This window comes from Coturnix japonica, chromosome 3, assembly GCF_001577835.2.
Source record: "Coturnix japonica isolate 7356 chromosome 3, Coturnix japonica 2.1, whole genome shotgun sequence".
NCBI lineage: Eukaryota > Metazoa > Chordata > Aves > Galliformes > Phasianidae > Coturnix > Coturnix japonica.
The window spans coordinates 47,573,999-47,862,356 of record NC_029518.1 but is presented as its reverse complement, the minus strand read 5'-3'; the positions used below and the strand labels follow the sequence as shown (position 1 = coordinate 47,862,356).

The window sequence follows — 288,358 nt, the reverse complement described above, 5'->3', positions numbered from 1 at the left end:
TGCTGTCATACCACTCTGAGGATGACAAACATTGACTTGGACTTTCCCAAGACTATGGTTGCATATTGTCATGTAGCAAATAATAGTGTCAATACCTGGATGACTCAATTTGTGGAGAAGTCTCTGGAGAGCAAGTACAGAGTATGCACCTGGGGAGAAATAGCTGCATGCATTGGTACAGGTTAGAGGATGACCTGGTGGAGATTAGCTCTGCAGAGAAGGACCTGGGAATCCTAGTGGACAACAGGTTGGCCATGAGCCATCAGTGTGCCCTTGTGGCCAAGAAGGCCAATGGTATCCTGGGGTGCATTAAAAAGAGTTTGGCTAGCAGGTCGAGGGAGGTGGTCCTCCCCCTCTGTGCTGCCCTGGTGAGGCCATGTTTAGACTACTGTGTCCAGTTCTGAGTTCCCCAGTTCAAAAAAGATAGGGAATCCACAGGAGGCATACAGAGATGATAAAGAGCCTGGAGCATTGCCTTTATGAGGAAAAGCTGAGTAACCTGGGTCTGTTCATCCTGAGGAAAAGAAGAATGAGGAAGGATCTGAGAAAAGTTTATAAATATCTAAAGGTAGATGGAAGGGAGAAGGATGAGGCCAGGCTCTTCTCAGTAGCGCACAGCAATAGGACAATGAGTAATGGCCTAAAACTTGAATATAGGAAGTTCCATACTGACACACAGAATAACTTCTTTATTGTAAGGATGATGGAGCACTGGAACAGGTTGCCCAGGGAGACTGTGGAGTCTCCTTGTATGGAGATATTCAGCACTCATCTGGAAGCCTACCTGTGCAACCTTTTTTGACAGAGGGGTTGGAATCAATTATCTGTTGAGGTACCTTAGAATGCCTGTGACTCTGTAATTCCCTACAATGTATCAGCAGTCTGAACAAACAAGAACCTAAAGCCAGTGTTAGGTTTCAGTTCACTGTATGTACCCCTTACAGAAAGAGCTAAGAATCGCTCTGCTGCCTTTTAGAAACTTAATTACAAAAGCAAGTATTAAATGTTCTCCAAATGTAGGACCATGCAATACAGCTTTGTCACGGCTTATGTGGGTTTTTTGGTTTTTGGTTGGGTTTTTGTTTTTTGGTTGTTTTTTGTGAGGGTTTTTGTTTGCTTTTTTTTTAAAGGCCAGCTTGCTACTTGTGTTTTCTGGTAAATGCTGCGTGACTCAGTAACTTGCTCTTGTTACTTCTGCTTTTCTAAACTTAACCTCAGATTTAAAAGTAAGCTGAGCTTCTCATTTTTGTTGCATTATTAGGGTTACTGATGTCAAGTGTATCCTGAAAGATAACTATGGTTATTGTGTTGGAAATTGGCTGTATTACTACCATCTTCTTCTTGATTTACATGTAGTGTTTGAATCATTAAATCTAGCAAGACCTGTATCATTGGCTCTTACTCAAGATATATGAAATAGGATCTAGTGCTTTACCTCTCATGATTACATTCCTTTTCCTACACATGTGCTGGCCCAGGAGTGTTCTCTGCCTCTCAGGCTAATTCACTCAGTGTCCCAAATTCACACTGTTATAAAAACTGCAGTAGCCATAATTGGCTGTAGGTTTGGAATGGTCCCTGGCCTCTGCTGGCTACTGAGCCATGCCCAGGAATGGTTTGGAGATGAGCTGCCTGATGAGGAGTGCCAGGGCCTAGTCCAGGACGTTAGCAGCACTGGCATATAAGCCCCAGAGCCTAGGACTGTTCTGTGGCTCTTAGCCATTGAGGTGGAACTATTGATACATAGTCCAATCAGCTGTTTTATATTAGTTCCAGGTGTAAGCCATGAAATCTAAAATTCCTCTAGTTATATCTACTCTTATTAATTATTATATGTTTGCAGAGATTCTGAAGTATTCTAGGTACTTAGTGAAATGTCTGTTGGATTTCTGAATTTTATATTTCCTGCTTTAATGGTTTTGCTGGTCAGAGTCCTGCAGGCTAATGTAGCATATGAAAAGATATTGTCTTTTATCAGTTTTCCATTTACCGCGTGCAATTTCATTTAAAAAACCCTATTCTTGTCTAATAAGAGAGAAAAAAATACATATATACTAATTTAATTTAAGTAAAAATTTAATTTCTAAATAATCTAGTAAGCAGGGTTAGAGCAAGCAGAAGCAGGAATAATAATTGACTTCACAAACAGCAGTTGCACATCCATGTGTGTCTATAAATTAGCCTGCAAGGAGATTTTGTTAATTTTATTATTGTTAGATGCACCTACTGGTTCAACCCTCTAAAAGGCATACTGCATCAGCAAAAGATGGAGGCAAGCTGATATGACTTGCCAGGATATAGAACTCTCTTTCTCCTGGCTTCTGTGGCCAAAATCCAATTGTTGAATTATTTTGTAAGAGTACAATCTTGTCTTTCATTGAATTATAAAAGGCTCTGCCAGGGTTATATGCTATTTCCAGTCAGGAATATGGGGGCCTACGGTTCTTGCTGGGTACAGGGAGTACTGTACAGATGATGCAATGGGAATGGTGCAGAATGAGTGTCCGGACTGAGGTTTTAATAGTACTGAAAGTAGTTTTTCCTGCAAATCAGCAGAAGTCACACTTGCAAACTAAGAATGAAACAGAAAATACATATATATTTGTAATTGCATCTTTATTATATTCATGCTATGCAAAAAGCATTTGGTTATGTGTGGCAGCCAAAGTAGGATAATGCAAAGATGTACCAAATTCCTAGAATTTTTATTTTATTTCAACTTGGCTAATGCAGGTTGTTTCACACAAAAGCTGATAATGTTTATCCTGTTGAGGTTTCCATATATTCTACACCTATTAACATAAATATTTTAGAAATGTTTTAGAGTATTATTTAAATTTCACTGGGATTCATGTGTTGATAAGTTTCACTACACTGCCAAGTGTTTCGTAACCAGCATTTTCATTATTCAGTAGCAGGAGAAACCTAAAGCCCCCCAAAGGCAATCTGAAGTTAATTTCTTCACACAGATATTAACCAGTGTCAATCCTACTACTGATGCCTTTGCAGAGCTGGAAGATAATGTAATATTTAGCTAGTAAAGTGTGGTGGTATAAGGCCATACCATATCAAAAGAAATAATGAATTTATTTTCAAGAGAGAAAGACAGAGAATAAGGCACCTTGACTTAGTGGTGCTTTTAGAAAGTTTGTTGCTGCATTAGAATGAAAGTTTGTCTTTAGGAAGAAGGTAGTTTGGGGGAAAAAAATAAAGAAAGAAAGAAAACCACCCATGGATTGGAAGGAACTATTTTGTGGGGGAAAAAAAAATCAATCCCTTGTTCTCCCCAGATTAATTCAGTCAGCAAGTTGGAAATCTAGAATGTGCCCTTGGAAGGAAAGGAAGAAACAGTATGGATGTGGACATCAGGCCAGGTGTAAAATGGTTCATGTTGATCAATTCAACATCTGGTTACTAACTTTTCATATGCAATATATGCCTCAGAGTGGATCTCTGTGCTTGCATGGGTGTTAGCTCATGCTGGTCAAGTTATTATGTTTTTCCTTAGAAGGAAAAGAAAGTGGTTAGAACTAGTGATGATAACATGGTCTTCTTCATTGCTTGGGTCCACACAGTGCCTCACCTGTGGCTGCTACTGTGTAATGATTCCCCACTCAGATTTTTTTGAAGGCAGTGCTAAGGGTTGAAGACATGACTGTGAAGGTGACCTTGCCCTGTCACATTATATGTGCAGACACAAACTTTTATACATGTCGTGATCAGAATCTTATTTCCCTTCCATTTGTAGCAAAGGGAATCCTTACATATTATATTATTCCATTATTTAGCCTAAATAAAGAAATATTTTTGGGGGATGCTTAAGTAGTTAAGCTTAGTTTTGTGTGCTTAATTTAAGGATTCTGATGTGTGCTTGTATTATCTGTTGCGAAAGTGGTTTTTATTCATGCCAGCGTAATATGACAAAACAAGGATCTTTTTGGCAGATCAAACAGCCTCTGCAGTTTGGAAAGCAAACAAAGAAGCCGAAGTAAACCTCTCACCTCTCCTCATCTGTACGTCCTCAGAAAGAAGTCAAACAAATTATGTATTACACAGAGAGAAGGCAGGGTGGTTTGGTGTGAAGAGGCTTCAGAAGAGTGCAGTGCTCATTGTTCTGCATAAGAATTTCTGTAGAACTTATAGATAGTAGTAAGCATGCATATAGTTCTTTCATTTATATCAAGAGTGAATGATGTGAGACATACCTGCAAGAAATTTATCAGCATTTTGCAAATAGACATTTGTGTGCATCTACAGATTCCTTTCATGTCTGAAATAATATTTTAAATGGGAGAAACAGTCTTCCGTTAAGCCTTTGCTATGTGATAGCTGTTCTGGGTTTAGTGTTTGTATCTCATATTGAAATAACATGGGTTTGTTTGTTCTGTAGCCATTCCAGCCCACCCACATCTTGGTGGTTTGGCCCTTCCCCTCACTTGTTTGCAGGTGTGTCCACTACTGACCTCACTCACCCGTCTATTTATGTCATAAATATGTTTAACCTAATGTTTGGCTGTATCTCTGTAGGTCTGTTCTATTATGACATTTTTGAAATAGGGAAAGAAATTACTTTTTGTAGAAAAAAAGACTTTTTGTTGCCTAATGTTCATTAAAATAGGTACTTTTTTATATTATTACCCTGAACAATTTTAAGTTTTCACTTCTATTTTTGACTTTGCCACATAACTCTGTGTGACTACGTTGTGGCACCTCCATCTGCTCCTTTCTTACTTACTCCAAAGTGATGGGGCTTGCAATTGCTTCCTTTTCAAACGTATGCAAAGTGCTAGAAGAATCTGAAATGCATAGATAAAAGAAATTAATAATTATTTTTGGACTTTATATATCTCTAGTGCTAGGCTGCATGATTAAGATTGCCTGTGTTTTAGGATTTGTCTAATTCTGTCAGCAGGAGAGATTTTATTATTCACTTGGATAAGACAAAAGGTAATATAAACTGTTTTGTTTTGTTTTCTGAAAATTCAGTCCCATATTTACAGAGGTTTATTTCAGGATATTTTCATATGAAATGTGTCTCCTCTACTGGGAGAAATAGAGTTAAACTTTATACCAAAATATTACTTTTATGAGAGAATCTTTCAATGGATTTTAAAAAAAATACTGAAAAACAGTGTTAGTTCAACCCACACAGTCTATCATTGGTATCCTGTGTTACTGCCTACGCTGTGTAGTCATTTGCACTTCTGTCAGGTGGAAAATACTGCAAAGAAGGGCCAGTTCATTGCTACAGCCAATGGATGGAAAAAGAAAAATCCCATTGCAAGGTGTAACTCAGTGTGAAAATAAACTGTATAAGGAATGAATTATAAGAGCAGATATTTTTCCCTATAGGCACTGTTTACTTCTGATCCTAACTTTCACACTCTTTGATCTGTTAGAGCTGAATTAAGCAATGATTCAAGCTGAATTGCTTTTGTGTTTAATTGTTTTTTATTTAATTATTCGCCAAACAAAAATTGTTGTCCATCAAATATCCACAGTTGACTAAGAGTAGAAGTGAAAGCAGACAGACGTAAAACTGAAAACTCTTGACTAAGAGAAAACTGCAAAATATGGTAGGGCAAAAGATGAGTTTTAGGGGAAAATTATGACAGTGGAGAGAAATAGAGGAATACACAGAGCTAGAGAAAAATATATGCATTAGCATAGACTTTGGAGGTAAGTGCTGAAATACTTCGGACATAAAAAGTGGAAAAAAGGAAGTGTGAATGTATGGGAAGAGGTTATACAGAAAGTTTCCTTCTCTAAACCAGTGGTCAACATTATAACTCTGTGGTTTCAGCTGTTCACAAATGGTTTGTGAAAGCCACTTCCAGATGACAGCTCAGTGTTTGCAGGTGTCTTCTCTAATTCAAGTGCCAAGGCTCTAAAAACACAAAATGATTTGATGGGTCAGGGTGGGCAATCAGTTTTATTCTATAGGATATGCATTTTGTGTACACATAATCTATATTAGTCATGTAAGTCACAGTGGTCTCTTTAGTTAATGACATACTGGTTCCCTTAGCCCTTTAGTTTCAGACAATTCAGGACAGTATAAGAAGGAGCTCTACAAGAATGTTAACTCTTTGTAGAAATTAAAAAGTAGGTATGTTAAAATAGGCAGCACACTCACAAAAGAAAATGAATGGTCTCATGGCTAGGAAAAACTAGCAACCATGAAAACAGGATTCTCTTCCCCCCCCCCCGCCCCCCTCATCCCTTATAAGTTCCTATTAGAGACAAAGAAATTGTTATGACTACAGTTTCTATTGGACACTAAGTGCTCATTTTTTTATTTTCTAAAGTGGACCAGATGGGCAGACTGCTTTCCCAATTGCAGTTTAAAATCACTGGTAGTATGTTTTGGACATATAAAATCCTGTACAAATAGTAAGTAGTTAAGGAAAATCAGAACTCTTGTTTCTCAGATTGGGAACTCAAAATCCATGGAAACTTGCCATTTTTGCCCATTATCTCTGTGTCTAACTTTACCCTTACAAAATGGGCATGACAGGAGGGAAAATTCTGCTTCTCCATCAGCATTTGTGGTCAGTTAACATTAGAAAACTCTAAAATGCTCTAGAGGAATTTATTAGTTTTACTTTTTAGTATTGTGTTCCAGTGTCATACTAAACTCTTAACTACTCATTTATTAAGTGAAGCATAAGTCCTTTAGAAAAAAATAATATGATTATGAAATGAAAACTACTTATCCAGGATATTCTCATGAAGGAAACAAATGAGGTGCTGTGTGAAGCTTTCATGTAAGAAATGCGGAAAATAAGTGTTTGATTTCAGAGCATGGGGAGAGTGTTTACTTTATGTTTTTTAGCATATTCAAGAGGGGAGAAAAAGTGAAAGTTTTTTCACTTTACAGAGTATATATCCTGTGGTCTAGGATGATAACAAAATACTTGACAGGCAAGTTCTGTGCATTTAGAGTTCTTGGCCAAGAAAATATACCTATATTTATTCCCATTAAAATTAATAAACTATCTCATATTGCTTGCAGAAATGCTTGTGGCGTGTATTGAAATAAGTATTCAGTATCCACAGTTCAGAACTGCTCTGGGCCAATGGGATTGCAAAATATCTGTCAGCTTTGGCTGACAGCCTAGAGTTGCCACAGCAATTTTTCTCTTTAATGAGTAAAATAGGTGGTGTTTATAGAAAAATAACTGTCTCATGAGAAGCTGTGCAAAAAGTTCCATTCAAAACCATTCTGTTTATATATAGTTTTGTTGTTTGTTTTCTTTCCCTTTTACTTACTACTGTGGACATTTACATGAAAACAGGATATTTCTCCTTCAAATTGCAGTCATGGACAGAACAGCCACTATGCCAAAATGAAAGCTGTTTTCCTCACCAAATCTGTTTCTTCTACGTATGTAAAGTGTACAATGCTTATTTTCCTACCTCCACTTAGGAGCTTTTTTTACTTCATTAGGTCTATAAAACTAGCAAAACAATTTGGACATAATGACATGAGAGTATGTCAGTGAATGTGTAAAATGATTAAATGAGTTTAAAAAAACAAACAGTAAAATAAATAATATCTACATGTCTGTATTTACAGTGACAACAGAGATAAAAGTATTTTTGCTGTGTGTTCTGATATTAAATTAATATCTGATATTAAATAGTTTTGGGATATTTGTAAATGCTCAGGAGTAAGATAAATAAAAGAGATGAGTCCTGTTTTGGCTGATGATGATCAATAAAAGTAGTGAAGTCAGGTTTCTCCTAAGAATGTCCATTCTTTCTGGTGGACAAATCTGCCCTTTCCAGTCTTAGGTTGAATGTAATAACCTACTGGTTTGAGAGGTGCATCAAACAACTTTTACTGACAAGTGTCACATTTTTTCCAGTCTCTTTGAGTTCAGGAATTGTTTATAGTGCCACTAACTTTATACTTTAGGGATCCAGTGATGAATGCGAGTGCTCTAGCAACCATAGGTGGTTTCATAATGTAACAGCTAAGCCTTTGGCTCCAGATTGATCTGGTTGTAGTTGATAGACAGAGAAAGCTCTCAGTTGTCCACATAGTTCTGTGCCACTTACTTCTTTAGCAGGAATGAGTAGGAAAGTGGGTACAGCATACTACCAGTTCCTCAGCCACTGTAGCCCTCAGCTTAGAAATACTGAAGGCAGGACTATAAATAATGGAGTCTTCCATGAAGGAAGACTCTGAAGTGCTGCCTCATCCAGAGCCAACCATCCCCTTGTGGAGGCTTACTTGCCCTGGACTAGGAGACCTCTGGCTTATGGCTCAGCTGCTTTTCTTGTTCCTCCTCTCTTCAGTTTAGGGTTGTTTTCTGAAAACTGATATGTATCTCTGCAAAGTCTTCTGCACAAAGCTGTCATCTGATTGTAAACTGCTGAATTTATGCTCATTGCACTAATAATTAAATATTCTTTCTCTAGTTAGTAAATGGAACAGCAGGATTTCAGGGCAGATGAGTGCAGTCCTCTTACTATACAGATTTGCTGAGAAGTTAGATTACACAGACTCCAGGTTGTTCTGCTCAGATAATGTTTCCAACATCAGGAGTGAAATGTTCCCAGGGATAATTGAAAAGCTTTAAGATAATTTTTTTTAATTTTTTTATTTTTTTACCTCAAATAGGACTCCAACATTTCTTACATAGTCAGCCTGTATTAGACTTTGGAAATCCAATTAATTACTAACCTCCTTACCTCCTTAGGACAATATGATACACGATAACCCTTTTGCACAATGTAACTAGGAATTCTCCTTTCTGATGTAAACTTTTCTCTGTTTGTTTGTTTGTTTGTTTTTGGTTGTGTTGGGTTTTTTTTTGTTGTTTTTGCCATGTTAGTTCTCAGAGTCAGGGTCTTGCAAAAGCTGAACAACATATGAATGTGACTCATCAGGAACCAAGCAGTGGAAAGAAAAGCTGAGGGTACTTTGGAGAAGTTTGTTGTGTTTATTCCTGTTTTAGGGCTGAACAACTTGTTTAGCTGTTTTTAGCTTAGTCTGTTGCATGATGTACAATTGTGGCCTAATGAAATATTTGGGAAATAATTCGGCACAAACATGCTGCATAGTTTCTTCAGTTATCTATTGGTCGTGTTCTGTTCCTATCTAGTTTGCTCTCTGCTGCTTTAGCAGACTCACAGATTTCAACAGCAGGCAACTCACCGTAATACTGTCATAAAATACACTACAGGGTGACTATAAAAAGGGCAAGAAATGCAACCCTGAGGACTAACAGGGCCTGAAATTCTTGTGGAGGAGCACAGCAGGTGAACAAAGGTGCATGAGGAAGAGGATGAGAATATTTTAGAGCCTGACTGCCACAAACTTCTCAGTGGAGCTGAGTCAGCATGGGAAGAGCTCAGTAATGTGGTGCTGATTCAGAGGCCGGTGGCTCACTGCTCCCCTTTTGGGTGATGTGGAAAGTACTTGCGGAAGTGCTGATGACTAACCTTGGACACTGCAGAATGCTGCTACTGTGGCCCCTCGGCCCATCTCTTGTGCTGCTGCATTCCAGAGACATTCCAATGGGAACAGTGACAGGACATGGAGCTGCAGAATAGCAGAAGTCAGCATCTGTCCAGCAGCCAAAAGATAGAAAGGATACCAGTCATCTTCTTTGAAGTTTTAGTTCATTTGCATTTGAGAATTCAAAAGTGTTTTTGCTACTCCAGTGTTTGCACAGTGAGTCAGTATGTATGGCAGATATATACTGCTTGTATAAATGAACATTCAGCAGTATAACTTCTGTTCCTTTTGTATGGGAATTCTTACATTTAAAAAGTATTTTGCTGTACTATTCCTCCAGCATTTGGCACATCAGAAATGAGGATTTATTTTGCCCTTCTTTCTGTCATATCTCTTCATGTTTTTATGTATAGAAATATACTTAGTCATAGTGTTGACAATTAATTACCTGTTAAATAATATTTCCTTCTGTTTTCATTACCAGCTCAAGGATGCTACAACTGTAGGACTGTGCTTACTGACCCCTCTGGAGTTTTCACTTCTCCATGCTACCCAAGTGATTATCCCAACAGCCAATCTTGTAAATGGGTCATCCGAGCACCTCATGGATTCATTATACAGCTAACATTCAGTGATTTTGACATTGAAGAAGCTCCGGGCTGCATTTATGACTCACTGACACTGGACAATGGAGAGAGCCCAATGAACCTTTGTGGCATCACTGCCAAGGGATTATCATATAATTCTACTGGAAATGAAATGATTGTGTCTTTCAAAAGTGACTTCAGTATCCAAAAGAAAGGTTTTAATGCCAGCTATATGCGAAGTAAGTAAACACAAACCAGTTTATCCCTTTTACAGAAAAAAATGTCCTGCTGTAATGTCCTGACGTAAATTTCTTACAAGTTATTAGAATTACACTTTATAAAGAAATTATGTGCTCCTTAAGAGGGATGGGTAATAGGGAAGCTGCAAGATAATGCTACTGACTTCTGTGTGGGTTGGTTTTTATTTATTTATTTATTTATTTTTGACTAATGTATTTTTCTGTGGTTGAAGGTAAATTATTTTTTTCTGGGACATGGCATCCTCTAGTACATTAGAAAAAAGTTTTATTGCACAAAGATGGTAGGCCCAGCAGTGCCTCTTTCAGCCAATTCATGTTGGGCACTTTAAAAGTGGGACATACATACAGAAATATGAAGACCAGCATGAGCAAGTTCTTAGCCAAAAAAAACAAGGAGAGGCAAAACCACTGTACCAGTGAATCACGCTACAATGGGGAGAAGTTCATGCAAAATGCAGAACTTCCACAAGTCTTTTTCCAGTCTGCAACATAAACTCTTAGGGTTGAACTGTCATTGCAAAACTGCTAACTACATTCCTTGACCTTTTTTTCTTTTCATAAATACATAGTAATGCTTAGATTTAAAAAATTCTAGCAACTGCAAAAAAGACACTTTTCTATCTACGATTTTCTCCCTCAGATAAGGGGACAAATAATATGTGACTTATGTGTATTTTGCCATTTTAAGATTTTGCAAGAAGTTGTTAACATGATGGTAAAGGACAGCAACATAAATGAGGACATTCGGATGGTCATTTACTTCTTTTAATTTAAAACCATTGCCCTTGCCCTGTTAGTACAAGCCCTGATAAAAAGTCTCTGAATCTTTATTATAAGCCCTATTTAGATACTGAAAGACTGCAATGAGTTCTCCCTGAAACTTTCTCTTCTTCAGAAGTCCAGCTTCCTCATCCTTCCTTTGTAGGATAGATACTCCAGCCCTGTGATAATCTTTGTGGCCCTACTTTGGCCCCATTCCAGCTGCTCCTCATCTATCTTGTGCTGAAGATTCCAGGTTTGGATGCAGTACTCCAGATGGTGCCTCGCTGCTTCCTAGTAAAGAATTTTTTCCTAGTATCTAACCTGAATTTCCCCTTTCTGTTCAAAGCCATTCCCCCTTTTTCTATCAGTGTTAGACCAGTTGTGTCCAGGTTTTTGTCCACCATGTTCCCCATGTCTTTCTCCACAGGGCTGCTCTCAATCAATCCATTAGTCTGTACCACTTGTACTGGAGGCTGCCCAACTGTAGCACTGATGATGTTCTACCAGCTGGTTGTGTAGAAACACAGAGTGAGGAAATTTTCAGCTATCTCTTAAGTTTCAAGCAAATCTTTTTCATTAAAAGAAATATCAAAATATTCATTACACATATAATATTTTAAAATAATATCCAGAATTATAAAACAAAATTAGGTTTCTCTGCTTCAAGGAGTTGTAAAATCAAGTACATCATATAAAATGATATGTAATCAGATTATACGTGATTTATTGTTGTTCATCTTTACTATTATAGTATTCAATCTTAACAAATAAGATGACTTTTATTGGGAATGCAATATTACCCTCAGATGAGGAGAAGAAGAGAGGACCATGGAGAGAATCATTTTTATATCCATATTTATTGGTATTTTTTCAAAAGCAAAAATATTACCTCCACCCCAAAATGAAGAGTGCAATACATTCATCGATAGCACCCTTGCAGTTAAATAGCCTTGGAAGATATCCTTTTATTTTGAATAAGGAGGCTGCTCTCCAGTGTGACTGGAGGTGTCGGAGACCTTCACCAGCAACTTACATTTAAATGTTTCACATATATGTATGTTATACTGCTGTTAAGGCCTGCTGTTAAGCTACCTTGATGAGGTTTCCTGAATTCCTTTCATTAATCCCAACTGGTAACTCTCAATTTGAATTTGACTGCAGATGTTATGAAGGAGATTTGGCTGCATGCAAATAGGGCAAATTATAACCTATAGGCCACATTCTACATGGCAACACTTAGCCAGGCAGAGAATACAGAAAAAGAGTTTTGGTAAATGGATGATAGTGTACTGCTTTCCTTTCATAGAAAATAAGTTATAAAAGCTTGTAGACATTAGATCATCAACACACATGCACTGAAATTACAAAACATCTGCACAGCAGATGTCCATGAAGTACTCTCCTGCTCTTGTAGAGAATTCCCAAAGGCACGGCAGCAATGCTACCTCCTCTCACATCATTTTCTTAGAAGTGAATATATAAAAATAATAAAATTAAGTCGTTTGTTCAGTTTTGAGTTTGATAAAGGAATGTAAATGTCAATTCAAAGATACACAACAGTTTACTATCTAGCAATTGCACTTAAAAAGATACAAATAGTACATCCTTATACAAAGTGTACACATGGCAAAATATAGGTGGGGAAAGACAAAAAGGGTAAATCTGGGGAGGGAATTAGCTGTGAATAAAACAACATTTGTGGAGCAGTGTTTTCAAAATGAGTTTCACAGAACTCATCCTGCTATCCGTAACAAGCTTGCTGCCTACACAAACGCTGGCTTTCTTGATTGTTGCCTCCTGCAACCCTCCAAAAGCACATAGATGAGCCATATTCTTAGCAGCAGTAAATGAGTGCAGCTATATGGTATGTGGTGTGTAGACTGTTGCAGAACTCCAAAAAGCTGGTATATTTCTTCCAGTATCAGTTGAAGGGCAGTTGAAAGCTGTGAACCTAGAAAATGGCAGAAAAGCAATTTTCCCCACAAATGATTGTAAAATAGTTATTTTTCCTTGTATGTAAAGGGAAGTACGTTATATGAGACCATGATCTGAAAGCAAGACAAGTAACGCAGAAACTCTAAAAAGAAGCAGAGGCAGACTTCTTGTCATGACAACACTTTCGTAAATGCAGATGAGGATTTCAGAACAGTGAGCTGTCTGTTGCTGGCCACTGTGATGCATTTCAGCCTCCAAGACTTACTTACAGTTTACATGAGTAAAAAGCAATGTGTCCAAAATAAAAGCTGTTATCTTCCTAACAGAAACAGTTTAGCATCATCCTGAATGTAGTATAAACACTTATATGAACAGGCTGAGAATATATATATATTCTCCCTCAGAGAATAATAATCTTCTTCAATGCTAACATCTGAAATTCATCAGTGTGGTGACTGGCTGTTAAAAAGTGATTGTGGGCTCCTAATGTTGATGTCAGGATTCTTTTTTTTCTCCACATATACAAAATACTTGTCAGTTTTGTGCTTTTGCTGTGTAGAAAAGTCCCAGCAGCTGACTCTGAGGAGAACAGTTTTGAGTAGACTTGTTCAGTACCAGGGCAGCAGCTTTTGGTCTCCCAGTTTATTTCTCTTACACTGTTTAAATGTGACCAGCTGGTTTGTAACTTTCCTGACCACTCCAACACCAGCTGAGTGGTGCTCATATGAATGAGCTTTTTTCTTTCTCAAGTCTTGAATCCTTATACTTCTGGAACACTTTCCATGTTACGTAAAGAACTGTACAGTATAATTAACCCATGAAAAAAAAGCCCTTGTTTTCAGTGGAAAGTTGAACACATTTTCTATCTATAAAATTGTTACAACATACTTTTGCCCTTGGGAAAGGAGAAAAATCTATGAAGTAAATTCAGTAATTGTAAAAGTCCAGGATTTCTCTCTTCAGTCCTATTCTCAAGTTGCTAGGTTGGCAGATAAAAGTGCAATGCTTTATGTTATTTTACTGTATCATTTATACTGGTCAAATTTTGTCTTTGTGAATACCCAGATATGGTAGTCTGGGGCTCAGATTCTTTGCATGCTGTTGGCAAAGAGAAAGTGTAATACAGTGAACATGTAGGATCTTTATAGCTCATCTCTCTGTTCCAGAGTGGGGCATAATAATCACTCTTCTCTTACATATTTTACCCTCCCAAATGGAAAATCTTTCTTTCATTCTGAGAAGGAAGCAGGTTAAATAGTTATTGTATGTTACATGGCACTGCTTACAAATCCTAAGACATTTCATGTGGCAGTTATTCTTCAGGTCTGGAAAAATCCAATTTCAGTATCAGAATATCTGGAGTGCTAGGGAGGTGTCAGACATTTCTTGGAGATGTGATCTGCCACAGTACAGAAATAAAGAGCCAGAAATAAGGAAGGGCTACTGCTGTGTATTTGGTCTTGTTGACCTCAATTCCTTTGCATGACTGATAACCTGAAATTTCTTTCTGTGGAGAAATTCAGTAAAAGAATTTTTGTACCATAAGGATCCAATAAAACTGAGTATATTGGCACTTTATTTTGAAAAAATAATTTTCTCCAAAGTAGACTCAGCAGAATTGTCATTAATACACTCATGGAGAAAAATCATGTGTCACTTAATACTGTTTTTCACATTTGGAGACTGCTATTTTGCCAGTGCAAATGAGAATGCTTAAAAAAATTAGAGACAAAGTGCTTCTACCCATTCCCTTACTGCAGTGCATTGCTTTAGGAGAGGACTAGCCATTTCTAGGTACTTGTGCAAAATCTGGAACACAAGTATTTACAAATGGTGAACAGCTTGGATACAAATTGGATACGTGATTACAGGATTGAACCTGAAAGCTGCTGAGAACAAAACGAGAAGATCGTTAATATTTTGCAGAAACTCATTACAAGCACTCAGGAATGAAGGGCTTCAGTTTGCCATGAAGTGCAATGGAATTTTTCTTCTATTACAGTATTGATATTTAAAAGAAGTAAGGCCTGAACTTCATTGGTATAATGCAGTCATGCAGACAAGTAATCAAAATAATAGAACTTCAAAAATCATACTCTGTTTTCCAAACAAATGTTTTTCTCTATTGCCTACTACACCTTTCCTTGATGAATAAATGTTAATTTTTATCAAATGAGTGTAAACTAGCAGGTAATATTTCCTAGTACTGCTCTTGATACAACTTGGGGAGTTAATTGCAGATAGTGCAGCATTCTCCACCCTGCTGCAAAGGAACTGCAAGTGTTTTAGGTTGAATGTTCTGCAAGCCAAATTCCCTACAGTGTGTACTTTTGAAGTATCACAGTGATAAAAAACACCACTGAACTGCTGCCAGTCTACATTTATTTTATATGAGAATACTTTCAATTTAATTAATGTATCTACTCTCTGTTCTAGTTGCTGTGTCTCTGAGGAATCAGAAGGTCATCATTCCCCAGGATCCTGATGCCGATGTTGTATCCGTGGCAGAAACAGTCTTGGTTCCAGAGCTCAGCCAGTTCACACTATGCTTTGAAGCAACCAAGAGCAACAGTGATGACAATGATGACTGGAAGATTTTCTCCTACACTGATGCATCATCAAAAGAGTTTTTCGGGTTTGGGAAGACCACAAAAGGCCATTTTCTATCCATTTCAGACACACAGTGCATACTTGACCATGCATTGCCTCGAAATGTGGAGTTTTTCACAGGAACATTTGAGCAGCTTTGTGTCATAGGGGATACTTTCTCAGGCACTATAGGTGTATACGCCAAAAGCATCTATCATAATACCTACTGTCCAGATATGTTTGGCAAAGTTATCCCTGGAAATGGGAGGCTTGTGCTGGGCTCTAACAGCAATGAAGTGAGCTCTCTAAATGGGGACATTTACAACTTCCGCCTTTGGAATTTCACCATGAATGCTCAAACACTGGCCAACCTCAGCTGCGATGTGAAAGGAAACATTGTAGACTGGGAAAATGAATTCTGGAGTATTCCAACTTCAGCACTGAAAGCAGAAAACAATTTGAGTTGTGGTAAGTGTGCCTTGCCAATCTTTTTTGCTTATTCTCCCCCCACAAACACTCCTGCATTGTGCTGAAAATATCTTATCCTAGCAAGAAAAATGAAAGTTCCTCTGAAAGAAAAACAGGTAGGACTTGTCTTTCTTCAACTTTAGTTTCACTCTTATTGTACACAGAGTGTACAATATTATGCTTTGAAAGGGCACAAAGTTGATTCTCTATGGGAAAGGAAAAATCCCCTACATGTTTTGAGGTGCTAATTGAAATAATCTACAGATCAAAATTCTTCCCCAGTAATTTGTTTACTGGCATTCTATTTATATGAAATGAGGATCACAGGAAAGTACCTGCAACCGTCAGGTTAGACATCCACAGTCTCCAGAGACGAAAAAGAGCTTGTTAACTAACCATTAAGTAAATGTTTTTGTACCTAACCTTTGGTACTTTCATTAGCTAGAAGAAGAACCTGTTAGGATTGTGTGCTCAGTGCATAGAGCCAGTAAAAGCAGTGGCAAAAGTCTAATGCATACAAGACAGATAAGTACAAAAAAGATTTAATTAGTGGGGGACAGATGGGAAGGAAGCATTTTAGATCAAAATCATTCATTCTTATCATCCTGACAATATATTGTCTGCCCTTCCTTAAACTGTCACTTACTACACTCTTCCAGTAGATTACATCAGAAGACAAATTTTCATACTTAGTCCAACCTATTCTCATTCTGTGGCTCTGACACTATTATTATTTGTGTCTAGGTGTAATTTTTATGTATGTATGTGTTATTACAGCTGTTTGATGATTTTCTCCAGAAATATTTTAACCAGAAAAAGAAGGAATAATTGAAACTGAAAAATCCATGTCAGTTTGGAGCAAAATTTGATGTAAAAAATAAAAAAATAAAAAGAAGGAAACAAATGCTTTGATTGCTGAAAGCATCAGAGATATTTGGATATTTTTAAAATGCATAGGGTAGAATGCATGGGAGATTCAGGCTGGACATTAGGAAATATTACTTCTCAGAAAGGGTAATCAGGCACTGAAATGCACTGCCCAGGGAGGTGGTGGAGTTGAACACCCCATGGGAGTGTTCAAGAAACGTTTGGATGTTGTGTTGAGGGATGTGATTTAACTGGGAAGTATTGGTGATGGTTGGACTGGATGATCTTCTAGGTCTTTTCCGACCTTTATAATTCTTTGTGATTCTGTGGGTAAAATTGGTGTCATGGCCAGTAGTATCTTAGGGATGCTATTGAAGATCTACTACTATGGAACTCCTTGTTCATGTTGTCTAAGACCCTCTACTGTAGCAAATATATATTTGTGAAAAGGAAAAGGAAGAGGAAAAGAAAGGAAAGGATTACAAATACTGGTTCTGAAGTATGTGAGGTCTCTTTATATCTGATGTTGTCCTCTCCACTTTAGTACTTATGAGTTTAAAAATAGTTTAAATAGTATTACTGTCTCCTCACAGAGCACCTGTCAGCATTCTATGAATCGGTAGCTTAAAACAGTACCTGTCATAATTAAGACTTGCTGGTTTCTGTATCTATTAGCTCATGAGGGATTAAGGTGGCCAGTATATTCTATCTTACCTGCTTTAGTTTACTGAAATGGAAATACAAAGTAGTTTGATTCATTGAGGCAGCTCTCAGCAATGAAAAGGCAATCTAAACATTGGTCATGGCTGATGAAATTGTTCTGAACATAGAAGTTGCTTTTCTGCCCATAGTAAAAGTAAAAATCTGAGAGAAAGTAATTTTCCCCAAAATCTTATTCTTCCTTAAACTATTGTCCATGAAGGCCACAACACTTTTACTAAACTACGTACCAATGTAACTGTAGATACTGCAATCTTATATGATTTTGACTGATGTATTGATCTTGTCCCTTTTTGTCTTAACACAGTCCAGTGACATTAAGTGCCACATTATAGCTGTGTTCATAGAAACAGCATTTTCATTCCACATCACAGCTTTATTTTGGGGGATGTATCTGTTCAGTGGTTTCCTTACAGAATAAGGTTATTTTAGAAAATGTGTATGAGCTTTCTCACATTTACAAAAGTGTAGGCCTGTTTTTCATGTTTGCTTCAAGTGTTTCTCTATATAAAAATTGTTACCTCCTGTAACTAAGCAGGATGAAAATACTAACCCATCTCTTTCAAGGATATTGAATTTCCCACTATGATACAGGCTTCCCTAGAACAAAGTACATCCTAAAAGAAAACACTGGGTGCAGTGCAGTTTCAGAAACTGTTACTAATCTCAGAGATGGAATTGTTAGAATTTTCTTCCCTTCATCATCTTGAATAAAAGGCTTCATTGTAAAACCAGCCCTTACCAGGAGGGTTGATGCGTCAGTCTGTCAGCCATGAATAAACCACTGACATTGGTGAGATTAACTGATTAGACTTCATTTAGCTGCAATGGAAGAATTTATGCAGAAAAGAGTTTCCTCCGAGCACCAGTAATGCTTTCCCAGGAGCTGCTTGTAACAGAAAAAAATAAAACCACATCAGCCCCAGCATTAATGATGATCTCAACATATTTGTGCCTGAACAGTGTTTAGATTTTTCAAGGGATATTATTTTCATCATTCTTCAGAGAAAGCTTTTACAAGTTGGCTTACAGAAGATAAAAACACCAACAAACTGTTCCTGATAATCTTTTCTTTAATTTACCTTCTCCTAGCTTATTCCTTAGACTAATGTTTTCACAGCTGTGCAATCATGGTGGGATGTTTCTGGAAGACTTGACGGAGTTCTGTTTTCATTGCTCTACCTTTGCAAGGCTTGCATTTAAAGGTATATGTACACAGCCTGGGTAGCCAAACTAATTTTAAAATAAATAGTTTAGGTAGCGAGAGTGCTGTAGCAGCATCAGTGCAGAGCTCAGTGTAGACAAACCCTGGAGCATTTAATCAACTTCTTGTAATTATTTTGGAGCATGTAATGGCTACACTTAGAGCAGCATGTGACCTGTTCAGTTTAAGGCTAACTTGGCTGTATGTCCACTTGTGCCTGTAATTTCTGCATCGTGTACTTTATATAAGTCCTTACTTCCCAAATCTAAGTTCTTGATTTCACTGTTAAATTTAACTAGAGTTGGGATCTGTCTTCCTTAGGCAGTTGAAGGATAGGTGTTTAAGGCTGAGCTAAACACACTTGGTGCTGTTTTTCAATTGAAGATAGAAAAAGGCTGACTTGATGTCAATTCAACTCACATTAGAGTAGATGTCTCAGTTAAGTAAGAAGTTTTATGCTGTAGGAGTTCCTGTTTCTTTCCACTGACTGTAAGGAAAATCTAGCGTGACAAGCAGGTACAGATGTCTGAGTTTTACACGTTTAAAGCCAGTCAGATTTATCACACAAATTGTTCATAGTACAGGGCTATGTCTGCTGTTCACATTACTGATAATGCTACTGCATTTATTAAGGGAGCTAATGCCAAGTATCTGTTTGTAGCCAGACCATTATATTTCTTTGGTGATCACTGAAGGAAAGTCTAGTCTGGCCAGAGTTCGGCCTGATAAAAATTTAAAAGGCTCATTTAATATATTGACTGAACATATTCCTCTTTAAAGGAATACAGTATTCTGGCTCAAGAGTTCTTTAAAGTCTGCAGATTTTCTGCCATCTTTCAAGTCATATTTCCCTGGTACAGAACCAAGAGGAGGTTACTCACAGCAGGTTTTGGTGTTGACTGCTTAATATTAGAAAATATATGTTGGGAAAAAAATCTCATGCAGGATATATTATGTTCACTTAGAATATGCTTCTTGACATTGAAAGGATATGTGCCAAGGAATTCAATTTGTCTTAATATAATCTCAGTTTATTAAGAAAGAAACCAGCAACCCCCACCTACACACCAAAAAAAAATAACATGAGCACACACACCTCTTGCCCTCCCCCCCCCAAAAAAAACCCCACCCAACTGACAACCAAAAAACCCCATACAAAACTGCAGAGCTTTAATCGTTGTAGAGGATCACTTTTTAAATTCTTCCCTGTTTTCTGCTGGCAATATGTGTAATGGTATCTGTGGCATGTCATGACTTCTGCACTGAGGCCCCACACTTCGTCTGTTCTTCCATCACAGGAAATATTTTCTCAGCTATCTTTACGAGCTAGTGGGTGGTGGCTCTTTAATTTAATGGAAGGATACGGCGTTTCATGAGAGAACCTCACTGAGTCAATACAATTCTGAAGTGGTAAAACGAAAGCCAAAAGGGCAACATTCCCAACAGGTTCAGATTATGCCATGCTGTATGGCTCCATTATTTTCAACATAATGTGCAGAAGCAGCTGTATCTGCAGCTGACCCACTGCAATGCACAAAGTGTAATTAATGCAGTTGCACTAGCTTTTTTCCTGTTGCCATTCTTATATTCCCCATTTTTGTATCTAGATCTTCAGATTATGTTCATGTAGTGATGAATAATTCAGCACAGATACAGACTTACAACATTATCTGCTTAAAAATCATGCATACCAGAATATTAATCATGCCCACACCCTGGGCATGGTAACAAGTTTAATTACCTTTTATCTGGCTGGTATCTGCCACAGGCAGATTACTCAGAACTGTGTGGTGGGTAACCTGTGCTGCAAAACAGAGGATGGATGTGTCTCCAAGGCACATATTTTGTTGCTTGTGAAGGTGCCGTAAATTCTACAGCCATGATGACCCCTCGGTGTAGAGCCATTTCAAAGTACGCACAAGCTGCATTCATTTAATGGGCTGGTATTTAACTACAGCCAGGGAGAGTATGAGAAAGCTAGGGGAGGAAATATAAGTGACTGTGACTTGCAAGACAGTGAGGCTTCTGTGGATCCCTCAGCAGCAACAAAAAATGAAAATGCCTTAGTTTTATAGGCAAATGGCATTACCAGTTTTGTTAGTAAGAGAAACAAGGACGAGGACTGTGTTACTGCAAGATATATGTTGATTTTATGCCCAGTCGACAAATTTGTCTAACTGTTTGACTTTCTTTTTTTAAAGGCTCATACCTAATTCCTTCTTCTACAATTGAACCAACAAGTTGTGCAAACCTAGGAAGCCTTTGTCAAGGTAAGAAGATCAGGTTATTTTCACAGTTTCATTTTTTCTAAATTTTAAATTTCCTTGATTTATTTTATTTTATTTTATTCTATTTCTTCTTTTTTAGTTTATTTATTTCTAAAAGACCTAACCGCAATGAGAAATAGCAAAGAAAGGAATTATTTAGTCACATCAGATGTGTGGATGTCCTGTATACAGTGGGTGGATCACACCCTTGATGCTAAGTTTTTCAAATGGTCGCTATTATATAAAATCTGAATTAATTGACTGCTTTCATTCTCTTGCCACCTCTTTTCCTCCTGCATATTTTCATGGTAAAATGCAAAACAGGATAAGGAATAAGTACATCTGTAAATAATAAAAAAAAAATGTTCTATATGAATAAAGCATCTGATTATTATTCAGATTTTTCCAGTGGGCTATTTTGATGCTAAACACTTGGAGATTAGCAGGAAAAAGCAAAACAAAACAAAACAAAAAAACAAAACAAAACAAAAAAACCCCTAACATTAGACTTCTAAATGCAGCAGCAAGTGCTAATAAAACACTAGTTACAACATTTAGTAATGATTTAATAGTGTCAGAATCACCACATACAAAAATTCATTAGGTCTCCTGGCAGATCAGCCCAACTGAATGCAAGCAAGAGATGAACCCTAAAAACTTTCATGCTATTTGAATTATTGTGTTTACAGGTACAGTCAATTTTCTCCACTTAGTTTATTTTTTTTTAATGATTAGAGGCTGAAGTTCAATGAAAATGACCTACATGAACAAGGTCAGCCCATTTCCACAATACATTCCTGAACAGAGGCCTGCAAGTGAAGTGATATGTGAGATTTTAATTACAACAGAGTCTGCATCAAAAATAATGTCAAGCTCTGTAATTTTTTTCATGCTGAGTGTTGAAAGATAGGGACAGCAGAGAACATATGAAAGGGGGAGGAAGGCTTGGAGCTCTTTCTATGCAAGATAAAAAGGTAAAAGATAAAGGGAGAAAGGAAAATGCACTCCTTTTGGGAAGACAGTGAGAGATCTGTGATAGTCTCCAGTATACTTCTCCCAGATATTTCCAAGGTAGATTCTGCTCGGGGTCTTGGATCATATGGAGGTCTCCATATTGAAAGTAAAATGCCATGCCAGTTGTGTCCATAATCAGTTTTCAAAGAGCAGTTTTCATGCATCTGTCTCTTAAAGCACAATATGTTACAAAAACTGGTACCCAAATATCTTATGCAAATGTGACAGCATCATTTATTCAGTGGTATTCTTTTTCTATCAAAAAGATAGTACAGCTACTATATAAATATGTTTACCTCTTGAAAGAACTCTGAAAGACTTCTACCAAAAGGGCATGACATAAAAGGAGAGAGTATGTCTTTCATTAGGTTGGCTAATTGGGCTGCAGAAATAGACACACTTTCAGACAAAATCATTAAGTTTTCCTAAAAGCTTAATAAAACTTCAGCTTTATTAACATGTTAGGCAGAAGACACTACTTCCCAGCTTGCCTCACTTGCAATCTTAGACTTAGAAAAATTTATGAGTACATTTCACAAGGGTAATACTTTCCTACTCTGAAAAGTGTTTGGTCAAGTGTCACTGACATTCTACATTTGCTACTTCGAAAGTGGCGAATCGGTTTCATGCTGTTCATCATCATCATCATCATCATTACCACTGTCCTAATAATGAAAAATCATAAAGACATGTCTGTTTGTGTATTTCTTATATCTGGAAACTTATTTTAAGCTGAAAGGCTACTTTGGATTCCTTTTTGGTTTGTTGGTTTGTTTATTCTGTGTTGTGCAGTATGACCAGACTGTGTCATATACGGTCTTATGACAGAGCTGTTTTCTTCGTTATGCTTTTCATTCATTAAGAAATATCACCTTTAACAGTGTTGGCTGAAAACACTGATAAAATCAGTAAGGAGAAAAAATGGTTTTTCAAGGCAACAAAGCCCTGCAGTTGCGTGGAAGAAGAGTTTTTTTTGTCTTACAGACTGTGTCTTTATATGCTCACTTTCCCAGCTAGAACCCCTATTTACTGCAGCTTTAATTTTCTTTCCTCAAGTTTCATGTTTCACTGAAACCTGAACATAAACCACTCCCTCAGCTGAGACCTGAGTTTATGAAGTTCAGACTCAAAATGTTGACTAAAACAAACTAACAAAAATCAGAAATTCAATTTCTTTTTTAAATATGATGCCTAAACTTTCCAAGTTGGTTATTTCTTAAGCTATGTGATACTGTGAGTCTATACTGCATGAATCTTCACATTGTGGAAAGAGTTTTAAGGGAAAGAAGAAATCTGTCAGTGAGAGGATTTATGTTCCTGGGAGCTATTAGAAAAATTATTTTCCAAACTATCTGAAAATTTAGTAGTCTGATCTTTGAAGTGCTTTTTTTCCTCTAGAGTGTATACCCTCCCAGTCTTCAGTGAGGGAAAATTTCAGTTTTGGCTCCTTGCTCTGAATGTGAAAAGTGTTCTAGCTAGTTCTCCTGGGAGACATTTTCCAGTATTGTGTGGGATGACTCCTGTTAGTGTCAGTGAGAACAGTACAACTAAGATCCTACATGAAGCTTTCAAAATATATATTCCACTCAAATTATTCCAAGTCTGATCTAAATTCTCTTCATATATAGAGTTGAGTTAATTAGAAGCTTACATGGGTGTTTTAATTTCACATTTGTTCATCATCTTCAGTCCCTGAGTAGAAACAACTATTCTTTTCACAGTTATTCCAAGTACACTCATCGCTGAGCTTGTAAGATCTGTTTTCTGGTCTTTGCACAGCTGTTTGGATCTGATGCTCATAAGAGGATTTACAGTCTGTGAAAGCAGTACAGGACTGGTCTTGCAACCCTCTCACTGGTAAAACTCCCACTGAAGTCAGTGAAAGTGAAGATTGCAGGACTAGGATCTCGGCTCATGTCCATTCATCACTTTGTACAGAAGAGAAAGTGCTTAACATATATGACATTGTGTGTCAATAGTTTCAATATACATTGTCATACATTGTTCCCGTTTTGTCTTACCTCATTAACATTCATAATTCATTCAAGTTCACCTCTTTCTCATCTTTATTACCAGCTACTGTAAATGCTACTACTCCTACACCACCCACTGTCACCACTAACATGCCTGATACTAATAGAACCGATAAGCCAAACAATGGTAAGAAATCCTGTGTTACATTTTTCCTTGTACTGTCTCTGGAGAAAATTTATTGTATTTTAAGATGTGTTTTTCATAGTATAATGTCAAGGGTCATGTCTCAGTTCTGATTTCACCTACTTTGAATTTAACTGGAGTAACTTCATTTCATTAGACCTGCCCTTGTAAGAATGGTGTGAGTGAGAATAGAACCAAACTCAGCTATTATTTGTAGTATGTTTACCTTGTTCCTTTGTACCACCCAGTGAATTTACCCAGGCAAAGAATAAGAGAGTATTTTTTAAAAGGAACTGTAAAGAATTCTATTTTTGAAATGCTTTAATGCAGTGGATAGACATTGAGTGGCTAATGCTGCCAGGATGGTAGTATGCTGGGACTCTCTATTCCTCACTGGTAACACAGGGGAGCCAAGTGGAATCATTCCTATGGAGCAAAGCCACTTCCACTGAGTCAACAGGAATCTTTCCACTGACTTCAATAAGAGCTGGATCAGTCTCTACTAGGGAAAATGTTGACAGTATCAGATATCATTTACTTTTCATTTAGAAAGATTAAGGGAAAAAATAAGATAGTAAATGATTCTATTATTAGCACAGGAAAAAAGCAAGGATTTCTTTTGAGGTTTTCTCAAATCGATGGATGATATCACTGTCTCCTAGAGACTGAACATCATTTTCTGAGGAGTTTCTGAAGTTATTCTGCTAAGGGAAGTTGTTAAACATTAATAAGAATACAGAAATAGTCTTCTGCAATTTTCATATGAGGCTCTTTTTACTGAAGATTTTGTGTGCTTGCCAGAAGTAAATCAGTATCTGGTTTTGGCTGGAGGGGGAGGAAGTGTTTTTTTGTTTGTTTGTTGTGTTTTTTTCTTCTCTTTTTTTCCCAAATGTATCAGTTGTTACTGTAGGATTTAGCATTCTTGGAGTGCTTTTTCTCTTGGCAAATCACTCCTTGTATATTGGCAATCAGGCAATAAAATAGACACTGTGAAAGAATTTATCTGAACTCATTCTCTTTGGATTTAGTAAGGGGTAGAAGTAAGAAGATCTTGAAACTTACTTACAAACTGTGCTTTATTTTCTTTTTTGAAGCCACTCACTCCACGCTCAACATGAACATTCAACTTTGATTTTCTTAGCTACAGAAGGAGCTGATCACCCTGATAGTGTTAGAATGAATAAAACTAGACAAGTTACCTTTTATTTGACTTTGAAATGACCAAGAGAAAGCAGAAAAACTGAGAAAAGTAGGACAAATTCATTTACAGTAGCACAGTAGCAGCAAGTTAAACTTTCTCTCAGCTAACTGGTATAATTCCTGATAGTAAGTTGGTTTATGGCTGTAGAACAGACAGCTAAGAACAGAAAGTTAAATTGCACATATTTTCTTTAATCCACTAACTATGCGGCTTACTACACAGACCTGCAGGAAATCAGACTTCCTGCTACAGTTATCTTCAGAATGAAGAGAAATTCACCTGAATCCTCCCATTCACGACCAGAAAGACAGCAAGAGTCTAGGATAGAAGGGGTCAAAACCATAGGAATTATCTCAACCCCAATTATTTGGCCAGTGAAACAAAGGCCTCCCCGTTTCAGTGAAAGTTCAGCAGATGAGAATCTGGAGAGAAAAAATACATACAGCTTATTTCATCCAACCGTGTCCACATCATCTGCCTCTGAGGAGACTAGCAATGGTACCTTGGCTGCTTTTACAGAAAATATTGACCTAGATAATACTGTGATGAATCAATTACCAAATGAAAATATTCTGAATGATTCTAGAGTTTCATCTGACGGCATTTATGATGCAGCAGATGATGTTGCAGATCATTCTGTGGGTGCAGCAGTTCCTCTTCATCAAAACAGAAGTCTTACTGCAGAGGAAGCGTGGACTGTGGCAGATGGGCTGCATTATGCTGACTCTGAGTCAACATTCCTTCTTCCCATTAGCAGAAGCACTGCTTATGAACTCAGAGAAGAAGCCCTGTGGCTTTCATCCTCCAACAACGACACACTCAATTTCATGCATATAAATGATGTCTTGAAGCCTGACAGTGGGAATGAGACTGTATTTCATCCTAATATCACCTCTGACATAAAAGAAGAAAAATACAATTCTCTTTCTAGCTTATCTATGTCACCAGTGAAGGAGAAGCTGATGTTGAAAAAAAGTAGGCTAGATTTTCTTGATTTTGCACCTCAGAATGTTTACTCAGAAATGATAGAAGGCAACAATAGCAGGAAATACTTTTCCATGTTAGCAGCAAACAGTAAATTTCAGTTTACATCTATGTACATTAAGGAGCGTTACTCAGGAGGCCTTACAAAATTAACCTCTGTGGACATGCCACATATAAACCCAACAACTTCTTCTAACAACATGAAAAAAACATATACGGAAATTATGCCTGACAGCCAGCTGACAAGTTCTGTGACAGGATACAGTAGAGAACAACTTATGTCAGCACTTCTGGTAGGAACAAGCTGGGCTAACTCAGCATTTAAGCATGTTGAAGCAACATTGCCTGCTTATCAGCAGTCATTGTCGGACATGTCTTTGGAAAGTGACAGCATATTTATGTCTAATACTGATTACTGGTCTAATTATTTAAAATATTCTACATATATTCAAAAGAAACCAAGTGAGACCCTCAGAAAGATGGTACTGGAGAACAACTTAGATACATTCCGTAGTAAAAGTGAAGAGTCAGATTTTTCTGTATTAGAGTCTGAGAATATTAACAGAGTTGGTATTTCCTGGAAGCCAGGTTACTTAGATTTTCCAACAAAGTATTTAGATATTTCCCCTTCTTTGACATCAAGTTTTTGGACTGTTTCCTATCATTTGAAAGTGTTTTCTGGGGACTCATCAAAACATCAGTTAGTCTCATTTAATAAATTGCTTTCTAACCCAACAGAAAGGTTGCCATCCATTAGCTCACCTATTAAGTCAGACAGTGTTTCTGAACAAACTTCTTTAGAGAGGTTGTTAGATCACAGAGCTGAAGAAATGAACTTCTCTAGGCATGCCACAGCTTCAGAAAGACAAATCTTTGGTTTATTTAATCCAGGCCTTCCAAGGAGAATTTCAGAAAGTAATGACAAGACAATATCACAGTTGCAGTCAACAATGAACTTTGAAAATGTAACTGTATCTTCCAGTGATGAGTTCTATTTTGATTTACTTTTCCCTTCTCTTGAAGCACCTTTGCGTCACCACTCTGTACAGATAAGTCCCCTTGAAAAGGTGCTTGCAAACTCTATGGAAAAATTAATGTTTTATCATAGTTTACATATGCAAGGTGGAACTGATGTAATAAGCAATAGAACCAATGTGACCATCCTAAACAACAGGCAGCAGTTTGCTTCTGTCCTTAAAACACAGTTAGGAATCCACCCTTCATGTTTAAAGGACAGTCAAACTGTTTGCTTGGTCAATACACTTGTTAATAGTTTGGTAAACAGTAGAAGAACACGAGGATTATTGCAGTTTGAAAGCGTTTTGGAGAATGATGCTATAACAAATACTGGTGATAATGCAAGAAGTGAAGCTCAGATAGATGCAGGGTTTTTTATAAAAAATAACAGTTCAGTGAGTTCTGACTTATTCATAACAACATTGTCTTTGGAACTGAAACAGCCTCTTCATTCGGACTCAAAACTCAGAGTCACTATACCTCCCAACAGCTACTCTACACCTCCACTCCCACAGAGTCTTCAGAACAACCTTGATACAATTTCTCCGAGCCTGAACCCTGAGTGGGATGCAGCAGAATTAAGCTTGCCTACAACAAAAATAACAGAAATAAGAAGTCTTCTAACAGTCATAGATGGAAAAGACTCCATCGAAAATCAAGATGACAGTATTAGGTACTCTCCAAGGATAGGAGAACAAGATATCATTGGTGATAATAATGAAAAAAAGAATCCTGCTGTTCTAACATCAACTAACAAATTGAGGCTTTCAGATCAGAATTTGGAAGATGTATATGGATCCTTCAGCAAGCACAGAGAAGGAATGTCTTCTCTGGACATTTTTAGCACTCCCGTCTTGGATTTTGAAGATACTGATTATGGACACTTCTCTTCCCTTCTGGTATCATCAAGAACTGCAATAATTAATAATGTGATACCTTTGCCATCTTCATACGATGGAATTACTATTCAGCTCAAAGAGACCATACTGAACCTCTCTCTGATGACACCTGGAGCAGCAATCCATGACTCTCACATGCATTCCCAAATGCAAGTTTCACCTGCAGTGTACCATCAGTCATCAGTTTTGTCACATGTTCATTCCTTAACTAATTTATCATCTGAGACAAGCCGGAATACCACCCTTTACCCACCACTGAATCAACTTAATAGCACTCCCACAGTCCTTTTATCTTGTACATTCCCTGAGTTGGGCTGCCTGTGCCGACCAGAGATCAACTGCAGTATGTCAAGCTATTAAGTTAGATGTAGAAAAAAACCCAGATAATCTTATCTATTATTCCGATCGTAGACTGAACATAGAAGTAGCTGAATTTCATTCTTTAGAAATAGATTCATTTAACATATAAAAAGATTTTAGAATAGTATTTTAATTACAGTAGAAGGGAATTTGTAATGTCTTGGTGGTAGTGAATGTCATTAACATGTAATTTCTAAAATTTGTGTCCTTCTCTAAATCAACTCTCATGAGACTGTGAGAATAGTTTGAAAATAGAAATTGAGTTGCTGTGAATTTGATGCATTTTTATGCCACCTCATTATTTGAATTATTGTGAACATTTTTCACTTGCAGTATTCATATATTTTTGGCTATTTAATTTCCTAAAGAAAATATTTTACATAACGAACTAACAGAAATGAAACCTGTGGTATTTCATTGATCATTCCATTGTTTGTAGTTGGAGCTGGGTGTGGATGAACTGTTTTTCCAGCTTCTTTTTTTCTCTTTTTTTTTCCAGATTATCTTTGGCTACTTTTCATCAATTTTCTGCCCATAAAAATATTTTTTTTCATTTAGTGTTTTGAGATGGGATTTCCGCTGTTTAATTTGGAGTGAGAAATTATTTTAATTTTCACTATCTGTGACTGCAGTCTCCTGAGAGTGTTTTAAAATGTAGATTAGTTCTTTGTTCTTGTTCTTCTTTTGCTTCATTAAAACATGCTTTTGTTCACCATCTGGTGGAGATCTTGAAGCTGTTGGTTATTGTTTGTAGATAGTAAGTTTGATTTTAAAAGTACTTTGCATATTCCTATATTAAGGTGATTTTGTCCACATATATAATTATTCAAGTGAGACTATAATTATATATAGGGGTATATGTGAATTTACAAGAATATACATAATGCACATTTTCTATGCATGTGTATCTGTACAAAAAATATAGGAGGCACATTATACATGTAAAGTTAAATATATGTATATACAAAGGTATATACATATAAATAGGACTCTGTCTCAATTTGAATTGTTTTCAGTTTGCCAAAGGTCCAAAATCAAGGCTTATTTTTTTCTTTTTTTTTAATTGAAACTATCACAGTAGTAATAACAATGGACACAGCATTTTCCTGTTGAAGTACACGCTAAATTTGAACATTTGCTGATTTAAGGGAGGAAAAAATAGGCAATCAATTGAAAAACAGGCAAATTCATATCACTCACCAAAGAAGGTAACTGTCAAACCATCTTCCTTTAGGAAAAGTGATTGTTTGCCACTTTATCACAGGGAATTTTTGTATTTGTCTTACTGAAAATATGATCAGTTCCATTATGAAGAGAAAGAACAATAGCTCATGAACGGAATGGCAACCAGCATGTACAATTAAATTGGAAAATAGTTAGATACTTCATATAATCATATTTTAAGCTCTTGTAAAATGATTACCTATGAAGCTGTAAAATTATGTAATTTCCTCCGCATGTATAAAACTTGAACAAATGGTCATTTGTATAATATCCTGACACAGAAAAAACATTTTCTTTCCAGCCAAGAGATAGTAAGGGATTTCACTGTAATTGTCTTCAGGTCCTGGTATGTCCTGTGTACTGCCTCTGTAATAGCTGCATTAGATTTCTTTAAAAATATGTGTCTGTAATCAAGAGCCATGGCCTCATTTGGTAATAGCCCTAAATAGTAATACTAAATAATGCTACATGGGCACACGCATGTGACTGAATTGATGTAGAAGTTCTCAAACCCCCAAATGCATCTTGGGATATTTTCTGCATCCACAGTGGATAGAAGTTTTAGTAGCTTAATGATAATTTTGTTACCATATGTAAAGTAAAAGTGATTAACACAGAGCAAAACCATAAGACAATGTAGTATTTATTAGATTAGATTTTTGTGACAGAATGTTGCCTTCCAATTCATGAGCTTAAAGAGAATTCATATTTACCTGGTGTCAGCTCAAGACAACTCTAGTGATTATGAGACTTCTCTAAGCCAAATGTACATTTTCAGGTTGAAAGATGGTTTGTTCAGCTGCCAGTTTTAATAAAGCTGACATGAGTTCTTCTACTCATTCTCCCAGACCTGAGAGCAAAGGATGTGCTGAGAAAATAAGAATTGGAGTGCTTCTCTCTCCTAATTCTGTTCCCAATCATCTTGTGACTTTTAACTGATGAGCTTTGTCTGCTCTCATAATGTTTTTGGTCAAATTTGTAATGATTGTTTCTGGGTTATAACTTTATGACTGAGCACAGGAATGTTCCATGTCACAGATTTCAGTTTATTTTAAAATTCCTGATACTTCCATGATCTTGCTGTAATAGAGGCATATGCAGAATACTGTTTATAGATGTGTTAGTTCTGAGTTTCCATGTCATATTTCACATGTCTCTATAAATATGGAGAGGGAGGGAATTACTGTTTAAATTGATAGGGCTAGTGAGAATGGTAACGAGCAATCCTATAGGGCTTGCTCACTCCAGGCTCCTACAGTATTGAGCTGTATCCTAAACCAGAGCTTGAGGTGTTCTTGCACATTGGATTCAACCCAGTCTTCTTATTCATCATGACACTAGAGTCTCATATTATTGAAAAGGCAAATTTGCTCACTTTCTAAAATGTTATTGCTGTTTTTAATGGACAGGTGGGCTATTCTACAGGATATCTATAACTGTCTTTAGTTACAACTCCAACTCAGAATCAAAAGTACATGATGTGGTTGCAGAATGGGTAAGTGCGAATTTTTTTCTAACTTTATTCAGTAATTAATTTGGGTCTAGTTTGGGAGTTCAGTCACTATGGATAGAATTTTGTAATGTTTCCACTATGCCAGCCAGCATCTTAAGGACAGAAGATACTAGCTGAGATTTTGGGAAGCGTGTGAAAGTCTAAGTTGTCCACTGAGCAATGTATATTTATAAGTTCCTATGTCAGTACACAAATTCTATCTTCAAATACTAATGTGGTTTTGAAGTTATACTGTGATGGAATAATAGAATCAAAGAATCATAGAATTATTTGAGTTGGAAGGGACCTTTAAGATCATCTAGTTTAACCCCCTGCTACAGGCAGGGACATCTCCCACTAGATCAGATTGCTCAAAGCCCCACCCAGCCTGGCCTTGAATGCCACCAGGTTGGGAGCATCTACAGCCTCTCCAGGCAACCTGTTCTAGCACCTTCCACCATTACAGTAAAGAATTTTTTCCTTATATCTAGTGTAAATCTACCCTTTTCCAGTTTAAAGCTGTTTCCCTTTATCCTGTTAGGACAAGCCCTTATAAAATTCCCTCCACAGCTTTTCTGTAGGCCACCTTCATGTACTGGAAGGCCACTATAAGGTCCCTCCAGAGCCTTCTCTTCTCTAGGCGGAACACACAACCTGTCCACAGAGGGGAGGTGCTTGAGTCCTCTAATCATGTTCATGACCCTTCTCTGGACCTGTTCCAACAACTGCATGTCTTTCCTGTGTTGGGAGCCCCAGAGCTGGATGCTCTGTACTCTACATAGGTTCTCATGAGAGCAGAGTCAAGAGGCAGAATTACCTACATTGACCACCTGGCCACTCTTCTCCTGATGCAACCCAAGATACGGTTAACCTTCTGGGTTGCAAGCATACATTGCTGTCTAATGTTGAGTCATTCATCAACCAACCTGACCAAATCCTTCTCCCTGGGGCTATTCTCAAGCCATTCTCCACTCAGCCTATATAGGTACTTAGGCTCCTGCACCAACCCAGGTGCAGGACCCCGATAGCAATAACAGTAAACGTGTTGTGTTCATTTGTGTGATGCAGTACACTTTTCCAATTCACTACAGTATTGTCTGCTTTAGATGTTTTCTCCCATGGGTCAGCTGTTGGGATTTCTAGTAATTTTAGATTTTCATCCCGTTTTAGCAGAAATTAGTTCCTTATCATGTCTTCCTAATGAAGGATTGTTGAAGTTCCTACATATTCTGATATTCTCTGTTCTTTTTTGACAATTCACATAATGGCACACATTCTGCAAACAGTCTTTCCACCAGCTATTCACATGAAAATGTGATGTCATAAATATATGGCATTTATTCTTCATTTTCCTTTAATAAACCTGGAGGATTTCAGCTTTCAGAAGCTAGAGAAGAGAAACGATCTATAGTCCTCTATAAACCACAGATGCAGTCATCCACATCAGCTAAGGTTGTTCTCCCAGCAGAAGTAACCAAGTGAAGTCCATCAATGCCTTAGCCAAAGGATCTATAAAGGTGTCACTTGGCTCTGGCAGAACACACAAACTGTTCTCCAAAGGGGAAAACTGGGCAGCCATTGCCAACTGTGGATAAGGTGTAGAAAGCTGGAATAAAGTTACAGTAAGGTTGTAGACTTTTAATTAAGCAAGTGAATACTGACCCTGCATTTTTGTCAGAAAATCTTTTCTAATTGAAGTGTATCTGAGAATTTAAGATGATGGAGAGAAAGTAATGTTTCACATCCTGTGCACTCACATAGACTCACTGTGATGACCTCGTAGAGATTTCCATCTCTAGTAAATTCTCCACTATCAATTGTACATGCAATTTAACAATCACCTCACCGTGATGGGAGTGTGTTCTCTTTGCTTTGAAAAACTGAAGGGAATTTTTGGGGGGAAAGAGAGGTAGAGTTCTGTTTTAAACAACAAAACACTCAATTAATATACCATTTCTGTGATCAATGCTTTCTTGTTTTTCAGCTAAACCATACTTTCCAGAACTGGAATTACACTGTATATGTGGTCAATATCAGGTAAATGAAGGGAGACAATGTTTATACCGCATTCTTTTTAGAGGATTAACCCAATCTAATTAATGTTTATTTTCTTCATAGCATCCAACCTGGTACCATAAAGGAGGCAGTAAGAGAAAAAAGAAGCATCGACAGTAAACGGTAATGTCTTTATAGAATTTTTATTGATAGAGTCAACAGCTGGTATTACAAGTGGTATGATTTTATTGCCTATTATTAGCTGTTATTGCTGTTAGTCTGTAAATACTTGACTGCTGGGGACCTGAGTGCTCTGGGTGTGCTAACAAACCTCATACCGGTTATTGTGTTTGTTTAGATTTAAACCTGCTGATCTTCTTTGAACTCAAATAGATCATTTTTTCAGAGTTCGGGTTTCATCTACCACAAAACTGAATACCGTTGTAGATGTATTTGTGGTAAGGCAAGATACACTTTCTTCAGCAGCAAGCTTCGGTACACTGGTATTTGTCCACTGGCAACACATTTGTTCTTTGAACCAGAGCCTTTTGAGTTAATACACATCTTACTAGATGCAAAACACTGAAAAGTCATACTGGAGCTGAAAGCCAAACTAGTATGTGTTAAACTATTTACCATATGCTCTCATTTCCTGACTTCTGCTGGTCTCTCCAGGCACTAGCATTGGGATGGCCTCAAAGGCCAGCCAGTTAGATGGATCACACCTCTGAAAACTGGGCCTCAAGGGGGTTTCTTGAACACTGATTTCTAAGGGACAGATGGACAGGGAGTGACTCTTAGCACCAAATTAAAGGGAGGAAACCAAACCATAATTAGTCTTGGGAGGGAGGGGGAAGATGTGGGTATGGGACATATCATTTTGCAGCATAGGCAAAAGTCCTGCTTAATCTTCAGCTGCCAACTGTTGGGAACTGTATGGGTAAATTTGAGCTTTTTAAGCTCAGAGATAGTCCAGAGATAGATTTCCAGTTTACCAATGCTTCCATTTTTTTTTTTTAGGGTTTACCTAGACTTCAAAGGATTTATAAATGGTACTATCTCCTTCCCACATACCCACAGCAGAAAGACAGCACTTAATGGCAAAAAAATATTTAGCTGGTATAGTATAAACCTAGACTCTGAAAGGGCTATTTTGCTCCTTGAACTACATTTTTGTAAGGAATGGTCGTGTGGCTGTGGGTTTTTTTTCACACTTTCAAATTATACAGTTGTGCCAGCAAAACCTTTGAAGTTCATTTCATGTGTCAGGTCTCAGGAACAATCCCAGGCTGCAGGGGAATGTAAAGCTTTTCCCAACCTTATTGCTGAGTGTTTTATGAGATTTGCAGTCCAGATTGTCAGCATCTGTTCTACTGCAGACTGAACATCTGGTTTCCTCTCATGGCACCATACCATCACTCAGTCCTTGAGATTTTGTTTCTTTTTCCTGATCTATTAAAAAAGCTGGTTAAGGGGGAGAAATTACTCCAGCATATCCAAACATGCAAAGTCAATTCCATGACTGAAAGTGTATGTCTGTCTTTCAATGTTTAAGACAATGTATGGTTCTATGGCCACAAACCAAAGCCATGGAGTTTACTGTATTTTCATTAACAAGGTGTTTCCATGATTGTCTTACAGCACTGTGGTGACAGCACCAGACTACTGCTATATTTTTTTATATATCATTGTTGTGTGGGGTAACCCTATTCTTGACTACTTTGCTCACTATATTTGAGCCATAAAGTGTCATAAATACATGTTATAAATTCAGAGACAGATGTATTACATGTTATTAATATGTCATAAAGTTTTTCAAGGGTGGCCTGAGTTAATGAGAAACCCATTTGCATTTATGAATATTTGAAGAGCAAATTCCTTTCCTTTTCTTTTTTTTTTTTTTTTACTTTCTCCAGAACATTGGTTTCATCATGCCTTGTTAAGTTTTCAACCTTCTGGAGTCTGTCCTGATTAAGATTCTTAGCAAAACCTACATCACATTAGAGTAACAATTTGGAGTATAATAAGTTAGCAGATTGCAGGTTGGAAGTATTTAATCCACAATGGAAGTAATATTTTTTTCTTATGGGTATCCTAACTAGTCTGACTAGACCTACTGAAATGCTGTAGCTGAGTTCTTGTGTGTAACTTACTCTGAGTGTAATTTCAAATTGTTTCTATGAAACATTCCTATAAATTATTCCTATAAATACTTGCCCAACATTTTTCTTATGTTTGTTAGAGGAAGTATAAATTCCTCACACACACTCCAGTGTTTCCCTTAGTTTTGAAGTACCACTTCCACCCGCTACTTACACCACTACTTCATCTGAATACAGTTTTACTCCACAGTTAAAACTTTAGACACAATCCAGAACTATCATGACCTTTATGTTTTACAGAAGTAATCATGCTAGGCCAAATCACTAAACTTCCTTATCTTCTCTGAATTTTGCACAAGACCATAGTCTTCATCCTTGTAGGGCACTAGCACAATTATTTAAACTGCTGTTGAAGTTTGCCCTCTCTTTACATTCCAGTTCCCATAATTCATATCTTTTCCCCTTACCTTTTTGACTAGTATTTAATACAACAGTTAAAAAACAACATCTCAACAGTAAACTTGCTCAGACTTTTCTATCAATTTTTCATTGTTTCAACCCTTACTTGATAGACTTGCTGTCTTACCAACTAACTGTTTTTATCAGTCACCTCACCTAGTCTTCTTGCAAATGAAAGAGGAAGAATCATTAGAGAGAAAGATTCAGACGAGAAATAGAAGCTGCTAGTGGGAGGTAGGAAGCTGGGGTTTTTTTTTGGCAAGTTAAAAATAGGTGTTTTCCAAATAAATATTTTAAACTGTACTGTATTCTGGAGAAGAGCAAAACAAAACAAAAATATGGAAATAGACTGTTACTCTTTCACTGCTGCGTTCTATGAGCTGCAGAAATTCAGAAGACAGTATGCTTAGTATGTGTTATCATGGACGTTGGTGAGAGACAAATGGTCCAAAAATGCAGATTGTTATCAGCACCTTTAAAACTGCAAGATGACAGCAGTGTATCACACTTAGCACTTTGGTAGATTATTAATTAATTACTTTTGTTTGTGTCTTTGTTTTCTTCTTCTCATCATACTGCTGCCATCACTTAATGAGAGGGTAGCTCTTCAAAATAGAATAGAAAGAGGTAAATGGGGTATGTGCATAACTGTTTATCCCTTGTGACTTTGCACAAGTCTTTGAAAGTGGTGCCAATTTGTGTTTGTTACATAGGTAAATTATGAATATGTTTGTTTCTTCTACTAATCCTTTGCCTTTTCTGACACTGTATTGATGTCATACTCTTCTGTGGCTGCTGCTGCTTTTCTCAGATGGGCCCTGCAAATCCTAGGTGTAGTCAGATGGCTAGTAATTGGGCTACCTCAGCAGAAGAAGTGATGTTCACTAACCACCTCAGCTCCCCTGCTTCTCCTTTCTGCTTTCATTTTGCAAGCAATTATGTTTTCTGCAGCTTCCACTACTCAATTGTCATAACTTTGGCCTGTTTGCCATTTTTATTTTCTGTGTGAAACAGTGCTAATGTTACTACTGTTAAACATCTCATCCAAATTAAAATCCTCGGTGCTTGCAATCTGTTGAAAGACCGCTAAACTTAAAAAGAAATTTATTATCTTAGAAATTAAAATAAAGAAGAAAGCAGGAAATGTGAGATGCTGAGCCCAGTCTTGCTTTTTTGAAGTTTGTGGGAGTTTTGCTACCAGTGTTAGTAAAGCAGATTCAGGAGCCTGCATGCTGTGTTCCTGGCTGCCATGTTACTTAATGGGAAGTTGAACACACTTAGATAAAGGTTAAGCTAATTAGATTGTATAATAGTTTTAGACAAGTGTTAGCAACATTGGAGCAACATGATTTTGCTTTTATAGTCCTAAGGATCTTTACTGAGTAAGGTTAAATAAAGTAGAAGGCTTTTGCATTCATTATAATTATTCCAGATTATTCATTATGAAATAATAATGCTATTCTAAATGAACACATCTGTGATGCCATTTCTTATTTTTAAGTTTTCCTGGTTTCTACAGATGAAGTTTTAGGAACAACTTGGAACTGGTCCACTCCTGCTTCCTTTGACTTTACCTTTGTGGTTATCATCTGAACTCACATGTTTCTGCACTGTACCCTACCCACTTTTGTCAGTGACCTGTAAAGAGAGACTTAACAGATATAGGAATTCAGGAATTCTCCCAGAGTGACTGGGGAATGATTTCTCTTTTGTCTCCTGCTGAGAATACCACATTTTGATCCAGCTTATACTGACTTCCATCATCTTTCCACTGACGAACTGGGTTTCATACAGGCCTGACACTGTCAGATGTCATTTTTCAGGAAAGTACTGGGTTGCAATTTTCCGGGTGAATAGGGATTTCCTTTGTTGTTCTGGAAGATATTTGAAGCTTAATCAAATACTCATTTCAGCCAAAATCAACTGTAGAACCAAGAGGTATTCCATCCATCTCTCTTTGCCTCTTTCCTTGTAAAGAGAGGTCTTCATACCAAATCTTCTCATATTTTAAATTCTCAACTTCTTGGTGCTATCACCTCAAGTCAAGATTTGTTGACAATTAAGATGATTTGGCAGAATACTTCTAACTTCTCTATACTGTGCTGTAGGTTTTTGGTTGCAGAACTGAGCTCAGTACTCCTGAGATGAAAGCTCTTGCAAATTCCATTATGGATTTCATTAGCAGACTTCTCAAATTCCTTTCTCACTCATTCTGCATGTTTTCTAGCATCTTGTTTACTGTTTATATTACTAAGTCTACACTGACTAGCTTATGCCAGTCAGCTTTCTTTTCTGTTCATCTATTAATTAGCTGTCTAGTTAATACTTGGGAGTTGGCAGTGTTTAGAAGTGGGGCCTACACCTGTGCTCCCAGTCTTGAATTATATCCACTCATCACTACTTATCTTCAAAGCCAAAATAACAGCAAGATTTGTAAAGAATTTAGTGTTGCTATCTTATTTTTCTCAAATATAACTGGGTATTTGAGAAAAATTCCATTTTCAGTGGTAGTTCTCATTTACTGAGTACTGAAATGCTTTTAAAAATTATTCTTTTTTACACTTTCAATCAGAGAGCATTAACAACAAAACAAGTAAGTAATGATTTGTTTGAACAGTTTGAGAGCCGCAATTATTTCATACTGTCTGGTAGACCTAAATGAGAGAATAGACACGCGCTTCTAATTACCAGCAGGTACACCACTGCCACATGGTTGGTTAGTCACTAATCCTCACTCTGGGCTTCTTGCGCCATGCAGGAGCAAGAGCTCAGCCCATGTGTAGGCACACTGTCCTGGAATAGCTCTGAGTCACACTGCCTCAGAAGAATGCTGCCTTTGTATCCAGTGCCATGGCAGCATTAGTCCCATCCTAACTGTCCCCATGCCCCCAGTGCAGCTTGCAGTGCCTGCAGCCTCCTCTCTGCTGAGCTGAGCAGGCCAGGGCAAAGAGGGACAGACAGTAATCTTCCTGGCTCCCCTGCTTGCTCCAGCTGACACTCAAAGACAAGAGACAGAAAAACGAGCCTCATTTTGTTTACCCATGCCACAGCCCACTTTTTTTTTTTTTTTTTTTTTTTTTTGTATTGACTATATAGCTACAGATTATTGTGGGTGATATAATTTCTAATAGATTGCTGCTGCAAGAACCCATCTGCATTTATATGGCACTCAATAAAGAACATAAGGTTGGCTGTGTAAAATCCCACAGTACCAGCACAGCATGGCACTTTTGCACGTATTGCCATTTATGTGAGTTTGTATCTGTTGTTTCACAGATCAAGGAATTTTTTTCTTCACTATTAAAATGTTTTCTTTCTGGGCTCCAAGTGTGATAAAAGTGGAAGGAAGCACATGGCTTCATATTGCATCAGCTGTCAAGTTAGTAGGTATTTACTTACTTTTGGAAGCTAGCATGAGTCATTCTGAAAAGTTTATAGAATTTATTTTCATCATAATATGGAACAGTCCCTTACTACACAGTATGCTTGACTGCTCTGCAAGCTTCTCAGAAAACAAATAATAAATGGTCTAACAGATTATTTTCATCAGTGCTTCATAATCAATGCTTTTCCCTGTAATCATTTAAGACAAATGTAGCCAGTCCAACCTCATCTATCATTATTCCCATAATTGTTCAAGATGACTCTAACCAGCTCTACCTGATGTATAATTATCCCTTCTGTTTAGTGTATCTTGTGCAGTTACAGGTACTAAATATCATTTTGTTTTGCTGAGAGTACCACAATAAGAAGCATAGTAGTAGCGGTGACTCTTCCCTTACTACTTCTGCTTTGCAGCCAAGTGCTGAGGTAGGGAGTGGCATCAGTAATATTTTTTCCTCTTCTTAAGTAAAAGGAATACATGAGTGAGGCCAGAATCTTTTAGGAAAGATGGATGAGTTCCAGGAGACTCTGGGGCTGAAGCATTGGAGGGCTCTAAGTATTGGCAATTCAGTAGGCAATTTCCATGCTCTGCTAAAAATAAATGCCATAATAAACAGGTGCCTCATAATATATCCTACATATACAGCAAAACTGCGCACATTCACCCTGCTGAGTCTATTGCCATGTGTTAACCACTCTGTCAAGGCCAAAGGAATGTTAGGAGAAACTTGGTGTATCTGGGAGCAGGGCAAGTTTGGTCTGGCTAGAAATAGCTGGAATTGCTCTGCTAAAACATATCCCTAGGGAAAAAAACAAAGGGAAAAAAAAAAAAAAAAAAAAAAGTCAAGCCAGCAGGTAACTTGTAGCCACATTTTTATCTTGTTCTTCTGCAATGTGTTAAAGGTAAACCTGCAGATATAAGAAAGAAAATAAATAAATAAATAAAAATAGAGTACAGATGCTCAAAAGAAAACAAAACACACAACCAGTAACATATGCAATTCTTTACTTGTAGTTCACATCCGCAATAGTGAAATGTGTGGAGTATTTAGCTCACATTCATGACTTTTGAAGGCTTTATATAAGGCTTGGGCTTTGCTTTTCTTACTTTTTTTCCCCTAAAAGGAGAAGTTTTTTTTATTTCTAATGCCCGCTTTTTTAATACCATTTCAATAATAAGAATTTTTCAGAAGCGTTTGTTGGAGGTAAGCAGTTTTCAACATGAGTTGTGACAGAAAGATCATTGAGTCTGTCATCATACAGCAACATCTGTAGAGTAAGCTGTAGTTTTGTACTGTACCACCTCCAGAAAACACAGCTCTGGGATATCATTTGGAACTGGCTTTCTGGCAGTAATCTAAATAAGAGGGGTCCCAGAAATCCCTACCAGCCCACTCCTGTACAACTCCCCTGCAGATTTTGTCTCCTGCTCTTCAAGAAGCATTCCAGACCCAGCAGCTCACTGCTACTTCCTGGCTTTGGGGCCCCCCAGTGAAAGACGCTTTGTTTGGTGCATGCACTGCTCACTGTATGTGTGCTGGCAGTGCTGCCACTTCCCAGGCTGCCAGGAACTGCTCACACACCAGGAAGGTCTGTCTTTATTCAAGATTCTGGGTATGCAAGGACAAGGCTAAGATGAAGGCAGCACAAAGTAGGCAAGCTTTTTCCTTTTTTCCACATTTCTGCTCTCATGGAGTTCCAATGTTCCATGCTTCAGTGGCGTCATCTCTCAGTAACCATAGCCAAGCAATGCTCTTGGGTACCAACATATTATCTTCTCCAACATGGGTTTTCTGTGTCCCAGGAGGAATTTTTTCAGCCTTCCATTCTCAACTTCTTTCCTGTGTCCCACTAGAACTTCTTTCTTGTTCATTATTTCCCTTCCAGAAAAGCTGTGTTTTTGGATAAGGGTGGAGCCTGTTTTATTTCTCTCACAGGAAAGAGACTTGGGCACTTTGAACTACTTCTTAAGCCCAAGAAGGTAGCAGTGGGCTGGAGTACAAAACAGCTATTACTGCTCAAACTTGAATTACTCATCCGAGCAACTAGATTTTCCTAATTAGAGCTAAAATTCTCAGAAGTGTATGAGGATGTTTTTAACTCCATCAGGATCTGAGCATCTTAAAGTTAGGCATCTATTCTTTGTTAGTCTTCTAGTCTTATTCAGTAGTCAGTGGACAGAAAGGACCTCCAAAGGATGACTTGTCCCAGCCTGACAAGTTCTGTAAAGCTCTTAAGCTTTACAGCTTTAAAGTTCCTAAGCCATTGGTAACCACACTTTTTGGATTTAATTAGGACCCATTTAGAACTGGGCACTGGGCACTCACAGTGGAGAATGTTTTTGCTTTCATCTTTGAATATATCTTGCAGTAATCTAAATCTTCTGAAAATATTTACTGGCTCTTTTAATGAGCTGCTTCTTTAACAATAACTGCAGGATGAAATTTCCCAACCATACATTCTTTTCCTGTTTGTGTATGATTTACAAGTAACAAACAGTACTGTCTTGGTGACTTACTGAGAAAACTAGAGTTTGTCAGATATTTTTATTTCCACATCTTTGGAATCTTCTGCACTGACTCAAACATTTGGGTAATTTTCCTTGCAGTTTTGAGGTTTTAGCCCTTCTGGTTTATAATGCTACCAACAACATCAATTTAGAAGAGCAAGACATCCGACAAAAGCTCATAAATAATAATGAGTCCATAGCAGAGGGATATAGGCTTCATACAGTGGAAGTTGATCCAGTGGGTAAGTAGATTCAGCCTTATTACACAACTGATTTTATTTCATTGTCCAAAAATAAGCATCTTCTATATTAAAATAATCATACATTTCCAAAAGGGATAGCTATTTCAGATTTTGAATTGTCACTTTTAGCCTCACTGATCTCAGAGAGGCATCCTCAAGATATCTCTTTTAAAACAAATATAGCTGTCAAGATTGCTTCAGTCAGTGTTTTGTCTGGTTCAAAGAAGCTAGAACATTTCCTTTTGACTGCTTTGGTTGTTTGAGGATAAAGAAGTATGATATACAGCCGGAGATGCTATGAAACATTTTTTACCACTGAGGACCCTCACGATCCTCAAAGATCCTCAGCCCGCTCTGTGTTTCTACCAACCTCTATCCAGTCTTCTTCCAGCTCTTGTGTATCCCAGTGACTTTTGCAGTCATCTTCTAGTAAGAGATTGCCCTTTCTTTGAAAGGGAAGAGGGAGGGGCTAGTGAAACACAAGTGGATGCAGTTAACACATTCAGCGCTTTTCCTTCAGCATCAGCAGCAGTATATTTTGTCCCCTGCTGTACACCCCTCCCTTACAACTAGTCTATAGAAAGCATTCAAACATTTCATTTGAAGAGAGCTACATGATGCAGAATGGATAATGAACTTAAGACAAAAAATTGAACATAGATGAGGAAATTAACAATTAACACTGATTGAGATATTTTTATTTTTACAGAAAAATGTTTAGCTGAAGAAAACCCTCCAAACTATTTTTGGCCAGATACCAGACCAACAGTTACCAACTTTACATTTTGCCATGGGAGTTCAGTTCAGATTGCATCAAGAACCTGGTAGGTGGTCAAAGACCAGAGAAAATGAGAGCTTCAGCTTTCTGGTTATATAGTTAGACTTCATCCTCCACAACAGATGCTGTTGAATGGCACCATATCTCAGAAGGATGATTTCTATGCTGTGAGAGATCATGTGTGTGCAGTAAGAGTGTGTACTTCATTAATAAGAGAAAAAAGCTTATCTACTACTTCCTTAGGACATATTGAGACCCACAATTAATACATTACCAAAATGAAAATAGCACCTTCTTACAGAATAAAAGTGCTTTCTTCAGTTTGTAATGTTCATGTTGCCAAAATCAAATATCAACTACTACTTGGTTACTAGTATCTCAACTTGTACAAGAAACTTTTCATCAAAATTTTTGCAAAGATGGGTTGCATATTTATTTAATTTAATCCAGAATTTTTTATCCAGTTAAATGAAAGTAAAACAAATCCTTTGAAACAAGAATGTTATTAGTAATTAGTCATATATGAAGGTGAGGATAGTCTAATTCTTAAAGATTCGGACTTATGCCTTTAAATTTGAGGATAATTTTTCCCTATTGTAGCCTTTCTTTGTGAACATCAACAAATGATTTAAGCACTGTAACTCTATTTCCACTTTGTAAAAAGGGAATATTATGACTTCCTTTGATATATTACTCAAATAATATGGCTTTGATCTCCTTTGAGTGCCTTGAGTGCAGTATTAATTAATCTGTTCAGTATTTAGGATGATCACCAATCATTCTACTTCAATACAGTAGTCTCATCCACCCACACTGCATCTGGAACATGTTCTGAGAAGACTAGATCTTTCACTTTTCACAGACAATATGTCAACATGTGTAGGAATTAGCTTTGAGGTTCTGTGCCAAACAGGAAAACAACCAGCATTATTTTTAACCAACTCACTTCCTCAGACTCATAATCTTATACAAGAGCAGCTAGATTCTGATTGACCAACTTTTGTTTTAAATTAAATAGTGCATGGGTCAGATTGTTTTTATGTGAGTCTCTGAATCATTAAAAATTAAGGCTCTGGCCTTTGCTGCCCCAGTATTGCTTATCTTTATTATTCATTTCTGGTATAAACAATACCGTTGGTTGTCTGTCCACTACATTTCTTCTAAAAAAAGCTACTGTGTTCTGTGTTGCACTGTGTTTTCTCTGCCCTCATTAGTTTTTACCTATAGAGAGCACAGGCATGGAGTGTTTTATTCTTACAGACAAAAGAATCTGGCCCAGTGGTGTCTTCTAGATTTGTGCTTCCAAGAGTGCTATTATAATAAGGATGATCAACTGAGAAATACATTATTCAAGCATACACTGAGTGAAAGGTTAAATTTTTCCCTTTCTCCATCCTGTCTTTGTTATACTATTGTGTCATAGCTCTCCTGATAGGAAACCTAGGAAAAAGTGTGTTTAATTTCAGTTCTATATCTGGGAAATTTGCTATAGTAAGCTTTTATAGAAAAATATTTTGAAAAAATTTACTGTCCTTTTATGTCTGCTGCTCATCTTGGACCTTTATATGAAGGTGACCTTCTGGTTTTCATAGGTGGCACATTCTACCTGTCTCTGCACAGCTCCTGTCCTTGTTCTTCTGGGAATATTAGCACTTGCTATAGACCTGATCAAAGCCATTTATATCAAATGAAAAATACAGAAACAGCATCTAATTAGGCTGTATTAAATATGGACATAATAGCTTGTGTCAATATTTGGGTCTTTTCTGAAATACACAATTTCTGCTGATGCAATTGGTCAAGTCAGTAAAACAATCAGCAGTAAATTTGACTCCATCACACTACAGACCACATATTTCCACTGTCTAGCGTACATTTAATTTTAGTGGAGCTAGTATTGCAAGAAAATTTGTGAATCAACGATATTGTACCACTATAACATGTGCAAAACAATTAAGAAACATCTATATAATTACACTATTGTATTTTATGTGCATTTTGTCATTTTCCCTCTTTAGCTATTTGGGTCTGCAGAATTATACATCATACTGGGGACAGCCAGATCTTAGAAATTGTACAGGTAAGTGTATAGATACTGATATTCAGTTAAAGTGTATTTTGGTTTCTAACTACTATGAGGAGGAAAGTTACACTAAGGCAGAATATCTTCCTCATTTGTACTATTTATTTTTTTATTTTTTACTTTTTAAGAAAAAGTTAAGGATAAAACTCAAGGGAAGTGCACCAAATTGAATCCAACCCATCCATTCTGGATATCAGTGAAATAAATCAAATTCTTCAGGTAATTTCACGGAGACAGGAGGCTTGCACCAATTTGATACTCAAGTTCATACAAATTTTTAAATATTTCCAATGCCCATAGATACCAGGGGGAAGAATTCTACTCTTTTCACTGAGCTTATGATCACACATGTTCAGATTTATTATCAGTTTGAAAAATACCCCTTGATGTCATTCTGGTGTTAAAGGAGTTAAAAAACAAACAAACAACTTGTTTTTTGCCCTCAGTTAGTGAAGATCAGGATATTCTCAAATGTAACTCAGAGCTACAGCAAGCTTATGCATTGCTTTCCTTTAGAAGACTTCTTATCTTACACCACTGATAGGGATTTCATATGGAGCCTGGCTACCTAATGTACTGGATTGTGATGAGTACTATACTATACGTCACGCTATATGAAAACATTTTTTGGTGTGGAATGAACATTCTACAGTAAACATAGCAAAAGCTGCAATATAAAACACAGCTTAAAAAAAACCCACAGTCAGATGCAGACTGAAGAAGGCTGATTGTCTCTTGAAATCTTATTTGTGATTATTCAGTAAATATAAAATATTTTGACATTGTAAAATGTAAGTATTTACACAGTTTTCTATCCAGATGGCACCAAGCATTGTTTAACGTGCAGTTTATACTTATGCTTTGCCACTGGATACAATATCAACCTTTTCTTAGTAGGAGGATTCTTCTCCTCAAATTTGCCTCTGCGTTGTGCTTGTCTAGCCCTCTGACTAAGAGTGCAGTAACACAAACAAATTGATAACATTCACAGTCGGATCAGACTTTCACCCTAGAGATGAAAAGTGAATATTTTGTCACTTTGGGACACGCTAACTTCACTTCAAGGGGGATACAGAAGCAGGTGGGGTTTTTTTGTTTGTATGTTTGGTTTTTGTTTTTCTCATTGAAAAAGAGATGATATCATAAGGACAAGAAAAAAGAAAATATGCTTTTATTTCTTACTCCCACTTTCAGCCCTTTCCAATAGTTGTTCTGATTTACAAACTCAGATTAAATTAATGTATAGTAAGACACAACCAATGTGTCTTAACAACAGTATATAGAATTAACAGGTTATATATGCTTTAAATAAAAACATGAATGTGATAAAGTAATAGAATTTCATGCTTATTACATGTACCACAGTACATTCTCTATCTTTCAGTAATGAGAATAAAAATTTGTATTTCTAAATTATGTCAGGACTGGTACAGATTATTTACTATTTTTTCTTCAACAGAAAATGCAGCTGATATTGCCAATCAACTTCTGAATCTCACTGGAGAAGGGCAGCAGCTTACCTCAGACAAAGTAAATGATGTCGTCCAGAAACTCAAAAAAATTGTGAATGATGAAGAAATTGATGAATCTCTGGGTTCTACCGTGGTGACAATTTTTTCCAATATTCTAAACAGTTCAGACAGTGTTCTGGCAGCATCATCTTCAGAGTAAGTATTTCTGCATTTGCCTTTAAGAAAATTTAGGAAATTGGTTCATTCTTCCATATAAATACTGTAAAATAAATCAATTTTTTTCTGATTTCCACGAAAAAAAATTCCAAACGAGACAAGCAGATGTTTCTTCATGTAAGAAAATTAGTATAAATGACAAAATATTTTAATGGAAAAGACTTCTGATGAATGACACAGCATACATTTAAGTGTTGTCAGAGGATGATTTCAGGACCAGTGATATGTAAATCAGACAAATTGTATCTATCAAAACCTTCTCTGTTCAAAAGATACACATGTATTTACTGCCTGACAGTCTCCTTGTGAATACAGAGATGGGTGACAGAAACTTAATAAGAGGATTGCCTTAACATGAAGAGAATACATGGAGAGCACATAGAATAGAATAAAATAATTTTATTTCTGTTTTCAGAGCTCTTAAAACTATTGATGCCTTGGCTTTAAAGATCCAATTCACGGGACCATCCATGAGTATTTCAACACGCAATCTTGCACTTGGAGTGTCTTCTGTAAACTCAACTTCATTCAAAGGCTCTTCTTTCAGTGTCAGTCCACAAAATAATGCATCTGATTTCCAGGTATGTCATGAGCATCTGTGTTTGAATATGAGAAGTGACTGTTATTCCAAGTGTGTTTAATGTGTTTATAAAAGTGTTTACAACTCCCTATTTCCCGCCCCCTGCTTTCTATTTCCTTTTTTTCTGTAATCATCCAAACAGTTTAACGCAGTATTTCCTTGAGTGGTGGGAATGCCAGATGGACCCCCATATGTTCCATGTGGATAAAAAATTATTTCCTTACAAATCCAGAGTAGATTTTTCTTTATTATTTTTAAACTAATGAAAAGGGAAAATCATCTTTAGCAGCCTGTTGTGTTACCCATTGTATACTAACAACTATATCAATGCATTTCAGGTTTGGCATGTTACAAATAAATGTAGGTATATACGTGTAGATTCCAGTAGATATTCAGCCTGCCTGTATAGTCTGAATACTGACTTCTAACAGAGGCCTAAGGCTGATCCAGTTGTCCACATGAAGGTTGATAGGCTAGTGCTGCCTTGGATGTCGAAGAGTGTTCAATACATTCACAAAGGGCTTGACTGATCAGCACAGATGTATGAAGAATAAAAGGACAAGTCCCTCAAAATGCAGAATGGTCTCCAGTACTACAGTACAGGCTGCTCTAGTTATTTGCCATCACCTCAAAAATATTTTTTCATCTTTCTTTCACAAATGAAGATGCACAGGTATCTAAAAGCTATAAAATAGCATTTGAGATGCACAATACCTACTGGGATTAAACACAAAAAAATAAAATAAAAAACAAAAAATTTTTTTTAAAAAGACAACAAAAAAAAAACCCCACAAGAAAAAAAGAAACACATTGGCAATCTACTATAATTTGGGCCAAAGAACACAAATCTGAACTCAGACTAAACATGGCACTATGGTTAAATATAATTAATATAATGGTTAAAGAATAATCACTGGAGTGGAAGCATGTAATTGAACAAAATTCGAACAACAAACTAGCCAGATATCGGTCTCATCTTTATATGAACTACTATGTACTTTAAAAACAAAAAACAGTAATGAAGACAGTGCTTAGTAGTATAGGCCTTGGAGCAAAATTAAAATGATTGTTTTAATGTATGCAAATGGATCAAATGTAACTGAGCTTTCACACATTCATAATCATCAAAGTTTCAGCTAAACTTTATTTGAATCCATTTTATTAGAAATGTCTGATGATTTTAAATCTGCTTTTGTTTAGCTCTCATCATAGAATGGCTTGGGTTGGGAGGGACCCTAAAGATCATCCACTTCCAATATCCCTGCCATGTGCTGGGTTGCCACCTACTAGGTCAGGCTGCCCATGGCTCCATCCATCCAACCTGGCCTTGAGCACCTCCAGAGATGGAGCATCCCTGAAGTTCAATAGCTGATTGTTCTTTGTTTGTTATCAAAGGAATATTTCTTCTCCAGATTTCATTCTGTACTTATGGAAAGAGGAAAGAAAAAATTCTGAAATTGGGTTTGAGTTGTTTGCATGTATAATAAGAATTACCATCTGTTTCTTGAGAACATCCAGGAATTTTCTTGCCCTGGAATAATTTATTGGAGCACTGTCTAAATAGTCATAAAATCAAAACTCCGTCAAGTTATTTAAAATGTTCCTTTTGGAACACAAGATTGTTCACAGACTTTTACATTTCCAGAATTCTTAGCACCCTTCCTACCAGAAAAGTCAGGAACAATTGTGGTCACAGTTGCTATTTTCCATGCCCATGAAGAAAGATATTTGCTGTCCCTGCTGGAAGAAGATTCTCCTGTGAAAGCACAGGATTTTTACCAGCAATGTGATGATCTAGGATCATCAGGGAGCCTTAAAGTCTTTAAACTGTATGTCAGAGTGTTTCCAGACTTTCTTTCATATTTTTTCTTGAAGTAGATATCAAGCAAATGTAACCATGGTAATTTGGAAAGATTCTATTTTAGTCCCTTTTGTCTTTATGTTTCTTGCCAAACCTTTGACTAAGTTAGGTTATGGTGATTCATATTATTAAATTGGTCCTGTAATACATCCCTGCTTCTTCGTAGAAACCTTTTCCACTCCATTTGCAGACAGTACCTAATGGGACATCTTCATTGCTTGTGTGTCTTACTTAATGTGGTAGAATTACATTTTGACAACCTTTTATTCAAGTGCATTTAGCCCTGTTAGGAGATACCTGTGAACTACTTGATATTAATTTCCAAGGTTGCCATGTAATCACAGCAATTCACTGAAAATTTAGAATTTGAAAAAATCTGTCAGTAGCCCATGACCTGTAACTTTCTAATAGCTAATGATGCTTTTAAAATCATATGATTGATCACCAGAAACATAAATACAACATGCCTTTGAAGAAGTCAGGAGAGTGAATTTCCTTATCTTACAGTAAAACACTTTTACAATAGAGACAGTATTAGATGAATTACTTCCCTCTCTCAGATGGATAGCCTGATACACATTGAATCCACACGCTGTGGAGGACATTCAGGTGTCTGGCATGTTGCCCATATTGATCATCCTCATGATAGAAAATGTGTTTTTTTGTGCTTCATTGCATGATAATTGTAGAGCAGTGACACTAATTATTACTTTAAATTCTTCTTTCTGTAACACAGAAACTATAAAAGATAGTAAGAGAATTAATTCAGATATTAGATCAAGCCAAAAATACAACTAAAGAAAGAAGGATCAGAGCATATTTTTGTGTTTACAGCATTGTTTGGTATGAGGAAATATCTTAATGGTTACTGAAAAGTATTAAGACTGCTATTATTGCCATCTCAGTATTTTCAAATCATCGTTATATCGGGAAACATAGCGTGTTTTTTCTTTTAAATCTACTATCTTCCTGTAGCAAAAACTTCATTTCATGCTGAGTGTGAAAAAACCTCCACAACTAATTAAAAAAAAATAAACAATTGGATCTTCCATAGGAACAGTTAAAATTAATGTTAAAAGTTCTAGTCCAGTGTTTTAGACATCTTCATGAAGGGTTTGAACACAGTTGTGAACAAAGGATGCTTGCTTTTTGTTTGAACATGTTCTTTTCTTCCATTGATTTGATTTAACAGATAGACTTTGACAAGGATCAGACAAATGCCATTGCTTCTGTGATTCTGCCACCAAGTTTACTGAAGAATTTAAGTCAAGATGACTTCGAAGTTATATCAAGGGCTCAATTTACTTTCTTCAATAAAAATGGTCTTTTTCAGGTAAACTTGGGAGTGTTTGAAGTAATTTCAGCTTGCATAAGTCAAAGGCAGATGCTAAAAATTTCCTGTAGGAATCAGATGGTGATAGCAAATGTAGACATTAGTGACATTCAAATTCAGTGACGAAATAGCCATCCAGATTGAATTAGCAGGAGCAATTTAATTGTTGCGCATTCCTCTGACATTGACGTAAGCATTTTTTTCAGAGTAATCAACAGCAAGCTGGATCCCATCTGATTACAATCAGTGTAAAGTTGCAAGGGCCTTGAAAGGGAATGATGTCTTCTACAGAGGTGCTTTCATAGAAGTGATGTTCAGTGGATCTGGGATGAGTTGGGAATTTGGCCCATAATGCTGCTTACTGTTCTTTCTTTCTCTTTTCCTTGAAAGAGTTGATTGAAGCAGCATTTTTTTTCTATACATACTATTATTTTTGTGTTCTCAGAAGCAGATGTTAGTTTAAATATGTCTGTATCTATTTACAGACAACCTAGTCATGGAATAAGGATAACTATGTTCGTACCTGAACATAGAAGGGACCCAGATGTTTTTTTCTTCTCCTTTGTGACCCTGAAAATAGCAATACTAAGTAGTTCCTGCATGTTTAATGCAAGAAAACAAAAAAAAACAAAACAAAAAACAAAACAAAAAAGAAAAGTAAGATTAGGAAGAGTTTTGCAGCTTAGGAAAAAAAATGCCCAATAGCAGACCTACCCTTGAAGAAAAAAAAAGGCGGGGGGGGAAGGGAGAATTAATAAAGAAATGTTTCATAGTGAACTGTAGGCTACAACTCAGAAGGTTTTAGTTTGTTTTCCATTAGTATCCCATTAGTATTTTAAGTGACCTTTGACACTTTGACACATTCGCAGAACTGTGTAGTATTGTATTGTTCCTATATTATCATTTTTCCTGGCAGCATATCCAGATTCTTCAGATAATCAAGGCAAGAAATTACCCATGACCCTCAGTTACCTTCTAAAATACACCCTGAATAATGTTTAACTATTTAAAATAGTATTCATTTTGAGGCCACTTTTAAGAGAAACAGATGAATGTCTTTAATAAAGAAACCAGGAAAATACAGATATGAGGTTGTCGTAATTACGTAAGATTATACTGAGTCTAAATGTGTTCTTTAATGGTGATTTTAAGTGATTCTTAATCATTCAATGAAAACCCATCAATGGTTTTTGGGCTCAGTTTCATGCCTAAATGTAATGGAGAGGCTCACAGACCCACATGCTGGGAGAGTGAGAAGGGGGAAAAAATAGAGAGAAGGCAGGGGGATGGGCCAAAACAGAAAACTGTGGCAACAGTCTAAGAGAGAAAACTAATTTACTAAATATGATAGCAGAATGGGAGATAGCATAATATAATACTGTGGAATTCTGATAATAAAAAAATCATAGAGCCAAAAGAAAAGAAATACAATGAAATATGTAACAAAAATTCTGTAAGCTAGTTCACCGTGGAAAGGAATACACACATCCTAGTGCAGGAACAGGCATCAGTACCCCAAGTAAAGGAGCACAGTGCCAGTTGCAGCCCCTTAATTCACAGAGGCACTACTGTCTAACAGATGTGACAGTGAACTGGTAAGAGGCTATCTGGAGACCAAGGAAGATAACTTAAAACTTCTGAAGTGAGCACTTAATTTTAGGCAATTGCAGTAAGCAGTGTCCTGGAAGTTTAAAGTTCCTGGTTTCCCAAAAAGACGTATAGCCATTCACGCTTTGATGAAACTTCTTCACAGGAATATTGAATTTTCAAATCAGTACCATTTCAATAAATTCTCAGATTCCAAGGAAAACTTCTCTTTTGGAAAATTCGCAGCCTGATATTTTTCACTTAAAGATATAGATGTGTGCAGTGACAATAATGAAAAGATGGTAGTTGTAAATACCCAAAAGGTTGTTTACAGAAAAAAAGCTAACCTGTATGGAAACCCTTGGTCTGCTGGGAACCACTGAGGCAATCTCCATCAAAGAACAATCTCTAAGAGATGATGCCTTAGTAGTGGTCAGCCCTTAAATGAGGTCTAGAGGAGGTGGAGTCAAGCTCCACCCCTTCCAGGAGCACAGCTAAATTACTCTCACCTGTGCTCCCACAGCTGACCTAACACTTGCCTCAGCTGATTAATCAGAGGTTCAGGCTGAGATTACCAATTTCCCATACAAGATGGTATTATTATCTTCAGTCTTATATTTACGTTCCCACTGCGTAAGACCTTACAGTATTCCTTTGAATTTCTTTACTATATGATTATAAGATGGGGGATGGCTTAACAACTAACTATACACAGGACATAGGATGTTCTTGAAAGGTTTTGACAAGAAAGCTGGTTCATTCTCCTGTAGGGAAATAAGCTTATCATATCATGGTTTGTTATCTGCTACATTGTTTGAGTTACAACTTTGGTGACATTAGACAAAATGATTAAAAGGGGAAAGGATGCCTTCTAACCTCTCATTGTAATAATGCCAATACATATTTATGACTGTGAGGAAAATATGGAAACTTCCATGAAGAAAATCCATTATTTTATTTTATAAACAGAATGTTGTTTCATTATGTGATCAAAAGTGCAAAACCGCTGACAGTTTATTTGTTCTGGCATGCTACAAAAGTGGAAGTGTATTCTGGCTTTTCTTTTATGTGCTGTGTAAGCAATTATGTTTTTTTTTTCTGAATCTTTTAAAGGATGCAGAAACTCCTGGCAACTTGACCAGTTTTGTGGTGGCATGCAGTATTGGAAACATAACTATTCGAGATCTTCAGGAATATGTGAAGATTACAATTAAACATACCAAAATTCAAGTAAGGAGAGACTTCAGAAGAACAGAAACACATATTACATATAAAAGGGCTGCTTCAAAATTAATGCCTCCTATCTTATCAGCATAGCCCACAACCTCTGTGGCAGATGGTGGTATGACAGTAGAGATTGAACATTTTTTTGCTGTGTGTCAGATGGCATTTGAAGCAAAGTTGTGTCACTGAATTCCCCCATGGGGAAAAAATGTCACCCACTGATGTTCATCAACAATTGCTGAACATTGGTGGAGACCAAACAGTGCATGTGAGCAAAGTGAGGCAGTGAGTGGTGTGTTTGAGCAATGGTAACAGCAGCATTGGGTCACCTCCACTGGGGCACATTTTTAAAATAAGAATGACGTGCAGGCTCTTGTTCTTTGCTTGCAAAAATTCATAGCTAATGGTGGTGACTATGTTGAAAAATAACATTTTGTAACTGAGAATTTGCTCCATCAAGTGGTGGCATTGTGTTCTTTGTATCTGTTGTAGTTTCCATGGAAATAATTAGGAGGCATTACTTATGGAGTGACCTAGTAGTAAAGGCTGAGCATATAGCTTCATTGATTTTAGTAGATTTTGTATATAAACTCAAATGTAATTAAAATCTCTAACAAAGCAAGTAAACAAAAAGTAAAAAATAAATAACCTCTCTCATTCTCTCACACTCCTAATCCATTCATAATTTATTTGAAAGACTATTGATTCTGACACTCAGAGGCAATTTGTGCCAATAACTGTAGGTAAAACCCCTCTTCAATTTATGAGTGTTTGTGACCAGGGACATTATTTATTTCACAAGAATTTTAAAAAGACTGAAATTCTTTGATTCAACAGAAATTTTTTCATTAATAATTCCCAAAGGTATTTTTTTGTTACGTGGCTTCCTGTGCAATAAGAATGGGCAGAACCACATTTTTAAAACATACAGTTAATTAATGGAAATAAAGCCCCAGTGCTACCCTTTGGTACCTACAGTTTCAGTTAAAAAAATAAAACCACAGCCAGTAGTTACAGCAAAAGATAAAATGGTATTAGAGAAATGAAATTCAGTACGTAAGTAGATCTTTTACACAGTGAGAAGCTGGTTCATAATTTTCACATTCCAATTAACTTCACCTTACATTTTGGTTTTATAACTATTTCAAGGTTAGGTACAGCAACCTCCAATGAAATTCAGCAGACCTCTGCACAGTTGTGAGGCCAGTTAAATAGAGGATTCACTGAGAAGTCCTGAGGATGTAAACAGTAAAAAAATATATATATATATATTTAGACTTGGTAGAGATGTCATGCTCATGGATTACTTTAGTGAGACAGTAAAATGTTCTCATTCTAAGGATGCAAAAAACAACAGTGAAGACAAATAATACTCCTTTTTGTAATCTGTGCAAATCTGTCTTTCTAGCAGAATAAGGTCTAGCAGAATTGTACACAGAAGTGTACGATCTTTCTAGCAGAAATGTACATAGAAAAACATTTTCTGAAAATGTATGTATTTATGAGGTATGTATCTGAAGAGGTATAAAATGTCTACTTTTCTATGTGTTCTTAGGAAGACCCTAAGCCTACTTGTGTCTTCTGGGATATGGCCAAAAATGGTAAGTTTAAAAATACTATCATTTTTTTTAGGTGAATAAAAAAATCCATCACTGTCTTTGTTCTTTTTTGCTCCTTTATCAGTTTGAAAAATTAGGTGACATCTGTAGACTACACCATTTCTTCCTCTTAGTAAAGTCACTTGTAAAAGCAGATGTTAAATATTCTTATTAAAAAGTTTGCTTGTTAGCTTGCTTAACATTTAGAATTTGTAACGTTTCTTTATTTTTCTCTATCTGACAACTGTTCTTCACACACCGTGTGTGTGTGAAAATTAAACAGTAATGCTAATTAAATACATACATGTTTTTTAGATTTCCTGCTAAAATTCGTTTCCAGCATAGCAGATGAAAGTAGAAAAGTTGGTCAGAAGTACTGAGGAGAATGTACAAGAATAAAAACAGAGAAAGGAAAGAACTAATCAGTAATGTAAATATATAAAGCACATCCAAGGAGAAACAGTTTTGAGTGATTTTGGAACATCACAGTCTTTTGAAAGATTTTGTCTTGAATTGAGGGAAAAGTTATGGGGTATGACAGATAACTTGCAGAATTTTTCCTAGAGTTAACAAAATGTTCTTAAGAGTTTAGAGAACATGAACAGTTTCTCAAAATTAGCTCATATTTGAGTGGGAAAAAAAATGAAATAAGTTATCAGAAATACAAACATTACTTTCTTACTCTTTTTTTTTAGTAAAATCTTTCTACTTTTATTTTTCAAGAAAAGGAAGAGGACAGTTTATTTCATGTTTTCTTTAAGAATATCTGAGATTATCCTCTCTGACCTTCTGTATCACACACTGCAGAGAGGAAGGGTGGGACCCTCTGCTTGTGGGCCATAAATGCTTTCATGTGCCTGGGGATATGTGAGTAGGAGGAAGGCAGGTGCAAACATCACATCAGGGTGGTAAAAGGGAGTTCTAAAACCATTGTACTGTTGGGTAAAACTAAAGTGTATCTAAATGCGAGATCCTTGTCCATTAACCAGAAAGTTCCCAAACTTTACTATAGCCCTTCTTTCTTCTCAGTAGGCCATTATTGGTACACTTGTCTGATAGAAACTAAGAAATCTAACGCTTTCATTTTTAATGACTGATTGCTTCTAATATTGACTTCTATTATATATTTATTATTTGTGCATTTCTGTGTTTGTTCAAGATGAGATGAGGAATCCAGGGAAAAGATTATAGATGTTTGTTGGGAAGTAAGGTTACTCCTGTTTCATTTCTATAGGTGGTAATGGTGGCTGGAACCCTACGGGATGCAAAGTGCAAGCAGACTCCAATGAAAATGAAACAGTTTGCTTGTGCAACCACCTCACGCACTTTGGGGTACTCATGGTAGGCAAACTCTTATTGTTCTTTAGGTTATCTTTTCTAGGAACTGTAGTGTTGTTTTTATCATCAGCCAAGACAGCTATCTTCATTCATGTTTGCTGTGTGAGTTATTCTTTTTGAACATGATTTCTAATTTCCATATGTCATTTTCCTCCTTACTGCTATAAAATCTTTTCATAGCAAAATATCTAATGGTAATGATACAAGAATTAAGTAACAAATAAAGTGAAGCAGCTAAATTTAAATAAAAATAAAAATAAAAAATTTAAAAAATTAACAAAATGTCCCAGTAAACGTATTATGTATTTTGAAAAGTACACAAGCCACAGAAGACTTTGGGCAAAGACTTCTGAGCAAAAAGCGTATTATATTACCCAGTTTCAAAGCCAGGACATGGCTGGGCAAGAAAGAAGGCCAGAATAAGACACTGTAAAATGAAGTCACAGTTCTGTCTCTCACTAGCAAAATGGAATAAGTAGGAAAATGTTCACATAAAGAAGAAGTAGAGAAATGATTTTTTTTAGAGGAAGAGGTGAGGTGCTGGTTTCAGAACAAAAAGTAGAGCACTGTATTTTTAGGAAAAATGATCAGGGCAAAAAGTGTCCTGAAGTCAGAGTAATAGCTAATGAAAATGAAAAATCAAGACAATGAAAACAGTAATCCCACCTCATTCAAGGGGATAAATTACAATACCTTATTTTACAAAACAGGTAAACTCATATGTGCTCTTTTCTTAAATATATATATATATATATATATATATATATTTTTTTTTTTTTTTATCAGCTTTGTTGTTGCTTTGCAGTAGAGACTGCAAAGCCCGCCAAGTGTGGGAACAAAACATATATATTTCTTATTTTATCAGAAGATTAGGCAAAGCCTCCGGACTGTGTGGCTGAGATAGGTAAAGCTTAGCATATCAGGAAGATGGATGAGGGTACCTTCTGCCTCAGGAGCATGATTTCTCTAATATTCGGGTGTCTCCAGCAATTTGTCTGTTTGATGTGTTTATGAAAGAAAAAAAAATCTCAACATGAAAAGGATGGATTATTTCTATCTTGGCTTAAAATGTTGTGATTTCGTTTAACCTCAGTAATAGGTCAAACCTCTTTTTTTTTTTCTTTTTTACATTTTTATTTTTAGTCCAAAAATTAGTATTCTTTGGCGTGTAATTAAAAATTGCTGAAAATTTGTTGACTTATCACAGCTCCTAATGAAAATAGATCTGGTTGTTTGGTTATTTTTTTTTAATTACTGCAATGACAAATTGGACTCCTCTGTGACAGGGAGTTACAGGCACCGACTTTTTCAGCTTTGGCTTTCCGTAGCCTTCCTAACAGAGCTGCTCTCTTCACATCATGTTCAGATGTTAATGGGAAATAGTCATAAGCGTTTTATCTTTTTGCAAGCTAAATTGTGGTTTTGTTTCACTTTTCATCCTTGAAGGGGGGGGGGAGCAGAGGGGAAGGGTTTTCTTTAGAATATACTCAATGAGTTCCTTCTCTTCCCTAAATGCTTTAGTGACATTAGGAAATAAGGGAGAAGTTCTTTGAATTTGGGCTGTATTCCAATAGATTTTTACACAGTTTTGACCCTTCCAATTGCTTTTCCATTTCAATAATCTTATCTGACTTTAATTTAGATATTAAATTGTTTTCAAATAACAATCTCTTTATATATATATAAACTGTTACAAGGTTAGGACAGAGTCTGAAAAGCTGAATAGAGCTCCTTCATTTCTTTTCTGAAGAACAGCACGTTCTGTAGCCTTCTGTTGGTTCTTTCTGCTAGATGTTGCTGTCTTTTTTGCTGGGGAAGACAGCTCCACTAACCATAGAACAAATGATATTAAATGCTAGTATTTGCTCACATTCAGTCCATGGTTATATAGATCCAAGAACTTTCATTTTTCCTTTCCCTTAAAAAAAGGAAATAACCCTGGTATTTATTCTCAGGACTATGTGGCAATTACAGTTGGACAGAGAACTGGAAAAAAAAAAAATCCCCAGAATGTTCCTACTTCATTTCCAATCTTTTTTTGAAATGTTGTCACTATTTTTTTCTGAGCAATTCTATATATAACTGTAGTTCACATGTTAAAACAGACCATAAATGCAAAGAGCAATATCTTGCCCTTGGTTTCACCCATAGACAATTAGCTAAACTGATTCTTATGAGCTTCTAATGATGAGAAATTATGTCAGAATCTCCCCAGAACATTGTGCATTTCTTTATGAGCAATTTTTAAATTACTTTCTCAATAGACATTCAACATAAGTATCTTAAAGGGAGCTGTGCATAAGCAACTGAAGTAAAAAAAATATTTTGTACAGGAAGATTATTTCTGCAGGAGGACATTGGAATTCCTGATACTGAATTGTAAGGAGCAGCATCAGACTCTGTCTATCTGCTGATCTGAGCAGTTATAATTCTCACAGCACAATGTTTTCAAGAGCAATGGGAAGGAAGTGAGAGGTGTAACAATTATAAACTAAGTATACTCAGTAAACATGAACCCTGACAGCAGGGTTATGCTGTTATTGCCAAAGTGTTTCTAAGTTTCACTCAACTAATTACCAAGTAAGAGTGTTGTGCTGCAACTGACGCCTCTTCCTCCTGTCTCCCATAGGACCTTCAGGGAACCGCTACAGAAATAGACCCACAGAATACCAAGATCCTCACTTTCATCACTTACATAGGCTGTGGGATATCTGCTATATTTTCAGCTGCAACTCTTCTGACATACATTGCATTTGAGTGAGTACTAGTTCTGTAAAAACTAACACAAATGAGGTAATAACACAAAATGTACAAATGAGGTACAGCTATGTGATAAATAAAATAAATTAGCTATATGCTTTTCTTATTCTTTATTGCAGAGAAAGGGAAGCATTTAAAAAAAAAAACAACCTGGACACAAATATGGAAGCAGATTATTATTTTTTTTAAAGAAGCATAAGTTCAAATTCTCTCCTGTTTTCAATGTGTTGTGCTCCTCAGGCAAGGCAACAAGGTTCATGTGGCCCAGTATTTTGTCTTTCATAAGTACGATATTCTCTAGATTCAAAATAGATCAATATAAAATCCACAGCCAGGCTTACTGTGAGGAAAACAAACAAACAAACAAAAACCAACAACCAGGAAGCTAAGTTAGGAACTTTTCCAGCAGTTTTAACAAGGAACTAAAGGAAATGCAAGTTTTGAAAGAATACAGTTATATTATGAGTGAAAAGAGAAAGTGAAGTCACATTAATGCAAAACAATCATCCTGCCATTCTACTAAAGGACAGTTTTCTGGGGGGAAAAATAGGGGCCTTCTGTAATCTTCAAAAATAGTTCTTAATATCTCTAATAATTGCATTGGTATTGTATTACCTAAGGTATAGTGTTCTTGTCTGACATGGCAGAAGTTGCCCTACAGTTCATACATTTCAGTGTGTCTCAGTTACAAAAAGAGAGAAACAAACAAGCAAATAAAAGCAAACAAACAGAAATCCCTGACAACAACCACAGGAACAACAGAAACCAAAATATATTGCACTGGATGATACCTTCCAAAAAGGTGCAGATAATAACGCATGAAGTAATTAGAGTTGGTCTTCTTGCCAGCTATATTTTTATGTTTGCTGTTAAGTTTTTTCTCTCCTTATTTTAGGTACACAGCACATTGCATTACATTTAATTTGAAGGTTTGCTAATGCAAGTAAATGAGTTAATAAAATATTATGACAAGTAGCTCGTTAAGGGCCCAAAAGAGTGCTGGCTTTCCCTTGGGTAGTTGGAAGCAATTAATCTTATATTTCTGTATTTCTCGCACTAGGAAACTAAGAAGAGATTATCCTTCCAAAATCCTGATGAATTTGAGCACAGCTCTGCTCTTTCTGAACTTGATCTTCTTGCTTGATGGTTGGATTGCATCGTTTGACATAGATGGCCTCTGCATAGCTGTTGCTGCACTTTTGCACTATTTTCTACTGGCTACCTTTACATGGATGGGACTAGAAGCTGTTCATATGTACATCGCTCTAGTGAAAGTGTTTAACACCTACATAAGGAGATACATACTGAAGTTTTGCATCATTGGTTGGGGTAAGTTCAGTAGATGCAGTTTTTACATAGAGTGCTTTTTGAAACAATGTTTTATAACAGGTCAGTATCACAGATACAAAACAGAATCAAAATCAGGCTAAAGTTTTCTTCCCTCGCCCTGAGGTGCTGGCACACATCCAGTTAAGGACTCCGTGTCACGGACACCAGAGTTCCTATGGATAGTTTCATGAAAATATACTGGAACTGGCAATCTCTGCCTGAGGAGAAGCAGAGAGACCAGAACACTAGTCTTTCCAGAGTGGCCAGCATGTTACTGCTATATCAGAGGTGGAAAACGATGACACAAAATAAATTCAGAAACCATCTGAGTTTAGCAGTTGCTACGAAGTCAACAGGACTCTTCACACCGGCTTTCAAGAAGCTATCAATTGAGTCTGCAGTTTCTTGCCAAAAATTAAGGTCTAGGGTGGAATCAGAAATGACCAAACTTTCCTGGGCTTTAGCAGTGCTTAAACAACAGAGAGATCCTTCCTGCCTTAAGAAATATACACTGTAGGTCTGAATTGAAAAAATGTAATACTGAAAAATAACTGTAAAGCTCAAGCAGAAAGGCTTTCCTTCTTCTTCTTTTTTTTTTTTTTTTTTTTTTAATATCAGGAATCTGTGCTTTCTGCCTGAATGCACATATTGTGTTTGAAATAATACAGCACAATACAAAACCATTAACCTCATGACTAGAGCACTGACCTCAGTCCAGCTGGTAATTGATGTCTTTCCATCGGCAACTAGCATCCTTTTTGGCAACATTAGCAGAGAACGTGGACTCAGTGGTAGGAAAAGCAAATTAACCTCTTCCCCCTTTGAATCTGTTTTGTCATTGCAGGAATAAGGCATGTAAATAAGGCATGTCAGGAAATGTACATTAGCTCTACGTGAGCTGTACATAGTTCTCTGCACATAGTTCTCTTCAACACAGTTTTCATATTATTTTCCCAAAATATTCTTTTTACTGTATTCTTTTTTCCTTTTTACTTTTTTGGGTGGTGTTTTTTTTTTTTTTTTTTGTTTGTTTTTGGGTTTTTTACTTGTTTGTTTGTTTTTTGTTTTTTTGCTTTATTTTTTGGTTTTTGGTTTTTTGTTATTGTTGTTGACGTTAAGGGCATGTAGTGTTTTAGAAAAAGTGAAGATATTTTCAGCTGAGAAAAGCAGAGGAGAAATTACAGGTTTGAGTTCATGTTCCCTGGCTCTTCATCCTTCTGAAATGACATCAGCATCTCTGGAAAGAAATCCCTCCAAAAATATCCCAACCCCAATACTTCTTTGATCTTATTGTTTCAGTAATTTTTTAGTCTCCTCACTTCATTGTGAGAGCCTGTGTGCAAGTGCTTTGAGAGAAGTACCTTGTCACATCCTAATATAGCTTCTTTCTGACTTAAAGAAAGGACATTTTGATTCATTAATACTTACTAGATATACTTAGCAGATTTTATGTTTTTACTGTTTACAAAAAAAAAAAAAAAAACAACAACAAAAAAAACCAAAAAAAAGAACCTTTTCTCTATGTAGTTTTCTGACACAGAACTGCCTTGGGATACTCTAAACTAAAGCACTAGCGTCAGAAACATTGATAACTCAGCTTTGCACAGTAAACTTGTTTAAGGGATTTGAGAGCAAACTACAATGTTCTTGTGTTACAGGTTTGCCAGCTCTAGTGATAGCAGTTGTTTTAGCGAGCACAAATAAAAATGCAAGTCGTGTTTATGGCAAGGAATTGTATGGCAGAGATGCTAACGGGCAAGGAGGAGACGACTTGTAAGTATTTACAATCTGTTACAATTTAGCATTTAGCATGGAAAAAAAAGAAAAAGCATTATGCAGATAGCACTGGAAAAGTCATTTGTGAATAAATCAAGCAAAATGGACAAAATTGTCTCCTAATTTTTTTGAATCTGAAGTGCAAAGAAGGCTGTGAGGAACACTGGAGGAAAATCAGCATTACCTAGTTCCAAATATCCCTCTGACAAAAGAATATATTCTGTGTCAAAAAAATAAAAATACCTCTTTTGGTTTATCTAAAATAAAAATTCCATGTTCTAGGTGTGAACACAAAAAAAGTAAAAAATAATTATATTTTAAATAAAGTAGACTATAATATGTCATTAACTTTCCATGTTTTTTTCTTGATTTTCAGATAAGGATCTCCAAATACAAATATATATATGTATATTTTTGGCTCTTTGTTACCTCATTTTCTGTTTTTTGACTGCTTAGTCACAGTAGACAAAAATGTAACTTTGTGTTTTTCACCCTAGTACCATAGTAAGCATTTCAGCCATGTGATACTGGAGGAATAAGCTAGATCTCTTAAACAGCTGACTGTCAAATTGATGCCTCAAAGGACTACCTGTACTGCTTCTCTAGAGGCCTGTGAGTTGTCCTGTAGTTGAAGTGGCAAAAACCTGAGATTTTGGCAGTGAAGATCCAAGCTTTCCTATTCTGTTAATAAAGCACCCTATGCTTCACACTGATGAAGGTGGAGAAGCTACTTGGATTGAGCTGCATTATGAGATTGCAATTCCCAATGCTTATATCTGAGATCAGGTTTTCTTTCTAATTACTTTTAATTACAGTGAGGTACAAACCTCTGATTTCTGATAAGAAGCTAATATGGACTATAGTGATTTGAGATGTCACTGAGCTTCATCCTACTTAAAAATTTCAAAATTCATTTGAAATTATAGCTCTCTGCAGCGCAGGAACCAGATATACACAGATTTTCCTTGTAATTAAATAAATTATGTTTTGCACTACCTAAAAATGGTGGTAATTTTTTTTTTACAGCTGCTGGATCAAGAATAAAGTTGTCTTTTATGTGACTTGTGCTGGATACTTTGGAATCATGTTTCTCTTGAATGTTGCCATGTTTGTGGTGGTGATGGTGCAGATCTGCGGGAGGAATGGGAAAAGAACTAATCGAACACTAAAGGAAGAGATCCTGAGGAACCTCCGTAGTGTGGTCAGCCTGACCTTCCTCTTGGGCATGACATGGGGCTTTGCCTTTTTTGCCTGGGGTCCCTTAACTCTGCCCTTCTTATACCTCTTTTCCATTTTCAATTCATTGCAAGGTAAGCTGAATTTCTTTTTCTTGTGAACAAACAATATTTGAGTTATTTTTGTTCTGGGAGCTCCTACATCCAGTGAGCCATCTAGAGAACTCAGATCCAAGTTGTCTGGATCTAGCTCCGATAACAGAACATCATTAGTTTACCATTTTGTGGAACACTTGTACCTACAACATATGGGTTGAAGGTCTTTGTTAGATTAATTAACATTTCAAGGCCTTTTAATTAAAATGCACAGTATTATAAACAGTGCTGTTCCTAGCTAACATTCTGCAGTGATTTCTGCTGATAGACTCTGTATGACCTTCAACATTTCCTTTCACTGATTACAACAAGTATAGGAAGCCTCTTTCCTTTATTTATTCCTGTAGGGAATTTGTAAGGCTCATAACTACTTTATTAAACCATAAAAGGCTCGTAAAGAGCATTCAATATGGAGAGACTGCACAGAGATAAATTATATTATTTGGTTCCTGAAGGAAAATCCATTGACTGTTGTAAGTGGTTTGTTTCTATTTATTTTTGCTGGAGTTTTGAATATTTTACTTTTCCACTGTGGTTAATCCTTCTGAAAAATGCTATAAATTGCAATCAGTTGTAGTTTATAGAATCATATTTTTGGCACTTACAAGAATTTCAGCTCAGAGCTGATTTACTCTGTACCAAATGATGTAAGAATCTCCACCTCTGCTTACCCTACTTATTAATATAGAAGAACAAAAGCATATGGAAAACCCACAAAGGTCATTGGAGGGATTTGTGTTAAACCACACATGTATTAAAATGAAAAGTGTAAATTTACTAGGGGAAAAAGGAAAAAAAGCATAAGAAAAAGCAAACCCAAGGATGTAATTGGAGGACCATGTGTTATGCCAATCAAACACTGAGATAAAAAAAATACATAATTTCCCAGGGTCAGCAAACTACCTTCCCTTAATGGAAGAAATGCTTAATCTAACACTACGTGGATTTTATCTGTTAGGGTTGAGACATATTTACTGCACTAAAAAGATTTATAGAGCTTTCATAGAAAGAGAATGATGTTGTCAGTTTTGGTTTGGTTCAGTTTCAACCTGAAATGCTTGACAAAATGGCAAAAATTGTTTGAATGTGGTGTTCTTACTAAAGGCTTTTTTTCCAATGGACAGAGTGTGATACTCCCCCAGGCGCATAATGAAGTATTTGCTGTAATGTGTCTGTGTTAGAAATTCAGAAAGGCCTAGTGAGATTAAAAGCATGGGAAGAACATGAAAAAGATTAAAACTCTGAAGAGCGTGCCAAGGATCAAATTCAACACATATTCTTTAACCGGATTTTCCAGTGCAATCAATAAAGCATGTGCATGCAGAGTGCACACAAGGTTGACCACCGCTGCTTAAGTCTCTGTGGGGTAATAGCACTGTTCAATGGAAAAACAGTAGGTCAGAAGATGAAACCAAAAACCCTGAGGAGTAAACACAAGAATATGAGCAATGTGCTTTTCATGGATTGCAGTAGCAAAGATGGCATAGTATACGTTTGTACACGTTATAACAAGCACAGGAAGATAATAATCCTGTATCTGAAAATGCTTATTGCTGTGTCTTTAGCTTTAGGCAAAGCTAAAGGAACCAAGAAAAGACATCTCAAATCACCCATAACTGGTGCAGCACACATATACCTAGAAGTAAGGGGATGAAATTGTGCAAAAGGAAAAATAAGCATTTTCTATTGGGAAGGATTTTCTACCATCCAAAAATAATTCAGTATGGCAGGTCTTTCATCAGTATTAGCATGAGCTTAACTGCTGAGCCTTCCATAAATATGTCTATTCTTTCTCATGTTTGTGAAAACTGTGCTAGTGTTTTAAGCTGTACCAGAAGCCTTCGTTGACCTAGTTTTCTATGCACTGGCAGTGAAAACAGTATATTGCTACAACTACTGGTGTTACTGTATTTTGCTATTACACTGACATAGGAAATGACTTTTCTCTCTTTGACACTTAGAGTAAAAAATCTGGGAACATCTCTTTTTTGGCTGCTCATTTTATATATGCCTGGGCAAGCCAAATACTTTCAAGTCAGAGCCAAGCTAGAGCCAAGCCTAGGGTCTGATTTGTCTCTGGGAAACAAAACCAAAGCTGTGTTACTAAAGCACATTGTAAACTTAATGAATAATGAAATACAGAGAAAAACATTTCAGAGACCAAGCCCAGACAGGGCAAAGGCAAAGTGCTTAATGCTGTGTATTCGTTTTATAATACTCTAGACATAGGCATTTTCTTTTTTAACCATTCAAAATGTTCCAAATGTTCACCACAATTTAATTAAACATCAGTTTAATAAGTTGGTAGTAATGCAGAAGTCCTAAGAGGTACTTGGGGTACAAACAACTATACATCTCTGAGCAAGTAAAGGATGCTAGAGACTGCATTGGAATTACTCTGTGCTTAAAGTGAAGCACACACAGAAATATCTTACTAAATGAAAACACAATAACCAGATTTGAACAGATCTTGCATATGTCACACGTTAAGGTACCTTCCTTACAACGTGATTCTCATTTTTCTCTTGTCATTTTTCATTAATGCAAATGTTAACAAAGTTCACTGTTTTGGTTCTCTAACCTTGGTTAGACTCTCTAACCAGCCTGGCCTGAGTGCCATAAGCAAATACGCTCAAAATTCAATGACCAATATTCAATGACCAACCAAAATTACCTCAGCATTTTGAAGGAAATAGGATAATTTTATGCACTAGATCTGCTTTTCCAACCTATATCCTGCCATTGCACTCTACCAGCTGAAACTTAGTGGGCCATTAGCATATGGAGATATACATGAACATCCTAAAGGAACAGACTTTGAGGATGACACTTAACTAAGTTGCCTGCTTTATGTTGCATTTAATCAATTTTAAGATATAACAATGAGGGATTTGGCAGTAACATTTGCCATCAGGTGTTCAGCCTTATGTTGGCTGGCTCCCAGGGAATAAGAGTAGAATGAGAACAGACCAGGACAGGGAAGGATGGAAGTTTCCACAGCTAGTGCCTGTCTGAGAGTGCCAAGGGCACAAGAGATGTCCAAGTGCTATATTTAGCTCCAAAGTATCTCTGTAGGATGATTAACTTGTACCATATGCTCTACTGGAAACCTATTTACCCCATGGTAGATGTCTATCTTCTGTCTTGAATTTAAGTAGCTTTATTGCTTAAAACAGTGAAAACTACAAAAATATTCTTAAACTCTTCTATTGCAATTGCATGTACAAAACAGGTAATTTTCTTCAGAAGTATCTGTAATTAGTATTTGCAAACATATTCTTACCATTCTAATAATTTCAAGTACATTCATGTGATACATATAAATCCAAGAGCATGCTTAAGTGCCAACTTCAGGATTTCAGGTTGTGAATGTATACAGCCTATATCTTCTTACTTACAAAACAGAGTCTGTATTTAGTTTGCAGTCTGGCTCTTGCAGTGCCATTGAGTGCAAAGTTTTCATTTGGTTCAAAGACAAAATCTTTTAATGATTTCCATCTAAGCCAAAACATAATTAAAAGATCCACACTGAGCTGGGTATGAATCAGCTGGATATGAATGTCAATTAAAGGGCTCTTCTCTCTCTTCTGATATACCAGACACTTGTATGGCAGTAAGAGGATGGGAAAGCTTTAATTAATTCCCAAACATATTAAATGAGGCATGCAGACAGATGACAAGATTTGTCTTTGCTTGTACTTCATAGTCTTTTTTTATCAGATTTTAGACAATCAACTTATCCATTTAAAATACATGTTTTATTTGCTTTTGTTAAAGGTTTATTTATATTTGTATTCCACTGTGCAATGAAAGAAAATGTGCAGAAACAATGGAGGAGACATCTATGTTGTGGCAGATTCCGACTGGCAGACAATTCAGGTAAAAACAAGTCATGGTTTGTTATTTTCTGCAGTAGTCTGGAAAAGTCCAAGAAGCCAGATTGCTATGTTATTTTTAATATGATACCATATAAGCCAGAGATGTTGAAAAAAAGATTAATCATAGGATATCACTTCACTTCATAAACAACAATCGCCAAGGGATTTTTCAATAAGACTTCATAAACAGTCTCAAAACCTTTCTTTCAGTTTTCCACTGAAGGCAACTGGTGAATTTTTTAGTGCTACAAACCTGGATTTAGAAGGCCTTCTGGAGCCTTAAAAAAAAAGAGTAAAGATCCAAATATTCAGATTCTGTCATTCAAAATCTAATCTTAATCCTTTTTCCCTGCTAACTAAATTATGCTGACTAAATTGTTGGCTATTGGGTTGATGGAAGGTTGATTCTAAAAAGTCCTTTGAAACTGTCCTGCTCTTGACCATGTTAATGAAAGAGGGCAGCAGACACTTGGAAATACAGGAAATTCCTGTTGTGAAAATCAGGTTAGGTTCCAGAAGAGATGTTCATCTTTATCTGTGTGGAAGGAGAGCATTGCTAGAGCCATCCTTTGCAGCAGTTGGTTTGGATGCCTCAGAGTGTCTCCTGAATTTTTGGCCATCTTGCATGATGTTAGACTCCTGTGTCCTCCTGTGCTATATATGATTTCATTGTTTTTGCTGCAAGATTCTTGCTCAATGGCTGGGATCCAATTCTACAGTTAACATAAAGAGGCATGAGCTCCCTGCCTACTGAGATAAACCTGCCCAACCTGAGTTATTGCAGTGCTCCAACTACTGTGGTGTCCTTCCTTTTTTGATATCCGTATGCTATTTCGAGGCTATAAGCAAATGCTTTGCCATCACTAATTTGGCTTTGCCTTGTTCAGTTTTGTTTAGGAGATGCATTCTCAGTGTCAACTTGTAAACTATGAAACTTTTATGATTTCACTACAGTAAAAAAGTCTGAGTCATGATTTCAAAGAGTTAATGCAAACTAGAAAAAATGAATTCATTCTAAACAGGCATCCAAATCATTCCTTATGTTCAGTTTCCATGTGGTTTGTGTTGTAAATCCTGAACTGGAAAACACAGATAGATCAAATTATTTCCAGATTTTTATGCTGCTGTTGGGCAGCCTGTGGAGATAATAGAAATAAAAACCTGAAGGATTCAAGTATGTCTGTGATGTACTTAATGTGCTGCCATTACAGCCAGTCCATCACCTCTGGTTGGTTTTATTCTCTGTGAATCTGACAGGGTTTGCAGACAGAGCAGTGAGCCAAATGTGATCCTGCATTCTTATCTGATTGAAGTGAACTTTAGGGTATGTTCTCATAATGCAAAGAAACAAACACTGCAACAGTGTCATTGCTAAATCAGAGCAATATTTTGGGGTAAAAGCCTTCTCTTGATTTAAACCAGAGCTAAAACAAACCATGTTAATTAGATGCCTTCTGTGATTTTCACCATCGTACAAACAGTGAATTAGAATGATTACCAAGATAGCTGTGTGAAACTACTTGTATCTAACTCAAGTATATGATGCAAACACAGTGGTTCATTTATTCTGAAGGATGCTGGTATTGGGAAACATATGATGAGATTTTCATTGTAATTTTTCACATACATATGTATATTTCACATAATAATTAATATTAGCTAATTAGTTTAATTTTTGAAGTTGTTCCAATGTAAGAGCCTATAGTGTTAATGGTTCTGCCAAAATTTGTCATATAGTGAGTAACCATTGTTGTTCATTGTTATTAAAGGTGCAACAGTATGCAAATCCATGTAACAGCAAGAACAAATTGCTTGTGTATTATCTACTTCAGCAGGTTAATCCCACAAACAATAAGACCACTGTAAATGCTCCTAATGCATCCAATGCCAGAAATGTATGTAATTGAATACATTAGACATTTAGTACAATTACTGATAGTAGTTCTTCATTTTAAACTTTTCAATCATTTTCAGATTGGAGCAAGACAGCCACAAATATCATAAAGAAGAGTTCTGATAATCTTGGGAAATCCCTATCGTCTAGTTCCATTGGCTCCAATTCAACATACTTAACATCCAAATCCAAATCTACAACAAATACATATTGCAAACGAAGTAGCCATACAGGTGAGTTCTTGGAATGTAGCACAGTAGATCTGTGGATACTTATTTTTGTGTTAAAGGTACACTAGTGACTTCAACCCAAAGATTAACATGAGAAAAAATCACTAATTTTTATAATTACAGTGTTTTTCATATATATGTTAATGTTTAATAAGCACCTTAACCAAACATAAAATACAACTAATGTATAGTTCTGATCTGAGTATGTTTGCATGCTGAACAAGTAGGGATGATGACAGTTTTTTTCTATAGCACTTTCCCATTTCTGGATAAAAGATAAATTCTATTATCCTTTTGTAAACAAATTGTAACCAAAGCACAGAGGGATGACGCTTGTTATCCAAGGTAACATGCAAGCTAGCAGCACAGTTGGAAATAGGAATCAAGTATTCCAAATCCAAGTCCTCAGTTGATTCACTCAGTAAAACTGCTTCCATTTGACTGTAACACATTCATGGGTAAAGAAATAAGTGGAAGCTACTTGGAAATTAATACTGCTTTCCCGGAGTATGCACAGTTTTTCCGTTCTACAAATAGCATGCTGTATTTACTGCTTATCTATTCAGACGTCAGTGGTGTATGTAATAAAAGACATCAGTATTCCACTCATGCTGTAAAAATGTGCTTATTTTGAGAACACTCTAAAGGAACACAAAAAGAGAGGAGCTGGAATGATTTGCAAGTTTGTTTACTTATATCAAACTATTTCAAAAAATCACCTAAATAGCTTATGAAATACTATTTATAGTTTTTTGTTACCGAGTTTTTGCTAACTCGTGTTGTCTTATTGCATAGTCACATAACATTACCACAGAATCCTTTCCTAAAATGTAGCAGAAATAAAATCTGCATATATATTTAACCCAAGGGGATTTATTTTCTTGTTTTAAAATGTGTGTTATTAGCACTTTTCTAGAAATGAATTGTATGATTTACTGGAAGTCCCCAGGGTCTCATTTCTGATGTTCCAATCTTCCTTCTAGTTACCTAGCATACTCTCCAGAAAATAGCTTCCTATTTTTATTTATGGTCATTTCCTGGTTCCGTTAGGCACACAATAATTTTTGTCTAGAAATCCATACTATTAACTTAATGGCAGCAGATTGTATTCCCTACCTCAGCTGCTCCTTTGGACTTGTTGGGCATGACTGAGGGGGTGAGCATCGTGCCCTTGCTGCTGCAAAATATCCTAAGGTCTGCCAACAGAGAGTTCCCATTGGTATTCATGTTGAATCAATAAATAGGCCATCAACACTGCAGATAAATCTTTTCTCTTGGCCTCAGGGCTTTTAATTGGTCTGACTACCAAAGTGACTTAATCCTGGAGTTTTTGCCGTGCAGTTCTGAAGCCAAACATTAAAGCAGTTCCAGATAAGAATTAAGTTTGAAGAAACTTACGGTTAGGAGCATGATCATGCACTTTCTTAGAAGTGGTGAGCTTAATCCCATGCATAAATTATATCCTGAAGGAGAATATTGTTAGTAATGTAATTGTAGCATGTTTTCTTAGCTTGTGAATGTCTAGTGGATGGGAATACCAGTTTTCTCAATATTGTTTAATTTCCTTACATTTTGCTTTGAACTCTGAAAATACACATTTTATTGTATTTTATTTTATACATTTCAGATCTTTTTTCTGAAGTTTTAAAATACCAACACAATTCACTCATAATTCTAAAATAATAGAAAATAAGGTCCATGGTTCTTGTTTTCAGACAGCTAAACTTCTTGGTTTGATGTCTTAGCTGCACTGCAGGTAAATAGTATAATAACTACATGTCTTGGTAGCTCTTGTTAATATGGTTGTAATGTGCATCCTGGAACTGACACAGGCATTCGTGTGTTTGTGGTGTAGATAATGTCTTCTAAGGCCCTTTCCTCACCAGTGGTGGAGTGTTACAGGTAAAGTGAGAACTGCTTTTGTCAAATGCATGGTTTGGACAGGGTGGAGGGCTGCCATTTGCATGATGTCCTAATTGGCACAAAGGACTTTGCTTATCAGAATCACTGCTTGTTTCTCACTGTTACATCTTGCGTCACTGATGCTGAATCAAAAGATAAGCATGCTTCAGACTCTGAGTTTCTGCACTCTGCATGGTACATGAAGCATTTGGAAGATGCTCTTTTAGAAGACATACCATGTCCTGATATTAATGTCTGTGTACTGTACGCTGGGGAAAGGAGATCAAGCACCAAAGAAACTTACACAGAGCATATATTAAAAAGCAAAAACAACCTGATACATACCTAGAATAAAAATCTAAAGATTTAAAAGCCTATTATAGGAATTATAGCATACAGTATATCTGGTCAGAGGCCATTGCAGGTTTTAGAATGACTAGAAGCCACTGTTGTTTCATATCCAGCTACCCAAAATGAATTAGAGTGACAAACTAGAGAACTCTGAAAGTTGTACTGCAGATCACCAGTTGAATCCAGAAAGCACATTTTAGAACACTTGTGGTGGACAAAAGAAATCACTTTAGCATCTTGCGACATTGCTGTCTATGAGACTGATGCAAACTTGCAGATAGTACTTAAATACCATATAGTGTTTCCATGGCTTAGAAGTTAAAATTACTTCTGCATAGGATTTGGTGGTGCAACTGCTGTTTACTTCTTTGTTTACTTCTTTTTACTTCTTTTTAACTTTGTACTTTGTTTTGAAGTTCATCCAGCTTAAAAATAAACAAACAAATAAAGAAAGAAATGAAAGAGAGGAAAAAAAAAGAAAAGGGGGTCCCACTGATTTCAAAAGATTTACATAATTCCCATGCAAGCAAATTTCATGAGGAAATAGCTGTTTAACAATGTAATGGTGTCCTGGGGCACGGGGGGAGGCAGGTGGAAGGTGAAAGAAAGAGTTTCAAAAACTTTCTCTAAGAACTAAGATCTAAATTTCTAATCTTTGTAATAAGTTATTCAATATGTAGAAAAACTCCAAAATGTAATACCAGTGGCTAGTAAATACCTACACTTGAGAGGCACAGAGTACCCAGCAATTCACTATTGGACATGGAGTTACTTGCTGCCGTTCATGGACATTCTTGCGTGCTTTGAGAAAATCATTCTGATATGCCTGAACATGCCTGTTTCTTTTTTGTAATGAGCAAAGCTGTTTTGATTTCTTGCTCTGCAATCCATTTCTATTTCATGCAATGCATTATACTGTAACATTCCTTATGGTTTGATATCATTACTTCTGTATTGGGTGTTTTCTGTTGGTTTTTCAATAATAATTTATTCATACAAAAGACAAATGTCATGTGAAATCTAATCTTAAACTGTGTGCTGCACTTTTAAATGATCTTTTACTGAGGAGTTTTTGAGGGTGATTTCACCTAGGTCTTCAAATCAGCCATCAAAAATGCTGCTTGTAAAACACACTGCTGCCCAGGATCTTCCATCTTACTATTGGCTTATAATGGCCCAAGCTTTGCCTGGGTTAAGAGTTACCTCCAGCCATACTCACTACAGTGGAAGAGATAAGAAAACTCAATAAGGCAGTGTTCTTGAGAACATGAGTTACAGTCTCTGTTTCTCATTGCTTAATACATGAGCTCTACCTACTGCCCATCCTCTGAATAGCAGTTAGCTTCTGAAGAACTCCCCTACTATGCTGGAAAATGCCTTACTGGAAAGTATCTTATTCCTTTTTTCTTTCTTCCACTCCATTGGCACATAGCACTTAAACTTTAAAGGATGTGGATTTTCTGCATCTTTTCATCCCCACGGTTGTTCAATCTGTACTGTCCTTTCTTATGGAAAATGCAACTTTATTCTGTGCAAATGAAAAAGCGCGGTCCTGATTTGGTTCTGGTTATCTGATTTAAGAGTAAGTTGTATGTTACGTTCTGCAGTTATTCCTATGCATAGTTTATAATTTCCGCAAGTGAAATAATTAAATCCACTTAAGGTTATTTTCCAGTACTTTATCACACAGAGATGCCATATTGTATGGACATCCCTCTTCCTCTAGTACTTTTTAAGATTAAAAACGAAATTAACATATTAATGGACAGTGACAGAACTTCAGGCAAAGGAATAGTGGGATAATTTTGAGGGAGTCCTGAGGAGTGTGATCACCAAACCACACACTGGAAAAGAATTTAGAAGGAGCAGTGCGAAGCCAAAAAAAGTTACTTGCTGGCTTCTAGGGCAGTAATTTCATTCAGCAGTAGTGGCAATTGAAGGCAAATCAATGTGGGAGTAACACACTTCTTAAAATATGAGTTTGCGTAAGAAAACCTAACTCCTTGTTTCTTTTTCCTCTTCCTAGAGAATATTTTTGTTGACAAGCCATCTTCAAAATTTGCCCAAGAGGATGGGGAGCAGACGTCAATCATCCCTGTCCACCAGGTTATTGACAAGGTCAAGGGATACTGCAATCCTCACTCTGACAACTTTTATAAAAATATCATCATGTCTGACACATTCAGTCACAGCACAAAGTTTTAACTGGACTTCTGAATTCTTTGAACTAAATGAAGCCAAAATATCTGCCCGGAATGGAGAATACTGGATATCATACAGTGTGATCTGCTCAGTTATTTTTCCCAGTTTATAATGTTATCTTATAAACAGATTCCGCTTGCAGACCAGTTTCTTTACCTTTTTCTTATTGTAGGAAAAAGGACCATTTTCTGCCATGACATTGAGCTGCTTTGTAGTGTGCTCCCTCCAACATGGTACCAGGACAGCTAATCAGAATCCTGTGTAAATATTTTAAGACAGAAGAGCCATAAGCCTAACTCCAAATTATACAGTGTGAACAGAAGCATATCCCAACTCCTGGAGAAAATAGCAAGCATGTCATGCAGTAGAGACAAGCTCTTATCTAACAGTTTTTCCCTACAGCATTTGTTAGGTTCTCCTTTTTGTCTGTTCAGTGCTGCCTGCTCTATTTTTTTTATTGTTATTATTTTTATTTTATTTTGTAAGTGGATAAAATGCTAAGACCAGTAAAAGAAATTTTTTAAGACATTTTTTTGACAAAATAGACCTAATCATGCAAATCTTGCTTACCAAACTCTACATTCTGTAAATTCAGGCTAACAAATACATACAAGCACTCTTACTATACAGATCTGCTAGCTGAGGAATACCTTCAGGCTGCTAGTAAATCTTTTGCAAATTTTAAGCCTATATATATGTATGGCAACATACATTTGCATTGGTGCAGAACAAGGTGAATCCACAGTTTATGCAAACTCTTGTTTCTATTTTTATTGATCAGCATGGAGGAAAAGCAGCATCTCCCATTGCAACTTCTATTCTGCAATGTCTGTACCAGTGTGTACAGTCTTATATTTTGCTGAACAAAACAGAAACCATCTATATATAAATGCATAAATACATATTTAGATTTCTCTCCACACATACTTTCATAATATGCACACAGTCAATATTACTGAGGAAACAATGTGTGCTACAGACAATCTAAGAAAGGCAAACAGTGGTAAACTTGAATACAAGTTGAATACTTTGTGATCCCACAGGTTCATTTGTCAGTCTACTTCAGACATGCTGTATGTATAGGCATCTCCATCAGATGGCATTGCAATGTTAGCATAACCTGAGTTACGTTTACCAGTAATAAACAAATGACATCATTCTGGGCACATGACACTATCAGCATCAGTATCCCTCTCCTGCCCTCCTATTGGCTGACTGGCTTGAGGTTGTTGGAGGCACAAAATTTAAAGAGTGTTGAGGCAACGGGAAGGAATTTTGGCATTGCTGTACTGTGTAAATCATTACACTGATCTCTCTGTGTGTGCAGACAGCAGACAAGAGCATAAAATGCTCACTTGTTTTAAAGTCTATAAATTTGTGACATGTTAGCTTGTGACCATGTCTGCCAAAAGTACATGAAGCATGTTCACCCTTTGCCAGGTGTTGTAAAAGCTGTTATTGCACATGTCACAGAAAGAATGGGCCAGAACATCAAAGGTGTTCTCAATTACTGTTTCAGAGGAGAATGTTTCCTAATGGAATTTTTTGTTGTTGTTGTTGTTTTTAAATAAAAAGACTTCTTTTTACCAAAGTATTTTTAGGCAAATACCTTATTAGCTGCATTGGGAAGATAACCAGAAAGTCATTCCGTGAGATGTTCAGTTGCTAAGCAGGTGAATACTCAGTGATTAGGGATGTGGATTTGTGCCTCTCTGCTCTTCGCACACATCTTTGTGTGCAAAGATCCTTTAATGCTGTGACCGCACAAATGGAGTATTTTCCCTGGCTGCAAACACCTTGCAAGAGGAGTATGTCCTAACTGTATTCTGTCCAGAAACACTGCTGTTGCTACACACACCTTAACAAAACCTCAGTCTGTCTCCTAACTGCAAACACCTATGTGGTGATATGAATGAAAGTCAACCATATACATTTAACATGTAATTATTAGTACGGATGAATGCTGTCAGGTATATTTGAAAGAGGAAATAATGTAGGGAGAGGTTATGTACAAGCATTTACTGAATTTATATATCGTCCCACTTGCTTAACTACTGTAGGTAATAGAGTTCAAATAGCAGCTTACTGTGAGATTTCTACCTGATTAAGGCATTCAGAAGTGAAAAGAAGGAAAATAAAACATTCCTGGAAAGAAAAAAAAAAAATTAAAAAATAATGTGGAACAATAAAACATAATAGATTAGTAAAATATAATAAAAAACCAATATTCTGACTGAACTGTAATCTAACTATCAGTTTAATGTACAGCTACATATATTTTTTTTCTGAAATAAGATTTTCTCTTTTCTTTTACTACCATGTAGTAATCTTAAACTATCTGTGTGCGTTAGATGCTCTGGAATGCTCTCAGTTCAATGTAAAGCTTCTACTTTGTAGTTGACATGCTGTAACCTCCTTTGTACATATTTATTTATTTGTGAGGTTAAAAATGTCAAATATACTTAGCTCTGTCATGTCTGTTATTGTTTAGCTTCTGCTTCACCATAGAAAAAGAGGGAAATAATAATAATTTCTCATTTTTTTTTCCAAACACTTTTTGTGAAAAAATTTACTGTAGTTGTGGATGAGGAAACATGTCAACATAATTTGCAATGCTAGTCAGTGGAATGTAGTTTAACAGTCTCAAAGATGGACTAAAGTGGAAAGAAACATTTTCCGGTAAACATCCTTGATGTTAGTGTACCAAATAATTAAAGTTTTTTTAGTAGCAAATGGTTGAAATTTTTTCTTTTCTCTCTGTCTCTCTCTCTCTCTTTTTTTTTTTTTTAAGTTTAATGGCAAAAATTACTCAGTGGAATTCTGAAAAATAATCTTGTATTTATTAAATATGTGAGACAGGTACATGTGTAGCCAAAAAGGTGGAAACAAATGTGCAAGACTACCTCCATAGAACATAGAAACTCGATGAGACGCGTCAGACCTGCTCCCCAGTACTTAGACCTCACTCCAGAAAATGAACAGCCCTTGAAGTTCAGTGACAGTATTTATAGAATGCAATGAAAACAAAACACTTAGTAATAATAAGGATGCAGGGTGTGCCCCTGGGCAGCCTGTCCATGTGTGTTTGTGGACAGTGAACACTGCTCTTGGGCTTTGTGCCTTGAATGGTGTGGGAGGATCCTCTGAGAGAAGAAGTCCAGGTTTTTTCAAGTGGCATTTTGGCAGATACCAAACTTGTAAGAAGTGATTTGCAGCATTTGAGGGTGGATTTATTTTTCTCCTCATTTCATCACTTTTTAAATATCAAGAACAATTTTATTTTAGTCCTCTACTGTTAACAGCTTCCTACTGTAACCCATTGAGTTACATAAAATGCCACTTCATTTTGTTCCTCTTGCAAGGCTGATCTATAATCAGACTTATCTATGTAACCATAAGGACAGCTACCGACTTACAGGACATCAGTGCAATTCATGGAGGTGTTATAAAGATTTGTTTTACATTTTCTGTATATAAAGATGTATAACCATATACAGGTCAGAAAATCAGTCAAATGTCTTAGAAGTTAAGGTCAGGCAAATCAGTTATGCAAACCAGTCTGTGGAGCGGACATAGGCACTGCTGTGCTAAGGAAGCTTTTCCCTCTGCTTAGCCAATCTTTATTTAACTCGTTCCATATAATTTGGAGTGCTCCTGGCCCTGCCTTGGCACTCTCGTCCTCAAAACATTTGCTGCAGTGCAGGAAGAGGAAAACAGAAAACAGTTAAGGAAAAGGAAAAAAAGGAAAAGGAAAATTGGGGATGTGAAAGGGAGAGAAAAAGTGAGAAGGTAAAGGAAGTGGTATGGGAGAGAAAGGGAGAAAGAAGAGGAAGAGAAATAAGCATAAAGTAAGGGAAGGGGGAAAAGGGAAGAGGACAGGGGAAAGGCAAGGGACAAGGGCAGAGGCAAGGAAAAGGGAAGGGGAAAGAGGAAGGGAAAGGGGAAGGAAAAGGGAAAGGGATAGTAGGGCTGTCAAGGCATGCTTCGCATTTTCTTATGCTTTTTATATCATTTCTTCTCCTCTCCCCAGGATGTGTTACTTTGACCAGTGATGGATGTAGGCTAATGGAGAAGATGGAACACATCACCATAGTTATATGTGCACCTGTAAATCAAAGTGAATATTTTTCACTCTTCAGGTTTAAGCTGAAGATCTGCCACAGTTCTTCAAGGCAACAGCTCCATGCCTGGAGATTGATCTAACAACAGTATCTATCTCAGTAATTCAGGAACACCCTGTTGCCCCCCATGATGAGAAATCAGCCTGACAAGCTCCAAGCATCGCATATGAAATAGCTAAATGAATTTCTTGGAAGCCTTTTATTGAAAGTCAGCCATTCCTCAGATACATCTGCTTGCTGAAATCCACTGCTTCCATTATTCTTTCATTAATCCCACATTTGGTACTCAAGAAGAGTACATTTTGTGGTTGTGTCCATACAAACTGTATAACCAGTGCTGTCTGAAAGCAGTATTAATTGTACAGTATTCACTAGGAGTGTTGATTGACTTACTTACCCCACAAAATCAATGCCAGTCCCCCACAAAATCAATGCCAGTTTCAATGTCCAGCATGGACCAGTCAGCCACAGATTCTAGGCTATGCCACTAAACTGGGCACTTAATGTAGATACTATTTTAGTAAGAGTTCTGAAAAATACAGCTGAAAATCCATACGCAAAGTGTGTGCAGGGGCGTGGGGGGAAGAACAAATGCTTCTAACTCTGCTCAGATGTGTCCCTCCACTGCCATTTCTTTTTCCATTTTGACATCTTGCAGAAGCAGAGGAAGAAGTGGACTGTGGCTGAGCAGTGCAGCTCACGGTCACTGAGTCTCTTGCTGTCCCTGTCATGCTGCATTTCAGATCCAAATGTAGTAAATACAATAACATTATGCATTTTTTAAGTTCCAGTCTGGTTTCCCATTCCACTCCCCTGGCATGATTGCGCAGCTTTTTCCAGCAGAGGGCAGTGGCATATTGCTGGTAGTAATGCTGTTAAAATCAAGCAAATAATGCAACAAGAGTCTTTTCATGTAAGCACCAGCGCAGAGATATGTGGGAGAGTTCATATCAGGTTTGTCTATTATTTAGTAATCTGTTGCATCAGCGGATAAAGCAAATGCTCTGCACTCATGGAAGTGAGGGGAAAGAGCTGTCTGCCTGCATTTGGGCATATTTAGTGGAAAGAGTAATACAGTATGTCTCTGTTTTCTTTTGCTGGTTGCTACATTTTCTCTTTCTTTTGCTCTGAGGGGTTGTAATGGAAATAGCAACTGCTGCACTGCTGTCAGCTGAGCAAACAGAGACAGCTCTCCATTTCAAGCTTGCACATTAGTTTGTTCCATCATCGGGCAAATGATTTGATCTGATGGTCTGCCATCCTGTGACTCAGAAATTCACTGTAGGATTATTGTCCAGGGAGGAAAATAACAGCAGAGCTGTATTGACAGTGGCATGCAGGCCCATACCTTCCTACCACATTTTTCCCTCAATAACATCAGGACAGATTTGCGCCCGGCAGGACCCTCTGCTCCACACACTTTTTCCTTGTGTCACATGTGAGTAGTGCAGGTACACTGCTGACCCCTTGACTGCCCTATCACGGGGCAGGATTGACCAGAAAGCTGCTCTATGGGCAAATGGCACCTTGTTGAAAGTAAAATGTCTCACTGGGGATTCTGGCAAGAACTACAAAGGAAAGAAAAAAAATCTGAAACAGTTTGAATCACCTCATCCATCCATCACCACACTTGTCCTGGGAATCCAGCTGGACTGGCACTTCTCTTTCCACCAACTTTTCTCTGGCACCAAGCTAAGAAAAGAAGATGGTTTGGGGCAGGTGGGACAGGTCCACTAGGGCAAGAGTATACCCTGGAACAACCTGAACTTGTACAGAAAGTGGCAGAAGACTGGAATGATGGATGCTGTGTCACCATCACTGCTCTGAAACACTTGTGGTGTTGTTGTACACATACAGAGTCAAGGCACAACTGCATTGCCAGCACAAACCTTGGTGACTTTACACAGGTATGGCTGTGTGCATAGAAGGAGTCAGAACGAGTCCCCTGTCACTTCTCTGATACATACAAAGAACGCCACTTCATGAGAAGGCATGCTGGTATGCTTCTTGCTCTTGCTTGGAATGACTCAATGCTAATATCTAGTCATTTCTAGAAATATTCAAGGGTGAGCTGGGAATTATGCAGGTGCTGACAACACTAATCAGAACACTACTCGGAGCTGCCATCAGGTTAAACCAGTCTAATGTTCTTCAAAAGTTGTTCAAGGAAGGACTGTAATTGTGGGAAACCTGGTACTCGAAAAGCTTTGCAGGAGCACCAGAGCATGGGGTCTGAAATACTGTGATTTCCCAAGCAGAGAGCAACTCAGGGACTACTCAGGAGAGTTTTGTGCATGTTTATAACAATGCAGTGTGGGACATATTCAGGCTGAGCTCTTCAAGTAATGCAGCTTGGGGGCAATGCAGCTCCAACTGCTGAGCTGGAACTGTATACGTGGATGTCTTCTTCTGTAACACAGAGATGGTGGTGACTGCGGAGCAAGAGCCAAAGCAAACACCTCTTGCAAGCTGGCAGGATGTATTTTGAGCCAGAGCTAAAATAGGATTTAAGCAGGCTAAGCCTTAAAATAGTGATGCAAACCAGCTTTCACCCCCTGCTCCTGTTAGGTGACAGCTCTTGCTTGAGATAAGGAACTTACATGAACTTTATCTGCACTGCACTGAAGAGGAGCTGAGGTCAAGTCTGCCAGTTCCTAGTAGGTGTCCCTAAAGATTACCTTGTGAAGGTACTTCACTCCAGGTCTTTTAACCAGCATCAGATAAAGGCATGGTGAGGTGGGTCTCTGTCATTGTGCTTCTGAGGTGGCTGAGCAGAAGGAGGAGAAAAGCTGAATACACATTTCATTGCAGAAAAGATCAACCCAAAAAAGATTAGCACAGGCAGAAGAAGCCTGTTCCTGTGAGTGTGGCTGTCATATACTGTTGCTGGGTAACAGATGGGTAACTCTAACTCATCCTGTTCTTTTGCATTTGTTTATTTTTAACTCTTCCCAAAGATGGGTCTTTCTCACTTAGCCTATTCTTTTACCCAGAAAACTCTGTGTAAACTCTGGGAAAACTCTGTACTTTGGTTCAGCAAGCAGTCCTCTGGCTATGTTTTATCCAACCATATGCTTTCTATATTCAAGGAAAGTAAACCTCTGATTGTGATCAGACTTGATACTGACAGGAGAGTGGCATAAGAATCATCTATAAATTGCCCCAGGAGAAGCCTTTGTCCTAGTGAAGCATCAGAAGACTTTCAGGACAGAGGGGTCTCTCCATCACTGCAAGTGTCTAAGAACAGGTTGAACCCAGTCTTTCTGAACCTACTCATGTAATTTCATCAGCAACAGTGACAACAATATCAAGTAACACACAGAGCCAGCACCCTGCCCTCTGATCCTCTTTAATTCCAAGTAACTCTTTTTACTAAAGCGCTACAGCCCTGCCCATGGCAAGGGGTTGCAAATAGGTGGGCCTTAAGGTACCTTCCAACCCAAGCCATTCTGTGATTCCACAGTACTGTGATTTAAAACACAGATGGTATTAAAAGTATACCCTGGATCTAGAGGAGTCAGTCACAGGTTCTGTTGCCACCACCAGCTCTCAGCCCTGGTCCCTCCTAAAGGTGGAATACAAACCTCTGGATTAGATATACATACTGCTGGGTTGATTTTGACATAGATCAAAACTGTGCTGAAGGTTCATAAATTTGTTTCCCTTCTCAGCCTTTGTGCTAAACTCATGCAGTTGTGTGAGCTGCTGCTATGAGCACACTGGCCTGCGTCTCCCCTGAATCTGCCAGTGGAAGGTGACAGGCCTTTACCTCCCACTGAGAAGAAACCGTACATTACTGAAGATGCTGCAAAAGACACTTTGGCACTTTCTTCAGTAAAGCTGAAAAAAAGAAGCTGAGGAAGAAGCTTTGAGGATAATGTTAAAGTGAAGAAGTTTGACTTGAAGTGTTGACATTTGCCAGGGATAGTTAGGATTTACTCTCCTAATGGATGGGAATACAGCCACAGAGGCCCCTGCAGTGCTCCCAGCTGAGGTGACCATGTCAGCAGGTAGGAGTCAATGGGACAGGAATGCTGTCTATGACAGTACACATCAGTACTGCACATGGACAAGGACTATCCCAGTGCACACACATCACCTCCAGATCTGAAAATCAAGCTGTTTTCCTTTTTTCTTCCAGACTGCATTCAGGATTTGGTGTAAAAGCCAAATACTAGAGACTGTTGTCCTAGCACAGATAGTCTTCAAGGATGTTTGCAAGCAAGTAGATAAACCCAGTTCCACATTTAGTCACTTCATTAAATGGCTCATTTATTATTTCATATTATGGGGAAAAATATAATCTCTTTTTGGCAGAGTCCTTCCTCCTTCAATCTCAATCTCTGCCTAACAGAGTTTTTGTGTGCAGAAACCCTGAACTGTCACGGTACATACAGATCTCAAAGCTGTAGATGCCTGATGATAGGAGCTGCTGTGGCTTATTCCTGTAAAGCAGAAATTTTGTTGTTTGTAGAACAGCCCAATGGTTGTGATTGGCATATGTCTACTCTCATCCAGATTGTTTCACCCCTGGCTGGTACAATGCCAACAGAAGTGCTTTAAGATTAAAGTGGTTGAGGAAAAGCAGTAGATGCAGTAGCTAAGGAACAACAACAAAAATGTATTGCTTTATGAAGTGTTTTGGCTCATTTAACCAATCTAAATAATTACTGATGACTAAGTGCCTGAGTTCAGAAAATAAAGGTTCAGTTTGTCTTGTACAACTTCATTTCTCCAGTCTGTGATGAATAAGGTCCATTGAGCCAACACCCAAATTCAAGGCTTGCAACTCTTTCAAAAAACAATTTTTTATATCAGCTTAAACAGGACCAGTTTGCTTTAACACTTGTGATTTATTTATTAAGCCACACTGTTTGGAAGGAGAAGCATCAGCCTTAGTCAGACTGAATGGCTAGTATAGATAGATAGATAGATAGATAGATAGATAGATAGATAGATAGATAGATAGATATTGCTGAATACACATACATATTTTTTCTCTTCCCTGATGGAATCAGAGCCTAGTGTTATACATAATCTCTCTGTATCATTTCTGGTTTTCTGACATGGATATCCCTTCATTGGAGCAGTGGTTCCCCGGGCCTTGCACAAATAACCCCTATGGGTTATTTGCTTTTCTGTCTTACCAGAATTAATTTAGCTGCAAAGAAATAACTTTTAAATTCAGATAGCTGTGTGATGTTTTCTCACTGATGAGGCAGTAGAGTCTTAAAGCTGATACTTGGCTATTTGTATACTTCTTGGCTGGTCTCTCACATCCGCAAATCTTGGCACCTTTTCTCAAGTGCTCAGCTTTCCCATTTTATAAATCATGGGACTCCAACACCCCATCAAGCTACTGCCATTCACTGGGACTGTGAAGGTGAACTTCCTTCTTCCGCTTCTTTCTCTCTCTAATGGTTTTTCTTTACTCTTGCCACAAGTTCACAGTTGAACTAGATGAGTCCCTGTTCAGCTGACATTGAACTGTCAAAACAGAATCATGCTCCTGAGACCAGAATGCACTGATTTATTGAGTGTGATGTCTTACTAATGGCTTCTTGTTTTGTCTATGATACAGGGTGTAACCAGCCACATAAAAATGATAAATTGCTGTTTGTCTTTATAATAATTTCAATCTTGAGAACAAATTATATCAGTGTGTTTGAATGAGGCAATTCTATTTATACCCTTTGTTATGGCATAAATTCTATATGCAAGTGAAATAACTTTCTTTACAAGAAAAGTAAGTAACATCAACTTACAAGACCACTGGTTAATGCATAAGGAGTGTCTTAAAGTAACATCACTTTTTAGTATAATTAATTGTGACCTTAAGAAAAAATTAAAATTAAACTAAATTGTCCATCACAGTGGATTTCCCATATTTTATCAGTAAAAGGAACACTGCTTACAAGCCCATCGAACTGGAGCTCCAGATGAAAACAGATTTGAAAGTCCTGAGCAAGTAGTAGGGAGTCCCAACTGGTCAGTCACTGCCTGAGACTGAATCAACAGAACATCTTGATCTTCTCAGTCTTAGAGGACAAAAAAAATATTTGCAAGAACACTTACTGAAATGTAAATTTACTGTCTCCACTTGTCCCAATAAATCTATCAATTGCAAGAAACTGTCAGATAGTTTAAACCAAAATCAAATTTATTGTTAAGACTCAGGAATGAGTCAAAGCTAAAAATCAAGCCAAAGGGTAGTCTTAAATCATGTCATCTGTATTCTGCATCCATGAAGCTGAGGGGTTGAAACCACTCTGAAGTTTGGACCATGAAACTGTCTTTGGATGGGTAAGAGATGACACTTGTAGCACCATGCACCAGTTGAATGAGCCCCAGGGCCACTCCTGGAAGAATATCAGATCATGAGGGGTACAGCCTTCAGTGTGGTTTTAGAGAGATATTCATTTCCAGCTCAGCACAGGGCTTTGCACCCAGTTTGACCCTCAAGGAAGCAACCTACTGGGATACATGTGTAAACTGCCACTCTCCATCTATCAGGGGACAAAGAAGCAGAAGGGGGTTGAGCACCTAGCTCAACATGTGGACACTATATCTGTGTTTGTACTGCCGACCCGGGAGAGCTCCTGCATTCTGCACTCCCCTTGGTGTAGGTGAGCCCACCATGAGAGACAGGAACTCTCAGCCTTAAGAAAAGAAGACTCAGAGGGAATCTGATCAATGTCTGTAAATATCTAAGGTGTGGGAGGCAGAGACAAGGACAGATTCTTTTCAGTGGTGTGTGGGAATAGCATAAGGGGAAATGGCCACAAACTGGAGCATAGGATGCTTTGCACAAACATATGTAAGAACTTCATGGTGAGGATGACAAAGCACTGGAACAGGCTGCCCAGGGGCGTTGTGGAGTCTCCTTCTCTGGAGATATTCAAGACCCATCTGGACATCTACCTGTGCAGCCTGGCCTAGGGGTTCTGCTTTGGCAAGGGGTTTGGACTAGATGATCTCTAGAAGTCCCTTCCAGTCCCTACAATTCTGTGATTCTGTGAACCAGAGCACTGTGAGGACAATAGAGCACTAAAAGATCCCCAGTCCTGTGAACTCAATTCACTCAGCTCAGTGGGAGTTTTTCTGCAGCACCACAGAATGAGAGGCATTTCCACCACCAGGAAGATCCATATCACCTTTCCCTTTCTTTCCCAGCCCTTTTCATCTTGTGGTCATTAAGCTGCTGAAATGAGACCTTCCTCTTGGCAGTAGCCTTGGGCAAAGCTCGGTTTCTGTGAGAACATTAATGTCATCTTGTCTTCAAACTCCCAGTGATTAATCTGGTGGATACTCTGGCACTTAGACAACACAAATGCTCAGAGGTAGGCACATGAGAAGAAAGATGATAGTGTTTTAAAAGCACCCAGCTGGCAGCATAAGAGCCTCATGCTCTTTATCCAAGACTTCTCCTGTAACCCTCAGCTGCACTTGGATTTTCACTCTCTATGTTCCTTCACTTGAAATTTAGAGATGAATCCCTCTAACAGGGCACTGTCCTTAGTAGGCGGCCTGCAGCAGGTGCAGCTGTGGGCGTATAGCTGTGTGGAAGGTCACAAAACAGTGCAATCTGCAGTGACACCATCTCGCCATGTTGCCCTGGGGTCTCAGACAAGCTGAAGGCATTCAGGGATTAAAACCAAGATGAACTGGGGCCCGAGTTCTGAGTAACTTGAGAAGATTCTATCTAGAAATCAAGAGGAATAAGTAGCAATAAGCAGTCATATAGTCACGATAACCCACATGGAAACCTTTGCCACCAAAGGCCATACTGCTGACTGTAACTCTAGATGGTGCTTGTTGCGCGCCTGTAGCCATACCAGCACCAGAAATACTAAACTGAGGGTTATACATCTTTTGAAGATGTCTCCTCCCTGTGAAAATTGTTGCTGTACATGCTTGGTTTCACAGAATCACAGACTGGTTGATGCTGGAAGAGACCACTAGGGATAATCTAGTCCAAATCCCCTGCTTCAAGGAGAGTAATCTTGAACACAGAATCTCTAGAGGAGTTTGTGCAACCACCCTGTTAAGCCTGTTACAATGTTCTGTTAACCTCACAGTAAAGAAGGTTTTTCTCATGAGCAGACAGAACTTCCTGTGTTTCAATTCGTCCCCATTGATCCTTGTCCAGTTGCTCGGCACCACAAAAAATAACCTGCCCCCAAGCTGCTGATATCCTCCCTTAAGATACTTGTACACATTAATAAGATCCCCTCCCAGTCTTCTCCAGGCTGAACAGTCTTGGCTTTCTCAGCCTCTCCTCATAGGAGAGATGCTCCAGCCTCCTAATTATATTTGTAGCCCTTCACTGGACATATTCTAGGAGCTCCATGCCTTTCTTGTACTGAGGAGCCCAGAGCTGCACAAAGAACTCAAGACATGTCCTCCACAGCTTTGAGCAGAGGGGAGGATCATCTCCCTCGACATGCTGGCAACACTCTTTCTAATGCAGCCCAGGGTACTATTGGGATTGGCCACATGGGGACATTGCACTCTCATGGTCAGCCCTTTGTCCACCAGGACTCCCAGGCCCTTCTTTGATGGTCTACTTTTAAACTGGTCAGCCCCAGTCTATATTGGTACACTGAGTACATGGTACACTGAGGCCTTCAGTCAAGATGGAAAATGTTAAGGCTTGCCACCAGAATTCCAGAAAGAAGCAATCTCCAGAAAGAGAGATGCTGCCCTAGTGGTGGTCAGCCCTTAAATGAAATCTAGGAGAGGTGGAGTCAAGCTCCACCCCTTCTGGGAGCATAGCTGAATTACCTTCACCTGTGCTCTCACAGCTGACCTGACACTTGCTTCAGATAGTTTGTTTAATCAGAGGTTCAGGCTGTGATTAACAGTTTCCCATACAGTACTGCTGATCACAACACTCTGAGTCCTGCTATTCAGCCAGTTCTTAATCCACTTCACTTCCTACTCATTTAACCCATATTTTCTGAGCTTATCCATGAGGATGTTACAGGAGATAGATGGTGTTGAAGTCCAGGTAAACAACATTCACTGTTCTGCCCTTATCTATCTAGCCAGTCATTCTGACATAGAAGTCTATCATGTTTCACTGAGCATGATTTCCCATGGTGAAAGCACGTTGATTGTCCCAGTGATGTTCTTGTCCTCCGCTTGTTCAGAGATGGTCTTCAGTATGAGTTCTTCCATCATCTTTCCTGGGATAGAGATGAGGCTAACAGGCCTAGTTCTCTGGGTCCTCCTTTCTGATCTTTTTGGAGAATGGAGTGACAGTGGCTTTATTCCAGTCCTCATACATCTCTTAAGTTCTCCATGACCTCTCAAAGATGACAGAGAGTGGCCTACCAGTCACGTACACCAATTCCCTCAACACTTGTGGGTGCATCCAATTGAATCCCATGGACATGCGGTAGTTAAGTTTACCTAAATGATTTCTAACCTAAGTCTTTTCCACCAAAGGAAAATCTTCTTTTTGCAGGGCCTCATCCTTGGTCTCCATGCACTGGGACCACAGAGAGATGGTCTCAAAAGTGAAGGCTGAAGCAAAGAAAGTATCAAGTATCCAACTCTACATAACTGGCTTCAAATTCAGGAGAAGGCAATGATAAATCAATGCATAAACTATAAGGCAACAGAGGCATTCAAGATATGTAAGAGAAACGCTGGAAAGGTTGTAAAGAACTTTATTATGAAATATTTACAGATGATGTATTTTTTCTTTCTTTGATATCTTTTTCCTTTTAAAAACTAGAGCCATAAATAGAAAAAAACCTGCATACAGATGTTTTCTTTCTATTGACTGATCTTTTTCAGTGAGAAAAGCAGTGCTGAAGATAGTGGTCAAAATGTTTGGTGATTTTTGTTGTTTGCTTTCGTTTGGTTTGTTTTTTTGTCAGATATGGTTGTTCAGCCCACATTGGTTTCAAGCCTATGCTTCAGTGCATTTACTGTGGCCCTTCTACACCTGAAGGGTGCTACCTGACTGCAAGCAAATCTGATGAACACATCATCATGAAAGACAAGCCACTTTCTGGACACAGTGTGATGCACAGCTGTCTCACCATGAAATGAAGTGTGTCTCAATCAGCTCATCTGTATGAAGTGGATAAAGGTGATAACTGTTGAAAAATAGCGTTTTGTACCTGAGAATTTGTCAGTGTTATTTTTCTCTTTGAGTCTGCTCTAGTTTCCATGGAAATAAATTGGAGGAATTGCTTTTGGAGCAAACTACCTAAGAGTTTTCCTGATTAAAACAGAGCAAATCTCCTGAAAGAACACCACCTAGCAAAAGATCTAATAACTCAAGGCATCGGTGTAACTTTTTTCTAAGTTCACTCAGTGCAGAGGTCCAGCAATTGAAGGCACCACAGGACACTGAGGACATACAGGGTTTTCCTGAATTAAAAATAGTTTCCCTGTCCTTTGAGGGAGCACGTTGCATCAGTGAAACTAAGAGCTGCCTCTACCTCCTATCACCCCCTCAGGCAGCCTTCTGAATGAGCTTAACTAGTTTGCAGGGCTTCGGACAGCTCTATGCATGCATTAATTTTTTCTCACCTAGTGTCTACTGAGTAACTCAGTTACATGTTCCACATACAGGGTTTCATTCCCAGCACTCCTGCAACACCTCTGCTTGCATCCAGCTGTAGGACTGGGTTCCTGGTGGGATCACTAGGCTGATGTGGTGGCAGCGCAGCCCACAAGGCACTCTTCCAATATTTTGCTCCACTAATATCTTTGGCTCACAGAGCATTCTTTGAGGCTCTTCTCTTTGGTGTTGATGGGCAAAGCCAGTCCCCTGGCTGCTACCTGCTGTTGAATAACTGTTAGGCTTATCAATATTGCAACCTTCTCAAGAAAAAGAAGTAAAAGAAGAAAGAAAGAAAGAAAGAAAGAAAAGGAAAAAAAAAAACATGAAAAAAACCATGAAAACATGAACAAAAACATATGGAGGGAGTGAATGAGAAACAGCTGCAACAGAAATCCTTGATCAGTTCTACGTGCAAAGCCTCCTAGCACAGAACAATTCATTGTGACTAAGAGGGTCCTACATCTCCCTCAATGTCAGTTTGTGCTTTTTTTTTTTTTTTTTTTTTTTGTATTTTTGTATTTTTTGTATTTTTTTTTGTATTCTTTAAGAATACTGGGCAGAGAAAAAGATTTAGATCTTCGTGATGCTTAATGCTCATGTGCTGCAATCTATGTCACTTCATCAAGAGTTTGATGGCTCTTGCCAAGTAGACTGGGAAGCGAAGAAGACAGGAATAATGCATTAGTATCAAAATAGGATTAATCTATTCCAAGAATATGCAGACCCATTGTGTGGTCACATAGACGTGCAGCAGAAAGCTGTCATGCTCTCCACCTCTTTTCTGAGCCCTTCATTCTCCTTAGCCGCTAACTCTCTCCCATGTTTGCACTCTTTGAAAAGTGTAAGAAAATAATTACCTCTTCTAGATCCCAGAAAAATGCCACTAGAAAAAGGCATTCGCTATCGACTGATTCAGCATCAAAACCAATAAATCACAGACATCAGCAGATCACCTCTAAATGTGAGCCATAAAAGTAATTAAAGACTTGATAGACTATACATTATACAAGACTGTTGCTCCTTGTTCTGTATCTGGCTGGTGGACAGAGAGTTCCATCTCTAAAATAATCAAGTTAGTATGCTGTAAAAATATTAGATTAATCAGAAAAGTCTTCCTGAAATGGATAAGAAGTTCGTAATTAACATGAATGCAGTCCTGGCTTTCACCCTTTTATTCCTGGTCAAAAGAGGTTTCAGCTACTCTGTTGAAAAATTCTGATGAGGGACATTTGCAAAAAAATTCTAGGCATCTTTGTACAGGATGCATCAGTTTTTCCAGACAAGCAGGAATTCCTTTAGTTACTGTACTCATTACACCTGCTACCATGAAACTTGCCTAATTTTTCTGTTAACGCTTTCTTACTTCAAATAATGTTTACTATCTCTTGGCACTTGCTTGACCAATATACAGAAATGTATAGAAAACTACCATTATATCAATTCTCTATCAAATTCTAAGACTAGATGGAAAAAGGTAGGAAATATTTTCTTTAAATAGCATGAGATTGAGTAATAACACCATTCATTTCTCTTATAATTGTGTGCTGCTTTTTTGAACAATTAGATGTAGTTAGGATTTCACGCACTTCTCTAGAAGCATGAGGATTAAAAAGGAATACTTTACTTTTGAAATTCAATTAAGACAGGCAACAAGCAACCCCAGCTTCAGCTGGCATAAATCAGCTCAGTCATACCAGTGGTATTACAACCTATGCTGAATTGTTCTGTTAGTAATAACAGGTTCTTGCCATATGGCTTCTTCTCACTTACTTTAATTTCTTCCTCTCTGCTAAGCCTGTCCTGGTTTTAGATGTTTTATTCCTCTTTCATCTTTGCTTCTCTGGCCACTCAGGGGACAGGTGACTGGTAACATAGTGCTGGGCACCATCCTTGGACAGATGCAGTCCCTTCAGTGTCCACTTACACGGACCTGATGGTCTGTAAAATCATTTTCTCATCTTATTTATTCTGTGACTTAAATTTGCCAACAGCATTTTATAGCCTCAAATAATGCAACCGTTCAACTGTATTTTGGTGCATAGTTTCCAAAGCAGCAGAGCAGTGTAAAGTGAAAGACCAATTTTACCTTAGCACTCATCTGTTCCAAACTGAGTGCTTCAATTTGTAATTTCCTATGCTATTCTACTGGTGTTTAATTTTGTTCAATGTTTGTTTTGAAAGTATCCAATTTCACATATTCCAGCACATAAATGATTTCTACATAGGTTTAAAAATTCCAATTGCAATATAATTTTAAAGAGTCCAGTAGTGTTTAAAGGGTTGGCTCACTTTCTCTTTTTCTTTTAGAAAAAGCAAATTCCAGTTGTGAATTGTGAGCTGTAAGAAAAAGGAAATAGATATCAAATCTTTGTTCTGGGCCCAATAAACTACAAATACAATCTACAGCTTATGAAGGGGAATTCTTTCCATGGATTTTTTTTTTTTCTACTTTACCAGACAGAAAAAAAAATTCTGATTTATTATTCTTCCCTTTCCAGGGGTTCTGTTTCAGCAATAGACCAGGCTTTGCTCATTGCCACACAAGGATCACAAAACACATACAATCCTTGAGCTTATGATTTATGCAAGATAATGCCTTTTAAACATGTGCAGCACTTTCCAGCACAGGACTGATGACAGCATCGAGAGGAAGAGCAAGCATGAACAATGAAAGTTAAGAAACAGGAGAAAATACAGCCCTCACTTCATGGCATCACCTGGCCAAGAGAGCAGAGCAGAGTGAACAGCATCTCTGCCACTACAGTTCTTCAGAAGCAAAGAGAGTTATAGAAAAAAACAGAATATTCTCTGTCTCAGATCCCACCTTTTCATCCTACACCTGCGCATAGGCTACATCAAAGGGAAAAAGACAGATACTATGTTCATAGAATCATAGAATCATAGAATGTCCTGGATTGAAAGGGACAACAATGATCAGGTAGTTTCAACCCCCCTGCTACAGGCAGAGTCACCAACCACCAGACCAGGCAGCTCAGAGCCACATCCTGCCTGGCCTTGAATGCCTCCAGGGATGATGCATGCACAACCCCCTTGGGCAACCTGTTTCAGTGCATCACCACCATCTGAGTGAGTAAATTCCTACTAATATCTAACCTAAACCTCCCCTGTCTCAGTTTAAGACCATTACCCCTTGTTCTACCACTATCCACACTTGTAAACAGCCATCCCCCCTCCTGTTTATACACTCCCTTCAAATATTGGAAGGGCACAATGAGGAGCCTTCTATTTTCCAAGCTAAAGAAGCCCTCAGTTCCCTCAACCTTTCTTCATGGGAGAGGTGCTCCAGCCTTCGGATCATTTTACTGGCCCTTCTCTGGACCCATTCCAAGAGCTCCTTGTCTTTCTTGTGCTGGGTGCCCCATGCCTGGATGCAGTACTCCAGATGGGGCCTCACAAGAGCTAAGTAGAGTGGGACAATCACCTCCCTCTTCCTGCTGGCCACACTTTTTTAATACAGCCCAGAACACAGTTAGCCTTTCAGGCCAAGCCTGTCCCCAAGTGACCAGTCACTCCCATAGCCTCGTTCCTTCAATCATCAGTGAACAAAGGCATCTGTGCAAGAGTGGGGTATGATAACCCGACAGTGTGATATAGGAAGTCTCCGAACAAAGCACTGATAACACAGCTTTTCACTTTTCTCCTCCAGAGAGCCTTGATCCCTCTGAAAATGGCACAAAAAGGGACCCCCTGAACCACCAAGAGAATATAAGAAATGCTAATGTCTGTACAGGAACACTTAAGAGTACTGGGAGAAATAACAAGATAAAATGTAGATCTTACAACATTTACCTAAACAGAGTATTATCACCGATGCTACATTTAGTCAGGCTATTATTAAAATTCATTTCTTATCCAAAATACTGTATTTTTACAATGTGTCATTTTATATCTTTCCTAAAACATTTGGTTATTTAGATACACTTAAATTCCTGAATCATATCACCTTTGCAACATAATGCCACTGTCCTCCGCTTTTTTGATTGCATGGTGAGAATAACACAGTTTGTATGTTTTCTCTTGCAAGTCTGTCTTCTGTCAATGTGAAAGTACTAATGTTTCAAACATATTTAGATAAAACTGGTCATTGCAGGAAGTATAAGACTGCAGAAAACATTTAAAGCATGCTCATGAAATCTGCTTCCCCTACCAAATTTTAAGTCAAAGTTTTTTACCACAACAAAATGCCTTATAGGTTCAGTCTGAAAGGCTGTTATTCAACTTTGTTTTTGGCTGCCCAATAGATGTTATCTGTAGTTGTTTGGGGTAAAAGTAAGAAAATAAGCTGTCTCTGATCTGATCACTGGAAGATAATTTTGAGCCAATTCACCAGGTTTGTTATTCCTCCTTACCCCTCCAGTTAGGTACCTTACATTACAGCTCATCTATCATCTTGTTCTCCCGTTACTCAATACTGCAATATCACATTTCAGCTTCTTACTGTCATCTTCACCACTGAGTATCCCAAATCACTTTCAGACTTCATCACCTATTCTTCTCACAAACCATGCGCAGATATATTTAACATTACAGCCTGCAGTAATGCATCTCTCAGGGACCTGTATGAGTAACCTCACTCCATTGTTAGAAGTTTATGTTCTTTATCTTCAGCAGGTATTTACCCCAAAGGGTCTTCTTTCTTTTTTTGAGACTTTTAAATATTTTTTTTAAGACCTCTGGTCAATGAATTTGCTGAAAGATTGTAGAAAGTCCATATATACTACGTGGATCTATAACATTACATACAAAGAGTTCTAATAGAATTCTGAGAAACGGCTCTCATATACATTTCTTGTTCCTTCCTGTAATGCATTATCCACAATCTGTTTATTCTACTCTTTATTAGTTTTATTTTATTGATTTCCAAGCATGAAAATTAGACCCACAGGTCTATTTTCCAAGACCGTTTTTTCAGTGACAAAATATTACCTATGTCAATTTTATTTCTTTGGTATTAATGATGGTTTAAACTATGTGTTATTACCACAGGTAATAGTTGAGCAATTTGCCTTCCTCCACTTGAAAACCTGAAATGTAAATACCTGTGAGAAATTCTCTTATGGTTTACACAGAAACTTGAAGAATGTTTTGGCCTTTAATTTTCAGTTTTTAAGAACTCTTTCTCAACGTTTGTGTGTGAGACAATATATTCTCTTGCCAGCAAAAGGAAAGTGCATCGTGCATTTTTCAGAGATCCTCCCTTTCTTGATGGCATCACCTGACCAGCTGCTAGCCACTGGTGGTGCACAGGAACAGATCAGTGCTGGACTCCTCACCATGTCTAGCCAGTCTTCTCCCATTGGCTAGCACTGTGGGATAGGAATAATTTAATGGCCTTCTCTATTCATTTGAATGTTTTCCTTCTGGGGATTTTGCCAGTCATTTAACACTGCATCAAAAAGTATGTATCCTGTCTAAATGTGCTGCTGCTCCATCCACAACATCACCTGAAACATCAATAAAGCCTATGTCTGTCAAGGACTGAAACTGTATCTGTCCTGCAGATATTCTGCTGTACCTTCATGCACTGAAGGGATCTTTTCCATAGTTTACTATGAGTGCTAACGCACAACTTTCCCCTACCTACATACCCCTTTTTAGCAAATACAGTGCTGGATATGTCAGGAAAAGAACAGATGTAAATTCAGATTCATATCTCCCACAAAGGAATCTAGACAGTCTATAGCTTTACTATAGATGCTAACTAGACATACTTCCAGAGAGCATAGGGGAGATCATTCTGGAATTTTCCCAGCATTTTTTTCAGTGTTTTCCTCAGGTTTCGTATGATTCCCAAACCAATATTATCCAGTTTTAGTTTTAATTTTCCTGCAAACCCTGTCACTCAGGGAGAAGAGATAATTCATAGCTGCTATGTTCCTTAGTGTCTTTGCCAATCAAAACATGCAGATTGCTGTTCTACAGGCAATGCGGTTATCATGATTCAAGACATTTGGCTCCTTTGTGAGGTTCTTCTGGCTTATAAAGGAAAATTCACACCAAGGAAGAAGAAAACCATCAGGGCATTAAATATTTATTTGAAAATTTAAATTTTTGGCTACAGAGAAGGGCCTAGGTAGAGTTCCACATTTAACAAGAGGGCTTACTGAAACAATGTCTACAGACATAACTCTCGCAATTTGCTGACAGATTTGCTGAACACCTCTTTTTAAAAGAGAGATATAACTCAGTGTTATGAAAGACCCTTAAATATAAACAAATACCTTCTAATTTTGGTTTGTAAGGTGATGCTGGTGAAATAGGAAAAATGGATTGCCAATCATATGACTTATAGTGATGTGATGAGGAAATTATTCACCTCTTATTCATTCAGACTCTGGGTAACAAGCTTGAAGTCAAAAGCAATCATCCATAACATGGCTAGAAGTGTGACCTGTCATGTCTCACACATAGAGAATTTTTACATTCAGATGACTCATTCTCTTTGGATTGTTTTGCTTTGGACCAAATCTTGCTCATTTCAAAAGAAGCTGTGTTTGGAGAATGAGCTCTATGATCTAGCCACAGTGTTGGCAGTTACAGCAGGTGCTAAGGACTCTACCTATCACAGGTAATATGGTCTCTCCTTGTCACTCCTCCTTTGTGTAATTTCTACTAGCTAAGGCAGAAAACTCTTATGCCACTGTCTCCTGCCATAAAGCAAAGAAAACTTTAGAGGATAAGAATTTTTTTTCCATCTTTCAAGTGAAAAATACATATTTTACCATGAGTATTATTACTACATTATCAAGAGAACTTAAGGAAAATTAAAATTCAGACAGGAAATACAATAGAAGAGTAGTTTTGATCCTTCTACAAGTTTTCCTTTCAAATAAGGCCTTAAACACACAAGGGCAGGCAAAATGTATTAATTTTATGATTGTGTTTATTTACTAAACTAAATGAACAAATCTCCCAAAAATAATATGTTCATAGGATGGAATCATGTAAATGAGTGAAGTGCTTGGAAGAGAAAATGATTTGTTCAGAATTAGGAAGGTCTTCTCAGAAAGACTTTACTGGTTTATCTAGATGAGAAACAAAAATATTGTGATGACATGAAACATTCTTTCTTTTACCCCCATTTCCATGTAAGTCCCAAGTGAATGTATTTCATATACGACTGAATACTACAAAATGTTCCATACAAATCTGAACTGACACGAGTGAGAAATAGAGGATAATTCCTGTGAGTTTTTCAAGTTTCAAATCTCTTTTCCGTACAAGTGTTTTTTTATTAATAATGAGGAAATGTCTGATAAGAGAGCCATTCCATTAAATAATCAACACCCATTGGTTACAATCCTCAGTTATTCTTAGAAAATCAAGATTAATTTTCCAAGAAAATAGACCAGATGTTGGTTGCTGGCACCATTGAGCTCTTGGTCTCACAGCTGACAATGCCCATAGAAATCTTCGGTTTTGTGCTAGACTGACTGATCAAATAATAAAAATGTACTGTATTCAAGGACTCATTACCACACTCTTAGTCATATTCATAATGCCATGCTGGCACAGCTGTCTACCAACACAAATATTGTCTTTCAAAAATTAAGTTAAAATAAAAATCCCTCACTCAACAGAATAAAAAGTTTTTTCAGTTTTATTTTATTCTTGGCAAAAGTCTTGCCTTTAGTATGCCAACAAATAACTAAGTTTAAGTACGTTAAATAAGATTTCAAGCTTCTTAGTTACTTCATCATTAAGGGAATAGCAAATTGAAACTGGAAATACTCCCTACTGCCTTAAAACTTCCCATCAATCACAGACTTATGTGTATGTGTGGACATATTTTTTCTTTTCCTTCCAAAGAAAAATGTTGGCTAAACAGATCACCCGCCTTGAGCCAATTATCTCCCCAAAGGAATCTGTTGCTTATTGGAGTGAAATTAAACTACCAGTTTCCAGCAAATATTTGTGAAAAGGGAATAGGAATATAAACTGTTTGTAACTGCTCGATCAATTTAAACACTTGCATAAGCTCTTCTCTTCCTCCAAAATGGCAATAATTAAACCTTCAAGTCTCTCAATAGTAGTTCTTTCTTCTTACCGCCTAACATTTCAAACTAGGGCTATTAATACTTTACATGTTCAACATATGTCATAAAATAGTCTCCATCCTTGAAAAGAACTTGCAAACGCTTAGGGACCTAATTTGTAGAAAATGAGCGAGATATACAGGAAGCAGTCATATTTGTTTTATTCCAGTGATCAATTGCACTTGAAAGAGCAATAAAATCAATGGGAAATGGGAAAAAAGGCTTAGTGCAGGATGTAGCATCTGGCTCACTTGAAGGACCAAATCCTTCTCTTGAACTTAGTGCGCTCACCACAGACATTCTCCCTGTTAAGAAGCACATCCAGTCAGCTCCCTGACCAGCCAAGCCAACCAGGCAAAAGTACAATTGAGTCAGTGTTCAAATAACCATTCCAACACATCATTTCATTATCTGATAATTAATGCTGCATGAATAAAGGTTTGATGAACTCTCTATTCAGGATATTTCCCTGTCTGGGACAGCTGAGTTGAGATTTCCCACTTACTGATGAGAAACAAGTGAGTAGTGGCCACCTTTCTCTGCTTATCCAAGTTTGCTCTTCTAGCTAGACATTCTGCTCACTTCATAGTTGGTCAGTAAGCATATTTGTCTGCACATTCCTTTCTTTAGTTAGTGTCTTTGCTAAGCTTCTAGGAAGTGCAGTGGTTTTGTTTGATACAGTTAAGCAAATTGAAAGTCCTTTTACAGCTGCACATAGCGTCATCAAGTAACCCTTTCTAGGCCAGGGTTGGAATACATGAATTCCACCTAACCAATTTTTAAAAAGTTTTTTACTCTAAGTTTGACAAAACACTGGAAGATTTTGCCCAGAAAGGCTGTGGAGACTCAGTCACTGCAGGTAGTCAAAATACAGCTGAGCATAGCCCTGAGCTCCCTGTTCCAGCTGAGTCTGCTCTGAGCTGGTGGGGAAAAAAAAAAAATAGATCATTGGCAAAACTTCCTTCCCACCTCAGCCATTCTGGAACTCTGTTTTACATGAATCATTTCCTTCACAGGACACAAGAAAATATGAGGACAGTCTTTCACATCCTAGGATGTTTCACTAAGAGACCCAGTCAGGGCTTTGCCTCTTGCATGGTGTTAGAGCTGGGGCCTTGGTTGCAATTTGGTAACAGAAACAGCTTGTCAAGGAGCTGGGAGGGAGGACTGTGTGGCAACACTGTAACAAAAACATTAAAAATAAAAATAAAAAAATCAGAGGTAATGATTTTGAAGCCTCCACTATTTCAGAATGTAAAACATACGTTGAAGAAGTTTTAAATTAAAAAAAATCTGCATATTCACCACTTTAAAAAAAATTAAAAAAAAAAAAAAGAAGTTGATTTTTATTTTCCAGACTAAAAAATGTTTTTCCTGCTGCCATCAATGAAAAACTCATTAGCAAAAACAAATTTCCCATGGATCTTTGATGCCATCTGAAAGTAAGAAGAGAAATTGATGTTTCTATTCAAATTTTGGTTTCCGTGATGCAAGTTGTCACTGCCAATGAAGTCATACCACCATTTTTACAGCATGTGTCTATCCAACAATCACATATCTTGACTGGGTTGTAAAATCTAGTGGGTTCCTTCTGCATCCTACATAAAGATGTCAGGGTCACTTGCATTATGAGATTATAATTACAATTCCTTGCACATAGTTTGCTTCTATATTTATAAAGGAAATGTAATTCCCCAACTCATCCCTTAAAATGTCCACAAAGATACTGGACAGTTATTTTGTATGCTTTTTTTTTTTAACCCAGATTTTACACCTGGGTCAAGGCAACCCATGGTGGGCAGGAAGCTGGATGTGAGACAGCAATGTACCCTTGCAGCCCAGATATCCAGTCTCCTGAGTGCTTTCCATGAGGTTCTTGATGAATATCTCTCACTTAGCACTGTAAAAACAAAAAAGGGAATGTAAATTGCCCCGAGAAAATATAATGCAGTCCCAAAGGTGCTGCTTAGAAAATAAGCCTGCATCATAAGTTCTGCTAAGTCACAGGTGACTGTTGAATGGGCAGTTGAAGAAGATCTTAAACAATCACTGCTGTGAATAATGAGTTTTGAGCTTGAACAAAACAAATTGTTCTCAAGCAGTTTCTCTTGTTCACCTGCCATGATTTCCCATTCCCTTTCCAGAACATCAGGCAAGACTGCCAACAGGCACCTTGCACAAAAATAGAATCCTGTTCATTAACTGAAATGAAAGTTATGACTTTAAACTTTAAAGTAATCAAGATTTTCCACTGAAGTAGATGTTCAGATTTCTTTCACAACTTGCAGTCTAAAGTTAATCTGAGGTGGTCAATACTTTTTTTTTTTTTTTTTTTTTTGTCAAAGGACAATACCTACATAACAAAATTCTTTAACTTTTACTGGAAGTGTATCCTGCGGGCTCTGACTTACAGCATGGAACTGAATGGATCAAGAAGGTGCCATGTATTTACATGGCAATTACTTGTGCATGATTGATTCCAGTTGACTGCAAAGAATATAATGCCATGTGTGGATACTGAGGAGCATCATATTTGAGAAGAATTAGATGGGAAATAATAATTCCTAATTTCCTTTTGGCCTCTTTTTTTCTAATGAAGCTTACTCTCAGCTGCACTGTGTAGTCTTGAATACTCAAGCATACTTCTGCCTCAGTGCTGGATACGTAAAGACATCAAACAGTCCCATGGAAATGTGTCCAGATTTAGTCATAATTACAGTCCTCGTGCACCAACTGCACTTAGTGGGAGGAACCTTGGAGGGAAGTGAGCGTGCAGTATTCCAAAGATGCATGGAAGAGCCAGGATACCTCAGATTTTGGAGTAGGAGTGTGCTCCTTGGAAGCTGCACAAGGAGATTATTGTCTCTGTCATGCAAAGGCCTTATAAAGCTGTAATGGTAACATGTTTTATAGGAATCTGAAAAATACACTTATGCAGTTGCATGTATGACTGGGTACACACATGGAGAGACAGGATGGATCAGTCTTTCTAAAGCACTCATTTTATTAGATGAGCCTAGCAAAAGATCTATTAGGAAACGTATAGTGCTGCACTCAGATTGTGTCTTCATGGGTTATATGTTACATTACAATGGAGGCTGAAACTGTCCATGGAAAACTAATATTTGAGTACATCACTACATTCTAATGTAATTGTAACATAGCAGATATAAAGGGAGTTGAACTAAAGCTAAATTATCCATCTCAGGTCAACCATTTATCTTGGGATTTGTCATCTTGCTGTTTCTTTAATGAAATTTTCTCATATAAAATAAATTCTTTGCTTAGATAATATTATGTAAATGATTCATAACAACTTATCTGTCATCTGTATTTGTACTCAACATGTTGCCACAAGTGCCAACTACAGGCAGCACTTACTGCTTTGTGTGCTACAATTCTATTTAAAAGTCAAGGCAAAAGGAAGAGCATTATAATGGTCTGTCTGACTGAAGTCAGATTTTATACTTTCCAGCTTCATTAGATGGCATTACATCACAGGATACAGACAAGCAAAGCCTGAATTGATCTTACTTGACTGCATTTTAAATGAATGGAAAATGACTGCATGGTTTGCTAAGGAACAGAAATAATGGCATGTCAAATCTGTGATTTCTATGAAGATTTATGTTTTAATAGAACTTCTTTTTAGTTTAAGTGCTTTAGTTGTGGTCATGGAATTTGAAAAATGAAGGCCCTTTGCAAGATGACTTTTCATGCAAGTTTAAAAAAATACTGGTTTCTCATTAGGATATTCTTGCAAAACATATCTTCAAAAAATTGGCTTATTCAAGGGATATGAAGAAGATACAGCACCTCAGTTGCCTACCATGACCACCATAACAATATATGGGTTTTTGAGGGTGTTCTGTGCAATAAGGAATACACTACATAGATTTATATATTTATATCAATAGAAACTCCTCCAAATCACAGAATCATAAAAGCACAGACTGCTTTGAGTTGGAAGAGACCTTAATGACCACCTAGTTCCAGCCCCCTGCCACAGACAGGTGCGTCTTTCACTAGATGAATCTGCTCAAAGCCCCATTCAGTGTGGACTTGAAAGCCACCAGCTTGTGGGGCATCCATAATTTCTCTGGGCAACTTGTTCTGGTGCATTACCAATACACGTACAAATACACATATGGCTAGGAAGTGGGAGGAAAAAAAAATTCTTAAATAAAATCCAACATTTTTCTTTCAAGGAAAATATATCTTATTTTGGAATTGAGGATGCAACTCTCCTCAATCACTGTGTATGGCAGAGGTTCGTTTGAGAAAAATCAGGTAATGAAGAACCACTCCACTGCCAAAAAACACACACATTTTGGGATTTGAGGCTTTATATTTGTTTGACTGTTCTCTCTTAGAATATGTCCTGACTAGGCTGGGTGAAAAGGTGAAACAAGATGTCCTCTTGTCATGCTCTATGAGTGACTTCTAAGTTGTATGGGATCTGTTAATAAAAAATTAACGTTACCTCTTCAACTTCTCCCCATTCCCATTTGACATTATTCCTTCTCCAAAACAGATTACTCAAGTAGCCAGACTAGTGCACACTGAGGAAAATGCTATATGATTAAAGCAGAATCTGAGTCCACAAATCTAGCTGTCAATCACAAAGTTTGTGTCTAAAAATAAATGAAGGGATACCATGATCAGATAAAACGATGCTTGCTCTGGAAATGGAGAAATAAGAGCATGCAGGGGGAGGTACTGCATCTCTCAGCCTTATCATTCTGGGCTTTTTCAGAAGAGAACATGGAGAAGAGAAAGAATGTATATAGGTCAGTGAAAAAAGAAGTGAGATTACACTGGATTAAGCAAGGAGGGTTTTGAAGTTATTAATAAACAAAACAAACAAAAGAGGAGAAAGAGCTCTTAAACTGAACTGCAAAGGAAAGGATCATCTTTCTAAAATACAGAACACTACAAATGTTATTCTAGTGGGGATTGACATCAGAATGAAGGAATAGTCTTTGCTTGTAATGGAGAGTGATTTTGATTACTAAATAGACTATAAAGTTCAGTCTGAATATAATAATTATATTTGCCCTCCTTTTCAGCACTCTCCTGGTAGCATCACCCAATACCATCAGTTACCAGAGCCTATTTTTGCAGCATTTGGCTGTGTGTTTGTCAATATGCATTTGCAGCAAAGATGCCTTGAAAGGTTTAGGGGTTGGATCTAGTTCAAACAATTACCCAGAAGTCTGAAAGCTTATTTTTCTTCATCTTTCATTTCTTGTAAAAGAGAAAAAGCCCCTGGAAACTTCACAAAAACAACCTTCCTCTGAGATTTTTTTTGCTATTTATGATCCTGCTTTCATTGTGGAAAACAGACAGGACAAAGAGGTCCATGTCAAATGCTTAAAGAACCTACCAGAACTTGTTTCTCAAATGGCATAAATCAATTGAACAAGTGTTAGCTTTCAAGTAGAGCTGTCCTTTCTGTGCAATAGAAGCACAGGCATACAGCCTCCTGTACTGGAACTGCTGGAGCACTGGGATGTTATATATTTGGGATCATCCTAGTGCTCTGAAGAAATGACCTGAAAACCTTATAAGAGAAAATAGGATGAAGGAGGAGGTCCCAAGACCTTTCATCTTTCCCATGGAGAATACTTTCTACCTTTCCTCAAATTAAAGAAGACAAAAAAGATACAAGAACTTTTTTGCTTCTCATTATATTTGCCCAAATACAACACTTTTTAACCTTGGCTTTCCAAAATGGAGTTTTCATCAAAAATCAATTGACTTGTGAGATATCAACACATATCACCAAAAAATTAGATGTTCATTGGCTAAGTCCCCATGAACAGTCATGAAAACTGTTTTTATTTGGACCAAAATTTAGTAGCTAATCTATTTCAGTTCAGTCTCATAACAGACGATGTGATTCTTCATGAGAAATTCCTATTGCTTTTTTCGCATCTCTTTCAGAGATGTGTACTACTCTAGTATAAAAATTATGTCCAAAAAGACAAATGAGATTATGAATTTGAAAAAATGGTGTTAAACTATACCTTTAAACATTTCAGAAATAAATTCTGCAGTAGCTGGCTGCAAGAATCTGTCAGAGGTAACGATGCACTGCTTCAGCCCACAGAGCAAAGATCTATCTGTGCTGAATTTTGTCATGCCCTGCTGATGAGATGCCACCACTAAAGTGAGATGAATAAGAATTACAAGGTCAACCCCATATTTATGACAACAGACATTCCTCAGTCTTGCTTTGTTGCTCAAGATACATCATGTATGGAGCACCAGTATGTTTTTCAGTAAGTCCCTCGGCACACTGGATAATTACCTCTGTGTCAAATCCTCTTTATCAGTGTCTTCAAGCGGAGACCAGTGACTAGTAGAGTCACTTGTGGTTTATCTCTACTTCAGCTCTGGGTGGGTACACAGAAAAGCTGGGGGCCAGTTTAGATAATTACTGTCTCCTTAAAGGAACATCTAGCATTGTAATAATATCTGAATCACCTACCTAAGGTTTCCCTGGAAAGAGCTGTCTGAGCTTTGGAGATATCAGAGCACAGAGTGGTAGTTGACCTGCTTCACTGTTGACAGAAGAATTAAAGTGTGGAGATCCTAGTTATAGGGATAGGCTTTTTGCTTTTATGTTCCTCTTGTAATGATGAACATGGGTCTTGAAGGTTGCTATGCTAAACCTTTTCCTGATAGTCAAGTTCCTGTCCACCAAATTTCCCCACCCATAAATGATTCTTCTGTGTTTCTTGCCCTTACTCAGAATCTCCTTCCTGCTCTCTGAGAATATCTCAAAATCTCAACTAGCAAGCATCTCTTTTCTGTCCTCTATCTGGGTACCAGATGGGCCTTTGGACGTCATCATGCTGACATCCAGGTATCCTGCCGTTCTCCCTTCTTCCTGTCCAGATACTCTATTACCTATCTATCTTCAGCCTTTTTTTTTTGTTGTTGTTGTTGTTATTCATTGTGTAATATCCTTTTTTTTAATGTTGAAGAAGAGGAGGAAGAATGCTCTGCTGCCTATCTATAAGGAATATTTCTCCTGAGTTGTCCTGGAGCACTCCATGGGGTATTAAATTTGTAGACTTCTAGAGAGTACCTGCAAAGTCACGAGAAATAAGGGATGTGGTGAAAAAAGAACTAGCACTTCCATTACTGTTGCCCTGTAGTCTATATATTCTTCCAAGATAAATGTTCTTTCCCTGGTGAGGATACACAGCTTTTATCCCTGAACAAAAAGCTGCAGTGTTTCTTTGCACAAGGAAGAAATACTTGTGGATTACTAAAATATCTAGCATTACTTATGTACAGCAACTTAGTTTTTTAACGATTTCACTTCTGGATCCATAGCGATGTCAAAACCAAGGAGAGGTCTTTTGGGAATTTTCAGCTAAACATCGCTATTTTGAAAGGCGGTGTTTCCCTTCACAGTGACCAGAATCATTGCCAGCATAAACACAGATTTTTTTCATTGGATTGTCCACTTGTGTGATTCAGTGAAATGAATGCTGTAGTCTGGAGGGAAGTCGAAAATATCAGCTACTGTGTTTCTTGAATTTACCTCATCTATCAAAAGCAAAGATCTTAGGATTTTTTAACTTGTTTTATGTTTTTAACTTCAGTTTGCAACACTCTGATTCCAAGTTCTGGGCAATGAATAGTACAGAAATGTCTTGGTGATTTTTGAAAGAATTCTTAATATTATGATTTCCTCAGTTCCACATAGGAAATATTAAGGTCAAACAAATGTCCTCTTCAAAAGCAGAGGGCTCAAGGTACTGACTGTTTTGTGTACCTCAAACTGTACTAGTGACTCTTGTACAGGAATAAGATTCACTGAATTCAGCACAGTGAAGGCTATTCACGTAATATGTAAGGACAGCAAAGTCCATATGGCAATGGTTAGTACCAGTTCATTCAGTGACTATTGGATCTTTCATGTCTTTGGGAAAAAAAAAAAAAAAAAAAAGAAAGAGAAAAGAGATGAAAAAAAAACAAAACACAGCAAGTTCAGAATCTCTGTGATGTAATAGAACAGATCACATCTTTCGGTCCTATTACAAACAGTAACTTTGTCACTGAGCAAACTGCAGTAAATACAGACCAAAAAAAAAATGTTAAGGATATGTGGTTGTAAGATAAAACAGACAACAGAAGTGCTAAAAAGTGCACTAGGGAGAGAGCTCACTATTAAAATCAACCGTAAAATCATTAAGCAGCCTAGGCTAGAAGGCAATTCATGGTCCACTTGGGCTGCAGGCCCCTTTCAGCAAGACTGCTCCCTGAACACACAGACCCTTCCTATTTCTGGGCTTTCTGGTTGTGTTGTCCCAGATGCAGGATCTGCCTTTGTTAAACTTTGCACAGTTCTTGCTTTTCCACTCTTGCAACCTGTCTAGTTCTCTCAGTAAGACGTCTTTCCCTTGTGACATGTACACTTCACCACCCATCAGTAAATTTGGCAAAAATACTTTTAATCCAACCATCCAGACCATATATGAAGACACTGAAGAGCATGGGGCCCAGAACCAATACTTGGAAGGACCCTATGTGCAACAAGCTGCCAGTCTGAGTAAAAAAAAACATTACGCACCACTTCCTGAGTGTGACCTGTTACACAGTCTCCTACTCATTTTGAAGACCACTCATCCAGTCTCTTTCTTGTTAGCTTGCCTAGGAGGAGGCTGCACAAAACAGTGTAAAATACCTTTTTGAAGTCCAGGCAAGTAACACACACTGTTCTCCCTGTGTGAACAGAAAGGGTTTTTTTCTTGTTGAAGGTGATTGGGTTAGTCAGGAAAGATTTATCTTTGGAAAATCCACTTTGGCTTCTCTCAAGCATGAGCTCCATTTGGTTTGTAATAGTTGCAATAGAGGAGGCTCACTGAACCACTCTTTTTAATCCATAACTTGTTTAACACACAGGGTAGAAACTGGTTTATCCATGGTTTGTAAAGTTTACTGATTCATAGCTTTAGGTAAAAATATACACAATTTGCTAAAATATTTGTTTTTAATTTGTATCGCGTTAAACAAAAATATGCATTCATTTTAACTGGCATGTTTATTTGATTAATGGATTTTTCTGGGTCGCATTAATTTATGGAGACTCCCATGATGCTTGAGCACTTACGTTAACTGGCTTAACCTTTGCATGGTCTTTGAGCTTGTAAAGTATTAAATTTTTTTAGCAAAGTCTTTCTTTAGAATTGTCAGAAATGATTTATGTATTCTGCCCTTTGCTTGTCTGCGTTTAAAATTTACCAGACAAATACCAGCTATGAAGATTTGTGTGTCTGGTACTTCAGTACTTCTTCATATAAGATGAACGCATAAAAAGAATCTAGTCTCAGTATGTTATAAACAAGTATGAATATAAATATATATATGTATATGTGCATATGTATATATGCAAAGTTCAATTTCTGTCAATCCATAAGTCCATAGCAAGACTTGTTAATATGAACTTAATGTGTTATGGACTTCAGAGATGATCAATAAGCTAGCTGATCTGCACCAGGCTGATTTTCTAAGGTTTTCTTCAAACTAGAAATAGCTTAATAGGATGCATCATGTGCATCATGGTGATCAACTGACCTCAGCATATCTAGGTTATAAAATGGATTCTAACCACTGGACAGGACTACCCCCCCATCAAATAAATAAATAAATAAATAAAATTAAAAATATATATATATATTTTAAAGGTTATTGTAGCAAGTAGTAAATTTGTCTCCTACCTTGTTAAAACATCCAAAGGTCTAACCATAACGGGACTTATGTTTTATTTCAGGACTAAATATGTCTGTCTTCAGACCCCCGCTGTGGAACTCATCTGCATTTATGCAATCTGTCATCAAACTGGCATGCATGTTCAACAAAACACTGAAGGCATTTTGACATTTTGAAGGCATCTATGTACTTCATCTAAGTAACTAGAACTTGTAAGACTGGAGGAGGGTACTAAAATGTGTCAGGATCCTGTAGCTGACCACTGTCCAGGCATCTTGGACAGAGCTGCCAGGGATGCAAAGTGACTGAGCACCCACTGGGAACAGGACAGATGGGCACCCACTAATGCTTACAACAAAAGATTGAGAATAGGTAAGTGGAAAGATATGAAGTTGTACATACTACCATCATCTTTTGTTTTACATATTTTTTTCAAACACTTTGTTTGAAAGATGCTGCTTGTATGACACTGACAGTTAATAGTAATACTAATTCCCAAAGAAAATTGCTCTAATCTCCCAAATTCAGATCAGCTTTCCATGTCAAAATTGTTCCAAAACCGCTCAGCATTTAATCATAATAATTCTCCTTTTCCATTTTCAATGCAAATAAATATGTTGTCATCCACAGCTTCATCTCACTGATGGGATGGACTCAAGAGCAGGGTAAACAGCTACAAAATTCACAGAACCGGAGTCTTGAACTTAGTCCCCTTTTTCTGCCTATAAATGAGAGAAAGACTTTTTCCCACCAGTCGTGGTCTGTAAAGGTAAGATTTGGTATGGAGCATCAGTTATTCAGAACCACTGTAACAACAGTCATTTAAATTAAGATGAAAGAGAAGAAAAGGAAGTAGAACAAATATTTTTACTACCAAGAGCACAGCACTCTGGCACAAAAATTTGTGTGATAACCATGCCAGCTGAGCCTCTTACGAGTTGATTTACCCTGAAGTAGGGTAAACTTGTATTATTCCACAGCTAAATCAGCTGTGATAAATTTTGCATCTGGGTACACAGGGTTAGATGCCATGAGATACATATGGCTCAGGTCTCATTTGAATACCAATAATTTAATTGTTGTTTAATAAATTTGCAGGAGAGAACAATTATTTTTTATTTACTGGAGCAGTTTTGTCAACTGAGAGAAATCATTTCATCCTGTTAAACCATTTTTGCAGAGAATATGTGCAAAAGCGAGTAGAGCCTATTTCAAGGCACTCAGCAGTCAGCCAAACTGACATCTGTCTGACAGGTGACACAATCCTCCTTGCAAGTTTCCGAAATGTAACACAGTGCGTGGATAGTTATGTAATGTTCACAGCTTCTAAGGGGAAGAGAAGGATATCACACAGAAGAAGATCTTGAACACATAAAACAAGCCAGTGTTTCAGATTCTGTCAATATAAATGAGTTTCCTAGTCTATTGTGGGAAAGAAAAATTATGCACTCAGCCTCTACCCTGTCATTTCTGGCCTCCTCCTTTTCAGTAAAAGAAGAGGCTGTACCATACACAGTGCCCTGGATTGATTATTTATTTATGGCAATTGTTCATGCATTAAACAACCAGTTTACTACTTAAACAATAAAGGTTACCCCTTTCCACAAAATGTTCACAGTCTGAATTAAATGGATCTGAATTAAATTGATTGTAAAAGGAAAGCTAAATATACAAATAAATAGTCAGCTTATGTAATTTCCCAGGAAAGCTGTTTCACAGAGGTATTTAAGTGTCTGTTCCTAGTGAAATAAGTGCCTTCCATTATTTACAGGTATAGACCAAAGCTTTAGCACACATATCAAAATCCACATATACACCTCTTAGGTCCATCAAAGTAGTTCTCTTTTTAATAGTTTCATCAATTGCAATAGAGTTGAGGAATTTTGAAGAGAAGTTTGAATGAATCAAAGAAGGATGTCAGTTTATATAAGCTCAGCCATCCCTGTTGGAGAACAGCAAGAATGAATAGATGGAAAAAATATAGCCCTGCAAACTTATTTCAGTAGGTGATAAAATGTTCTTTTTCAGCTCCAATTTGTTTCCCATTTGTGACTTTCTGACTCCAGCACAGGCACTGAGCAAGTCACTTCATTTCTACACTAATTTACCCTTCTGCTTTCTTGTTTATTTAGTGTGTACTCCACCTCTCTTCTCGGGTTAATTTCTTCACTGAATTGTCAAGCTGCTAATTGAAAATCAAGACAGTATTTAGAAACAAATAGTGAACAGTAACTAAGAAAAATATTCTGTATTTTAGAAGATTAAATACTCTGAAACATAGTGAAAGGAATGTTCCTGAAAAACTTTCCTTCCTTTCTTTCCCCTCTGAAGATAGAGGAAAACAGAAGGTGCTCAGCCTATTGTTTGGGCTACTGACGTCACATTTGTGGTGTAGTGTAAAATTGATCAATAATGCATAGCTCTTTAAGAAGAAAAGCAGTACTAGGTAAATCATAGTTCTCTAATATGTTAAGTACAAAGTTAGCAGTTCTTTGGTATGTTCTCAAAGGCTTTCCTCAGGCAAATCAACTATCCAAACTGAATTTGTCTGCTTGGAATTAAGTTTGATTTCACAAAGATAAAATGCCTTCATGATTTATAGGCAGAGGGGATTCAGATGATTGCATCTGATGACATCACAGTCATTATTATAAACCTTCTGAACAGCTTCTGCCTGGAGAAGACATAGATCTCATACTCCACAGAAAATGCTGTACTTAAGGTGCAGTGGCATGAGATGAAGGTTGTAAAGTCTATGCAGGAAAAGCTGTGTTCTTTTTGCTCAATAAATTATCAGGGTGGGGTTTTTTTGTTTGTTTGCTTGTTTTTGTTTGTTTTTTGTTTGTTTGTTTGTTTTTGTTTCCAGATGTAATACAAAGTTCCCAAATAGCTGATAAATATTCTTAAGGCATTCAAGATACATAGGAAAATCCCAAGCTTACAAAAGATAGGAGCACCTAGAGAAAGCTCTCTAATACTGAGTTGTGGCTGGCCGGTTAGAAATTGACCAAAGCTTCCAGGGAAGGTCTGTTGGCTTCCTGCTCACATCAATTCATCATGTTTTTACTGCATTCATCACCTCCCTTCTGGTATTCTGTTCAGACTACCCTCTGTTGATTGGGTGGACACAGTATGTCAAACAGTTTCTTCTTGCTGACAGCACCTAAATTGGTGCTAGAGCTAGAGCAGTCTGGGGCAATTGCAGATACAACATCATACCTCTAGACAACAAAATGTGGGGCACAACTGATCATTGATCAGGACAGTAGGCCAGCTGATGTGACTAAGATCTTCCCCATTTGCAATTATCCTGCGACAAAAGAAATGCATTGAATTCACAGAGACTAATTTTCCAGATCAAAATGAGTTCTAAGGCAGGAACAAAGACAAATTTCCAGTGATCAAATTAGGTGGATTAATAAGAGGACTATAGAGAATAGAGCTGATCTGATTCATTCACAATTGATCTAAATGGATGTGACACACACAAAGAAGGAAATTCCTGTCCAGGACATCCAGGATAATCACTAATACCAATCTCATAAAGAGTAGAAATTAAATTGATGCAGAGGGAGGCAGATCAGCAGAACCAGACTTGGAAGAGTTAAACCTCGGGAACAGCCAGGAACTCAGAAGATTTACTGTAGGTGGAATTTCATTACACAAAGAAATTCATGGCTAGAATAAGCTGCCAAAAGAAACAATGAAGTTACAACTTTACATTAAAGTCCTAGGAAAATATTTAAAAGAAATAAATATTTGGTAGTACTTCTGCCATCTCAAAGAATATCTATCATCCTTTCATCCCTGCAGTGTCATCCATTCCAGCTGCAGGACGTTCTTCCCCATTGCACTGCTTTTCTTTTTCCTTTCCTTTTTCTTTTCCTTTTTCTTTTCCTTTTTCTTTTCTTTTTCTCTTTCTTTTTCTTTTTCTTTTTCTTTTTCTTTTTCTTTTTCTTTTTCTTTTTCTTTTTCTTTTTCTTTTTCTTTTTCTTTTTCTTTTTCTTTTTCTTTNCTTTTTCTTTTTCTTTTTCTTTTTCTTTTTCTTTTTCTTTTTCTTTTTCTTTTTCTTTTTCTTTTTCTTTTTCTTTTTCTTTTTCTTTTCTTTTTCCTTTTCTTTTCCTTTTTCTTTTTCTCTTTTTCTTTTTCTCTTTTTCTTTTCTTTAAAGAAGCATCTTTTATAAACTGAGCCTAAGAGCAGCATCTGCTGTCTTTAAATCACTCCTCTTTGCTCACTTCAGCTACTGCTAGTTCAACTCACAGTAGAAAAGGCTTTACTCTGCCTTTTGCCACTTCTCAGCTCTGCCATCAAGAAAATGGTTATGTCAGCCCCCAGGTTATAGTCTACCATGCTCAAAGCTATTCTACGATATTGAGCTATGGAGTACAGGGCACCTCAACATCTGCTCCTGGCTGAAGAATATGCTCACTCTTAGCCTTCCCTATCTGCTTGGAGAACTGCAAGCTTACCTGCAATACCAGAATGTGGCTTAGTTGTATCGCTGACCAGTAGAACATAAGGAATATCATAAGGCTGTGGAAGAGGAGCCTCTAAATCTCTAATCTCAACTGCCCCAGCAAAAAGAAAAGATGTTAAAAAACAAAAACAAAAACAAAAACAAACAAACAAACAAACAAAAACAAAAAAAACACCTAAGTTTTGGAAGTTGTTATTAATTTCTGTACAGATAAGGAGACTACACATTTATTAATTTCACCATTTGAGGAATAGATTTTTGCCATTACTTAAGTAGTGAAGCTCCAATTATAATAAAAAGGAACTTGGAAGACCTATTTTCTTTTTATCTTAATCCAGTAGCAGCGGGGGTCGATGCCTTCTAAGTCAACTTGTTATAATGAAGAGTTACTAAGAGTTCTTTTCTTCTTGTCAGCTTTCTGACAACTCTTGAATGCGGTAAAGGTGGGCTAAGGGATGATTAGTCACCACCTGCCTCTAACAAACAAGTTCTCTTGAGTGACTGATGTGAAATGATTAGCTATGAATAATATAATTTGAAGTGCTAGCAGTGCTGAAGACTATCTGATGGCAGTCAGATACCATTTCTCTTCAGAGAAGTTGTCTTTAGCACTGTTTCACAATGCAGCTCCACAGCTACATGAAACAGTCCTTCATATCTCCAGATACAATATTGAGAAATCCAGGGCAAGATGCACACTGAATGGTCCATGCTCAATACATAAAAACATTGTGCATTTTGCTTCTTGTCTGATGAAGCCTATTTGGACCATTTAGGAACACTAGACCTGGCCACCATTCACTGACCCCAAGCAGCTTCCCCACACAAGGTTAAGGGCGCACATCCTACCTGCGGTGCAACAGTCACAGCTGGGACACTGCAGCTGCCATTCATAGCTACACCTTGCATCTTGAAGAATGTAAAGAGCTTCGTGCACTTCTTCTACAGTTTTGTGTGTGTGTGTGTGTGTGTGTGTGTGCACGGTGTGTTTCATGTCTAAATAGTATGAATAGTAGCAACAACAATAACATGCATCATTCTCCTACTGACTCCCTTTAATTCCTCTCCTTTCTAATATCTTGATTTATCAAGTTCCCAGCCTTGTTCTTTGAGTCCACTGCACTTCCTACCTTCTTTCTCTGATCATCTCTATTTAAGTTCCCCAGCCCCCCATTCCTCCCATGTATTAACATTAACATATATTTTGCCCCCAAAGCATTATAGTAAATTCATAGAACATCTGAGCATGTACACATACATACATACATACAGGGGAAAGTATTAGAAAAGCATAGCAAGAAGAAAACTTACTTGTGAAAAAGTCAAAAAAACATCCCTAAGCTTTTGAACTCTTCTGGCAGAAAATGTTTCCCTAATTTATTACAATGGTTGTTGATAGTAATATGCATTCCAAAAGCTAACCCACACAAAACACTGCAGGCTGGACTGCTGGTACCTAAACTAATTATTAAGCCCATTGTGCCTTGGGCTGTATTCAAAACTGAGTTTGGCAGCATCCCTTTATCTTTTAATTTGGAATGTCTCATTCCTTTCCTTTGCTGGACTTGTGTTCTATCCCACTTCATAAATACACCGGGCACCAAGGAAACATTGGCAACATTCATCCAAAAGACCTGCTAGAAGAGAGAGCTGAGGATGATAACCAATGTCCATGTAAGATGGTGAAGATAAGGCTCAAAGAGCAAACATTGTGATTAACAAAGAAATAAGAAGAATTATCTGTCAAGCTAAGAGTCTAGTTGCAGTAGTGGAGACATCAAATGCTCCATGCAGCACCCTGTGCAGTTGGGGCATGACAGCTTCCATTCACATTTATATAAAGATTGTGCTAAAACTTGATTTTCATCCTTTGCTGGTAGGTGGGATGTGCTCTCTTCTGAGTGGGGACTATGTTTTCTTCCACATCAACCTGATGCTTGTGGGCAGCTTGTTACATTTCCATTTGCTTGCAGACGTTGTAGAGCTAAATAAATAAATAAAGGAAGATTCAGATTAGATATCGAGAAATTTTTCACTATGATAGTGGTGAGGCACAGAAACAGGCTGCCAAGAGTAGCTATGGATGCTCCATCATGGGAAGTGTTCAAGGCCAATTTGGATGGGGCTTTGAGCAACCTCGTTTAGTGGAACATGTCCCTGACCATAGGAGGGTAACTATAACTAGATGGTCTTTAAGATCCCTTCCAACTTAAGCCACTTCAAGAATGAGCTAGCAGACTGCTGGATAAACACTCACATGTGCTATAGAGATCCTAACAGCAGAAGAGAAATCTTGTTACTAGATTGTGAAACAAAATATTGTAGCTGTGGAATTAGCTGATATATTTTCCTACCAAGAGAAACAACTGAAGAAGTATAGGTATAAAGGATTTGCAAGGTACAAGCAACTCAATTTCTGGCGAGCAGGCAGATCAGAGCCAACACTGTTGCTGTATCAGGGACTCATAACCAGGTGAGTCACAAAGAATTTTAGGCCTTCCAAGAAAAAGACATATTTTAGCAAGGCAGATGTACTCATTGTACACACATCTCCTCACCTGACACTGAGGTACATCCTTTGTTACTTTGACTTTTCTCCTCTACCATTTGGTTCTCCCATATAAGTAAGCATCTAACATGCTTGTTGCTTCAATGCCAATTCCTTTATAAGTACAAAATCTCACATCCGCTGTTCTAAGTTTCCACATCCACTCCATGCTGGAAGGGTGTTTTCAGATCATGAAGAAGATTGAATCAGAAAGAACAACTTACATCTTTTGGCAAAGACGTAGCTGTAGCTACGTTGTGGGTGGAAGAGGGTGGAAGGGGCAGAAAGCTTCATATAAATTCTTCCATAAATTTGGGGATAAGCTCATTCTTATGCCTACTCCAGTTCCTGGAACAGTTCCCCATGAAATACAGTGCAACACGAGCATGTGCTAACATTTGGAGATAGTTACCTCTTAATGTATACAGCTCTACTGTGGAGTGAGGTTCTTGGGCGCTTTGTTGTCCATGTTTAAATTGTGCAGGAGGAATACTTATGAACAGTCTATGTTGCATAATGACCTGCTGGGGCACTTACACATTTAAAATGCTTTGTTTCCAGTTTTGCCCCTAGATAAGCAGACACAGCTGCCACTGAAGTGCAGGAACATGGGAAAAATCACATGATCTTGACACCCACTTCCCTATAATTCATCCTCTGTCTAACAGTACAGGACAGACAGACTATTGTTAAATCCACTCTGAGACTAATCTGTTCCTGTTTTAACATGCAGAACAGCTTGAGTAGTTCTCTGAGATAAAATTTTGTATTCTGTAAAACAAAATATATATTTACATATATATATTCACTCTTTTCAAAGAAAACTGACCAAAGAAAGGATCTTGTAGGGCATCTTCCTTCCCCTGATTAGAACTTTTGATCTGCTGAAAGTTTCACAGACACACTTGATAACACCCAAGGTCACAGTAACAGTCTGCAGAAGCAGCTCTGGAAAGATGTGTCAAATCAAGCAGATGAGGTGCCTTTAGTACTGGTAAAGGAGAACATTCTGTGCTTCTGCAAGCAAGAATAGCTTACGAAGTGAATGGGGTCTCCAAAGAGGGGAAGGAAAGAGCAAATCAAGCAAATGTCAATTACAGTGAATCCACAGAAGCTGTGCATTTTATGTGCACATGATGATTGCTACAGAATTGACAACTATATTCATGTTACCAATGATGTTTTTAACTATCAAGCCTTCACCTCAGTGTCAGCGGTCTTGATGTTAGTGAACTAACTACAATAGAAAGTAATCAGTTAACATGTACAGTCACACTGTCCTTCTCCACCAGTATTTCCAAGAAAAAATACAAAAAACAATTACAGCAAGAACAAACCACTAATAGCTCAACAACAGTCTGTATACCAGCTTTACTCTCCTCTGTCACAGAAGGAGAAGGAAGATAGGACAAGTCTGTAGGAAAACTTGATAGCAAATAAAATTTAGCAGTTTTTTTTTAATTCTACATCTTAACGAAACTAGATGAAGTGGAATAACAGATGATAAGAGTTTTGTTGAAGATAAAGGAAGGAAAAATCCTCCCTCAAAATTAATCATATTTTCTGAAGTCTGAATTTATCTTCATTTTGATGTTTTTGACCTGAATTTTCACATCTCAACTCTTAATCTGAAACCAATGCTACCTCAAGCAGAGTTAAATCTATTATTATAATTGTTAATTAATTACTGTTGGCTTAAAATGCACTGAGAGCATTTTTATTGCTTTACAATCAGAGTATTCAGGAAGATTTCATTATTCCATTAGAAATATAATTTTCTTCAAATGCTTTGATGTCTTAAAAAGTATTGCAGGAATTTAAAAAGTGGCCAGCAGATGAGTCTAGGTGTCGGAGCTATTATCTGTGAGCCCTACCTAAATCCACAGATATCGGCATTTTTTTCATCTGACTTTGTGAAAGGACATTAGGATTCAACACTAACCTAGTCCAAAAGTTAAGTACAATGCATACAACTAGCCTTGCACAGCCTTATACATACACTTCTATCATCACAGTAAAAATAATATGCTAACAATAAATGCACTAGAATTCAAAGGTCTCGTTATTCTTTAGCATCACAATATGTAGTAGAAACTCTGGTTCTTGATGCCAATTTGACACCTACAACACACCAGTTAGAAATGGCATGCCTGTATTACAAGTAAGTGAGCTTTTCACTTAAGTGCTTATGAAAACTGAAAATAATAATAATAATAAAAAGGTGACAAATATGTAAATGAGTTTATTTTTATTCTTATCATAAAATGTCTCTATGAAGATAATGCAAAGTGGTGTTTTTCTCCACACGGATGATTTGCACAATGAAGTGGCCCAAATCATAAATACTTTAAGAATGGCACAATATATGTGCCATTCCAAAAGAAAGTTACCTTTCATCTTCTTCTGTTTGTTAGCAGGTATGATGGTGAGGATTTCCTGTACCTCTGTTAGGAGAAACCAGATCTAAGAGACCAGCTGATGTGTCTGTGCTATGAAATGCTATTTCTCTCATTAAGGAAAGATGAGGATAATAAAAATAACAATAATATTAAGAAAAAAAAAATGTTGAGGCCTTTTGGGTAGCATGGGCTCAGGTGCTGAGAAGACTTTAATTAAAGTATCAGAATGGCTTGGAGCCACCAAGTTGTTTTTTTTTCCTCTCTCTCATGCTGGCACAGTCAAAGGGGAATGTTCTGTTTTGTGTAATGCTGCCCTAAGCAAGTGACTCCAGACAGGGTAAGAATGCTCCTCTTGAGGATTTGTTGGTTATTGCATACTGGGATTGGGCTAGAGAGGGGTTAACCACTCCTATTCCATAGAGCCACTTGATTGTTACTGGGCCTGAAAGAACTAAATCATAAATCTAATCAAAAGAGAAAAAGAATGTAAGGCAGCTTAGAAGCAGAGCATGGTAATAGGGTTCTTTCTTCCCAAGCAGCCCTGGATGCTCAAATAGTTTTAAGCAGTGTGGTTCTTAAATTTGTATTTGACAAATCTTAATCTAATTTCTGCAGTGAAGTACTGCAGGACAGCCTTTCATGTCACTTGCATATTTGACTGCAGCTTAGAGATGGAGACCAAACTAGCATAGAATGATGAGGTTAAATTTTAGTCATAGTGTCCCAGGAACACCTCCATAGAGGGAGTGAATGATGAGACCATCAGTGAGCACCTTGGCCAAGAGAGCAGGAACAGGATTCAGGACACCTTTCCTTCTGCTCAAATCAGCTCTTTCCTCAGCACGAATCAAAACCAGGAGAGGCCCACAGTTTAGCCTCTGCAAGCAGAAGTTCCAGCAGCTGAAGAAAGAGTTCTATATCTCTGTCACTCTTCAGGAGTGCCTACAGAACTGCAGATGCCTGAGGAGCTGGGGCAATTCCAATACTAGAAACTGAAAAGCCAGCTTCAATAAGCCTTTGATAACTCCAAAGAAAGATGAGGAAGACAATCTGGCCAAATGAGAACAGGATGTTCCAATCAGAAGACTGCAGTTCTTCACGCACCTCTTGCAGGATCTGGAACGGGTAAGCCACTGCACTACTTGTGCAAGGTGTGCTGAGCTTCGTTAGCTGAGTTTCCTACATGCTCAGCTATTGCCACTGCATGCAGGCAATCTGTGTGGCAGAACTTGAAGTTGTACTGATAAAAGATAGTTAAAGCTAAATTTCTGTTTAAATTCAGAGCAAATTGGGTTATACCATGTACTGACTTGTTACGTGATCAGATAATGATAAGACAAGGGGAAATGATTTTAAACTGAAAGAGAGGAGATTTAGGTTAGATACTAGGAGCAAATTCTTTACTCAGAGAGTGGTGAGAAACTGACACAGGCTGCCCAAAGAAGCTGTGGATACCCCATCAAGGCCAGGATGTGTAGGGCTCTGGGCAGCCTGATCTAGTGGGTGGCAGTCCTGTCTATGACAGGAGGATGGAATTGGATGGGCTTTTAAGGTACATTGCAACCCAAAGAAAAAAAATTAATTCCAAAGTTAGTCCCATTCAAGTCTGGCAAGTAGTGGTAGAGGAAGTAGCAAGTTCTTGGTGGATTTTGAGAGAGTTTTAAAAGCAGGACAATTAATTATTATGAGCACAGCCTATGCAATTGTAGCAAGAGTAACATTGTCAGCTAAAAAGCCAATTTAGTGGCCCAGAGAAGACACAATTTGAGAGTGGCTAGATGGACAAGAATGGGGAATGGAATTAGTGAAATCTGCTATTTCTCATTTGTTTCTGTACCTGTTTTGTGGATCAATGGGAAATCTGTTTCCAGTGTTGCCAGCTTGTCATTTGTCAACCTAGGCAAACAGACCATTTAAAGAAACGTCATTGCATCGCAGGAAGCCAGTGCTCATTCTGTTCCACTAGCTGTCTCACAAGCCAAGATTAACACCTGTGGTAGGAAAAGTAACATAACCACTAACACCGTGCCTTGGCATTCTCACCAGCCCAGAACAGGCTCTTGCTTGGTATAGCCAAGTACTTTCTTTTCCCCCCACCCCTCACTGCCAGCTCCTTCTCCCCAGGAAGGAGAGATTTTGAAACATTCAGAGGCAGATGAAGACCAACAGTTAGTGCAAACTGTCACAGCTTCTCCGACTTCTTACACAAGCTAAGAAACTGGTGCCAAAAGGGTTGTTTTCTGTAAGGAAAGAGGTGAGTATAAATTTAATCCTCACACGCCATTCCATTGAAGCTGGCACGAGCCACCACTGATGAGTGACTTCTGTTTACATGTCCCACTTCCAGCAGGTTTTATGAGCATATGTTATATCTACAGGAGATCTGTGTAGGGAGCGGAAACAGACACTATGGAGCGATCTGTCTTCACCAAATGGAGAAATGCTTAAAAAAGCACTTTTTATACGTGAAATCAGAACTGCCCCAGTGCTGAGGAATGAGGTATACAGGCTAATTTGGGGACCATGGGGGCATCACTAGCAGTGAAACTAGAGCAGCTCTGCTGGGGTGGTGGAAGAGAGAATGGGGATGATCTAACTATGCCCCCTGTCAGGAGCCCAAGTCCCTCTCTTCTCCATCAGTTCACTAAGGACAAAAAGGTCCAGAAGGTGTGGAGGACATCTTGAAACTGCAGGATCTGCTAGCAAGGAGATCTGCTACAGGCTTGCTGTGGGAGCGTTCTGTCCACAAAGCCCACACAAGCATCAGAGCTTGGATGATGGCTTTAAGTGACCTCCCTGCAGAGCTGCAGATGGGCCTAGAGAGAAAAGCACTTTAAAAGTCTCTGCAGTAGTGAGCAGCCAGCAAAGGGCAAGGTATCTTGCCAAAGACACCAAGGTCAAAGCTTGAAAGCAGAAAGACCTTAGTCAGACTCTTAAATGTCACAGCTGTTTTGTTTGTTTTGTACACATTTGATTTATATTGTAACAGCTCCACAAAAAATGGATAACTCACTCAGGATTGTTCATTTCAGTATGCAAAAGGTACTACATACCTTGGTAATCCCAGTTGATCAGTTTCATATTTCTTTGATTTTTTTTTTCTTTTCTTTTAAATCAGCTTAAAGTGGGACACAGAGATGAATCTTAAAGCAGAACATGGTATTCATGTTGAGTTCGAACAGTTGAAGACCAATACTGCTAAACTTTTCTAGCAGAAAGTCCTGCTATCTAATATCCAGCTCATTTTAGGAAAGAGCTTAGTTGCACTTATTACCACAATGGCTGACTTCCATGTATTTTGAACAGGCCCACAAAGCACATTTTCAGCCCTTCTTCTCCCCCTTGTCCCCATCAGTGCAAACATTTTCAAACCTTTTTCACACAGAAGTAGTGCGGGGTTTTGAGGAGAGTTAGAAAAATGATTCCTTGGGCAAAAACTCAAACGTGAATGCTCTAATTCAGACTAGATTTAGAATGCAGCCAGGGAACAGTGTTCAAACTCCCAAAACAGCACAGAAAAAGAGAGCAAGGCAAGAAGAAGCAATTTCTGTTTTCTGACCTTGCATTCAGCTTGGGGGGAAAAAACACCAAAACAATTCTTCATCAAGACACAGAACTCCCACTCCCTACTCAGATAATTAATACAATATCATTTCTGATACATGTAGAGAAAACTGGACAGACTTCTGTACCCTTCTAGCAATTGCTTTCAGTTATTTAGTATGGCTGCAGTATCTCAAAAAGCAGCAATCACTTAAAACAAATCTCTTGTTAAAATGGTTTGTCACAGAATTCTCTTGCATGAAGATTCACATACCCTTTAAAATACACTCAGAGAAATTAAAATCTTGATCCAGGACTACCTCCAAAGTCTTTTGAAATGCTATAGTCAGGGCCTTACAGTCTGGAATACTTTTCCATACTCAGCATCTTTTCTTTCATCTTAGGAATAACTCCAACATTTCTGTCTACACCTCCAATTATCTGAAATAAAGTTCAACATGGAAAACTCATCTAGAGGGGAAGTATGTGCATAAAATACCTAATTCAGGTCACTCAAACATCAAATTCACATTCTTTAGTACAATCATATAGTTCACAGGGGAACAGATTTTTAAGCTACATTTCAACATTTGCAGATCAAATGATCTTTTAGAAAACCTCATTTGGCCTCTAAAAATAGATTCTGGTATCTAATTTTCAGTAAGCATGGAGATTACACTTTTGTCTAGTAGATGAAGCCTGTGACCATTGGATTGATTTTCTGAATGACTCTTCCGAACGATTGAGCCAAAATACTGCAGTGACAGACAGCAACCATCAACCTCTGATACATCAGGATATGATACATCTGGAGCTCAGAAGAGCTTAACACTGGAAGATAATACATCAGTTAAACATCCTGCCATTTTACAATGCTCTCTGAGACTGTATTCCATGATTCAGCTTCTAGATACCTAACCTTAGGCTCTTTTAACCCCCTTTAAATATGGCATATCTTCAGTGACATGCTCAGTTACTCTGGGATCTGATGGCAAGAAAAATAGCACATCCTGCATTTCTTATTACATAATTACTAATACAAAAGACAAAATACTTTGGAACTAAAAAAAGTTTATGTGCTTCTTCCCTTATCACCTAAACCTAGCACGTAAAAATACGAGCTGACATTCTATCATGCTTCAGGATATGAATCACCTGTTGACAGGTTCAGAAAGAAGAGTTCCACTAAGAACAGTTATATGCAGATACTGTCTGTCAGGTTTCTTGTACTAGGATTCTAGAGTATTACTGAAATTGGAGGAGATGGACACACTGCTCATCTTTTGTTGCCACCAGCTGATGGCCCTCTGACCCTGTGATGCTCTTGTCTGCACTACCTTGCATATTTTGTTGAAAAGTTTTGTATACTTACTCTCTGCATATCTACCTATATTGAAATCCTATCCCATTCCAAGTATTTTTATGGTGCTTAGTTAAAGCACACAACTGGAAATATCTTTCTTGATGAAAAATGTGGGGAACTCATTAGGTTATAACCATTCAAGCTATTTGATTTTCCACACATAAACCACAATATTGCTCATTTCCCCAGAACAGAACTTCAGTTGGAACTGTTACATTTACCACAAACAGCCTGCAGAGGACAGGTGAAATTCTGGTGCTGCAATATAAGCAAAAACTTACTCTGTGTCAGGGAGGCCAGAATGTCACTTAGAATTACAGCATCCACAGAGCCACAGCCAGCTAGTCTTTCTCCTCTCTAATGGGGATTCTCATCCCAGTTTTCACAACTGTACTTTTAAAATTCAGGGCAGAAAACAATACCTAAAAGCAAGAAACTGAACTAAGGTAAATTTATACTGAAGTAAAGTCTCTGTACTCCTTCCCAATCTGACCATTCTCAAATTCATTTTAGAATCACTTAAATACAACCTAATTACTGTGGAATAGGCCAAGAACCACGTAGGTACAGTCAAAGGGACTACACAAGCATCATAAAGGGGGCTGCCTACTGTTAGTCAATGGAAATCATAGAATCATCAGGGTTGGCAAAGACCTGCAAGATCATCCAATCCAGCTGTCTACCTACTACCAATATTTCCCCACTAAATCACATCTCCTAGTGCCACATCCAAACATTTATTGAACACCTCTAGGGACAGTGACTCAACCATCTCCCTGAGCAGTCCAGTCTAGCACCTGACCATTCTTTCAGAGGAGTTTTTCCTAATATCCAACCTGAAATACTAGACAGGCCTGCTGGTGGACTTTCAGATATCTGAATGTGGCCCTCAGTAGCGTTATGCTAGAAGTTGCCTATTTTACCTTCACTGGGAGTAAACAAGAAAGGCTCTAGATAATTCATGTCTGCTTGCTCATCTGAATTTTGTGACATAAGCAAGTTCACAGTCTAGCGAAACCTCCCTTATCCACAAAGTCATTCCCATCATCTAGCTGTGCTAGAGGACTTGAGAGCCATAACACATCATGCTGCTGCAATAATTCTATTTTGTTATCAAAATGAGGTGTATATAGCTTGCTTTTCTTTCCCCTTCATTACAGGGATTAGAGAAAAACCAAAATGAGCGAAATGTATGTCTACAGACAATATGTCTAAAAACTCAGGCCAGCAGTAATTCAGTTGCTTGCAGTTATCTACCAGATCTTGAATATGATGAGCACTTTTTTTAAGCCAGGGAAACTCACCATATTATGCTTGCCACCACAACAATTGTCCAGGATATACATTAGTGCAACAAAAGGCTTAATGACTGTTTCATTTACTTTGCTTAAAATGAAATTTAAAGAAATGAAACTTCACATCTGTTTTCTTCCTGTGCAGAAAAGCCATGATGTAGGTAGGTCTGTCGCCATCAGGGACTTCTTTACACCAGAATGGTGCTCACCTGAAAAGGAGGATACATAGCCAGCTCTGGCACTCCTCTGCTGCACAAGATGCATAATTCTGCAGCCTGTGGCTGATGGGTGGCCTTGGCAGGACCCTGGGTGCTGCTGTTATTTGGACAGCTTTTAAAACAGACACACTAGGAGCAATCATGCATTCACTGGAACAGTTCAGTGTCATGGTCTGCTGAGATGCAGACTTGTCTAGTTACAAAGATATTGTCCATACTGTAAATATCATTCTTACACTCAGTCCCCTGGGTTTCATGGCAGCAAATAATGCTAGTCACCTACCATAAATCTTGTTCACTGACATGCAAAATCAATGCATTTTTAATAATATGCAAAATCATGGTCTGATGTGTGAGCCCAGACATTGTGCTAATGTCAGAAAAATAAATTCATCTCTTGCTGTAGCAAGTCATGGGATCATTGTGCAATTGCCCATGGCTTCTTTCTCACAGTGAAGGAATACTGACTAGTCTGAGGAATCTCAGAGGAAATAAACCGAAATTATTTCTCATGTGTCTAATCAGGTTCTTTTTTTTTGCATGAAGAGCAACCTCTCTATTGCACCTGCATTTTGGAGACAACAAAAGCACAGATAGGTTGGTGTAGCATTAAAGGGATTTTTAAACACGGATGCACAAAATTAAAAATTACAGAAGTGAATCGAGTGAAGTAACTCAAAACTCTGTAGAAAGCCATTCCTTGAGTATTTTCTGTGTGAAAGGACAGTTTTCATTATTTTTTTTCTACAGAAGTCAATGTCCTAAGCATACCCAAAGCTGTTTGTGACTATCTGCTGTCTCTTGCCATGACCACACCTTCACTGCAGAGTCAGACCACTTACTTTGAAGTTAATGACTTTTGGGCTAGTCTTGCTTATGTGAGAGCACTCTGTGAAATAACACCTGTACTACACACAGAGATTGACTTTCTGCACAGAGAGATCAGATTAGCAGCTGGGGAGTGGAGCTAATAAAGTATAGCTAATATTCCCTTGTGAGCCCACTAAATTGAGCTAAAAATGTCATGCTGCTCAAACTAAGGGGCTTGCATATAGAAAAAATTTGTGATGATGGAAACACTCAACTTTTAACAACAAATAATCCTGTAGTGAAGACAACAGAGTCTCTGAGAGTCATGATCTCTGAAACTTTGAGAAAGAAATACAATTAATAAACAATCCAAGATTATTGAGTGATCTAATCTAGAGATGACACATTATGCTTCTGTTGCTTAGAACGTGGAAGAAAGAAATATCTTTGCACTTAGACCTCTCTAGATAAGCAAGCACCTCAAAAAAAGGACGGGCCTCAGCAGCTGCTGTCTGCAAGGCTGAGGCCCCTCTGACACAGCCTCTCCATCCTGAGCACCACAGAACTATGGTGAAAGCCACCACCTCCTTATGTGCTTCAGATGATCAGATGAAAGAAGCCTGTAGAGGAGAACCACAGGATTATTCTTCTGGCCCTTTCCTGCCATAGAAACCCTACACTTATACACAAGCACAATAGAGGTTTTTCCAAAAAAATTCTATTCAACATCTAAGTCTCCTCATAGGCAGCAAAGCCAATTTTTAAAATACCATTCTCTGTAAATGAAGCCAGAAATATCTCTGTCTTACAAGACCAGAAGTGAAATGCCTGAAGACAGTGTTGCACCTCTGAGAAGCACTGACGATCAAAGTTTCTCTTTAACATTAAAAAAGTAGACAAAGTCCCATGAGATGATTCATGTCTATGCAGTAGTACACAATGTACAGAGACCTGAAGTAATGACAACTGAGTCCACAAATGAATTGGAAAAGGGTACTGGTGCCAGCCAGCCTCAATCCCCACTGATAGCACAGTTCTGCACTTGCACAGCAGCTGACAGACCCATGCCAATACTAGACCCACTACTTTTGGATAAGGAGCAAGATGCATAGCATACAAAGGATGTAGGATCAAGCCCACTGTTTGGGCCACTTTTGGTCACTACAGTTGGCATGGTTTTTTTGAATTCCAGAATATATTTTTCTCCTATAGATGTGGTATCTTGCTGATCTGGTATTGATACTGCATCTGCTTGCAATTAAAGGATGCAAAACCACAGGTTTTGTAGAAGTAAGCCATGTAGGGAGTGCGTTTATGTCCATAGGTGAAGCCTAAGTTGATTCTTGCACAGAATGATTAAAGCATAAAATGAGAATAAGGCCAACTATCTCGCTATGCTTACCTTTCTTTCACTTATATTTCTATTATATTTCTTACTTTTCGCTTCATCTCTCACCTTATTGCTTTTCCAGAAATAAACCCAGGTGACTCTTAAGCTGATTTATGCTTCTTGCTGCAATTTCCTTTCCTGGCAACTTATTTCAAGCATCAACTGGAATTTTTGTATTATAATATTCTCAAATTTTTGAAGCAAATTTAGAAATTTTAGGTGTGGTCACAATAATGGAATTCTCACCTGAAAAGGAAAATCCGAAACTGAAAGAAATCTATTTTTAAAGTATGTTCTTCAATTTTACCTGTTCCTCTTTTATTATCCAACCAAAGAAATCTCTGCAATCACAAATTGGCTATAATGAGCCCACAGATTTTTTTGGTTTTGGAAATACAGAACTTTTCAGGTCAAAATATACTAATCTGGCAATTTAAGAAGATATGTAGACACTACCCTCATATTTGTCACTGCAAACATTACTCTCGAGATGGTCTTCATGTTTCTTAGAGTAAAACGTAGGTGCCACTAACACTTTCTCATGAAACTGCACATTTTCAAACCAGTGTAATTTGGAGACAGCTTCCTCTAAAGGGAATAAAGATTAGGATTTGCAGATGTCTTCATTTTCCATGCCTCCAGGTCTAATCTCCTAAGGTGAAGTTGGCTCTTGGGTTCTCAGTAAAACAAATGAAAATAGTTTCAGTGATATTTTTTATTTCCAGAATTGCCATTCTGCCAGACATAGAATGTTTTGTTAATCAGAAAGGTTTCCTATAGCCTGTCATGGAAGAATGCAGAATAACCAAAGGTGTAATTTATAAGGTTTTCAGCTTACCAGAAGCAGCTGGCTTTTTCCTCATAGACCCGGTTAATGCCAAGTTTATCTTTTATTTACATTACTGTTGACTGTTTATCCTCTCTTGATTCTTCTCTCTTTTTCTTTTTGCTAAAAGACGTAGAAATTCTCATTTTCTTTCTAGCACATTTGAACTGAAACCAAATTTTAAAACCTCAGTAATATTCATCAAAAGAAACTGCTGTTTTCGGGCTAGTGCTAGTCAACAATCCTAAATACATGGACCCTTAGAACAATAATCCAATACAAAGAAGAAAAAAAAATTAAAGTGAATGTAAACATTCTGCTGCTTGCAAACCAGTCCCAAATGTATTTTCAAATACATTCCTCTGTCACTGCTCGGGATACTTCCTAATAAGTTGACAATAAGCCAGTGACAGTCTAGCACAACAAAAGTCGAATGCTTCCTTTTTTGGACATTCAAATATTCTCTATTGTCTCATAACTGCTAGTAATACTGCCTCTGTGCCTTTGCCGTCCAGCAAATCTGCCTCTCTCAGTGATTCATTCAGGTTCTGGCACCGCATGGGATCACAGAGAAGCATTAGCAGCAAACAATTAGCGACATAGGAAGAGAAGAGGAAGGAAGACACACAGATTTGTTGTATTTTCTCAAACTTGGTGAGTTTTCCACTCATACGGAAAACTTAAGATACCTGGGGTGACCACACTGTATTCCCTAGATACACAGAATGCTGAGATACCAAATAGCCTAAGTTAACGAACACTATGTCATTTCATGCTGTTCCTGTTAAAAAGATCATTTGTTTCAAAGGTATACATTACTTTTGTTTTCCATTTTGGTTGGTTTTCTTTATGTTTTCCTTCCACTGAGTGAAACTTCATGGTTATGGAATGCTGCAGCTGCTGAGTAACATCACACTTCCAGGGATCCATCAGCTAGCTACTGATTTGTAATGACTTCACCTGTCTGGGATGTGCAAGAACACTCACTCTGAGATGGTTATGATCAATGCATGCCATAACATAAGTATTGTATAAAATCCTCTTGCTTAAAAGGCAAGAAGGAAATTCACAGAATGGCTTACAATCATAGAATGGCTTGGGTTGGAAGATCACCTAATTCTGAACTCCAAGTCATCTTTGTCTCTGTTATTTTGCTCTGCCAATTTTATTTTCAGAGCTCCACAGGATCATTATCTTCTTTGTCCTCCTCAATTTCAGAGCCTCTGGCAAATCAAGTAGGCCTTGTAACATACAATCCCTTCAATAGTTTAGCCTCTAAGTTAGCCCATCATCTTCCATTCTCACACTAGTTTCACACAGGTCCAACATTTCTGTATTAAAGAGACATTTCTACAACTTAAAAGAAGCTCCAAAATACTAGTGAGAGAATTCTTCAGATAGCATGGACCTGGTTCTCCCTCTAATAGAATGCCAACATTTTAATGAAGTCTTATGGTGAGTGGAGTAACACAACCCTGATACTAACAATCTAGAATTGACACAAGTGTTCTATGTATTTTATTAGCTCTTAAAACTAAAACAGTAAAAGTACTTTTGAAAAGAGACAGAGAGGTGAAGAGGTCTGAATAAAACTGAGAGGAGGCTGAGTTTGGTTTATACAAAACAATAATTTCCTCACACATTTCTTGACTATGTGTCACCCTGAACGCCTGTAAAAAGCATTCTCTCATTTCTGCTCTTGAGACATCCACCGAAAGTATGCCAAGGGGGTTGGAAGGGTGGAGGTTTAAATATTTTAAATCTATTAAATAAAATAACACTTTTGAAATACTAAAAAACATATGGAAACTTGTTTTCCCCCCATATGGGAATTCAGCTGTTCCCAGGAACAGCCTGGGTGTCAGGAGACCAGAACAACATATGAGGAATGTATTAAACAAATGATGGAAGGAGGATTGAATAGCTTGGGGAGCTGGAAAAATATTACATAACTTTTCATCTTAAGTCCACCCCGGACTGACAGTGCAAATGAAAATCATTAGTCTCCAAAGGCAGTTTGGTGGTCCATGTGGAATCACTTGGTGGTTTCTCTGGAGTTACTAATAGACAGCTTTTTACATCACAGAAACTTCCATACATTCATCACTCTTTTCAGCAGTCTTAGTCAAAGCCAAGAATAAGGGCTTAAGAGAGAAACACATTTAAGCATATGCTTAAGATTAAGCACCTGCTCAAATACTTCACTGGATGAGAGCCTTAAAAACTGCAGTGCTAATACATGTGGTAAAGACATGAAGAGTAGAAGGGAAAGCTGGAGAGTTCATGTGGTACTTGTTCTGGAAAAGGCTTTATTTTCATTAAATACCTTTTGGTAAAATTACATTGTATTTAAAAAAAATCAAATATACACACACAGCTGATATATAGTCGATAACAGACTACAAGGAAATAGCAAACATATCAATATCTTGTGCTCTCACTAGGTGTTGATCACGTTGAGCCCCCTCACACGCATGTATTTTCACATAGTTTCAATTAGCAGATCCCATCATACTTTCCAGTGTTAAAGCACCAAAGCAACTTCCAGGCAAGTCAGTAGATGTATGCAGCAAAGTACAGTACCAAAGATCTCACTTGTGTTCTACCAGTAGATACAGTTGTATTGCCAAAGTGCAGATACATCTACATTGCTTCCAGTTTTGGAGCCAGTTGAAGAGACACAGGTTTCTCTGCTAAGTGCTGCATTGCATGGGATAGATATCTCCCTCTTCCCACAGAGCAGGTAATGGAGCTGCTCTGGGTGCAACCATGCAAGGCATTGCCTTAAGTGACAGAAGCAGAGTATTCATCTGCCCAGTTTTCAGACACACCCATTTTTTCATTTATTTGCCTTGTAACTGCAAGGAAGGTTGAATTTATGATGAGAAGTGTTAATTGTATGGCAAAATAATGAACTGATAACAAATTTTCTGGTCATAAAATGTTACTCTTACTTTAAAATACAACATAACAGAAAAAAAAAAAAAAAAAAAAAAAAAAAAAAAAAAAAAAAAAAAAAAAAAAAAAAAAAAAAAACACCAGAACGAACAATACAACTAAAACAAACAAACAAGGACTTGGTTCTAGCATTTATGTATCACAGTTTACCTTCCTGCCTTCGCTTCTCACTTTACCTAAAAAAGTTACAGTATTCCAGTTCTGCCAAATTCTCAAGCATGAAGGAAGCTGAAAGCACAGTATCACAGCCTGTCTTGAAGAACAGATCTTAAGGATGCTCGCAGACAGGTCCCAGTGCACAGGAGGCGAGCATGCATCTGGGCAGATATAAGCTCTTCCATTGCTTTTCCTTATCTGCACAACCCTTCAGCTCAATGCCCTTCAACTTTCCCTCCTGCATTCTGTCTCCTGGTTCACCTCTGCCCAACCAATGTCATAGCCCACTTGCCAGGCTTCTAGCCTTGGTCCTTTTCCCGAAGCAAGGATGAAGTTGCCCCAGAACTAGACTTTCTGTCTAGTCCCTGTCTAATCTCAGCATCCCTACATCCTCCCTTCCTGGCTTCCCCTCCAGTTTCTTTGCCAAGCTTCTGTGTCCCCATCCCAATGTCATTCCTCTCTCTTCCAGCCAGCTTCCACTTCCCCTGACTCCAGCTATGCATTTCATTACTCCCCCTGTCCTTATCTGTCCCCTGGTTGGCACAGCTCCCTCTCCTTGCATTGCCCAGTCTGACTGCACCAGGGGAGCACGGGGGCAAAGGCCAAAGGCTTGGGCCTTCATGTTCCACCCTCTTGGCACAGCACAGCAGGAAGCAGCCTTCACCAAGGCAGCCTGGCTCCCTGGCAGGATGGCAGCAGAGGTCACTCCCAAATGCTCTGCCCTGTCACAATGCCACCAGCTGCTCACTGTGAGAGTTTGAAGACCTTGCTGAAATTCAGGAAGTCTTTCATGAATGGACATAGAACAGTTTTCTTTCTCTGCATCTTGTAACTTCACTGATTTTCATGGGAGTTTTACTTGTCACTGGACACATCCCAAACATGAGCAGCTAACCCTCTGTCAAATTTCAGCTGGCTGTTTCAAAGCAAAAAAGAACCAAAGCTAGCCAAAGAAGACAACTACCTTTTAATGTAGGCAAAAGGAGGTTTTATTTCTCATACTGAGGAATACCTCAACTGCTTTGAAAGAAGTTTTCTCTCACATTCATAGGCCAGCGCTTGGCATGGAAAACTCAACAACTGTTACTGTGGAAGGTTAAGAGCTACTGGCAAGAAAGTCTGTAGGTGACGCTCTTGATAACCCACAGCCATTCAAATTTGGCTGGTCATACCCTGGCTACCCCTCTATTTGACTGAAAAATGTTGCCCAAGTCCACGAGAGCTTCACCAATCCACCTACTGCTGCATGATTTCATGAGGCCAGCACCCAAGTGTCCAGTTCTTGTCAGCTTACAGTTTATCAAGAAGAAACCTAGAACAGAAAATGTAGGAAGACATTTATCACCTTCCACAAGCACTATGACAACACTCCATGACACTAATTACAAAGCCTGAAACAAATCAAATAGTGCTCAGGCACTGCAAGGCCATACTGGAGGTGCAGATATTAGTAGCTGAAGGTGGCAACTTTTAGGAGACCATGATGAAAAGTGAAAGAGCTTTAGAAGAAAAACAAACAAACAAACAAACACTATGAGTCTGAGCTGCTGAGCTTTCCCCTTAGTGTAGCAACTGGACAGACCAATAAGGTGTAAAAGCACCACCACAAAGGTGTGATGACAGAAGGACCAGCATGATAGAAAGGTACTGTAAATTAGAGGAAGAAGATTGCTCACCCATATCAGAAGATGTAAGATTTTCAGGGGAAAGGTTCACAAAGGAGGCAAGCCCCAATAGCAGTCAGCCCTTAAGTGAGGTCTAAGAAAGGTGCAGCCAGGCTCCACACCCTTAGGGTCGAACAGGTGAATTGCCTTCACCTGTGCTACCAGGGCTGACCAGGTCCTTTCCCCAGGTGCTCAATCAGTGCTTCAGGCCATGACTCAATAGGTCCCATACACTCCAACATTTGGATTCATAAAGCTTTTCCAGTGAATTCCTGGAAGTAATGTGGTTCTACATGCTCTTGTTTCCCTAAAGAAAAACATTGTACTTCATAGTTGTTACCATGAGTATCTCATGTGAAGACTTATTTGTAGATTTTAGAAAGATGTTTGGGGCATCTGAATCAATAGCAAATGTATGGCTGTCTCTGAGATAGTGGAGGCTGATAGAATGGAAGGCAGTCAGTTCAGGCTACAGATACCTGCTTTTGCTACAAATACATTCCTCATCCCTTTCAAAACACCTCCTTCACAGAAACTCCCTTTTGTCTGTACTCACATTGAAGGGGACATAAGGTTCTAAACTCCTTATTCTCACTGTCAGCTGTGGCTCCTGCACTGAAAGCAGTTGCCAGGTACCTTAGAGCCACACAGCTTTTCCCAGGCATGCTCCCTGAGCTGCAGCAGCTTTGCAAGCACAGGGCACACTCCTGTCAGTGAGGCCTTGCTGCAATTCACTCTGCAGCTTATTTCTTGCTCTAGGCTTTTCCAGCCAAGCATTTTGAATGCACTTTTCAAAATGAAAGCCTCCGTTAGCCAAGTACGGTACCACTAAAATGTAGCAGTGATACTAAATAAAGATCTGTTGCTGTGGCACCGGGTCTCATAGAGCATTTAGGGTCACGCTAGATAAAACACTGCCACTTTTTCCTCCAGTAAGAAACTACAGATTCTACATCACTGAATCTTTCCTAAAGGATTGTTTAGTTTTCCTACACCTTATTGGAAGAATAAAGCACACTGATTCAATGAAAAACTTCTAAATAGTTTGAACCAACTAGTTCAACCACTTTGATGCTTTATATTAAAAAATAATTCAACTTGAACAGAAATATTATTTGCTTTGAGTCCTTCTACACACTATTTGCTGAAAACACTGAAAAAAATGTTTTGGGTCAACTCATCCTTTGAACTCCAGCAGTTTCCTTTCCATATTTCCAGAGAACAAAAAACCAGATAGATACAGAAAACATTCTGTCTGAAATACACGCATAATTCACATGACCACCCCTTATGTACAAAATGAAGCTATAACACTATTTAATATTAAAGACTGATTCTGCAGTCTTGTAGAATGCAGGTCCTTGGAGATAACCTTAATTCTATTTGGTCACTGGAATTACTCCCAATATGACTGTTGTGTGGTAAGGTGGAAATAAGACATCATGGAGCATGCAGGTGTGCTTTGGGCCTAGTGGCAGAACCCAGAACCTGCAGCACTGCCACCTGTGCTGTGAGCACCAGATGCATATGACCTGTCAATCTTCCCTCTCTCAGGGTTAATAGAGACCATGACACCCTGCTGGTATAGTGCACACTTTCACTGGGATTGTTCAGTGTAAGGAAATATGCACACCAACTCCTGCCTTTTCTGTTAATCTTTTCTGACCTGAACCAGCAGAGTTTCTTCCAGTGGACTGGAAGAAGCTAAAGAAAAGATTTAAATCTACAGCCAGATGCTAGGAGCACTTAAGCTGACACAGTCAGATTCCTTCCCTCTGTTTCCCTGCTCCAGGTTATGCCTGAGGGGACAAAGTGAGAGTCCCAGGTGAGTCAATTATGAGATATCTTCCAGCAATCCAGCTTTGTTCTGAGGATAATAATCCTGCAGAAGTGAGGAAGAAGGAACAGGGGGTAGTGAGAAACCTTGGCTTCTGCAGCCCCAGAGGAAACTAAAGCTCTGGCATTCCCTGACAGATCCAGCAGTGAAAAGATGCATTCCCAAAGAGGGAGAAGTGTGGGTCCTTGGGCTGTTTCACCCCAGTCCTGCCTTCCTGTCCTTACACAAATACAGAAATTGCAGAATGTGCAGGAAAGAGTTAAACACTGAATACAAGAGTGCCCCCTAGTTTCATCCAGGACACTGCGGGTTTATTACACAAGTTACATGTCAACATTTTTCTTTGAAAGTCGACAGGCTGTAGGCCAAGCACTTTTCAAGAAGGAGAGAAAAAAAAAAAAAGAAAGAAAGAAAAAGAAAAAGGAAAAAACACAACTTTGTCACACACAAATTCTCCTCAAAACTTCTTACTTTAAGCTAAGTGCCAAAAAACATGTAAGTGCCAGCCAATGACTCATCTTTTAAAAGCCTGGCTTTCGGAAGGTGGTTTTTACTTCAGGAACTCAGGATTGCTTCTAACATACTAAACATTGTGAGATCAATAATTAGGCTAGAAAAAAAAAAATTAAAAAAATAAAAAATAAAAAACTGAGGTAGTTTAAATATTTAAACATCAGTCATCTTCAGGGGTTCTGTTAACTAGAAATGTGAGGGAGTTCCAAGAACAGGAAAATGCAGAAAGGCCAAGAGCATGTCTGATGATTCAAAATAGCCAACATTCACTTTATATTACTATAATACTAAAACATATTTAAAATCATTTTGATCTCTTTTTAATAATGGAACCAGACACATACATCACATTGCCTTGGAAAGAGTAGAAATACTATATTTATTTTTTTAAAATGTGGATGCAAATGGAAAACATATGATGACATTCCATTTCTTCTTCCCCTGTGCTATGTTTCACCCATTTCTCAACACACATTTCTCACATACGGCCTTCATTAGTGATGAAGTTACATGTCATCATTTTGCCATCACACAAGCCAAACTTCTAAAGTGCTCTCTTGCTTCTAGGGATTTCCTTATTTACACACCACATAAAATCTTATTTACACCACAATGAACACATATGGGAGCATGGAAGCCTGCACACAGGTGAAAGTAGGTAGGAGAAAGGGCAAGATCTGCTTTTAAACCTGATGCAAGGATGGATCAAGGTATTGTTGCTTATCAGTCCCAGCAGGACAGTGGCTGGACAACTCAGTCAGAAATCCACTGGTGGAAATACAATAAATAGCAGAGCAAAATTCAGGAAGCTGAAGGGAAGGAAAAAAAAGAGAACAAAGAAGCATTTAATATGGCAGACTCTAAACAATAATTACTTATTCCTAGGTTTGATGCAGGCTTTCCAGCATAGTATTCAGCCTCTTTTTCCCTTTTACTAAAGCTAATGATTATGACTTGTGTGGTGCTACCCTCAGAAGCTTCTTATAAACACAGTTCATATCTTATGCATGCAACAATCTGACAGCATGCAGGTGCCCTTGTCCATGGGTGTTCTGGGAGAAATATATATAGCTATGTGGTTATTCCAGAATTGGTGACATCCCAGCCTGACACTGCAATCTGTTAGGCAGTTTTGAAAGAGTCTATTGACATGATATAGATTTTTTTTTCCAACATAAGAATGGCTATCAGAATTATTTTGGATCTCATCTGCTCTTCTTTATCAAAGAAAAACGAGCATGAAAGGTTTCAAAGTAAGATCGGGAGTCCTTGGTTTAGCTGGTTAAAGAGAGAATTATTCCTAAATACTCATCTGAAGCATTGTTTACCAATTAAACTGGGCCATTTTTATCCATTGCTGTGCTTTAGAGCAACTTCTATTAGGACCATAACTTAATTTTTCCACACTAATCAACTACAAAATAAAAACTTCTCCTATTCTGTAAAGAAAAGAAATAAAGAAAAAACACTAAACCAAGAGCTATATCCTTTTACCCACACAGTTCAGTTTCAACTCCCAAAGGGGTTTACCTGCAGGGCAGTGGTGGCTTATCTCGTGGCAGCCTTCAGGTCTCCATTACTTCCCATTTAGTGACCCCAGCTTACAGAGCCCATCCTCGCGGGTCTGCTGCTCAGCTTCCTACACTAGGTGGCATGTGAGGACCAGGTTTCTCCACCCCCACCACAGGCGATGACAGGCGATCCTGCTGCACTTTTACTGGTGTTCTGCAGAAACGATTATTTTTTAAATTAATCACCTGACAATTTTATCGGACTAGATGCTGAAACTCGTCTTCGAGGGGCTGTTTCCCCTGTGAGTTTTCCATTCCCTCTGAATCCTGTGGTCGTCTTTTGCACCTTTCCCCCTTAACTTTCCAGTATCACTTGCCTTTCTGCAGCCAGAGATTATATTCTAACACTGACCCTTACCCAGTTAAGTCTCAGTTATCCCATTACTCTTCCCTATTACTCTACATCTATACATGCCAAGAAACAGCACTGACATCTTTGAACTTTTACAATTCACAGGGGAGGAACCTGGAAGCCTGCATCCAAAAATACTTTCATCTCCTCTGAATCACAGCACTTTAGATGTCTGAAATAGTCAGACTCCTTGAAGAGGTCAATTTGCTTCTTACCTTGCTCAACTTCTAAGCTGATTACTGCAAATTATTGACCCTATAAAGCAACCGCACTAGATCCATCAGTGCTGTCACTGGTAAGGGCAGTGTTGCTCAATACTGAGATTGCAAAAACAGAATAAAATGAACCCTGCTACAGCCCTGCCACAGCCCCGCCCCCACCCCTCTCCCCCTTCTTCTTACCCCTGCTCCATGCCTTAAAGAGATGCACAATGAAAACCTACTCAGTCAAATTAGGATGTCCATCTGGCCCTAAATTGCTTGGACACAGAATACTTAAGGCATGGTCATTACCTTACATTATTTTCTTTCCACTGTCATCAGAAAGCACCTCATTTCTACTTGGTGGTTTCCAATACCACGTGAACACCAAGCTGTTCTCATTACCTCACTGTTCTCCCAACATGCTACTTAACAGCTCTCCAGCAAACAAACCCTGCCCATGCAACCCCCACCCAACCCATATATGCAATCTGCCTTCCCCTGCCTGAGGGAACAGTGGGGGTTAGGTTACCCCTTGAAGTGCTTTCCACCCTTGTTTCTATGATTCCCTGAGGAGAGGCTTATCTCTGAGGCAACATCTTGCAGGACTTCAGGGTTACCTGGTGAGAGCGTTCATGCCAGAAACAAAGAGGGAGATGTTTAGCATTAACAGCAGAGGCTTGACTTTTCAAAGGGGGAGATCTCATGATATGAGTAAGATTGAGTCATTCTGGTTTTGTCAGATGGAGGTTCAATACAAGAGCTATCCCAAGATTGTTAGCTATGTTTTTTAAACTGATACCTCAGTTACATCTGCTTAACTCTGATTTTCCTTACTTCTTGCACTCTGCCATACTGTGCTGACACCTACTCCTTTCCTCTCTACCTTTTCCTTTGCCAGGGCACAAAAGAGGATCAGGCAGACCACCTGTACCTGGAGCAGAAAAAAAAAAAAAAACCTATTAAAAAATAAACCAAAAAACCCTAGGAGTATGTTATTCCCTTGTTTTGATTCAAGGAGATATCTAAATGAATCTACTCCACGGCCATTATGAATGCCTGTGTTTCATCACTTGTAAAATAATAAGCACCACTAGCACTTTTCAGTTTCCATGGTATCCACATAAGTATGTTTTCTGGAAGAAGAGTTCCTATGAGAAGATATAGATTATGGCACTGTCCCCACTTGGCATGGGCAAGCCCACCATGTTGCATGAAAGGCAGAAGGCAGTGTTACCTCACAGCTCCCTTCTGTCTGTGTACTACCCTGTAGTTCAAAAATGGAAGGAAAAAAGCCTAAGAGAAACTTCATGAAAAACGCTGTAACAAACAAAATAAAATTGAGGCACTGGGGTGACCACGTGGGAATAAGCACTGTCCTCAGTTCCATCAGTACAAGTGTAAATAGGAGCTAGAAATTGTGTAAATTAGGTCGCTAACACATGACAATGTGAAATACTATAAAGTTTTAATCTATGCTAGTGTGGTGAGACCATTCATAGCTGCTCAAGACTCACGAGCAGAGAATGTGGTCATTCCATTCTTGGGATCATAAAAATTTACTGCACGCCTTCACATGCTCTCCCTATATAGCTCCATTTTATTTCACTGGCAAAACATGGCCAGCTGGAGCTACAGCTCTGATTAACTGAATGCTCAAAATGCAGAATGCAGTCTCCAGAATACATCATATTCACAGCAATATTCTGACTGTAAAAAAGGCTTGACTTTTTAATCTGTTCCAGAGATGCAGATAAATGTAACGTGTTAGAAATAGGGACCACCTACACATCAGATCACACTTACGAGGATAATGTATGCAGGCATACAAAATTGCCAAGGAACACAAAGCCACCCAGAAAGGGGTACTTCCCCAGGCTGACAGGCTTATGCCACATTTCAACTGACTTCATAAGGCAGCCTGGTGACACTTGGTTTCAGCAGAACCACCTGGAGGGATGAAAAACACTGTTCTTAGACAGTCAGTACCGGGGACATTACGATTTTCAAATATCTTGCCAAAAGACAAAGCCAGGAGCAAACAGCATTGCAGATCAGAACCGACTTCAAAATCATAAACAAAAACCAACGAATAGAAGCTACCTAGTAGAGATGCTGAAACATCTCCATTAATTGCCAGTTATTAAGATTGCCAAACACTTTCAGAGGGAGAGAGCTGAAATGTTTTTCTGATGTTTCTAAAACAAGGAAAAGAGGGGGAAAAACAGAAGGAGGAAACGCAGTCCTATGACTCAGAGGTGCAACTGAGAAAGAAATGTAAACGTTGCCACAAATGGGCTCACTGAAGCCCAAGGCAAAACTCTACATCTTGGAAAATTGCAGAGGATCTTAGAAAGATCCAGTGTTTTAAGATAAGGAACACCAAAATGAACAGAATCTAAAATCAAAACAAAGAAATACCCCACAACTCAGGAATGAAACAAAATGGCGTATCCAGATCTAAGAGTTTACTATTCCTCTAGACCAGAGAGAAGTGAACATTGATGAATACCTAACTTGACATAGTAAATTTCTATTGAAGGCTTACCTCTCTTGTTCCTCATACCAGGAAGAGAAGAAAGAAGCAAGTGTCCTCCCATCATCAACATGCTGACATCAAGCAATTTCTTCATCTTTCTCAATAATCTAAAACACTGTTCTTGCCTGATTTCCCAGACCTTATCTGAAAATCACTCAAACAACTAGCCAGCTTTGCTCAATTCAAATAGAATCCTGCAGTAAGAAACTGTAGGAATTAGAAAGATACAGCAACACTCCCAACTACCACTATATTTTATCCAGATTCTCCACATTCAATTTATACACCAGTTACTTCAGTAACTGAAACCTTAAGCTAAAACAGTAATTCTAAAGCCCTGCACCTAGAACTGTGCACTCCCACTTCCCAGATGAGCACTACAACCCCTTGGGAATCCTTCCTACTCTTGCTCTCAGCATTGATTAGGAACAGCTGCAAGAGGAAGAGCTTGGAAGGATCCACCTGAGACACAGAGGCACTTAGGGGCTTTACTGAGAAGTACAGAATGTCCACTCAAAGCTGTGGTGCTTCTTTCAGAGGTAGGTTTTAACCTACCTCTTCATCTTGCAGATGAATATCCTACAAATGGCTGCCCGGTCACTCTAAACTCTGGCGGGTTACCTTAGACACTCCATTTGAAGCTAATCTTGGAATAAACTGCTTTTAATGTTTGCTAGAGCTGAAGTATGAAAATGATCCATGCAGCAGGGAAGTGGATGTTTGGTTCCTAGACTGTGTGAACATAAAATGCTGCACACAAAGAGGACGTCCCATTGGAAGAGATCAAGAAGCAACACTCCAAACCATGAGCAGACACAGCCACCTTACAGGGGATTACTGAGAATGTTGTCCTGCATGGCACGCACGCACACACATTTCTTAAGAGATGGAAACTGAACTAGTTCTCCAATCCCACATCAGCTTTTGTGAATCTAGCATTTATTTCCTTCATCTGCAAGTACCCAAATGAACATCTTTTGAACACATTCTTAGGATTTGCTTCCCCAAGAAACAAATTTTATTGTTTTTTATTTTATGGTTTTTGTGCACCTCCTAGAATGAGGGTGTGAGTTGGCAACTGAGCCAAAACAATCACTTAAATGCACAGCTCATCTGGTGGCAGATTGTTCCCTGTAGGAGATCACCGGTTGTTCTTTACATCTCATGGGTGTTCGAGAAGTAGATCTTCAGCAACTACTAAAAAAAGAAACCACCACCAACCAGAAAAGAAGGTTGTTTGTCATATTCAGAAAAGAGTGTTCATGTAATCAGAACAAAAAATGTATTGCATTAATTTAGTTTCTGTGAATGGCACACAGATACTACGGGCAGTTGGAGCCTTATATATTTATATAACACATAATTACTTAATTCAATTATTCAAAGAAAATTACTTCACACCCCCACAAGATACTCTGTATCTTGCTAAGGAGACAGATACGCCTGGTTTTATGTGTAAGTAATGTCATCTCCAGCAGAAGCTCATTTATTAAAATACCAGAATTCTGCTGTATAATGCCTATTGTAACACCCACCTCCCACACACACAGGGCAGTGTGCTGCTTATAACAAAGAAAGCATTCATAGCTGTTATCTTGAAAGGTAGTAGGGGCGATAAATGTATTAAAGGAACCAAAGAAATGTTCACCTTACCAAAGAAAAGATAAGATAGCTCAGGGGTGATTTTTCACTGGAATGAAAGTATGGTGCTTCCATACTTGGTATCTTAGGACCAACTTCCCTCACATTGTCAAAACCTTTTCTGTAGCTTTGGGCTTCACCTGACTTTACACCTACCAGGAACCCCAAATCTAAACTCTGAGTTCCCAGAATTAAATGTGAGTCTCAGCTCTTTGGCTAAGCCACCTGGCAGCTTCACCCAAGACTGTTTACCACCAAGATACTGCCACCAGTTCAGGCTGTCTCTCAAGCAGGAGCAGGGCTCCCAGGAGCCCTTTGGTTTGGGTTAGACAGATACTGGTGACCGGATTACTGCTTCCCTGCAGATCAGTTCCGGCTGCAACTTATGTTGTTATTATCACTACAGCAGCTCTCTGTCTATTAATATGCCTCTTGTGCAAAATTCAGTCTGGCGCTTTCAAGAAGGAAAAGGTGGTAATGAAAAAAATATATATCTCAAGCTCTTAAACTCAATTCCATATCAGAAAAAATTATTGAGGGAGAACTATAAATTCTTGGGACAGAATTAAAAATAATAATAATAATAAAAAACAAATAGCCTCATTTTTATCAGGTCACCCTGTCCTCCACTGCTTTTGCTGAATATTTAAGAGAAGATAACATTTCTAGTGCAGCAGTCTGACAAACGGCAATTTCAGTGAGAGGTCGGCCCTTCACATGGGCCACGTGAAGTACGCCACAGCCTGCTTGCCTAGTTGGTAGCTGAAGGTGCTCAGCAGGTCTAACTGCAAATGCAATAGCTTTGCTTTCTGAGCTCAGATATCGTGCTATTCACAGCAACCCGCAGACTCTTGTGTGTTGAAATTCACGAAGCCCACTGGGACTGAACCAGGGCACTGGCTACTTCCAAACAGGAACAGCCAGATTTGGGGGTTTTCACAGTAGCCACAGGACAGAGATCAGCAGTCATGAGGTCTATGCAGATCAGACTATCTCTTTTCCTTCAGTGAGTTTAACCCCTCAAGAACAGCAGACTCATGCTTTGTCTTCATACTGCATCCTGACAGTACACACAGGAAGCAGGAAAACCTAACGTATGCTGTATAAAGAGGCAGAAACATGCACATTGTGTAACAAATGTCTGTCGAAAGGAGAGACTGAGACAGTGCAATTTCTTTCCCTTTTTCACCCGTGTCCTCATTCCCCTCCACCCTCACACTCAGCAGTCTGGAGGAGGTTTCACATTGCATTAGTGTTACCGCCCGTGCATTGGCCTTTGCTGTGCCATCGCCGCTGGCTGCCTGGCATCTGGGACAGGGAGAGCCTGTGATAGGCAGGACGGGGACGCTCTGTGGTGACAGACCCTCTGCCTGAGGCAGATCTGTGGGCATGGAGCAGACATACGGTGTTACCACTCTGCCCATCACCAGTTGCCACTTCCAGCTGCCTTCAGTTGGGTATGTAGAGCAGCTTTGGCATCTCTCAAAGCCCATTGTTTTGATACTGATGGCCCCCAGTGAGACCTCTACCATCAGCAATGAAGACAAGAGAGCTTTCTCTTTTTTCTTTTTTTTTTTTTTTTTTTTTCCCCCAGGGAACACCACCATACTGCGCAATGCCTCTTGTATCTAACCTCATTAAGGGAACTCATCTAACTCATCTGCACTGAGGAAACTCTCACCTCCCCCAAAGGCAATGACTCAAGATACTAATCAGTGCAATGAGGATGTCTGAGGGTTTTCCATCCACCACTTTAGCCTGGGCTATACTTTTCTTTCCTCCACTACTGCAGCCACAAAGGCTGTTCTTGATTTGCAAAGGAAGACATCCAGCCATTATTTGTGCTGACTGCCTGATGTATATGCCTGAGGTATATATCAATTTAAACAAAGTGACAAATAATTAAATATGCCCTGGAGCACACCCAGAAGAGGCTATATTCTGCTTTACCACACCTTTCCCTCTTTAGTGCTTTTTGCTTTGTGTCCTTATTTTGCCCTTGCAGCTCTCTAGAGTTTGAACAGAAGGAGGCATCATGTCTAAAGAAAACTCTTAAAATGTGGCTGCTGTATTTGGCCCAGAAACATCCTCACAGCTGCTGACCATCTCTGTCTCTTAAATTAAGAGACGAGAAAGGATCACCCTCAGGAGTCAGAAGTATGCCTTACTAGGGCCAAGCAATATAACACCAGCTGAAGTCATTCTGCTCACATCTCTGAAAATGAAGTTGGTTAGTTCTGAACTTTCTGGTGTTGTGGACAACGAAGAAACTGACAGCAGCCACACACAGGACATGGGGATTTTCTAGAAAACAGAAGGCACCTCCACTTACTTTCCCTGATAGTGCATGCCTTGGTCCCTCAGGCCTTACTGCCAACTTACTGCCAACAACACCAAGCCACCTCTGAAAGATTGTTATTAAAAGTCATTCATTGCATTAATTCACAACCCTAATTTAACGTCAGCAGACCTTTATCTTTTAGCCTGAGGGTTATGCTAGCTCCTGCAAGCCAAAACCCAATCATAACAAGTGTCTTGGATTGTAATTACGGGGTGATTTCCAGTGATACCAACTACCTGTTTTGCCTCCGTGCATTTTTGAAGGCCAAAGGTTGCCTCCCTATTACAATGCCCTTGTGTCTATACCAAAAAAAAAAAAAAAAAAAAAAAAAAGAATAAAAAACAAAACAAAACATAGTTTAATAAACAGATGTACTACTGAAAATAAAACGTTACAAATAAGTGAAGTGGAGCACCTACAACTATGCTTGACATAGGAGAAGGGGAACAGGGGCTTGCCAGGCCTGGAGCAGAGCATGATGTTGGCTGGTGAGGTGAGCATTTGAGCAAATTGCTGCTCTCTTTCCTTAGGAAGGGAAGGGAGCGGTGCAATTTCAAGTCTCATTCCTCATTTTTTTTTCAGTCTGGGAAGCTGAAACCAGTTCAAGTTCCTCCCACAGCTCTTCTCCACCAGCACATTGAATTAAACCTTCTTTCCTCAAAAACAGTGCCTGATACTCCCTCCGCTCCTTCCCCCACCCTTCAGCTGATGAAGTATCTAGCTCAGTGAGACACTTGAACAGGAGCTTAGTGTTAAATACACAGTTATGTGCTTGACTGGAACAGGGCCATCCTGGTTTGGAAAAACATACATTTGAAAGTGTTTTTATCAGGGATTTAGGATGCTCTTCTGACTGAGTTCCTACATAATTCCCTAGTACAGAGCTAGAATCTCCAGACCCTTCAAAATACTGTCATTAGGTTCTTTTATTTTTCTTCCAAAAATAAATCACTGTGAAGTTGTATTTCAAGAAGCGAGCAAAGTAGCAGAGAAGTATTTACATTCCGATTTACACAGAAATTAATCATGAGTAATATAATAAAATCAAGACAGTGATGCTAAATTAATGCAGGGTTGGAGGAAAAAAAATATAAATATAATCACTGCTGAAACAATTTGATGTATGTTTTCTGGTCAGGATAAACAGCTATGTTCAACCTGAGCCAGATTTCAGGAAAGCAATCATTTCCATTGACAATAACATCTTGCTCCACATACTTTTACCACAATTAAGCAAATATTTGATAAATACCCTACAGAAGGATTACAACAAAGGCAATATTTTGCTTATAAAAAGCCATACTGAACCTACTACACAGTAAGTGATAATGAATGAGCATGTTGCAGAGTAATTTATCTTACTTGTACTCTAAGTATTTCCAACGTATTTGAAGAATTACTATATTTTCAAGAACTCACTACATACATGTCTACAGTTTATAAGTTTTTTTTTTAAATCCAAGCTATAAGAAAAAATAAACAAACAAAAAAAAATAATGAAAGTAATCGTGGAGAAAGTGGAAGATTGAAAGAAAATTATGTTAAGGAATTTGGTTGGATGTTAGACGCATATCCAACAAGATGCTCTCAGCCCATTTAAATGTTGTGGAATGCATCTCTCTTCAACAACGCAACTGTTGACAAGCTGCCAAAAGTCTGAATGGCAAATCCTCCAACCATGAATAAATCAAAGGAAATTCCAAGATATAACTAAGGCAGCTTAAATGACTTATTTTGCTATAGTAACTGCAAATTCTCTATGAAGATATATTGGATCTGCCACAACAAGTCAGATGTATTTAAGTCACCTTCAGTGGGTATTATGGCTCTGCTGGTAAAGACATGTTGTACATAATCCAAGTATGTCTGCGGGGCCCTTATCTGGTTCCTTCCAAAGTCAGTGAATTTTTCTGGACTCAGTGAATTTACTGGAGTGTAATGGCCAGTAGGCTGCAGTGTTGACCTGGGAACACTATGTGCTTTTATTTCAGAGTATTTATTTGGCTGGAGAAAATCTTTTCCACCTCGGGAAGGGACCTTGAGGAGTACACTCAAGGGAGGATATGAATTCTTATTGATCAGGCTTTACTGAGTCAACTTACCTCCCACCAGTGCAGGCCCTGTTTTGGCCTCAGCTGTTAGCAGTTTGGCCTGCATAGCTTGCTTCTAGTGGCTGAGCCAAGTCAAGTGTTTGTTGGGCGTTGACTACTTTAGTTACGAAGAGGGTGAAAAGCCCTGCTTAACTTATCAGGGAAGAAATAATCAAAAGATCCCTGTAACGCGTGTGAAGAAAGGGATATGTGCAGTTCCAGAGGTGTGGTACTTGACCCTGCTGATCTTTCCCCCATCCCATGGGATGCCAGGGGGCTGGAGTCAGCTGATCCCTTGTTTCTCTTAAACTCATTGAATAACTTAAGGTTCAAAACCATCTCCATATGTGACTTTACAGGATCTGGTCAAGAACTTTATTACTCTTCTTGGCTCCTCCCTGTACAAACTTCCAGTTATTTTGCAAGGTAGCGGGTTGATGACAGCAAATATTGATTGCTTACTTCTGCCTCAATCAAAGGCTTGCATACATCAAAAACTAATCAAAACAAAACGGAAGCATGATCCACTGATGATTCTATAAGATATGGCTGCACAAAGGCTGCTCTTGTCTTACAATGCTCCTTTCCTTTAGCAGGAGCATCATCTGTCCTGTCCCAATGCTCATTACACTGTCTGCATCATATGCCATCGTTTTTGTAACTGCAACAAATTTAGAGTCGCAACTTCTTTTTTAAACTAGGACAATGAGGGAGGCTGAAGAACAATGTGATATTAGGCCACTTTCTACTTTGAAGGAGACATTTTAGTATCTTTGAATTTTCTAGTTTTCATATAGGTGATCATTTATGAATTCTGGCTCACTTTGGGGGCGTCATAGTTCTCATTTATATCAGAAGTTAAATGTTGGTATGGATCAAAAGTACTGAACAAGCAGGTAATAATCCATAACTTGTGAAAGTTATACCTGACATTTACAGCATAACAGCAAAGAAATCTAAACAGTTCCAAAGTCAACTACTACCCTAACTTTCCAGGGATTATTGCTCAAACTTTAGCCATCCTTTTTCCAAGTTTCCTTAACGTCCACTGATTTGAAAAGCTACACAATTCTACATCATATTCTGTATCTGAGAGTAATTGGAGGCTTCTTTTGGTTCCCTTATTGTCCAACACTGCTCTGTATGACCTATGTCATTGCATATCATGCTTGAGCCAGCACCCTAATTCCAAGTGTTACTGCATTTCAATTCCAAAATTCCCATTTTAGTGTGCCTTATGTGTCCCTTGTTTGCCCATTTTATTGGGATACAATTCCTTAATTGGCTTAATAGCCTTCACTAAACTCTCAGGTGTCCTGCTACAGACAGCTTCAATCTTACTCATCACACCAAATTGTCCTGTTTATCAAAAATTTCTGTATAATTACCAGTTTCTGTGGGTTTACTACATACAGTATTTTTTTAAAGTCTTCAAATATATCACAGCCTTGTTCTACATCCTCCTTTCTTTCTTATTTATTTGACAAAAGTTTCTATGATGGGCTGCTGTCCAACCAGAGGTTCCTTTCACTTCCAGTGGGCTACTACATGGATTCATCGATGCACTGCTCACAGCACAGAGCCTCTCTCACCATTTTCTTATCCCCTCTTCTCTGAAAGGCAAAATGTAGCTCATTACCCAATAGCTGTTTAGACTCTATTTATCCTGGAAACCCTTGCTAAAATGAAGGTGTGCTCTTTCTTTTGTGCACACAAATGTGTTCCCTCACTCTCTCCAAGGGTTGTAAGTGTTAGATGAGTTTTAGTCCCTTGGGACGGAATTTCCTGTGATGACAAGAATCTCACCCTTCAGAGGAAACCAAAACTACATATAATTGTTTGAAGTTGAGTGTATCTGCTGCACACATCAGTCTCACCATGTCTGGAGCTGCTGTTGCAATATCTAGTGCACTGCACCTTGTCAGTCACACAAGAGATCAAGTCAGCTGCAATACTGAATCCTTACATGTCTTCAGCCTTTGGGGGATAAGCAAGTGTCCAGACACCTTATCTGTCTCAGAGCTTACTAAACAAATTCCTGAGGAGCAGATCCTCACTCTGGTACTGTTTCTTTAGGGCTAAGATCCACAGAAAATCTGTGTTGCTGGGGTCCAATGCTTCGTTTTTTCAGAGTTGTAGAGGATAAGCAAAATCTTGGGTATTAAGCCATCGGGAACACGGTTAATATATGTTACCCCACATGTAAAAAAATGAGAAGATGCATACACATAAGTTTTCTTCTTCTGTTTCTTTCTTTTATTTTTCTTCCAACTTCAATTGAATTTCAAGGACAAACATCTTCATGGACCAGCTTTTGTCTCGTGCCCCTTAGTTCATCTGCCCTCTTGGGCGTTCTTGGTAATTCACATGCATTCAATAGTTCTGGGAGTTCCTTGTCTGAGGGATTTCCTCCTGCAGTCTGTTCCTCAGCTGAATAAACAGACTGAGGTTTAAAATGATTCAATAAGGTACATTCTCCAACCCCTGTCAGATCAGATCTGATCCACCCTATCTGATGACGACAGTACCCCTGCCAGGTGACAGCATTTCCAAACTCAGTTATGCATGGAACAACCAGTTTGACTCGATGGGAGACAACTCATTGCACAGAATGGGTGCACTGCAATTGTAACGTTAATTATCATTTCAAGGTCAGTGCCAGGTCCTCACAGGAACGTTAGTCCAATTCAGAAGGCAAACAAAAAGATCAGCCTTCTGATAAAGTGGAGTTTTCTATATCATACAAATGTAGACAATCTATAAGCCATAAACTTTTCTGAAACAATTTCCCCCAAATACCACATCTGCAATAGACAACAGCTGCCTCCAGCATGACAAAATATTACAGTGTTTGTTCACTTGTATGTCTCAACTAATATACCTCACTTGCTTCACTACAGTGCACTGGATATTAATGTGCCACAAATGCAGTGCAGAGAAGGATCCAGCAAAATAAATGTTCTGTACCGTGAAGCAAGCTATCCTCCCACAATATCAAGAAGCATTTACTAAGGGTGCAGTGAATTCTTTCTGTTACACTTGTCATTGGTACTTTGGGATATTGTTCTAAATTAATGCTTCTTCCCACTCAGAAAAAGGAAAAAATAAGATTGAATTTTCTAGTTCCAATTCATTTTATATGTGCACCCTTTTTTGTTATAGTCAACTAAAATATCAGAAAGGTTTGGATGTTTACTTCATTTTTAACAGTTAACTCCTCTATCAAGAACTTCAAATATACGCCAAGATCCCCCAAAACAACTCACCTCAAATTAGAGATTAATATGAGAGGTTTGTGTCCCACAGGGGTCAGTGCTGCAACTGACGCTCTTAAATATCTTCATCAGTTACATTCTCAGTGGGGTCAAGTGCAACCTCAGCAAGTTTGCTGATGCTACCAACCTGTGGGGTGCAGTCAACACACCAGAGTATGGTTTGGGTGGGATGCCATTCAGAAGGACTTAACAGGCTTGAGCACTGAGCCAAGGTGAACATCAGGAGGTTCAACAAAACCAAATGCAAAATTTTGCACCTGGGCAGAGGCAACCCTCACTATCATTACAAGCTGAAGGATGATAGAATTGAACATAGCCTTGCTGAAAAAGACCTGGGAGTACTGGTGGGTGGTAAGCTGGACACTAGCCAGCAATGTGTCCTCACAGCCCAGAAAGCCAACTGTATCCTGGGCTGCATCAAAAGAAGTGAGGCTAGCATGCCAAGGGAGGTGATCCTGCCCCTCTACTCTACGCTGGTGAGGCCTATCACTGTGTTCAGATGTGGAGTTCTTAGAACGGGAGAGACATTGACCTGTTGGAGTGTTTACAGAGAACGGCCACAAAAATGGAGCATGGATTGGAATGCCTCTCCTATGAGGACAGGCAGAGTGAGCTGGGGCTGTTCATCCTGGAGAAGGTGACATGGTAGCAGCCTTTCAGTATCTAAAGGGGAGCTACAGGAAAGAAGGGGACACTTTTTAGCAGGGTCTGTGCTGATAGAACAAGGGGTAATTGCTGATCTCCCTAGGCCTCTCTGAAAGGCCTCCAGATTTGCATGGTGATGTGAACAAACACTCCAAAGCCTGACATTTTTCTTGCACCTTATTGCCAGCTGCCAGCAAACTGTAACTAGGCTGGTGCCAAAGGACAACCATGAAAAATTGTACCACTGAGGCAACAGCAATGTGCTTCATGATTTTTCCTCCCCTGACTTTAACTAACCCAGCTTTCAGCTGAGCAGCCTGAGAAAAAATTGCTTACTCATTTAGACAATAAAATCCAATTTGCCCAGTCGGGCTGCCAGAGCTCCATAAGCCTGTGCAATTGCACCCTCCCTTCTCACCTGCGCCCATCAGCAAGTAGCTCACTTCTCAGTGTGGGTGCTGAATTTTTCTGAGCCTACGCTGTATAAAGTAGAGGATATTTTTGTGGGATTATTTTTATACCATTTCTCATCCTCATGCCTCAGACTGCTCTGCAATCATTCGAAAATTTAAGCTTTCTGTAACACTGAGAATTTCCAACATTGGGAGTTATGATAGCCTCCGTCATCACAGTATTATATTTGGTGGGATGGAAACAAATAGATTTTAAGTGACTTTCTGACAAGGAAGGTCATGAGAATAAAACTCTATATAGTTAGCTGAAGCCACAGATAGCCTAAGGACTATCTGTGGTCCACAAAAGTACAGATATGGTTTTGCTTGACATTAGTAAGTTTTGTACCCACCTGAGAACCTCAGAAAGTCAAAGCAAAACTCAGCTCAAGGCAGCTCTTTTCACAGCTGCTCATCAAAGTCATTCACATTTAAGAAACAAATCCTCTGCTGAGTTAAAGTGGGATAGTAGTGTTGTAGGATTTTCACTAGCAGGTAGGAGTCACTCTGGAGGTATGCTGACTGTTCCCAAGCTGGCTCACATCTCCCCACAGGGCCAGGATACATGCTCAGAGAGGAAAATTGGCCTCCAGCATATGGTGAAGGGTTATCTAACCTCAGAGCGTGGAAACAGCCGTCAGGTTTCTTGTGCTATCGAAATAGGATTACCCATTCCACTGACACAAGTGTTGTCCTTGGAAGGATTCACTGTCTGAAACAAAATCTTGGCCAAAAAGGCAGACAAAATCTCTGACTGAAAGAACTTACAAGTTAAGGCACAGATTGTACAATGATTTTGAATATGTTTCATCAATGAGGCCTCCGGGTGTGTAAATTTAAGGACATGCCTTCAGCTTTGTGAGACCAAACCCTCTGAAATTTCAGTCTGTAGGAGTTTGGTACGGAGACACAGTTTTTCCATCCCCCCAGCCTTTTCTTCTCATGGAGCATTCGAACACAAAAACTCCCACAGCTCTTCCTGAGGTAGGAAGCCTTTGTAGGGCATTCTGCAGAGCTCAGTTTTTCCTTTAAAATGAGTGAGGCAAGTAGGATTAGTGCACAGAAAGTAAAACCTCTCCCCCAGGAGCTGGGAGCTCCTTTTCTGGCACTCCCAGTTCTGAGCAAGCACCAAGCGTTAGTCACAAGCATGAACTCCTCAACCCCCAGCCCAACTGGGGTGCATACAACGCCACATAGTGCAGCCCTTATTAATGTTAATAAACACCCATTCAGTTAAGTAATCCCATTGATGTCATCAGCATGAGCAAGGATTGCAAAATCTAGCTGCCTTTAAGTAGCACTGTGTGCTATAGGGGTGTTTTTTTCACACAGGCTTAAACTTTATACAAGTCTAGTCATCCAACTGAGCTCTGGGTTCCCCACCAAGGCAATAGATTCTGAATCACCCCAGAGGCTGTGCAGTCTCCTGAGCTTTCTTCTACATTCCTAGAGGATTTATATGCATGCAATGCAACAGCCTTAATAGCAACTCTCTTCTTAGACTCAGTCCCTGGTATCACCTTCAGAATTACTGAGAGCCACATCTGAGGAGACACTGGAATCCCAGATGCCAACAGAAACCAGGTGCAAAAAATGGAAATAACATTTCCAAATCAGATGTACAATCTGAATTCCTAAAATGTGAAGGATTGTGTGCATGGAGTAACGCAAGTCTTGGGAGATAGTGCTTGCCTGTACTGCAGCACTCACTCTGATAAGGAGGAAGAAAACACAAATCCAAGTTATGACCTGAGCCCGTTCCCTTTCTTCAGCTTAGCCAGGCTGTTTTTATGAGTAGCTTCCCAGCATAGTTGAGAAAGAACTTAAACAACGGAGAGAGACTAGAGTTGGTATGACTATGTGGATGGACACTTTGGGAGGGCTGTGGTCACAGACAAAGCCTACAAATGCATTTCCACTGAGAGTCAGGTGACATGCTAAGCTTTGTGGATCAGACAATTTGAGATACTGTGGAATCTGATAACTCCTTAGTTAACACAGTAGCCTTTTTCTGAATGAAAATAAAATAAAAAGTAAATACATTTAAAAAAATAAATTAAAAAAAAAACAAAAAAAAACAACCTGGCAAGAAGAGGATAGTGTTTCAAGCTGTGCTTCAGGCACTGAGCTCCCAGCTGGAGGATGTGAGCAAGGCCCTGGGCAGTTCTTGTACATTCTTCTGGAAGAAGCAACTGCATAAAGCAGATGCCTCATGTTATCTGCAAGAACTTTCCCAGAACCTGGCATGGTTCTGCATGCAAGATATGCAGTAGGGCTGAGCTGCATGGTGTCCCAGCCTATGTCAGCACCCCACAGCACCAAAGCCATGGCTGTGGGTGCAGGGATCGAGGCAGGGAGGAGGCCTGCTGCTGGGTAATGCCTTCCTGGAAGATTTACCCTGGTGTCCACCACTGGACATAAGCCTATTGAGTGCTGTGGCCTACACTACACCTACACTGCTTGTACTGGACAGTTTATGTCACTGTTCAAGTACATGATCATTTTATTCTACCGTACTTGAGAACGTACAATCACTTCCTTTGTTTTGATGTCTAGTTAGGCTTTGCCTAGCAGAGAGCTGGAGACCATTTGTCTTACCTCTGTAAGAGGATATTTTATATGGGAAGGAAGAGGATATTGCTGATTTAACCTCTGACAAAGTACTTGACATCTTACCTGGTAAACAGAGAGCAGAGAGATGGAACAATTAGAAGAGAGATAGCAGACACAAGGCTCTGACAGAAAGAACATGGCATTTGGGGTTCAAGAGCCAAACTCTTAAAAACATATGGGCCACTGTACTAAAGGCACACATATGCTGTGGGTGCACAAGGCAACAAGGCCAGTAGCCTTTGGGAAAAGAGCAGGCAGCCTTACTAATGGTACAGAAATGCCCCAGTCTGCACACACCCTCTGCAACTCACTGTTCCCGTTTTCCCCTGTTTACCCGTTGCCTTGCTACAGGTAGCTGGAGCTCTTGGCAGAAGTTGGTCCCTGACTACTCCTCTCCCCCTGGTGGTTGGCATTTCTTTTGGCATCCAGTCGAGCCTGTGCATCCACAGGTGGTCACATGCATGCCATGCTCACAGATACGTGTAGGTGTGGTGGTGAGGCATCCACCACAGGAGCTTTTTCCTATTCAAGAACATGCTTCTGTCATCTCTCATTTCCACAGGGCATGAGGAACCAAATGAAGGCCAGTCCTGTCTGCCAGGAGCGGCCCTGTGTGCCTAAAGGCTGCTTGTGGTTGGCACCTGGGAGTCTCATATAGGTCCACATTAAGACACACACTGAAACTAGGGGAGAAACCTGCTTCTCTGGAAGTCCCGTTACAAGGAGTCACAAAGATAAAACAGCTTTTGGAAGGTATTAACCACTGATAGGAGCAAAGTGGGTGGATCCATGCTATCTGAGGGCTCAGAAACACGCCCATGCTGGAAAAAAAAAAAAGTTCACTAATATGCACATGTAAATTTTTAATGAGGTGGAAATATCAGAAATAACACTATCGGCATCTGCCTGAGGACAGTTGCTACCTTCTTACAGCTATATATTTTTTGCATCTGGTTCCATTTATGACTCATACTTCCCAAACAAGCCATATGTTGCTGCAGAAGGCCTTTAACTTTGCTAGATTTGTATTGAGCTGTATTCCTGGCTGCCAGCCAAGTAAATGTAATAAAACCACTTTTTCCATCAAAAATAAAAATGAAATCCCATTTGCAGTGAGATTTAATTAGCAGCCAGTAAGTCATTTTGGTGTTGAAAGCATGCACACTCATGTTTTGTTATAGCCTTATTTGCACCTTCAAACTCCATTGTAGCAATTCAAGCAATACAATATAGAAAGGTCTCTTCTCCCCTCCCCGCCTCCGTCCCCTCATTCCTTTTGCTGCAGATTCTGTAACATTTGAAGTACAGGGAATTTTTGGAAAATGTCACACCCTCTGTGTTCTTCTCTTTGGATGTGACATTTTACATTGCCTATTTAGAACATTGTGACATTGATGATTTTAACACCCCGAACACTGAGCTGACAACAGTAATTTCTGCTGAAATAGGCAGTCTATCAAGAAACTTGTGTATAAAATCAGGAGCTGGCATTCCATTAAGGCTCACAGAATACAGATGACTAAATCATCGTCACTGCTGATGTTTCTGAAACTAACAGGGCCAAAAGGGGGAAGAAAAGAATCTCTCCTTACCTTTTTTAAATAGTTTGGGAGTCACTTCTTCACAGGCCTTTTTAATTTAGTGAAAGTTTCAGGTAATGTGCATTGTGACAACACATTTTTGGCTCCTGCCTCCTATTCCTCCAGGGCATGGGTAGCAATTTGGCACTGCTGGCATTATTTTGAATCCCTTAATTTTAAGAAAAACAGCTAACCAAATCACTGGAGGGTTTAGATTGTACCCTTTCCTGGAAAATCAGATTGCAAGAGCCAGGAAACTTTGTGAGCTGAAGGGCACAGCATTTCCAAGTCCTCCTCGTGGGGCACCAACTGGCCAGCAGAGCTGGAGAATCTCATCTGCTGTGAGCAGAACACCCACTAGCCCTGATCCTGCAGAGCTCTGCCCATGATGCTTCCCCAGGCAGCGGGACCCATCCGCAGCTCACCTGGCACAGGCTGAGCCAGCGCACAGCTGAGTGGTAGCAGTTAGCGAGAGCCCAGCCAGGACTTCGGCTGCTTAAAGCAGCACTAAACTCCCCCTTGGATTTCAGTATGGAAATCTTGCGGGTTAGCGCGGGGCAGTGCTCTAGACAGTGGCTGATCCTTCCTTCTTGCAGCCTGGTAGTGATCCAGCACTGCAAAGAGCCAGCAAAAATGTTTGTTGGGATCCTGCAGAGCAGGGGTAATGCAGTGGGGGTGTTGTTCTCCTCAGCTTTCCCTGCTGCCCATGCTAAGCAATGGAACAGGCAGCCTCCTCCATCCCCCACCCGAGAGATCAGCTGGATCCGAATTCCTTCTGCTCGCAGTAGGACGATAGGAAATACAGATGGAAAAAACTATTAGGCTATTTAGCTCATCTTCTGCCAGAGAAAGACTGCTCCCTGCAGCACACAGTGCCTTTCACTTTCTTCTTTCATTTTTTCTTTTTTGTTAGTAGTTACCCCCTCTCCTGACTGTCCAAACAAAATTTCAATATAAGAGTCCAAGCTATTTCTCTGCACCAGTCCCACATTTAACTACTAAACAATAATAAAGAAATATGAAATCAAGAGGGAAAACTTTGTCTAAAAAAAACAAAAAAAACAAAAAAAAACTGGTCAAAGTCTCCACTTTATCATTTTCATTTTTCCTGGCAGTAAAGTGGAGCAGGCTCTTTGAGCCATGAAAATGTGCTCATTACTACATTCACCTTTCTCTCTTTCTCTCTTTCCCTCTTTCTTTCTCTCTTTCTTTCTTTCTTTCCCTTCTTTTTCTTTCTCCCTCCTCCCCTCCCTTTTCCTCTCTGCCTTCGTTTCTCCCTCTCCCTCTCCCTCTCCCTCTCACTCTCACTCTCTCCTTCTTAATAGGGATGTTGTGGTGGGAAACAAGATTGTAAGAAGTAACAAACAGAGGTGAGGTGCCAGACGTCATTAAGAAGTTTTTAAGGGCCAGCTTTTCCAGTGTGCTCAGAATCCAGCAGTTTCTGCTGAGAACAAGTGCTCAGAGCTTTTGAAAAATCTCACCACTTCATCTGAGAGCCTCTGTGGAGCAAACAAGTTTTTCAGAAAACCTGGCTGGTGAAATATTTGTCCTTTTGAAATACCCCATTGAAGATCACACGCATCTATTGAGGAATTAAGCACACAGGTCATCCCCTAGGATTTGCAGACCAGGACACGGCCCTGCTCAGAGGGCTCATGCCAATATGCTCACGACATTCAGGGCACCAGCACTCAGGGTACAGAGGGCCCAGCTCCTTCCCAGCTCCCAGCCCCAGCAGAGCGGGGCTGAGCCAGGTGAAGACCTTCACTGCTCCAGAAGCAGATGGGAGGGATAGAAGTTGAGCCGGCAACCTGCCAAGTGCTCTGACATCCCTGAAATGTTAGCAGCAAGATTTCTCATCACCTCATGGAAACAAGCCTTCAGAGACCAAATCTCCCGCTGCTAAAATGAATGTGGAAACTCCATTAGTTTCTATGGCACGGTGTCAGCCTCCTCTTATATATTCTGTTGGAAGAGAGGGAAAGGAAACACTGTTCTCCAGCATGGAGTTGAATCTGCCCCCACCTTGCTGGGTGTCCGTGGGGCAGTGCACACTGCCATGCATATTCATAGTGCCTGCTTTGCTTAGAAATCCTCCTGTCAGTGAGATGTCACTTATCAGGAAAGAATGTGAAAAGGCAGTTTATGTGGTAATATTTTTGTTTTTGATCAAGCCTGCTGCTGATGAAGCTCCTCTCCTCCTGTCAGCTTCAAAATGAATATTCATATAATGCAGAAAAACAAGGAAACCCACTAGAGCAGAAACTTTTACTGCTTTTCAGAAAACATTGTTTTCTGCTCTCACCAGCTGGCATCTCACTCTACAAGCAGATGAGCTTGTGCAGGTTATTGGTGTGTTTGAATGAACCTTGAAGGTTTTAGGTACACTGAATCCCTTGACTGCTCCAGAGGTGCTCTGATGCACCTCAGATGAGGAGCTTGCCTCTCACTTCTATGTGACTGGAGAGAATTACACAGCAGTGCACAGCATGACAAGAGGCTATTCCTGTTTCGTTAAACTGAAGGGAAAATGACACCAAAGCATGATGTGCAGCAAGGTGCCAGCAGGGCCTGAGTACATCCTTTATAGAGAGATACAGTGGCCTGTGGTCACTGCAGGGGGCTGCTCCCTGCAAGGATTAATTCAGTCCAGGCTCCTTGGGGTGAATGCCAGGATCATCTTGTGTAAAGGAAGAGATATTTAACTCTTTCTTAAATTCAATCACATCTAGTGTTTATCTTTAAAACCTTACACCCATGAACCGTGTGTACAGAACACTTCTATACTCACAAATGAAAGAAACTCTTAAAATAAGTTTTCTTTCCCAAACAAAATCATCTGGAAAAAAAAACCCACACAGTAAACCAGCTTCACATGTTCCATCATGAAGGAATCACAATGGGGCAGAAGCCAAGTGTTCCACAAGGAAAGCAGTTTCCCACATTCCTGGTGTTGCTGAGTGTGCCTAATCCAGTTAAAAGCAGGTACACAGGAGATCACGCAAACACAAGTGACAGATGTGCCACATGCAAAGCCCAAAAGGATAATCACAGAACAAGACAAACTGTCCAGCACTTTCATCTTAAATTGAGCAGTAGGCCTGTGTTCAGAGCTCATGTTTAGCATATGTGATCTGTATATGAGAAAAGGGCAGAGGAACATCATTGCAGTAATATACTCAATTAGTATATAGATGGCTGTTTTTTTCATGCAGACAGTTTAACTCAAAAAAGAAAAAAACTATACTGAAGTAGTAGCTAAACTGCAATATAGGATGTGCTGTGTAGGTTTTGCATTGAATGTCCTGTATTTATTTTAAGAACATTCTTCTGAGAATATTGATTGGAATTTTCAAAGGTGGCTAAATGACTTTAAAGGATAAATCCCATTGACTTGCTCCACTGTGCAAGCTACTAAATCAATAAGACTTGTTCTCCCTGAGTCATTTAGGACAAAAAGCAGTAACAGAGTTAAGTATTGCTGCACCTAACTTTTGGGGACTTGGTTCTCATTCTGAAACTGAGAGATGTGAGCTTGACATCTGGCCTTCTTCTATTGGAGGTTCTGCCAACTCGGAAAGCAGATAGATGGGTGCTAATTAAGAAGCATGTTTACAAAGAGCACTATTCAAGCTGTTTAGAAGGCTGCAGGCAGGGAAGTGTATGAGCTCAGACCCCGTCCTTCAAAGCTTCTGCCACATCACTCTAGTTATTGGACTTCCAGAAGACTCCCTCTTTCCCATGCAGGCTGCACCTTTATTTACACTTCTTGACACAGGTTTCCTCCTGGGGATCACGCGCTGCAATCTTGCTGAGCCAATGACTCTTGAATTTCTTGTTTCACAATAACAGAACTTCAACAGGAAAGTAAAGGTTCTTCTACTCCTTGTGGGGTACTTACTGCACTCTCCCAGGGGAATGGTGTGGTACAATTAGCAAGGGAGGGGTTTAAAAGGCAGATTTTTTTATTTTTAGATAGCCAGGGAGGGGGATCAATTAAGCTAATCTGAAGAGGTGGTGACTGCTTGCCGTAAGTGTAATTTATCAGGGAGATGCATTTCAACACCTGAGGTATTTTCAAAGACCCACTTCAGCAGGGCAGGTCCCTTGGAGGATCTAGGCAAAGAAAGGTGTAGTTTCTGGGGCCTGGCTCAATCTTGGACTGAAGCAGATCTGAGGAGAGAAGTTCAGCTCATGTCCAAGTGCAGAACCCAGGGAAACAGCCTCGAGTAAGGAGGCAACTGTAAGTTTGGTTGTCACTGGAGTTAAACAGGAGCAGTCTCCAGCATTCCTTTACTGAAATTCTTGTACCTAAGTAATTTAAATCCACTTAAGGCCTGACTAAGTTAACTGTCCTTTATTGGTGCTAAATCTTAGTCAGTGTGTCCTACAATGGGGAACTCCACACAAATGTATTTAATATGTGTTAGAGTTGTTACCCATAATCAGGGTGTGAAGTTTTGTAAGAGGGTTGTACAGGCAGCTACATGAGACCAATACGCTTTTTGTTCTGCTGATGCAAACGGATCCTAAAGTGACACTGGTGACATTATTCTGTGAAAAAGGATTAAGGAGCACTTGCCAGAGCATATGTATCTCCCCTGTGCTTTACAAAAGAGACAGAAGGATCTTCATAGAAAATTATAACCTCCTTGAACAATGTAATAGGTAATTATATTCCCAAGTTAGAAATTCCATAGCATACTGCATATAAAAATCCTCATTAGGTTCTGCAGTTTTCTAGAGTACACTGTTAAATCCCTTATCGTCATCCCTTAGAAAAGCACAAACTTTACATCAGAGATCTCAGAGCTACTCTTCTTAGTCCCATCTCTCTGTCACACATGGGCTAGCCATGGAAAACTGATGGCTGCTGAGGATGAGAAGAGGCTGGTGCATGAACCAACCAACAGGTCACCCACCCGCAGTGGTACCAGCCATTGGAAACTCAGCCTCCAGAAACTGAGAAGCAGAATGTCACAGCACTCATGACATTCCCATCAGACCTTATGTACTCCCACCATAGACAGTACTTTTGGGAAGCCTCTTCCCCAGGACCCTCAGAAGAACCACCAGCAGGGAACTACTACAGCACTGAGCCCAAGCCTGCAAGGTGTGATAATTCTGCTCTGCAGCACACAAATGCAGCCCCACACCTTCATCCCCACCGGTGGCTCAGAGCAGGCAGAGCACTCACAAAATACCCTGCAGTCTGTCCTGGATGCTGTACCCACTGTGTCAGCTCTGAAAACTGCTCGTGCCTGTGAAAACATTTTTGGATGTGTTTGCCTTTCTCCTCCACATCCCTTCTAGAGCATGGAAAGTGGTCATAATCAATGCTTAGGAGCTGCACGAGAATGTTTTTTTCAATGCCCCGTATAAACATTACATCATTAAGAAGATAGAAGATTATAAATACCTGAAACCTCTTCATGGTTGCTCTACTGGAATCCAAAAATATCACATGTAATTTCAGTGATATTTGTTCAATAATTATATTTTTAAAAAAATGCCCCAGGGCTGAGAAGTTGGATTGTAAATTGCAGCTGCAAATTAATTAAAATAATCAAACAAGCCAGCAACAACTCCCACAGTAAGAGGGTTGCTTATAAAGGCATTGTTAATGGAACATTTGCCATCAGGGGGTTTGCTTGATTCCCTTTTAATAAAATATCTGTGATTACCTGATTAGCTGGTCACTGTGCGAAGCATTTTGTTCTTAGTACAGCCATGCGGCCGTGGAGGAGAAGTTTTTTATCAGATAGGATGTGTTTATTTGAAATGTGTAATTGTCTGTTTTTTATTTTTTTCTTTCTATAAAGGAAGCATGATCCAACAAGCCGCTGCCTCCAACATAAGCTGCTTCTCCTCTAGACAGCCTGATATGAGCCAGCTTTCTGGCACACACTTATCTTGGCAGCGTTGCCATAATGATCTGAATAAAGGTAGGAACACGCCGATGGAGATGGGAAAGTAACCTTTAATGGCTACAACTGGTCACAGCCCATTGCGGTGTTCCGCTAGTCATATGCCATAGTGCTAGAATCATGACAACATACCAGCTGTGGTTCTGCCCCCACATGGTATTATTGGGGAAATAAATTGATAATATCTGATGCGGCCAAAATATGATCCACACTTTCAGCTGCTACTCACACAGTTAAGGGCGCTCCTCCTACGGGAAAGCAGCTCTTCTGAACAAAACTTTCCATCAATGTGCTGGAATGCCAATAAACTTGGAAAATGGAAAGAACACATGAAAACTAGACACCTTGTGCATGTAATTGTATATTTATTTCTTTTTAAAGAACACTCCTTAAATGTATTGTAAGTCAATATACAAACTTGGTTTCACAGAATTATAATTCACTAAATAGCACAAAATATAATCCGGGTTGTTGGTTTCTTTTGTGTGTGTGTGTGTGTGTGTGAGTGTGTGTGAGTGAGTGTGCACACCCAGGCACATGCTGCTGGTGGTAGCGGGAACCCACCACAAGCCCAGGCTCCTACTGACTTCCCTCTGGAGCAAACCTCACCCAGATGGAGACCCTGCTCTGGAAGACTGTGACTTTCTTGCCCTTTAAACTGCTTCTTGAAGATGCCAGTGCCTTCTGCCTAGCTACAAGGGTCCACCTGCTCCTCCATCTGTAGGATGGGGAGAGCCTCCTCACAGGGAGTAACCAGCTGCTGGTGTTCAGGCGTGAGGAAGTATCTTCTGCTCCCCTCTGAGCTCACACTGCGTGACCCCTAACTCCCATGCTCAGCTTGGGCAGAGGCACAGCAGACCCTCACAACTGAGGGACTGCTGTGGCTCTGTGTGGCCCAGCTCCCAGCCCAGCATGATGCAGCCATCTGGACCTCACAACCCTGCTTCTGGGGAGGGAGCAGCTGGCCACGCTGAGACATGACCACCCACCTACCTGGGAGCCAGAGGTGCCCTGCCTGCGGGTGGGCTGAGCAGCCGGCACTGATGATGCACTTGTACGTATCTACATGGGGTGGAATGTTTTCCCATAGCTTTTAAAAGGAGTATCTAGATCAACATGTTCACATAAGACCAAATACTTTTAATATATTTATAACTGTTTTATAAAGCTTTGAAAAAACTCACAATAGCACATTGTTTTACTTTAATGCTTTACGGTACTATCAGTTTAAAATCACAATCAGCACTTAAGTTATAGTCAATCCAGCAAACGAGACAAAAAAAAATTACAAGAGTTAAGAACTGACTGATACATCCTTTATCTTTTTTTTTTTTTAACTAATGCATAAGTGCAGAATAAGATAAGATACTCTAGTTTAAATATCTTGTTTTACAATATACATTTTGTTCTAATTACGCAACAGTAAATCCCATGCTTCACATAGAAAAGCAATCCACAACATTAAGAAAAAAATTTACAATTTATGAAACAAACTAAATAAATATTAGTATTACAGAATCAGAGCTGTACATAAAAGCTGTTCAGTTTTAATCAATATAAAAATATGTTTTAGTGCAACCTCACATATATTGATGCTGTTTTGCTTTACATCATTTAGATCCAAGTGTCCAAAAAAGGAAAGAAATTACATTTATTACAAAGCAGATACACAAATTCTAAAATATGTACAAATTACTGCTAAAAAAATGCTTATAAGAATATAAGCAAAGTAAAGAAAAGGCACAAACATCTGTACAATTTAAAAGTACCAGACCCAATAAGAATTTCAAATTTAGTTTTGGTCAGGCTCATGATGACTTGTTATTTTATCTAATTCTTTTGATATAACAAAAGTATATATAATAGCAAACTACTGTAACTTAGAACAGGCATGCTGTAAAGTTGAATACTTCTTCTATCACTAGAAAAAAAAAGTGGGGTAAATGTACGGGTGAAAGTCTCCATGCATCTCAGATCAATGTGGCTTGCTCTTCTCAGACGACAGATCTTTTCTTTCCTGTGTGCTTGATGGGGGCTCGCTCCTGCTGTGAAAGCCCAGCTGTCGAATGTCCACAAAGCTCTTGCTGTAAAAGGTGGGATGGGCTAGCGCAGTCTGTGATGTACCAAAACTGTCCTGTTCACCACCGTGCAAGTCAGGATGGGTGGCTGAGGCACAGGCCTGGCCCGGCTCAGATCCACTAAAGTGTTTAATGCTAAAATGTGCACTTTCTGAGGGTTTCTGGTGAGGCTCAGAAGGCCTCTGCGGCTGCTCCGCCCCATGCAGAGCAGCTTCTTCTGTGGCGATTCGCAGGGAGGCTATGGCTTTCGTACAAGTCTGTATGTTCTCCTCCTGCTCCCTCTCCGTCGCTATTATATTGTCCTCGGAAGTGCTCTGTGTCAGCAACAGCAACGGGGAGGAGGACGTGCTGGAGGGAGTGGTGGGGTGCAAGCTGTGTGGAGAGGTACGCTTCTCATGGTGCCTGGGAACACCGCGTGACTCTTGAGTGAGGGTTTCTGTCGGTCCCCTTTGCTTCTCCTCAGAGCCCTCCCTCTGCAGGGCCAGAGTGGACGGAGCATGTAAACCTGAAAGGGCTGCAGGTAGTGAGTGGACCATCTGGATGCCCCCGATTGGCATCATGGGGATGGGTGCTCGGATCTGCTGCTGGGAGTGTAGTGGGAGGTGGCTGAAGACATAGTCGCTCGGACCTTCAGGGAACAAGCTAGGCCTGTGGTGCTCCATGGCTCCTTTTTCTCCATACAAGCCGAAGTAAGGCCCCTGAGACAACCCCTTCCTCTGTAACAAAGAAATAACGAAAGAAACATCAGTGCCACCGCTAGCAAAATTCTTGTCAAGCTGCCAAACCACCTATCTGCTTTTCTCTGCAACGCGGCCTCCTGCTCATGCAGCAACTTTCATCCAGATGGATCCCAAAGCGGTTGGAGAACTCCACTAATTACTTATCCAAACAACATAGGAGGTTTTGTTTAACTCAGCCCTACAGGGCTCCTGCCTCTGAGGTGAAATGCAGCAGCTAGTTAAGCGTTCAGCAACACAATGCGGCAATTTAGGTCAGGAAGTAAAGAGCATGATATTCAACTGAAACTGCAGAGAGAATTTGGGGTAGATAGAGTTTCATTCCCCATAACGTTTGGCCAGGACATCCATCTTACCTTCTGTTTTGGCAAATTGTGCAAATTGTACTGGTGTTGGCAGCCTGTGCTGGGTATCAGAGCTTTGCTGCAAAGAAACGCATGCTGGAATGCTCCCTGTCTGCTACCAATATGGGAAAATCCTGACTGCATGTATAAGCATTCTGTTTGCTGAAAGGTCCTGCTCTGAAGCCCCTGAGAAGTCACTTTCTCCCCTTACTTCCCATCAACCTCACTGACTAAAGGGGATGAGTATTTCCAGGGAGGTTCAAACACCTCTGTGCACAGAAGACTCAAGTTCTCCTAGTCATTAACACAATGGAGCATCACTTTGGCCTATCTGTAGTGTAAACAATAAATAATAAGAAAAGCACAGGTGTTAACTGTGTGTTAACTGTGAGTGAAAGTGATGATTCTGTAGCAGGGACACTCACTCTTAATGGGACTGAGAAGAAGGAGGGATTTTGTAATGGCTAGTAAAAAACAATCTCACTGTACTGAATTTTTCAGTGTTTTCCCATTAGTTTTTCTCTCAATAGAATGAATACCTCCATCTTCACTTAGTATTAAACACATCTTGGGCTTTTGGGTTCCTCCTTTTCTCATTCTTATTTTTAAAATTTCTTTTCCGCTTGATGATTAAGTGGCATTTGTTGTCGAACAGAGAAACAGTGATGACACAAGCACAGGATGACATTTTCATAACTGTACGTGGGATGTGGCCACACGACCCAGGGACACCCATAGGAAATTAAATGAATAAAAATACCCATCTCCGCTCTGCAAATTGATCAAACACCTACTGGTTGCCCCAGAGCTCTGCCACCACCCCCAGCCCTGGCGCAGCAGCTGGGGACTGTGCTGCTACATGCCAACACACTGCAGTGGCAGCACTTCACTGCTGGGAAACCCTAGTTCTCAAGGCATTTAGCAACCTCTTGATCCCAACCCGGGGAATGGGTTTAGGGAGCAATTAAAGATTCAGTTTCTGTGCTACCCAGCGGCTGAATCTCACTGTGCTCAGATGCTTTGTCCTGTTTAATATAAATCAATGCTGAGACAGAAGGGGTGACCCATAATCATCAGACTCGAACTTAAATGATGTTATTATTCTGAGAATAATCTAATTCTGGGAATTTTCCTATTCAGAAAGTGAGACACTCAAGTCTCATAAAAGAGAGACTGTCTTAAGAAAGCACAGTGACAGCATGTTGTACTGCTGAATGGGGAAAAATTTACAGAATGAATGATTTGCCAAGCTACAAGGCATAGTTCACCTACTCTGTCAGTCCTTCCTATCACTAACCTCACCACTGCACAATTGCTTGCACCCTATTTTTTTCCCATCTTTCCTCTGTCAACCCGTTTCTCAGTCAGGCTGTTCTCTTGGCTGTTTCCTAAACCACGACATTTATCATTAATGCATCTAATGAGAATCTGGGCCAAGGGAAATAGAGCAAAAGCAACCAAATGAAAAGGAGTGAAACTCGTAGAAGAACAAACCTAGTCACACTCAAATCTCTAATTGAGAAGGACACTGGCTTCACATTTTACCCTGCCACAGTTTCAAAAGAAAGTAGGATGTCAGTCTGCCCTTGTCAGACAGAGGTGGCTAACATGATAGAAACCGCTGCATGCCCCAAGATCAGTGCTATCATCCAGTATATGTCTCTCATGCTTAATTTTTACATAGATAGTGACAGTGTGTGCAAGTCCACTGGATGCCTTCCAAACCTGGCTGAGCACACACAGGATTATCTTTAATTCTAGCAGATGAGTTTTGAAGTGGTTGTACCTTTCATGCTATTATTATATCCTTTACAGATATCTAGCATTTTCATACTTACAGATGCACATGTGCACATTCACGGGGAAGAGACTCACTATTAGAGGATTTCTCTCCTTTTACCAAATATCCTGACAATCCAAAGACTTTATTCTGTTTACAATATTAGATTCCAACACTGCCTGCAGTGCAGAAAGTCACAGTATGGTTTTGCTATATACTCAGAAGGATTCCTATAATTTCAGTGAGATGAACTCCTCTCTTTGTCAGGCAAAGAGGACCCATTTCATTTTCTATTAGTACTCATTTGTAGCAGTTAAGCATATTTCCCCCCCCAACATAATTTTCCAAACAATAGTTTTAAGAGCTTTTCAGTAGACTTTCTAGCCTGGTCATAAAGACAGACTTCCACAACACATCCCTGTGCGAGGCCATATCCAACTTCACATATGTCCCAGAACGCCCTAACAGACAAGACAGGGTTTACCCTGTATCTGGTGCATTATCCAAAACAGGCTATCAGGAATTAAGAGGAAGATCACATTTCAAAGCCAAACACCCTTCACAGATATCCTTCTGGCAGCCCCAGATCCCCTCAGACCACAGCTTGCAAAAAGATGGTGGGTGAAAAAAAAATCACTGTGATTACCGTATCTTAAAGTACTCGTGACTTTTTAAAGTTAAAAAACAGAAAATAATGAGCTCAATGGGGAAATTCAATAACAGAGGACATCATTACCATGTGCCTTCTAAAAGACAGATGCTTAATGCTGTGACTACAAATCTACGTGGACTTCGGTTTCAGGATCAAGCCAATTTGCAGTCCTACTGAGAATGCACTACTGCAGACAACGTATGCATACATGGACCTACTTACAGTTCACCTTTAGGATTTTTATGCTAGCTTTCTGTACAGGAATGCATTTCACTCAAGATGATAAAGTATTCAGAGCTCAGGAAGGGATTTAATATCCATATGTCTGGGATGATCAAAGGACCTTAGGTCCTAATGATTTTCAAGTGGTGGTGCCTAATTCCCTTCAGCCCTTCTGAATATATCAAGACAGGCTTCCGACATCAAAATGAAGGAAAGGTGAAACAAAACAGCAATTTAAGCAGGTAGACTCATATCAATAAAGCACACTGCACTAAATTCTTATTTTCAGAAACTGCTTGTGAAAACTGTCAATGGGGGGAAAATGAACTAACTCCTAGAAGCTAAAATAGTTGCTAGGGGTAGGTATGCTCTGCTAACAACAAGCTTCATGACTTAAAGAGGCAAAAGTTCTCATCTATATGAGGAAGTAATGGGGTGTACTAGAAGTGAGGAAAAGCAGGAGCGGAATGCAACTGTTGATGATGAAACTGATGTTCACAGTATATGTATTGTCAGGTTGGAAAGGACAGTTACTCTGGACTAATCCTGTAATCTCTTATTCACTTGAATTCCCACTCACAGTTAAGTACACCTGATGCACTCCTTGAGCATATTCTCCAGTTTAATGTCATCTGAAAATAATTCAGCTCACTTATTCTAAGAATGCTCCTCCATGTGAGTCAAAGCACAATAAATGTGACAATACAGACATTCACCTCCAAAGCACACTCCTGATCCAAACTAAAAGGGGGTAATAGAGATGCACTCAAGCTGAACAAAAACAGCCATTCCATCTCTCCTCCTTCTGGCAGGTCTAGGATAAAATAACTAGAGAAAAGAATCAGAGCCTTTTTGATAACAGTGCCAGACTGCTTATAAATAAAAAAAACCTCTGGCATTGACAGAGGATCCCAAGAGAGATCCTTAGAGAGGTGACTTGCCTTTCAATTTAAACAACAATTTAACTTGCCAAAACTAAAGGTGCACTACTTATTAGCTTCAGTCTACTTTGGAAAGAGTATCCTATTGCAAGAGTGCATCTTGTTATTAACCACCCAAAGGAAAAAATATAAATGTCTGTATTATTATTTCTTTTCCCATGCTCTTTTCCACTGCATAAAGAAATAATTTGAACTGTTTTCAACATGGTACTTCCAATGCCAGAACACTTCCCTAGCTCTCTGCACAGCACCACCAAAGAGCATAAACATTCAAGGGGAAGAAACATGAAGGGGAACCAGATCACCCCTGGCCAAAGAGTCTAGAGCAAATATGTAAATTAATATGCAGGGGAAAAGAAATAAAACTGGCTTTTTTTCTTTTTTTTTTTTTTTTTTTTTTTTTTTCTGGTAACTTCAGGCACCAGAAGTACATAAATGCTCTAATTTCTGCAAGGGTTGGGAATCTAATGCAGCTCTGAAACAGGAAGCAGCACTGTAAGCTGGCATCTGAATCACTGATGCAGTTGCAAATTATGTTCTTATTTGCTGGATTTCACTTCTCTGAAAGTGAAAACAGTCTTTATTCCTTTTTCTTTTCTAACAGTTTTCAAGCTCAGGTGTTATCCGTCTTCCCACACACTGAGTGCATTAACATGCATTTCACTTCAACTCGTCTTCTGATGGCTAAAGTATATCTCCTAGAAAGACACACAAGAGATGAAGAATCCATCTTTCCTTCCTCACAGTGTTTGTTAGATGGATGATCATCCTCATCTCTAATTTCCTCATTTAAATTTGACCTGCTCTGCTTCGAGTGACACCTATGTTCAAGGTGCAGTGATTATACTGAGATTTGAGTTTCTGTCTAAAAATCAACATGAAATTGATTTAAAAATGCTTTCTTGTAGGACAAATGCCTGATCCTACATCAAAAATAAGGTAAGTGTAAAGAGCCCATCTGGTATGGTGAAGAGCAATTTCCCAACGAAGGAGCTAAGGGTGCTAAAAGAGTCCTTAGGAAGTGCTAAACGCCTTGCTGGAAGGTGTGTATAACACACAAGGCAAATATTACAGCAAGAACTGTCACACTGCCAAAGTATGACTGTTCCATACCCTTTTGCCAGCATCCCCACACATCCAAGGTCTCTACTACAGGATGCCAGTGGAAATGTCTCATGGAGGACACTAGAACTTGGACTCTCTGTACAGTGTTAGCTGTAGTGTCCCACATAATTCCTTGAATTTGATACCATGCCATTATGGCTCTTAAACTGATGGTTATTTATCTTTTCTTGTATGCCTCCTTGCTTTGCTGGTGAGGCTGGTGGCTGGCTTTGCATTGTCTCTCATCTCTGCAGAGATTGTGTCTGTGAAACTGCAGCAGGGTTTCAACATACCCTTCCCTCAGGACAGCTCAGAAAGCCCCCCATCTCCACTGCTCTCCCCAACAACTTAGCAAACCATGGCATCATGATGAGGGAGTGAGACCAGGTGAGAGGTGAGGAAGATGTGGCTGGGGCAAGCAGTTGGTGAAAGAGAGATGGAGCAGGCTCTGGCCAAGGGCAGGAGAGGCTCTACAATGGGCTGCTGGGACTTTCACTTATGTGCAGAGTCATTCAATACATCAGCTTTCCCTAATTCTTCTGAAAAGCCAGAAAGACTTTTGGATCTGTCTGGCTGGTGCTTCTCAGCACTGTCTGTGTCTCCAGCCACCTCTGCCCTGATGCAATAACAAACCCACCCAAGCCCACCTTCCCCTGCTTGGCTCAGTAGAGAAATTTGCACTAGAGCTCTAGAGATACTAATTTTATAAGCTCAGGGTTCCGTTGCTCTTTCCTATATAGAGAAGAACTGTGACTACACAAACAGCCAAGACTGGTGATGAAGAGGAGGGCAGGACAGTCTCGCCTGACGTGGTGGCAGCCTGCAACAGCTCACTCAAGCTGAATCCACGCTGCCCAGAAAAGCACACAGTGAGAGGGTAGCAGCAGTAGCAAATACGATGAAGGAAATATATGACATAAATAAAAATAAAAAAAATAAAAATAAAAAAAGCACTCACAGAGCAAGGCCATTCCCTAACTCTAAAGATCAAATTTATTTGTGGATGGAGCTTTGTGAATGCTAGGGCCTGTCAAAAGCGCCAGGTCAGCAGTTTCTGAGTGCTTATTTACTGAAACAGAGAAGCACAAACAGCAGCTGTGCAAGTTTTGTATATTTTCTTTTCCACCTAGACAGTGGTGTCCCTGCCAAAAGAGACAGTTGTGATGGTGCTTTCTGCTAGGTATACAGTTGTCTGCTCCTGTCACACAATATTATTTACACTCCAGACACAGAATCCTGTTTTAGATGGGCACCCTGCTTTTTCAAGGATTTCCATTTACTTTAGTTTTTATTGCATTAAGCAATAAATCAGCAATGGGCAACATACTGAAGTACCAAGGTCTTGAGCCCCGATCTGGTTTTGATTCCATCTGACAGTATGGGAGGTAAAAGATTTTACAGCGCAGTAACAAGCCTCATACACCATGTAAGCTCCCTGGGCCATTTAAAGATAAAGTTAATGTAAGCCAGCCTAATTTCATTGAAGTAAATGGAGCTACTCTGATGTGTACCAAGTGAAGATCCAACCCTCTGGCTGACTATACTGTGTCTAACTGAATCAGCATCCTGACTCAGTCTCTATTTATTGCGAAAGTCCTGTATTCACTCCAGGACTTCCCCCTCAAGTTCAAAGCTTTGTTTTTCTACTAAACGGCAAAGTTCTTCAAAATACTATGCACAGTTTAAGCAAGAACAATGTTTTTGACAAAAGAAATAAATATTCTTTCATACTTACTGAATGCCCCACTGGAATAGATTCAGACTGCAAATATTGACCCATAGACAATGCTGGATTATGGTATAAGCCCCTCCTGGGAGATGTTGCTCTAACCGAGGCCATGTATCTCCTCTCTCGCCTAGGGGACAAATCTCTTCTAACAGATGCATCTTTCCCTGGTGACATTGGTCTCCTTGGTGATAGGTGACGTCTTGGTGAAACGTCCCGTCTTGGTGATAACTCTCTCCTCAGCACAGCCTCCTTCCGTGGAGAAAGGTGCCTCATGGGTGAAATATCTCTCCGGGGTGACAAATGCCTTCTTGGTGACAAATCTCCTTTTGGCATTAAATACCTCTTTGGTGAGTTATCTCTATATGGTGAAGAATCATAGCCAGGGGACGACTGCTGACTGGAAGGTGAGAGGTCCCTTGGAGACGAATTGGGGTCTAAGGAAAGCATGCAGTCCTCATCCATGCAGCTAGGTATGTCTAACCTGTCTTTGTCGGGCTCTGAATCGGTGCTCTTACTCTGGAAAAACCTCTGGTATTCTGTCATCTGTGAATCTTCGCTTGATGTTACAAGCTGAGTAACCTGAATGCTAGGTAAAGTGACCAAGTAACTGATGAGGGAGGAGTGTCCCACAGAAAGGGAGCCCTCGGGGGAAGCCCCCTGCGATGCCCCAGCTGAGTTCACTGACAGGGAGGAGAACTGAGGGGGCTGAGGGCTAGTGCTTCTCGATCTGGTTTTTGGTGTTGAGTCTCCCTGAGTATCATCAAAGTCATCCTCATCTTCATCATCTTCATCATTGTCATCACCATCCTCACCATCTGACTCCTCTGCATCAGAAAACTGATGCTCTGCTGACAGGCCTGCCAGGTTGCTACTCTTCTCTGCCTCCTGCTGCATGTCCTCCATGTTTTCTGAAACAGCCACAGCGAATCAAAATGGTAAGCATATGCCACACTTCTTCTGTCACACTCAGTCCCTACCAAGAACACCTAGTGCCATTGCTGGATGATCTTCATCTGCAATGGCTAAATAAAGCCATTCTCAACAGTCTCAAAATGTATTTTGTTCGTATATACAAACCTTAAAACTATATCCCCAAATTCAATCCTGTGAAAATGAAAGCATACAAAGAAAATTCACCCTACCCACCTTGTAACTTCATGGAATGTTACCATCTCTCATAACTGAATTGAAAATATTTGGTACTTTGTATGAGACAGATGACACATTTCTATTTCGAGCTCCTTCTGATGTATCATAAAAAAACATATCTTAGACAAACAGATCAGATTTATTTTTTATACTTCCTGTTTGCTAGATGCTTCATAATTAAAAAATGCCCAAAATACTCTCAATACATTTTCCCATGCCAGGCACTGTGCTAAAGTGCAGTGAGTCATTTGCATACTCCAGAGGCCATTCCAACTAAATTAAATCATTCTGACATACCTGCTTCTTCAGTTTCAGCATCATCTACAGATGTCATTGATACTCCCAGATCCATGCACTTCTTGCTATGTGCCTTTGACTTCATATGTTTTGTCAGATTTCCTATGGATCAGAGATGAATCTAATTAACTGACAACAGCAAAGATCACTTTCAAAGTGGGGTTTTGCTGTATAACTCAGTTATCCTGCGGATATCCTGTTTTCAGTTTAAAAACAAACAACAACAATGCAACAGACAAGGCTGAACTCATCTGGCCCATTGCCCAGAGCCTGTTTTAATGAGAATGGGCTTTCATATCCTCAAAACAAAACAAAACAAAACAAAACAACAAAAACAAAAAACCCCAAGAAACTCCAAACCAAATATATTCAGGCATGAGAGGTACATAGGCACCTGTCTACTTTTCCATATGACATTTAGGTGTGTCAGAAAACTCAAAAACTCACTTTTGGCAGTTATTTATCCCTGATCTTAGTGTCTGTGATAACTATATACTGCCTGGACACTGACAGAACACCAGTGCACTGTAGTTCAGGGTTCAGTCAGAGTTTCACAGTAGCACTCTCAAGCTAAACACTTTCCCACTTACTTCCCATATGAGCTCCAAACATTTAGTGCCCTGAAGGCATTTGCTGAACCAGCAGTATCCCACAAAAAGACACTTTTGCCTGATTTCTCAGTGCAAGTTTACTGTCTGGTTGCAACCGCTGACCAGAGAGGAGCTGTACTCAGAGCACTCACCTGGGATGTGGTAAATCCAAGTTCAGCTCCCTGCTTTGGAGTATGGATCTGAACCAGACACAGCAGGGATTTGAAATCAGATCTCCCATTCCCAGGAGGGAGCAATCTAACACTAGACTATTGACTTTCTGGAGTGTCTGTCTTGGTCTGTTTTTTTCACAGCTAAGACAAGTGGATTGAGACTGGCCTCAGGAGACATTCCATAGCAAAGAATCCTGGGCACAAAAAGCACAAGCCAGAGAAATGAGAATATCACTCTAATCCATTAGCTACTTTAGTCACATCTGCAACAGACAACTGGGAATGTGCCAACCCAGACACGGCACTTCTTAGTTCAAGGAAAAGCACTCTGTGAGTATACGTATGCTGCTTTTGGGATCCTGACCAGTGTCTCCAGATGGCAGGAATGATGCATCACTCTCTCAGATAGCAGAGGTGTGCTTGGAAGCTCACAAGCTCATTTTCTCTTATTTTCAGACCTAGGTAGTTCATGTAATTCCCTTCTCAGTAAGTTTCTTACAGTGTCTGTGTACTGCATGAAAAATCTAACTCAGCCTCTGATGCTTCTATGTGGCTAAATGCTTTGAAGGTCTGTCCCCAACTGTCCTCAGCAAAATAGCAACAATACTTATGAGGATGACAACTGCCCATGAGCAGCAACACACCAGTTAAACATTTCTTGCACTTTGAAGGCTTAGTTTCTTCCTACTCATCCCTCTCTTGTGCAACAGCACACCACCTCCTCCCTGTTTCTTCTTTGCCAGAAATGCCAGCCTCAGCAAGCAATTTCACATTTATTTCCATGCCATCTCTTCTGCCTGGAATATCCTCTCTGAACAGAGCTCCAAAATCACAATCCTCCCTTTAAGACTCTCCTGATGACCCGTTTTTCCTGCAATGTCGGATGTAAATAGTGATTTGAGAACAGCTCCCCAAATAGACCACAGGGACTACCACAAAGCAGCTCCTTCTCTTTGTCTCTACACCCCCATCAAAGTTCTCATCTTAAACTAGATTGATGGGTCTACAGCCATCCAGGAGCTATGCCCATCTTTGGTAGAGGAAGAAGTGTTGGAGTCATGGAAACTATTATAATCCTCATTCCTCAACACAGTCATGAAGCTGCACTGAGATCTCAGTAGAAATTTATTTTAGCTTCTTCTCCTTCAAGTAAATTTAGTACAATAGGATCAGAACCAATTTCCCTTCACGGTCAGAAACTAAGAATGTAAGGCTCATTTGGATAGTGCTACAAACAAATGCTACTACAGAAGAGGGTTTTTCTTCTTTTAAGGGGACAGTTGCACGGTAAATCCTAATTCCAAAGAATATCATTATCTATGGCCATTGGGTGACAAATGAAAGCTTTTTTCTGTGCTGACAAATACATGTGAACACAGGATATCCGATCTCTATTACTAATTAATGCTGCAGTGGATGGAGTGGCCCATCTGGGAGACATACATTAATTATAAACTTGAAACCGACCTCCTGCAAAGCATGTGAAGACATGTTTTCCTCACTAGCTGATGCTCTGCTTCTACTTTATGTCACAATAAGTGTACTAGTCTAGTAGCATTTGAGCATTGTTGCAGTTAAAATTTGTACCACGTAACAACTTTGGCAGAAAGTATTGTTTGTGAGGGCAGTTCTTAAGCTACCATATTTTATCTCCAGTAAGCTGGACCGGTTAAAGCCCATAGCTCTTAATGAAGCTATCCAATGAGTCTCTAAGTCTCACAATATCCCTGGATAAATTCAAGAGAAAAGCACAATCTCTGTCACAGAGTCCTGTATCCATAAACATATTCATTTTGTTTCGAAGAAAATTCTTTCCTTCACTGCAAAGGATGCTTGGATCCCAGATGGCAAAATATCTCAGGATTTGTTTGTGAAGTGGCAAAAGTTCAGAAAAAAGGGTCAAGTACCTTTAGTTTTGAAGGCAAAATTGCACAACTTGCATACATAAGGCCGGACGTCAGTATGAGTGCGGATATGTTTTTTGAGCATGCTTGGCTTTTTGCAGCGAATTCCACATTCTTCACAAATATACTTCCCTCGGCCACGTCCTCTGACATAGACATAATCCTCATTTGATTTATACCTGTTGAAAGAGATTAAGTATTTATATCATATAGACTCTAGATCACATGCAGGCACAAACATCACCTCTATGCACTCAATCCTGGTTTTATATAGATCTTATCACAAAACTGCCACAGAAGTCCATGTGAGCTGCTAAATTTTCAAGCTGAAGCTCACAATGTATTCCCCTTTCACAGGGAATGCACTGGTCTCATTGTTTGTGTATCTTAGTTATTTTTTAACAATGTGCGAACAAAGAGCTGTGGTATGGGTATACTACCAACACCTTGTTAGGAAACAGATTAGCCACCATTCCTGTAGACAAAGCTCAGCCTCTTATATGAATCTGCAGATTGGGTTCATTTCATCTATCTGTGCTCTTGGACCATGTGGGCATCTACCACCACTGAAAACAGAGCCCTTTCGTGGTATCATTAATATGACTTGTTTAAATGTATTTATCTGATTTAGCCCTTGGGATAAGATAAATCACATCCTGCAAATGCCCATTTTCCCCTATTAAGCATAAAGGGAATGCAGATGACTAGCAAGAATGTATGTATTCACACTACTCATGTCTGAAGTTCCCAAAGATGGATCTCACTCTAAGGAACACTGTGTTGAGCTCATGAAGGTACGTGCTGCTCTAGAAACAAAATGGGAAACTTTCAACCTGCTTATTTAGCAGAACACTGTAAAAGGAATTTTTCTTAGCACACATGTAAGCATTCAGTGCTATTTTTGCAGATTACATTATTTGTTAGCTAAGAATTAAGATACACAAATCAATATAAAGCTGCACATTTCATTTACTATTACGATAAACTTGTAATACTGAAACCTAAAAGAGTTGCCCCAGCTGTTTTAAGGCTTGACGTTACTGGGCATTCCCCAGAGGGACAACTTCATCCTCAGGACACTGAGTATTCAGAAATTGCAAGAACCAAGAAATCATAATTTTTTATTCCTTTTTCCTCTACTGCCCTCTCCCTAAACAGCACGAAGTACTTTCAGTCACACTGTGGATGCAAAACCCACAAACCATCACTGGCACTGACAGTCAGTACTTTAGATAAATAAAGGATTGTGCGAAAGGCTCTGCTAATGTGATGATAACTCTACAAGAAGCAAGTGGCAATTTGGAGGGTTACAGTGAAACATTTCACAAGTCTGCTTTTCTTAGACGAACACTCCTGTGCGTTCAACAGTATCACCAGCAATACAAATACTGAAGCTATCTTAAAAATGCATAATACACTGCCTTGTTCTCATAACTGTTGTACCACCTACTGAAAACATCAACTCCTCTTTCAAATATGGAAGCTTAATTTTTTTCATCTCCTTTCTAATGAAGTTGACTCTCTCCCTTTTCCATCATTGTCCATAGCGCTACCTGCATAGTTTAATGATCTTTCCAGCAGTTTTGGATGTACAGCATTTCTGAGATTCTTCCTTTCTGTCCATCTCAATTCCCAGGTTCTCCTTTGTTCTAACATGCTAACAACTCCTAGCCATCTCTCTATTCATTACTTCATCAGCCATCTTCAGACCTTCTCCCACAGACAGGACAAATGTCCAGTATTGCTTGGAAGACTGACATCTTATCTTCTTTTCCTCATTCCTTACAGTCTAATTTTGCCAGGATGGAGTCTATTAAATCATCCGATTGATACTGATAAGAAAAATGCTGTGTTTCATCCACTTTTCTGTTGCTTCATCTCTGCTGCTCTTCTGCCTGACCTCACTCCACCAGCTTCTGTCACCTCTCAGATCCCCCTGGGCACAAAGTCAATTAGACAAGAGCCACCTCTTTGTCATGTACACACAGCTCTTGACCACAATTGATCTTGACTCTCTAAGAATGCCCCACCAGAACAACTGTAACAAAAACGACACATATAAATTGGACATGCAAATATGGCCCAGTCCTAATGCTGAATGACAGGAAGTTTGAATCAACAGTAAATACCTTTCTTAGCACCCAGAAATTCTCTCAGATCTTTCAGCAGTTTCCCCTTTCCCACTACATAACCTTCGTGTGACTATGGTCACTAGTGCCGAGTTTGATTTTAATGAGGTACTAGAGTTAAAAGTATTCATAAGATTTGGAGTCATGAAATGTCTAACTGAAATGCTATTTTATTGGGGATTTTCAATGATCTATGTCTATTACTGATAGATATAAAGGAGCAAACATAGCAAACATATGCAAAGTGCACATTATTGCTGTAAACTGATAATGGAATTAAGCAAGATGTCAGATGAGTGGGAACATTTGCTCTATCCCTCCTTTCTCTCAGCTTCACACCATAAGTAACTAACAGTACCGTAGCAAGTACTGAACCTAAAATTGCTGACTTTTTCTCATATCCCACCAGGGCTCTGCAGTCACAGTTGATGGAAAGCAGATATTGTGAATCAAATCATTTCATTTGAATCAAGCCACCTGCCAGAGGTGATAATATTGTTGGTAGGTTCCTACTTCAAAACCCCTTCTGCTGCACTGCTTACAAACTGCTGTTGACTGGCTTTAGTGCGTTAAGTGATGTGCTCTGACATCTGCTTTTCTGCTGCACTCCATTCATTCTGTTGTTTCAGCTTCTCACTGACTCCCAGCCCTATCTAACTCACTTTTAGTCTACTTGCCATACAAGCACTCTGCTGCCCTGGCACAGAGCAGCTGCATGACCGCACTTTCCTGTATAACAGACAGACTTTCCCAGAAACTGAAAACTGTGATGACTGCAGATCTTCCTCAGCTGTGAATTCTGAATTGCTTTCTCCGCATTTACTGTACAAAAATAACCAAGAAACCTAAACAAATCCACACTTCAGAACAAACGAAAAATGAATGAAAATACCCTGCCACGTGTGCTTATTTGTCTAGGGGAGAGAAGATGAAACAAACACAACAGACATCTTCTGTATAGTTCAGTGCATTACTTATGTGCTCAGGTGATGCAAATATGAGCTTGATGAAAGAAGAAGAGAACAGAGTAGAAGACAAAAGCTCAATTAACAGCCAAGAGCAAGCAAGCATGAAAACCCACTCATCTTAAAAAGCCAGTTTTCAGAAGTCATAAGCAAAAACCCAAAGAAGAGGACAAACTGTTTAGTCAGGACAGAAAATAATAAATGTCAGGGGTATTATATGTAAAGAATATTAGATCTGCCCAAAAGAACATATTAACAAAATCAAAATAATGAAAATAATAAATGCCCTTCCACAAACAATTTAGGTGAAATGTACTTTAAAATGTTAATCTATAAGGAAAGTGTGGACTGTATCACCTTATTCACATGCAGAAGGCTACATACAAAAGCCACATACACATATTAGAGAAGTACACTGCACCAATCATTTGCTCCCTCTCAGTTCCAGAAATTAATGTGCACATCAAAGTTTCTTTCATTTTGTTCTATTCCAAGAAAGGATAATAAACACAGACAAGTAATACTAGGAGATATACCTAACTGACATGTGAAATTTATGCCTTTACACAAATAGTTTCACAGACCTTATTGGTGTACAGGGAAACTTAAGATAGTGTGAATAATAAAGTTTTCACAAAGAAGGTGTTAGACTGTAGAGGAGTTTAATAGAGTGATCTGTTGCAGCTTGCACTGATCCAAATCCCCTACAAGTTGCTTTTCTTAACACACTTTTGTCCTTCCAACTTCTCATCATGTAGCTTACATCAGCTCAAACTATCTTCAGCTGAGCAATCCAAATTCAGAGTGGGAAGCTTGCAAATCTTATACTTCAAAGTGGGTGTGAATTCAAGTAATAGCATTTTAAATTTCTTAAAAACTTCAGCTCATCCCTGAATTTGGATCACTCTGATGTAGCCAACATACTGACTTGGGTACTAGAACAATGTACAGCCACATTCAGGCTCTGTGCGTGGGCCAGCATACCAACTATAATGTTCGAAATAACATTTTCAGTCTTTCAAGTAAGATGTAGGCTATACCCTTTCATTGTTGCAGACAAGAAAGAAATGAAAAGTTGTCCTTATGGAAGCTATTAAATAACTGTATAGAAAATAACAAAATTTAACTGTGTATTTCTTTAATTATGATTGAAAGAACAAAGATGTCAATACAGAGTGAGCATTCTCACAAGGATGTAAAAAATTGTCCTACCAGAACTAAGTATATAGATATCCTGTAGTTTAACTCTGACATATATGTCAAGTGTTTATTACACGAAAAAGCCTGGGTCCTACAATACACAGCTGAAATACAGACTGTTTACATCCCAGTTCATTCACGTTCATTTTCAACTCTATTTAAAACAACAGGCTGAGCTTAGAAATTTCCAGTTGCATTTTCTTACCCTCCTTCAAAGATTTTAATTCGTATCGGCTCAGTTTGTTTGGATGTAACGTCTTTATCTCCATGAATGTCTCCTTTTACTCTTTCTTTTATAATATTCCCCACTACTTTCTTCTCAAGCTTGCTGCCAAACAAGAAGAATGGCTCGTGTTTCATCTGCAGAACAAAGTCAAGGAATGGTGTTACTTCTGGAACACACCATAAATGCACGCTTTATTTCAAGTACTTTTAACATTCCAGGTCAAAGCCAAAATTTCACTGGTGCAACTCTAGACAACAAATTAATTTGTCCCACTCAGTTTGATGGAGAATAAGACAGGGGGTAACCTGGATACATTTTTATGTGAGTCTGGAAAGAAAATACAGCACCATATCTTTCCTCAGGAGGGAAAAAAAATATATATTTAAAAATCATGGAAAATAGAGATGGAAAAGCCTTAGAAAGTAATTTATTGCCATTACAGAATTTTCCCTGGCACTATTATCTAATGCTTAGTCCACGAGAAAGAATCAGTATGTAAGAAACATTAAAATGATCCGAAGAGCCTTGCTTAATTTTAACTTAATCTTTACTTATAGACCTGCATGTAACAACTAATTCTCAAAATGGAGACAGAGGCAGCAGGAGTAGCAGATTTTGCAAAGGGGTAAACTGAGGCTCAAAAATTGGCATGGGAAGATATCAAAGTTTGATTTCCCAATAGGATTTTTTTTTTTTAAAGTAATTACACAAGATTTCCTAGTTTTCTAGAATTTTCTCAAATAAAGAAATATTAATTTAATAATTTTATTAAAACCTCCTATTTACCTGAGCAAGTTGCTTCCATGCACTTGATGATGTCAGTTTACCAGCTCCAGGTCTATGCATAGCAGCCAGGGTGTAGATTTCCGTGGTGTTTTTTTGCTTGGACCTCAAAAGTGCTAATGTGGTCTTTGTACTCAGCCCAGATGGATTTGGGTTACAGGAACTTATACACCATGAAGCATAAACAGAAGATTTGAGAGTTGGTTGCTGAATGTAATTGGGTTTTGTATAGTTTAAGAAACACCAGCTCACAGTAGTAGTAGTGCGCAGACTTGGGAACTGAAGGATCTGCTGAAAATCTGCTACATCTGTCAGGAGAATAGTTGAGCCCGTGACTTTCCCACTGGTACTGGATGTCATCTGGACTAGCATCCCAAGAGGCAATTTTGGATGTTTCAGTTGCTCTTCAGTCTGAATTTCTCCTGGTGGCAATGAAGACCTCTGTGGACTCATGCTCATATCTGAGGCTGTTTCATCAACATCCAGTTCTTCTGGAGATTCTCTTCCTTCAGAGGGGCCACTGGATTTCTGTCCTGGTGATGTGGAATCAAAACTAGAAAGTTTCTCCCTGCTTAGTGGGAAAGTATCAGCTGTTGGCACACTGACAGGTGGGAAATCTTGAGATGAAGAGGACGACAGTGGTGAAGAGGATGACACAGATGGCAGACTTTCTTTTGGCTCAGTAGCACAGCTCTGCCTTACTAGTTGAGGTTTCTGCATTCTTGGAAAATCTTTCTTTATATCTGAGTTAGTTAACTCAACTGCACTTAGCTCTTCAACTATTTGCCCATACATCTTTTCTTCTTTGACTCGCTTCTGCTGCTTGGTCTCCATGAAGAGCTCCAAGCTGCTGGCAGGTGAAAGCATTCGTTTGCCTCCACCCAAGGTAGAAGCCATGTCAGAACTGGAAGTTAAACAGAGAGGAATTGAAGACTCCAGTCCAAGAGATAGTGTCTGTGGCACTTTCCACAAAGGATATTTTTCTAGCCCTCCATGTTGACCTAACATCTGAGCTATGTTAAATCCAATTCCATGCATTGTTGCACTAGTTACCAATGTTCTTTGAGAAACGGTCTCATCAACTTTACAAATTACAATTGCAGGACTGTTGCTCTGTCCAAGGATCTGAGAAATGCTTGTGTACATGACGCTACCATAAGACGGCACATGGGTTTGAATCCTGACGGGAACAACTGTTCCTGGCAAAGGTTGTACAGTTCCATCACCTGGGGAGTCAAAATCTGTCTGAAGATGCTGTTCAGAGGAGGTATCTGTTGGTTTAATGCTATGTTCTGACTGGTACTTAGCAAGAGTAATTTTTGAATACTGCCCAGATGTTCCTGAGTAATGCTGGTATGCTTGCTCTTTAGCATGCACATAATCAGCTGGTTTCTTTCCAATAAGCTCTGGAGCATGTTCCAGGTGGTAACTTGGAGGAATGTCTGTTTGGAAAGGTTGTTTGACGTAAGATTTCTGCAGCTGTTGTACAAAATGATGCTGGAAGTGCAGAGGTTCTGTGCATGACTGCCATAAGACTGGCTGCTGAGACGGTGGTAAATGAACCATGCAGACAGTTGGATATGGGAACTGAAACAAGGTGCTATGAATAGAGGGAAATGGGACATTTTCCTGATGTGCAAATAGCTGCTGTTGCTCTGATGGGTGTTTGTTAGAAAGATAAGGTGCTTGTTGGATCAAAGGAGTCCTTAACATTTCCGGACTATCTGCAAGAAGAGCCTGTTGTTGGGCAATGTGGGATGAGCTACTAGCAAGCTGAGCACAGGAGCCAACAGCCTGTTTTCCAGAGTCATCCACCTGAATGGGCTGAAGTACAGAGGAAGGCAAGGGATGCCACACAAGCTGGGAAGAGCGAAGACCAGCCTGGGCATGTTCCATCTGCTCCTGCTTTATACTTTGTTCTGTGCTCTGATCAGTCTGGGAAATTTCTGGGAAACCACTAAAGGAAGCCTGGCGAACCAAGAAGCATTTCTTCCTTTCCCGTGATGGAGATAGAGCAGTAGTTGGTGTCCCAGCTGAAGAGGCATGAGACAGGTTCCCATAATCAAAGGATTTACTTCGAATCTCAGGGATTTCAGCAGCGTGAGGACAGGGCATCTGCTCAGATGAGCAACGTCTCATTTCCCTCTGATGGTGATGCCCAGGGACGGAAAGTGAGTAAGCACCAGCTGGAACTGTTAAAAACTCAGACTGTTTTCCAAACTCATCTTGTTTGGGAGGTGTGATGAACTTCACGTTTTCTTCTCTTTCAAAGGACATCGAAAAACTTGAACTGTGGGACAAATTACTTTCCTGGCTAGGGCTGCGAGAAAGGCTTGTGCCAGTGGACTCAAAACTGGAATCTCCAGAAGAGTGCTCCATGTCAGCCAGTCGTAAACGCTTCTTTTTGGGTGGGAGCTTTTCAGCTGGCAGTTGAGAAAGGGTTTCACTTCTCTGAGGCCACTGGAATTCTTCAGTTGGTCTCTCCTGTTCTTTGTTCTGCACTTCTTTATCTTTCTCAGGTTTATCTGGCTCCTCTGTGACACGAATTTCAGGTACCTGTATGTTGTGCTGGCGAACCAACCTGGGCTGCATATGGTATGACTGAGGCTGCTGGGATGGAGAAGGTTTATTGGTGTCAGTATTTTCTGTTTGTGGAGCTCGGTCTGGGCTCATTGGGGACTCACAAATCTCATTCTCACATGTTTCAGATGGTGAATAGATCTTATCCTGCTGGCATGCAATATGTTCTGTAGACTCAGACCTTTCAAATGAGTTCGGCCTGCTCAATGAATTTGTGTGCTGAATGACAGAAATGACATTTCCAGGGGGCTTTCTAGTCAGCGATTCTGCAGTCTTTTCTTGCTCTGCCGTTGAGTCTTCCAGAGAAGCTGCTGGACTTCCAGACTGCAGGTAAGGCCTGCACATGTCAAAACGTTCTGCATGGCAATGGGCAGAATTGTCCAGACCTTGAAGGGAAAATCCACTCCTTGGCACATCCTGAATTTGGGATTTGGGATCAAAGTCCAAAGGCTGAATTCCTGCAGTGCTGCTAGTCGTACTGCTGCAAAGCATGGGACTGTCCTCTTCATCTCCAACACTCTCCTCTTTCCTGCGCTTTCTGTTTTCAAAAGTTCCAAGCATGGATGGCATTGCCTGAGATTGTCCAAGTGGATCAATGAAGTATTCTCCCCCCTTGTTTATTCCACCTAAGGATGGAGAGTCTCTGTAGTTCTGCTTCTGAGCTTCAAATTCTTCCCATTTTCTATAGTGCTTTCCACTGGCATCATAGTCATAGAAGGTCTTGTCTCCCACTTTCTTCTCTTTTGAGGATGGTCCTTTGTCACCTGCTATTTGTCTACTGGAAGAAATAATTATATTTTTCCCTGGTCTTCCATGGTAATCTGAATCTGAGTGCCCCTCCTGCACAGAGGGAAGCTCAAAGGCAGCCTGTCTTCTCAACATCCTTTGGTGGGATATTCCCACTGTGCCAGGGTAAAATACATCATCAGAGCCAGTCATCTTCTCATCAAATGAATGGCTTCCTCTCAGAGATGGGGGAATACTTAAGCTGTTTGCAGAAGAGGTTGGCATGGAGTTACTTCGGATAAGAGGAGAAGAATCTACTGGGGGTTCAAGAAGGACAGGCACCTCACCCTGCTGACTGGCTTGGTACAGGTTGGATTCACTTTTGATGGGGGATGTGGCATTCTGGGATTGTCTAGATTCTGTATTTCTGCCTGGATAAACTTGTGCAGATTTAATAGTGCTCAAATTACTGGAGTCAATGAGTTCTTCTTTATTTGGAGTCAGCTGAGAAATATGTTCCTCGAGCATTTTTATATCCAATCTGTTATTTAAGAGAGGTAATGGCTCTGCTTTGCCCTTCCTACCTATTAAACTGTGTTCCTGATTTGTTGTGGCTACTGTTAGTGCTGTTCTTTGATTAATCCTATAAAACTTCCCAAAGATGATCTCTTCATAAGACTTTGCATTGGTATTTGGTGGGCTTATTTGCTGCTCAGCACTTTCTGAGCGGGAAAAGTAACCCGAGTCAGTGCTTCCTTTACTGTGTGGGCTAAGGAGGTTTAACGACTGCTCAGAATCTTGCCCTTTTTTCTCTGACAGTCTTAGTGCAAGTCGCTGTTTGACTGTGTGAGAGTCATCAGCCTTAGTACTTAAGGATGGGTTTTGCAACATATCAGAGCCAATATAAGGTGAACTCTCACTGGGTAACTGAATTCCACTCTTAGGGATAATCAAAATGGGCACTTTCATTGGCCCCACCAAGGACTCTTCCATGGAGGAGTGAAAACTGCTCCTACTAGCCATGTCCAGGGGGAGCTGTGGGACGGGGCTCAGTTTTTCAGATCCTTCCATTAGGAGTGAGGTCTCCTCATCAGTGTCTGTGCTCTGCTCACCATCTGAATGTATTTCAGCTTCCACATCAATGTAACTGGCATCTAGATCCAACTTAGAGACTGCTGACTCTGTGAAAGGTACCAACCCTGCTTTAATTGCATGGGCATGTGACTTTCTGTGCTTGTAGAGGTTGCTCTTTGTCTTGAAGGAGAAACCACAAGGAACACAAGGGTACGGTCGTTCCCCGGTATGAGATCTAATATGCTTTTTAAGTACACTAGGTTTGGCACAAGCCCTGTTACAGTAAGGACAAATGTACTTGCCAGGTTTTTTGGGTTTGTGCTCCTTCTTGTGAGCATCTTCTGATTGTTCTAAAGATTTCTGTGAATACTGGCTGTAAGCAGGGTTTAAACTTGAAATCTTCTTCCTGGAGAAACCTCCACTATGGCTATGCATATGAAAAGGAAATAAGTCCTCTGAGGCAACTGATTGCAAGTGGCTAGGAAACTGCCACGGAGGGCCTTCCAAGCTCTGATGTGGCTTTACGTTGTGCAAGAAACCTTGTGGCAATGAATGCTGTGGGAAAGAAAGTGAATGTTGACATGAGTAAGGAGTTGGACGATGCTGTGGATATTGCTTCTCCGTGACTTGCTGTGTAGCTTCATTTGATGATACCAGTTTCCCAGAACTAAAAAGTTGCGCTGATGCTGTGTTTCCAATTTGCTCGTGATCTATTTGTGGTTGCCTCTGTATTTCTTGATTGCCAAAAGTGCTCATCTTAATAACAGCTGAATGTTCTTGCCTCCATCTACTTGGTACTTTAGCAGTTTCTCCAGACCCTGAGGTAGCTTTTTGCCCTATAGTTGTGTCCCCAGAGTCCATTTTGTTACACAAGGTCTTAAGTGCTAGTTCACTTGAAAGCTGTGCAGACTCATGGAGTGTGTCCAAAGCTGTGCTTTTTAAAGTCTTGTTGCTCCCATTTTTCCAGAGCTGTTGCAAGTTCACAGACTTTTCTTTCTCTTTGGAGCTTTCTACGCAGTAGTCTATAGGCATTAGATTTGTGTCTGTATACTAATGTGATTATTATACAGTCCTGTTCATGGCATAAACTTTCTTAAACAGTTTATCACACATTTGCAAAGGCTTATTATAGCATTTGGACATCTTCCATTGTTATTAAACACTGAGATGCAGAATGACACAGAGATATTTGTGATCTACTAAAGCAACATTCTCTTCATCTCTTCCATGGTGACACAGCTATCTGTAAGGAAAAAAGAAAAAACAAAGAAAACCCCCTCACTAATTAATATAGTCAGGCAAAATAACATCCGTGCAATTGGTAGCATTTTAATTGAGCCTTTCATTAAAAATAATAAGGTACTTAAGTAAAGGTAACCACATTTCACAAAACCCCACTTTGTGAGGAGACACAGTAAAGACTGGCTCCAAAGATTTCACGCAAGTGTAATCACTAGTCAATAAAACCCATAAGAAGAGAAAACAAAAATCTACCCTTCTCAAACTGAACAGTTTTGGAAAGCTTTCTGAGGTCTTAACAGAGATGTCATTCTCAGGAAGTCTGCCATCTAGTTTCAAAGCCCTTTCATCAAACCACTGCTGAAACAGAGTTCTAACCCCATAGGCAGGAATTACCTTATCCAGTATTACCTACCTACAGTTCAGATGCGCACTTACTTAGAGTCACCTGGCTTTCCTCTAAAGTCAGAGGAAGGCAATCAGTGATTTCAGAGGTGAAATCTTTCCATATTATGAGGGATGTTTTAGACATATGAGGTACTTCTAAGCTTCGATCATATAAATCGTTTTACAAGGAACTGCTGATTACTTTTTAAACCATTTTTAATCAGTCAAGAGCAGTATCAACTAAGTATTCTGAACACAACAGTGTTGGTACCTTTCCACATCTTCATTTTCTGACCATTATTTTAAATTTTAGTGAGAATGTCTTGCTAGAGGTAAAACATATTGGAGAAATGAGCTGTGACTGTTTTTAAGTGACTTCAGTATTTTAAGATTCCATGTTGAAACATTTCCATCCAGCTATATATGCAGGTTTTATGCTTACATGTAATGTGATTCCATAGTTCTATCACAAAGAAGAAAACTCAGAGGTATCAATTTTACAGACAAGTACAGCATTTGAATTTTTGAAGAACATAAGGTTCCTACTTCCATATTACCCAAAGAGGATATTTTTCTGGATGAGATGGTGTGAAGACAGTCAAGATTTTGCAATAGCAAGAAAAAAAAGTTAAAAAAAAAAAAAGAAAAAAAGAAAAAAAGAGGCAGTATTTGAGATACTGGAATATTTTTAATTTCTATGGTGGAAAAACTGAATTAGGCTTGAAGAAACATCAGAGAAGTGCAGGAAAACTCAGTGGGAATGAGATATGCCTTTTTCTGATATAAAATAATTACCTGCATCTTGTAGGCATCTAATGGGCATGACTATCTTCAGATCTCCTGTAGAAAAAAAAAGAATACCATCATAAGAAATTATTTATATTAAGCATGAATGCTGAAGAATGTTTTCTACTATTTACAGCAGAAGCCTGAAAATTTCATCCATCCATCTCTTGGAAAAAAAAATTCATATTGCATCTCAGAGGTCCAAGTTAGGACCTTTTTTCAGAATATGAGCATGAACCTTTTTAAGAGCCTTTTAAGGACAGCTTCTAAACTGGAGCAGTCTCACCTTCTTGAATCTGTAGAAAGAGAGCTGCCCAATGTCACTCTTCATTCCTACACCCTTGCTAAGCCTGGATTATCCCTGAATCCTATTGACAAATCCCCTTTTGATAACTCTTTCCAGCTAATACTTTCAGGCCTTCCAGGCCACTTATTAAATGCTTCAGGAACCAGGATGAAATCCTAGCCAGATTGTCACCACGAAGGTACAAGAAAAGTATTGAAATGCAAGTAAGATTTGAATCCAGTTAACACCAGTGAGAGACTGCTCAAGAACATATGGCTGCTTCCTCAAAAGAGAAACCAACAAACCAAGTGTATATTTAAAAGGTTTCTGTACCTGCTGTAATTTGCCACCTGTCTGACCACCATCAGACTGCAGGATGATGCATTGCAGAAAAGACCACCACAGGAGAACTGACTGGTGTCTGGCTTGGATGAAAGATCAGTTCCCTGTTGCTGTAAAAGGAGGATTCTCCCATGCAGTTTTCAACAAACCCGATCTTGAAAATAGAATATTGTTTTGTTTTGTTTTGTTTTGTTTTGTTAAAAAAGGAGGTTTGTTCAATTTGGATAACAAAAGCAGTTTTCTTCGGAGGTTTTATTTAGGTAAAAATCTAGAGTACTTTCATTTATTTTAAGAAATAAGATCTTTAGAAACACCTGAAGTATTAGTGGCAGGGGAGGGGATATGGGTTAGTATAATAACCTCCGGTAAGAAACTGTGAGAAAAACAGCTAAAACACTCATTCCTTCTCCTCTGAATAAAACCAATAGATGATAAAACAGTAAAATAAATAAAACAAAAAACTCACCAAAAGTAAAAAGATATTTTAGCTCTCTGTAATCACAATAAGTGATTAATACTTAATAACACTTTCAAAGAACAAATGAATATTAGTAAAGCCCCATCCATGACTTGATATAAAGAGAATCACTACAGGGCCACCTACTAGCAATCAAAAGGGACAAGGGGGAATGTTCCTATGCAAAAGAGCATAAAACTATTAGCTACCTTCAAATAAAAGTACTTTTTTCCTTATTAGGCAGTTTTGCAAATGGTGATGAAGAAATTTCTAGAAGATGGAAACATCCTTTCACTTCCACGTTCCCACTGCCAAGAACATACTCAGAGAATAAATCTGCCAATCACAGAAACAAGACAGCAAGTTTTATTTGAACAAAAGATTATGCTAGTACACTGCCATCAATTCCAGTTCTGCTGCAGAGTTCAAGTTATTCAGTGATCCTTAATATTTTCAGAACATTCTATATGATTTTTCAACCTACACTATGAAATAGGTATACACTAATTACAAGGATTATTGATGGCTTAAGTTCGGCCAACTTTCCCCTCCTGGGGAAAATAAATCCTTTACCAGAATCAACAAAGTCATTTCTGGTTTGGTTTGAACAGCTACCCACCCTATGTCAAGTATGGCTTTAATATTATTTCTCTTTTTTTCCTAGGACTAAGTTTTACTGGAGAAATCCAAAACACTACAAAGCTAGTTTGCATTCTGTCTGTTTTTTCCAGTCAAGCCTTTATCTCATCTTCCTGCATCCACAGACTAACTTAAGCCAATGAGAGACTTCCAAATTTCAACTGATTAATGTGTCTCCTTTGGAAAACACTGTAAATACATTTTTTAGTATTGCTCTTCATCAAAAATATATTCTTCAATAGACAGAAGCTCTCTCTATTTCAGAAACTTCATATTTAAATGTAGTGAACTAAGGATGATAAAAATGCTTATTTTCTCCATAGCTTTTGGTGCCATTCAGCTTCACTTGTGTGGCTGAGAGGAGCCCACCTACACAGATCCGACAGCATGCACAAGCTACACCAAGCACATCATTTGCCACCAACTGCAAAGGCCTCCTTGGAACTGACCCAAGCCAGGTTCCCATTGGAATATGGCCCAGCAGCCAGATCCCCCACCACACTGACTGCACTATCTGCCTGCCTCAAACCAGGGCATTTCACTTCTCTGCAAACTTTGAACACAAGGACATTACTGGGAAACTGGGAACTGTATTTATGTCAGATGCACCTACTAAATCAAGACATTTAAAACTTTCTAGGAAGGAGAAATTCTCCATCTTTCCTGTTCCTAAGGTGCCTCTGTGAGCTAAATACAAAAGACACAGCTCTGGTTGGCTACAAAGCTTCAGGATTCTTCCTTTTCCTTTCTTACTTTCTTTCTTTTTTTCCCCCAGATCATTAAAATGGTTACACTAAACAGCTTTAAAATAAAATTTGGCACAATACAACTTTTACTACTTCTCAATTTGTAGCTCATATTACAGCTCTTGCAAGTGAACAAATTGGAAGCTTATGTTTTCCTGGCTAAATCCTGAGTGCACCATACAGAATAAATATTGACTCTAGAGTAAGGACTAAGGGTCAGATCCAGCCTTGCTTTAAATCTTTCCTTTCCATCTCTGCCAGCACAAAGCTGTCCTAAAACTACTGTAACTGGCCCCTGAGGAATTCATATTCTATAGGATACCAGTTAGTAGAGACAATCTGCTGCAGAGGCTCCTACAAAATCCCTAAGCTCACATACAGACCTCTGCCAAGACCCTTATTAGCCGAGCTTAGTTTATGTCTGGGATGAGACCAGCAGCCAGTCAGCCTTGCAGTGAAAGCAGACCACCTCTGAGCTACTCCACACCTGCAGGTGAGAACAAAACTGACTTAGCCTTTTGAGAAGAAGAGCACACCTTTGGCTTGCCATCCTACCCCATGTTTCCTTCTGCTCCACTAATGATACACGTACAGGGCTGTCTGGTAAGGACAATGCAGTGAAGAAAAAAGTTAAAAAAAAAAAAAAAAAGAAAAGAAAGATTAAAAAGTAAAGGCTTGGCAACCCTATCAGAATATGGATTTATAGTTTCTTCTACCTAGGCAAAGTTACAATGAGCTCAATCTGCAAAAGAACTTTCCTCCAGCAGTCAGTCAGTGTGCATCTCTGAACCAAAGGATTTAACCAGTAAAAAGCCAGACAAACATGCGTTCATCCTTCTGTACAAGGTTACAGATTCATTGTGGGCTTAGTTTTCTTGTGCAGTGTAGCAAGGTAACAAAAGGACTGCAGTCTTTTGGGTATATTTTGACATTTTGCACAAACGAAGTAAAGATAATCGAATGCCAGTTTTTTTTATACTGTTTGACACCATGCTTGACAATCTCATCTCCTTTTCTTCAGTCTTCAACCCACACTTTCTAAAAAGATAAGGGAAACAAAACACTTCTTCTATTACCCAGCTTTGTAAAAAGGCTACCCAGAAAGATTCTCTTCATATTTTCAGCTCCTCAGCCAGAGGTCCCTTCTGACTGCGGTTTTGTAGCTGGCCTTCTACCTGTCTATTTAAACACCTCTAGGAATGACTGTAAATTCCTCTGTCAACCACTGGCACTTGGCAAAATCTTGCTTTATTGGGGAATGTAAAGATGCCTGTGCCTTAGCTGCAGTTCAACAGCAATATGAGACTTCCATTTACACATGCAATTCCATGGCAGTCCTTTTAAAACAGGTTATTTTCATCTACTACTTTCTATATTGAAATCGTCACTGCCTCTTCACACTTAAAGACACTACCCTGACTTGTTCATCTAATTCCACCTCAGATATTCTGTATGCCCTCTGGATTTCAGCATTTTATAGAATATATTGCCATTTTCCAAAATTAGACAGAAAATCAGAGTTCTTAAAATACCCCAAAACATTCAGAATAACACACATTTTTAAATTCGGGCAGCTGAACTACTATTTATTTATATTTGTTAAACATCACTTAAAAGTACTTGTAAAAATTATTAAAAAAAAAATACAGCTCAGCAAGTACATTGTGAATTTATTATTAAATATTCAAAGAAACTGTACTAAAATTGCTTGAAAAGAAACTGTAGAGAACAACCTGTTACTCATTTCTATGTTAGGTAAATACTCGTGCACACATGAATTCCCTGAGAATTCAGGAGCTGAGAAGACTGACTCTGAAGGTGCAGTTACAGAAGCATCAAGATTCTGGCTCTATGAAACTGAAAGTTAATTTCAGGCTTACACTCCCAGGTTCCTATGAAAACACAGTATCACAGAATCACAGAATCACGCAGTCATAGGGGTTGGAAGGGACCTCCAGAAATCATCGAATCCAACCACCCTGCCAAAGCAGGTTCCCTACACCAGGTCACACAGGTAGGCATCCAGGCGGGCCTTGAATATCTCCAGAGAAGGAGGCTCCACAATCCCCCTGGGCAGCCTGCTCCAGTGCTACAGTCATTGGTACGTTCTGTGCCATTGGTGCATTCTGGCTCCAGAGGACAGGATCTGTGCATGTATATCTAGAAGCAGTATAAAATCTCAGATCCTGATTTGTGTTTGCACTAAGTCTTGCTCCCATTTTAGAAAATATTCTATAATACTGGCAGTTGAGGAATAGTATACAATTGCACTTTTTAGTTAATTGTAGTTACACTGATTATTTCATTCATACGAAAGCTTTACCTCACTCATCTTCACATTGCTATATATCCCTTCTGTGGCTACCTTACAGAAAATTCAGGCATCAAGCAAGAGACTCTCATTCGACTTTAGGGAGCTTTGACAAGATATAAGATATGACTTGGAGTGACTAATAGGAGACAAATTATTTCAACAGCGAGTCAAAGTAAGAGCCAAATTCTGTTTTACATTATCCTGTTATTAATATGAAGCAATGAGCATCAAATCCAAGAACATAATGCCAGACTTATTATTCATCAAAACAAACAGAATCATACATTGCTTAGGTTTAGACTTCATCATTCTACATACTATCTGAGGTTATTTATCACAAACTGAAAATAAACTAATCCAACTTCTCTAAGATGTCCACAGAGAAGTTCATTATACATACTGCAGTACATTTTCAATTGCAGATTAGTAAGAAAACATTGATGATTTTCTGTAAGAAATGCTGGCTTTTGTCCTAAATGCTCAGAGCACAGCTGAACTCACTTACTGCTATGTTAAGTATCTCAAATGTAATTTCAAATTGCCACTTTCTATTGAAAAATAGCACTCCCAAAAAACTTAAATTCAAGTTGAGTGTATATTTTAAGAAGTCATAGAAGAAACTTACAGCAGAAATGCCTTAGCATTGACCTTTTCACTGTAATGACACAGATTGCTCACTTAAGAACATTGTTATTTCCTGTCTCAGCATCATACATAATGTACACATTACTACCGGATGGAAAAAATGTATAAAAAAAGCTTTCATGTTGCCAAAGTCCAACTGAACACAGACTTATTTCCACAGGATGACTATTAAAAAAAAAAAAAAAGGGCTGGGGCAGGGGGGGGTTGAAGGGGGCAGGGGGAAATAAGCTACACATGAGCCAAATTCATCTTAAACACTTCCTTTATAGGCACAAGTTCCCAAACCAATCATAGGTCATCTCCTTGAATTGAACAAATAACTGCTATCAAAGAGTTGTCAAAACAGCCTACAGGACAATCTGTCAGTCAGTTAGGAGCTAATTGATCTCTCTGAGGCCATTGCTTTTAATAGAATAGGTAAATATTCTGCTTCTGGTTGCCTAAACTTGTCGAGCACATAGCATTTTGTCAGAGGTGCTTCAACACATCATACAAAACCTACCTTGTCTGGCTGTGCTGTAGTACAGACAGATTTAATCTATTTCAACACAGAAACAAATAACTGTGATTATTCAGATGTGAAATCAAACAAAAGAAGTATGTAAACTGCTAGTCTCCTCACACTGCTATTTAACTCCTTGGAGAAAAAGTTAAGAAATGAAAATGGATGGGTAAAGTACCTATAGTTTCTCATGTTGAACTTCAAACGTGATGGCAGAGAAATGGCAGATTTGACAGCCCACAATTCCAGCACTATTAAAAATTCAGAAGGCAACAAAAAACAGCACTGTCATTTTGCTTTTTTTACTCATTTGTTTTTGAATCAGAACATACAGTGGCACACCACAACAGCTCCCATGCAGAGAACAGTCAGAAAGAGACGTACACATCCAAAGTGCTCTTTGAACAACATTTTGATGACTGAAGTTACTTTGATACAGTGCATAATCTCATTGGTCCTAATCTGCACAGGAATGAATTTCACTCAAGGATGAAATAAGTAGTAAATAAACAATATTTACTAACTACACAAAAATGAAAAGGTGCTGAGATACAAAAGAGCACATAATTCTTGGGTTGCTCTCTTAAGCAGCAGAAAATCAGATCTATCTCACTTTCTTCCAACCCACAAGCAATTGAACAAGGGTACAACGCCGCACTGAAAAAGTGTGAAACAGTTTCTGATTACTGTTTGTAGGATTACAACGTTTTCTTCAGGCCTGCAGTGCAGAATAGAAATGCAGCTTTTGCCCTACTGTTGCCCTCAAACTATTACGCAAACAAGTGGGCATTACAAAGCCCCAGATAGCTGAACACCTTAATGCTATGAGAAGCAAAGGCTCAGAAACAAACCAGTGATGCTATGTGAGGCTATCCGGATTGCAATGAAGCATGTGCACTTGCTGGTGAATATTAATGAGATTGAAGACCTTATTCTTAATTCAGCACAATAAAACATGTTAGTCAGAAAGGGGAATTAACATAGGATGGATTAACCAGACTACAAATTTAACAGCACTTGTGAAGATAAAGTGTATACAAACGGCAAGATTCCAGTACGCATGCACTGTGTAGTCATTTCTAGATTTCTAGATTTAAAAACACCATGTACAGTAAGAAGGGTAAGTGTGGTGACACTGGAGAGTTCAGATAAAGTTGTCAGATACAGAAATTTTCCTAACTGAAATTACATGCAATTTTTTGACGTGTCTTCACTTTCACACACGAATTGCAGACTTGGGCAGCAGCTGAGGAGAGCAGCCCAGTGCTGGTAAGAGCCCGCTAATGTGTCTCAAAGGTTTCCCCCACATTTCCCCAAGAAAAAAAAAAATTAAATAAAAATCTCTCTATTTGTGTAAATATTGCATCACTTTTATGGCCAAAGCAATTGTTATTCTGCTGCCAAATAGAAATATAAATAAAAAAATACCAGGCCCAGCATTTCCATCATAGAGGGAAAATAACGCTGTATTTTCTGGGAAGTCAGTGTTGTGTTTTTTTCAGTTAGAAGTTATGCAATACTAATTATGCAACTGCTGTAGAATTCACAGGCAGCTAAGTCTTCTTTCACAGTGTGTCAGGAGAAGTCACTTGCACTTAACATGAAAATATCGGGGTCTTTCAAACACTATTTGAATGGGCAAAGGCACTAACTCTGAAGGAAGCACTCACCCCTAGAAGAATTACATATGAAGACATTTATAGTACCTGATCTGGTGTTTGTTTTTTACTCACACTAAGCTTATTATACAAACTTATTTTAAAACCTGTCATTATTTACTGTGGTCAACCACATGTCAAAACAAAAACAGATGCATACAAAGCATTGGTACTGTGCTCCGACTGATTTTTTTCTCAGTTATGTGAACCTAAAGTGGAATGGGGCCCTTTGTGGAAGTTTCATTTCAACCAATCATGAAGCCTTTTAAAATTCAGCTAAGATCAGATATTAAGCCCCAAGCTCCATACATCCCACAGGTGTCACAGCAGTTACTACCCTGCAGCCCTAATGTTCAGTTTTGACTGGTGACTCAGTACAAGCATTTTACAGTAGCGAATGCAGGCACTTAACACTGCCTAAAGACTGTGATCACTGCAGTGGTCATACAACTTATATTAACTAGGCTGCACATTTAAGGATGCTGCTTTGCTTAAAACACTCAGGGCGCTTAACAGGAGAAAAAAATAAAAATAAAAAATGCTCTTTTAAGTTACTCTGGCCATTTATTACAGTACTTCCTTCTTTTTATTGTATGAAGCTTAGAAAGTCAGCATGCATGACATCCAATTGCATAAGAACACCCCTTAAAAATTCAATCAAATATACATACACTATGCTGTGTTTTGTAGTAACATACAGTATTTCATTCTGTGCAGTTAAGTTTCTTTCTACAAAACATATATCAACTCTGTTTACTGAGAACTATTCATTGAGAACTATTGGTGATTGGTTTGGATGATTTTGTAGGTCTTTTCCAACCTTGGTGATCCTGTGATTCTGTAATATGGCTACTCTCCTGAGTAAAAACTGCTGAGAAAATTTTCAACCAAAACTGCCTGAATCTGCTTGTAAAGCCTCTGTTATGGCACAGGTTGATACTTGAGGCACAGTCCAAGCTGACAGCTCAAGTAAGGTCTCAGCACAATAAAAACCACAGCTTTTCTGGGAAAGACACTATTCAGGTTCATGACTTGATATCACTCAAGGTTAAACAAGAGAGCAGTACTATGGGGCATTTGTAGTCTAATCCATTCCTCCAAGTTTCCTATGTGTATCCCTCCTCATGCTAACTTTTGAAACAACTCCAAGGAAGCCTGCAAGATAAAGTCATTTTGCTGTACTCAAAAGTGTCACAATGTGACAACAAATCTCTCCTACCCAGAAGTCTAAGGACAGCAAAAACTTTAAAATCTGCCATCAGGTAAAAGAGAGCTCAGCCGGGTTTTTAGGAGGCCACATTCACTACTACTGGTGTGTAGAAACAGAAAGCAACTGCCGCTCAGCTTCAGAAATCTCCAAACGACCCCATACAGGGTTCTCCCCTGCATGGTGCTTGATCCATTCCACCAAATTTAGCTCTTTTTCAGTGTCAGAAATGGAAATAAAATCAACTAAAGATTTGACTCTGAAGTCTCTTGGACTCTTCTGATGTTTCAAATGGCACTTGTACACTACAAACAAAAGGAAATATCGTCAGTGTGAAGACAGAGTACATGCACAAGCACATACGGCTTTGTGTTTACTAAGTTACACTAAGGTGGATTAATCAGTAAATGCTCCTTTACGTAGCTCTCGATCAGAAAGCTTCTGCTGCCAACCAAAAGCACATAAGTTATTTTCACTAAATTAAACTGCAATATTTTGGCACTCGTGTCACCTCAGGCAATTAACCAACTTGCTTATCCAGCTGAACTCTTTCCCCTCACTTCTTTCTTCCTATCCCACTTGCAGGACTTGAGGACACCCTGTTCACTTGGAGATGGTGAATCATTACAAGCCAGCAGGCCCACACAGTTCCTCAAAAGACACAAAAGGTGTAAAAATAGCGGGTACTAATGAAGCAAGTACAGCGTCAGCAGCCAGATGAGCGTGGGTGATCAGATAAGGGTCTGCTATTGCAAAGGGCAAATTATTAAAAGAATGCTTCTCTCTCTCTTTTTATTAAGCTTTGTTCTTCCTTCGCTGAAATCAGCCCTCTGCAATGCATGATAAATGACACCTGACAAGATTGACTCCTTCTGTAATTGCAAGTTTCATACAGACTCAGGAAGCGGAGCCTCACTAGAAACTGAAGGTAGAGTGGAGGTGTCACTAAAAAAAATAAATAAAGAGAGGCAAAAATAAAGTCTAAAAATAGCCAGGACTACCCACTGAGTATGACTGTGCGGGTATATTTAGCCAGTCTAACACCAACTTCACTTGCTATAAACACAATCTTACCTTTATGCAAAACAGCTTCCTGTTTCTAAACATAACTTGAGAAACTTGAGAAGACAGGGGGTGGAGGGGGAATTCAGGTTTGGAAACTGTCCCCTTTTCACTGAGATTAACAAAAGATTAAATGCGAAAAGATTGAGTAGAACTTCTACTGCATCCCAACAGTAACAGAGGGGCAAGAGCCTGTTCATACGGCATCCATACTCAGCAAATAGGACTAGGAAACAGAAGGAGCAAACACGCTTTCAAGTACTTGCAGGTCTTCAAAACAGCACTGATAGGACAGGCAGTGTTTCACCCAGGCTGATGCCTAGCAGCAGCACTACTTTAGGCAGCTCCACCTTGCCCCAGGTTCTACTGTCCCTTCCACAATGGCTGAGCCACCTAAGGCCATGCCAGCACGTGTGAGTCCCACTGCAAGATGGAACGCTTGAAGGACCTAGGAATAAGAGCTGTATTTTACAATTCAAGCTGGGAGGTTATTATTTATTTTTGCTTCTAATCTGAAGCATTCCAATGATCAGGTTTACGGCACAGCTCCTTCACCCCAGCACACAGAAAGCTTCTCCAAGGACCAGAAATGAGACTCTGGGAGCTGAAGGAAGGTGGAAATATGCCATGTTAGACCCACTGCCTAATTGCACTGCCCTTGAGAGATGGCTGTGCCCCACTAGAGGCAGAGATGTAGGCCTTCATGCTAATGAGAAGCAGCTGGCAGTTTTACAGCTCTATTCTGCAAGTTTCGCCTACTCTGAGGCCAGTTTACATCCCTTTATCAGCACAAAGGTGATATTAGAAAGGGTGTAAATATAACTTACTGCCATCTAAGGCACTCCTACAATGCTTAATAAAGTGACATGCGTCTAAATGACCATCTGGCCAAGTGATACATTTTATTATCTTACAAAAAATATCAAGAAGCACTTCCAAACATACAGCTGAATTTCTCATTCCCTAAGACATGTACTTACAGGAATTAATGACTGCACCTCTGCAGTGTTCGTATGGCACCTGTTTGCCATCAGGGCAACAGCTGGCATGTGCAGAGGAGTGGAGATGGGAGCTCAAAGGCATGCACCCAGAAGCAGCCCTAGCCCACCTTGGGCACTCACAGCCCTTGCTCACAGTGCCATCCCTAACTGTACAAAGATCCCTGTAGCCTACAAAGTTTTAACGGCTATAGGACATGCCACAGCAAGGCAGTAACGATACTCAACTCTAGGGCAACTCCATGCTTCAGCACAATGTGAGCTTAGCTCAAAGGAAAGGCAAGCCAGGTCCCAAAGGCTCTCTTAAGAGTTTCTGCAACTGTTTAAAGCATATTACAGCAACATTAGTACTGGAAGCAATGTATGTGCCAACTTTCTACTGCTCCATCTGAGCTGTGTAAGGAAATGGTCTTTTCTACAATTATGGTTTTTCTATTTAATGTTGTGACTCCTTTGGCTTGAGCTTACATGAGGGTTTTGTTTCATTATTATGCACTCTTCCTGTGTGGCTCCAAAGACCTCACATCAATCACTATGGGGCCAGGATTAAACAAAAATGCACAGGTTTATACCAGATCCTTCTCATTTACAACAGGAAAAACTGTAACACACTGCCAACTTCACATGCAAGAGTCAATGAAAATGATTATTCTGGCATTACAATTTTTATTTTGTTCTAATTTTTAAAATTTTTAAAAATGGTAATTGAAGTTAATAAGATTATATTTTTAACATTAAGTCCAGTGGGAAATTGAGAGCATGATCTTTTCTTGACATGCTATGATTAATACTCACTGATACAGCTATGCTTTGTTCAGCATCACCATTTTGCTTTTTAATCCTATGTCTTAGCAGTAAATTTAATAGTCACTGATTTTTTACAAGATAAACAAAATAATAGATACTAAATAGATAAATTTTTATCTATTTAACTATATAATTTTTATATTATTATCTAAATAAGTAGCTAAACAGGGAGATGCAAGATAAATCAGTTGATGCCATTATTCTTCAGACAATTTAATTTTCATATGAAATTAAGAGTAATTTTTTCTCTATTATTGGAAATATGAATGTAAAAATAATTATTAGTGGGTTTAAGTACTGAAAACCATACTCTGACAGTATGTTTATATTAATAAGAGACAAGACTCAAGACCATGATGGAACTCTTAAATAATAATGCTAAAAGCAGAGTGATTGGAACCTAGATTCAGAGGGGGAAGAAAAAGTAAATGAGAGAAATGCATCACCTTTTTAGTACTTTACTAATTTAAAGATGAAGAAGAGGAAAATGTACAAAGGAGAATACAAACTGCCTAATTCAATCTGAAACCAAGAAACAATCTAACTCAGAAATGACCTGCGGGAAATGAAATAAGGACCATGTTCACAGCTGGATCAGTCCTGGCACCCAGGGAACCCAGCCCTAGATCAAGGAGGAGCAGGGCATGGAGTTGCAGCTTCAGATGGCAATGAAGGCTCACGCAGATCTGGTGGGACGGTGGGGCCCTGTCCTCTCAAAGGCCACCTCTCTCCCAGGCCTCCTGGGCCACCAGACCGCCTCCTTCCCTACTCCGCTGCCTTAGTCATGCTGAGGCTCTGCTGGATTATTACAGAGCCCACCCACTGGATGCTCAAAGGTAGGAAAACATTCTGATTTCAGTGTAACATGCAACAGTCATGACACAGGCAAGGTAGAGAGGAGAAGTAACACAAGATACAGTGATCTTTTTGATAAGTTCCTGCTGTGGACTTTCTCCATCAGCCAATGTTTGAACTGTGGGTGTTGGAAAGTTGTTTTCCTGAGTGTAAATAACTCCCTTACTTTGGCCTATGCAAGCAGACGGCACGGCAGCTCCCTGCACTGTGGGCTGCAGAGCTGGGGTCTCCGTACAGCAATGAGAGCACAGCTGATCTTACACTGAGGGCAGGCATAGGCCATGACAGCAAATGGAGGTGGTTGTTGCAACATGCTCCAGCAAAGAGCAGAGGAGGAGGTGACAGGAGCTATGGAGAGGTGGCAAGAGAGGCTGCGAGGTGAGGAGGGGCCATGCTATCTCACATCTCCCTGCATGCTGCCGCAGGTGTTCTTCCTGCCGCAGCTGCCTCCTGCTGCCCCTATGCAACGTCACTTTCACCAGCTCCACTTCCTCCCATCTACCCACCCAGAATGCACACCCAGCTCTGTGCCACCTCCCTGATCAGGCCCAGCATCTCCGAGCTGCAAGTGATAGAGGCTGCCTACCAACAGTTAGGATTAACGTTTTATGGGCAATTACAGCAGGTAAGCAGCTTGGCTCCTAATATGTTTTATTCCTTGTGAAGACCTTAGGACACAGGAGCACACTGACACTAGCCTGGCTGACACTGAGCACTGACATACATCTCCACTGTCTGGTGAAAGGGCAGGTGTCTCCCTTTCTTGTTAGGTGCCCCCTATCATTAACTTTCAGCCACTAGATCTGCTAATGACACACCTCCTCCTGGCCCATGTGCCCCATTGAGATCTGTGGGCACTGCTCTTTTGGGGCTGCGGGTTTGGGCCCTTGGTCAGACCAGAGCCTGGGGCAAGAAGGCCAAGGAGTTAGATCATTTCAGATAGGATTCACAAGTGTAAAGATGAGAAATAGAAGGTTTCTGCCCTGCCTGCAGTAATAATTACACCGTATCATTAACAAAACTCAGGTTTCGTCATTAAGTTGACTTGGGTTTCAAGAACTGATCTCACCCCGATCATACTCCAAATTGCACTCAGCTCTCCTCCCTTTGCTTCCTACAGAGCTGCATAAGAACCAACAAGAAAGGCTGCTGGTAACTGGTACAACAAACAGAAAGTATGGGTAAAAATGAGCCACCGACACCACAATCAAACAAGTATAACAAACTGCACATTTTAAATTGCTTGAGCCCAGGGCAATTTCACCACTCACTCCTGATCCTGCCAGGAAAATGTAACCTGTTAATTCAAAGCGGTTGAGAGGAAAAGGGTCAACTGTTGGCAGGTGCTGCATGCAGCACAGCTGACACGGCCCTGCACGGTCTGCAACAAAAGGTGTCAGGAAAGTCACAGCTCCTTTCTTAGATCTTAAAACACGAGAAGAGCCACCTACATGCTTGCTGTAATGAAGAAGCCAGCTGTCTCTGTCATGGCCCAACTGGTGCAACTAAAGGTCCTTCTTTGATTTTGTTCTTCCACCGAGCTCATCAGAAGAGTTACTGAAATCTTCCAAAGCTTTTTTCTCAACCTCAAAGTGTGAGACGAAGATACTGTTTTAATTGTGGATTAGCAAGACGTGCTTGACTAAAACAACCCCAAACCCTGGGATGAAATTGCATAATAAACACTACTGTTGCAGCAGAGTCTAATTGCTCTGCTTGCACCAGTGAATTGCTGCTGGTTCATTACACCAAGCTACAGGAGCTGCTGTTCAGATCCTCATAAGTCGAAGTATTTGATTGTAGGACTGCTACAGATGGTTGATCCAATATTCAGCCACTTATTTCTGATCACCAAAACTTAAAAGCAAAGATGCTGTCAGAGGAAGGCCACAGAAAGGCCAAAAGCAGTTACAGCTCCTGCTGGCTGCTCAGGCTAGGTGTGGACAGGAGGCTTTCAGGCAGATCTCATGGGAAGCACCATTATGTTTCTTCCCATGGGGAAACAGTTTGCTGAATCACACTAAAAGGTCTGTGGCAGCTAGTGGAGCTTCCTTTGCCAGTTGCAGGGTCCCCAGGTGCAACTCTGTGCCTCTCCTGCTGTCCCTCCATGCTGCAGTGCTTGGGTCTGTTTTTCCACTCCCTTCTCTGGTCATTATATATACAGACAAACTATTGTTTTCCACTTAAGGACTATGTATTTCTGTTTCTTTTGCTTTCCAACCACCGTTAGACTGAATGCGTTCTGAATGGAAAACATAAATGTTATTTCAAGCAGATACCTGCCTCACTAAGTCTGCAAAAGCAGCTTATTCACTCAAACTCATACTCCACACATGAATACACTCACATATAGGTTCAGCTGTACCTGCATCGAGAGGACTCTTTGCCTGAGTGTTTGCTAAAGAACGTTTGGCAGGCAGGGACACCACCTATCTGGTTTATACTTCTTCAGATATGAGGTTATTTACATTTCTAGATAAAAGGCATTTCTGGGGCTGCTCATAAAATACAATACACACAGATTCAAAAGCCTAAAGGAAAATTTAAAGGTGCAAAAAAGAGTAACTTAAAATATAATAATAATAATAATAATAATAATAATAATAATAATAATAATAATAAAAACAAAAAACAATGGAGCTTGAATCAGCTTGTGGGAAAGTTAACAGAATTATTCCATTAGTGAAATGGAAAAGTGGATCAAAGCAGTATTAATGCAAGCCCTCAAGATAGTGGAAAACTCCATGTAGGATACTGTCAGGAAAACTGCTCAAATTCAGCTCTACCAACTGTGCTGAGTGTTTGGGGAGGTCAGCTCTTCGCACAGTCAGGACCATGCTCTGCCTTTCACCCAAGGTACTCATCAGGACTGGAAACCAAAACCTATTTTTCTGACAGGTCATGAGTTAAATAACTGCAGCTGGATCTCTTTCCTTCTGCTAGCAGTCTCACATGGAAGCAATAAAATTACCGGCACTATAAATTAGTTCTAGATGTGTTCTTTTTCAGTGCTGCAAGATATTTTTTCTTTGGTGGAGGTGTAAGCAGGGAACACCCACCAGTATTAAGAGGAGATCATATCTAGAACCAGAGGTCCCAGTTGTTAGCACTCTGCTAGAGCAGTCCAGCTAATAGAAGCAATAACAAACAACAAGAAAAAACTTATAGGATAATTAAAATAAGCGGGACAACATTGTTCACTGACATTTTTAAGCCCCATTATGGTTGACTCACCCATGAGCAGGTCTGGATCTATAGCAAAGGAAATACTAAGTGCATGATTGAACAGTAGGAAGTTTCAACTTCAAAAAGTGTCAGCATTATACTACCTGAAAATCAAGCTCATGCTTCTGAAATTCCTACCAATACTTTGTCTAATCCTTCCTGTTCTTTTTTTTTTCTCTCTAAAGTCAGCTGAGCTGCTTTAAGATTACTTTCCTGTCACTTTCAGCACAACATGTAGATACAGAACGCACGGTGGGTAAGCGCTGAGGATACCTAACCCACATGAGATTTAGCCTCTGTTCCCCATGAGAAATGGATACAACACCAGCATGTGTGGACTCTGAATCCTAGCTTTAATTAGAGAGAAGGTGAAATCAGATGAACCTACCTCTGCTTAAACACTAGTATTTCCTCAGTGTCCCTCTGTTTTCCAGAATAGTATTCTTCCTGTTGGTGACCATCTATGTAGGTACAGGATCCAAACGCTTTTCCACTGAGACCTCAACATCTCCATATTGTCTACCTCTCTATTGACAACTTCCAATAAAAGCTTCCTTTAATAGAGTTGTCCTGACTCACAGGTGTAGGGGGAGAGAAGCTGACCTCGCTGCAGCATCAAGAGTCTCTGACGCATTTTGAGAGGCTGTGGTTTCAGGTCTGAAAGAATTCAGCTTTGTTTTTGACTAAGCTTTAAAAGCTCAACTTCCAAAATATCACCCCGTAGCTTCGTGTCAGTTTGCAACTCGATTTTCTTTAGTGGTTCGATACAGCAATATTTGGGGCTCTGGCCATACACGTGGCAGAACAGCAGCAATCACCAGCAGAAGTTTCTCAGAAACACAGCCACCCAGGCTCCTGCCTGGCTCCACCTCTTGTCCGCCCACTCCCAGTTTCAGACATTTCACATTCCAAAACTGGAAGTGTCTATGCAACATAAGGTCACAGTATTACACAACGCACCCCGCTCCTTCTAAGAGCTACTGCATCCTCAAAAGTACACCAACCACAACAGCAAGAGAGCTGTTTACAATGAATTTCTATCTGAGTGGGAGTGTTTTCTCCGAGAATCTTATAACAAGGACATGAAGTGTATGACTCTTCCCAGTGTTTGGTAAAATTTTTACTGAGACGGCACTTATTTAATACTGCTACATCTGCATTCCTTCCTCTTTAAGCTGCCCTTTTAAAAAGTGGGATTTAATTTTTACACTTCCCCTAAGTATTTGTATGCTGGATAATTTTAGCACATGCTAAGCAGAACAATTTCTGTCTATCTTAAATTTAGAACTGAGGACATTTGTAGCTTTTGCAGTGCAACCATGAAATACAACTGATTGTTGCCAATGTAGGTTTTGCTAAATGCTTTTTTATTATTGTTATTTAAATAACTGAATGGTCCAAATAACTTCCATGATCATTCTGTCACATAGTCTTTAGATTCTAACAGGTGAATGAAAACTCCAGTATCAGTTACCACTGCAGAACATTTTACCTTATACAGTGGGTGAAAAGTATGACACGTTTTGGATTTTTTTCCCCCAGTGAGGGGGTAGGTAGAAATGGTGTTGTCACATTATATCATCTGTCTTTGAAATCATGTTCAGCTACAGTTAAGTCTTAGCTGTTCATATGGAAAGTATATTTGACTTTCCCTTGAATGCTAAAGAATTATACATTATCCGACAAAGGCATTTTTAAACATATTTAAATAAGAGGCCAGACTGTATGGAGCAACTTCTTTCAATTCAGGCCTGTCTCCTTTGTCTCCAGCTGCCTGGGGTAGCTGAGAAGGGGGAAGCAGAAGGGCTCAGGGCTGCAGATGCTACCCAGCAACCTCAGGTGAGAATGGGGCTGCTGGTGGCTGACACTCAGAAATCTGATTCAGGCCACCTAATTAAAACTAAAATGGCAACACCACAGAGTGAGAGGGTAAGAGAAACAAAAAGAATCCTGTGAAAAATGCAGAATAAGGGGCTAAGGAGTCTCTTGCACTTCTCATTTCATTAGCTGTGCTGGCACCATGCTTTACTGGGGGAAGGGGTAGCACGGGACTTTTGTTCTGAGTCATTAATTTGGAAGATATAACATGATTAAGAGTCAACTGCCCTTCATCCCACGGAAGAGATCCTTAAAACTGACCTAATGGTTTAAAGTTACTTAGCTCCTCTTTGGTCCCTGTGCAAGCAAAAGGTTAGACTGTAATGTTTAACCATAGCTCCAATGCATTTCTGAGAAGCACAGGGGAGACCACCTGAAGGAAAATCAGACATCTGCCATGCTGTTTCCTGTGTATATGAGGTGGAGAAACATTTGCCAGCCTCCAATCTCACGTAGACAGAGAGCTTCCTCCCATGCAGTAGCTGTCATGCAGCACACTTTCCTTCTGTGGGACACGCTATCTTTGAGGACAGCAGAAACTTGTGTTCTGTGCATGCCACCTGCCACCAACAGTAAATCTGCAAGATTGTCACTGTGCGATATAGTCAAACTGTGCTCTCAGCAGGATTGGCAGCATGTCTATATAAAAAGTAGGATGAAGAACCAATGAGGGACAGCAAGAAAAAGTCTTATAAGTCTGGAGATACACTACCATAAGGAGAATACAGCATTACAAACCTTGACGAGCTATTCAAAGGGTTACTTTAAAATTAAAAGTAATACTTGCGATATATGCATTTATTATTTTAACTTTCATCCATAAGAGGTCACTGTGTGATTCAATGAACACCTTGGTGTCAGCAGCATTCCCCTCCCTTCCCACATGCTCAGCACCAGGTGTCCAGTCATCTCCAGTATCGTCCTAGCTATTATCCAGCTGCCTTCTGTAGGGACAGATAGAGCAATAAAGCAAGAATTGTGTAGGTGTCCTTCAAGCACTTTGATCGTGTGACCTTAGCCAATTTTACAGTTACTTGAATGTACTTACTTTTCATTCCCCATTAATCTCAAGTGGATCCAAGAGTTTTACAACCACTGTAGGCATTTTAAATAACTGGTTAAAAAATATAGAAAAATTTGGGGAGACTGATGTTGAGCAGCAAAGATACAAACTCCCAGGCAGGCAATGCAAGTCCCAGGGACTGCAGACTCAATTTTTTAACCTGTTTTATCAAGATATTGCTTTATTAGTAATGAGTAGATGTTTTCGCCAGGGTGACTCCAATGTACAGTGGGACTAGTAGGCCTGTCAAGGTCACCTGCCAATAGGAACTTTTAAAGCATTAAGTTTCTATATTGCCATTTGCCATTAAATGAGAAGGAGTAATAGACAGATGCAACTTAATGGCAGCTGAAACCACCTTAGCACAATTCAGCTCCTTTAGTATCTTCATGGATGAAGGTGACTTAAATGGAAGTAGATCATTCAGAGATTTCCATGAGAAAACAGAAGCAAAAAATAAAAATCAGCACCACAGAAATTTAGCAGTGGAAAACTTGTTCTTATGGAAAGTCCTCTTTCAATTGATAACCTGCTTTTACATGAAGTTCCTCCATAGCTGTAGGCACAGCCCTCATGCAGGGAAGTTTAAAAGCAGCTCTTATCTGCTGTACCCCCATCAGATACACTGATGGACTGGAACCCTCATCTTTCCCTTCCTCCCATGCAAATACCAAAGCTCACAAGCAATCTCACTGCAAGTACAAAATCGTATTGACTTGCAGCCACAGTACTCACCTAATTACAGACAAACATGTGGAGGAATGCTTGATGGCCTGATCTTTTAATGTCCCAAATCAAGATCAAATGCAAGCTCTCATGCATAAGCTATCCTTAATGTTTTGATACATGTAACTGCCACTGACTTCAGAAAAATTTTCACTAACACAAGGGATTGTAGGCATGGAGAAGCCTTAAAAAAAGCTCCTCAGAGCTTGACTGCAACAAAGACAGGGAACCTACACTTGAATCTTACATTATTATATGAATACACCTCAATCATGGATGCAACTCCATCACTATTGTTTTACAGTGGCCTAAACCAGTCAGCCAAGACTACACATTTCATAGATAGCATTACAAGGAGAAAGACAAACATTTTTAGTGTACTTGCTAAGGATCTTCTAAATTTGCATCAGGAGCACTGAGTAAGAATCTTCTTTACAGAGGGATATTAGAAAAGGATAAATCATTCACTACAATGTATTTTTTATCAATCACTTTAGCATGAATCATCATGCTGTGCAAACAGGCTAGAGATCATACTTATGGCTGGGCTGGAAGTATCTCAGCAAGTCAGAGGAAGAAAAAATCTGTTGGAGCAGGCAGTTCAGAAAGAGGTACTGAGTCATTCACCTAAACTTCTAAAGTGAGTTACAATAATTCCGCACAAACCCTGTATTTCCATACCAATGCATTTTTAACCCCAGATAAAATATAGATCCCTTTAGGAGAAGGAAAAACAAGTGAATTCAAGTGGAAATCCTGGACTCATCTTCACAACTTACAACAGTGTATCTTGCTTCATTCCTGACTACGTTCTGGCCTATGCAAGCTATTCAACAGAAGAGTGATCCAGCAACCCCAACACTGAGCTATGCGGAGGAGCTGGGACATCATGAGCTTGGGGCAGAAGCAGCTGCCTGCCTGCCTTTGCAGGCTGTGAGGTGAGGGAATGGACACAGGCCACTGTTCAGCTGCTACACTGACCTTCAGCTATGCTGATCTGCGTTGTGAATGTGCCCTTGGGCCGCACTCATGTTTCTAAACTGCATGCTTTCTTGGCTATATACAACACTACACACTGAGTTCACACACTTGTACAGCCCCTTGTCTATACTTCACATGAGTCCCACAGGTTCCTCACTGCTCCAAATTGCAAAATGTCCAGGCTGTTACATCAGGTTTACTGCTGCTCTGAGCAGAAGGAGCACAGCAACAAGACGTGCTCACTAAGATGTGCTGCATGGCTGCGAAAGTGATACACGCTGAAGTGAAATGACTGAGATGGGTTTAAAAAAATCCCGTCTCTACACCAAAATGAGTTGCACCTTCAGAACACTGTGGTAATAAAGTACAGTCACAATGAAAATGTTACTGATACATCCTTTTTTACTGAAGTGGCATGAAGGACATTTATTTTCAGCCATATGTCTGAAGGAATACCCCACATGCTAGATAGATAGCGTCATGCTATGCAAGCTGTCTTTTCCAGTATCTAGCAGAGAGAGCTCTATTGCACTGAAGCACGTGTGGTAAAACGGGCCCAGGCTCTTCTTCATATTCTCAGCATACCTGTTGCTACCACACAGCTGCTCTCAAGTCTACGATTTCCTGTGCAGTACAAACTGCACACCACTTCCCCTACAGGGGGAAAAAAAAAAAAAAAAAGAAAGGAAAAAAAAAAGTAGCATTGCTTGGTTTTAATTGATGATGGAAATAATGTCATATTTTCCACTAGCCAAGCTTGAAACCATTACTGAATGAACCTTCATTAATTTTTCCACAACATTTTGCAGAAATGTCAGGAAACAGCTGCACCAGAAATGATTAACTGTCCTTATCACTCGTGTTTCATTGGCCAACTTGAAATTATTTGCTTTTTCTTCTTCTAATATTCAACACCCAATGACTTTTTTTTCTTTGTTATTCTTCAGTAGAATATCTCAACACACCACTTGTACCCAATTACACAGGTTTAGCGGTACACAAACATTTTACGATCAGTGGAAGAATTTGTACAGTTTGGCGTTGCAAACTTCTAGGAAAAGATTTCTCAGCTGTGTCTTTCTTGGATCAAATTCAATTAAATTCACAAGTCAGATCGTATTTGCCATTCAGACCAAATTCATTACACAGACAAACTTCTCTTGCTGTGTCTTCCTTCCTCTCCTGTTCTACTCTTTTCCTTTTTCCTCTTCTCTCCCCACACTTTATCCCTCATGTCTTCTTCAAGTGATACCACATGTCACAGCTTATCATACAATGCCCTGTATTTTTTCTGGCAAATACAAGTGGAATAGTCCACATCATAACTCTGAACATGCAGCCACTGAGATGCTGAAGGCTTGGTACAAAATGGAGTGCAGCCATCTGGACATAACTGCCAGCACAAATCTGAAATTCCCAGCTGGCTAAAACTTTGCAGCCTTGGAAACTTAGCGAAGTATCTATGAGCAAAAGAGCTCTCTAACACAGATTTGCACACTGCAGTAGATAACATGTATCTTTTCAAAAACTTAAATTGAAGCTATAGGCCTTGCATGTGTAATCTCAGGATATATTCAGACTGAGGAAAATGTGAATATGAAAAGGTATATCCATGTCCTAGAAGTTAAATAAAAACAATCCCACCAGGTGTGGTTCAGTGTTAATTATATTGTGACACCCTATCTGCAACAGAAAGTGGGTTATTTAAAGAAAATGGATAGGCACATAAATGGAGATTTATCTAGGTATTATAGAGGAAGGATCCTTCATGTTGCCTGTTATTCCATACGATTTGCATCTCTTGCTTTTTAAAATGGTCTTTCCACAGCAGCATGCATGGCATAAAATGATTCACAAGCAGCTCTGCTCAGAAAGAGCCAGATGCTGATGTCCTTACCCGTACTAGGTAAACTCATGAATGTCTTCATTGTGTTCAGCAGGTTTACAGCTGTCAGAATCTGGCTCAGAATCTCTAACACGGGTCAGTACTACTATTAAATTGGTGCATTGCTGGCTATGAAACAGATCTGTTTTTAAATTACTCCAGCAAGATATTTGCTTAGATAGTAGAAAAGGCAGTACACTATATTCTATTCAAAATATCTATGAATATATATGGATTCTATTTACAATAAATGAAACACTGCCAAAAGTACCAATTTTTTAATTTATTTTTTTAAGGAATCAGTTTCACAATATGCAATGCTGAATTTCTCCTTCACAGTATCCTTATCTGTCTCTGTTCTAGCTTAAAAGCAGTAGCTTGCAGTGTCAGAGGATTTCAAGGACTGTGTCTTTCCAATGTATGGCATGTTAATACATCACCCACTATTGAGCGCAGGGAGACTGCAAGTCACAGTGTCCATTTCTGCCTCTGCCAGATGTTTTCAAGTATCTTTCTCCTACCTCAGACTGTAAGAAAACTAGCAAATAAATGTGTTGCCCCACTACTCAGGGAAGAAGAAACATGTTTTTCTCTCTGACTAATAGTGGGAAAAGAAATGAGTGTTCTTTCTCGCTGCATTTGCACATCTTGAGCTCAAACCACTACCACTGAAGCACAGCCTCCTGTTCACACACTCAGCCACCAGCAGCAGGATCTAGGGGTAATGCTATAACAAAAAGAGAGACCTTGAACTTGCTTCACCTTTTGCATAGTCATTTATATTTGGGCAAAGTGGATAACAGCTCCTTTAGCACTAGCGTAGTGGCATTTTATGCTCGCCAGGCATTCACTTTACCCAGGTATAAATAGCAAAAGGTTTCAGACAGTAGGGAATCAGGACCAACATCCTCAAAGGTTTCTCAACCAAAATAGAGCGGCTGGTCCTGAACATCATAGCTTGTGCAATCGCTCTCTGCTGCAAGAATCATGCCCTGCAGGGCACCCGGGACTGCTGGTTTGGCAGCATTGCATGCTCCTATCTTCAGGGGAAACGTGCTTTGCTATCACCCTGCATCTAGCAGTGGGATCAAACTGCAAGTTCACACACATAAAGCAGGCAATATAGGCTTCAGTTTCTTAACGTGAACCTTGCATTAGCTCACACAACATATTTACTACTCTTCCAGTATTAAGTGCTGGCTTTAATGTCCTTAGCACACATGTTAGTGATACGTATTATAGTTACAATAGCATTTCTCTGACTTATATTGAGAGCATCTATTCTAAAGTTCAGCTGTCCCAAATGAAAAAGACCATTACTAGGCTGACACATTCCGTGGGGAATTTTCAGCATACAAGAGAGCCACAGCAACAAGGGCCCAATGCATAGAAGTAACATTAAGTTACACACTAATGAAACCTGAAGAATTTATGCTCAAAGCCCATTTTAGAGGATGGGCATCAAAGTTCTCAGTTTTCCACTTAAATCTTGCCTGGTGAGTTGGGACGTGGCTAGTTTTTCATACTGCAGTATTCCAAAACTCCTGCTTATAAATTTCACACACTATTAAAGCTTCCCAAACTGGGAGCAGAGAACAGGAGTGCATCAGGATAGTTTGTTTCCCTGCTGAACTTTCACTGTAAATTCTACAGGTGAGGATAATGAATTGCTTTTGTCAGCATGTTCCCTGGTAATACTCTTCTCATCCAGCTCTGATCTTAGGGTACACGGGAAGACATCTCAGCTCTCAGAGACAGCGGAGGGGAAATAGAGCGATGCAGATTGACACAACTTTGATGTGGATCCAAAAGAAGAAATATCCCATATAGCACCACTGTGGACTGCAGAATATTTGGGATCAGTTCCAGGTTTGAGAAAAGGTTTAAGCCCATTTCCATTTAACCCCCTCCACTCCCTCCTTCAGTTCATACAGAGTGAAATATAGGTCTAATCCCACTTACAGTTCTGAAAAATGCAAGCTTTATGTCAAAATACACTATGCATTTTCTTTAAACACCTTCTGAGATCATCACATAGCATGAGGACATCTGATGTCTTCTGTACATGTCTAGCTCTTGGGGCTACAGATAAATAGTAAAAAATGTAAAACAGAGAGGGCCAGTAAGAATTATCAAATATTTTCCTAACTTTTCACTACTTTAAGTCAGTCATGTTAAATTCAAAGGCTAACATAACTCTCTGAACACCAAGGATGTGCCAGTACACAGAAGATTAAAGGAGATTCTCAGTATTGCGACAAAGTATCTGTCTTTTAGGGTACGGTCCCTGAGACAAAGTTTATATGAAACCTGTCCAACTTGTGACTGCCAACTCAAACACGGAGCTGCAATGAGCAACAGAACACAGACCTTTTCCTGACAACATATGCTGGCCCTCATAGTCTGTAATGTCATAGATAACTGCTACTGAGAACCTACTAACTGTAAGTTAACTTGGGTATCATGATACTACGCTGTCATCGTTTTCACAACTGTAGTTTGCATGAGCCCATGCATTCAAAACCCAGAGGAAAAAAGAAACCTTAATCTTGAGGCCCGCTCCCCAAGTTCAATTGAACCCATCCTTTCCTTGTTCTCCTACCTGTCTGCTGCAGTCAAAGGTGCATGTGAAGAATGGTTCCAGTCAATGCAATTTGGTTCACCACTCCAGAAAATATGGCTGTCCACACTCCCCTCCACCTATTTAGAAAACAAACATGAGGATTTTTAAGGACTTTTGTCAAATCATCTCGCTATGGCATTGGCTACAATAATACAATAGGAACTTCAGAGATTCAGACACAGTCCTTCTCGCTCCCTAGGTATTTCTTCCTCAGAGCAATGTGACACTAGAAATCAGTACCCATTCTGGGGATTCCACCTTGCAGTTATCTACAATGCATGTCAACTGAAAATATTCTGAAGTGAAAACTAGTCTTATAAGACCTAGACCAAAAGGTATACTACTTTCAGACATACAAACACACCAAGCAGAATAAGCATAGAAAGCATGGTAGCGCCTTGGTAGTCTATTTACTTTAAAGAGTTACAGTAAGACATGTATTTTTAATAAGATGCATTTTTAATTAAACACAAATATTTTCCTATCTTTAAATCAGAGCAGTACAAGTATCTCTCGTGCCACTTTTTAGCTGCCTAGCACTGTGCTCTAAAAGTGGGATCACCTCATGAATACTGGGGCAGTCATTGTCAGTTACCTTCTACAGACCACACAATGAAATAGCTGTGAAGCACAGATAACTCCAGGGTGGATGTGCCCCTGGAAAGAGAAGCACCCTCAGAGAGATCCTGGAGAGTGACATGACGGCACATGGTTCCAGAGAGAGATCTCGTGTGCCTTTTCTCCTGCCCTTTGCCCTGCCATGCTCCACGGTGCATGGACATGACGCTGCTGGCTGACTACCCTCATGGGGCAGCTGGGTCACCACAGCAGGAGGGCTGCCTGTTCCTCGAGGGCGTACAAACATTCTGGACAGAGGCCTCTGACAGGAAAATGCCCTACTCAGCAAGCTAGACCTGTAGATTGATGGTCATGGCCTAATTGTGTCCCTGCAGAAGCAAGCAGGAAACCTCTCTATGTTTTCATGAGCACAAGGCCTGCCCACACTGCCCCGTACACTAGCAAAGACTGCTATGGGTGAAGCCACATAACTCCATGCTTCCATCATCAGCAGAGTGCAGATGTGAGCTGAGGGAAACAGTGCAAAATGTGAACGTTGAGGAAGGTCTGGAATGAGTTAGTAGTTTAAAAAAAAAAAAAAAAAAGGCATGTGCTTATATTTTCTGCTGTAATATTTGCTATCAGCAACAAAAACAAATATCAAATGATAATGTGTTACTAACTGGCAGTGTCAACAGTGGTCTATATAGGCATCTGAGTATATAAAATAACATATGCTCTGGCTCCAGACCCTAACACTTTATCACATCAATATACAGCTTTCTAGGAAATTAATCTGGATGCAGAGCCAGGAACCACTTTTCAATCTCCAGGCAGACAGAGCCCAATATGCTTTTAATCTATGGGTGAAAGCAGGGCAAGGCTGGATTCAAGGGCAAAACCCTGTTTATAGCAGAGCCAGTATTTCACTCTCTATTTTTACAACTAGACTGAGAAAAGTTCCTGTCAAAAATGAAAGCAAAGCAATAAAGAAGCCATGAGTTGTTATTTGCCCATTCTTCAGTAAAACCTAGGGGTGCTCCAAATTGCAGCCTGCTTCTCTTGGAAGTAAACAGATATCCTCCAGCCCCCAAGCATGCAGCCCCACACCTTATGCTTTCAGAGAGGCCAAAATGGTTTTAATGACAATGGTTACACTTGCACAAAGTTGTTTTTAATGAATATACATTACAAATCTGATTATGCAGTCCCCAACCCAAAGACAAGGGGGTCATTTATGGTAAATCCAAGAGGGAGCAGAGGAGTATTCCATTAAAAGACAACAAACTCCCAAGAGAAACACATCATTTATGAAATTAGCTTTTAACCGATAGGAACCAGCATATTTCCCCATGTGGTAGACTTCACTGTCTTCAGCAGTGTTCCTCAAAAGATATACCAGGATCTGATCCAAGTGTGAAAGACTCCCACTGACTTCAGTGAAGGCTGGATCGGTTTCTGAGTATTTAAAAAGCTTACTCTTTACTTATAATTAGGTTAAATATTATTCAAAGCAAGATCTGTTTAAGGACAGTATGATTTTGTCTAATCAGTGCTATTGCATATCCTTACTAAGTCAACAACCCTACAGCAATGCTTGAGCTTGCAAGCAGTATGTAGTCTAAGGGAACAGCTAACCTACAATGCCTTTAACAACCCCAGATAATGCAAGTGTCATCAAACAGAATGTTAGGGCCCAATTAAAGCTTCCAGAGGCTTTGTTGTGATACTAAATCCAGAACTTTTAATTTGTTTTTATCATCAAGTTAGTAAAAACTTGTGTGATACTGGGATATTTGGAAGCAAAAGAAAACATTCCTTTAACAACTAATTTAACAAATCCTTAAACAATACATCATTTGCTAGCATTTGGACATATCTGGTCAAGACTGTTTTAATCTACTGCTGTTGTTTGCCAGCCATGGAGACTAAGTTAAACAAGTACATCAGAAGGGGAACGAGAGTATGAGAAACACGGCATGACTAGGAAGACTTTTTCCAGTTTGATCTTTGCAGCGTATACTCGCAGGGATGAGTCTTTTACACAGGACCTGAAAACACGAAAATGGAGGTACCCTGATGATGACTCTTACCCTTTGCTTTTGAAAAGAGTACTAGACCCTCCCTTGGCAGTTTCAGTAGTTATCTTATGATTGTACAGCTACATGTTTAGCAGTGAAATTAAAATGTAGCAGTAGGCATTTGTTATCATCTGACCATAAAGGTAAATACATTTCACTGATCAACAAGAACTCTCTTTTATATTAGTTCTTATGTATCCGTTACACTGTCTCTACTAGATTAGTTGAGGGGGGACTAGAGGAAGATTCCTATGCACTTTACAAAATAAAAAAAAAACCACAACAACAACACAGAAATCTCATGTGTATTATAATGAGAAACTAAAATTTAAGGAAAACAACTAGCAAATATTTATTTTGCTGCTAATAAATGGGTAAAATTGTCTCAAGAGTACAAAGGGCAAATAAAGCCTTGCCTGTGTTACACCTTAACTTGCTTACAGAAGGTATCATTCCAGCAGACTGTATCTTATCATAGGAAGAAAATTCACCTAATGACTCAGTTTGACCAGGTTTATAAGAAAGCCAGACACCATTTAAGTTGCAGCCAGGTTCCCAGATGGTGTAAGGTTTTTCTCCCCATACAACTAGGGGAGAAAAACACATACACTTTAGTAGCTTGCCACCCCAGAGCTCTAACTCATGTATTGTAACTCACAGCAATAAGGCAATACAAAAATCTCCCACGTTTTTACATGGGTTCAATCCCCCTTTAGATATGTGAATCAGTCAGTGTGGACTTTCTAACGCTCTCTTTGCCCTCTTTCTCCTTTTCAAACACAAAGTCCAGAGATTACAGTCATTAATGGGAGGAGTAAGAAGTCTAAAATTTGCTTGGCTGTCACTGTGATGGATTAAGCTCCAGACAGACATCAATCTCCATCTCAGTGCTTATTCTCTGAACAGGCAATATTTTACAGTTACCATTCCCTAAACAAAGCACAATTCATTAAACACATAATTTGATAGCAGCTAAGACTGGAAGTAAAAATATCTCCCTACTTGAGGAAGGTAAAAGCCATGTCACGCTTTCAATTAACTACATAGAATCAATGGCAAAATACAACTGCCTAAGAAATAACGTTCACATCCTGATCAAATACAACCACACGTATATGCAATCAAATTTGGAAAAAGTGAAAGACAGTTGTTCTATTGTACTGTACCGGTGTTCTCACTTTACCTGTTCACACAAATCACCTGTGAGTAGATGAATTAAAATACAGTGTCTACCTTTTCCCTCTTAATTCCAGCTGGCAGCTCTATTCATTCTGGCAGCTCTAGCAACTACAAGCAGTTTGCTGAAATTTATGGATCAAATCTTAAACTACTTCCAAATTTAAAGGGATATATTTTTGTTAATGTATTTTTCTGTGCTGTAAATGTTTTCATCTTCATTATTGAAACAGAAAGTTTGTTTTCACTTTCTTTTTTTTTTTATTTATTATTATTATTTTGCAGTAGGATTATGACAGTCTATTAAAATTTTGTTTCTTCACAGCTTTTCTTCATTTTAGTATTTTGGTTCCTGCATGATAGCACCATGCTGCAGATCCAGATGCAAAAAAGGACCAAGAAATCTCTACAGCATTTTTCATTTGCTGAAATGTATATCCCTGTGAATTTATACATGTATGTGTGCATGAATATGTATATATATTATGTAAATAAAGATAGTCATGCATGCTAACACATGTATATGCTGTTTTTACTGTCTCTCAGCCTCCCCTGAAAGCTAGCAACCAGAACTAAATTTACCTAAAAGATACATCATCCCAAATGACTTTTGGAACATCACCTATGAACTTTGTTTATTTACACATAAGCAATTCACTCTATTAAAATCAAGCACCTGATTTCTTTGGCAGTGTTATATGTACTGTTTGGAACTTCTCTAAATTACTTCCTTTATTCCCAGAACCTACGATGTGCAAGATCATATTTTGCTGCTACCGCTGGAACTATGATTTTGGGTTACTCTTTTTTTTTTCCCAATTCAGCCAGGAGCTAAATTAGCAAGAGCACATCCCCCTAAGTATAGGTCCATAACCTCACTACACATAGCAGTTCAGACGCTGCCAGCTGAGATCAGTGCCCTCAGCTAACCAGGCTTGATGCTTTTAGACAATGGTCAGGCTGACAACTGACACTGTGTCCACATATACATGTTGCTCAACCCATTTGTCTGCTCTGCTATTGCCAAAAGGACAGGACTGCTTGGCTAGACAGCTGATACAAAGATGTGAGTACTTCTAGGGGTCCTCTGAGGGTGGGCAGGGAAGGCAAAAACATCGGGGATCCGCTGAGCCCAAGATAGGATTTCTGATAAAGTTCATGCTCTAACCAATCCAAATAGGCCTCAGCAATATAAACACAGAGAACTTCCTCCAAAAATACCTTGAAGAAAAAGTGCTGGGGATGAAAGTTCACTCGCACCTGAGAAGTCGGCAACTAAGCAGACATGCAGGACACCAGGGAAGTGTGATGCCTGCTTGGGAGCAAGATAAATTTGTCAGCAGAGAAAATATGTGAATTCTAAAGACTTGGGTTCTGCTTTCAGAGTTTCGGTTGTTGTTATGTGCAAAATCTAAGCATTATTCTCTACAAAAATAATTTTAAGACCTCAGCAAGGCTGAGCATACCAGTATCCCAGGCATACTGGTATATACAAATCAGTCTCTGGTAGAGCACTCCTAGATGCAAAGACAGCTCATACAACAAAGGATGTACTACATTCTTTTTGGGTCTGCATCCATGGTGAAGCACCATCACTGGCAGCTGTACATTTATCCTAGGAATCGGAACTGGACATCAATACAACTCCAAGTAGAATCTTTGCTAGCAGTTCTTCAGGATGCCATATGACTTCTTTACAAAGAAGTAGGTGCTCTCTATCCCTTCTTCCTTCCACATCTAGAGAAGGAACATTTATAATGTCCTCATTCCCAGTGCCTCCACACTGTTCCTCCAGGTCTAAAGGAAGAAGAAGACTGTGGAGTCCTCAGTCCTCTGCTGTGAGGCAAGATCCCTCTGCACTGATGTCACTGCACTCTCAGTGTGTGCCCAGTAAGACAGTAATTTGTCACGAGCGTGGGCCCTATCCATACATGGCAGGCTGGAGGAGGAATGACCTCAAACTCCGTTTCTGATCCAGAGGGCGTTGTCAGAGCACAGTGTTTGAGTTTGATGCATGAAGCGCGGAGATATTTTCAGCTCCTGAATCACACTTCTGGCTCCACAGCTAACTTGAACTTTTCCTTAATTTTGTTTGCAATTTTTCACCTTCTGCTATCACCATGGGCTCTCAGAAAAAGAAAATGAGCTGGTTGCAGGAGGGGGGAAAAAAAAAGCCTTATTATGAGGATTTTTTAAAATCACTTTTATTTTAATCACCTCTACTTTATTCTCCTGTATGTGTTGAGCAATGGAATTAAACAAATGACTAATAGATTAGTGGTGCATCACAAATGTCTGTTCTTTCATGTTTTTGTTGTTTGTTTTGTTTTGTTTTTTTAATATGCCATTAAATGCTGCCAGTGAATATTTTCTAATGATTTTGGTGTCCAGTACAAGAACAAAATGGTCTGAAAAATGAGGCAGTGCAATAGCAGTTAGGCAGGTTGCAGCTATAGGAAAGCTTTGAGGGATCAAATTTGTATATTCCTATAGCTAAAGCAAAAATATTTTGCTGTACTTTCGCCATGAAGCAATATTGACTTGACCAGAATTCAAGAGCATAATTTCAAACTGGCTGTAATGAAAAAACAGAGCCTCACTTTACAATACCAAAAGAATAAGTTCTAATTGGCATATCCTGCCAATTACAACTGCATCACCTCTCCGTTGCCATGGCCTGATTCCTGAATTCAATAGGAAAGCTCCAGGAAAATGAGCAGACAAATTATGCAACCTCAGTCACAGCTGAGCAAGTCATTTAGGCATACGCTTAATTCCATCTCTAAGCAGTAAAGCCAGCTAAGCAAAGCAAGGCATGTTCTCAAGTCAAAAGTGAATAGGTGGCATGCATCCTTCCAAATGTTTTTTATTTTTTTTCCACAGACTCAGGATGTACCATAAACTTCCCCCGATTTCCTTGGAGCTCATTGTGCTGGAATAAGGTTGAATTTACTCACACACGTACCAGTCTTTTTAACTTGTCCATAGATTTGATTAAGCAAAATAAATTAAAAAACAAACAAACAAACAAGCAAAAACCAACCATGTGGGACATACCCTTCAGCAGAGATAAATGTGCATGCTACCCACTGATTACAGGGAAGCACAGAGGTAGGAGGAGGTGATGCAGAAAACATGAGGTAACAAGCTACCATAAGGAAATCCCATGCATCCACAACTGCTGATAAGCCTCTTGTAGTGCTTTCACATAGAACTGACAGTTTCCTTATCCACCAGAACAGGGAAAAGTCATGGGCACTTAATTCCTCTACTTCCTGAACTCAGCTCTGGTGAGGCCACATCTTGAGTACTGTGTTCAGTTTTGGGCCCCTCACTACAAGAAAGACATTGAGGCCCTGGAACATGTCCACAGAAGGGCAACAAAAGTTGTGAGGGGTCTGGAGCACAAGTCTTATGAGGAGCAGCTCAGGGAGCTGGGATTGTTTGGTCTGGAGAAGAGGAGGCTCAGGGGAGACCTCATTGCACTCTACAACTTCCTGAAGGGAGGTTGTGATGAGGAGGGGCTTGGCCTCTTCTCCCAGGCAACAAAAAGGACTCGAGGAAATGGCCACAAGTTGTACCAGAGGAGGTTTAGATTAGACATAAGGCGGATGAGGAGCTATGAGATATGGTTTAGTGGTTTGCTGTAGCTATGGTAATGGGAGGACAGTTGAACAAGATGATCTTGTAGGCCCTTCCCAGCCTTGTGATTGTATGATTCTGTTTGCCTCATGTAGCAATGAGAAAAGAGCTAGAAAAATGACCACATGATATGATAAGGGATGTGGTCTCTCTTCCATGCAATTAAGTAATGGGGCAGTCTCTAAAGTCTTTTCCTTTAAATTTTCTTTAATCTCAGCAAGAAATGTTAATCTAACAGAGACAACTTCCAGGGAAGCATGGAGCATTCCTCAACTGCTGATAATTGGTGAGCGGTATACAGAATAAAAGTTTGCAGGAATTAAACCACCACAGCAAAAGACACGCTGTACAAACATCTCTCTTTTGAGATGACACAACATAGAGCATAAAGTACAAACACAACCCAAACAAACAAAGCAGAAAAGCATTGTGGAATAAATAAATTAATAAAGAATCATTTCACAAAGAGCTTCTCTGCTCCTCTTACAACCATTAGGACAGCGATAATGCTGAAATGGACAGCCAGCCCTGAAAACTGCATAAACTGAGACATAGAGAAAACAACTGAAAGCAAGGAGAGAGACTGAAAAAATAAGTGAGACAACAGATGGAAAGCAGAAATGCAGTGTCTAAACTGCAGCTGTAATTCTGCCAGTAGCAACCATGTTTAAGAACAGTTCATCCTGCTTTCCTATTTTGGGGAGGGCAGGAGTTTTCTTGTTAACAAAACTGCCATGGATTCTTCCCAGACAGTTGGTGGGACAGGAAAATTATTTCCCTCCACACCTAGGAGCAAAACTACACGTCTAAGAAAAGGAAAGCTTCTGACACCCCCTGGTTCCTCATTACACAGTTGTTCTAGTACAGCTGGGGAGCAAAGAGGGTCACCTCATTAAAGTCTACATCTACAACTACCAGAGCTGTGTTTTAGTTGCTGCTGGCCAGGGGTCAATGAAAGGTATTGTTCGGAGCTCTCCCTTGGCAGTACAACTCTGCCAGTCACTCTCCTTTGCTAGCTTGACTGTTAGAATTGCACAGGAAAAAGGTCGTTATTATTCTACCAATGTTTTATAGACTAATTTGGCAGTTTTTCTAGCATGGTTTTAGTAGTTTTGATAGCACGCTGGTATGGGAAAGAAGGATTTCCACATTGGCTCAAGAAACAGTTTTGGCAAGACTACCTATTTTTAACATTGTTTATTCCTATTTCAGACACAGCACTTTCTCTCCCATCTGTTGACACAATTGTTTTGTTTCTTAAAAGACACAGTTGCCTGTCTCTTGGAGATAAAAAACAACGATCTCCAATAGCTGCAGAGAGAAACAGAAGACTAAAACTCCATCAAACAGTGTGCTGGTCAGAAGGTAATGTGGGCTGTTTTATGAGTGAAAAGTAGAGCCTCTTAAAGATTCAGATGCTTCTTAAAAATTACATTAAGTTTTGGCTTCTGTGGTATTGTAAGTGTGACTGTGGACTCTTAAAATTCACATCTGATATGCTCACCAACTAAGATGGTTTATCGATCTAGGGAGCCTAACTGCGAGCCTGCCATCAGCGACACGCCAGTCTGCTCAGCAGGAGTGCAGCCACAAGATCACAGAGGCAGACCTTTTCATTCTTTTCTTTACTAACAAAAGGAAAACATAATGACAGCACTGGGGGAGAGAAGCGAACTCCAAAAATTATTAATATGATAAAAATTCAACTTATATAGCGGGACAAAGCATTGAGCAATCCTTATAATACTGGGGTCGTCAGGGCTGCTTTCTCAGATTTTTGATGATAGAGGCTTTTTTCCTTATTGGTTTGCTGAAGCTCCTGGTTATGATCTCCCAGGCAATCTGAAAACCTCATCTCCTTTCAAAGGCATTCCAGGCAGCCTGTGAGTTTGTAGCAAATAAAGCTGAAGCATGGCTGAGGTGGGACCTCTACAGATCACTACAGCAACCTCAGCTCCTGTAGGACAGCCTATTTGCTGGCAAAGCTGCAATATGAAAACCTGATATATTAAAGGTCAAGACTCCAATACAGAGCAGACTCATACGTATTGTGTTTTAATTTCTTTTTACGCAGAGTGTTGTCTAGGGACCTGGAGAGGTGAAAGAAAGATAAATCATGCATGACAAACTGGAACAGAAGACAAGGCTGTGTCCAGAATAGGATCGCTCTGCTGTTGCAGCTGTCCTAGCAAACTGTACTGACAGTGTGTCCCCAGCACAGGCTTCATTCGTACTAGCAAAATTGTATTATTTGCTAGCATAGCTTTAGCATAGCTAAGGTTCCTCTTCCCTTATCCAGCAGGTAAAAAGTGTATCCATAAAAGCAGAGACTTGTCATAAGTGTATCCACAGTGAGAGCTTCTGTGTCAGTCAGGGATCACATCAAGGAACAAGCTTCTTTATACCATCGGTCAAAATTGTTATGTCAGACACATTTCTCATCTGCCCAGAGTGAAAAGTCCTACACTTGCTGTAGTGTTCTGGGCTGGAAGGGAGAGCCAGGCTGCGCATGCTTTTCCCACCTTGACAGGAAAAACCGCACCAAACCAAGTGCCTGGGATCATACTTAAAGAAAGAACTGCATTCACCATGATGATGAAAAATCCAGCTGACCTAAGATGTATTTTCAAGGAATTATCACGTGGATCTGCTTTCAGGAGCTGTCTGAAGAGATATTTTCCAGGAGTGCTATGTGGTATGTTCTACTGTTCACAGTCACCCAAGTGATTTAAGATTTTAATGCTGTCATCTATAATCTTTGTAAGAGAACAGGCAGTGACTTTAATGTGCCCTTGAGGAAACTAAGATTTGTGAAGGATCTGGCAGGACATTCATATATCGCTTACAGCCTGGCAAAAGGGCTCACCTGCCTTTAGTCTGACAATGTCTAAAGTTGTTGTCCTTGTCCACCCTGAATTATCTAATTTCCTTACAAGGAATACAGTATATGCTACTGGAAGGCTGGACCTACTCCAGGCTGCTATGGTTTCCATGGACAAGAAGCTTTAAGGTTTAGGATTAGAACAGCAGAAGGCCGAAAATTGAGGACCTACAAATAACCACCAGTGGTCCTGATGCAGTCCTCTCTGAGGACACTGCAGCTCTCAAAAATCCATTTTTTTTTATTTTATTTTTTTTAAGAGAAAACTGGGATCTATGACAGTAGACCTCTTCTTCCTCTAGTTGTATAAGTGGACAGTGGTCCTGTCCCCATTTGCTCCTGGCTGACTGAAGGCTCACACTCACTATTTCAGTCAATGTGAGCACTCCACTAACCTTCAACAGCCACTGAAGCCAACCCAGACGGCTATGCCTGCAGTGAGAAACAGACCACTTCCAAAACTCTTTCAACAAGTAGAATGATTAACTAGTTAGCAGTGATCATTAGTGGGTAGTGTCATCTTCAACCTTTGCAGCGCCATGTGAAGGCAATACCTGTCCATTACCCAAGATCTGCAGCATAGATGAAGAGATTAAGAAAAGGCATGATGAAAAATTTGAAATTCTGTATCATCACTGTGCAAACTGAACTACTAAACTTGACAGTTACCCTCCCAGACTTAAGAGCTCTAAATAATAATCATGTGGTACTTGACAGTAGACTCATTACTTTAAGGAAAATATACAGATACTATACTGAATTTTCAAGACAACGTTGTTTTGGTCAAGGTACAGCCCTGATATTCTTTTGTAATGGCAAGACAACAAAACTACTTTTCACATCCCCCAAAATGTCACTAAAACCAACATACTTTAAATTAGAAAATTAGAAAATTATTTACCTTTGAAACACAAATGGCAATGCACATGAACAGAGCCTCCTCTGAGTTTATTCATATCTGTGTTCAAGAGTCAAGTGGCCAAATCGAATTGAAACCCACTGAAAATCTGGCTTTAAGCTGTCTTTGCTCTCTGCTGTGTTCAGAAGTTTAGTGCAGCTGCAGTCAAAAGACTAAAGACTGCAAGGTAGCAATTTCACCAGGACTTGTCCCCTTAAAACATCCAAGTTTCATTCTACACTAGGGCTCCTGCTCAAAAATTAATAGAAAACAGGAAAATGGTAAGAGGCCACACTGACTGTGGAAAGTCCAATTGAAGAAAAACTGCCCTAGGAGAGGATCCAAGAAAGAGCATGGGACCAAAAATACTTTCAGACAGCACTGTCAACATGTTAAACAGCAGAAGTGTTTCTGCCAGGAAAACATAATGCCACCACTAAGAAACATAAGAAATCAAGTTAAAGGCCTCTCATGAGAGGAAGAAAAAAAAGAGGCAGAACAAACAATAGCAATCGTTCAGAAACTCAGACACAATTAAAGACTAAGAAACAAGATGAGTTAAAGAAAAAAAGGACAAAAAAGACCCCTAATGATTTCTGCATCTCCAAAGAGTTATTCAAATTCCCACTTCATTGTTTCCGGAGATGAATACCACAGATTCTGATTCAGGAAAATGTGAGCAGATATACTAAAATTCGTGTCAATTCTTCCCAAACTGTTATGTGCCATTCCAGAACCTTTGTGACTACCAGAAACTGCTTAAATGATTAAAGCCAAAAATGGAAAGAAAACAAGCTATTATTCTATCAAGACTGCTTAACAGGAGATGAGAAGAACTGACAGACCTCAGGGAAAGGCCAGTGGCTGGCCAGCACAGCACGCTTCACCTTCCTAGCGGCACACCCTCAGGATAGGGTGAAGCACTCCTCTCTGCTTTTAAGTGAGTTAAGTATCACTTACTAACACTCCAGCTCCCCACTATTTTCAAATTGGCTTTAAAAGTGATAAGTAAACAGAATCATTCGTGTTGGAGCTTCCTCTTTTTTTCATTCTGACAAATCAAAGAACTGCATCAGTTGAACTACAGAGTTGTGTTTCTGCACCTACATGCCAATGTTTTTTGTATCACTTCATTACGACTAGTCCTGGCATGGAGCAGTGAAGTCCCCAGTGGGTTTTCAGATCATTACAGCAACACGATTAGAAAGCTTGATCCAAATATCATAAAAGTCAGTGAAACTTGGATTGAGCCCAACAAGAAATATTTTTTCCTCCTGTGGGTGGTTACATACACATTACACTTTTCCTAGTGATAAAAGTGAGCGTTCCTCCATGCACCAATTTTAATAACAGTACAGCCTGCTTTTGAACAATAAACTGTCATGAAAAAAACCACCTAACCTGAAATGGAAAAATCTTGTTTTCTGTGCCCAGGATCAATCAAAAATCCCACTGACTACAGTAACAGTTGATTACCACAGTGTTCCATAAAGGAATGCATTTACACACATACAACTTGCACATACATCAACTTACTGGTCTGTATGTCACAAAAACCCTCTCCTGGAAATTATGATTATGATGGATATTTTTAGGAGAAGAGACAAAGCTTGTATGGTCATGGGCACACAGAGTGCGTCCCATTTTCTGTATGATATTATTCTCTAAAATGTTATACATTTCCCATCTTTGAACATTTCCCATCTTTGAAATACAAAGAAATTTCTGTGAAAAAAATAAGAAGTTTTATGCTAAGTAATGTTTTTAAAATAGTCTAAACATTCATACGATATTTTAATACAGGTACAAGAGACTATTCATAAGCATTACCACACTATTGAATTTATGTAATAATTATTTGGCATGTTACATCTGTTACAATGTGTAAAGTAATATTGATAATATTTCTAGTTTATATGCTGTTCTTAGCATAGAGAGCCCTTCTGTTGTCAATAATTAATATATTAACTGGAAGAAAAATCCAATCTGACCAAAATCCAAGAGATGTACCTGAGGAGAACAAAAATAACATAAAACATTTGGGCTGGAAGCAAATTTTAAATGGGTTATCCTCTATCATCTTTAATAGACATGTATTTAGTCTAGCCAAACAGATTCCACACCCTCCCAAGGCAGTTTGCTCCACTGACCTAAATGTTACTTCGTAGTAACCCCTTTCCAATATTGAACAGCCACACAAAATGCTCTCTGCTGCTGCTTAATCACAGTATTGTTCTCCCTTTTATCTTCAGTAACACGCGAGGACATGTTGCTTCATTCTTCCCAGATCTCTTGGACGCATCTGTGCAGTTAGAGCTCTGAATTACATTTTTTCCAGTCTCAACATACCTGGATTTCATGTCTCAAATACTCTTTTATCTTGTGTTTGAGCTTTTCCATTTCACTGAAGAGCCCCATGAATTCAGGTTACTTTTGATTCTTGACTTTATGAGCTGAAGAGGATTTGAAATGTTTGCACCATGTCTACTTATTTTATGAGGCTTGAAGTTACATTACATGTCTCCCTACTTTACTGTGGCATTTGTTCTTCCAAATTTAATATTATCCTCCCAAGAAACAACTTGAGAAAATCACCCATACAAAACCAATAGTAAACAAACCAAAATGCCAATAACAAACCACAGTAATGAGATACCTGGAGCTTAATACTGCTGTTCCTCAGGGTGTGCTATATAATTCCAGGGAACTTTCACCCAAACTTGAACAGTTTTACCTCCTTACACAAACATATACCTCCCATTAGAGATTTGGCGCTGCTAGGAGTGAAGGCATACTAGCACCAAGATGATCCGGGCATTTTCACATAATATTTGAAGTGCACACTAAACAGCTTCCAAGCTGCTTCCGATATGCCTGGTTAGGCTGCAGTCATGACAAAGGCACAACTTTAATGGGATATGGATTAATTACTACAAGACCTCCATGCTCCCAGTGTGGATGAGGGACAAGAACACAGAAAACACTGGTGACCTGCTCAATACTTACAGAATCTTCAGCTGAGATGCCTGGAATCACACAGTGTATGTGCAAGACTTTTGCCAAAATCATGGACCTATAATAACTCTGCCAGTGCCTAACACTGACTGTGGTCAGGCTACTGTGCTTGGAGCAATTCCTGAGCAACCCAAACATAAAGGTTTAGGTGTTCAGATTCTCCGTCCACAGCAGAACACCTGCCTCAGTTTGAATATCTGAGGAGTAACGAGTATTACCACACGAATGGATTAAAAACACTGAATTCATTTGGTGATTCACAATACATATGCATTTAAGCAGAACTTGGGACTTCAAATCAATTACTTGCCCATAACATAAAAAATCCATTTTACCAATGAAAATATATGCCTAAGGAAAGTTGTAAAGAAGAGATTCTCATACTCAAAGACTTTTTTCTCTGTTTTGACAACAAAATTGCAGAGGGCATCCCAAAGACTCACCCCACAATTGCCTCAAATAGCTCCAATGCAGCTCTCATCCAACCTGTTTTTAGAATCAGTAAGAGAAAGGTTTGCATTTTCTTGTTTGCCATTTCAACAAACTGAGGACATTGCTGCCAGGACTGTCTTTGCCTGCTGCCAGTACACAAAGCTGAAAACATGCTTAACAAGTGCAAAGCATGAGCAACCTGGGTATTGAAGAAATAGCTGTAAGGTCTGATACAAACAGACAAGCATTAAAGTCTCTGATATGCAGCTCAGAAGACTGGCTTATTGACCATAAAATGAATTATATAAACCTACTTCTGTTATGTCATCTGAGGCCTTGGTTACGCCACAATTACTGTTATATTATATATATATTTCTCTTTCTTTTTTCCAGACAACTGACAAGTTACATTTCTTATATAATGTTGCTGCATTGCTAACCTGAACCATAATGACTTCTCATTATAAGGTAATTAGGAGTACTGAGATCAAGAGCTGTCAATAATTTGATTTGCTCCATATAAGGTAAAAAGTTCTCTTTGCTACAAAAGCAATCCCAATTGCATCTTTCAAAACAGCAACAGAACCGATTGCTTTCATTGGATTAAGTTACATCCTCAGATCTCCCTCCAGCCAGGTACTGGAGGCCATGTCACTGCAGGACTATGGGATGGGGGCACGGGATTGCAGAACTGTTCTGCTGCCTGCACTCCTGCTTGGCATACAGCCCTCTTCCACAACCTTCAGTCAAACAGCTTGGTACAGAAAACTGCAGTGCTCAGTGCCATATAGACTTAATGTTTTCTGTATAGAAGAAAAACTCACACGCAGCAAATTTACTTGATTTTTCAGTCTCAATTTTTTATTTTTTTTATTTTTTCTGTTTTTTTCTGTCAATTTAGTGCAGCTTATTAAAGACAGTGAAAATAAATGGCCTATAACTGGAATTTATATTCCAATCACACAATCACAAATTCTTCCAGAAAGAAGAGCTCCTGAACTGGGTTTCTAGCTTCCCTGTTGGCCAGGCCCACAACTGTTCCCCATGCCCTGACATACAGGCTGGTGCTGGCCACCAACTTGTGCCCTGGTTCACAGCTTGAGGTGGGAGTAAAGGCTTCAATGAAAAAGAAAAGTCTTAATCACAGTGCCCTCCCCCTCCACGCTCCTGGCTGAGCACCTCTATTGGGATCAGCTCCCACTTTCACCAACCCATAGCCCATTTTGGGGTGCTGCCCAAGCAGATGGTGCCTGCTCCGCTCCCATCCTGATATGTTGCCAAATGATGAGCAGGAGAGTCCATTCCTGCACAGTCTGCCCCAAATCAAGCTCTAGACATATCTTCCAGTCCTGCTAGCATATTTATAGAATCCCACGCAAGGACATTATTCTTTTAAAAAATATTACAATAAAACACTGCGAGTGATTGTTGTAAAAAAAAAAAAATAAAAAAAATTAAAAATCCATCATAATGTCATTAAAAATTAACAAAAAAGAAAGCATTAGTGTTGTCTTACTAACCAGAGGGGAGGTTTGCTGTTAAGAAGGGCAGCAATGGAAAGCATTTTTAGATCAGTGTTTCCATTCTTTCCTCTTTTTCATGGTTCAAAAGTCCTGCATAATTAATACTGCAGTACTTAATAAATGCTTATGAACCTACTACCTCCCTGCTCTTTCTGTTTAATTAGGTGATTGACTGCAGGCATACTATAAATTATAATGACAATTTAATTACTTTTTTAATGTGTACACTTACAAGATTTATAAACAGGAACAGAGCAGTACAGTGTGCTAAAAACAAGAAATACCGTGAGCTGGAGCTCAGCACAAAGTGCTCCAGCCTGAAGCCTTTCTGGAGCCCAAGCATCTGCAAGGCTGGGAGCTTTGCTGTCTGCAGCGTCTGGCACAATTTTCCCTTTCTCTCCTGAACACCCTGTTACAATCCTCTCAGCTTTTTCTTTCAGCACCCAGGGAACTTTCTTGGTTTCACAGCAGGAACCTAAACCAGTTCAAAACAGAAGTCAGCCAAAGACTTGGGTGTACCTTAAGTTAAGGTGTCTGTAAAAATGAAAGACCCCTTCCCTTGTATTAAATAAATTATAAAACTCCATTCTCATTTTATCACAGTGCAGTCACTGTTAAAGCTTGCAGGGGGCTGCAATATTTCAGCTAGCACAGACAAACTGACAAAGACCACAGATTCCACAATGCTATAAGCAGACCCTTCCTGGTGACGAGACAGCAATGTGTGTGCGAAAATATTCTGTACTGACAATTGGGGTTTAGGCTCTTCTCTCAGGTAACAGTGATAGGACTAGAGGGAATGGCTTCAAGTTGGGCCAGGGGAGGTTCATGTTGGATATCAGGAAAGATTCCTTCTCAGAATGAGCAGTGAGTCATTGGCACAGCCTGCCCAGGGAGGTGGTGGGGTCACCTCCAAAAGTGGAGATATGGCGGTGAGGGACATGGTTAGTGGGCATGGTGGTGATGGTTGGTGGTTGGACTTCATGATCTTAGAGGTCTACTCCAACCTTAATGATCCTATGATTCTCAGCATGCTTTCTGATGATGCTGGCATCTCTGTAGCCAGAACTGCTTGAAAAGAGAGAAAAAGAAAGATTGGGCCATCCAGAGTGTGCAACTTCAGTGTTTTTAAGCCTCACCTACAAGCAGTGCTGAACAGTCAAGAGGGAAGTAAATGTAAGTACATAACCAAGGTGCAGCGTTCCAACATTGACTCTGGTTTTCCTCTTTATTGTGGGAAAACCATCCCTGAGGCCTGTCCCAGGCAGCTAGCCTGCACCCCCATGGCTGACTCCCCCAGTCAGCGGAGATGAACATGGAGCAGCCCCACAGAGCTGCAACAGGGGATTGCAAGGGGCCGCTTTGTCTGCACTTTCCGCTTTCAGAGCAAACAATGGATCACCTCTGGAGCCGGCACTGCATCCAGCCTGCACACAGCTGGTGATTGATGGAGGGTCAGGAGGGCAGCAGACTTTGGGTGCACAGCCCTGGATTGCTTTATCAAGGATGGCAAAAGGCCATGTGCTACAATAACACAGCAAATACTTCCTTTTACTGCAGCACAGACGAATTCCTTCCTCTCTGCAAGCTGAATTAAAAGCTTTTGGTTCTCATCTAGGAGCATGCACAAGTCCTACGCTGGCAAAACTGTGCATGAGAAGAGTTGCATTTTTATTCCTGAGACCATTTGGTTGCAAATATTCTCCCTTAAATGGGGTCAACCGTGTCTGGGCTGAAATCACCCGCAATTGTAAATGTGTAACCTTAGGGGTTCACAGACCCTGTGGGCAGTGAAAGAAGACAACTCTCCCGCCTCGAAAATTGAAACTATACAGTAAGAAACAAGAAAACCTGTAACACTGCATAACTGACCACAGTGTTTCTCAATGAAAGTGTTTCCAGAAAGAAAAGCATAGTGCTATTGTAGAACTTAAAAGTTCCACCACAATATAAATGTCGTTCCTGGTTTAAGTGAAGCATAATGAAAGTAATAGTTTTCTGAAATACTAAGATATTAACATTTAGCAGCAGTTGCACTGCTGATTTAATGAGTTACAAGAGCTGGAATATTGATACACCAGCACGATATCCTTCTGCAAAGTAAAATCGAGGCAAGATTTAGAGTGTTCTGAAACAAGTTTAATGTGTAAGGCCTTCCAGGGTGTTGTACCAGCTTAGAGCACAGCTGAAGTATTTCAGAATGTGCTGCAGTTTTAAATTTTCTGCCAGCCAGCTTTTGCTTCCTGTTCCCCTTTTGCTGATTCCCACTCTGTTTATCCACCCAGAAGTTTCAAAACCTCGTCTTACCGCTCTCACAGTGACAACGTAACTTAATACCCCAACAAGGACAGAAAGGTGTAATGTCAGACACTGTTTCTAGAGGGTTAGAATTAGGCACTGGAGTCCAAAGCAATCTTCAAACCAGAGATCACAATTTCAGTTCTCTTCCCTGCTGACCAGAGCTGCAACATGAGGAAAATAGCTATCTGCCCACCCACAGGCTGCAGAAGCCAAACCAATGACAACCAATAATGAAATAATTGATTAATGACTACAACATTTAGCATTAGATCATGACTTGCCAGTTTTTGAGACTGTGGGGAGCCAGTTCAAGCCTAGGGAGTAAAACCAGCAACTCGTGTCTTTGAGCAGCGTGAGGCAGGCAGTGACACCGTGACACTACCCACACCACAGTGGTACAGGTAACACGATCCTTCCACACATAGAATCATAGAACCACTCAGGTTGGAAAAGACCTTAAGATCATCGAGTCCAACCACAACCTAACCGAACTACCATAACTCTAACAACCCTCTGCTAAATCATGTCCCTGAGCACCACATCCAAACAGTTTTTAAATACATCCAGGGATGGTGCCTTAACCACCTCCCTGGGGAGCCTATTCCAGTGCTTAACAACCCTTTCTGTAAAGAGGTTTATCTTGATATCCAACCTAAACTTACCCTGGCACATCTTAAGGCCATTTCCCCTCATCCTGTCACCAGTGAGAAGAGACCAACCCCACTCTCGCTGTAAGCACCTTTCAGGTACTGGAAGAGAGCAATAAGTCTCCCATCAGCCTCCTTTTCCCCAGACTAAACAGCCCCAGTTCCTTCAGTCACTCCTCACAGGGCATATTCTCAAAGCCCTTCACACAAGCCTTGCTGCCCTTCTTTGGACTTTGGTCACCTCAGTGTCCTTTTTTTACTGAGGTGCCCAAAACTGAACACTGTGCTCAAGGTGAGGCCTCACCAATGCTGAGTACAGTGGCAGGATGATTTCCCTAGTGCTGCTCACCACACCATTCCTGATACAAGCCAGGATGCCATTGGCCTTCTTGGCCACCTGGGCACACTGCTGGCTCATATTCAGCTGACTGTCCATCAGCACACCAAGGTCTCTTTCCATCAGGCAGCTTTTCAGCCACTCTTCCCCAAGCCTGTAGGGTTGTCTGGGGTTATAGTGACAAAAATGCAGGACTCAACAATTGACTTCACTACTGGGGCTCCACGACAGAAGGACTGGGTAATTTCCCTCCCATAGGTCTCAAGGTATGTTACAGTACAGCAATGGATTTGCATAATTTTAGTCAAATGATGTATTAAAAATGTCATCATCAATTTTGAACTTAAATGTTCTGGAACTGAGCAAAACAAATGGCGCTCATGTTTGCAAAATAGGAGGTCTGAGGGTGCAAGTATCTCAGTTCTCTTATAGTCCTATTAAGCAGATAACAAGTAGGACAAACATCTCAATTTCAACAAAGTGCACAGATTTAAAGATTTAAAATATATTATTATATAATAATAATTAACAATCATAATGTGTACTGAAAAGTTTCTGAAGTAAGGAAAGCTTTTACATAGCTCACGTTGCCTAGAAGCCAAATCTGCACACAGGCAACTTGTCCTCTGAGTATTTTCATTCCTTTTTCAGAGAAGAGCGTGAAGCTAATATTAGCATCAAACTGTGTCATATTTTTAATACTTTTTCCATATGAACCGAGAGATACCTGAGGAGCCACCATGATGTCACAGAAAAGCACGTCAAACACAGTTTTTCTGCTACTCCCACCTTCAGGCTGTGCCCCAGCACTCTGCTCCCCTTTGCTCAGAGATGGAAGCCATATGGACCCACAGCTAACTAACTGTATGTATTTGTGAATAGACACCAAATAGCTACGTACTGGCACAGACAAATTTGTTTTTTATCAAGATATATATTCTAGTACTTACTGTCAGAGTGATTTATTCATTTAAACGGGTTTTCAAAGGTAAATACTGGTTTAAAGAGAATAAATAAATAAATGAATCTTTAAGGAGATAAATTCCAGTCCTGACTTAACTCCTTACCACCACAGACCCACGATCCAACTGGATGCAACAGAAGGCAGAAACCCCCTCACTAGGTTTCTCTCACAAAGCCAAAAGGAAAACTGCTGTTAATAACCGAGGAGCTCAAGAACAAAACACCTTGCAAGTGGGGCCCCTTGAGATGGGCTGGGCAACAGCATGCAGAAACACAGAGGCTCCGAATCTGAGACACTATGGTACGGGGCAAGTGAAGCTGACAGATTTGCATGCAGCATATCATGAAGACAAAAGCTACCAAAAGTACAGGAACACATTGCTTTTGCTGCTTGTAGATGCACCTACAAACACTCAGTTTCACTTCTCACAATTATTCAAATCACCCATTATTTGTGGGTCTGCAAATCTAAGTTGCAAGTCACACAGAAGGGATTTATTAAGAGGCTGTTGGTGCATCTCAGCGTGACAAAAGGATAAAATAAAATGTAAAAAAAAAGGAACAAATGCACTTAGCATTTCTGGAGCCCAGATTGTCTGACCTGGATCCAGTGGACACATTTGATTTCCACTGACTGCTGCCTCCCAAAAATGTGACCTAAATGTGCTGCACACCAGGGGTGGGAGACAGGATTTCACAAGTATCAGTGAGAGTCACTTATGCCATTAGTCAGAGATCTAAAATTGAAAGAACCACTTTGAATGATAACAGAATGCAAGAGCTCATCACTTCCTCCAACAGGAGGGCACATGAAGACCTTATTCCTAAGTACTGATCAGTCAGAACATGTGTTGAGACAGAAAATTCCTGGACTCTGTTCACAGCTCTTAAATAGCTCTGTGTCTGGACCTGGGCAAGTGGTTTCAATCTTCCATTCTTTTGCAAAATAGTAATAAGAATGCATACCCACCTCACAGAATAGAGGCTTCATCAATGTTTCTAGCTCACTCTCAGCTTCTTAAGTAAATAGTCCTGCAAAAGTACAGAGCATCATTATTTAGATTTTAATCCCTTCAAAAATTTAAATTCTTTATATTTCTCTCTCTTTCTTTTCTTATAAAACAGATAGAAACAATTGCAGATGCAAAATCAGCACTCCTGCCTGGAGGCAAGTCCCAGGCTCCTGCTTCATGCATACATGTACATATATATCACCGCATATTCCACAATACATACCGCTGGTCTATGAATAGGTCGCTAAGACACAAGCCAAGCAACGCACATCTAAATCTGAATGCTGAACAAACAAAAACGTGGGTATTTTTAAGTTCAAAACTCCTTCCTAAGAACCTCACATGCTCCCAGCCCCACAGCCCTGGTGCAACATGTCAAAGGCAGCTTTCTGAGGCGCAGTGGTGTCTTCTGAATCACTGCCATTACCCGAGAAAACCCCAGGAAGTGGTTTGAATGAGAAGCTGGACCCAGCTTGCGTAGGTATCAGCTGATGTCAGAGTACACACAGCACAAAGCCATAACAATAAGGATATTGTGAAACTAGGAATAACCTTCTCTTATCTCCTGGAGTTTGGGAAATCATTTCTAACCCAGTGACTACAGGCCTTAGGAACAAGTCAAATGGTTAATTATTCACCGAACGCTTTGTAATCAATCTGCATTTCAGGCCAGATCCTTGTATGCCCATAATAACATGAAGATCTCCACGGAGGGAAACAACAGCATGAGCTTTTGGACCTCCTTCTGCAAAGCAATTCGTTTTTCCATAAACAGTTACTATTAAGCAAGGACAAAGCAACAAACCAGACAGCCATCTGTGTAAACCAATTTAAAAGCATGGTGATCTCATAAAATTTTTTGACCTAACACTCTTCATTTAACTTCTGTCACCCCGTTCTACCCCAGCAAATTCTGTTTTTTAGCTGGCCCTTCAGCTTAGGCTGCGTTTCCACTTTAGGGAAAGCCATTCCTTGAAGGCAGGGTGACTTCAAACCTGTGAAAAGAGCATGTCAGTGGAAATACCTTGGCATATATGGAAGTAGGACAACCTAACCAGCAGCCCACGCTCCAAGTGGGTGTTACCACCATGGTCTGCACAACACTTGCCAGCTGAGCTTCCTAGAAGTATGAGGTCAGGTGAGAACAAAGATTCTGGCCACTGGCTATAATGCAATTCCTGCTGAAGTAAGCTCCTTCTTACGAGCCAGAGAGAAGCCAGCAACAGCACTGAGCACAACCATTTTAGAAGAGAAGATGATCCTGGTAGTCTTAGAGCAACATTCACAAACCCACACGTACCGCAGCCATCCTATACACACTGAGGTGGCCACAGCGGCTATGGAGTGCTCTAGCTCTTTAGGCTTGACTCTGATGAAACACTGGGCAAAACCTACCAAATGAAACAAGTAGAATACTTGTGGGGTGGCTGCAAGCAATTAACATTCATGGCCACATGAGTGGAAATATGCAAACTTGTTTACAAAGGCAGACAGAATACAGACATTTCAGTATAATAGGTAACTGGAAAAAAAATATGGATATTCTCTTACCATTTCCAAGTACCCGAACAACACAACGGTCTATTAACTTGATTTAAGCGATAGAAGGAAGCATTCACTTCTCCAGTATACAATGATGACTTTTCTAATGCGGACATGGTTAAGAATTACTTCCCACAGCACCAGGGCTTGTTATATTCACTCTTTCTCCTCAGTGTGCAGTTTCAAACACTTATTATTTCACCGTTCCCCTTCCGCAATCGGTGATATTTGTGTGCCTGATAGCTGTGTTTGCTTTAAAGTAATAGCTGTGAGGCGAGGTAAGCTGCCCTTCTGACCCACTGTGTAATTGTACAAGTGTTTGTGCAGCAATAACCCGTCATAGCCATAAAGCAGCATTTCTCTAATTGGTGCCTGCTGAATGCACCAGCACCCTCTGCAAACACTGTGGCTTTTTATTGGCAACCTCTCCAACTGCCTCACCCTCCTTAACGTGGAATCTCCCTTCCATCACTAGAGAAGAACAGTCATGACAATACTATTTATTTCATATTGTGTGTCAGCAAATGCTGGTAGAGATTAGCTTTAAAAGACTGAGTAGTATCAACAGCTGCCTTGGGAAATTCGTTAGGGAAAAGGGAACACTTCTGACCTTTGAGTCTGTGTTTCAGCACCTTTCTGATATGCTTCAGAACAAAAGTTCAAACTGTGCCTCACTTTGCTTTGTCACACCTTGCTGCGTGTAAAGCAGAGGACAAGAAGCCAGGCTGAGGCTGATCTCCTTACCTTCAGGACTGCCATACCAACTGATGCTGGCATAGGTGATGATTTCTCAGCTTCCTTCCTTCATTCTTGTCTTTTCTTGGTTATTGCTCTGAGCTCCTACCCAACCATTTCCAACAGCTCTGCTGTTTGCTGCCACATCACATAAAATATCAAAAATGGCTTAGAAAACACTAAACTATCTGCACTGTCTTGGCAAGCAGCTAAGCATGGGAGCAAACGTTACTTAAACAACTGAGTGCCTGCGTTTTCTTACCAGCCCTGGAGATTTTGTACCTTGTCCAGCAGAGCTGGAAGCAACACACAGTACTTTCTCACATATCTTGGACTTTCCATTTCTACTATACAGGCATCTTGTTATCAGTTTGTATGGGGGGTGGGGAAAGGGAAAGGAAATTCCTGGAAAAGATTGCAATTGTCAAACAAGCCTTCAATATCTTTCAAACAGCTGAAGCATTAATTTTTTGGCGGCACTGTCAAAAATCTATGAGGGCTTCCTGGCTGCAGTGGAAGAAACAGTACATCTAGTTCAACTACAAGCTGTACTTTGAAAAAATAAAAATAAAAATCCATGTGAAAACAGACTCATTATTCACTTTTCTGTTACATGGTTTTGACCTGCAGTTTCAATACTATTTTTGTGAGACAGCGCATTCTCAAGAATCGCAGCTTAAAACTAATGCTTTAATAAACTCTTGTTTATATTATAGTCAGAGTAGAACAAAATAAAGCTACAAATGACATTTTTATATGAAGTCAAGAAAAAGATTCATGTGTCTGAATACTTTAGTTACAGTATGGTAGGCATGATTATTATTTCCTGTAAAGCCAAACTGTAGCTTTAAACAACTGGGAAAAGGCAACTCTGGGAGCAGAGCATGGACATCACTGAGGCCTCTGAAGAGTAGATACTGAGCATACATAAGCAATACAATTTTAATGCAAGTCTCCCATAGGGTATTATGGGAATTTTACCACAGAACAGTGGTGAGAAATGGCCATGAAAAGTCTGTTTGGACTCATCAATTTATCACCATGTTGTATTTCTGCAAATGCCTCCCTTTTTGGTGAAAGGAGAAAGAAAAATAACAAGATGATGGTTTGCAATGAGACAGGTGACAGAATGACATTTTGTAAAAGTGATTGTGGAATCACAAAAATTAGATTGTAAAGGAAATGGCCGAAGTCTATTAGATCATCTCATACCCAAATAAGAAAAATCTATGTGGTATATTCTACAGTGTTTCACCCGTGTCACTTTTGAACTCATCAGCTCTGCTGGTTTCCATTCAGGAGAATAGGCCTTTACCATAATGCATTTTTCCTGGTATTTGTGCTAATATTTCTTTTGTTCATTTTGCACCTTTTTATCCCTTTACACCTCTTCAAGACTGCTACGCCCTTTTTGGTGGTCATACCTTTGAAACTTTTAACACCACATCTAACAATCAAGGTAGAAAATGATAAACTAGCAGGAGCAACCAATCTTCTGATTTGTAGCCCTGCTCCCTCTATAACAAGCAGCAAATTTCTAGAGAATAGAGCTCTTGGTTGAGAATCAAGAGTGGGGAAAAGCCTAACATCATAATTAAGAGAAAAGCTACAATTCATCAGTAAATGACCTGAGCTTTATGGGGAATGGAGATCTGCTACAGTCTTTACTCAATGTGATGCTCTACAATTTGCTTACACGAAACAGGACTGGTTACTCCTACTTCCCCCTGCACACTGGTCAAAGGGGTCTTAATGAGCTTTGTGTCTCCCAGTTGCCATAACCTCATTTCTTTCTTATTCCCAAATTACAGATTTCCACGCTTCTTATTCCTGTCTGGCTTTTGTACATGGAAATCGAAGTCCCTGGAGGAAGCAAGGGGTTTCATGCTGTGGACTGACATCTGACCTCCCAGTGCAGGGACAGCAGATGGCAGGACCTCACAGACTGATTTCTGTCACCTCTATCCCTGAGCAAACACAGTCACAAAGGAGCATACAAGAGAAAATCTATTCAGAAGCATACATCCACTTCACTGACTAAAAGTATAAATACATACAGAATAAGAAAGGATTCACGAAGTCCATCCACTATGGAACCAGTTTGTAAAAACAAAGTGACTATCTGAAAAGGGATTTCATTTTTTTGTCTAGCCAAAATTTGCAATTGGCAATTGGAATTGGGGAGCAACTGGTTTGAGAAGAAGAAAGGCCAGACAAGTTTCTGGAAAAACTCAATGCTAAAAGCCAGTCAGTAAAAAGACAAAGTCAAAATATGAAACTACAGACAAACTCCTTAGCAATCCTGAATTAGTGCCTTGTACTTCACTCCTGTTATTAGTGATTTGCAGTACCAAGTAAATCTCTCGTAACAATGATATTTTTTCAGTATCCCTGAACTGTCCTGACTTTATCAAGGCTCCACAGGATGTCAGTGGGGGGTATTTCTTTCTCTCCTCTTTTACCTCTTGTTTCCAAGTCAGCCACAGTTCACTGTGAAGAGTCAGGTCAGGGTCTGCCTGGGGAAGATTTTAACCTGGACTGGCAGGGAACAGAATCCCTTTACCCGGAGTAACTCTGTCCCTAACCCGCCACCACCTCGGGATTCATGTGCAGCTTTGCATCTGCAGAGCAGCGTCTGGCTCCAGCTTGGCTGAGTCACCAGCAGCACTCAGTTTATGAAGAGATGCAAGGTCCTGCATGAAAAATGCTTGCTTCGTGGCACTTGAGAGAAATACTTCCACAAGCAAAATGCCTACAGGAATTACAGTGCTGTGCATATACAGGAAACAAAACAGAAGACAAAGAAAAGACATCATCATGGTTTATAGGGGTTGCTGTTGGGCTACCAGTGTAAAGAAGATGCCTTTCCCCTCTGTCACGTACAGACCATCTTCAGCATCTTCGTTCTTTCTCTTACACATTCAAATAAATGTTTGCATTCCTTCCAAACCAGTTATATTGCAGGGCAACATTTAAAAGCCTGTCAAGTTCCTGACAGCCTGGTCTTGGATCTAAGGCAGTTTTAGGAAAGTCACCAGCTGCATGTAGGAAGAAGGACAGGTGGGCAGAGGTTTCAGTACCAGGGCCCTCAGACATAGAGCATGCAGGAAGCACTACAGCATTATCTGAGCCCATTAATTTCCAGTACTGTACAGACTTATTATATACGTGTTCCATATATCACAGAATCACAGAATTGTAGGGTTTGGAAGGGATCTCTAGAGATCATCTAGTCCAACCCCATGCATGGAAGGCTATTCACTGACCTTATCAATTGGATTAAAAAGATTAAATGAAGAAAAAACAAAAAAATGGGAGGGAGGGAGGGGGGGAAGGGAGGGAGGGAAGGGAAGGAAGGGAAGGAAGAAATACCAGTAGTTACTTTTTTTACTTTTCCAACTTTTCTCAATGCATTATTTTCCTTGTAATATTTCACTACCTCACTTTTCTTTCTCTTGGCTCTTCATTACTCCACTCTCTACAAACATCAACAACGCTTTGGAGTGACTTCTTCCTTTCCCCTGCAATCAAATTAAGATCTAAATAAGGCAATGGCTAATCCATCTTTCCTCCACAACACCTGAAAAATCACAAAACAAAACCCAAAATAAACTGAAGAAATTATCTAAGCTCCTCCCCACACAAGTTGACTAGTACTGGAGTTGCTTTGCTTCTAGCAGCTTGTTCAGTTGTTTTAATGGGGCTTTATGGAAATAGAAAGACCATCCTGTGAGATCAAGTATTTACGACTATAGTAAGATGATTTTCAACTAACACAATCCAAAGATGCTATGTTCCTTGAAGCAGTGAAATCATTGCTTTGCCTCATATTTCAGAATACTTCTACTGTTTTCAATCAGCTTGCTGTAGCAACTCTTCTCCAAGGGCAATGTATTTGGTAAGACCCAAGCAGTGCGGCCTGCTCCATGCAGTCACTATTTATGCACATTACTCCTGTCAGAAGGGAGAGTCATGAGCAAGGCAAGCTTTGCATTAGTCTTGTGGCTCTTTCCACCCAGGCTGCCCCTTTACTGCCAGGAGAATTTAGGCACTAAGAGTCCAAACAATACAAAATGACAAAAATACTCATTGGTTGTTGGTACGACCCTCACCATGTATCGGACATCTTAGCAGCTGGAAAGAGCACACAGCCACAGATGTACTAGGCAGGAGAGAAGTGAGCTTTGCTTCATCTTTTACTTCGACTGACGCATTCAGAAACATTCATGGTATAGCCTCTAATATCACTGCATCTGGTCCGGTTTCCATTTTAGCACCAAAATATGGCAATACTTGGAAAAGTGGCCACCAAACAGGAAAAGGCTCTCCCAGTTAGTGCTGTGCAAGTGGAGCCGCGTGCCTGCACTGAGTCACCTAAGTCAACAGGGCGTGGGCACTCAGCCTGGGCACCTGCCTGGCATGAGCTCACCTGAGGGCCATTACCTCAGTCACTGTGTGTACACAATGATGTCCCCAACACAGCATGCAGAGAGGTGCTGCTGAGACATCAGTGTAGACTTCACCCAGCAGCCCAGCACACAGCACCAGGAACTGGCGGGCAACTTGTGAACGCTTCTTCCTAGCAAACTACAAAGTGGTCTGAACAAATTCAGATGACGGCATCATTTGTCTTTCTTGAAATCTGGTGATACAAAGATTTTGCACGAGCACCGTAAGCGGAAGCTACCCAAAAATATTATCACTAACTTAATTCACAATCCTCACAGAAATGGGAGAAATGTGGTCAGTATTAGCCAAAAGATGCTAATGTGTGGCTGTCTCTAATGCTACTTAGAAAGCTGTGGCAAAGAATTTCTATAACAACATCAGCTGGTTACCAAGCTTTACATTTTCTAAGCATGATACTTCAGGAAGAATCAATGAACTGCAATGCAAATGAGACAAGATTCATCATGCTTATTGTGCTTAACCTTTTACAGATTTTGAATTATATAACCAGTTTGCCATGAATCACAAAGTCTTACTGAAGTGACAGCAAAAAAATTAGAGGCAAATGAAATGATGGTTCAATGAAAACCTTTGCATTCCTTCCTCTCCCTTGATTTTCCAAGTCTCTTCTTATGCACAATTTCTCTCCCTACAACTTCTGTTGAATGCAATTCTTAGCAAATGCTGACCAGCCAGAGGGAAGAAGGAAACTCAATTCAGACCCAGTGCCTATGCTGTAGGAGAGGCATCTGCCTGCAAGGAACAAGTCAGGTATGCCTAAGATGCATCCCACAGTGTGAGGGCATCCACAGTACAGAACATGTATTGATTTTAGAGGCAGCTTTGTAGGAGTGCTGTGTCAACAAATGCACAGCCCTCGATTAAGTGGCTCCTACAGGAAACCTGATTTCATTCATTAACTACAGTGGCTGGGGCAGTGCATGGGGAGGAGAAGACACATAGACAAGCTAAAATGCAGTTCCCCTTTTCCCTCTGAGAGTTTTTAAGTCTCAGCACCTTGCACAACAGACATACACCTGGGTGAGAAACAATAGCAGGCAGTAAGACACGTGGGAGCAGCGTGAGGCTCTGAAAGCACAGGCTATGGCAGAGGGCCACCTGCCAACAGGAAGAAGCAGTGAGGAGGAATTTTGAGCCAGTCACTATCCTCCCTCAGCCAAGCAATACCACGTGATAAACAACACTGGGGGCTTTTGAATCATCCATCACACTGAGAGCATCCCTATCTGTCAGTTTTATTCTCTCGTTGCCAGGAGAAGGACTGGAGTGACTGGAGCTAAAGTTCACAAAAAGCTGATCTTGTATTTCCCATCACAGCTGTGACGAAAGGACTAAGAAACTGAAGGAGAAAAAGAAGAGATTGCAAAGTGCCCCTCTCTGGGACTGGCTCAAGCTGCTGAATTCATCACAGGTAGCACTCAGAGATCTCACGCCTGTCTCGCAGCCTCATTTCCCATGTCACATCTCAACAGAAAAGCAGAGGAAAAGGAGAAACTGAGATAACTTCTGTCTGCATTCCTCCTCTTCACAACATTAAGTATTTATCAGCAGGAAACAAACCACGACCATGTGCTCAGCAGGTTCGCTGGGGCAGGTGCAACTTAACTTTAAACACGTATCTCATGCCGCACCTTGAGATTTAAGGCAAGCCAGCCCCGTGATGAAGCCCCCCAACCTGTTTGCGTTCAGCACGCTGCCGCGCTGCAGCCCGGCTCCCAGCACTGCAGCCCAGCTTCACCGCGCTTCCCTCTGCAGGGCTGCGAGCTGCAGCAGCATCACCCCCAGCCCGGATCGGCGTCGCCCTCTGGAGCAGCACTGCCCCCAGCCTGGAGCAGCATCACCACCCAGCCCGGAGCACCGCGGCAGCCCTGCTTCTCCCTCCCCACCTCGGCCCCAAGCGGTGTCGGGGCAGTACCTGCATCGCCCAGCACGGGCAGCCCGTACCTCCCGTCATCGAAGGGATTTAACAGCGCGGAGATTCCTGTTGTCCATTATTTGAGGTCACAGATAAATGCCCAAGTGCGGCCGTGACTCCCATCAATCATAAGTCACTTGCTGATAGAGTGTATGGTAGGAGACCTACTGATGTAAGCTAGTCACCAGAGAAAATACCCACTGATGACGCATATCCAGGCACAAAAATAGTTACAGGGCCCCCAAAGGGATTATTCAACAGCCTACATTTAGATATTCTTACAAGAGACCCGCAGTCAATTTGCTGCTATTAGATGGCTGGGGAACGCTGAAGTTTAAGTTTCCTCAGCAGACATAACCACAAATAGCTGGTTTAAATAAGCTCCTGCAATTACAAGCTGTTTTGTAAATTTTAACACAGCATTACAGGGATTAAGCCTAAACAGAACCACTGGCTATAAACTGTTGTATAGCCTTCGTTTTTACTACCTACCAATTTCTTCAGCATATTTACTGATTCTTTCAGTGTATTAACCCACAGTGACAGCAACAGTTTAAAATTCATTTACAAATGCTCTGATTACGTCCCTTGTGCTACCCCAGAGCGATGTTTGCTTTCTGTACGAGCGCTCATACGTGTTCAGTGGGGTGGGATTTTTGGTGGCACTTCAACACTATCTCCATCACCTTTGTAAAATATTTTTGGCTCGGTTCTTACCCCTCCTAGTCACTTGCCTCTTGTCTACACACACACAGGTTCTGATTAATTAATCTTGCATAAATTACAATCACGTGCAGGTGAGATAACAACAGCATGCAAAACCATGCACCTGCTATGAGCAGGGACTGGAAAGAAGATGCCCGGAGATTCCTTCTCACATAAACTATTCTACAGTTCTGCGTAACTGGATTTTTTTTTAGTATTAATCTCTAGTTAAAAGCACGGTCCTCCAAATTAACCAAGTGATAATCCCACAGCAATCCTACCCCTTCAACAGTTTTAGGATACTGCGTGTGCCCTCACAGCAGCCAAACTCAGCTAGGATGTAACTGAGCTTACCCCAGCCACTGATGGCACAGGACTTACTGCACAGTTCTGGCCATAGTAAAATCCGTATCCTTAATTGGCTCACTTGAACATCTACGTTCCTTTGCAGAAATGCTTATGGTTCTTAGGAGTTTAAAAGCTAATGACTTTCTACTGCATATTTAAAAGCTAAATATAGGAAAGTATTCTATGACTCCAATGACTACTTCATTGACATACTTCTGGAAAGCATTACTTAGCCAAACAAACACTCCAGGATCTTTAGCGTTTACCCTGCGAAGCAGGGGAAAGAAGAAATGTCCCAGGCTACAAACTCCTCCCTCACTTTCTTCATCTGTGATAGCATTATTATGTAAAAACAACACTAGACATTATTTTTAGCCCAAGTGCTTTGCACAGCCCTCACTTTTCCCTCACACATATATAAGTGCATGTGGCCTAATTTAACAGCCCTGAGCAGACACGTCTAGTGGTGTCCCGGGGTGCCCCAGACCAGCACCACCTGCCTGTTCCAGCACACACCACAGGCACATTGCAACCTGCAGAACCTCAGTGCATGCAGATCAGCAGCCTTCATACGGCTGGGAATCTCAGTCTCCTGCTAACATGCAGAAGGGGTTAATCCCAGCAGGCACCTGTCTGGAGGATCCCAGTGCTGTGTCTCCCAGATCCGGTCAATACTCATTAAGGGGAAGCAATCCATACCTCCAAGGGTCTGTCTGAACAAGGAACAGCCAAAAGCCTTTGTTTCTGTATAACAGACATATTACTTCGTTTGGAAGAGGATTTTTTGTTTTTGGAAGGTTTACCTGTTTGGAGTTGATTTTTTTTTCATTTTGTTTTTTAAATGAGCGGTCAGTTCTGTCAGTTCTGATATAGTAGATGTAGTCTGAGTTGTGCAAGTGCTTCTGAAGCTACCAGGCTTTGTGTTCCTGAAACAAAGAGGAACCCTGCAAACCTCATATACAATAGGTATGAATGGGAGACATGGCGGATGGGCAGTGATGGTGCTCTCTCTGGGGTGAAAGGGCATATGAAAAATAAGGGTCTGGCAGGAACGGTGCTGGATGTGCCCAGTAGTAACCCTGTAGGGCTTTTCAATACAAGGAAATAAAGATGAAGAAGGGTACAGAATACAAGGGGAATTGTGATGCTAACTGCCATTACCCAGGAAAACAAGTGTAAATGAATGAAGAGGTGCCCTGGTGCAGCAATGCTTCCTGATAGTTTTCTGAATTGAAGGATCTGAACTCCTAAGCAGGTGAATCCTCTCTTAATGACCAAAAGAATTCTTCTAGGAATACATATTAATGCAGTACAAGGATATTATTTGTTAAAAATATAGATACAATCAGCTTTCCATGCGGACAATGAAAGAGCACCCCAAATCAGCAAATTCTTTTTAAAAAGTTTCTACAACTTGTGAAGCAAAGAGCAATCCTGGAATAGATGTTTGGCTTGCTGAGGACAGAACAGCGTGGAGCACTGGAGTCACTGTGTCATACAACATTAGACAAACCAGGACACTGATGTCAGGAACATAAAAATAGTTATGCTATTCTCCTTTTGCCTGCACATCAATTTCTTAGGGCTTTTTTTCTCATGCTAGCATTGGTAGAACAGGTAACCCTGATTATAATTGAAAAGTGAAATTAAAACATTATAGAATAGAGTCTGCTGAGGTTACATAATAATTTATTTTTTCCATATGAAAGTATGAATTGGATATTTCCCTGTGCATGCAAACACTACTGACGAAATCTAAGATAAGCAATAACTGGAGGAGGGAAGTGAGTTTATTTTAGATAATTAAGATAAAAATCCACATTTTTATTTTTTGGAAATAAGTTGACTTAGAATTAAATGTCAAATTATTACTTCCTATGGAACAGTCTATCCTGGTTCCAGTTGGTAACACTACTAGTGGTGAAGAACAGTTCTTATGCCGAGGTTTGAAAGCAAATCAAACCATCAGACTAAGGATGTTGCTACTTACACACCTGGAACGTGGATTCTGAAACTAACACCTGATGGCAAAAGTCTCATCTGCAGCCATAACAAAGAGATCTGAGGATTTTTCATTTCTCTGTATTCCATGTCCATTCAATATCCAGCTCGTTCACAGCTGAGTGACTGTAAGTTGAGCATGGTGTACTTCCCTGTTCCAAGATATTAACTAAGAATACGTCAAAGACCCGTTCTTCACTAAAACTCTTAAAATGAACTTTTAGAATATGGTAATGAAAAACAGTACAGCTGCAGCAGTATCATGAGTCTGCTCGCATCATACGGATGCCACTAGGCTTTAAGGGACCAAATAAAGTCAGACATGAAGCATGATGGGTTTATTCTAGTGCACAGTAACTAGAGCAGTACCTAGGAGTTACTGTAAAGCCTTATATTTCTTGGCAAAAAAATAACAATGACTGCAAACAAGCTCTTCTGAAATCACACCCATTGCAGATTGAAGTTTCATTTTGAATTTGCACAAACAAGCTTTGATTGCTCACAGGTGCTGACAATAAAAACCCAACTCTGAGCGCATACCTACTGTAATTCTGTCTGGCAAGGGAAAGCATGGGCTGACTGGGGATTACAGAAACAGGGAGCAGGGAAAAGCAGCAGAGGGAAGATGCTCTCCTTCACCACCCTCATCCCAGCATCCACCTACAACAATGTAACACAAGGTTCCAGCTCAAACAGCCTCACAAAGACCTGCTGAGAACACTTCCTATATTCAGTGCAGTCAAGCGTTACTATTAAAAAACGGACACAAACCAGCTTAAAACTTCTCAAAATCTGAGACCTGTTGCTCCAGCCTTGCCAATGCCACTATCTGCCTGGAAGCAGAGAAGAGCTGCTCACTCGAGGCCAAAGCTGCTCCAGATGCTGGTGCTGACAGCTTCTGCTTGGCTGGAAAGGTGAAATTAAAATATTGCTGGGAGGGCAGGGGGAGGCAGGGAACATCCCAACACTGCATGCACAGGATGCCACCTCACCGAGCTGAAGGGGAATGGGCCCCACTGGAATTGAATGCAGTGCAGCACTGACTGAGCCCAGCCACTGAGCTACGGCTGGTACGTCAAAACTGCCCATTTCTCATCATTTTCAAAACATTTCTTCATTTTGTCCTTCACTACAGACCATGCAATTTGAAAGCATGAAAAGTTTCCTCTGCAAGACTTTTTCTTCTTACTACTCAGCAATTGGGAAAGACGAGGATCAGACCTAGAATGCATTCTTCCAAAAACTCAAACATATTGATAAAAGCATAACCACAAGATCTCATTGCTTTGCTTTCTCTTCTTTTTCTAAACCTACACACAACCTAAAATCTTGTAGAAACTCTCCAAATACCTTGTGTCAAGCAATAGTTTATCTCTTAATTTACACTTAAATTCCTTTCTTCCTGAGACTCCCTTGAATCACCAGCACTCACTGTTACCTTTGAAACACACGGGAATAAGGAGCAGCATTGCCATGCCTATTTAGCCTAAAAAGAGGAAGATTTCTCTCTCTGGAGTGAAATTGTCTGGGTTGCTCATGTTTACACACACATAAATTTGACTTTTCTCTTACTGACCTATCCTTTTTGTTAGGAAAAGTTCAAAAGTTCAGTCAGCAACAACCTGACTTCTTAACTTGCTGCACAAGCCTCTCAACTACTTCTTCAAGAAATCAGAGAACTACAAAGCATGGTAGTACTCAAAATACATCCAATACCATTAGCCACTGTTAATAAGCTTAAACAAAAATGCCAACATACACTTATTCATTATTTTATTTATTTATAGCATGCACAAGAAGCCTATTTGTGAGCAGTGGGATTACCTCCAAAACACCTCCTGCTGCAGGGCTGCCCTTCTCACAGTGCCACTGTGGCCACACCTCATTAAATAAATAATTAGCCCCAGAAGACCTCACTGAGTGCCAGCCATGACCACTGACAATAAATCCCTACCGACAGTGTATCCAAGCTCCACCATGGAGGATGATTAGTGGTAGGACAAGGGGGGTATAGAAGAAGATGAATAGAGATAGGACAAGAGGGAATTTTTTTAAATTAAGAAAAGGGAGGTTTAGGTTATATATTAGGAGGAAGTTTTTCACACAGAGGGTGGTGACGCACTGGAACAGGTTGCCCAAGGAGGCTGTGGATGCCCCATCCCTGGAGGTACTTAAGGCCAGGCTGCATGTGGCTCTGGGCAGCCTGGTCTGGTGGGTGATGACCCTGCACATAGCAGGGAGGTTGAAACTCAATGATCATTGTGGTCCTTTTCAGTCCAGGCCATTCTATGATTCTATGGCTCTCCAGCATCGACCACTTTGCACAACCATTCACAGAATCACAGAATTAACTGACCTCTTCTACAGCACAGCTATTTAAAAACAGAACAAACAAAACACTCAATTTCAATGTGTTTTCAAAGAGCATTTCAAGTTCTGTTGATTACCTCTCTCCCTGTATACAGTTTTTTGCATCAGTTGTGCATCTTCTGGTACAGAATCATCTACCCTCCTTTTTTAACTTAGGGACATGTCCTATTCATTCTTTCTTCCTATTGACTTGAATCTATTCTCTAAAGACAGAATTAGGACTGTGATCATCCCCCACTTTGATTTCTACCATAGAAGCATCAGCTTCACCAGCCAAACTCAGGTTACTTCCTTCTCAAGCAATTTACTCTTATCAGTACACACAAAACCAGTTTTTAATGTTTAACATTTACTGCACCATACTGCTATCTTCACAACCACTGGAAAAAATAATAATATATACATATACGAGGAAAATTCCCACATTGTGCTGAGATATTGATCCACTGTAAGATCCCACAACCAATATTAGGGAGCGACTCTAGCACCTGACAGCATTATAAACATCAGAAAATTTCCATGGGCAATCACAAGTATCTCAATTACCTGAGCACTGTCTCAGCTAGAAAAAGGACAGCCTGACCTACCTCATGGTCAATGACTTCCCAAGCACTAACTATCTTAACCTATGTAGAGAAAGCTGCCTCAGGCTTCCAGAGAATGTGGATTTTCTTGCAAAGCTTGGCAGCCAGTATGTGACACTCCTGATGTAAAAACACAGCAGTATTTAAAGAAAAGGCCAACAACCTTTGTGGGGCCGCCTCACTGAGAAATAATAAAGGAAACACGTTGCTATCTGCATACAATTTACCTTAAGGTGCAAGTGCTCTCCAGCATTCCACAGCTCTCAAAACTCTGCCTGACCACATTTTGCCCAACTGACCCAGGGAAGCAGAAGAGCAATGATGGTGGTTGCAGGAAGGAAGGGGGGGGATCAGCACATGTGCCGGCCACGTTTTGTGCATGAGGCTACGGTGTGCTCTGGAACCTGCCCTGCCATGGAGAGAAGAAAGAGGAGGGAAGAGCACATGGAAAGAAAGAGTTTTAGCCTCCTAGTACAGTCAGCTCCCTGAACTTCATCCCTCTTGTTCCCCAGTTTCCAAAAATAATCTAAACAAAGGCAAGAACTGCAAAGGCAGGGAGCCTTAAAAGAGCTGCAGTTCGAAAATAAAAAGAGATGGCAGGGGAATTGAATAAAAAGACATGTTCTTTTTGGAAAAGAGCAGTGACATCTTTCAGTTTGGTGGCACATCAGCATGGATGTAGGTCGGTACCAGGATGTCAGACCCAAGGCTGATGCAGGAGGTAGAGCAGGGGTGCAGGATAGGGACAGAGGTCTGCAGCTCCCTCGAGGTCTGTGCTGAAGTAATACTTCCTTGGCCTCAGCCAATGGCTTCTGTCAATTTGTATGCCTGTTATCAGAAGATGCTTGACATTTTCCCATAAAAGTAAAAGTGCCTTAATGTGAAAAACATATAATGACTAAGAAGAGAGTCAGCAGGGAACATGTGCACCCAAAGAACTCAGTTCCTCCCACATTATAGCAACGTCCCGGAAATCTGATTACAAACAAATCAACAAACAACTAGTGTGTCTATCAAAAATAATTGTTTTCAAGCTGGAAAAGACTCACAAAGCCTGGAACAAACACCGAGGGTTAAATCCAATTCCTTACTGCTGGACTGATGGCCAAGGTGAGGGAAAAGGAGAGAGTTTTTTCTGTCACACAGCTGTGGTTGCCTGATCACAGGGCATCCCTGCAAAGGGTGGCTTTTGCCTAACAGCCGAGCAGTAAACTCAACTGCTGACTGGTTGAGAGATTTTGTTTTTCAAGAACATCAGCGATCATACTTAAACCTTGAACTGGCTTCGATTTCAGCTGGCTCATCATTGTGTGACAGCACCCAAAGTCCACGTTCTATTTTCTGATCCTGTTTTTCAGCACCAATCAAAATAAGCACGTAAATTATAATAGAAAATGCCATTAATGTTCCCAGGTAAGCTCAGATCTCCATTTGTTTCCCATGAATACATCCATCTTTGCCATAAGTACTACTGCACACTGCAGAGCATTTCAAGCACCACTGTCCAGTAACTGCCATTTCCTCTCATGGCAGAAGCAGCCTATGATTAGGAAACAGAAAACAGAAATGGCAGAAATTATTTAGAGTTTTGGGTAGGATTTAAATCTCGTAATGTTTCATATTTTTCCTCTCTTTCATGCTTAAGTAATGATTTTCAAATGGCATAGCTAGTGGTGATGATGACTTGTTCCACAGCAATCTTCTCCAGCCTTTTACCACAATGGAAGCCACCAAAGCTGAGAAAACCTCCCCTGGCAGATGATGGCACTGAGCAGGCCAGCCCAAGCCTCCTTAAGAGAAGCTTCAAAGCAGCTGATGGAGAGGCATTTTTGAGCAGAGTGGGAAGGAGGCAGCTTCACGAAGCCTTAGCTGCTTTTCCCAGAGGAGCAAAGATTGAGAAGGAAAAACACCACAAGCCTCTCATCTTCTTCAGCTTGCCACAAAAGAAAGATGTGTTTTTCAGTAGGATCTGGTGAGTCTGACACTGAACTTAGCTCAAGTGACATGAAAAGTTAATGGTTAGGAACAAAGTAGGTGGAGAGGAGGAGGAGGAAAGAAGACATTTGTTATTTGAAGTAGACTTCATTCAAAAGCCACTTTTCACAGCCAGAACTAAAATTACCATTCAGCTGATTATTTCTGGTAGCCTAGATAGCTTGCACAAGTGAAAGAAGAGGGATACAGACAGAGACCTTACACCTGCCTGCCTAACAGCAGCTCAGGTAACTGAGAAGACAACCAGGCATCTTTCTAGCCACCAGCCCTTGAAGGCAGGATAGGCAGTTTTTCTGCTTGGTGGCAGGTGCTCCACTACCCTGCTCTCCAAGGAGGGAGGTGGCAGCAGTCCAGGCCCTGCAGAGAGAGACAGAAAGAAGCAAACATTGCAGATGGAGTGATATGCCTCCAGCTCCAGCCATGGGACCTACAGCAGCCTCCCCATGTGGCCTTGCTTCTCCCTACCAGCCCAAAGCTTCCTCATGAAGAATGGCACAGCCCTGTCCTGCTACAAACTTGGCAGTTGTTACTTAACATTGGCTGGGCCAATAATACATCAAATCAATCCATACATTTTATACATATTTTCTGTTTGCATCAGTTTGAATCCTCCTCCTTTACAACTCTGACATCCTTTCCCATTTCACATACATTTTCTTGCTCCTTTTTGTCTGTGTTTCATCTGAAAATGAGTTTTTTCTCAAGCAGACCAAAGCATTCTTTCCTTCCTGCCCTGTGTTCTTCCCAGCCCCCTGTTGTTCTCCGCTGGCCCTTTCGCCTTTCCTGTTTCCTCACTCATCTCTCTTCCTGCCCTTGATTTCTCTCCTCCCTTTCTCCTTTCTTTGAAGTTTCTCAGTGCTTTCTTCCCATCCTTCCTGCCACACTGACTGAGGTGCTCCCCAAAGCATCTGGCCTACCCAGACGCTACACCAGATCAGACACCGACACACAAATGCCCATAACACTGTCTGGTAGAGCGAACACTGCTCATCATTTGGGGTCCCATGTCACTTCAAAAGCATGTATTAATTGTACAGCCACATTTTCAATAAGCTACACCTGTGGGTTTTTGGTTTTTTTTAAAGCAAGATCTACAAGGACAAGCAACACCAGCACATGGCTGGATCTCCCAGTGCTGACCTCTCCTAAAAGCTGCTGTGTACATGCAACACCTCCTTGCTCTGTGGTTCTGCTGCCCACTCTGCCGAGTGCCAGTGCAGTGACACTTAATTATTTCATTCCACCTTACGTTCTCGGAAAGGATTTACTTGGGTTGTGCTGCACTCCTGAAGACAAGCTTCCCCCTTCAGTGAAAGAAAGTCTTGTTTTTAATAAAAAAAATTTCCTGTTCTGAGCAAATAAGAAAAAAAAGAGAGAGAGAGAGAGAGAGAGAGAGATACAGATAGAGATAACAGAGAGATGAATTTATTCCTCCTGGCGCAGCAACAGGAAACAGCCAACCAGCCTCCAACTGCAGCGCTGTGTTCTCTCTGCAGTCACACAGAGAAATCTCGACAAAATCTACAGGCCAGACCCACCGATAATTCTGGCTGCTTTGCTTGTTTCAGCAATGCAAAACAGCTGTAAAACCAGTTCAACTTGCCCATTTCCGTCAGCCTTCCCATGCCAGCTTAGCCCTGCTGCTCACTTGTGTTCTTCCCTGGCCCCTCACCCACTTGATCTAAAGGGGGACTCAGGCTCTGTCCAGGTGCATTACTAGGGACAGGCCGCAAACCCAAGTGACTGGCAGGAAAAAAATACCCTGTTTTCTTGTATATTTCTTAGGATGCCAGGAAATAGAGCTCAGTCATGTTTCCTGCTCCTCAGACTGGAGAAACTGGAGGTGGATGTTAAGAGAGGCAGAAAGAAGGCTGATCAAAAAGAGCAAGGAAAATAACTATTAAAAAAATACCCCAAACACCGCTTCACTCTGATCTATAAAGCAGTACACTGGGGGGAAAAAAAAAGAATCCCCCTTGCAACAGAGTCCTCCTCTCCAGGGATGCACAACAGTACCAAAAATTAACAGCATTTTCTTGCAACTTTCAAGTGCTGCTGCACTTAACAGTCTTATGAAAAAAAAAATATCACCAATTAACAATCGCTACCTTTGCTTTTTGTCTGAGAAAAAAACACACATGGAAAGGACTGGAGACAATACGGGGAGGCAGATGATTTTCTGTAAAGAAAGCCTTTGATAAGTAAACGGGAGATATCAGACACGCTTTTATCCTTACCATCTCAGTAACAGTCCCTAACTCTGAATGCAATACGTACACCTTAAGCACCATTGGGCTCCTCGTGTTGCCATGGAACTGAAATCTTTGCAGTTTAGATGGTGATGTATGCCAGGAAGCGTACTGTTCTTACACTTCCTATAACAGAAGCAAAAATCACTGCATAGCATTAACTCCCTTAGCATTTAAGGCATTCAGTGTCTTTCTCATCTGCTCATCTTCACACAGAGTTTGCTTTTTCTATCTCGCCACATGCAAATGAAACACATTTGCGATAGCTATTCTGGTCTTTATGAAGTCAATAGCTCACATGCTGAGCACATTGCAGAAGGTCCACAAGACGATGGACTTTCCCCTTTTAATAAGAGGCTGTTTGCAGGCAAGCGGCTTCTGAGCCAGAGAAACTGAAATAGATGTGGATAGAACACTGTGCTCTACATCAAGTTAGCATTTTAGTAGATTTTGGAAACCTAGTTAACATACGTATTGCTAGTGCTCTTGATACTCATTCTGAATGTTCTCTTGCCCCCTGTGACTGCTTGTCCAGACAACCAAATTATAGCACAAAGCTCCTGCAGCAGGTGCCAGCTCTTCCTACACCTTTGTTTCCTAATTCTTTACAGGAAAAGTAAGTCAGTACAACTCTGTGCTATCTAAGGATTCAGCCTACAATGATTACCTTCAGCAGATCGGCGGGTTTTGCCAAAGCTTCTGAAAATGGCTGTACGCACATTGCAAACACATCAGTTTTCAAGTACGAAGCAAAAACAGGGTAGGCATATATCCAGGTTTCTTTCAAAAGGTTACCACAATAAATAAATAAATAGCAATTTATGTATATAAACACTGGATCAGTACCTGTAGAAACAGCTGGATGCCGGTCCATAGGCTGAAGCCAGCCCAAAGCTTTTACCTCCAAAGTTAAATATTTGCATAGCATTAAGCTTAAAATTAAAGCATTTGCAGAGGAAACTTGCTGACTCGCACACAGGGAAGAAAAAGAGGGAATTTAACATCCCTATGCATAGGGACAGATTCTTTGGATGCCTTCCCCATCACAGGAATTCCTGGACAGCACAAGGAAGGACAGACTACCAGCCTGGGAATTCCCCCTTCACTTTCCGGAGGATTTGTGTGCGCCTTGGACAGGAAGGCAGAAACCCAGGTAGCTGCTTTATGAAGAAGGCCTTTGTTTCTCATTCCTCATCCCTCGACCACCTGGTAAGGCTCCTTCCCAGCGAAGAAGGGCCCTATTCACCACACCTCCACCCAGCAGTCCCCACATCCCAGCGCCATAAGCCACCTCTTTCTTGTCCACAGCTCCTGGGGCTGAGCTGGCCGGCCGGCAGCGAGTGCTTCCTGCTGCTTGCTACCCTCCAGGGACGTGGGGCTGTGCCTAATCATAAGGAGGCTTTCTGAGGTAGGTTTAGCCCCCGTGCCAGCACACGACACAAAAGCACTGTTGTGTTGTCTGTAGTGCTCTCACAAACTGCAGGGAGAGGTTTCTCCAGCACCCTTGTGTCCCCTCCACTTGTGTCCCCCTCCACTCCTCTCCACAGATGGAAGGCACACTGAGGAGTACTGGCAAAGTGCAGCTCCCTCCTTCCTTTTGCTGGCAATGAATTTCTGCCCATCCTACTGCTGCCGCCTTCACCTCTGGTTTAAGTCGGGCTCTCACCACCGGTTTCCTTGTTACAGGAAAACGTATATTGTGCAATGATGAAAGGCCGGTGCAATGTCAAGAGCATTAAAAAGACTCTGGGGACTGATTAGGGTCAAAAGGGAAAGGATTTATGATGGTTAATAAAGTTAAATCTCTCACAGTTCTGCTTATCCTTTCCAATTTCAGGTAACCAAATCTTATAAGAAAAGTTATTAAAATGTTGGAAGTTATTACCGTCTCCTTTGAAAGAATTCCCTGATAGGGAAACCTGAGTTCTGCCCACAGGCACCTGGCCAGGAATGAGCCCAGCTCACCCACGCAGCTGAGATGACACCGAGGAGGAGACAAACTGGGAGTTTTATCCCACCAGCACCACACCAGCACATGGAGAACCACCAACCAAGAGTTCAGCTCTTGCCCAGCACTCCCAGTTTGGCTCCCCACACACCTTCCACTGGATGATACAATGGAGTGCACTCCACATTATTATTGAGCCTTGTTTTAGAACACTTTATACCTTAATATGCACCAAATCAACATGATTTTATAAGACATTAATGATTTTTCATGCTGAGATAATGACACAGGGAGAGCAAAGGGAAGAGGTGGGGCAGATTATTTAAAACACTAGGCAGCATATATCAATATCTAAATTACATACACTTCACTGCATCATATGCTTTCGTTTTCTTACCACTTAATCATCATAAATGTGCTACATATGTCCTTTCCATTTTCTCTCTCTTTTACTACATCACATCCAATTTAATTTCCTGTGAAGGTCTGTAATCTTTTACAATGTACCTGTCTTCGAAGGCCTCTGCAATAAGCAGAGTCCAGTCCCTCGGAAGGCCTATCTTTTATGGGCTGTGCTCCTGAAGATTAGTTTCCTGTTGCAGTGCTGTATGAGAACTAGCCAGAGATGAAAACCAAAACACACAAAAGGAAACGCAAACAAACAAAAAACCATCACTTCACTCTGATTCCTACATTCAACAAAGGAAATTTCATTTTGATTTGGGTAGAGGCAATTACCTCATATAATAAGTTCTCTCAAGGTGTGAGACGCAGCACCCCTTGTTCTCAGCTCATCGGAAGCAGAGCAGCTGGGCGTCTGCTTCCTCTCTGTCCCCAGCAAACACACAGATCTGCAAGCACTCACCACTTTGGCAACCACACCTCCCCATCAGCCTTCCCCTCAGAGAGCCCTTCTCCCAGTGATATGCCACCTTCCACCTAAAAAAAACTGAAAATGCCAACCAAAACACACCCATTCTACTTTGGAAAAGGTACCTGTGGAAACAGGAAGCTAATCTAGTTGGCCTACCAGCTCCTCTCCAGACCTCTGTGCATACAGAATACACAACTCTATTTCTTCAACCTAGTTTTACTTTACAAACGTGCCCATAAACACCAAAATGACTTATAAATATATATATATATATATATATATATATATATATATATATATATATATATCCCCTATATATATATATATATATTCCCTGGCAATTTTGAGTACTGATAAATGAATCAATGGAGAAGAAACAAGAGAAATGGAAATTGTTGTTCTTGGAAAGGTTCTTAGACACAGCTGATACAAGAGATGCAAGAACAGACATCCAGAAAAAATATATGTATATCTGTAAACTATGGTGTTAATTGTACTCAGCATGCACGTGTGGCTGTGCAGATACACTAGCAGCCCTCTCTGTGTAAGCGGGATCAATGCTCTCTCACCTAATCTCCAGGATCTTCCCTTTGAGCAGAACCAGAGTGAGACACATCTGGTCACTTCTTCATTAATCAGAACATTCAGAAATTACCTGAGTTGTGAACAGCTCTCCCAAAACATGTCAAATTATTTAATGAATCATGAATTTCCCCTCCCCGCTCCCTGTAAGACTTCTGTCTCACTTTCCATCTCTCACATGGTAACAGTAAATCAGCCACACATCTGACAAACATCTTCAAAATTCTATGTAAAATATACACACTGAATATGTAAAATAGCACACTGAATCCAGGTAAATGCCTCTGGGGCAAACAGGCATCTCTCCTCATCCATTTAAAACTCTTGAATCTGCTCATGGACTTCCATTGAGTCCTCTCCTATGTTGTTTCAACAATCCTTGGAATTTTGTTCTATGCTTATATCTTTAATTCTCTATCTCAAAAAAAGTGGTTATCAGTTTAAAAAAAAAAAAAAAAGATATCTCACAGGGAACATTACTTAAAAATCTCAGATGTTACATGCAGTGCAATTCAACTCCCATCAGCATGAAGAAACATTTTCCTACCAGCTTCAGTGGGAGCTGGATTGGAACCATAAATCAGAAGATGCTCCATGCTAATGGTTATGTGGTATGCTACTAACTACTCCAGAATATGAAGCAATCATGTAGCAATTCTCATGGAGCCAGTTTGCTTGTGGTTTTACAGTACGTGAATTAGAAGAGTAGGAAAGAAAGATATGCCAGGTAGCAGTGACTTCAAATGTTTTGCCTAGTAGGCTAGAAATTAAACAATCTTCTTGCACAAGATGAGGGTATTAGTCTTACAGGGTAAGGAAAAAAGATACAATATACAGATTTAATTCCTATAGAAATCTTATTCAAAGATTTTATAATGTAAAGCTAAACAGCAAGGGAATAACTGCCATCATCTGGCTGAATTTGGTAAAATTGAGTCAATTTGCACTTCTTTAGGGAGTCACTGCATGTGAAATTAATCTAACTTAGATTGACCAGAAACTGAAAATGGAACGAAGGAGAAAAGTAATTCAAGGCCTTTCCTAAACACAAAAATAGTAGTGCTTTAAATGCAGCAATACAGTTAAGGTACAGAACCCTTCATGCCAATACCACCACCGTTTCCTGCTTGAGCAAGAGAACAGCAAGCTGCATATCTGCACATCATCATTATACCAGTATAACTCCATCCAGAAAGAAAAAAAAAAAAAAACATCAGTAGAAGGTTTCTAACAACATCTATAAATGAATGTATTTTCAAGATCGTATTTGCAGTTGAAGCAGTTCACCACTCTGCATATGGACCAGGCCTAGCAGATAAACATCTGCTGGAATGACTCACTCTAATTTATTATACATGTGGCTTAACATTTACTTCAATGGCTTTTAGCACCTTCATGTTATTCTTACTGTGCTGCTCCAACTAGCAGTGGTTAATGTAAGACACAGAAGTTCACATACCATATATTTATGAATAACTGGTTTCCAGAGATGTGGTAGTGATAACATTGTCATCGTATGATTCAGGGTAGCTTGCTGTAGGTCACATATCAGGAGAGGGTCCCACCTGAAAATATAACAAATCCAGATATTGTTCATAGTACTCAGAAGTTTATTTCAAGCTTTACTAACACATGTGTGCACTCTGACATAGTGTTAACAGCATCCATGCTCTTCCCAGGCTCGCAGAAGTCATTCTTCTACTCACAATGGCAAAGAAAATATTCCTGCTGTCTCTAAACTGTTCTGGCCACTGCTCCAGGTCAGATTTCAGGCACACTATCAAGGCAATCACGGCAGTGACAACTTTAACCAGAGCATTAGCTGCTTCACTCAACCTTTTTATTCTTCTTTTTCTGATTGAAAATCTCCAGCTTAAAAGGTGCAGCATTGGAGCTCCTGCATGAACTATTTTCTTGACATCAAAGGATCTTAAAAAGCATTGCTTTCCTATTGGTGATTACAGTCATATTATTAATAATAATTTAATTACGTAAAATCACTTGACAGGTGGGCCTGTTGTTCAATATTTTGATAAATGCAGACATGGAAAATGAGATTGTTCTGGCAGCACTGTTTCCTAGGAAAAGGTATATGGCAGAAAACAAACCAACTTTCCAGTTTAAGAGCTAGAAAAGCTTTTTCCTACTAAAACTAATGGCAAAACCAAAGCTGATGGAAACAAACAGGCTGAGGAAACCTTAAAATCTACATCCCTAATTAAATGAAAAATTCCCTGGACCATGTATCTCCTTAAGTGAAATTAAGGCAAGATTAAGAAACTCATCTTTAAATTTTATTGACTAGCCCTACAGTGCAGAAGGATATATGTAAAGCTATAAAATCAGCTTTGATATATAAGGCAGGTTAACTGGGGTCCCTTCATTTTGAAAGTGTGAATAAAATGACTTACAGGATACCCAAGAATACACCCCGTAGAACACTCATATAGACACAACCACAGTGATCTGAAGTCACATCAGAGATAAAATTGGAATTCTGTCTTTTTAAACCAAGTGTCCCCAGCCAGAAAGCAATCTTCCTCCTGCACTGCAAGCTGCATCTCATTCTAGGGTAGGAGGTTTTCAAGAGGGAAGTCTGGTAAATAATAAAGAACTTTAAAGAAATGATGTTGTTAGATTTTACCCACAGTTTACATTTTTTAAATGACTCTAATGCTTCTCTGACTCTTCATACCTCCAAAGTGGCTTGGCTCTTGCATTTATTACGCTTCATTGGCTAGCCACAACATCACACAGCACTCCAGCACCAAATACTTCTGCATTTTCTGCCAACTAAGCAAGTCAATGTCTCCTAAGCAAGTATTTAATAACAAACTTAAGGTCGGAAGAGCAAACTCCATGGTCGAAAACAACAACAAAAAAATACATACTTGTAAAGGGTATACTTCCAATGGCACAATGGCAATATGTCATACTGTTTCCCTACACAGAAGCAGTGTAAATACAAGTTAGCAAACAGAACCAGCCACGAGGAGAGAAAGTGTATTTAGGTGTACTTATAGGTGCTCCACAAGCCCCACTCCATAAGCTACTTTTTGTAGCTTATGGACCTACATGAATTCAGCTGGGGGCTGCTGGAAACAAGTGCAGTCACTGGCTGAATTGTGAAGGTGAAGAACACACATCCTGGCACAGACAGACAGGAGCATGGTTTGAACAGAACTGACTGCCTGTGATCTCTTCCAGTATAGCCAAACACACCCAGAACAACCTACAGCACTTCTGCACTAACCAATATGAGCCTCAGAACCAGTCTGCCTGGGAAATTCTGCTAGAAAGCATATAAAGAGGACTCACCAGTCCATTAATAGTATGAAGTACTATGAATATCAGTGCTGGAATTCTAGTACATATCTGCATTCCCAGAAAGAAGTATAAAAGAATTAGAAAGCATTATCTGAATTCGGTGGACAGCTTTAAAAGTACACTTAAAACTTTCAAGGAGGAGATAACCACCAACTCCTCACATTCAGACCACTATAAAGGAGCTTCCTTAAAACAGACATTTTTCAGTGTAAGAATCCTTCCATTGACCTGCTTAAATGTTGCTTCCCAATTCCATTTTGTGTTCATTGCATGCTTGAAAAAAGAAAAGAGAAAAAAAAACCAACTTCTGTCCCAATGAAATTATCTGTTGCACCTTTACCATAAAAGGATGCTGCTAAAAATGGCCGTCTGTCTTCAGCAGGAAAATAAAGCATCACACAACTCATTCTTTTGCAGATTTATTTGGAGTAATTTAATCAGCCTTTCCCTAATGATCGTGCCTGAGCATTTACTTACATCTCTGCATTTACATTTTTAAAAAGTACCAGAATTTTCCAGGTGGATAATTTATTTAAACATTTTGTTGTTGTTGCCTGTTAACTGGACTCTTGGAAAATGAATGTTTCAAAACAAAAGCCTGAGATCACCGCACAAACAGAAAAGAATGATCACAAGGTAGCTACACCTTGAACACAAATAAACCATAACGCAAGGAACCAAACAAAATGCATGTGTAACGAATTAGTTCGAAACTAAGGTTTTGCCTGCTACAGATCGGTAGCATTCAAAAGCTAAAAGCTATAGTCTCCCTACTGACTGATGTCCTGCATGGAATAAGTCTGGAGTTCTCTGTTTTATTGTCTCTGGACCCTTTTGATGAGATTCCTTCACAGATTCCTAATCCTCTTATTCAGCAAGGTCAAGGCCACAGTCTAGATTTTGAAGTCCACAAGGCACATTCCACATTCAATACATATCACCTTTTTGCTCACAGTTGAGACGGAGGGATCTTGGGGACCACACAGAAGAATGCCAGCATTCTTCAAAACAAAAACCTCTTCTTCTAGAGCAGGAGGCACTAGGGAGCAGCAGTTAAGAGAAGACCCAACTACATGTGAATGTGACAACTTTCAAGATCTTTCACAAAGATTTTTTTCAGTAGAGCCTTCCTAGGATGCCTTTCCTTTGGTAAGACTAGAATACCAAAGTTCTGAAAATGCACTCTGACAGAAATTGCAAGTCCTAGAAGAAGCTCTTCAAAGCAAAGACAAAGCCTTTCCAGGTAAATTAGAAGCCTAAAGGCCTTTGTGAAATCTGAAAATATAAATTGTATAAGAGCTATTTAAGCACATGGCTCTGACAGTGATGGAAATAGCTAGTGCAGACAGCAATACACTGGAGAGCCAGCCCTTAAAATCTTGGTAGGGGATGGATTGGGAACTAAAGACAAAATCAATACAGTTTCTACATAAAGAGAGAATTGTAAGAAAATACACATAGTTCTTGTCCAAACTATGTATTTACTTGGCTAGACAGTAATCCCCAGTGCCATCAATTAAGACCTTAATTTTCATGCGCAGTATGTTCGTACTTTTAACTAAATGCAAACATTAGGCACAGTCAGAAAAAATTAACGGAAGCTGAAATACATTGTTTGCTGTCAGCTTACTCTCACATTAGCATGCAATTGCTTCTCAAAACTGATTCCATTCGTCAGGAAACAATCCTAAAACTATACTTTACACATAATGAACTACAGATTGGTTACTCTTTGATCCCAAAGTATCATTTTCTTAAAGTATGACACTGAAGAAGAAAATACGTAATCTTTTGCACCATAAATGTTCGTATTAACACACAGTGCATATTCACAGCAGTAAAGATGAAGATAACTTACAGACATGGGTGTTTAGAATATGCCTATAAAGCACTGGTCTGCTTTTGGACTTATCAAGGCTTCAGCAGTTCTTTCTCCATTTCCAATTAATACTGTTTGCTGACTTGAAAAATGAACAAGAACTCATAAAATGGACAAAATACCTAAACCAGCATGGTTAGATTCAGTAGGTCCAGGCATCAAATTGTTTATGACAATCAGGTCTAAGTAGTAAGTCTCACAGATTCTCCAGATATATGTATATTGCTATAAATTCTTGAGAAAAAAAAAAACCACACAAAACTATAACTTCTAATTAGAAAAGAAGTACATACCTATGAATAGCCTTTCAGAAAAATATATTTTAAAATGAAAATTAAAAAGTAACTTATGATCTGTTAACACATTGTCTTGTTTGAAGAAATAAACCTTTCTTCTCGTCTCCTCACAAGAAATGGAAGGAATTGAGAAAGGAATTGCAGACCCAAGTTTTACTTCCTGGCATCTGCCTGTGTCAGAAGTTAAGCATTATGTCAGTTTTCTCACCTTTTCTATCTTAGTTCTCTTGTGATATCTAAAGCTACGTTACAGATACCACAGCATGTGTGGACTTTGCAGGGCAACAAAAAACATGAATGACTCAGTTGCCTGTAAAATATACCAGATGGACATCCACATTCAAGGAAGGTCTACTCTGTGCAGAACAAGTGCAGTGAAGCAGCAATGCAAGCTGCTTCTCAATCAGTGTTTCCAAACACTCCTTGGTTACATCCTGGAATGAAGAGGAGCAGCAGTTTCTCAGTAACCAAGAGTTACATGGCTGAGAACAGCAACTCAGTTCTGCACTTGTGATGGCCTAACACTAATATGCAATCAGTAAGGATGGGGAACAAGGAAAGCAGGAACAAACACAAAATGCACTGCACCAGAAATCTCCACTGAAGTGTACATGTACCCTCCACCAGACAACATCAAGGGGTTCAAAATGAGGTCCGACCTGCTGCCCTGTGCAAAGCTACACAAAGGGAGCAGTAAAGAAAAAAAACTGCATGAAAACCCACAGACAAACAGTATTTATTTCTTGGACCTTCTTTAATAACTCATGCAGAGGGCATTTAGAATCAAAAACTATCCACCAGATCATCTCCAGCACAATATATTCCATCAGCACTACCCAATTAAGTGCTTTGTTCTCTTTCTCATTATGACTTGCTTTGACCCTTCACTTTTTTTTTTTTTTTTTTCCCACTAATTCCTTTTATAAATTCTGTGTTTCATGTTCATGAACGTTAGCAATCACAAGATACATTGCGATCGACAGACAGTGGCCATTACTGGGAGCTGTCGCACTCAGGCTGCGATGTGACGATCACCCAGAGGCTGGGACACCAGCACGGCGCAAGAAGGTCACCCACATCCCTGTCCTTGCAGACATCAGCGCTTCCGAAAAACAGCCTCATAAATCAAGATCTAACATCCAGAGCATTTCATAAGAAATCATATATCTCTTCCAGCGACAAGCATGAAACTTTCATATCAGAGAACAAACATCATTAGAAGGAATACGCTGTTAGACATGATGGCACGTGTTAGGCCTGTGAAAGTAGGGAGAAAACACCCAGCCCCCCAACAACATGAGGACCACTGAAAGACACAAAGACAGACAGAGACAGTCTGAAGTGGCATAAAGAGATCTGATCACTAATCAGAGACAGAACTCCTCCGAGAGTCACAACCGTCTCTGCAGGCTCTGAGAGACAGAATTAAATTGGCTTAGTACTATATTCAAAAGTGAATTTAATTAGCTGACATTAAGCAGGATAAGTTTGCAGCACCATGTTGCTCTGACAAGCCATCTCCAGAAGGGTAAGTGGAAGGTAGTCGTATTTTTCAAGATGAGATCACAGATGTGCACCTACAGTGTAACAGAGCGTCTGCTGAGGGCGGCTGAGAGCTCATGACAGGCACGTCACTCTGCACAGCAAAGGATGGTCTGCCATAAGAGGAGCCAGAAGCACCAATTCTGTGCATTTATCCTTACAGATGTGCACTGCACCTCTTTCTGATGTTGCCCCATCCATGAAGACAGCCTCAGCACAATCTCTGCCAGCTCCTCCCAGCTAGACCTGTCCCAGATATGCAGTGCAGCAGACGTTATTTCTTTCTGTCTGCACCCTTGGCTAGGCAGCCAGGGCTGTTTTCTGCTGGCATCCCACTGTTCTCCACCTGGTACCAGCAGGGAGCCAGGGAGAGGAAGGTGCAGGCAGAAGCTGTGGCTGCAGTTACAACTGGAGATTCAGGACAAACCCAAATCAGGATTTTCCCTATGGAAGACTTAGAGGAAATGGAACAACGCATTCCAAATCAAAAGCTTCATGCATGTGATACTTAATAAGGCTCCCCTTTACATGCCTCCTTCTGTTCGATAATGAACCTAGTTCTGGTGAAAAGTGCCTTGCAGCCAGTGCTAGAAATCTTGATGGAAATTCAGCTGATGTGCAAAGCAGGCACACGCTCACCCCAGGCTGTGACTGTGGACGCTACTACTTACATCACTCAGGTTCATGCCCCAACCCTGGAATTAGCATCAAACCAGACTTACCAGGCAAGACAGAGAGGTTTTGCCCATCCCATTAGCAGCAATCCCTAGGGAGCTGCTGCTCCTTTGCATGCCACAACTACACAGTAATGTAAGCACTCAATTTAAACCAGGGCTGCCCTTCCTCACCAGATCCATATTTAGCTTGCACGACTGCACATAGCCACAAGCAGGTTTTAGGAATAAGCTCTGCGTTCTGCACATCCTTCCTTGGCACCCCATGCATAAGCCTGCTTTACTGGCTTATACTGACAAAACCTCCTGCATACCCACCCAACTCCCCTGCCACATCTGGACCAAAAAATCTACTGTGCCCAACTCCATCCCTGTCCTGGCATGATCTACCGGCAGAGACAAAGCGGAAAGCAGCAGCTGGCAGGCAGGGACGAAATCAGGCAGGAGACAGAGACCCAAGTTCTATGAACCATTGAAGCTCTCTGTTTCCTCATATAGAAAACAATTGTGCTGCTTTTCAGCTATTCTGAGCACCACACATACAAACATTGCTTGTTACCTATATACATCACTTATTACTATATAAGAATTGCTTTCAACTAAACCCAGCTACAAATGGAGGACATATGATTTCACAGCATTAATTCTTAATTATTTCACTCTCTGCAGGAAATTCAAGTCCACAGCTGAGTGTGAATAAAGACACAAGATCTTTATGATATGAAAAGCAAAACAATGGCCTGACATGACCTAACTAAGGCACAGGATACTAACTCCCTAGGGCAGAAATCTCCATACTCCGGAACTTCCTTCCAAGTGCTCTAAATACATTATTAGACAAAGAAACATGAAATTCACTTTTGCAAGGCAACAACGTTTCTTTTTTTAAATAGTAGCATCTAATATTATTCCATACATCTTAAAAAAAAAAATAATAATAAATCCATGCGCTTTATGTCAGAAGGAGCCTTTAAGCTTCAGAATGAAACAAATTTAAGCCTGAATCACAACACAAAGATACATGTAAGAAACTCTAAGCTTCACTGGAGCTTGGCTGAAGGTCTAGAATAGGACTTATGGCTCACACAGCATCACACGGCTGACCTCTACGTAACATCTGGTGCTTGGAGTGCTACCTTATGTGGATGGAGGAACGGACTCAGCTCTCAGCTGCCTTGAGTTTTAGATCTGACACTGGAAGACATCTCACCACCTGTCTTTGATTCCCGTGGTAATATTTCTTACCGCTCCTAATCTTACCAGATACTTTCATTGTAAATAGGGCAAGCCTTAAGATGAAAGTCTAGGAAGCCTACATCTTCACAAAAACCTTCAGATATTATCGTGGAGAAAAATAATAAATCATTTGTATCTCACAGTTCCAACATTTCACCATTTTTACAGTGCTTCTTATTCAGCAAGTGTTCTCAAAGGAATACATTCTGCCTTCCTCCTGAGTTGTCTTTTGTAGCCTTGTTTCCTCAGTAAAAAAGACCTGCAACCACACTGTGTGTAATGGCATGCCTGTAGCTGTCTCTTCCCTACTAATTTCTCTAAAGAGATTTAACAGATGTAGCAAGCTTAAAGGTACCAAGTTGCCAGAAGTTCCTTCCAATCCCAATTTGTGCTTGAACAGACAAGAGAGGGCCCATTAGCATCCTCAAGGGAAAAACAGCAGTGCTAACAGGTAAAACACCACAGAATCCCTAGAGAAGATAGGCATGTGGAGATGCAACACTGCGAAAAGCCACACCTAACCACCCTTAAAGAAAGGTGGAAAGGAAGCAGGTTTGGGCACTGCAACTCATAGCTCAACAGCTCACCTATGGCAGTGGATTGCAGTGCTCTAGTTGGCTCTTCACCAGGCACATCTGCTGCTACTTCAACAGCAGCTGCTTCATGACCACCCAGCCCCTACACCTCCCACTGGGTCCCCCAAGGCGAGGCACTGACAAATAAGATCCCTTGTATCTGTTATTCCAGCACAGCCACAACAAACTGCTGCTGCAGGCAGCAAACACCCTACATACCCTACAAACACCCTATACCCGGCACTTATCATACACTTCACACGCTACATATTTGTGTGTAAAATTATATTAAGACATTTATAGACATTGTTGAGATTTCAAAATATCATCAGAATAATGGAAAAATAAAAATAAAAAACACTAGAAAACATTTGAAGTAATTTATTACTATTTTCTGCACTTGATAAAGAAAAATTATTACATCAATTTATTTATTTTATACTATCAAAAACAAGTTTGAAAAGCATCCACTGCTAGTTTCTAGCATCCTGTTCCCAGTTCTGCACTTTTAGCAACTAAGAGACTCATCTGCTGGTGGAAGGAAGATTCTGAGTGGCTAGAAGTGCAACCACAAGAAATGGCTTGTAGTTGAAAGACAGATGACAACAGCATGGAGTGAGTAACCAGAATATTTTAGAAGAATTTTAGACTTCTTTCTATTGATATAATATGGACAACAGATGGGTTTTTAAACGCAACTCTTGGTACAGCTTCACATGTGAGAAGGAAAATAATTTGGAATCCGTGAGAATGGGAGCAGATTGTTCTGTGGATCCAGTTGGTGTCATTCCTCAGCCTTAAATTCTCCAGCAAAACACTGTAAGCAGAACAGCAGGAGTCCCAAAATTCCCCACCCTGGCTCCAGCTCATTAAGCTGTTTCTATTCACAATGTATGCCTATATTAAAGAGCATGTGTAGGATTTCACTACAACTTAGGAATCTGCCTGGAATTAAAGTTGCACTTGAAGGTTTTGTGAAGCAAGCACGAGGTACACCTGGCAGATACTTGGCCCATAAGGGTCGCTGGGAAAACGATAGGAAGTAGACAGTATCAAGAGCACACGTTTTATTATTTAAATTTCCTAAAGTAGCACAGCTCTCCCTTCTACCTTCACAGCCCCAATTCTGTGGCATCACCCACTCACAGCAGCTGGGGGCAGGGCTGTGAAAGGCTGCAAAGTCTGGGTATGAAGTAGGGATGAGCAACGTTTCCCAGACAGGTCTGTCAGTGAGGTGCACATGCTGCTGATGAAGGAACTTAGCAGAGGCTAACTTTGAAGCACTGCTCACCACAGCCAGCTCTGATTCCCAAACTGGTATTCATAGAGCTCTGCTACAACATCCCAACCTGGTCAGAAGCCAAGGTAACTGTGCTGTGCCTTGGGCACAGAGGGATAAGTTACAATGCTGAGGCTGGAGGAGACCGATGGAGATAACCCGCTCCCATTCCCTGCACCTTGATGGCTACTCAGGACTGTACGACCACCTGCTATGAACTAACACAGCTCTGGGGCTGCCTGTGATGTCTTGCTGACCCACATGTGCCACAGATGCCACACAGTCTTCCAAGCAAGGCCTATGAGAGTCCTTAGGGCCTTCCTCCTGAAGGAAGCATTGCTGTGCCCTACAGATGCACAAACATTTTCTAGGGTTCCCACTTACCATCTTATACCAGACTTTTCTCAGATCAGTTACACTTCAAACTGCCTAAATACTTCAAAATGCATATTTCACAAAGTTGAAAAAAGCCAGGGTAAAACCAGGGTACTCTGCATTGCCCATATTAATTTTTACCACAGCAGAAATATCTTTTCCCTGCATTCTTCAATGCTGCTGTTTACTCTAACACTCAACGCAACATCTTAAATTACAAACGTCCACCTTGAATTTGTTTGAGAGGAAAAAACAAATCCCTTCGTCTAAACAGGGCAATTAACATTTGGACCCAGATCTACATGAGTTGCTCTTCTCATCACCATAGTCTCTGATTCTGCTTTAGCCTGGCTGTTTTCACTCACAAGCAAAGGAGACAGAACTGGGCCCTGAAGCTGCATGTAGCCTGACTGCTGTATGGTCTTTAACAGCAATGTATTCAGAGTAAATAGTGCAATTATTGATTGCTCAGAGAATGGCCACTAAAAAACACACCAAAAACACACTATTTTCTTGCAATTGATGTTAGTACAGAGCACCTACTGGCTCTGTATAGATCAAAAGCAGAATACAGCATCTGCCTATGTGACATCTCAGTCAGGTGAGGAAGTGTTACTGATATAAAGAGAATATTGTGCAATGAGGGTATTTTTATGCACAACTCATACCTGTGAATTTAACTCACATGAAAATCAGTGCAAGGTGGTGTGAACATTACCCCAAACCCATGAGCTGTGTAGCAGAACCAGGAACTGAATCTGCAGGCATTGAGCCCCTCCCATCCACCTAGTCACTAGACCGTGTTTCCTTAGGTGGAGTTTTACATACAGTAACTACATCACAGCAGCTGTATACTGCTGAGTTCTCTGATCAGCACCTGATAGACAGTAAAATATACCAAAATATGCACAGGGCTGTCATTTCTAATGTCAGTGTAAAGCGTTCCAGTTCCACGTGCAAACACAAGAATTAAAAGTAGTTCTGCAGGTGAAACGAAACACGCGTTGAAGCATGGACTGTCATTCTAGTTTTCAGATTACCTTAAAAATAGTTTCATTTCAAACCTACACCTCAGCGGAAATGAAACAATTCCCTTTCTCACTGCAGCAGCCAGGCATCTTACTGTAGCATGCTAGCAAAACCAACTAGCTGCAGAACAAACTGAATCGGCAACATCACGGCAGAAAAGATTTTAATCTGCAAGTGCAGCACTGTGGAAAGCAACTGCTCAAGCAAGTGTGCTCCATGCAGATAAACCAAATCTTCATGCCGCACTTAGAAAAACAAATTCCATTCACAAAACAAAGCCCAGCTATAAACACCTCCAAGATTTGCGAGGGTTCAAAGCCAGGGTCAGCTGAGGTGAAGAGAGAGGACATACGCATTTCTGGATGGTGAGACAAGCTCTCTGGAACACAAACGCATGTTGTGCTGGTGCTTCCAAAGAAATGCACATCATAGCAATAGCAGTGCAGCATTGCACTCACCTCAGCAGGAGCAATGGTGCATCCAGCCCACCTCTGTGGCCACTCTCACCTGGGACTGCACAAAAGCTTTTATTTCTCATTCCCCAAAGAGAAGAAGCATTATGAACGGTGATCTGACTGTGCCACACTGTTATACATTCACACAGGACAAGTGGAAACGTTGGGAACAATTACAGGAACAACACTAATGCTCTCCAGTGAAATCCATACTAAAACTCATTGCTGCAATGAAGAGCTCAGTCCCTGCACCTCTGATGTTATGTTATACAACCTTCAGTGTTACCTAGAGGATGATTTCCCCTTTTTCCCTACACACACACACACAAGTTTTGGGGATGCAAAGTGTTTGTGTTTCAGCAACAAAACCTGGAGGAAGCACGTCCATTGCCTGGCTCCTCAGATCATACCAGGGACCACAGAGTACCACAATTAAGAGAAAGTAAGCCTACAATAATGACATTTTAGCACAACCCTCCCATCTTTACCTGTTCAGATCAAATATTTGTTTTTAATTTATCAGCATGTTCTTTTTTATTGTTGCTTTTTTCTTCCTAGAAGAACTGCTTCAGTCCGCTAGGAGAATTCTTCCTGCAGATGGCTTGGGAATCACATACAAACAGAGCATTAAATAGGAAAAAATGCAACACACGATGTATATTTCTTCTTTACATATTTAATCCTATTTTGCACCTAGCCACTTACATGCTGAGCATCTCAAGTTCTGAGTAATTAGTGTAAATTAAATTTCACTTTTTTGTTTTATTTATTTATTTTTTTAAGCTGTCAGAAATAGTGAAGCTGAATCTGTAATTATGTCGAGTTTTGCTGCAATATGAGAACAACTTGATAACCTGGGGATACTTTACAGAGTTGAATGGACAAGATAACACTGGCTTTTAAGAGAGGCAAAGAAAATGAGACAATTGTGCACAACAATTCCCAGGGCAAGAAATCTCTCTGCAGAGCATTCTGACCAAGGCTATTAACCTCTGACAATCATTTTAAGGACCCCAGGAGCTGCTCCTCAACAAGCCAATCTCTGTGCACACACAGACACCCCACCACACTCATACACAGCAGCCACCTGTTTGCCCTGCTTTGCTCATTCAGGTTGCCCTGATCTCAATAGAAATTCCAGCAGAAACCAAGGGCAGCCCCTCCTGTGCTTCCCACACCTCACACCATGGCCATAGAGCAGCCCTCACTTCCCACAACTGAGCAAGGGAATGCCCCACAAGGGACACTCCAATCTTCCTAATTACTCACATCATAAAATGGTGTGACCTTGCTACTATTGACAGTGTGAAGAAGAAAAAAAAAAAAGCCAATAATTTAATTTGATGCCTTTACATAACATTCACCTGCATAACACTAAGGAAATGGCAGATTTGCAGAAAGGACATTACTACCAGCCAAAAAATATTATGGAGTAAAAAGTAAAACCATTTGGTAAACTTCGTATTTAATTAACAATCATGCAAATTCCTGAAAGGGTCCTTCTCCACCTACCAGATGTTGGTGTCCTTCTGTGGCACTACTTCTACACTTGGCACAATAGTTCTCCTTGTAATGAGCAACTATACAAAACTAAGTCAATTAATAAGATAAATTAAAGTTATTCCAAGACTGAAACTTCTCTTTATTTTTCCTAAAAAGCAAGTTTCTTCTGAGGGGTGCTGCACTACATTTGCTTAGAAAATAAGGACATTATGAGAACAACATAATCCCCTTCCTTATAATGCTTTTTCAACATCTTTGTCCATTATCTGAGTGGCCTTCTGTGAGAAAACCTTTGTTGAGAAAATCCAGCCTTGTTCATCCCTTGTTGTCCAAATTCAGAGCGCTAGTAATGGTGTTAGTTACAGGAGCAACTTGCGGATGTACCTGTTCCCTCTTGTAACATCTCTGCTGCTGTCTGCACTGACACATAATCAACCACTGTGTTCATAAGCATGCATGGTAGCAGAGAAATTAAAATCATAAATATCAGCACTTATTTTTGTTTATTTGTTACTAATATTAGTAAAATCTCAAAATACAGCGGTTAGCAGTGCTTCTCTACACTCTACAGTAATTTTATCCACGTATGTAAAAAATACAGAAACATTTGCTCAACGTGAGAAGGATGATTTGAAAAGAAATTCCTGAACATTAAATCTCTCCTTTTCCAAAACGCCATCTTTCCCGTTCCCTCCCTAAAGGGAAAGCTTTATTTCCCAATATTATTTAATTTTTGTATCCATGTCACCACAGGAAAAGGTTATCCCAGGCTTTGCATCTCAGTACAGCCTTTAAGATCAAAACTGAGCAACAGCAGAGAAAACTGTCAAGGAAAAATTATGAAAGAGAGATTTGACTTAAAATCAATTGCTTTGATTCTAATGCGTTCATAGAACCACTTGCTTCCTCTTTTCCATAAACCGGTTGTAAAATCTCTTGAGACAGAGGACTACTGAATACATGCCTAATGACCCTATAGGGGCACATTTAAAAGAAGGAAGGAGGTTTATATAACAATTTATAGGGGCTATCACAGCTCATCAAGTTATTTTCTTTTACATATGAAATCAGTCTAATTTATGAGACTTTTCACATTTATTATTCTACACTGCTTTCCCAGAGGAAAAACAAGTAGGAGGGGGGTAGAATTTGGCAGGCACGGATACAAAATCCTCCAAGGATTGCACACGGCTGAGCAAATTCACCCTTCTGTCTGTTAAACATTCCCATCTCAAGACTTTGTTTCAAGACGCTTTCTCATAATGAATAGCTGGATCTTGTCTGAAAGGCTGAGAGCAACAACACACAGGGTTTCATTTCCAAACTCAGTCATATCCTACCCTGCAGAAGGCTGAACGCTGTTATTTCTTAGCACATCTTGCTTTTCCCTGCTTGCAAGCATCTTGCCATGCATGATTCATGTTACATAACGGTTGTTTTTAACAAGCTGGAGATATTTTGCTAGGTAGTGCGATAGCTTAATGAGGTAAATTCAGAACTTGCCTATTACAGAGTGCAGACTAAAGCTGCTCTCTAATAATATGCCTCTACAACATTAACCAAATAAATAAGCAACCGCACCAGAACTGGTTACATTCAAAGTTAATTCAATCTTGCGAATGCAGGACACTGTATTTTAGACTAATCAGCATCTCATCTCACACCACAATATGCAAACTCACTGGCACACATGTACTTCGTTCTTACAAGTGACCCCCCAGCACCCCATTCATTAGAGGATAACAGCTGAATATTGAACCAATTAATTCTCTTGTACGAACTCTGCAGCGCTTTAATTTTTTTGGGCTGCCTTTGATGAGACAAAATGCTCTGCCCTTAGCCAGCTGCAAAAGGCTCGTGTTTCTCAACAACCCTTCTTACTCATATCCCTGTTTTGGTTACAAGCATAAAGCCACAGCTAAGGAGGGTTAAGCAGGCTTCCTGCTGATGCTCTGCAAGAAGCGAGCCTCCCTGCTCCACCAGGGCACAGCATTCTCTTCAGCCGTTCACGCTCAGCATTACTCAGCAATATCGAGGCCACATTCCAGGATCCCTGCACACCCACCTGGGAGCGTGTCCTCTATAATATGCAAGAGATGTGCCCCCCTACGGCAACTCATCGCCTGACCATCCTGTTCCTTCCAGCCGAGGTGCATCCAGTGACAAGCGCTGTGCAGAGAGCCATTACAACACGACTGGATTCTCTTCTCCAGGGGAAAATCACTACATAAGCTGCCCCACACCTGGCACCAGTGCAAAGGTGACAGTGAGCAGCTGGCAGCCCCAGCACAGGGCGGGCACACACACAGCTGTGCGACCTGGAAGTGGGTCTGAGCCCACCGCACCGCAGGGGAAGGGAGGGAGAAAAGGCAGCGCTGCTCAGTGCAGGAAGACGGGGAGGCCATGAGTGTTTCCTGTTGTGCAGCTGAAACAAGCAAAGACGTCATTACACTCACACTCCCTCAGGGTGTCAGCAGATTGAGGGCCAAAGTTCAGACGTTTCCAACGTGCGGCGAGGAGGGAGATTTTGGAGAAACCAGCAGCGGTTCCTCTGCGCTTGCACAGCAAAACAGATGAGCAGCATGTTACCAGGCTCAGCTGCAAAGCATCCTATGTGACTAGAAACAATATTTGCTCAGGAGCCATGCTGCTCTGGTTTTTCTTGTTCAGCTTGTGTAAGGAATATTACTGCAGTGTGGGGATGCACTCAGCTCTTGCTGCAGCCCATATTTCTGCTAGCATCAGGAAATGAAGCCTTACACATGTCTGGATCCCATGGAGTAAAACATGTTTTCTGTATGCATTTAGGGAAAAACTGGAGAGCAAAACTAAAGGATCTCCTTGTTGGAGATGGCTGACAACCCAGCAAAGTGAATGCAGATGCTTCTATTTAATTTCCATCCTGCCTTTCTGAAGCAAATAAGAGCAGAATGTATGTAAGTCTGTGAAGGCACAGAAGCTGTGCCATAGCATATGGCCTTTGAGCATTCAGTAACTCTTCCTCTGACCCTAACTAATGCATTCAGGCAGGTAGGAGAAGCCAGCTTTCTGCCCTACCTACTGCTACCACCCTCTTTTAAACAAAACACTACAAAGCCTTTTAGATGGAAAGCATTATAAGGGATTCATGTGAGAGGACTGGGAGGTTTCTGCATCCACTGCTGGACAGTCATTGAGAGCAGCCATAGGAAACAGTGTAGCTGCAGCTGGCTCTCACTTCAGGCAGGGCAATGGATGCACCCATGGCACACTCTTACCAGCAGCACATGCTCCGCAACCATTTTTCTTAGTGTTTCAACAACACATCAAAATATAGTGAAAAAACCATTCACTCACAGTGAGAATGTCCCAGCAGCATCCGCTGGGCACTGGGACATCAGACCTTCCCTCTGCATGCTGTGTCAGACTGGGCAGCAGTGTTCCAGTTCACACAAGCTAATTTCCAAATAGTGGCACATAATTCAATGTACCTTGACATCACATGGAGTTTGGAAAACATTCATCCCGATCCTCATATTACCATCCCTAGCTGAAGATGGGTTTATTTCTGCTGTTTGTGTAGTAACCACCCTATGGCCACACCAGCAACTGAAGTCAGACTTTCAGCCTCAGCAAACAGAGTATTTAAGTTGAAACTAGGGAACCACCATCCTGTATCACAGAGTTATATTAAATCGTATCTGTTGCTGGACACATACAACACCACTGGATTACTAGATGCTCATTTTACTAAAATAAAGCCAGAGATAGCATTTTTACAATCAAAACTTTTCAGCTGCTTTTAAAGATACGCCCTTCTACAAGGATACAAGCTACTTTACTTTCTATCCTCTGTTTCAGAGTCAAGTTGTTCAAAGACAGCTTGAGTGTGGAATCTTGAAAATTAATTGCCCAGATAGCACAAAGAAACTTCTACTGCTGCTTGTTCTTACGTTAACTAGAGACTTAATCCTGAAGTTGTCAACGTGACATTATTACACATATGTGGGCACCTATATGTGTCATATATTGTCTATTAAACAACAGAATACAGAAAGCAACAGCAGCCTTATAGACTCTTCCATGTGCCAAAAGCTAGCCTTCAGGTAATCACATCTTCCTGCTCCATTAGTTGAAGACAGGTATATGCCATCTTTACCACATGAGAAATTTCCATCTCATCTAGACAACACACTTTGTACCAAATTACAACCAAAGTATTTTTAGAAGAGCTGTATCTATTGTGGATTTTTATTTAAACTTCAAAATGTAAAGCAAACGGACACATGCAAACTGAACTGGTGTCACTGTTGGTGCCCTTTTGCACTGATGAAAATGTGTGCTTCTTCACAGCAGAAAGTGGTTGTGGTAAATACAAACATATATATGGAAAACAACTCTTAAAGTTGGCTACTACAAAATATTTAACACCTTCACAGATCCACACAAATTCAATTATACTTTTACCTTTACAACCCATTTGTGTAATACTTAGAACAAAACTACTATAGTGCATCACTAGGGAATTTAAACTACTTACAAGGGTTTTAATAATGCTTTTGCTTCCACTTGATACAATGTCTGAGAAGTGCAAATGGAAAAGCCATTATCTTGAGATTTTTTGTTGAACTGTCTCATTATTAAAGGAATTCTCTCAAGCAGTCCTATAAACAGATCATTCAAATAACTTGTGCTGCTTTTATGAGGAAAACAAGGCAAATGAAGATGACAAGATCCAATCTGCCCAACATCAGGGAAACATTTACCATATTTGGAACCCTGTCTAATGTGGCATCACGAGTGACTGCCCCTGTGAAAGGACACAGTCCAACCACATGTAAAGCCAGGGCCATCAGAAAGTACTCAAGTGTCCCTGGGTCCCTCTTCCCATGTACCTCAGTACCTCAATTCCACATAGAAGGTCACATGTTCACAAGCTACTGGGAAAAAAAGTGATGCATTGCAAAGAAAAAAAATACTGCTGTGAGATAAGGCTTGGGTTTAGGATGAAAACATAAACCTTGTCTTTCATATGGGATGATCCCATTCACTTAAGGCATACACTACTGTCTACAGGTAGATGGTTTGTACGTGTGTTTTCCATGTACACACACACACAAATGAAATAAAGTGATTTGGCTGAATGAAACCAAACCTCTGTGATCCATACATATAAGGATCAAATTGAGGAGGCTCACTAGACAGAACAAAGTACATTTTGGAAGCAAAGCAGGGAAAAAACAAGTGATCTTTTTGAGGCTTCCACAAGTATTTATATTTTATTTCAAACACCCAATCATGACAAAACAGATCTGAAAGCCATGCTTGGGAACCTGCAGTTTTTAACAATAGGTAACCTAATTTCAAGAAACCAAAAAGCAATTGCAAAAATATTTATTGAAATTGCTTTCATGGAAACAATGAGAAAACACTATAAAAACGTTAAAAATATTAAATCAACTTGACTGCTGCTGTATCTCATGAATTCAACAAGATCCTAGGCAACAATAATATTTAGAATAAATATTTTCCTTATGGGAATAGCATTTTCCCTCAAATTGACCAGATGATATCAATTAAAAAACACAACACAAAGATTAGATACAGAAAACCCATCTACTGACTTAAAAACAAAACCGTACTCCAGTGAGTACAACACTTGTTTAAGAGGACATTTACTTTTCTTTTCAAAGATCTTCTTTCACAGATTATTTTCCCTTTCAGTTTTGACAAAAATGCACCCATTAACACTCAAGAACACAACCATTGCACTGCAAAATACCACACGTGTACGCAAACACAAACATTAATATATCAAAGAGAAATCCAGCACTGATTTCAAAATTAAGCCTACCTCAAAGAAAAAAACAGGGAGGGGGGACGGGGGGGAGAGAAGGAAATAAATAAAAACCGGTCATACAAAAACACAGTAACTTTCTACGTAAGATACCATCTGTTCCAAAAAACAAACAAACAAACAAAAGCCCAGAAAAACACCATGCTGCAGCAAGCCACAGGAGCTACAGCTATGAAAAGCCCTTGTAGAGGAGCCAAAAATCGTACTGAGCAGTTCTGGGGACTGTGGAAAGCCATACTAGCCATTGCAAAAAGGAGGCAGCCCACAAGGTGCTGTGTGGGAATCTTACCAGCCCTGCCACCACATTCTGGGAGGGCAGCTTGCACTGTGGGAGCCTAGGGCTGGAGCCTGATGATGCATCAGCAAGGTAGACACCAGCACTAAGAACTAAGTGTTGGTTACCCGAGGTCATGGGGTTTTGCTACACCTGCTTCACAGGGAAGTATGATTCCTCTTCAGATCTGCAGACATTGAATGCTGAATTTACGTAACTCCCCCACAGACTGTCCCTCTGCTGATGCTTCCTCCTGCTCTTTTACTATGAACTCTACTATCTTGTCCCAGATGTAGTTTACAGAATACAGGACCGGACATCTTCATACGCCTACTACTCCAAAGGCTCATTTAAAACAGGAGCTGCTATTACACACCAGCTCACAGTTGCGTGCCTTACAACAAATCACATGTAAGTTTTCCAGCCACTCAGGCAAACAGGCAGTCAGTAGAGACCCAGATCAAAGGAGTAGTAAGGGGTGCACTGTTATGGTTGGGGAGGCCAATTAAAGTGTGCATCCCTTTCCTTCCAGCTGGCAAAGTCTCAGGTATTTGAGATTACACAGTAAGTTTACTTCTACATATTCTATTATTATTCATCAGGCATGCTAAAAAGATACCCTACCTTTCTAGCCATTGGTTGCAACAGCACATCAACTACAGGCTTCAGGGCACAGTTTGAGTTCCTCAGACCATGCTTTCACTCTCCATCACCTCTATATAACAAACAAAGGAATTACAGAACCCTGGGCAATTAGGAGACCATACCTGGATTAGAGGGAATTCATGAGCCAACATATTATCATAGCTCTAATTAATAAAATAGTAAACTCTGCAATTACAGTGGGTTGTACACATACCTCAGGGTATGCAGTAAGGCACAAATTTAGAAATGGAATGCTTCCAACAACCAACAACTTAAACAGGCAAGGATCCTTATCAAACAATTAGGTTACTCAAGAACTACTCCAATAACTGGCCCCTTTTGCCCAAGGTTATACGTTTTAAAATCAACACTAAAATCAGTCATAAGCTTTGGTTGATATAGGCTTTTTCCTGTTATTATTTTTTTAATTATTATTTCCGTTGTAATACATTTAAAAAAAAAAAAAAAAAAAAAGTTCACCTCCTCTTTAATCAGCCCAACAGGTACAAGGCTCTTTTAAAACTTCATTTAGAAGTGTGGAAGTGCAAAGAAAAATCCAAAAGTCAATGTTAAGCAAACGCAGCTTAGCATTGCTGTGCTACTGATTCACATGGAATACCACAGTCCTATTACAAGCACTGTTTTCTTATGTTTGGGGTGTTTTTTTTGTTGTTGGTGGTGGTGTTTTTTTATGCTGAAAAATACAAGCAGGGGGAAAAAAAGAAAGAAAAAAAGCACAAGAAAATACAAACAAAAAAGCCTAAAAGCCTCGGCAATAACACCATTCCAAACAAGAATGTATGAGGCCACATGAAAATAAAAAATGGCAGTATGCACAAGCTGAGATGAAATACAGATTCCTCAAGTCATCTTCAGAAACAGTTCCAGAACCAAGTGATAAGGTTTCACTGACCAAGCAAGCATACAAGGTAGGTAGGGTACAGTACAGAACTACATTTCTTTTTCCAAGAGAAACACGGGTATGACCCCACCACTCAAGTTACGTAATGAAACTGGGAAGCATAGCTGTTTTCTAGTACATAAGTCTGTAAATAGCCACAAAATCTATTTATTATACTCATGGTTTGCCAGACAGCCCACTTGACACGGAAAGAGTCTGTCCAAAATTGGTTTAATTTATTACCTTGCTTGCTAGTTAAGTGGTCTGAACTACTGAGCAGGATCAAATGATACTGCAACTGAAATAAATCAAAACTGTGCATAAACAAATGTAAAGAAAATTAGCTGCAAGCATTAAGCAAGATGAGGTGTTTCTCATTGTATTCTGAGGGCAATTCTTCTCTGGAGGAAACAATGCAAACCAATGGATGCTACCATCAAAGCCATGATGGTGATTTTTAATGAATCTTAGTTACTCATCAAAACAAGCATGTATGGTTTACAATCTGACAAGAACTTTAAAGGTGAAATACTAATATTTTTTAGGTTGAGGACTTAATGTTAGAGGGAGACCTGATCTGACAAAAGTAACTTCTTGAAGACAATTATAATCCACTGCCAGTCACACCTCAAACCTCCCCTTAATATATTATTAAACTTCCCCTCCAGGCTTTCATTCACTGTACATATAGAAATGTCTATTTAGCACTCTCCTCACTTTCTTCTCTAATTACTATGGCAGTGTGTGAGAAAGGAAGTAAATTATAAGGTTTCACACAATTTGAGGAAAATATGCTGCAATGAAGTTTTGGAGAAGTGTGTATAAAGGAACTGCACAGTCACGTGTGTCTTTCTCTTGCCTGCCATATAGAGAGTGATCTGGAGAGCAAGGGAAGGAAAACCAGGACATGCCTACAGAAAGCTACTTCACCATTACATGATGCTGTATGTTGACTTTGCTCCTAAAGAGAGGTTTTGGAGGACCCGATATAAGCTCATTTCCTTCCCTATTACTCTGTCACCTCTCTGCTGAGCTTGTTCATAAAAGCACTACAGAGTGATGAATATTCGCCTACATAGAGACCATTAACCAACTTAATGGAATCAGGGTGGCAACCCTGCCATGGGCAGGTCCCTTCCAATCTAAGCCATTCCATGATTCTATTATTCTATCTGACAACAGTTTTCAACTATTAATGAGCTGATCTAAAAACAAAGCAGAGAATGTTAATGTTCTTTGTCATCCTTTTGTCTCCTGACATTTTGTGGACAACGTCCTGTCAATAACAAACTAAACCATAGAAACGTACTATGGAAACTTTCATACTATCATGTACCAGTACTAACTTATAACCATACTTCTTTCCAAAAGCGTAGCTGTCTCAAACATGTACTATTAGTTACACCCACCATCTTATTCAGTAGTTTTATTAATGCACGGTAGTTTTCTACCAATAATTAACACTGCTCACTATGATAAATTAAGCCAAACACAAGTAAAGATTTGTATATATTTTAATTAGCAATTAAGTAGATCAGATAGAGATTAAAAATAATGATGCAAACAATATGTATGTAATATGTATCAAGTTTGACAAGTAACTTTATAATAGACAAATGTTACTGCCTGCTCCATCCTAACTCCTTCATCCTCAAAACACCAGACAACCAGGGAGGTACAGATGACATATTTGGAATTGCTCTAGCTCTCAAAGAAACACCAACCTGTGAAGTTTTATCTCACTGACCTCATGCTAACATCACAAAGCACCATTTCACTAACATCATTTCCAACCCAAGTGTATTATAAATGGCTCCTACCCTTACACTTGACCACAACTGCACATCACAGTTAAATACACATAGATTACCCATTATTTGAGCTTTAAGGAAACAAAATTTCCAACCAAGCAGAGCAGACAAAATATTCTCCAACTTCTGAAATAATTTTGCTGCTACTGTAAGAATAGAATGGGCTACAAATTCTGTTTGACACAATTTTACTAAGAATTTTGAAAGCAATTGTATTCACGTAACTTTGCAGAAATGTCAAAGCAAAGCTGCTCTACTATGAGCCTAGTATCGTGGCCTTCCCTGGGCATCAAAACAGACTATCACATCGCACAGCATCAAGAAGTCTGACATTACAGTCTGCAAGTTCATAGTTGAATCATACCTTTACCCATGTAGAAACTTTTATTGACTAAAAGAGCATTGGGATTTAATTGCAGGAGTCTATCAACATCTGGCCAAATATAAGTAACTCTCTCACTAGAGAACTATTTCCAACTATAAAGACTGTCTTCCTAAACATAGCTGATGTAAAATGGGAAAAAGTCAAAAACTGTCTCTCTGTGTTGTTACAGAAGACTATGAACTGGACCCTCTCTTTTATAATGTTAACAGTAGAGTTTGAGAAACTCAAATCTCATGATGAATGTGTGTTCACAGTTGTCACAGAGGATGCAGTTAGGCACTGTCAGCATGCACGGATGTCAGTGACAGACGGGCTTACACTAATCTCTACAGTGCTTCTTTACCATTGCTGATGTGTGTCCAGGATGATATAAAATCACCCACGAAGACCACCTAAACTGGCAGTAGTTAGAGCACAAAGTGATACGTTTTCCAGGTAACTGAACTATTTTAGCTGTTTCTGAAAGACACGGGACATGAAACTCCACATACTTTGAGGACCCTTCTGAACAGACCGCACTCAAATGCCACACAATGACGAACACTGTTAATAGATGCCAGCAGCTCAGTCTCTGCTGAATACTGATTTTAGTCTAAACTAAATGGTTTTTGCTATAAACTAAATAGTGTCATGCCTTGTTGTCAAGGATGGGTAGCTCCAGTAATTATTTCATACTATTATTTCTTGACACACTACACGTGTTTTGTTTTAGCGCAAACCACAAATAGAAAATATATCAATACAGAGAATGGGCCATTTCTTGAATTTAACAGAAAAGAACAATACACACTGTCTAACAAGACTAATTCTAATAACCCCAATCTGTCCTGTTAGCTTTTTTTTAAAACACAAAGCTGCTTTCTGCCTAAGCACAGACACTGCTTTATGGAAAAACCGTTCATTAAATAATCTTATTTCAACAAAATTAAACATTCTGCTCTATTACATTCTCCGAGATGATATCATGTTCTACGACACCTAATTGGATATTTCTTTCAGCCTTTTAAATTGCTTATTAGAAAACATTCCGTATCACTAATTCTTCATAAACCACTCGAGAAGGAACGCACACCCAGACTCCAGCAGCAGCTCACCACCAAACCCAGCACTGGGAAGTTCCAGGTACACCACCAGTGTCCAGGGAGGATGAGGTTAGCCTGGTCAGCCCAGGAGCAACACCAACCCTCTGAAGCCAAATAAAGGTCCAACATGCGCTATAACTTGCAGAAAATAATCAGTTGTTGTTCTTGTTTATTTTTCCTGCTTTGGTATTTCGTGAGGTTTTCTTACAAAGAGTATCAAAATATTTTACTGCATTACCTTTAAATGCTGTCTGACTTTCCAATTTCAATTCCCCTCGGCTCCTCTAGTTTTCACTTTTCTATTGAACTGAACTACGCATGCAAATAACCCATCTGCTCTCCTTCATACAGAAGTTACTATAAACCGCTACTTAAAAATTAAACTTTCTGCAGCAACCAAACATGGACTTCCTCCTCTATAACACAAGAGCCATTAAAACATAACTTTTAATAATTACCATACATTCTTATTTATTTATGTCACCTCTTGACAGCTCCCATAAATGAGAGATTTCAGCCAGAGCTGCAGGAGTTTATCACAGCTCACTGAGGTTGCAACAAAGTGAACTTATATTCTTAATACTGCAGGCAGAAATTTCTTTCATATTAGAGTGGCATTTTTCAGACCTCAGAAGTGTATTAGAAGAGAACCGTCAAACACAAGTAAAAATGAAATAAAAACCAAAACCCACAGTAAAATTGTTTTCTGTTACACAAATTGAGGCGCAACAAATCAAATCCATGTGTGCGTGAAGTGGCCATAAACACCTTCCCAATTACTTTTGTACAATATTTACAGCTTTCACATCAGTTTTAGAAGTTTTAAGGTTTTCCTGTTGAGATCTCAACTCTTCTGATATGGGTAGAATGTGAATAAACACGCAGGAAAAAGGATAAAAATGGCCACGCAAACTCGTCATAGCAGCACAACCAAATGCTGGGGGAATTTCTATCAGATAATTACAACCACATTGTTGTAATGTAGAACTTTAAGACTACCATCATATTTTCTGGAGCACGAGCCCTGAAATTCCTATCCAAAGAAGGGGGGGGGGGGGACAAAAACCAGCATGTATAGATTTTGGCTTACTCAGATGAACACCTTTGCTGACGATCACAGCAATCAGTGACAAAGGCAACATTCAGTATCAAGAAAGCAGTAAAAGAGGCATGCCCAAGGCAGGAGGAGGAAACATGGGCAATGCTGTGAGCATAAACAGTTGTGGTCCACATTCAACTGTTATTACTCTGGTGTACTGTTTTGCAGGTGTACAAATGTGCCCAACAGGCAAATGAAAATAAGCACCCAGAATGCCTAACACTTCCTTACAACAATGAGGTAACTCCTATTCAGACTGTATTAATGATGGTGAGAAATTAATCACAGGAAAATAAGAAACAAGCAAAGAGACTTTTAATTTGATGGGCAACGCTACACATGACACTTGTATGTCCTCTGATTATTTCACATAAGGGATTTGGAAACAGCACATCAGACTGTTCCTGCAGCCCAAGCCGTGCCGTCTCTCTTCCACATCCACAGCTTGGTGAGAAAGATTCTGGGGACAAATCTTACTGGGGGTGTCCCACTGCTAATGAGTGGTTAATTAATGTCAATTGTTTCACTTGCAAGTGAAGTTCATTATAATAAACCAGAATTATGTGGTGCCTCTCGTTCGCCACTTAAGCAAGGAACCCAAAGAGTGGATGTTCCCAGAGGTTCACACAGCCTTCACAATGACTGATGACTTCTCAAAGTCCAAGGAGAGTCGCCAGTTGGTTATAGAGGAAACACTTCCAACCCTTCCACCTACAAAGGATTCCTGCCTTCAGGATGTCAGACAAGCACTAATTTCACTTAAGAAAAATACAGCCTCGATGAATTGCTTTTTAATACTTCCTGCTGAAATAGAACTGCTGTTGCAAAGTCTCCCTGCAAAGAGAAACAAAACCGTACAAAGCTGCTATTTCCAAATAAAATGGCACAGACAGCTTGAAACCGACATTCTTATGTGACAATTCTGTGCTACTTCAATTAAAAGCAGCACCCAAAGTTACTGATCAAAGTGTACCGGTGAAAAACACCATTCTCCATTTTCTATCTAGCTTGCATCCCCCCCTCACAGTTTCTTTCCTTCTTCAGGAACTGCCAGACAGTTCCTCCTACTGACAAAGGGGAGTTACAATTGAAAACCAAGTAATTTCACAAATAGCTGTTCTAACCCATAGCACACTACTTCACAGATGCTGCTTATGAAACCTGGTAAGAAAAAAACAAAAAACAAAAAACACCAAGTAGTCTCTTTAAATAAAATAATTTTAAAAGCATTTTCCCCTTAACTTATCAGACTTTTCAGAGAGCAAAGGTACACAGCCTATTTGTTGAGCTCCCAAAAGGATCAGCAATTAATGCTTCCTGAAGACTGGAACCCATCATCCCTCCTGCTGGGAAGACCAGCGGTTTATAACTGGGTGCTCTCGGGTTCAATCATCCATTAACCGAGGTGAGGCAAGTAAAGCACTGTCCCCTCATCACAATACGAGGAACCAGCCCTTGTTGGACCCAGCTTAAAGTAGAAGCAAAGACAGCGAGAGCTCCACTCTGATGATAGTACCTGGAACTGTGACACACAGAATCAAGTGGGAATGATCTGAAGGGGCTGTTTGCTGAACCCACCTGCAGAGCTGGATGCAGCATTATCATCAGTGGAGCCAACCACAGCATGCAACGAAACCACACCGCGTTGAAATGTAAAGATAGCTTGCTAGTATGTCATAACACCTGACAAGCCACATAACCGACCTTCCCAACTACAGCCATACACAAACAGCAAGCATTGCCCTCCTGGATGGGACATGTTGCAGTATTAGCTAAGCACGCACAACACACAGCTCCCGACTCCTCTCACCTACCAGCAATTCCCCTGCTGATGGCTTGAAAGCCATGAGAGGAAGGCCGTGCAAAATGGTCTCATTGCTTTCATTTTTGTGTGAACCTAGTTCAGAAAAAGAGCAACCGGAATAAACGGTGACATTTCAGGCTAAAAAAACTTCCAGCTCTATCATAAAGTTTAACCTTGCAACCAATGGCCGGCTGTATCACAAACAGTTAAAAGCCCAAAGAATGGCCTTGTGGGGTGCCACCGCACAAACCAAACACGATGCGCTGCCAAGGGCTCAGGCAGACACATGTACCATTATTCAGCAAGGACCACATGAATGCATATGGCTCTCTGTTTTGTCTTCATAGTAACAAGAAGGTTTGTAAACAGATCTCGCATATGAGGCAATCAGTCACTTGAGAATCTAAAAATCCGCCTGCAAAGCGCAGATCTGCACCGCCATCGCGTTTGGGTGCACAATTAAAGGTCTCCTGCACGGGTGCCTCGGGGCAGGCGCTGCTCCTGCTGCTCCCGGCACAGCGGCGATGCTGACACCACTGCAGTGGGATGCGGAGCCGGGGCAGTGCTGTATGCTGCAGACCTTCAACGCTGGATCTCTCCATCGACAAAAGCGATGGCAGCACGTTGGCTTGTCCCACGCTGCCCTGCCGCTGTCCTTTGCGCGGCTGAAAACCACGGCAGCCTTAAATGCACTTAGTGGAGACGGCAGTGACTTTGAAAGGCTCACGTGGGAAAAAGCCTCCCAGCCTCACCTACACAGCAAATGCTTTTTGGAAGACGAGGCAATGCAAAAAAAGGAAATCTCACATAATCCATACCTAAAGTTTCAGAAGCATCAGCTGACTGGAAGGGTAAGGCAACATTCAGCTGTTAATGAATACAATCTCCCGGTTACCGTTTGTCCACGCCAGCACGTCCACAGGCTGCAAACTCGGTGCGGTGCTGCCCGAGCCTGGCACCTATCGCCTGCACGGCCAAAGCACGATGGGTTCCGCAACCCGGGGCGGCCTGGGGCCGGCAGCTCCTTCGGCTCCCGCAACCCGAACGCAGCGCGGGTGGGGGGAAAGCGAACAAATCAATAGAGCGGTACCCTCAGCTAAGAGGGAACGCGGCGTGCTCCTGCTCGGTAACGTACGAGCAAGGTCAGGGTTACAGTAAAGTTTGCTCCGTTTCTATAGGAGAGGAGGGAAATTACCCGGCTACACATTTCCACCGAGGCTATTGATTTAAAAAGCCTCCTGAGAATTACAGCGATAATAATAAGAAGAGCCCTTTAATACGCGAACACAAATTTAATTCCTGCCATATCCACACCGAAGGAAATAAAAAAAAAACAAAACCAACCCAAGACACGCACACATCAAAACAACGTTCGTCCATCGGCGCCGACTAATCCGAAGAACAGAGTTCCCTTTCTGGGAAACCGAGCGCTGAGCGCCGTTATCGCGGGGTGCCAAGTCGGGCTCCCCCCGCACGGCCCAGCCCGGCCCGGGGTTCCCCGGCCTCGCCCGCCCCGCCCCTCCGGGACCCGCCGCCGCCTCCCGGGATGGCGTTGCGAGGTGGCCTCGCCGGGCGCGGACGTGCCGCTTACATAACAGCCGCCGGCCGCTCCGGTTACATAAGGGCTCTCGCCCCCGGCAGCCCCCGCGCCTCCGGCCGCTTCCCGGAGGGAGCCCCGCGGGCGGGCGGGCCCCGGCGGCGGCCGAGCCGAGCCCCTCGTTAACCCCCTTCCTGTGGCGTTCACACGTCATGGAACATTCCCGGAACGGGCCAACGTCCCACCCACTTCGGGGAACGGCCGCCGAGGCGCAGCGCGCGCACACGCGGCCCGCGCCCCCGCACCCCCCGCCCCGACCCCCTCGCGGCCGCCGCCGCGCCGGGTGGCCCGGGAGCCCCGCCAGGAGAGCGCGCCCCCCCCCCCTCCCCCGCGCCGCCCGCCGGTGACCATGCCCCTTCCCCGCCGCGGGAGGGCATTACGCAAGGCGCTGCCCTCATCTGCATACGGTCGCCGGGTATTCCCCGCGCCGCTCGCGCCGTGACACCCGCGCCCCCCGCCCGCCGCACCGTGCCTGCACCCCGCCGGCCCCCGCTGCCGAGCCCCGGCCCCGCGCCGTCCACCCCCACCCCCCGCTGTCAGCCGGGCGGGGGGCGGCTGCGGCAGCGCTGCCGCTCACCTGGCGAGTGGCCGCCGAGAGCCCTCCCGGTGCCCTTTCGCTGCCGCCGCTCCCGTCTCTCCTCGCCGGAGTGAGGCGGCCGGCGGCGTCGCTTTATATAAAGACGGACAGCGGTATTCCAGCGGCCAAAGGGGCGTCTGTTTCACGTATTTATCTTAAGGCAGCTCATCGCTCTCCCTCCGCTCGGCAGAGACCGGCGGGCGGAAGGGAAAGAGAGAGAGAGATGGAGCGGGAGCCGCTCTCGCTCGGCAGCCGCTCGGCCGGGCTATTGGTGGCAGCGCTGCCCGGCGCACAACTTGCAGGGCGGCGAGCGCGGGGAGCGCGCCGCGCCTGACGTCACCGGGTCCCCCCGCGCGCCGGCGGGGAGCGAGCGGCAGCGCCCGGCCGAGGGGTGATGGGCACCGCCCGCGTGTGTCTGTGTGTGAGTGTGTGAGTGTGTGTGTGTGTGTGTGTGTGTGTGTGTGTGTGTGTGTGTGTGTGTGTGTGTGTGCCTGGGCCGCTCCCCGCCGGAGGAGAGCGCCGCTCCCCCGCCCCCTCCCTCCCCGCAGAGGGAACTCCCAGGAGAGCCGGTCCCGGCTCGCCATGCACGGGGCCGCGCGTCCTCCGGCCTGAGAATTTCCTCGCAGGACGTGGGAGTCTCCTTGCGCCGCCCCCCGTGCTCTGTGCTGCTCGGGATCACGTTAGCTGTCAGCGAGCGGAACGCCGCCGGCCGACGCTCGGGGACACGCGGGGGCGCGGCGCTGCCCCCGAGAGCCCCGGGCCCTTCCTAATGCCCAGTGGCCGCCCTCGCAACACGGGGAGACCTCGGCCTCAGCCCGGCTAACGGCCCCGGGACTCTCGCCCCCGTCACCGTCCCCCCCCATACCCATATGGGTATGCCGCCGCTTCTCACGGGGCCGCCCGCAGCCAATGAACGCCCGCAACGTCGGGCGGCCGCCGCGGGGCGGGGCGAGCCGGGGCCGCGCTCCCGCCGCAGTCCCCCCCTCCGCCGGCGCCGGGAGCGGAGCGGCCGCAGGGGAATCCCCACCGGCGGGGCGGGGCCGTGGTGCCATGCCGTGCTGTGCCGTGTAATGCCGTGCCGTGCCGTGCTATGCCGTGCCGTGCCGTGCCGTGCCGAGGGCGGCGGGGCTCATCACGGCACGGACGCGACCAAATGCCCCGACGCGGCTCCCAGCCCTTGGGGCTGCGGGCCCTCCACCCGAGGGTCCCGGGGTGCCGTGCGGGGCTGGGCAGGGCAAGGTCCTCCTTAAGCCCTCCTTAGTGCAGGGCTCGCACCCGCGGACACCTCGGTGGTGAGGGGACGAACCCGAAGCCTGTCAGCACAGCCGCCCGTGTTCTCTCGGTTTCTCGTGTGACGCTGCTATTGCTGACACCGAGCGCTGCCCGACAGAGCTGCTCTCTCTGACCTTGGGCTCGCGGTCTGTTCGATGCGGTGTCGGGTGAAATGAGGGGCAGGCAGTAGTGCCGGGGGCTGCTCTGAATGGAGGCTCTCCCGAGCCCTTGAGCCGCTCGTTTCACCCCGTGCCGCTCTCTCGCAAGACGCGACCGGCCCACACACAGCAACGCTCAGCGTCCGCATTAAAGGAAGCGCTTATCAGCCTCTGTTCTGAAAGCAAAGTAGAAAACGCTCTCTCGGTGACAGCTTTTCAAAATAAGGGCCTTTTTCCCATTACGTTACTTAACCTCAGCACGATCTCCTCCATGCCCTTTGCTACGTTCTTCCTCAGCATGGCAGCATCCGAGCCGGAGCCTCCTCCATCCCCATCGCTCCACCACGAACGCTGCGGGCGCTGCTCTTGGGGCAGAGGCCGAAGCTGCATTGACAGCGTTGGCCAGGACCCCGCAGCAGGTGGGACAGCCTTCATCAGCCCCTGCCAGCAGCTCCGCGGAGAGGCAGCAGCTGTCCGAATCGCTTTCTCGCGCCTGGATGTAACTTAATAAGGATGTCTTTGTATCATCCTTATTTGTATCATATTTGTATCATGTCTGTGTTCCCTCCTAGTCGCTTTGCCGTGAGAACTAAGGGAGTTTTCAGGTGTGAGATTTACAGCTGTTATTTAAGGACAGGTTATCAGAAAAAAAGAGTCACCCTCATGCTGGGAAAGCGCCTTGGCCACCACAGCCGCTGTTGGTAGCAAATGCAATAACCACAATATTCAGCAGCGATATTCGCAGTTTATGAAAGGCTGTAAATTATTCTGAAAACGTGGTCTGATCTCAGAACGTACAGAATCCATCAGTATTGTAAATGGCGCCGCTCCCTCAGCAGATAATAGAAAACATTACCTGACTTTTCTCTAACTTTCAGCTCTTCCTAGTTGAGTTGAAATGTCAAATTACCGCTCTTAAAAGAGCCAACAATTTGAAAGGAATTCATCCCGTCTTTCCTTGGGGGAAAAATAAATAAATAAATAATCACTTGGTCCCTGAGCCTGGACCTGCAAAGCTCTTACCCATTTCTTCACAGTTATTAGCGATGCAGCCCTTCCAGAGGACGCTTCCCTAACTTAGGGGTGGAGTTGGTACCACCATCCATCAGGGAGCTGTCAGGAGGGGTTGACTGGAGGAACACTCCTTGTCCCCTCCATAGGGGTTGCGGCACCTCGCCCTGGGGCTGGGGGAGATGGGAGACAGACCCATCCGGGTCAGGAGTCTCGGCAAGTTCCCTTAGGGCTGCGCTGCCTCCTGCTTTGCTCTGGATACCGAACGCATTAGCCTGCACAGCAGCATTTCTCCCATTTACTGCAGGGACTTTTATTTTCAGAGGCATTTACCTCCTGCTGACCCCTCCGGGACAGATAACCAGCAGCCACGAGTTTCACATATCAGTCATTCAATACCATAAAGCACATTTCCAGCCACAGCGCTCCACCTTCCCACTTGAGCACATTGCTTTCATGTTGCTCAATTGCCCTCCCACCCTCTGAGAAAAGGCGCTGCTGGGTCACCCTCCCAGCACCTCCATGGGTGTTGCATGACGCAGGGCTGCCACATCTTGTTTATCTGCCCTCCTGTGCAAACAGGAGCAATCTTTCCTCACAGGGAGTGTGCCTGGGACTCCTCCACAGAGCACAGAGGAGTTCCCGTGAAGCATTTATGTGCAGCAGCTTCAAGCTTCCACAGAACCAAATGGAGCCCAGGGCTGGGGTGGTTGGTTCGAGTCAGTCACTGTGCAGATACCCCTGGCCAATAGCCAGAAGGAAGGAGAGTATTATTTGCCTGGAGTGAACAAATTGATCTATTTCCTGAAGGAAAAAAAATATATATCTTTTTTTCTGCTATATTGAACGTTCCCCCCTCAAAACAGTGGTTTTCTGCACCGAAAGCATTTCCAGATGCAGAATGAGCATGCTGTGTGTGATCATCAGCAGCTTGATAATAACATGTCATCACCTGACCCTGGAACAGGGAAAGAACGAAAAAGACCAAATTGTCTGAAATTACTTCCCTTTGTGGGAATATTTTTTAAAGCTCGTGAATTCTGGGAAGGGATTCTTAAATAAAACATGATGATTTTTAACCACTTCCATTTTTCACAGCTACTTAGCAAGCCGAGTAAGAAAACATACAGTGTTGACCAGAAACTCAGCCAAGTGACTGCGTGCACTTCTAACGTGAGATAAACAAACCCTGTAAGTGCTACAGCCAGACTCCCCTTGATCATTCTCATTGATATCACAACCCAATTAGGGTTCTGAGAGACCCTCGCTTCTAGACATTTGTGGAAAATATTTTGCCTTGCTAATAAGCAGCGACCTCAGCACTTTATACTGCTGGTTATTTCTCCTTGGGGGAAAAGAAATAGCTCCCACCTACTTTGTGTACTGCACTCAGTGGTGTGTTCAACCCACCCTTCCTGCTGCCCCACTTTTTCTAGGAACAGCTGAAGTAAGAGCCTGCCAAAGGCACAGCATGATTTAGCAACTTTTGAGTTATATATAGCTGAATAATTAAGTGCCTTTATTTTCTAAAGGCTTACCTCTTTGTATTCCCATTGGACCCAATAGCCTTTCATTTAGCATGCTCCTCAAATAGGTGACTTTCAGTTTTGCATCATCTCTCAACCCAAAGAAAGCACAGGTGCTCTCACGTATGGAGGATTTCTATACGGGCTGGGGGGGTGGGGGGGGAGGGAAGAGAGGCACTCTGCTCTGTGTCCCAGAACGCTCCCCACAGTACCTTTGCTCACAGCCAATCCAGAGCCAAGTGTGCCACCTGCTGAAGGACTCAGCCACCTCCTGTTGGCTTGGGATTCCTGCTGTTTCTTTCTCTTTCCTTAACTTTGCAGGCCTTCACAGGCCTTCACACAAGGATTTTAATAAGGAATTGAACAGAATCAGAGAATCACAGAGCTGTAGGGGTTGGAAGGGACCTCTAGAGATCATCAAGTCCAACCCTCCTGCTAAAGCAGGTTTCCTACAGTAGGTTGCATGGGAAAGCATCCAGGTGGGTCTTGAATATCTCCAGAGAGGGAAACTCCACAACTCATCATGAGGAATTAATCAGCAGCTGGAAGGCTATGAAGATGCACACGAGGAAACATTATCCAGGCTAGTTCCATCTAATTGATGTGTAAGCAAGGCAATTTGAGATCAAAATAAATCCTCAGTCTGAGAGAACATATAAGCATTACTCCAACATTGCCACTTTTGCCAGAAGTGGGATAAATATCAAGAATCGAACCTATACCTTTAAAATAGCTTAGACTTCAGGGCTAATATGTACAAGTGGACATGTTGTTGTACTGACACCATGACCCTTGCTGTGTAGGCATTAGTGGGGCTTTAACAAATGAGCAAACAGCTTCCTCCAGACAGACAGCAGCTCCCTTTGGTAGCACTCCCTCCTGTCAATCTTTTGGTTGAACAAGCTCAAAAACAGTTTTACAGAGTCGTTGCCATGACTTGTTCGACACACCTAGATGGTGTCCTCTAGTTAACTGGCTCTTGTCACTCAGATCTTCGTGCAGGTTAATGCATCGCTTTCAGAGCGTAACTGAAGTGTCAAAAAAAAGTTGAAACATTGGTCAGTGTCGTTTTCGTGTTGTAGTAACAGATCATAAATTAATATGTTAACAAGACAAGAATTTTTATCTGTGGGGCTGGAAACTGAAAAACTGGTTATGAGAGCCTTACATTTTTTTCCAGTCTGATTTAAATTCTTCTCATGTATGTTACAGTACATGATCAAAATATCTAAAAGTCCAATTCACTGAAATTAACAGTTAATGCACGTCTTTGAAGCTTATCACACATCTGTACTGGGCTCGTTCATTCCTAAGAAATCTCATTCTCAAAAATTCCCATGAAAAACATTCATTAAAACTTCAGTTGGAAAGTGAAAAAAAAATGAAATAAAATGCTTTAAAATTAAAATGCACAGTTTGAGACATGGAACAGTTTGAAGTGTTTCTATCAGTTCTGTCACATAAAGTCTTAACTACCCCTTCATATGGCATATTAAAATCTGTGATACCTGAAAGTATGCTTCTCAAGGTATCACGTAGGTGTGAGATACAAGGGAAGTAAAGCTCACGGTCAGCAACCACAGGCCAAGAAGAAATCACAGAATTGAGTTGGAAAGGATCCTCCTAAAGGTCAATAATCCAGCTCCTCTGTGATGCACAGGGACACCTACAAGTAGATTAGATTGCTCAGAGCTCCTTCAGCCTGACCTTGAGTGTGTCTCCAGGGACAGGGCATCCATCACCTCTCTGGGCAACCTGTGCCACTGCCTCAGTAAATCTAACTCTAAATATGCCATCACAATCAGAGTATCTATACTACCTATCAGTGACCAAAAAAATGGTCTAGGAATCACTGTGGGCAGTACTGCAAGAATGTTGGTGCAGTGTTCAGCAGTGGCCAAAAAGACAGATTGGTTATTAGGAGACAGAAAGGAGAAGGATATAAAAGCTTCAGCACTGCATGAAGCCACAATGGCACACATTTTTTACAAAGTAAGGCTGTGGTGAAATTAAAGCAGAGTGAGAAGGACAACCTAGAATGGCTTCCCAACAGGACTAAGCAAACCAAACCATCCCCAGACCAGAAGGAAAGTGCAGATGGGGAGCAAGGAGAACACTGTGCCTGTGC

General features: G+C 40.1%; 2 protein-coding genes and 1 long non-coding RNA gene across 16 annotated transcripts in view; 1 reads left to right on the top strand and 2 right to left on the bottom strand.

The window, feature by feature from the left end:
• ADGRG6 (adhesion G protein-coupled receptor G6) overlaps nucleotides 1-76,623 on the top strand; it is a 109,655-nt gene extending 33,032 nt beyond the window's left edge. For 2 of the 4 annotated variants that reach the window (XM_015858345.1, XM_015858346.2), the window contains exons 3-25: nucleotides 9,954-10,295; nucleotides 15,450-16,070; nucleotides 21,063-21,131; nucleotides 24,219-24,302; nucleotides 31,394-31,479; nucleotides 33,461-33,513; nucleotides 33,595-33,654; nucleotides 42,025-42,167; nucleotides 42,877-42,991; nucleotides 44,964-45,025; nucleotides 46,488-46,695; nucleotides 47,132-47,297; nucleotides 50,350-50,490; nucleotides 53,191-53,307; nucleotides 54,857-54,902; nucleotides 56,134-56,240; nucleotides 58,867-58,994; nucleotides 60,058-60,326; nucleotides 61,985-62,099; nucleotides 63,129-63,412; nucleotides 67,211-67,312; nucleotides 69,286-69,438; nucleotides 73,715-76,623. In XM_015858345.1, the coding sequence (XP_015713831.1) occupies nucleotides 9,954-10,295; nucleotides 15,450-16,070; nucleotides 21,063-21,131; nucleotides 24,219-24,302; nucleotides 31,394-31,479; nucleotides 33,461-33,513; nucleotides 33,595-33,654; nucleotides 42,025-42,167; nucleotides 42,877-42,991; nucleotides 44,964-45,025; nucleotides 46,488-46,695; nucleotides 47,132-47,297; nucleotides 50,350-50,490; nucleotides 53,191-53,307; nucleotides 54,857-54,902; nucleotides 56,134-56,240; nucleotides 58,867-58,994; nucleotides 60,058-60,326; nucleotides 61,985-62,099; nucleotides 63,129-63,412; nucleotides 67,211-67,312; nucleotides 69,286-69,438; nucleotides 73,715-73,893 (3,650 nt within the window). In that variant the 3' untranslated portion in view covers nucleotides 73,894-76,623. Of the gene's footprint in view, nucleotides 1-9,953; nucleotides 10,296-15,449; nucleotides 16,071-21,062; nucleotides 21,132-24,218; nucleotides 24,303-31,393; nucleotides 31,480-33,460; nucleotides 33,514-33,594; nucleotides 33,655-42,024; nucleotides 42,168-42,876; nucleotides 42,992-44,963; nucleotides 45,026-46,487; nucleotides 46,696-47,131; nucleotides 47,298-50,349; nucleotides 50,491-53,190; nucleotides 53,308-54,856; nucleotides 54,903-56,133; nucleotides 56,241-58,866; nucleotides 58,995-60,057; nucleotides 60,327-61,984; nucleotides 62,100-63,128; nucleotides 63,413-67,210; nucleotides 67,313-69,285; nucleotides 69,439-71,290; nucleotides 71,338-73,714 lie in introns of all 4 variants that reach the window. The other 2 variants (XM_015858348.2, XM_015858347.2) reach the window with 2 other exon arrangements.
• A 56,104-nt stretch (nucleotides 76,624-132,727) lies between these two features.
• LOC107311615 lies at nucleotides 132,728-137,429 on the bottom strand. Its single transcript, XR_001554168.2, has 5 exons — nucleotides 137,049-137,429; nucleotides 136,307-136,450; nucleotides 135,338-135,434; nucleotides 133,908-134,102; nucleotides 132,728-133,186 (listed from the first exon to the last, which is right to left on the bottom strand). It is a non-coding gene; the product is annotated as an uncharacterized LOC107311615 (long non-coding RNA).
• Nucleotides 137,430-157,951: 20,522 nt separating this feature from the next.
• Nucleotides 157,952-282,691, bottom strand: HIVEP2 (HIVEP zinc finger 2). 11 transcript variants are annotated; one of them, XM_015858312.2, is made up of 11 exons: nucleotides 282,264-282,690; nucleotides 253,542-253,647; nucleotides 229,722-229,783; nucleotides 208,277-208,374; nucleotides 183,408-183,452; nucleotides 176,610-182,229; nucleotides 175,803-175,957; nucleotides 171,307-171,482; nucleotides 168,637-168,738; nucleotides 167,197-168,098; nucleotides 157,952-160,397 (listed from the first exon to the last, which is right to left on the bottom strand). In XM_015858312.2, the coding sequence occupies exons 6-11, from the start codon at nucleotides 182,016-182,018 to the stop codon at nucleotides 159,579-159,581; spliced, it is 7,563 nt and encodes a 2,520-aa protein (XP_015713798.1). In that variant the 5' UTR covers nucleotides 182,019-182,229; nucleotides 183,408-183,452; nucleotides 208,277-208,374; nucleotides 229,722-229,783; nucleotides 253,542-253,647; nucleotides 282,264-282,690; the 3' UTR covers nucleotides 157,952-159,578. The 11 variants fall into 11 exon arrangements, with proteins under 11 accessions (XP_015713798.1, XP_015713800.1, XP_015713799.1 ...); XM_015858314.2 differs by lacking the exon at nucleotides 282,264-282,690 and adding an exon at nucleotides 281,434-281,574 and having other exon boundaries at nucleotides 159,579-160,397; XM_015858313.2 differs by lacking the exon at nucleotides 282,264-282,690 and adding an exon at nucleotides 281,447-281,574 and having other exon boundaries at nucleotides 159,579-160,397.
• Between the last annotated feature and the right edge of the window lie 5,667 nt (nucleotides 282,692-288,358).

Excerpts from the sequence above, each read along its gene's own strand:
- HIVEP2 (XM_015858321.2), bottom strand. The coding sequence starts at position 182,018 with ATGCCTATAGACTACTGCGTAGAAAGCTCCAAAGAGAAAGAAAAGTCT. Across the intron at positions 175,958-176,609 it reads CATGGAAGCAACTTGCTCAG|ATGAAACACGAGCCATTCTT; the intron begins GTAAATAGGAGG and ends TTTGTTCTGCAG. Across the intron at positions 160,398-167,196 it reads CTATTCCAGTGGGGCATTCA|AGGAAGGGGTTGTCTCAGGG; the intron begins GTAAGTATGAAA and ends TCTTTGTTACAG.